Source organism: Phodopus roborovskii, unplaced genomic scaffold, assembly GCF_943737965.1.
Source record: "Phodopus roborovskii unplaced genomic scaffold, PHOROB, whole genome shotgun sequence".
Lineage (NCBI taxonomy): Eukaryota > Metazoa > Chordata > Mammalia > Rodentia > Cricetidae > Phodopus > Phodopus roborovskii.
In genome coordinates, this window is record NW_026126578.1 from 5,293,577 (window position 1) to 5,581,934 (window position 288,358).

The 288,358-nt window shown below is 44.8% G+C and overlaps 1 protein-coding gene and 1 pseudogene across 4 annotated transcripts; one reads left to right on the forward strand and one right to left on the reverse strand.

The window, feature by feature from the left end:
- Positions 1-10,679: 10,679 nt before the first annotated feature.
- Srgap3 (SLIT-ROBO Rho GTPase activating protein 3) lies at positions 10,680-222,670 on the reverse strand. 4 transcript variants are annotated; one of them, XM_051203641.1, is made up of 22 exons: positions 221,774-222,670; positions 110,955-111,147; positions 98,580-98,742; positions 79,584-79,646; positions 66,969-67,154; positions 62,910-63,038; positions 61,396-61,617; positions 59,104-59,205; positions 56,930-57,127; positions 53,530-53,614; positions 48,329-48,356; positions 43,536-43,638; positions 38,517-38,577; positions 36,193-36,270; positions 29,186-29,320; positions 26,562-26,667; positions 26,128-26,355; positions 22,606-22,685; positions 19,639-19,819; positions 18,387-18,536; positions 16,070-16,397; positions 10,680-12,077 (listed from the first exon to the last, which is right to left on the reverse strand). In XM_051203641.1, exons 1-22 carry the CDS (start codon positions 221,838-221,840, stop codon positions 11,664-11,666), a joined length of 3,300 nt encoding a protein of 1,099 aa, XP_051059598.1. In that variant the 5' UTR covers positions 221,841-222,670; the 3' UTR covers positions 10,680-11,663. The 4 variants fall into 4 exon arrangements, with proteins under 4 accessions (XP_051059598.1, XP_051059599.1, XP_051059600.1 ...); XM_051203642.1 differs by lacking the exon at positions 43,536-43,638 and adding an exon at positions 39,544-39,574 and having other exon boundaries at positions 221,774-222,669; XM_051203643.1 differs by lacking the exon at positions 110,955-111,147.
- A 13,852-nt stretch (positions 222,671-236,522) lies between these two features.
- On the forward strand, positions 236,523-236,712 carry LOC127236264 (uncharacterized; annotated as a pseudogene).
- The last annotated feature ends 51,646 nt before the right edge of the window (positions 236,713-288,358 follow it).

Here is a 288,358-nt window from a genome sequence, read left to right on the forward strand (position 1 = left end):
ATTTAAAGATCCGAGCTAATTTAAGTTCTAAGAGCTAGGTAGAAACAAGCCTGAGCTATAGGCTGAGCTTTCAAAATTAATAGTAAGTCTCCATGTGTTTATTTGGGAGATGGCTGGCAGGACAGAGAAAGATTCTCTACAGTCTGGCTCAGAGCTGTTGGTGGAGGGCCTATCCAGCATGCACAAAGCCCAGATTTTAAACTTTAGCACCGTAATACTAGGCATGGTGGGATTGGGCTACATGAAGTAAAATTCACAAAGAATCAATAGAAAAAAATTATGGAGGAAAATGTGTTTCTCAAGGGTGACACCTGTAGGTGGGGCTGTTGGTGGGCTCCTTGGGGTTTGTCACAGTTCAAATGAAAAAAAAAAAAAAAATCCTATCTTTCTTGGGAAATCATCCCTAGTTATCTTGATATGGTCAAGAAAAACAGACTTGTGCTTCTGGCTCAAGAATGGGCATGTAATCTGACCAATTTAGCAACAGTCAGACTTAATGATTGGCCCACAGAAGCATGTGACTCAAGATAGACCAATCAGAGACAATCCTGAGACCTGTACTCATGAGTTAAGGAAGAGATAAACGTTTTCCAGCTAAGTGCTGAGGTTTAAGGCTGGGATTCCTTTGGGCCATCTTTTTCACCTCTTGGGAAGAAGCGGGATGGGGAAATGGACTGTGTGAAGGAGGAAGAATTGAACGGTGGACAGCTGGAACTTGACATCTTGGATTTCACCTTCCCATCTTCCACCTTTGTCTACCCCTGGGCACTGGCTGGGGGAACCGGGTGACACCAAATGTACCTTTTTGCTTAAGCCAGGACATGGAGGTTTCTGTCACTTTGAACTGAGTCCTACTTAATGCATTTCTCAACAGCTTTAAAGCCGCAAGGGCCAAGCTATTGCCAGTGAAGGAAAGACCTGTGAATGGCAATCCAGATAGAATTTAAAATGAGGAAAGAAAAACTTGTTTCATACCTGACAGGGAGTCTGAAGTGGCCTGGGAAGAAAGGTCTGTAGCTTTGCCACATGTAGGTAAGAGTTCCAGGAGGTGTATGCATTGCAAATGTGGCAACAATAGGTTTTGCCTTTTACCTTTCTCCCTCTTGCTACAAACACTTAGATTGCATTCCTAAAGCTGTCCACCAAGGTCTATTCCTTTATTTGGCCACTTCCTCCACTTGAGGCTTACCACTAAGGTCCAGCAACAAAAGCCCCCTTTGGCTCACCTAATTAACATGCCCAAGCAAAACAAATCAACTCATGCTAACATGGGGTTTTCCTTTTGTCTTTATGAACTGCCATTTGCCTATGGGTCACATCTGTCTCCCCTCTATCTAGAGGCAGTCCTGCTGTGGGATAGTTGATCATATTGTGATCAAATAATAAAAATTAATCTTGGATCAGGAATGGAGCCAGTGACTAACTAATGAGAATTAGCCATAGAGAGGAAGGAGGACCCAGGAATATGGATAGAGAGAAGCACAGGAAGGAACAGGAAGGGGCCTAGAGATTCTGAGGCCTTTTGGGTGTGGGACCAGTGGAGAGCAGCTCTCCTGCTGGGTCTCCAGCCAAAAGGAAGGTCAGCTTTGCTTTCCAGCTTCTCTGATCTAGCAGGTTTTCACCCCAACATCTGACTCCTGAGCCCTCATTGGTAAATAGAATAACATAGATAAAAACAGCACAGTCCTTTGTCCCTCCAGGGCAAATATTCCTTCCCCGTCTCCCTTGGTTTCCCTCCTCAATCATCCTCTCCTGTCTTTGTTGCTTATTCCTTGCCCTTTGTCCCTCTGGGGCAGAAAAATCTGCTTTGTGTTGAGAACTTGGTCTTGGTGTGTCCTGTGCCAGCTCCAGTCCTTTCAGCGAGTCATTGACCTCCACAATGAAGGGTGTGAATCAGTCCCTTAGAGGGCAAGATACATCTACAGTCATCAGAGGAAGCAAGCAAACGGACCAGAAGATAATTTCCTCCAGGTGTGCGTGCATGTGCGTGTGCGTGCGTGCGTGTGTGATAAGTGTATATCTTTCTTGATTATCGGTTGTCGGTTGATTAACTGTTTGGGTCAGGGTCTCTCATCTCTCTCAGCAGTTTAGGCATGGTTAGAGCACTGGCCTTGAGCTTGAGGGATCCTCTTCGTCCCTCTGTCTCTCAAGTGCTCGGTTTTCAAGTGTGAACTACCACTCCCGGTTGCTCCCTTCTTCATTCTTCAGGTAAGAAGAAGTTCTTCCTTTGTAATACAGGACCCAAGACTATATCAAAGCCTCATGCTATACCAAATACCCAGCAACATGCACCACAATAAATAATTAATAATAATTGAGATGACAAAGGAAAAATGGAAGGGAATGGTTACAGCTGAGATTCTGAGCCTTACTGTGTTCGTTTAGTCCTCTTGTGTATCCTGCAAGGCAGGTACAATTATTTCTCTGACTCAGTATGAATCAACAGCCTGGAGAGGTTGGAAGGCCTGCAATAGGGCCTCTATTAAGCAGCACAGGGTTGGGGACCGATTCAGAGCCTCACTCTGTAAGCCAGTCTTTGCCCTTCTCCCTCAGATCTGAGGACCAGACAGGATCAGTTTTACTTCTTGGACTTAGAGGTCAAAAGACATCTTCGGGGAGTCAGGATTTTCTTTTTCTGCCACGTGGGTCCTGTGGCTCAAACGCAGGTAGTCAGGTTTGGATGCCAGCATCTTCACCTGATGAGCCATTGTTCTGGATCCCTTCTTTGTCCTTCCAATTACAAGATAACAAAAACTACTCAAGTTATAAAGAAAAGGGGAGGAGGAGGTGTCTCAGTAATTTCATGGCAGTGGGGTGGACACACACAGGTTGTTCTGATGTCAAGTCTGCATGATTTTGCTCTGGGAGGCTCTGGTCTCCTTCCTGGCCTTCCTACAACCATTAGCTTTGTTCACTGTATCTCACCCCTCATAACTCCAGTTTCCTGTTGTCCACAAGTACCACCTCTCTCCACATCTGACCTGTCAGTGTTGCTTTTTGTCTTTTGCTCCTCCCACTAACCACCTGGCATTTTGTAACTTCTGCTCAAACTTCCTGAAGGGGGGAAAAAAAAAAAGGCCATCTATTGGCTCAACTCACTAAGGGCCAGAGTTACTACTATCCAATCGACCACACTTCCTGTTGGGTGAGTGGCCATCTATGACTCAGTCCACTGGAATAAGGAGATAAAAGTTGATATCAAAAGTGTTCTCTAAAGTCATTGGGCATCAATGACTTCCTTTAACAAGCATGGTGGGCAAAGAAGGAATGACTGACAGTCCCTCTGTGATTCTGCAGCCTCTGACCATGCAGCAAGTGGGCACTCCCAGCAGGAAGAAATAATTTCAGCCTCCCCAGTCCCTTGTCTTAGATATAAGGAGACCAGCTAGCCTGGGAAAGAGACTTCCTCCAATTAGTGGCCAGTGAATGGTGGGATTTGCACTAAAGCTTTTCCACTGAAGCAAGTTTGATGCATCCAGTCATTAGAAGCTCAGCAGCTTGCTCTTCCTTTCCACAGAGCACAGAGATGAAGCAGGCGACAGTGTCACCAGAACCTGTGGCCACAGAACTTGGGTGGTCTATGTGTGTTACAGCTCATCCTTTCCAAACTACTATGTTGAGACACAGCCTCTTCTTAGCCACATGTATCCTAACAAAGGGAGGCCCAATGGGTTGCAACACTTGTCAAGGTCATTTATTGATGTCAATAAAAGCTGAGATCTGCATTCAGGTCTGGGTGACCCCAGTGCCTTTGCATATATATTCATGATGGAAGCTTGTCAAACCTGACCTCAGGAGCTATAGAAGACTGGAGTGGACATGTTCAGTGTGTGTGAGAGAAAGTGGTGAGGGATGGGGATAAACAGAGGCCTCTTTTCTCCCTGTTCAAGTTAGTTTTTTGTTTGTGTTTGTTTGTTTGTTTTGGTCAACTTTTGTCAACATATGCTGTTACTTGGGAAGAGGGAATTCAACTGAAGTGGCCTGAAGGAAAGTTTGTGAGGCATTTTCTTGCTTGATGGTTGATGTAGGAGGGCTCAGACCACTGTGGGAGATGTGGCCTCGGGTTATAGAAGAAATATAGTTGTGTTATGAGGATACTTCCTCCACCTGGACTTGAAACTTGGGTCTGAAACCTCTCCTGTCTTCAACTCCCTCTTTCATATATTTAATAACCTACCTAATGCAAACCCATATATGCTTTGTGGAGAGCTAAAGTGGGGGGGAAAGAGAGAACAGAAAGTGTTCTTATAATAGTAAAGACCAACATGGTACAAATGCAGAGAATCAATTAGAATTCTCCCCAAGATTAGGATATAAAAGAAATGAATAAAGGATTGATCTATTCCCCAGAAGCTGGAGCACACTTATTAAGTGATTGTCAGAGTAACCCAGCCTCCCAACAGACACTTGGTGACCACAGAATCTTGGGAACTGTGTCCTACTGCAAGAAGGATAGTAGAAATGACACTGTGGAGTCCTAGTTGAGTGTCAGTTATCTTGATTGTAAAGTAGGGAAACAGAATTTACCTCCATGAATGCTTGTATGGATACAAGGAGGGAAGGCATGTGTGATGGTTTGAAAAAAAAAATGGTCCCCATAGGGAGTGGCACTATTATGAGGTGTGGTCTTGTTGGAGGGTGTGTCACTGTGGAGGCAGGGTTTGGGGTTTCATATGTGCTCAAGCACATCCAGTGCCAGTTACTTCCTGTTACTTTTTGATCAAGATGTAGCTAGCACCATGTCTGCCTGCATGTTATCATGCTCCCCACCATGATGATAATGCACTGAACCTCTGAAACAGTAAGCAAAGTGCTCCATTTGAATGTTTCCTTTATAAGAATTGCCATGGTCATGGTGTCTCTTTACAGAATTAGAAACCCTAGCCAAGACAGCATGTAAAGCACTCTGCATACAGCACACACTTGATGGATGTCATCATTGGTAGATGGAAAACTTTAGGGTATTTGATTGGGCATTTTGTAATAGTTAGAGACTGCTGTGTAATTACCACCCTAAAATTGAGTGAGACTGAAAGCCATTGCTGTTTCTTTTTTTTTTTTTTTTTTTTTTTTTTTTTTCCTTTTTTAGTTTTTCAAGACAAGGTTTCTCTATATTGTTTTGGAGGTTGTCCTGGCACTCACTCTGTAGACCAGGCTGGCCTCAAACTCACAGAGATCTGCCTGCCTCTGCCTCCCAAGTGCTTGGATTAAAGGTATGCACCACCAACACCTGGCCCCATTGCTGTTCCTTATTACTCTTGTGCCTACAAGATAAGGCAGCTCCCAGGATCTCCTGTGCTAGGCTATTCTATGCTGATACAGTCTGGATAGAGATGGCAGTTCCCTTGTAACTCAGGGACTATCTGCTCCTGATTACAGTCGTCTATCCCCACTCTTGAGCTATTTTAGGGGTGAACCTGTAGCTCAGTTCTAAGGATGGAGAATCAGGCCCAAGATGTTTGTTCTCCTGAGGCTGAGGAGGTGCAGGTATTAGACGCTGTTAGCATCATTGAGTAGGCACTATATGAGACAGGCTGTGGTGGGCTAATGAGAGAAATAGGCCAAGACGGTGCCCATTTCATCCTTGCCTCATCCTGAACTTGAAGACAGCTCCAGTCTAGAGTGTCTAATGCGGTTGGTAGGTCTCTCTCACTTGGGGTCACGAGTTGGGGAGATTGTCATTCATAAACCAAAAATTCTTAAACAGATCTGAGCAGGAAGCAAACGTTTCAGCTCTTGATCATGTGTACTTGTTGGGAAAGCAGCCAGACAGCTAAAATTGTGCAAATTTTGTGTCTCAGAGTTAGAGGCAGAGTTCTGTGAATTGTTGAGTCCGAATTGATTGGGGTGATTGTTTTGTACAATTAGGCTGTGAGCAGCTTGAGAGTTGGAGGATAGAAACCCGGTCTTATCCATCTGTGTCCCTGACAGCTAACTCGGGGCCAGGCACATAAAAAGATACTCATTGGATGAAAGGCTTCTGATTTGGGGCTCCTGGATGAGCACAGTTGCTATGACAAATAAATGGATTCAGAATGCATACAGAAATGTTCCATAGCCAGAGTCTGGCTTAGCAAAAAGCCACCATAGAGTGTGGGATATGGGTGGGTATTGTAGGCTCTGGGAATATGGAAAAGACCCATTCTCTTTTACACAGAGACCGTTATATGAAGAGCCCTGGGGGCCCAGGGGTGGGGGACCCTCTGGTCAGGGAAGCTTCCAGCCCTTAAGTCTTCCTTGACTAAAGCAGGTGGCTACAAGATACTTTCTAAGGATCTCAGACCCAGTTTGGGGCCATGCATACATAAAGGCAGCACAGGGTTTGGTAAACAGATAGTTCAAATCCTTGCTCCCGCACTTTTCTATGTGAATCTTACTTAGGCAAGCCAATTAGCCTCCAGGAGCCTCTGCTTCACCTCTTGCAGGAATGAGTGTGATAGCAACTACCTGCAATGGCTGTTTTGAAAATTAGATGAGGAATTTCCTGGGGTGGGAAGGGGCATAAATTACTGGCTAATGGTGCACATGTATGCACACATCCACACCTACACCTATCTTAAAGGTCCAAGAGGCTGTATATGCTTAGACAACAAATGATAAAAATTTTCATATGCCTTTATATTAAACACCAGTGCTCTGTGGCTCTAGAAATTTGTCCTTAAAATTTTAGGATACTTCTTGGAATGTCAAACAGCTCCTGCTTCCCCCATCTTAGTTTTCCACGGTCCTGTCCTGTTCTAGCTGTGTTCTTAGCTCTCTGCACTTGAAGCAATCAGTCCTTCTTGCAACTGTGACTTTCAGCTACAGTATGTTTTCAGGGTGGCTGATGGAGGAAGCATGCAGACAGAGTGGACTAAAGGGTAGGAATGCCACGCTGGGCCCTCTACCCACAATGGTCAAGTTACCCTTGCAAACAACCACAGAGTATGCTTGAGAAAAAGTTAAGCTGTTTTATTTCACAGGATAGCTCCACATCAAACCAGCAGGCACCATCAGAATACGCAACAGAGGATCCAATCAGACACTCTATAGGACGGGCATTTGGTCATAAGGTAGAGAAATGATACCCAGAAGAGGGCAACACTTAGCATCACATGGGGACAGGCAACCAGCAATTTCTTAGGATGGTTCCAGTTTATTTTTCCTGTCACAATTTGAGGGGAGAAGGAAAGCAAAGAAAACAAAATAGACCAGCCACTCTGAAGCAATCAGAAGCAAACCTATTGCCAAACCATGTAAACAGTCACACTGCCTGGAAGAGGGCCTGGGCAGCAGAGCTAGCCTAGACCCTCTTCCATCTAGGGAAGGAAAGTGCACTCTGGAAGTTCCACTTCAAGGAACAGCTTTGTGATTTGCCTGGGACAGTTTGCACAGAAAGGAAGTGTCAGCAAAGAGCAGCAATGGCCGTTTGGCCAGTTCCAGATGATGGGACAATAGAATGCTGGCAGATCAACCTCAGAGAGGCCTGGAGGTCTCAGACTGACGGTGATGTCCTTCTGGCAGTTGCCCTGGGCAGCTCTGAGTATGTGGAACTCTCCACTTGCAATTCAGCTCAGTGGAGAAGAGATCCCAGAGAACCAGGGAAGTTGACCTGCACTGTCCGCACGAGCATAGCAGAAACTCAGCTAAGCAATGTCTCAGCTTACCCCTTCCTGCCTTTCCTCCATCACTCCTTTCCCTCCCAGCCCAGCAGGACCCACTACCATAGCTACAAGCACCAGCCCCCTCCACCCCTTTCTGGGTTTCTCAAGAGAATGAGGCATTTGCTCTAGTGTGGTACCATCTAGGAGATGAGAAGTTGGAAATAACGAGGCTAAGAAGGAGGCCATTGTGTGAGTCCTCAGGGTTTTCCATCAATTGTTTCTAATGTATGTGCGCTGTCACTCAACGATGACCAGGTACCAGGTCACGAGGTGTCCTCTGCATCCATGACTCCTGAATAAAGAAAGGAATGCACCCAACAAGGCACTCCAGGAGATGCCAACGAAGGGAGCCCTTTGTACAGGTTTCTCTCCCACCAGCTCCCCCCTTGTGTACCACAAGTGTTTTAAGTGTTTATAAGGCAGATCTCTGGACTGCTGGTTCCAGCCAGTAGCCAATGGGTGGCTCCATTTCCCTGTGTCTCTTCCCACTCCGACTTGATTTCTTCACTGGACATAAACCTTTCCGTTCCTTAGGAATCCGTTTCCCTCCTGACCCCTGGTTTAGTGACTTTACGGGAAAGACTCTCTAGTCTTAACTCCCAAGCCCACAATTCCCTCCAGTTGTGTGCTCTGTCCGGGGTTCAAAAGGCGCTTCAAGGTGAAAAGTTAGCACTGAAAACAAGGAAAGGCGACAGTTGTTCACAGGATCCCACAGCTCAGAGCAGCTCGATGAGGAAAAGAGAAGGGAGGGCAGGGAGGGCGAGTGGGGTCGGAAGCTCAGCTTGTTCTCAAATTGATCGGAGAAAGGTCTTTAGTGGCAGCTGGGCCACACAGTGCCCAGGAAATTAGACCAGGAATTAATTGTCTTTGGTCAGTTTTAATTAAATGAACATCTTGCTGGTTCATTCCTAAAACAGACTGAACACCGGTTATACATAAAGACAAAAGGCTCGACCTCAGATGAGTTGGAAGTTAAGAAATCATTTTGTGAAGCCAAAATAATTTTTTTAAATGCCCGTTATCAACTAACTGATCAGCACAGCTTTCAATAATGGTGATGGACATTGGTAGACACCACTTCCCCTCGTACGCTTGGCTATATTGAGGACTACTAACTATGTTACTACACCCCCCACCCCAATCACTGTACAATTAGGTTTCTGGTATTTGTTTTTACATTGATCTATCTACTAGGTGCAAAGATTTGGTGAGTGGCATTGGCTATAATGTAATTGTAGCCTTCTTTTTAAAAAATTACAGTTTCACATTTTAACAGTTACTTTCCAGCATTTAACAAATACAGCAATATATAGTGGACTAAAAACAGGCAGGAGTTGGAAGGGAGATGCTCACACTCGATAGACACGGATGGGACTGAGTTGGGACCTGGGGGTGGCCGAGACATGCAGGAGTTCAGATGAAGTGTGTGTTGGGGATGGGGGTGGACAGTGTTTTTCCTTGTGTTCTGCATCAAAGCTCAGATTGGGGGTTGGAGGAGTTGGGGATTCGTCTGCCATCTGTGCATGGGCTTCCCTAAATGTGAACTCATCAGCCACTTGCCGATGCGGGGGAAAAATAGATGCTTAAAGAAAACAGCTGAGGCTCTGCTCTTGAGACATTTGGGGAGAGGCAGCAAGGAAAAATGAAACAAGTCAACCCAGAGATGAATCTGCACAGCATAACTGGCATTAGGTGTGCCAGGCAATAGATTTGTAAACTCAATTTTGCTTTTATCCAGTATTCAGGCAGCGGATGTTGCATCTTGCCTGGCAGGTAAGTGGACTCAAAAATCTGGGGATAGCCCTGGGATACGAAAGAGACATCTTATCCCCTGGGTGCATAGCAGAGATAGCAGACACTTGGAAATGAGGGCTTTCGGGGCCTGGCCTGATGCAGCCCACTGGGCCATCTGCCTTATCTTGCACAGGTTCCAGCCCACCCCCCAGGCCCTGCTCTCTTCAACTGTAAAATGAGGATTTCTTTATGTGCCCACAGACAGAGGGGAAGGAAGGCTGGGTGGCTCGGCCTCTTCCCGACATTCTCATTTCGTGCCCATTCTTGACCCCATATTCTACCCAGTGCTCATCCTACAGGCAAGCAGAAAGTGATACTCCCCACACCCAAATACCAGGGACCCGTCAGGTTCCCTCCCTTGGGAAGAGAGCAAGTTGCCTTTTAATAGCAAACCCAAAGAGATGGTGGAAGCAAGCCCAATGGGAAGAAAGTCCAAGGATGGCATTTCAAAGTGTCTCGGTGACAGGAGTGCTGTATCCAAGGGTCACACAGGTCCTATCTGGTGGGACCTGTGACTCAAATTCTGGGTTCTGTACTGTAAAACTCAGAGGCAGGCAGAGAGCCATCCAGAAGGGGTCTGTGTGTGTGTGAGAGAGAGAGAGAGAGGAGGAGAGAGAGAGAGAGAGAGAGAGAGAGAGAGAGAGAGAGAGAGAGAGAGAGAGAGAGAGAGAGAGCAGGGAGATCCTTGGTTTGGCGTAAGGAGGGAGAGCAGAAGTGGTCCCATCAGGATTAGATTTGCCTGTGCTGCATTATCCAGAAAATCTGGAAGGATCTGGAAAATGACGACAACAAAGTGCAGGTGAAATGGAACCAAAAGAAGCCACGCAGAAGGCTTTTGTCCTATTGCAGTCATGTACCTTGTTTCTACCACCATGTTTTGTCTACATCAAGTGCTTTAGAAGAAATGAAGGGAGAGGAAGGGAAGGTGCAGAGCACTTGCACTCTCATGAACTCTTGCCCTATGGTGTTTCCTAGCACAACCCTCCTAGGACGGAGGCCAAGGGCCGACTGGGCACTGGAGGCTCCGGTGGGAAGCACAGTGTGCTGTGGCCTAATTTAAAAAGAAACGGCGTGACTCAACACCTCCGTGCCCATTTCATCCCAAATCTGACATAGCATAATTAGTAGAAAGAGGAAGAAGAAAAACATTAAATATTGTGAAGATAAGAGAAGTGAACTTCTATAGTCACCACAGATTTACCCCTACAGCATGTCTAGGGTGTCAAATACTCCATACTACTGTTTGGTTTTTGTGGGGTTTTTTGTTGTTCTTTTTTCCCTAACCACAGGTAATGCTGTGTTATGATGGGGCATAGCATCTCACCACCCCGATTCTGCATATATACCCAAGGGTTTTCACACCAACCTCCCCTGTGCCTTTGGGGGTACAGTTGACCTTTGGCCTCCTGGTGGCAGGGCAGAGCCTCTGGGAGTGGATGAAGGGTTTTCTATGAAGGGTCCCCGACCTTTAGGAGCAGCCTGCTTGGGGGTACTGCCTGCCCCACCCTTCCTTGAGGGGCAGACTGTTCTGGAAGGCCACGACTTCTGGAGACAGCTGGAGACTGTTTCTGGTTTTGTGTCTCTGCAGGTTAGTGGTATATTGCTTCGTTCGCAGTTACTGTGGGGCCTCTAAGTTCTCCCAGAGAAGTCCCTGCAAATCCCACCAAGTAACAGTGGGAGATGTTTGGTGGCATGGGTCTGAGGTAAATCTAAGTTTCATAAAAAGAAAAAAAGGAGCGTCTATATACAGTTAGCATGTGTGTATGTCCAGCTCTCTAGTATATGTATATAGATGCATAAATATATATACACACACACCTACAGACACATACGTACACATATGCGTATATATGCACGTATTTATATACACACACATATATACGTATGTAGAGAATATCGAGAGAATAATTTTCCAGTGACAATATGAGAAGCTGGTAAGCATCTGCCTCAATCTTAGGACACACTGTCCTTGGGCCTGATCTTGCTCCAGCATTCCTTGGCATGTCTATTTGCCCACAAGAGGTCTGTGGCATTCACATGGCTGAGTAGGAGGTGCAGCTAACACCTGGGCCTCTGCTCTCCACAGACATACACCCACCCAGGCTGACCTTCTAGGATCTGCCCTCCAAGGCCAGGAGATCCCTGGGAAGCAAGTAGAAGCCACCGAGGCCACCCTAGGCCATGGTGTGCAGCAGTGGGCCATGGCGGTATCACCGGTCCTGCAGGTCACATAGTGCCAGACTTGTCCGAGGAGCTATTGGGGAACATCTTCTCAGTAGGTGTCACAGCTGGGCTGCCTACGCCTGAGCTGCTGCTGCTGGAGGACCTGTGCTGGACCACGGGTCTGACTGGACGCATTGGGGGTGGGCGCAGCTGGGCACCAGCCAAGCGAGCCGACAGGGCAGGCTTGAAGGTGGTCATCATCTCGGTAGACGAGCTGCTGCTGCGGCGCATGGCAGCGTCGGGGTCTCGGATGACAATGGTGTGCAGGGGGCTGGCAGGCTCCGAGCTGATGGGGCCTGGTGGATTCTTCAGAGGCTCCAGGGTGTCCAGCACCACATCTGGCGCCTGCTTGACCGTGTTCTGTCTCTCGAGTTCCCGCAACTCATGCAAAGCTGTGCTCATGGTCTTCTCGATGTCCTGGGAACAGAGAGGGCTCTGGTCAATACAGGGTCTTCAGAGCTGCTAACTAGTTCAAGACCTTCCAGAGGATGTTTCCTGGGAGCCCAATTTCCCAGAGGGAGGCCAGACCCTATGGGTATCTTGTAACCAACATAGGGAATCAACATGAGCATCCCCTGTTGTCCTGCACAAGAAGTCGCCATCACAAGGGTAGTTCACATTGTGGCAGGTAAACAGACATTTGTTCAAAAACTGACTCTACTACTTCCTTGCTAAGGAACTATACATACCTCTCTGAGACTGAAAATTCTCACTGGTAAATTGCAGACAGTTATAATACTTACCTCAGAGGGTTGATGAATGCATACAACAATCATATCCATGCAAAGAGATCGGCATAGTACCTGTCACTCAAAAATGGTAGTAATGATCCCCATAACAATGATACTTAATGCTGAGAACTGATCCACAGTGTCTAATAACTTATCAGTAAGGTAGGGACAACTGGTATATTCATTTCACACATAAGGAAACTGAAGCTCAGACTAGTCAAATACCTTGCCCAGGGTCACACAGTGAAATAATAACACAGTCTAACCCAAGTGGTCTAGCTCCAGAGTCTCCACCTAGCCATTGTTTTTGTTTTTATTTTCTTATAAGGCCTTCATTTTAGGGGTGGAGAGATTGCCTTGTGGTTAAAAGCACTGGGTGCTTTACCAAGGACCCAGGTTCAACTCTCAGAACCCACACAGTGGCTTTATAACAGGCTGTACCTCCAGTCCCAGGGATCTGTCACCCTCATCTGCCTCTGTAGGCACTACAAACATGTGGTACACATATACATGCAGCCAAGACACCCATACGTGAAATAAAATGGAAAAAAATGTCCTTCATCTTAACATATACAGATATTAAGAGACTTCACACTCTATCCTATATAATTGTGTAGCTCTATGTCAGATTTAAAAATGAAAAGAAATCCTTACCCACAGGGAAATGACTACCTACAGAACATGCAGAGAGCATCCTAGAATGATAGGAAGACCACTTTTCTCTCAGCATTATGATCTGAAAGGCTCATTTCTTGTTTTAAAAAGTGGGGAAAAAATTAAATGCATAGGACATCATTGTATCTGCAGGCTCATCAGAACAAGAATACCTCAGGTGACAGATGTGAGGCACAGCAGGCCAGCCTGAGCTCCTTGTATACCCAATCCAGGACAGGGCTGGGGCTGCAAGGCCACACTGCTCTGGAAGGTGGGGAAGCTGGGCTAGCACCCGCCACTCTGAGCTGCACTGCACACATCTGTTGAAAGCCCACATTTGCTATAAAGACGTGGTGAGAGGATGGACAGGAAGTTCTGCAAACAGCCAGACAGTGGCTATCCAACTCCTCAGAGCACAAGAGACCCTTTTAAGGGGCTGCTTCCATGTCCAGTGGGTGTGAGAGTGGCTGCTCAGGCTGATCTGACCAGGAACCCTTGGAGGGCACAACAAGTGACCTGGCTTAAAACCTTCGCTTGCAGGCAACATGCCCAGTCTGAGCAATGGTGGCCACTAAGGGATGCTTGCTTTTCAGCAGTCTGAGGCCAGTCCTGGAAGAAATGCATGGCTCTGGGGAGACAGATGGGCCTGGAGCCTGGAGCTACTATGGAGGCCTCTATCCATCCGAGTCTTCATCCTCTTCTTCCTGGATCTGTAGGCAGACTCCAGTGTGCCCAGGGCATGTCCCCAAGCAGCCTCTTGCTCACCCCACTATCCCAGTCTATCCCATTTGATTTGTATGTCCTGTTAATGACTAATACTAGCTTTTATGATCCCCCACCATTTTTAACCCTTTATCCACTGTGCTGGCAGCTTCAAGAAGGGGCCTTCAGGGGAGTCTTTATCCAGAGGCTCAGTTATGGGTGACTTTGCAGGAAGGGCTCTTTTGTCTACTGTACACATACTCACAGGGTCATCAAAGCCTTGACCACTGTTCTGGGACTTAGTCTCGTATTGCCCCCCACAACCCATTTGCTCTAATCCAATGGGAGCTGAAAGGTAAAAATGTCAATAACTAAAACGTAATTTTCTCATCTCCCCATCCCCGGTAGAGCGTGAATGGGAAAGACAGAAAGCTCAGAGAAAGGTTGGCTGAGGGGTTTAGGCTGCAGCCTTGCATTAGTCTGATGAGGGATGCGTAAGTCTGCCAGGTGAAGCTGCAGGAGGCACTGGGGACTGGGACACGGTTGGGAAGTTACTTATTTTTCCCCTCACACTTTGTGTGACAGAATTGCACATTTCCAAGACAGCCTCTTTACCTGGGCTTCAAATCTACTTTGTTCAAGACATTTGGAGACCAGAGAATCTAGGGTGACTTCATCTACTAGTTGGAGTTCTCCCCACCACCCCTCCCCTTTGACTCTGACAAAGTCAAGGGCTTCTCGGAGATGAAGCTGAGCAAGCACGTGGCTGTTCTGTGTCGTCATGACTGTTTTCCATGAACTTAAACTTCACTTGCATCCATGAAACCATCCAGCTAGAGAGGGTGTGTACACTGACAACACACTCAGTATTGCTAAGTGTATCCCCTGAGCTAGGCTAACAAATGCTCCTCAGATAAAAACTCCACAAGTCTGGAGATAGGATATACCCTGTTCTTGCTAGAGATCCACAATGCACAGCAAACTATTTCAAGGTTCGAAAATCTCTGTGAATATGTCTTTCTACTTGGTCGGAGTACCACAGCATAAATGATTCTCTAACTCTGCTCAGTCACTCCACTGGCATCTCATAGCGGTCTGTGATGCATTAGACACAGTGCCCCTGACTGTTTGCTTGTCCATGTAAAGGACCCCGGTCCAGCTTTAGGAATCCCCTGCCTTGTTGTGATGACAGCCTTTAGAAGATGCTGGGTATGAGGGTGATGGTACTCAAGAGGATGGCCTTCAAGGATGGAAGGGCAGGTTGGCTGTCTCCTCTGCTTGGTCCATGCCAAGGTACTGACCCCAAGGACTCCCTGCAAATGGGCATCAGGATATGAGGTAAAGGCCATGTGTGGAATTCTAGCAGGCGGTGCATTGTTTCCAGCCAGGGTATTCTCTGAGGATCTTCCCTTGAGTCTTGTAAGGACATGCTCAGAAGCTGACATGGTCACCTCGTCCCCTTCTAAATGGTATTCAAAAAGGCTAACCACACACACAGATTCCCTCCATCCTGAGGATCTGCTAGGCCCTGTCTGTTATCATCTCGTAAATGAGAGACAACATTGAGGGAGATGCACAATGGACCCTTCCCCAAAATGACAGCTAGGGGAATAAAAAGGGGAATTTCTGGGAATACAATGTCAAAAAACAGACTTGACCAGTGATGCTATGTGGATTGCAAACAAACTGGTTCTGTTCATCTGGCCAATGGCGGGAAAAAAATCCAAACAGAAAACACTCTAGCCCATGATGGGTCTTGGGTCACACCCTCCCAGGGAATTATTTGCAAACTGTAGACTCTCAAAATATGATATATCCTCCCTGCTCATCAAAGATACCAGGCCCAGCTGTCATTTCACAGCTGTCATTTCAGGTTGGCAGTTCTCCTTAACTATAAGCTCATGTGGGCAAGGCCAAAATACATCTGGTCTCTGCTGTACTTCACTGTTCATGGTGAATGTCACACAACAGATGTTCAAGCAAGACATCAATAAATGACTAGAGTAATAAATGAAAGATGGATGGATGCATGCATTGGTGGATACATGGACTCAATCATAGCATCTTGTGTGGAGAGGCCTGCCATTGCCTCAGCCCCTTAATCCAGCTACCCCTCTCCAGCCTGGACACTGTGGGGTCTTCCAATCTTTATAGGAGCTCTACCTAGTAGTGGCATGGGAAGGAAGCCAATTCACTGTCTTGTAGTCTGGCTCAGTATCAAGTTCCACCAAGGCCAGTGTGGCTGCCCACTCAGTGGTTCCCACCCCCTGACCCACTGGATATCTTACTGGCCTAACTAACTGCCTTCTGTGGAGCCCTTACTTCTGCCAGGGCCTCAGCCTCCAGGGACTTGTGGTCCCCTAGGCTGCTGTGCCGGGTGGAGCCGCAAGTCGACCTCATGGAGAGCCCTTCTGCCAGCGCCTTCTTGTCAGGGTAGTTGATGCTGCCAGCGCTCCCGAATGTCGCCATCCTCCTCTTCTCGGGGCTCTCAATCCGTCCCCGGCTGAGGGGGATTTTGTGGGGACTGCTGGGGCAGGCAGCAGCACGGGGTGGCGTGTCTATGCTGGGACCCAAGCCCCGGGGCGGGCTGTGTGTGTCGCCCCCGCTTCGGCGCCTGGGGATGGCCGCTCCGTCAGACCGTAGTCGCACTCTGCAAAGGAGCCAGGGTCAGGGAGCATGGGGCAGAAGTCAACCCTAGCCAGTCTCAGAATGGGCTAGCCAATCCCCCCAAGTCATAGCTACATGCTAATCTAGAGGAGCTGGCACAGTGAAGCCTCATTCAGTCACGATTTGGTGATGAAAGGGCCTAGGACACCTTCCCCTAGAGGGGAAAAGTAACTTGGCCCAGGGAAGAAAAGTTGAGAGTGGGAGCCAGTCTGGCTACACTGCAAGCCAAATTCTAAGTCAGGTCCTAGCAGGAAGATTCCAAACTGGAAATGCTGCAGCTAGCTGTGGTTATATATACTCTGAAGCCGTTTAGACCCTAGCTGGCTTGAAACACTGAGGCTTGACTGTACCAAAAGGCCACAGTAAGCACAGGAGGGGACCCCCTGGGGATGAAATACCTACTCACCACATCACCCACCAAACCTCCCAAGAGTAGGCTGTCTATATGGCTTTCCCAGATCTTGGAAAACAACTCATTGAAGAGTGAACACTCCAACACCTTGTGTCTATGGTACCTTGTCCACCTCGAGGGCTCTACTGGTATAAAAGGGCATAGGCTGCTTATCAGTAGGACAAGTCTTTGACCCATGTCTGCCACAAGCTTTCCTATATTCTCCCAAATTTACTCTGTGAATCCACTACATTGGTGGACTATCCCTCACCTGCCCAAATTTGAATGGTTCTGAAAATAACTTCAAGACTGCTGTGTCCTATGGAGATCACCCAAGGTACAGAGGCCTTCATGAGGGGAGGAAAGGCTGGATGTGGATGAGGGTAGGGAGGGATGGTGGTTGGGAATGGACCAAGTTCCATGGGACTGGTGGTGATTCAAACCCTTGCAAAGCTAAGCAAGCCTGTGGATGTCCCAGTGGGACCAAAGCAAAGGTATTGGGGAGGAAAGAGGCTTTGAGAAAGAAAAGGTTGAGAGAGGGAAGAAGGGGAGGAGGAGAGAGGCAGGAGATGCTCTGGTCCCCCTAGGAGCTGGGGACCATGACATTCTCATCTATGGACCCAGCCTTTGACCTCCCCACCCCTGATTCTATCATCTTGCTGTGTCCAACGCTGAATTAAATAGAAGTCACTAAAAAGAGGCCTCAGAACCTCAACTAAAATAAATTTTTAAGTATGCCATAGGCATCTCTTGCTCTCTCTGCAAAGACTGGGTTGGTCACATGACCCTTCAAGCTACAGTGGGGGATGGGGGGACAGACTTTGACATTCTAAGAGGACAAGGAGTTGGAGGTAAAGCAGCGTGACAATGTTTGCTTTTTCTCTTTCCCTATTCCCAGGGTGTCTTGCAGAGATCCTTGCTGATATACAGGCCATGTGACATAGCCCAGTCTCAGTGAAGAAACTGGCATATCTGCTCCCTGAAAACGGGTGGAGTCGGGTATCAACTTTCACAGAAGAAGGTGTGAACTCTCTGTTTAAATGGTGTGTTTCAGGGATGGGAGGCTGTGGGAGCTTTACATTTTAAAAATATTGTGTGACAACAGAAAGCTGGGAAGAGGTGCAGGAGCTGGAGAGAGAAAGAAAAGTACTTGCCAATTTTTCTTTTATGTGTTTGTATCTCTATTATTATAAAGTTTTAAGACAATCTTATTTTGTAGTCTAGGCTGGCCTATGATTATTATTTAAAACAGAAGGCGCTGTCTGTGATGCCAGCATATGTCTTCCTCTTCCTTAACACCCCTACTCAAAGCTGGGTCAGTTCACACTGGACTCCTTGAGTCATTCCGGCCAGCCCACCAAGATGTACTCAGGATCACGGCTTGCAGAATCAAGGTGCTGTAAGTCTCCTCCTCCCCTCCTGCCCTCCCACTTCTCCCAGCTCTCTCTCTCTCTCTCTCTCTCTCTCTCTCTCTCTCTACACACACACACACACACACACGCACACACACACACACACACACACACACGCACACACACAAAGGGGGCACTAGCAGGATGAAAATGAACCCGCATTTCCTACCGGCCCATAACCCCCCCAAAGCCGTAGTCAGAGATGTGCTCTGTGGGGGACTGGAGGTCATTCTTGGAGGAGGCCTTGTCATCCAGCAGTGGCCCACTGCTGGCCTCACTGTCAGCCTTTTGGCTCAGGCTATCGGAGAAGGCATCGTCCCTGGGAAGAAGAGAGACATGAGTTGGAGATGGTCTCAGACCTCTGCGGGAAGGCCCAGAGCTCCTCCAAAGCTGTTTGTACACACCCATGGCTACCTGTACCAGCAGCCCAGGCTGAACACCTCCCCCCCCCACACACATGCCTACCACAATGCTCCAATAGCCAGGCTCTCTTGTGGTGGCTCCCTTGTATTCCACCCCTATTCCACTGTTTCTTTCCCCTTTTCTAGCTTGTTCTCCCCCCTCCCCCAGACCCTCTCAGTGATGGATAAACAGGTGTTGGAGTCTGCAAGCACCAGTGCTGAGTGTTGAGTCTCCTAGCACAGGGTACTGTATGCTGAGTGGTTCGGAGTCAAGCAAGGAGGAAAATGACCTCCATCTGTTATCTCCCTATCTGGGGTGGCCCTCTAATACAGCATCCCCTTTCTCATATGCTTGGCCTTGGCCTTTGCTCAAGCTCAGAACTTTCTCTCCTGGATCACAACATAGGCTTAAGGTTCCCTTCCTGTGGAGTTTAGTTCTATGGCTGCTTCTAGGACAGGTCAGTTCTGCTGAGCCAATCCAAGTTCAGCACACATAAAGTGCTGACTTCTTGAACTTTCCAACAGGGACAGATATTTGGGAGGTGTGGCATTTTTAAACTCCTTAAAACATTAAAAATGGCACCTGGGTAAATGAAAACAGGAAGTCCTGTATCTCCATCCCCTAAGAAGGTCACAACTGCAATGGAGGGCTATGGGCATTAAGGGGAGGTAAGCTAGTCACTGGCTACAGGGAAAGCTCAGGATAGTGGAGGGATATAAAAGACTATGGGATGCTAGTGACCATGGTGGGTGGTGTGCCCCCTGGTTGTGACTCATGGGTCTGGATGGTGGCCTTGGACCTAACACTACCTCTGATGAGCAATTTGCATATTTCTTCTGTGGATATTTCTACTTAAAGGAAGTTAGAAAAAAAAAAAACATTCTTAGAGATAAAGATTTAATACTGATCCCAGGAGAACAAATTGTCAGCATACACTCCAGTATTCCCCTTCTACTGCCCATTCCAGACATCACTAATAGATTACTTCGTTTTTCACAAAGGCCCAAGTTCTCACTCACATGTCCTGTACAACTATGTACTGATGAGGGATGAGTCCATCCACACCATTGTGACGGCCCTCCCACCAGTCCTCTGAGGCACGGTGGTACAGGAGCAATGAGGCCCCTTTTTTGAAGGACAGCTCACGAGGGGACCTCCCCACATAGTCAAACTTGGCAATGGCCTCAATCTGCTCCACTTCTGAAAGAAAATCAGAGGAAAGAGTATCTGTGAGGACAGAGAGGTGGCCCAAGACTCAGACAGCGTGGGCTTCAGTGAGCACGATGGGTGGGGGCTTAATGAGCACATGTGGAATGGGGATCTCAGTTCAGACTCCTCTTCACTCTACAAAAAGTAGAACATCTGGGGCCAGTAAGATGGCTCATGGGTAAAAGTGCATGCTGTATGAGTCTAATGACCTCAGTCCACTCATTAAACCGTGCAGAAAAATAAAAAGCTAGATACAGTGGTCCACATCTGTAATCCAGCACTCTTGTGGTAAGATGGGAAGGAGACACAAGAGAATCACCCAGAATCACACGGGCCAGATAGCCTGTAGCATTCAGTGGCAGAAACAAGAGAAACACTATCTCAACAAGATGAAGGAGAAAGTTGTCCTCTGACTTCCATGTTCAGGCCACATCATGCATGCACATGGACACATTTTGTAAAAAGAAAGAGAAAACCTAAATGAGTCTCCAAGAACATGAGCCAACCATCAAAGCACTACTCAGAAAGAAATGCCCAGCCCCATAAGACTTCACTGCTGAATTCCACCAAACATTTAAACAGTAATAATTATTCACTGAGTCTTCCAAACAGCACAAGAGGGGGAAACATTTAGCAACACATTTCATGAGGCAAGTATTATCTAACATAAAACCTAGAATATATCACCAGAAAACTGCAGACTGACATCTCATGAATATGGATGAATTTTTTTTTCTCTACAAAATATTAGCAAACTGGATATAGGGTATATAAAAGAAATTGTTTTCATACCTGAGAAGAATTTATCCTAGGAATGTAAAATTGGTTTAACATTTAAAAATTCAACAAATCGCATCAATAAAATAAAAAGAAAAATGACATAATCATCTGAACAGATGAAGAAAAGGATTTGGCAAGCATTAACATCTTTTCCTAGCAAAACATTTCACAAAATAGGAACAGAAGGGCGATTCCTTGACTTGATAAATAAAAGAACCTCTGAGAACCTCACTGCTGAGTGAAAGAGATGGCTTAGCCCTTAAGATCTCTCGCAGTATGCTTGGGAGGACCTAAGTTCAGATCCCAGGACCCACAAGACAAGTCAAGCATTGGGCACACACTTGAGACCTCAGCTGTGAGACAGGTGGAGACACAGGTCCCTGAGGCTTACTTGGCTTCTGGGCCAGAAAATATGTCAGCCTAGAATTAGTGATCATGGAGGACACTCAACAATCCTTTTCTTGTCTTGTGTGTGTGCCAGGCATGAGTATACATGCACACATATGCATGAAAACACACTCTCACAGATACTTATGAAAAAACCTTGACAGCTAATATTATATCTTACGGTAAAATGCTGGCTGCTTTCTCTGTGTGGTGGTTTGAAATGAGAATGGCCTCCATGGGTTTGTATGTTTGAGTATTTGATCCCTTGTTAGTGGAACTCTTTGGGAAGGAATATGAGGTGTGGCCTTGTTGGAGAAGGTGTCACTGGGGGTGGGCTTTGGACTTTAACCCTCTGACACTGCAAGCCTCAAAATAAATTCTTTCTTCTATAAGTTGTCACAGTAATTTAAAATAACTAAGACACTTCAAAAGAAAGAAGGCAAGATAAAGGCCTTCATGAATATAGTCAAAACAATGAGTAACAAAATAAAATTGGATGGATTGGACTCCACCAAAATTAAAACCTTTTGTGTGTCAAAGGACAACATTTGGAAAGCAATAAGCAAGACTAATAATGGAAGAAAACATTTGAAAATCACGTTTGAGATAAGAAACTTATATTTAGAATATTTAAAGAGACATTACAATTCAACATTAAAAAGACAAATTTAAAATGGGCAACAGACATAAAGGCAGAATATTTATTGCCAGGAGATAGAAGTTTAGTGATACCTCTCAACACCCTGGGTCCTTGGGTATTGAAGGGTAGATGTGCTGCTTGGAGAGCTGTGGGACTGTGGGAACTGGCCCTGTGGCTGGCTCCAGTAAACATGAGAGCCCCTGTGAGACTTTTGACCTAGACTCTGCCCACTATGCCTCAGTGGGAAAGGAGGCCTGAGTCCATTTTACTCAGATTGCTCATCTGTGTAGTCTGATTTCCATGGAAACCAGCATGACTCACACTGTTCCTCATCTGGCAAGAGTAGAGGAATCAGGTAGATGGTCCCTTCCTCTAAACACACACACACACACACACACACACACACACACACACATTGTGTTTCTCTCCATGACCCTCATTATTGGAGCAATTCTCAGGTATCCCTACACCAGGGATGTACCTTTAATCTCACATTGTCAGTCGGTTCCTGAAGAGCTGCTTCCAATCTGTTGAGGTCTGCTGAGAGATCAGGAACTCCTGGAGGACCTACCTCATTCATCACCAGATCCCAGGCCCCAGAAAAGGCCTGGTGTAGAGCAGATCCTTGAACTGGGGCCAGGACAATGGAGGGATGGGAGATGCTTTCCTCTTAGACACTTGGGTCTGAGGATTTGTACTCATCCAAGCAGGACACACAGAAGATGACATGGGTCAGGAATGGTAGGGAGTAAATGCACAGCACCCTAGGATCTGCTCTATGTGAGCCTATGCTGGGACCCAAGGCATGTATTAAGACTTTTCTGGGTCCCTCTCCATGCTGAAGGGCAGCTGTGCTGCTTGGAGAGCTGTGTGGCTTTGGGGACTGGCCCTATGGCTGGCTCCAGGAAGCATGAAAGCCCCTGTGAGTGTTTTTTTTTTTTTTTTTTGGCCTAGACCCTCCTCTACTCACCTTCATCACTGGTATGAGGCTCTGTGCCATTGTCATGGTCAACTTCATCAATGGTCCCTGGCTCACTGTGTGGGCTGTCACTGCAAGCAAACATATGAAGAGAACTTGTTGGGGACATTTCTGAACACTCCCTTAGTGACCCCTAGCTCTGGAATTGATTAGATTGTCAAAGGCTTGAGTATATGTGGCTCACATATATTAGGAACATCATCCCCAATGCCATGGTATTGGGAGGTACACTCTAAGCACAGGTGATTAAACCACAAGGGCTGTGTTGTCAGAAATGAATCAGTGTTGATCAAGGTTAGTTATTTGAGAGAAGACTTACTGTGCTAGCCCTGATCCCTTTGGGCTATCTTGCTTGTTTTTCACACTTTCTTTCCCTCTGCCTTCCACTATGGGATGATTTAGCATGAATGCCCTTGCCACGTATAGGATACCTCTTAGTTTTCAGAACCTTGAGCTACAGGGATTTCAGTTCATTATAGATGACACAGACTCAAGTACAGTAGCAGATGTGAGCTGAAATGCTATGAGTTCAATGAGATTCAGATAGCAGAGGGAAACTGCAAGCATCTGGAAGCCAGGGCTCTCCTCATAGTGTGTGTGTGTGTTTGTGTGTGTGTGGTTTTCATCACGATACTGACTGGGTGATACACAACACTGTATTAAGTAGAAAGAACTCAATGACAAATCAAGTGGACCAGGTCCATGACCTCACCATTCACATTCTAGGGAGAGAAAACAGTCCAGGTAATGAGGCCAGTGCATAAAACAGTTGCAAGATGAAATAATGATTTATAAGAAAGAAACAGGCTGAGAGCAGCAGAGGGGACCAATATAGAGTGATCTGGATGGCTTTTAAGAAGAGGTGACATTTATGATGCCATTAAAAAACACAGAGAGCTCTAGGCAGCTCAGCTGGTAGTGTCTAGCACGTACAAAGGCCTGCCTTTTCTCTCCGGCACCACACCAACCTGGCCTGGCAGTACATGTCTGTAATTCCAGCTCTCAGTAGGTAAATGCAGGAGGATCAGAGGCTCAAGTGAGTTTTGGCTATATAATGAGTTTGGGGCCAGTATGGGCTCCACAAGACCCTATTTTAAAAGGAACAAAAAGAAATAGAGACTACATTGAAATTTTCCCCATTGCCACCAGGATTATATACAAATCAAGGCCATCAGAACCGGCCTCCACCTGACCTGCGTAGCCTGGCACCTCACCACCCTCCTGTCACACACGCCACCTCAACAAGCCTAGACACTTTTCATTCTTTTCAAACTTTTTTGGCTCAGTTCTCTGTGAACTGGCCCCAGTTTAAGCTGCTGGCTTGGATCTTTCTTTACCCCCTTGGGAAACCTTTCCTGGTGGCTTGTGATTGGCTCAGGGGCCCCTTCTGAAACAGCTTGCTTCCAGGCCTTTTAATACTCCTCTCCCTCCCAGCTGAAGCTAATCTTGCTCACCTGGAGATCCAGTCCCCAGAGGATGCTTGTGGGGGCAGGATGGGGGGGGCACTGCTGAATAAATGGATTTTGTCCACTGTACTGAAACTTTCAGCTTCATCTCCCTTTTTAGTTTTTAAAATACCTTCAAAAATGACCATATAATTGCTAATTTTCCAGTCTCATGGGGAAGGAAGGAAAGTGTGTTGAGTGTGCACTGTACATGTGTAATTCGTGTGTTTATCTTCTCTTTGTGCTGAAATTGTGCTTCCTAGCTAAATAAGGATCCTGAACAGTGTAGGACAGGGAGCTGTGACAGATGCCACTGTGACCAGACACCCTTGTGGTCCTTTGTGTCTATTTGGGGAAGAATATGTATTAGGATAGGGGGCCTCTTTGAAGCAGTTGCCTAGTAAGCCTAGAGAACAGAGGCAATTGAAGCATCCAGGCATACTTTAATCAAAACCCAAATCCCCACTGGGCATGGTAGATCAAGTCTATGATTCCAGCACTTACTGAGACAGGAGGATCACAAGTTCAAGACCAGACTGGGCTAAATAGTAAGACTCTGTTTCAAAACACCAAGCTGAAATGCCTAAGTTCCCTGCAGGCTCCTAGCAGAAAGACTTAAGTGTATTTCTGTGCTGACCTGGAATGGGGACAATATGACAGCTGGAACATTTGGCAGTATGCTTCATTTTCTCTTCTCTGCACACCCCCAAATTGCTTAAAAATGTAATTGATAGAAAATGCATATAAATTACATATTTGTGGGCTATCATGTGATCACTCAATATATGTACATTTTGTGATGTTTAAATTGGGGTAAACATGCCCGCTTCCTTAAATGTTTACCTTAAAAATAGTTTATTTTAAAGGTTATTTGCATGCAGAGGGTGGGGTGGGGTAGGGAGGATATGCGTATGTACGAGTGTAGGTGCCTGTGGATGGCAGAAGAGGACATTAGGTCACCTGGAGCTGGAGTTACAGACAGCTGTGAGCTGCCTGACTTGGGTACTGGGAACTGAACTAGGGTCCTCTGTAAAAGCAATGCATACCCTTAACTGCTAAGCCATATCATTCCAGCCCTGGCATTCATGTTTGTTATTTTATTTTGGTGCTGAGGATCTAATTCAGGGCCTCCTGTGCAGTAAGGATATGGTTTACCAATGAACCACATATCCCGAGCTTCTCTATCATTCTTTCCATGTGAAAACTTTCCTTCATCCTAGTTTCCTGAAACATCTAGTATGTCGGTGCTGTGTATAGTCACCCTTTCATTACAACTCGAACACATATCCGTCTTCACTCATTCAGGCTTAGCTTGGGGAAGGAAGCCAGGCCTGGTTCCGAAAAGGTTCTTAACTATTTCTCCTAATACAGGGAGTCATAACTCAAAGACATCCACCCAACTAATGATTGTAGACCTGAGGTGGGACATTCAAAGACATGAAGCTCAGAAAGAGAGAACTCCTGGGCGGGAGAGGCCGGTGACAGGGGTGTCACTTTCAGCTGTTGAGGTCAGGTGGGGACACCCTCTCCTCTGCTTCCTGAGATAGGCCTCACACCTGGCCAGCCACCACATTAAGAGAGCTCCTCAGCCTCAAATGAACCCTGAAACAACTTCTGGGAACGTCCAATAGGAACATCCGGAAAGAGCAGCTCTCTTTTGGTTGGGGCTGCAGAGAATGGGTGAGGAAGCAGGAGCTGCTTGCTGTCTGCCTTCTGGCAGCCACTAAGAGAAAGGCTGTCTGAGACCAAAACCAGCACAGCAGTAAGAAAAGCCAGGACTGGAGACTGTGGGGCTGGGTCCTGCTGACAACAGCCAAGCCGAACCCAGCCACACCTGGAGACACGGCCTTTGAGATTTCAGTTGAGTAAACTGCAAGTGGCATAAGCTATCTGGAGGTGTGTTTCATTCCTTGTAACTTCCAAATCTTGGCTAATGTTATCTGTCACTCATATGGGACTGCTGTGAAACTATGTACGACACTGTAATGAAAAAACTGGAAGCCTTCTGACTGCTCTTAACAATGTTAGGGTGGTGCTAATGGTAATATCAAGAGGAAGGGTGCCTTACCAGTACTCTTCCCCACCAGCCATGCATTTTTCGTACACAGGTCCCTCAAGCTCCCGTGGGCTGGGGAAGATGGCTTCATGGTGGATGATGATGGTTTTGATGACTTCATTGACATGTGCCTGGCAGGATACAGGGTCCTGCCCATCAGGGATGTGCATGAGGGTGGGCCCGAAGCAGATGGCCAAGTTGTAGGGATCCATCATGTTCTCATCACTGTACTGGGAAAGGCTAGGAGAGAGCAGGTATCCACTGTTCACCCAGAAGGCAAATCCTCCCCCACAATGGTTTCTTTCTTTCTGGGGGGGAAAGATGGACTCTACTCAAAAGCAGGAAGGGTCTATAGTCCGATTCATGACAGTAGTATTCATAAGAGCCTTGGGACTCCCCTCCCAAAGGAGGCAAGTCACAGAGGGCTCCCCAGCCCAGGTACTCACTGATTGAGGAAAGCAAAGAGGTATCTCATGACCACGATGACCACGCGGGGCAGGGTGATGAGGATCTGCTGGATTGGGTGCACCCTGTCAGCTGGGTTCTCCAGTTCTGTAAGGCACAGGGGGTTCAGGGTGCCTGTTACCATGAGAACAAGGCAGCAGACATTTCCAGGCCTCACCTCCTCCATCAGCTACATGTAGGGACCAGTCAACATGGCTCTACTCTCAGTTGAGATTTGAGTGAGAGCCTGGCGAGAGCCAACCAGAACAAGACAGGATGGGGGTTAGCCTACTCAGAACCTCTTGAAGTTGGCCTGGAGGACTGTGGAGAGACACACAGAAGGGTGCCTAGAACTTGGGTAGCAGAAAATCTGGAGCAGCCAGGACTTCCAGGAAAGAGCATCCTGCCTGGGGATCAAAGGAATGACACAGACCCCAGAGTGGACATGCTAAGTCAAAAAGGGAGGGCTCTAAAGTTCTCCAGTAGAAGAACTGACATATTTTGTTGTATGACACAGATAGTTTAAATTTCTGTCACTGGCAACCTTGGAGTCCTGGTAACACAGACAGGGATGGTTTAGTAAAGTGGCAGGCACCAGCCATAGCACAGGCCTGGCCCACCGAAGTCACTCAGAAAAGAACAGTGCAAACACAGGCTCCTCTTGAGTGACCTACTGACTAGATGGCTTGGCACATGCCTAGGACCGCACCTGGGATCTGTTCTCAGGTGAACCCTACACAGTCACATTCTGGTATTATGGCCTGGAAAGATAGAGCAGTACCTATGGAGTTGGCAACCCAGAATGAGGTCCTGATGCTGTGTACAGAGCCGACATGCTACATGTTGTGAGTGATGTTTTCCTTATAGAACCCCAGCTTCCTAAAGCCTTCATTCTCCTCAGTAGACAACAGCACAGAGCTATAGACACTCTTGCCTGCTTCTGTCCTTCCCCAGAGTCTGAAGATTATCTAGAGCCATGCTTCTCCAGGAGGTATTGTTGCCAAAGCTGGGGTTCTTGCTTCCTGACAAGGCATTGTATGGGGATGCATCACAAATGGAAGTCGATTCTGGCATCAGAACCCTCATGTCCTGACTGTGGAGGGCACACAAATAGATGTCGCCTGCCTTAAATTTCAATCAATTCCTCTAAGTCACCTTCAAGACCTGGCTAGAGGAAGCCTCACCCAAATCAGACCATAGTCAATTTTTATGCATAAGTAAATTCCACTGCCTCGCTACAAATCCTCTGGACCCTCTTGTCAGTCTTCCATGCCAGATACCCCCTCTGTGGCTATTAACTGCACTGTAGTTCTTAATGACATTTTTTAAAAATGACATATTTATCAGCCTTCTGCCTGCATGTATGCCTGCATGCCAGAAGAGGGCACTAGATCTCATTGTAGATGGTTGAAAGCCACCATGTGGTTGCTGGGACTTGAACTCAGGTCCTCTGGGAGAACGACCAGTGCTCTTAACCTCTGGGTCATCTCTCTAGCCCTTAAGGATTATTTAATTTAAAAAACTTATATTACTCTGTCATGAGGAAAAAATGAGAAACTTTTGTTATAATCAGGAGGTAACATACAAATATGTAACAATGGGCATACATTCTAAGACATGTTGTAGATAGTCTACCTGTAGTTTAATGGCACCCCGTTGTGTTTATTGAGCAATAGCTCCCTTCTGTGCTTTTCATTTCCAGAGTTGCTTTTACCTCCTAGTTGGCTGCAGTGTGTGTGTGTGTGTGTGGGGGGGGGATTTGAATAGGAAATCCTAGAAATAATGCCTAAATTTTAAGTAACCTTTATCCGGTATACTGCTATAACTGTTATCTTTCATTATAGTTAGTACCTTCCTGTGTCTATTTCATGAGGTAAAATTTACCACAGGCATATATGCTAAAGAGCTATGATACAGATGGAGCCACTATGGTTGGGATTTAGAATTTGGTTTAGAGTTTGGCATAGATCTTAAAAGATGGGCAGTAAGGAACTATTGAGGAAGCTGATGGACAAAGAAAGAAATCACAAGAGCTTAAGCATGTCCTCCCTTCTGTCCTACTTCTGGGACATGTCCTGAGTGCAAACATCCCCTCCATTGGTCAAGTACTCTCATGTCTAGCAGTGTAAAGATAATCTCCCAGTCAGATAACTATTACCATTTCTCTTGTCTGCTGACCTGATCCCTAAACTTTCCATGGATCTCTACTACCCAAGGGACAAAGCTGTGGGATCCTTCAAAGACATTCAGATCTACTTCTCTTGCTACATCTGACTGTACCAACCTCTTGCACCATGCATGCATTGCTGACCCAAGTGGTCCACTGTCCCCAACCCTTCCAGGCTTCCCTGTGTCCTCTCTTCTTGGCAGGCTTGCTCACATCCCTCCCCTAGGTCTACTCTAACCCCAGGTTGTCTTTGCTTCTCCTCCAAGCTCTGTTGTACCTAGGGAGTGCACCATGTCCATTAGTCCATTGTACCACCTATACAGCTGGGTCTTTAAGCTCTCTGAGGACCACACTTCTTTCATAATATCCCTCTCCTGTGCCAGATAGGATGAAGAGCCAGCCCGTCACCATCTACAAAGACCTGTGGAACAATGGGCCATCCACCTGGAAAATACTTACTAATAGTAGATATCAAATCTTGAAACCTTTCCTTAGGAAAGAGTGGGTTTTCCAGTCCTCGGAAATACAGTTTTAAAACACCAGCAACTGAATTGATATCTCGCTCATTTTGGTCATCCACGAGGGGGTCTTCACCTGTGTGGAGACAATGTTTTAGGCTGGTGAGGAAAGAGAATCTCTCTCCAATATTAGAAGATACTCTGTTCTCGGATGGAATAGGAGGCGACCTGGCCAGCCTGGACAGGAGGAAAAGAAGATGGATGAGACAAGCCTGAGAATCTGTGACCCTCAGTCTCTACATGTTTTAAATTCCTATTAGAAAATGTTCAAATCCTCAGAAAAGGGATAAGCATTCAATCGAGAATCCCCACTGCCCTTTATTTGCCTCTCTCCTGAGTCTTCTCTTTATTATATGGCTCAAAGATTTGAGAACTTTTGACATCATAATACATTCCTCTCAAGAATCAGGGTATTCTCAGCTAACAATGACAACTTTACCTAGCCCAAGAAAGAGACAATCCATCCAAAAATAACATCGCACACAGCCCACATTCAAACTCCACCCACTATGTCTGCCATGGAATTTTGTTTTCCAAATGTAAGCGATATTCTGAGTTCCCTCAATTCATTTGGTAGTTTCATTTTGTTTTGTTTTGAGACAGGGTTTCTCTGTGTAGCCCTAGCTGGCCTGGAACTAGTCTGTAGACCAGGCTGTCCTTGAACTCACAGAGATCTGCCTGCCTCTGCCTCTTGAGTGCTGGGATTAAAGGAGTACACCATTCTGCCCAGCTGTATTTCCTTTTTGTAACAAACATGAGACTTTGTAACAAACAAAGTGAGATTAGAAGTCCTGTGAGCTCCAGAGAGCCACTTGTCTGGGTTCCCAACACTGGGGTTTCAGAACCCTACTGCTGCTCCTGGTTTCTCCATGGATTCTGGGCATCTGAACTCAGGCCCTCATCCCCTCAGCCCCCAAAAACAGATTTAAAGTTTCTCAGAGAGAAAGCCCATTTTTTTACCCTTTCCTTTCCATCTTACACATCACAATTTTCTTTAGTCTGACTTGTCTGCTGTGTTTCCTTCTACAGCAGATAAGCAAATACATGTACAGTCATCCCTACTCACAAGTTGCACATCCGAGGATTCAACAAAAGCTAATGAAAATATTTTAAAGAAAAGATTGCCTCTGGGGGTTAGGGGGATAGACCACTGGGTGGCTTGCTGCACAGCATGAGCTCCCGCGTTTGATATGTAGCATCCATATACAAAGAGAGATGTGGTAGAGTGTGTGTTATCCAGTACCGAGGAGGGGCAGATGGGAGAATCCCTACAACTCATAGGCAAGCCAGTTTAGCCAATCAGCAAGCTCCAGAATCAGTGAGCAGCTGGGTCTCAAACACATAAGATGAAGAAAGTAAACACTTAATGTTGACTTCTGGCACACACACACACACACACACACACACACACACAAACAAGAAAGAGAGAGAGAGAGAGAGAGAGAGAGAGAGATAACCTGCACTAAATCCATGAGAACTTTTTTTTTGTTTCCCTAAACAACAATTTAACCACCACTTATACCACTTACATGGTGTTTTCATTGTGTTGAGCATCGTGAATCATCTACAGAGGATGGGTGTATGTGCCTACTGTGTGGGGGTCCATAGAAATGCTACATTTCAGAAATGCACTTGAGCACTATTGGTTGTCTGTCTTCTAGGGTGCTTCTTGAGCCAGCACTCTAAAGATGAGAACAGCTGTCTGTGTTCTTTACTGACCCTTACTACTTACACAGAATGTCATTCACTCCTACATAAACTTGTTCCTTAGCTTCAACAACAAATCCTGGAAATCTCTCTATGTTACTTCCCAGAAGCCTTCTCTCTTTCTCATAGTGGTGAAGAACCATGTCACATAGAGAGATCACACTTCACTTGGCCTCTTACAGGTCTACATGGAACTTAATTTTCAAAGTATAATTATTTATTTAGTTATTTGTGTATCTATAACAAAGCACACCCATGGAGGTCAGAGGACACCTTGCAGAAGTCGATTATCTCTACTATACAGAACCCAGGAATCAAACTTGGGGCATTAGACTTAGAAACAAGTGCCTCTATCTACTGAGCTGTACCACCAGCCCCACATTTGACTTCTTTCAGTGTCTTGCTGTGACAAACACTGCCATGGTGAATGCCCTGCATGTGTGCACTTGTATTGTGGAGGCCAGTCTCCTCTATGTTCCTGAAGTGGACACACAGGGTCATCTTGGGTGTGGTTTCTCACCTATACTCAAAGCCCTCTCTTTAGGAGGGAGGGTAACATTTTGTACTCCTGCTAGTGACATCCTCTTGAGAAGGCTGTCTTCTCCAGCTCTGCCCATGGCACACTGCCAGTCTTTTGAATTTTTGTTAGTTGGACCAGGAAATATGGCATTTCAGAGGAGAGGCTCTCTGCAGGGTAACTGGGGGCTGCTAAGCTGGTCTATTACTGGGAATTTTCCTGGGGGAGGTGAAAGCAAGCAGAGAGTAATCTAACACCTTGCTGAAGGTGTTGAGGGAAGTTTGCACTAACAGGCAGAACACCTGTGTGTGTCTGGCAAGCAATGAACAGATCTGGGTACCCAACTGGGATCTCCTTCCTCTGCTTTCAGAGGAAGGGGATATGTATCACTGGCAGTATCATCTAGTCGCAATATGTTTGAGTGCCAACCAGACAAAGTCTCTTTCCATTCTGTACTGGGGCTTGCAGCTTACAGAGCATGAGCCAGAGGACATCCCCCACCTGCCTCCTCAGCAAGTGCCCAACCTGAACGACTGTATGAGGCAGCCCAGGCACTGGTGTTCCCTAGGTTAACCTCTCAGATGGCCCCACCAAGGAGGTAAGAATGTTTCTTCCATAATACTTTCTTATGAGGAAGAACACATTTAAAATAATTGCTTGATTAACATGTTAACTTTCTATATGTGTACATACACAGATATATACATCATGCTTACACAAAAACACACATCATCATCAATTCTTGCCCATCTTCCAGAAGGCACTAAGTTCCTGAATGGAATTGCCCCAACCATCCATGCCTCTGGTCTTCTGCAAGACCAGTCTGTCTGGGACCAGGAATGACAATTCAAAGATCATGAAGATCATGTAGATGGCTTTATCTAGAAAGATAACAAGAGCTAATGTTCCAGGTAAGCCTAATGGAAAGCTATGTCCCACTAATGAATCCAGAGACAGTGCAGTGTGTCTTCCCAAAGAACAAGGCAGCAGGGAGAGGGAGAATCATTTTGGAATGAGGAGAGGTAGAGAGAAATCTACTACAAATATAGAAGAAAATAGGGATTTTTTAAATTCTTTTTTTCTCTTTCTCCTTTTCTTCCTTGCCTTTTTTTCCTTTCTTTGTTCTTCCTTCTTTCTTTTTCTGTGGCTGTGATGTGGGTCAGGAGATCCCTACTAGATGGGGACCCAAGGCTTGAGAAGAGCAGGAAATTCCTTTCACTCACTTGTCATCCCTACAAGGTACCAAAGCAAGTGACAGGAAGTGCTGACCTCAGATGAGAGCTGGGTGAGGATGCCCATTGCCATAAGCTCACCAACAGAGAAAGAGAACAGGGAAATATTGGGGTGAGGTCCTGCCAGGGTGACAGTCCTTTCCAAGGAACTCACCAAGGTAGTCAGTGCAGGACACAGGCAGCTCTATGCGATGGGATGAGCCACAGAGAATGGAAACAGGGAAGGTTCTAGAATAGTGTTCTGTTCATTTACAAAACTGAGGATTGAGGGACTGTGGTGTCAAAAGGAGTAAGGAGTAGATTCTGGTCTGTTTTATCAGTGACATCAGGAGAGGCTGGGGCGATGAAGAATGACACTGACTTCCTGGCCTTTGCACATCTTGTTCCCTTAGCTTGGATGCCTTCCCTTCCCTTGGCTTCCTCTGGGCCCTGTGCATGAAGCCTCAGCTTAGGCACTTCCTCCCTGGAAGCCTCCCCTGACTCTTCTGCACTCTTTCCTCTATCCACTGAGGATCAGGGGCTCCCATAACAACCAGTGCTCACTCCATTCTGGCTCAGACAGGCCATCTTCTTATTAACCTGGTCTCCTCACTTGTAGGGACAGTTACATTGTATTTCCAGGCCCTGGCTATGGTCTTGTACAGTGGAGGATTTGCTGCATGATTGCTGAATGAATTAATGACTGGCAGCTGCTAAAAGCAGCAGTATTGGGGCCTTCTGGGGTTAAATGCCTGACATCCTCAAATGTTCTCCAGAGAAAGAAGCTTCCCTGTCTGCCAGGAGGCCACTGAGCACCACAGCCAGCCAACTCAATACTGGGTTGTACCCTAGACTGTAGAATTCTTCTTCCACCCTGGAGCCAGACATGCTCTATAGTAGAACCAAGGATATGGGAGGCAGAGGTTTCACTCCTCCAAGGAAGATAATAAATGTGGGAACTGGATGGGTGGAAGTCTAATACTCACTTGGAGTTCAGCTGATGGCATTAAACTGTACACTCCTAAACCAAGGAAGCTCACAAAAACAAACAAACAGATAAGAGCATGCCTTCTAACCAGACCTGATGACCTGATAGTTTATGCTTGTAATCTGGGCACTGAGGAAGCTGAAGCAGAAGGATTACAAAAAGATCAAGGCTATGTAGTATGCTCCAGGCTGGCTGAGTATCAAGAAAGGAAAAGAAAAAAAAATGTGTTTTTCTTTCTCACTGTCCACTGGGATGGGATGGGATGGGATGGGATGTGCTGCTGGGACTTGACTCTGGGGTCAGAGTCCTCAGCATCAGAACTACCCAGAGAATAAGAACGTGAGTCAGAATGAGGAGCGTTGTATTACATGTCTTTCCAAAATGGAGTGAAACTGGAAGTGGGATTCAGTGTAGCTTGCCTGCTACTGTGCTCTTCTTCCTGTCCCTGAACTGAGATGCCCAATTGCCAGTGCTAGGCTTGGCTCTAGAACCAAGGATTGAGATGTCTGAATGTGTTTCCTTAAATAAAAAGACCTGGATTTCCAGTTCTACTGTGGCAGTAATATAGGCACTGTGCAGGCAAAGGCAGACATTTGAGAGTTGAGCTTCTTATGGGCAGTGGGTCCTTCCTTTGCAGGGAAACTGTCACTGGCTACCTGTCCTTATCAGCAATTCTGAGGCCAAAGGAGGATGCACTCAGTCAATCACGTGTTCCCATCCTGTCCTTGGAAGGGGACAGGAAAATATATGCTTGATTCCTCCAATTGTCTAAGTTGCCAAACAAAGGAAACACAACCAGTGTATTGAAAAAAACAAAGAATTGGACTATTCTAGAAGCAACTCTTCATCTTCTAACTTTCCTAATAAGTAGGTTCCTTTATTCGTAGAAACATGACAGACTTCTTTCTAGGTTCTTCCTCCCAGACACCACTGCAAAGTCCACTGGGCAGTCACCAGTAAGAAGCTGTAATGAAGGATGAGCATCCTTTGTCCACAGGATGTCAACTTGACCCAGATAGAGTTATTTGGGAAGAGGACCTCAACTGAGAAAATGCCTCCATAAGACCATCCTTAATTAGTGATTAATGTGGGAAGGCCCAGCCCATTGTAGGTGATGCTATCCCTGGAAGGTGATTCCGTGTTGTATAAAAAAGCAGGCTGAGCAAGGAGGCCTCAGCAAGAGGCCTCTATGGCCTCTTCAGTTCTACCTTCAGGTTCCTGCTTTGAGTTTCTGCCCTGATTTCTCCCAATGATGAAGTGTGACCTGAGTCCTAAGTCAGAGTAAACCCTTTCCTCCTCAAGTTGCTTTAGGTCATGGTATTTTATCACAGCAATAAAAACCCTAACTAAGACAACAGGCCCAAGGTGATAGTAGTTCATGATAACCTGGACAACCTGAGACCCTAGCTCAAAACATAATGAAAAGCAGGATGGGGAGATGGCTTAGTTGATGAAATTCTTGCCATATATAAGGACTTGAGTTTGATCCCCTAACTATATCTGTGTAAAAAATAAAGTCAAAAATGCACAAAAATACCAAAAAAATCCAAAAAATAAAAAACCCCAAACCAGTCAGGCACTGTAGTGTGACCTTGAAATGCCAGTACTGAGGAGGTAAGGGCAGTCAGGTTCCTAGGGCTTGCTGGTCAGCTGCCCTATCCTAGTTGGTGAGCTCTAGGCCAGTGAGAGGAACCTTGACTCAAAAACCACGGTGGTAGCACCTGTGGGATGACAGCTCTGACCTCCACAAGCTGTATGCTTTGCACACACACACACACACACACACACACACACACATTCACAAGTGCTTATGTATACCTGTACATACACTTATACTCACACAATCATGTAAACACACACAGTACGTGGAAAGTCCGGCATGAAAACTCACACCTGTAATATCAGCAGTTGGAAACTAGAGACAGGAGTATTAGAAAGAGTTTAAGGCTAGCCTAGACACTATCTCAAAAATAAAATAAATAAAGCAATTAAAAAAATATCAAACACTAAAACGGGTGGAGTCAGAAGCTTTGGGATTTTTTGGTATCTTGAGGTAAGATCAAATATCTACATAAAAATCCACCTGAGTTGCACACACAGTCTGATGGTAATTTGACAAGGTATCATTTGTGTAGCTGCATCTTGGCTACATCTGTCCCATGAAGTCAAGTGTGGAGCTTTCCATTAGTGTTACTTCAACACTCAAATGTTTGGATGTAGAACATGGGGTTAGGAATGCTCAGTATGCAGTAAAATGGAAAGGAAGGAGAACTGGATGCTTAGAGGAAAACTGTTTAAAAAAAAAAAGACTTGGAGTTTACCAATTTCTGTGGTGTAAATACTCCCAATATGGCTGATTTCCAGTACCATCACCATGCCATGGAATACAAAGTTAAGAAGAGTATGAGCATACAGCCCTTGAAAGACACTGTGGGTTCAGGGCCCTTTTGCACTACTGGCTCTGAGACCTATGCTAACTCTGGCTTTTCCTTCCCACAAGCTTGAGATGTTCAGCCCACACTCACCTCTCTCAAAGGAATTCTTGATATCATTGACTTCAACCTGAGACCCTGGAACTCTGAATATCCCCTGTTGCTGGAGTCCTAAAAAAGAAATAACAACACAAGCAAACAACAAATGTAAATAACACCATTCTAGAGTTCATCTGGCTATTGGACTTATTGGAGAGTCTCTCCCATGCTTACCTCTTCCTCCTTCCATGTTTTCTAGTAGCTGTTCCTGGTGACAAGCTCCTAGCTGAAACCCCTTGACAACGAACTACAGCTGGCCCAAACACTCAGACACATGCAGAGTCTCATGTCTGTGAACTTGCTCCTAGGTCTGAAGGAAGATGCTATCAACTATCCTTTCCCGCCCACTTAGCTAAATTTTTGCCTTAAGAAAAGCTAGACTTCCGAGTACATCCTGGCCTGGATTGGGGAAATCAGAGAGTTCAAGGCATATCTCAGTGGCAGAGTGGTTTGTCTCGTGGACACAAGGCCCTGGGTTAGGTCCCCAGCACCAAAAATTATTTAATACAATAAATTGGTAAGCTGGGCAGAATTGCTCATATTATAATCCCAGTATTTTCAAGGCTTGAGGTAGGAGGATTTTACAGAGTTCAAGGACAGCCTGGGATACAAAATAACACCTCTTTCCAAGAAAGGAAAAAGGGAGAGTGTGGACCCAATAGAGTCACACTGTTCTTTGTTCTTCCTTCTTCTTCTTCTTCTTCTTCTTCTTCTTCTTCTTCTTCTTCTTCTTCTTCTTCTTCTTCTTCTTCTTCTCCTTCTCCTTCTTCTTTTTCTTCTTCTTTTTAGAACAAGTTTCTATGGTTTCTATGAGGCGATAGCACAGTGGAACCCTTGACACCTAAGGTGTCCCATAACAATTGCAAATTGCAGGAATCAGAGGGCCTGCCTCTCTCAGATGAAAATTACTGTAGACACCGGGTACCTTTCCCTGTCTCAGTTGTTTTGGGTAGAACAATTCTCCATGCTACAATTTATTGTTTCCCCGTAGAAGTAAAGGTTTAGTGGACATTTAGCATGGACAAGCTATATGTTTTGGTTTTTTTTTGTTTTTGTTTTTTGTTTGTTTGTTTGTTTGTTTTGTCCACTTATTTAAGCCTTTGCCAATGATGTTAGTCACAAGATGGCTAAGGACTGACACAACAGCTTCTAAATCATCTTCATGTGTCATGCTCACTGTTAAACAAGGTATGCACCTGGATATTTAAGTTGTGACATGATTGTGCCCAGGCTAACCTCGAACTTACTAGGTAGCCCAGGTCAGCCTCCAACTCTTGGTGGTCCTTCAGCCTCAGTCTTCCTAATGCTGAGATGACAGGCATATACAACCATGAGTGTAACTTCTACCACTCCACAGTCTTCTCCCATCTTTCTGGGTCATTGCTAACCACCATACTGCCCTTCCTTCTACCTACCGTCCCCCATTCTTCCTACCCCAGCTGCACAGCTGCTCTCCTTGGGGATCTCCCCCCTCTTTAGTCAAGCAGCCTGGTCCCAAAGTCATTATCTATCCTCCTTTTAATTAGTTTCATGGCAGTGTCACTATGAGAAATTACATTATAGGCTACTATATCCATGAGTTACTATATTCAGTGACTCAACTAACAGTTACATCTGTCCTAGACATGTATAGATTACTGTTTTACTAGTCCCCAAACAATATGATTATTTGTTTTTACATAGGATTTGGTCCTATCTGTCTCTCTAGGTGGCTTACTGTCTATGGGAAGATTACATGGGTAATGTGTAAACGCCACAGCATTTTACACAATGGACCTTAGAGTCGGCTGATTTGAAGGTCTGCAGTGGTCCTAGATCTAATACATAGAGATGCTAATGGGTTATTACAATTCTTTTCCTGCTGTTGACTTCCTTGTTCTCAGAATGTTAGCCCTGCAGGAATTATAAGGTGCTTGCCTCTATCGCTCCTTCATTCCTCACAGCCAAAATGGATGCCTATTATGTTTTGAGGTTTAAATACAAGCTGTCTTCTGATAACACCATGGTTAACAAATTCCTGCCACCACTCCCTTCGTGGAGTTTACAGCCTATTAACCCAATTGACTCTGAGTAAAGACAGAGGTGGAATTGCCCTGCTGTCCGTACTATAGTTGCTTCACCATGAGCTAAAATGCTGGGTCCCTCACACAACCTTCCTTCTCTCGCCCTGGACACAGACATGCAGACTCTATGTCTTAGTTCTGAGTAACAGCCATTTCCTGGAGAAGAGCAAGGACAGGAAGTCTTCACTTTCTCCCAGAACAGTCCAGCACCTATTTCACAGTGAACTGAGCACATTGAGCTGCGATGGTGCTTACCATATAAATTGATGAAGCGGATACAGCTCTCCACTACAAGTGGTATAGCTTGTCCTGAATCCTTAAGAAAGAAAAAAAAATGTGAGTTTTATCAGGCTTGGCATCCATAGGCAAAAGATATTGCAAACAAGATGCCCAAGTCAAGCCAGAAGATTAGTATCATGTGATTAGTAGGAAAACAAGCAAGGAACTGCTAAGTCTAGTCTCCAGGAATAGTTACCACACAGCCTTCAGTTAAGTGCAGCAGAAGGCATAGCTAGGATAAATTCAAAGAAATGCTCTCTCTTCTTACCCAGCTGGCAAGGAACTGGGCTCAGCTTGACAGGCACACTGGGGGCAGGAAAGGTGGAAACCAGTGTGGAGTCTGACCTTCAAAGATGACTTGCCTTTTCCCAACTCTGCTTTGCCCAAACTCAGCATCTTTCCCCAGGACTTGGGGACAAAGAGGCCGGATCAATGCCTCTCCCTATTACTGAGGTGTCTCATATCAGAACTGAGAACACATTGTGGGTGAAGAAGGCCTAGCCCTTACAAGCCCTGAGAGGTTCTAAGAAGGGAAGGAATCTTCCCTTCTTATTCAGGTAAATATTTTGCTCAACAGTAGGCATGGTACATGGCGATGCTCTAAAAGATGTTGATATCAGACATTGGCCATCTGGTGGCTTACCTCAATTAAAAAGGCCAAATAGGGCATAATTTAAATAGTTGTATCTAGGATGTGAAAGGACATTCAATTACACCTTTCTAGATTAGTCTACAGTTCCTAGTGGTTGGGCAAGAGTCAGTTTTCTTTCAGGGTTCTAAAAGTAGGTGACCTGTTGTTACTTCAGGTCATAACATGAGTACCATTTACAAGACAGAACAAAACTTTTTTTTTTTTTTTAAACAGGGCCATATTTAACCACTAGTCTACCCAGAAGGCTAATAACTTGGTGGGCTGTTGCCTTTGTCACACCCCCCCCTCCCATCTCTAGAAGGCATTGGATCTACTGGTTGCATAGGGCTTGTGGGCCTAGCTAGTAAATACCTGGTTCCTGGTTCGAGCATTTCTTCTTCCTCTGATAACAAAAAAAGAAACAGGCAGCAAAGCAGGAGAAAAAGAAAAGATTATGCAGGAGTAAGATCAGTTAGAGTATGCAGATCCTTCAGAGTCCGTGAATGCCAAAATGCAATGGCAGCCAGCAATGGTCCTGGGACATTTTCCCAATAGCCTGCCCACGGGGAGGGGCCTCAGCCTTGGAGTCTCCTAGGACTTCTGGGGCAGTCCCCAGCCAGCCTTCCAATAGGCTGCCTAGCCTCTTTCCCAGATATCAGTGATGGAGGGGCCTCTTTCATTCCTTGTCAATTTGTAGGAAATGTGTGTTAATATCCTTCCTGGGTCCATGTCTAGTTTCTCTTCAACACCAGGGATCCACCAATGAGCAAGAGTCCACTGAAGACCTACAAGGCTAGCCCATCTGCTCACAGAAGGGATCCTTCATGTCTATTGTAAGCTGCTTCCTAGAATTCATCTCTGGAATCCTCATTTTCAGACAGATGCTCTACTTTACAAGATCTGCTTAGACAGGATACAGCAGGGTATACCAGATTCCAGACTCCAAACACACCCAACACCTTGATAACCTTCTCTGTGTGGAAGAATGACTCTGCTCTCCTTCCCAACCTCTTACTGTCACCCTGGCACTGAGACCCTCCTGGAACACAGAAGCTGGGAAGGATGAAGTTGAGGGTATACTGACGCCTTTGTCTCCACCTTGAGAGAGCCTACCTGACGTTTCTGGTTCTGTGGGCAGTGACTCAAGCGTCTAAGTGGGAGCTGAGTCTCACTCTCACCCAAGTTCAGTGAAGAAGCCAAGCTGATTAAGATACATGTGCCTTCCTGAGGGACAGTATTCCAATCCTGCCATCTCAACAATTGGGATTTGAGTTGCTATGATGTCAGCTAAACTCACATGACTTCCAGAACCCAACAATAGCCTGGTCCAAAGGACTCTTGAGATGGTGTCCTAAAATTAATAATAGACCAGGCTTAAATAGTGCCAGGAGTGTTCTAGAAACATACATGAAGCAGCTCATTCTATGCTCTCCTAAACTCACAGGGCAGAAGATCACTCTCATTTCATGGAGGCAAGACAGGGACTCTCTACCCATCCCACAGGCGGGCCTTCTGGGCTTTGTGGTGGACATAAATGGAGTCTCCTTAAGTTTGAGAGGAGAAAAACACCAAGTTTTTGGTTTTTTATAAGGGGTTGGCTCACAAGAGTCAGGGAGGCTCCTAAGTCTGGCTCCACAAACATTTCCTTATAATTAACTTGGAGCTTCTCTTTTTGTCCGGCTGAGGCATCATGATCACAGCAACACGGTGGGATTGTTTGACCAAAAATCCTTTCCTAGACCTGGATTTTCAAAGCTGAGGACTCCATTGTATAGTCAGACAGTGTGAGGATTAGAATAGAAACTTCAGTTCTACTCTTGCCAGTTGAAGGAGGAGTAACTACAGATGCTGCCTTTCACTCTCTGGACTCTGGAATCCTTTAGAGTATGTCTGTGCCATGTGGAGCTTTGTGATGCTCACAGTAGGTCCAGAGCTGAAGGTGTTGAGCTTCACTGATAGGAGGAAGCCCAAGTGCAGAAGGAGCATAAAGACATGCTGTTGTGTTTCACAGCCTGCCTGCTCTTCCCTAGCCAAATGGCTATTAACCCTTCAAGTACTCTGACATCCACCCCAGTTTCCACCTCAACAGAGCTGGGTTGTCCCTCTTTGGACGTTTTTCTCAGGGCCAGCTGACCAGTGTCACTGTACCATACTTCCTCTTGCCATTTTGTACCTCCAGTAGTACCACACAGCTGAGCTACTGAAGCTTGTGTGTGACATAGTGATGGTGACAAGAGAGTGTTCGTGTGTGTGTGTGTGTGTGTGTGTGTGTGTGTGCACGCGCGCGTGCGCGCGCGCTCATGTGGCCAAAGCTCAATCCCGTATGTCATTCCTCAGACACCAGCCACCTTCAGTTTGAACTCTCCAATTAAGCTAGGCTTGCTGGCCAAGGAGCTACTGGCATTTATCTGATTCCCTAGTGCTAGGATTCCAAGTGTGCGCCACTATTCCCAGCTTTTTAACACAGGTTGTAGAGATTGAACTCATGTCCTCATGCTTGCATGATGCACCTTGTAATTACGATGTCATCACCTGCGCCGTGTGGAGGTTATAATTCTGGTGGACCAAAGTATCCAATCTAACAGGAAGTTTTGGAACCAAAGATAAAGGCTATGCAACAGGCTCTAGAGATGGTTAGCCAAAACACCATAGGGGGCATGGTGATGTAGAAGAATAGTAAGATGGCTTCCCAAAGTAACCCACTGATGGGGCAAACAAACACTCATGGAGTTGAACAAGGTCTAAAGTGTTGGCCGGGTGTACAGTCAAGTTGCACTAGAAAGATATTCATTTCCACTGAAGATGTGGCTTTCAAATAGTGTCAAATGAGAGTCAGTTCCTTCCAAGTATACTAACTGATCTCTCATTTCCCAAGATCAGAGAGACTCAGGGGAGGAGTCCCCATCTCAGATCTCATTGCATCTTTCCCTCCTTCAGGGACTCCCGTCCTGCTCCTCTCTTATCTTTCCCCATCCTTTCAAGCCCCTGGCAAGGCAACCTGGGCCCCAGCTCACAGCTCTTCTTGCTCTGAATTGCAACAGCATGTTCCTGTAGGACTTCCCATGTGCCCTGCCTTTGCAGCCTGGGGAGTAGCTCAGCCAGAAGCAAGGGTGAGTGAGAAGGAAGTACAGGGGAAGACAGGGCTGATAGAAACAAAGCACTCTTTTGACATAGCCCCACCTGCCATGACCCACTGAGCGGCTCCCAGTGAGTCACACAGTTCCCGGGGGACCTCTAATTCGGGGCCTTCGTTCCTATGAAGTATCCTAAGGCACCCCCCATTGTCCTTGTTCAGGGGAAATCCCTCCTTCTCTCTCTAGCTCTTCTGTTCTGTTCTGAGAACTCAGTCTATAGGCAGAGGTAGTCCTTTGACCTAGGGTCCTGCTTACCAGACCTATCCACGAGGCTGACATCTGCATGTCTGTAGCCCTTCTCTGTCCTCCAGGTCTAGCAGCACCCTGCCAGAGGACAGAGCTGGCGTATGGGACAGCTCCTGTAACTCCAAAATCATTACTGATGCCACAAGACTATACCCTTCCTTCCCCTGACCTTTATCAGTCCCCTTTTCTGCAGCAATGGTCTTTATTGGCTGGTGGTGGGCTTTCAAATAACTGGCGAAGACCTCCCTTCTCTTTTCCCAAGAACACATCCTGACTCTAACACCATTTTTGCATTGTTCCGTTTGATCCTGGATGCCTTGATCTTACACCCACTGGGGGTGGGGACAGGAAAAATAAGCTCACTTAGCTAAAACACTTAAATTTTTAACTTAAGCTCAATGTCAAGGGTTAACCTGACATTTAGAAGGACTACCTCCACCCTACTCCCACATCTCAAGTCAACCACCAAAAGCTAAATTAAGTGGAAGGAACTCTTCTTATGAAAACACTACGGCTCCCATGCTAATAGATACGTAGTTAACAAACTGTAGTTGCCGTGTGTAGAAACCCATAGGGGCTGTTTTTGTGCTGTTCTCAATCAGCCTCCTACTGCAGGAGGAGGGGGTGAAACCGAGTAATAGGGTTTCCTCAACTGCCCTTCTGGTGTTAGGACTGCAGCTCCTGCATCAATGACTTCAGCTGGCTGGGACCACTGTGGTGACAGCCCACCTCTTTTCTGCTGGAGTCATCAGACCCCTCCCCATACAACTGAGAACAATGAGTGGCCACTTAGAGGCCATTAGACAGAAGCAGAATTCTCCAATGGAATGCCTCATTGAAGCCAAGAATAGATCACAGTGAGAAGCTAGCTCTGTGGGACCTGGCTAAGAGGTTGACAGAGCTGTTAGCTGGAAGGGACAGGGAGAAGAGAGGCTGCCATTACTTTGGACTCATTCGCGGACTCCATGGCTCCCCAGCAAGTACCTTAATGAACGCTTCCATACTGCCGTTAAAGAGTTTATGGCTATACACTGAAAGAGGCCTAGGTCTCCTCATTTTCTGTGGTTTAGGGGGAAGACAGGGGGGCCTAGGGGAAAATGGAACAAAAGAAATCAAGAAAGCAACCAACATAAACATACCACTGGGAGAGGTGCTCTTCAAACCCACAACTGGAGCAAAATACAAAACACAGCGGGGAGCCTCTGGCCCCCAAAACACTGGTTTTCCATGTTCCATCTGAAGGCCTCTGGATGTTTTAGATCTTAGTTTATCCACAATGCCAAGCAGGAGCAACTCTCACAAAACACATATGCTTTCTACATTATGGGGAATGAGATGACTCCAAGAAGGCCCCTGCAATGTCAATCAGAGGCTGACATCTTGCAGATCAGATGGGGGGGGGTCAGGAGTGGGAGGTGTCATCTGTAGCCCAAGAAAGCAAGAGACTTTCAAACATAACCAAGAGGGTTAACTTTCATAATTTTGGCTTAAATCTATCACTAAGGCCCAATTCCCAATATACTGGGGGGCACTGTCTTCCTAATGCCTCCTGGCATTTCAAAGACATATGACTCATGTTTATTGCATAGATCTGAGAGCCAGACAGCTAGATGCCAGGAGGCAAGCTGCAGCTTCTTTAGGATCCGTAGGTGGTCTGGGATGTTATTATCCCACTCATCAATCAAGTACATTTTTGATTGGAGCACTGTCAAATCCATTATCACACTTAACCCAGTATCTTCCCATTACACATTTACAGAAATTAAGGCCCAGAGAGAGCATCAGTCAGACCCACCTCTATCCCACTTCCTCTCCAAATCCAGTTTTTTGGAGGGGCTTTGTTTTGTTTTGTTTTGTTTTTATTTCAAGTCATAGGCATGGCACTGGGACATCTTGTCATTTTAAACTGCAGACTCATTTGCCCTATCAGTCCTTGTCACAGGGGTCAAGTTGAAAGTGTCTTGCTTTGCTTTCAGATCTCCGTTCCCTGTGTTCTGCTGTTATCCACAGGGAGGGGAAACCTCATACCACAGTCCACCAGGAACAATGAAATGGCCACAGACACTAGACCCATGTTCATAGTTGCTCACCATGCATAAGCCTGGGTTGGCTTATTTGCTCATTTCACTACATACACTGGCCTGATTCACTGCTGCTGGCCTTTAGGGAAACATTAGGAGGAAGCACCCTTACCAAACAAGGCAGCTCATTCTCAAATGGTTTGGTTCAAACTTTGGAAGCAACAAGCACATACTCAGCCAGGCAGAAATATTTCTATATGAGACATAAAGATTTGCCCCTTCCCCAAGTCTGGATTGATTTCTGTATATGGGCAAGAATCTTGTTTGCTTGTTTGTTTCTGAGACAGGATCTCATGTAGTGCAGGGTGGCTTCTAACTTGCTATGTAGCCAAGTTCCACTTCATATTCCTGATCCCCCGCCTCAGTGTTAGAATTATAGGCATGCACCTCCACGTGGGTTTTATGTGGTGCTAGCAATTGAACTCAGGTTCTCATGCATGCTAAGCAAGCATTCTACTAACTAAGGTACATACCCAGCCCACAGGGAAGAATAATATGGACTGTGGAACCAATCAAGATGAATGAGGGCTGCCCTGCCTCTCTCCCATGGGTTTATTGCACTCATGTCCTTTAGCAATCCAGCCATGCAAGACACTTTAGCCAAGTCCTCCTGGATATTTAAGTGTTGAGCAAAGGCTGCAAACTCCAGGACATGCATGGGCAAAGACAAGTTGAGTCCAAACAGCATGCCACCCAATCAAGGAAAAAAACAAAAACAAAAACAAAACAAAACAAAACAAAACAAAACAAAACAAAACAAAAAAAACCCCAGCACAACAAGCAAGATTATCTCCAGCCCATCTTGGAGCTGTGTGAATTTGGTTAGCTAAGTCCATGTCATTTTCTTTAAAAATATATTACAACTTTTTTGAGGATGTGTGAAAACAGGGAGGGGGAATCTCATACAACGGATATGCTTTTGTGTTTTCAAATGTAAAAGACAAAAGAAATTTTGTAAAAAAATGTGACACAAAGCCATAGGATGCAAATTTAGGGATTAAGGATAAGGAGGATAGCAATGTCGCCATTTGTTTTTGTAGTACTTTGAACTCCAGGGTCACTTCTTTATCTCGCATGGCATGATTAGCCTCCTCAGGAGCCTGCGAGGCAAAGGAGCCCACAAGAGATTGAGAAATTTGCCCAAGGCCACCCAAACGGGATCCATCAGGAGCTGGGAGTCAATGCAGTTCCCCAAATCTGATAAAGACACAGAATCAAAGCTCTAGGGCACCCAGTTGGGGGGTTTTCATAAGAGAACTCATAAGGGTTTTGTTTTTTAATATTTTGCAGAGTAAAATAAAAGGAAATAAGCGTAGAGTATGCTTCCCCATTTTCCCAGCCAAATCCAGAGTGTAAAAGAAAATGAAGTCATAATGGCATAATGTGCCCCCCCCCACGTGATGCATTGGGTTCTGCCTGGGGTCTCTGACAAGGAAACATAGCTATCCCAACTTTGAACAACATCAAATCTGTATCAACTTACGGGAATGCTGGGTGGGGCACAAAGTGGGGAGCAGGGGGACAGCTCAGCCAAGGAAAGTGGGGCAGCCTAAGCCTTCCATCTCTTCTGCCGCTCAGATGCAGAGCAAAAGGGAAAAAAAGGAAGAAAGAGAGAAGCCGGGAAGACAGGAACAGAGAAGGCCACAGAGGGTAGGGAAAGGAAGCCAGAGACCAATGTCCCCTTTCTGTCTTTCAGCTGGGATGAAAATTAGCATATGCTGGCAACACAGGCATGGCCTCAGAATCAGTCTGTGACCAAAAGCAAGTGATTAAGAATTTCCCTAAACATTCCAACAGATGGGGGTACCACACTGATGTTCAAGGGCAGGTGGGCTCTTAGAAGCTGGGGTCGAATATGCCCTGAGTTGCATCTGATTGGTCATAGCATCGACTAGTTCTCCTCTAATCAGGACTGGAGACTCTTATCAACCTGGTTAAGGAGGCCAACCCCTCTTCAAATCATCACGATTAACAACTGGTGTTTGCACCCCACTTTACAATTGTTAGCAATTCTTCAAAATATATTAGCACATATGGTCAGCCTAAGTCCTAGCACTATGTGAACTGAGGCCATTCAAAGGTACAGACGCTTTAACGTGAGAAAAGGGCCATTTGGACAAGGCTTGGCTGAGGGTATCTGCTCTGATGATGGTCCCGCATGACTTGACTGTGTGAGAATCTACAGTTGGCACAGCCAAGATGTGGAGACATCACCCAGGACCTCTAAGATTCATTTTTAAACCACTCTCAGGTTGACAAAGAGGCCCATAAGTTTAATAATGAGCCAGAAAGTATCTGACTAGGTCTGAAATTTAGGACAGGATGCCTAAGTGGGTCATCTAACAACCTGAACTTGGATTTTCTAGGCCCTAGGCCAAAGCAGGTGAGGAAGACAGTATTTCAGAGGCATTTGTTAAAGAAAAAAAGGGGAAGTAAGCCGTGGCCCAACTCATCTCACTTTGGTATAAAAAGGGTTTCTGTCCTTTTAGGACTATAGTAACATTCTTCTACCAGAAAAAAAAAAAAAAAAAAAAAGTAACAAATTTGGGTTCTTCAAAAGTGACCTGCACATCGGCTGTCCCACATGTGGGAGGGTCCTTGCCTGTGAGTCATCTGGGAGTTCCCAAACTGCCTGGGCCCAGAGGAATAGCTGGATTCCTGGAAAGCCCTGAATCTCCAAATCCAACATATTAAAATCCACAGCTTCCCAAGCCATTGCCACGCCTACTCATTTCCCCAAGAGCAGGGGAGAGTTGAAGGGTCATTTTCATTCTTGCCAAGTAGGCCAGCTTTTCAGTTTTCCGAGCCATTGGGAAGAATTGGTTTGGAAGGAAAGAATGCCATTGGGTCACAAAGCCCCACTGAGTGAGGTAAAAAGTAACTCCCAACTAGAAAGTAGCCACACATGATAGAGGGCAGACCTCTGGACCACTGCTAGACAGGGTGAGAAAACTCAGACACCAGGGCAGTGCTGGCTGCTTAGGCATCTACAGCCTATGGAAGGCTGACAGCTGCTGAGTGAAAGTGTCCACTGGCTCTGGTGTGCTAGGGAAAGCACAAAGGGAGATGCGCGGAAGGAGCTAGAAGGAAGCATGAATAGCTTATATGACTGGCCTCACCAGTCCATCCAATTTCCCACTGAACTTCAAGCCAAAGTATGATGGGCAGTGCAGGGGGGGAGCAGGTAATCTGGGCACACGTCCATGTGTATGCAGCATGCACCTGGCCATCTGTACACAATATCAGCCAACCACAAAGCCTTGGCAACTGAGGATCCAGGCTGGACCTGGATCACCTATAGGGCAGTTTGGGCAGTGGCCATGTAACAGATTCAAGGTAAGAAAACAACCATCCTACAGCCTTGTGGCCTCTGCTAGTGCCTTTAGAGCCACCCTGGAATTAACTACCCTCCCACTGAATAGGACATATCCCACTCCCCTGAAGCAGTTATGAAAACTACCTCCCTGTGGCCAGCCTGCCAGAGCATAGCTTCACCAGCCTAAAGCAAAAACAAGTAATGTCGCCTCGGTAGACACTGTACCCTCCCCACCACCCTAAAGCCCCCAAAGGTGGTGAAAACTATCCAGCTTCCCTAGTTCTCAAGAGACCATCTTTATCCTACACACCTACCCACCCACCACACCCTCTCAGACTTCAGGCAGCCAGTACAAGGACACGAGACTCCCCAACTCTCACCTGGTTGTGCCGCACTCTGCTCTCTCCCCTGGGGAAAGAAAACAAAATTGCATGTTGATGTTTAGTTGGCTTCAGCTGTTGTCTTAACCAGTGAACTTTCTTTCCCTTAAAACAACAACAATATCAGAAAGACCTAACGTGCCAATCTACAGTCATTCTTTATTCCTGCCTCCTTCCCTAGGCAACTGCTAATCTCTGTGTCTCTGCAAGTTTGATAGGCATTTCTAGAAAGAGAATCACCCTCCTTGTGGTTTCACTCCTGAATCTGGCTTCTTTAGCTTACCATAAATTTGTCTGTGGTTCATCCATGCATCGTGATTTAGTAGTTCATTTGTTTTTAGGGTTGAATAATATTCCATGGTGTAAACAGACTACAGTTTCCTTACCCACTTTTCAATAACTACCTGTTGTATAACAGGTTCCTTCAAGCTTGAAGCATTCTATACTGCAGGGAAGCTCCTTCAGCAGGATGGTGAACAACTCAAAGTAGCTTCAGGAAGTCTCTGAAACTGAGCAGATTCACTAGGCCCCTCCCTGCCAGAGTAAATATAAAAGCTGAGAACCCCTCTTAGACTGGAAGCCAACCTACAAAGAATATTTGATTGAGACTATACCAGCTTCCTTGAAGAAGCAAAAACCAACAGAAGTCCCTGGAAGAGGTTTAGACCAACTGAGACGCCTAGAAAGGGCACTCTAACTTGTTGAGCTGCCTGAAGGCTGTACAGTAGGCTCTAGATTCCCAGCTTTGTGACCTGTTACCCAAGCTGGGGTGATGCAGCTGTCTTTGAGTAATTCTTGCTCCTGTAAGTAACCCCTCACCCACATTCCTGTTAGTAACCCCAATAAAACTCAGGATTCACCAAGTTGGACTTTGGTCTGCCATGGTAGCCCTATATGAGTTGAGTCACACAACACTGCCCCCCCCAAAGATCTCATACTTTAAATATTCCCCAAAAATATTCTTCCCATGTCCCCAAACTATTCCCATCCAAGTCTTCAGCATTTCCATAAGTGGACCACCACCTGGACACTTCAGTTGAAAGTCAGAGAATGGCTCTCCAGAGCCGTCTGTCCTTAACTTCAATGGCCCTCCATCTCAGCACTGCCACCTCAGCCTAGGTTCCCATCATCTCTAGCTGGAGTACTTACTTTTTAAGTGGAGTTCCTATTTCACTCCAATCTAGTCACAATTCATCAGTCACAGAAATAGCTTTAAACAGAGTATGTCACATGTCCTGCTTGCTTTCTAGAGCCCCCTGTCACATGTGGAATAGAATACAAGCCTCATGCTCTGTATCCATAAGCCCTTCAAGCTATTGTTACAATGTGCATAGACTCCTTCCTCCTTTGGCCTTGAATCTCCTGCCACAGAGTCTTTCCACTAGGCCCCTAGCCTATTTGGGGGGCTTGTCTTGTCCCTAACACTTGTAGGACTGCCTCTTGCTAGCCTTTTGCATCCCAGCTGAAAAAGGGGATCCAGAGTAGAGCTTCCTCCACCTGAAGTAGACAAGGGTTGCACAGTCATTGACCACAGCTTCTCTTGTTTGCTGACAGCCTATTGTCATTAAAGAAGCACCATGTTCTATGAGAGCCTCACATCTGTTCATCTGGAGATGTGGTGAAGAACAGATCTCATGTAGCCCAGGCTGTCCTTGATCTCACTATACAGCTGCCACCGGCCTTGGACTCCTAACCCTTCTACTTTCACTTTCCAGGTGCTAGGTTACAGGTGTGCACCATGTCTATTCTTTCTTAAAACTCCCTAAGACTTAGGAGATGGCTGAGTTGGTGAAAGTGCTTGTTGCAGAAACATGAGAACCTGAGTCCAGATTCCCAGCACCCACTTAAAAGCTAGGTATGGCAGCATGTGTGTATCCGGAGCCCCAGCATCAGGGGATAGATACTGGGGGCCCATGAGCCAGCCTAACAAACAGCAGACTCCAGGTTCAATGACAGATTCTGTCTCAAAACAGAAGTGGAGAACAAGTGAAATAAAGCACATTATGTTGGACTCTGGCTTCCAAATGCAAAGCCAAATGTACCTGTACACACATATGTACACACACACACACACACACACCATGCTAAATACCTAGGTTTTGAATATTGTTTGGCACTAAGTATGAACTCAATAAATATTTATTGAATGGTTAAGTGAAGGAAAAACTACCTTCAAGATGTTCCCTGATAAGTGGCCATAATAGCCTACAAACAAGTATACCCTGCAATAGGGTAACGAGTGTCACAATACCAGTGTACACAGAATACCACCTGGAACAACATACAAGCAAAAAGACCAGAGCAGACAGAGTGACTGGCTCCAGTCACTGCTTTAAGGGCAGCTTAGATTCCAACCTAGGTCGTCTGACTTTACATCTGCCAACCTGGTTCCATCCATACACACAGGTGAGGGAAAGCTGATATTTGCAGTAGAATTTGACTCAAACCCAATGACTTCTAAAGGCGGTACTTGGCCTTTAATAGTATCCCTTCCTTCTGGGCTACAGAGATACCTCACCTTAGAAGATGCTCCCCAGGCAGGAATGGAGTGCACAAAATAAGGAGATAAACAGCATCTCCTCCCACAAAACTGTACTGACAATGCAGAGGTTCAAGTCCTCATATTAAATTTTATCAAGTCACTGTGTGATCCTGCACTACTCTCTGTCTTTCTTTGGGCTGTGACATCCCCAGTTACACCATTTATCCATCAGGGCACTGTGGGTGCTCACATTCATTATCCATCCAGGCACTGTGGACGCTCACATCTGTTACTCATCCAGGCACTGTGGATGCTCACATCCACAAGTTTCACTTGCTGAAAATTCCTGTCTACAGATGACCCAGGTATCACAAGGTCATCATGGTGTAACACATTCTCACACTGGCAGTGACACTGAAGTAAACACTGGTGTAAACATGCTTACTACCCCGTCCTTCTTATAAACTTACATATAACATGTAACACTTGGTATTGATAAGCGATTATCTACTATTTGTGCTATTTTAGAGAGCACTATTTCTACTCCTAAAAACACAGATTTACTGTGACCCAGTATGGTGTGTTATACAGGCAGCAACCTTGTCTTGTGCTTTCTGTATCTCCTGATTGCATCATTCTCTCTTGTACTCAATTTAATCTCTTGCTATGATCTCACACATGCATCATATGGCATAAGGGTGTAGCCAGCCTTGATTTGTGTCAGAACTGCTTGTGACATTTATAAAGTGATGAAATTGCCTAATGTGTTTCATCATTACATAATGCCTGCATGCAGTTGGCTGACAGCATGATCCAGGTGTAGCCCTTCCCTGTGAGGATGGGATCCCATCTGTCTGTGTGTCGTGGCACCCTCCTCCAGCCCTGCCAGAGTCTGTACTTCTGGATATAAGAGAGACAGCTGGGGGCAGGGAGGAGTTAGAAATTGAAGGTTTAAGGCATGGCCTTGGATGCCAAAACACAGTCAAGGCAGACCCTCCCCTAACTTTCAGCTTTCCACCTGCATCCTAGCTCTCTAGAAACCCACTGGCAACAGCTTTAGGAATGTGGATTGTCACTTCTAACACATATCAGAAAAGTTTATTTTTAAAGTATTGTAATTAACCTTCAGGGACCTGTTGGGGGTTTTTAAACATATTATAAAATACAGTTGGTACCTGAATCTTGGGGGCTGTTTAGTTCTATAATAGGCCATTACACTTGAGCTTATGTTCCATCTCTGTAACAGATAATAAATACTCGAAGGCCTTAGGCAAAGTGGAAATGGGCGAGCACCTCAGGTAGTAACACTGGAACTTCCAGAACACCCATGGCCAGAATGACAGGGAAGCCACAGGAAAAAGACTCAGTGACAACAACAAACTGAATTCTCTGGGCAATAAAATGACTACCACACAGCCAGTGTCAGACTGGGAGTGTGTGCTCCCGAGAACAGTGATAGCAATCTGATGGCTACCTAGCAGCCTTTTTTAAAGTATTTGTAAATGAAAGTGACCAGGGAGGATTTGTGCTTCTTTTAACTGACAGGCTCCTTGAGTCACACTGTCAAAGGACTGCTTTGAAGAAACAGGTATATGAGACCATTAAAACAAAACAAAAACACAAACAAACAAATAAAAACCCAGCTTGAATCCTTTTGAATATTCCCTGGGGACCATATTTCCTCATTTGTTTTTAATGTTTTCGTGTTATCCCTGTCAACTTGAAATGGCTCTCTGATAACAGGAGAGGACCAGTGATGGGGCATTGAAATGGCTCTCTGACAACAGGAGAGGACCAGTGATGGGACATTGAAATGGCTCTCTGACAACAGGAGAGGACCAGTGATGGGGCATTGAAATGGCTCTCTGATAACAGGAGAGGACCAGTGATGGGACATTGAAATAGCTCTCTGACAACAGGAGAGGACCAGTGATGGGGCATTGAAATGGCTCTCTGATAACAGGAGAGGACCAGTGATGGGGCATTGAAATAGCTCTCTGATAACAGGAGAGGACCAGTGATGGGACACAACCACACACTGAGGCTGTACTTAGACAGTGATCTACTGAGTGAAGAATCAAACTGCCCAGGTGGGGGTAAGGTGATGCCAGCATTAAAATTTAGAATAGGCCTGCCATGGTGGCACATGCCTTTAATCCCAGCACTAGGGAGGCAGAGGCAGGTAGAGCTCTGTAAATTCAAGGCCAGCTTAGTCTACACAGCAAGCAAGCTCCAGGCCATCCAGAGCTATGTAGTGAGATCCTGTCTCAAAAAAAAAAAAAAAAAAAAAAACCAAAACAAAAAAAAACTTAGAAGAGTGGATTTGATAATGTACTGAGCTCTAGCTGCCCTGTTTAGCTCAAATTCTCCTGATCTCTATAGGACTGAACCCTACCATGTATGTCTTTTTCTTCTCTGGACCTAGAACCTTGGTGAGGCCCGCCAATAGTTACCCTGGTGTGTGCTGAGAAACAGTGGTCCCTGTGTCCTTGGATTCCCACCTCCTATGTATGGGGACACCCCCCCCCTTGGTCTTGCCCTTTCTTGCAGCCATACAGGACTGACTTCAGCCCCTGTACCAAGGTGATTTTCCAGGCCTTCCTAGTGAAGGTATAAGCATCAGGTCCTTCCCTGCCCGGTACTGGGTATCTTGACCTGAAGTGGCTCAGCGGCTCCACCACACAGCAGTCCCCCTTGGGCTCTCACCCACCCAACTCACCTTCACCCAGTGTCTGCTTGAGTAAGTCATGCTTGGCTTGCAACTTGGTGATGAGGTTACTGCCATTCACATATTCTTTAAATTTCTGTAAAACATACAAGCATAAGGAAATTAAAGGGCACACAACCCAGTGATGATAGGGTCTCTGACTCTAATCCCACCTCCCCCCCCCCCACCTAGCAGGGAAGCCAGGACCTGATAATGAGGACAGGCAGGACTTTGCGCCTGCTTTGAGCTATTCCAAGTGGCTGTCTAATTATTGGGAGTTCCCTGGTCATGTAGGTTGGGTTGGGCACATAAGAGGCAGGGGTATTTGGCCGCAGTGGAGGCTGCTGCTGCAGTGAGAACTGTGGGCAGCACAAGACACAGGGCCCGTTGGTCACCAAATCTCTACTGTGCTTCTGGGACCAGAGCAATAAAGAAGAGAGTCATGCAAAGTCCTGCAGCCAAGGTCAAGAGCTACCAGAGCAAAGCTAAAGATGAGCCTTTCTTCCAAATGAGAAAGGGCTGTGCAGGCCACTGAGAAACCTTGTATCACTGCACTGGGGGACATGATTTTCTGGGTGGACGAGATAAAGAAGGGTGTATAGAAAGTGCTTTGTCACAAATAGAAGATATAGATATAGATAGATAGATAGATAGATAGATAGATAGATAGATAGGAACCTCTCCATGATCTTGGAGGGCTAATGAAAAAAGCATAATCATGTTTGTACATACACAGACAGAGAGAGATGGGGAGGGAGAGGGAAAAGAAGAAGGAGAGAGAGAGAGAGAGAGAGAGAGAGAGAGAGAGAGAGAGAGGGAGAGAGAGAGAGAGAGAAGAACCTCTCCATGGTCTTGTAGGGCTAATGGAGAAAGTATGGTCATACTTGTACACACACACACACACACACACACACACACACGCACGCACGCACACACACGCACACGCACACACACACACACGCACACGCGCACACACACACACACACACACACACGCACACGCACACGCACACACAGAGGGGGGGCCCTCTCCATGATCTTGGAGGACTAATGGAGAAAGCTTGATCATACTTATTCAAAGGAAACAGAAGCCCAGAGTTGGGCTCCTTGCTGTGCAGGAATAGAGCCCTGCCCATTTCTAGCTCCCCATTAGCTCCTTGAGGTAAGCTGACAGTAGACTTAGGATGTCTCTCCAAATGTGCAGCAGAGAATCAGCACCCTCATCACCAGTTGGGAAGACTATTAACATGTGAATTTCCTTTTCATGACACCTCAAATCTAACCCTTCATTTCTCACTTGGGGAGGATTCACCGGGGCCTTAAGCTTCCAAGTTTCAGAGCCCTGCTGAAGAAACGAAGCACTTGAATTTTAACTGAGTGCCTGGCTCTGGGTAGTGCACACCTCTGCTTCAGTCAGTAAGTATTGACTTATAGGCTGGAGGTGAAGACTTCTAACAATACCATCCTCTGATTTCATCACGTCTAAGAATTAATAAAAACCAGAGGTGAGGTGTACACATAAAAGGTTAATCATGCCTGAAGTTGTTTTCTGAACTCCGGAAAACAAACAACTAACTACACACACACACACACACACACTTGCATGCACACATATCAATATGTATATAAAGCATATAAATATATGCACACAAATAAAAGAAAAAATGTAACATCTTCTGATCCTTGGTCAAAGACACTAGATTTCTTTAAATATAAACAGGCTGTGCCCCTTCCTCTGCTTCTGCTTCCCAGATTTTGTTGTACTGCTGAAGTGACTTTCTATTCATCCCCATCTGCACTTCCTACCCCCTGGAGACAAAAACTCCTCTAATAGAAGTAGTAGATGCCAAAAGTCATGAAGACTAGCTTTGTTTTCTTTCTTGACAAGGTCAAAGGGTATTGAAGTATATGTCAATTATTGGACTGTAGCTGGGTTTTGATTACAGCTTACCAATTATAGCATTGGGTTGATTTGTGACAGATTCTGTGAGTATAACCCAGTCAATATCAGCCTAGCTGTGTGTCTCTGGTGACCTTGGCAGTAGCCTGGCCCAGCCATCACATTTTCTTATTAGCAAACTTTAAGGTAATAGAGGCCATGCTCCATGAATCTGCCTATCATACAAGATCTGAGAAGGGCATAGGCGTCCAGTGATTAGGTTAGGATGTTGACAATCTGGACCTGTCTTGACTCCATCAAGAGGACAGCTCAGTGAAGACCTCCCTGCATGTTTACCTACAGGGCCTTTAAGAGGAGGGAGACAAGGCTGCATACAGAAAAGAGTTAGCTGACACCACCTTAGCTTAAAAATAAAACAAGAGCCAGGTGTGGTAATGCATGTCTTCAGAGAGTTTTGTTGTAGGCATTCAAAGAGACAGTATTCAGGAGGGGGTACTAGGGTGTTGAGGCTGCTTGGAACCAAAGCTTGAAGGTAGGGTTACAAGAATCAGAGCATTTAGCCTGGAGAAAGTAAGCCCCAGATTTCTAAAGTCAGGGAAAGGCTGTCAGCTTCACTCTGGTCACCAAAGAAAACAGCATCAAGACCAATGGCCAGGAATCCCAGGGTAACAGATTTCCCAAAGATAACAAAAGAAAGCTCCAGCCACAACTTAGCAGGAGAGCTATTTGGGTGAAGGGGAGCTTTTCACTCTGGGCATTTGAGCAGAGTCTCTATGAACTTTTTGTGGTATGTGCACCAGATGGAAGGTAATTCCCTTACAGCCCCAATCTCCATGTTCAATAAGCCTAATTTGAACTAAAGCTTCAATTCCCCTTCCCCACTTTCCTCCTGGCCCCTGGCCCCTAGCCAAAATGGAGGCCTGAAACCTGGGATTTTACAGGAGGGACTAGCAACTCCTGAATAACTTGCTTGCAATGCTGAGGTCCTCGTTTTTAAAGCTTAGTCACCAATTTAAGACAAAAGCAGTCACATAACTCTAGGTTGTTACCTGACTCCTTCACTGTGTTCCTTTAACCCGGCGGTTGGCAATCTTCCTAATGCTGTGACCCTTTAATACAGTTCATGTTGTGGTGACCTCTAACTATAAAATATTTCCATTGCTACTTCATAACTGTAATTTTGTTATTGTTATGAATCATAATGTAAATATCTGACATTCAGGATGTCTTTAGGAGACCCCTGTGAACCACTGCTTTAACCCAACTGAATAAAACTCTTTCTTTAGTTCCTTCCAAAAACACCAGAGACCATCACTCAAGATTAACGTGAATCTCACCCACTGGTGAGTCACTTTCTCCACTTCAGAAAACCAAGCCAAGCAACCTTATATTAAAAAAAAACAGTTAGGAGATTTATGTCATATTATTCTGCTGGCTCTCTCATTTGTTCAGGCTACTTCCAAAGCCACAGGCAGGGGTCAGTGGTAGGTTCTAGGTTCCAGATGTCACTTACTGTGAAATAAAACATTTCTGTTTCCTGCTGGTTGGCTCTCCTTTTGGCGATATTGATTTTGCTCATATAGGTCTCAGATGCGGCCGACTTCACAGACTCTGTAGAGCGGCTGTGTTGGAAGGCATCAGAGACATCAAAGTCCTCCACGGTCAGCATGTCCTGTAAGGTCTGCATGGTGGCATCTAGGGTTTTCCTAACCTAGGGAAAAACAGCACAAATACCTTTATTCTCATAACACCTCCGATGCTACTAAGTCCTTTTCCTGACAGTAGCTTTGTTCTTCCACGTAATGTCCCTAGAAGGTAGGCACGACAAGATGGTTGCTCATAGATAGGCAAATTTGTCCTTGGTCCAAGACCAAGTAGCTGGCAGACTGAGAAGCCAGATTGCCCAATCTAAGGTCATTTATTGGGTTGCTTCTGTCTGAGGGACCTTGGGGATGTCATGAGGGTAATGGAGTCAAGTTTCTAGGCTTGTTTCTCTGGTCTGGTTAGATACCCTAAAGGAGCATGGCAATCAACAGAAATGCTCTGGTGTCTTCTCTCATTTAGGGAGGAATAGAGCATCTGATGGTGGGCAGTGATCTGCTGGGAGACAGGACCTTGAGGAAATTAGTTCACTGCCATAGGTTTAATTGGGACTCCAGCTTCCATCCTAGGTCTAGTGAAATCACACAACACAGAGACCACAAAAGCAGGACATGAGGATCTCAGTCTCACAGAAGCCCCAGAATGCGTGGGATCTCGGTGGCAGGCTCTACATCCCAGAGGTAGGTCAGTCCAAAAGGAATCACAGGCAGAAAGTCAGAATCCATTTATTGTAAGATCATTGACACTCCAAGTCTCTTTTACTGCTCCCAGCTGAAATATCACCTCCTAATGGTGTCAGGCCCCCTAGCACGTGCCATTCATGGTCTAGTGTTTTTTCATATGCAGTCACTCATTGATCTTCATGTTTTAACTTCTGGCATTTTCTCATCAGAAAGAGGAAAAAAACTATGAGACTGTGTTCCCTTTTATTTATTCTCTATCTAGGGTAATGTTTAGCATGTACTATGTGAATAAATATTACGTAAATAAATACTTGTTGAATAAATAAGTGAATAAATCAAAATCAAGTCTGTTTTCCAACACAGACTGATGGAAGTTGATTCAAGGATAAGACAATCCCAGCCCATCCACAGCCCACGGAGAGGGCTGTGTGCCTCATTCTCCTCACTGTGGCCCTAGTTTCCATTTAAATCCCATTCATGGCATTATATATGTGAATCATTTAAAATCCTTGGGGGGAAGACAGAAAATAAACAGAAAGAAAGTACAAATTCTGCCTAGCTCCTGTCTCTCTCTTGCCAGGCTGAAAAGACCAGTCAGTTTGCCTTTTGCTTTGATTTCTGCCCATTGCGGAGATACCAGACACAACTGTCCCTACTGTCCAGGATAGCCTGCATGACATTTGAAGACAGTAGCCATGACTTATCACCTTACACCAGGACTGGACTTCTTGAGGATAAGTTTATCACACAACTTTGAGTAGCACTGCCCAAATCCTGAGGTTTTTTTTCCTCAGGGCTGTAGGGTTGGCTAGCATCCCTCCTCTAGGTGGGGTATGTATTTAGGTCTTAGTAGGACACTGTCTACCTGGCCTCTTCAGTCCACATTACAGTGGACTTACCCAGTGTGATGCTGTGCCACTAGGCAATATGGGAGGACCACTAGGCTGGTGAGACTGACCCATTCCCTGGGGCTTAAAATCCACAATACATTTAGGGCAATCTGGACCTTCTATTTCACTGCGTAATTGTGAGTACTTACTCTGATGATACAACATGACCTTATTGCAGAGAATGAGGCAGGAAAGCACCAAGTCAGTAGTAACCACCAATCACTCTACAGCTGGGATGCAGCCAAGGTTCACATTTTGAAATATTTTTCTCACAGGCTTTTCTCTATGCCTGCAAATCTGCAATCATTCTAAACACAGAGTCCCACTTCCCCTTGTTTCCCTTTCATCTGAGATCTTGTAAGCATCCTTCAGGCCATTAAAGATTCTTAGCACAGATAGGGTGTGTGGTTGTATAGCCTCTCACCAATGATCCGCTGTTTCCTATATAGTACAGGACAGGAGACTCCCCAGCACCTTACTATGGAACTAGACCCAGGCAGCAGCTCACTCACCTCTTCATTCTCAATCTTGAGGGTTGCCAGCCTGGACTGCAGCTGGTGGTACCGCATAAGCAGCTCTGTCTGGACGGGCTGCTGTGCACTGACCTGGCACACCTGCAGAAAGAAACGAGGTCATCACAGTGACCTGCCCTAGGTAACCCATGTAGAACACAGCAAAGGCAGAACCAGATGGAAACTAAGGTCTTCTTACTTCAGAGTCTACCCTCTTGCTGTGGCCAGTGCGGCTTCCCAGTCACAATCGTCTATGTTTGCACAGTAATTGTGGGCTTACAAAGACCTTCTACCAAATCCTGGCATGCCAAACTAATTAATTGCAAGGTGGGAAATTGTGGATGAAAGCAACTGCTTGAACAGCCAGTAGCAAGTATAATGAACCAAAAGCAGTTGACAAGTGATCCTGTCACCACAGGGATGCATAAAGATGTATCAGAGAGACAACTTTGATGATCACATTGTTGGTTCTCTGTATCCACAAGTTTCATGTCCACAATTAGCCAACAAAGGACAGAAAGTATACATAGGGAGAAAAAAAAAAAAAAAAAACCCAAACACCTAGACTGAATGTGGGCAGGCATTTACGTCTTATCATCCCCCAAAGTGTACAAGTGTACAATAAAACTATGGTCAACATTTGCATAGTGTTAGGTATGCTAAGTAATGCAGAGATGATTTCAAGTATGGAGGAGGATGTGCACAGGTTCTTTGTAACCACTGTGCTGTTTTGTATAAGGAGCTCAGTACCCTTGGATTTGGCCATCCCCCATGTCCTGTCAGCAGTCACACACAGATACCAAGAGCAGATGTGCTATTCTTCTGGAGTCTTGCCTTTCAAAGGTGTTACCACCTGTGGACAGGGCTACCTGGTACACTGCAGTTCCTCACCCCTTCTGGGAACACAGCTAAGATCATGCAGGATAATCCGGCTCTTTGGTTTGCTAGTTATTCACTAACTGCTAACTAAGTAGTCAAGCTTCACAGTAACCAGAGTCCTAGAATCTTTATGTATAAGTGACAGACAAAAGGGCTGACCTGGGATAGCAGGATGCCCCAGGAAGAGTTGTGTCACCTTTTACAAGTCCTCTCTTATGCAAATGAAGGACGTGGGTGAAGCCATATAGAGCAGACAGTTGTGGTCATCTTCTAAGATGTCCCCTGTCCCTCCCTAGAAGCAGATGTTACACATGGCCCAACTGAGCTCCCCCTGGGCTTCTGAGGCTGGCTGGTTTGGCACCCACCAGCCTCCCAACTCCCAGAGGGAAAATGATCCAGGGAAGTACAGGGAGCTACCTTCTACATGGGGAACAGAGGACAGTGTCAAGTGCCATCTGCACACTCTTTTTGTTAGTTTTCCAGACCTCAGCAAGGGTCTAGGCAGCACAAGCATGGACGGAAAGTCGGTTGTCTGGTATTTCAAAGGCTCACAATACTGTAGAGGGCACCTAAGGCCTAAGGAGATAAGAGACTATTTCTAGGCAGATTGGAGCATCCTTGAGGTCTCTTAAACACATCTAAGAGGGAGCCTAAGGGAAGGAAATCAAGGACCCACAGTTCTGTAGGTGGGGATGTTAGCCAACAAGACCAGATCATCGGAAGAAGCTCAAGAATTAAGAGCTGACCCTAGGCATACGTACTCAAGGTTTTGTTTTTTTTCTCCTCCCACAATGCTCTAGGAGAATGGCAGAGAACAGAAGTAGCACCTATGATGTTAACATACCCTACTCCCAAATTTGAAGCAAGCATGGGAAACTTATTCTCAAAGTCATGTACAAATGGCATTGGAGGTGGGGCTGCTGGGAAGTGATTAGGACTAGATAGGGTGGTGAGGGTAAGGCCACCATGGTGGCATTAATGGATTATCAGAGGTAGAAGAAAGACAGACTGGAGCTCTGCCTTGCCATGTGGAAACCATGCCATGTCATTACACAGTAGAATGGCCCTCATGAGATGCACCTGCTTTTAGACTTCCTAGCTTTCCTCCCTGTGAGCTGAAGAAGTCTCTATTCCAGTGGCGCTCAACCCTCCTAATGCTGCAACTTAATACAGTCCCTCATGTTGTGGTGGCACCCCAAACATAAAATTATTTTTGATGCTATTTCATAACTGTAACTTTGTTATTGTAATGTAAATATATTTGGAGATAGATGGTTGCCAAAGGGGTTGCCACCCACAGGTTGAGAGCCACTGCTCTATTCCGAGTTATTCAGACTTAGGTACTTTCATATGGTAGTGGAAACTGAACTCATACAGCTGGCTCCCCAAGCAGGGTTCTGGCAGGAAGCCTACCTCATCCCCCATGTGGGGCTGGAACTCAAACTTGAGTGGTGGGCAGAAGACCTGGCTGCACATGTCCATGACCGTGTGCTTGTCACTCCGGGAGTCCAGGTTGTCCACTGCGTTCTCTATGACATCCAGGCCTTCATGGCGAGAGGTTTCCAGGTTATATTCTGCTGAGAGGTAGGTCCGAAAGGTGCGGGCCAGACTGGCATGAAAGCCCAAATCGCAGCACTTGGGGAAAGGCAAGGACAGAAGGGTGCAGATGAGAACCAGGGTGGTGACCTATGGTCACCGTTCAGCCCCTAGCACTTTGGAGGCCTGAAAAAGCCATACCACATCCATCAGAGGGAGCTGAGGGATGAAATGTGGGTACCAACAGAGTTTCTTTCAGCTCCCCAGCCTCCACCACAGTCTCTCGTCTTCAAGCCTTCCCCATCCACGCTCTCTGCCTAGATGGTTTCCATCTGCCATTTAGTTTACAGGCCGCTTCCTTCTGGAAGTTTTCCTTGATGTTCTCTGTACCGAGTTTTGGGCAGAGAACCACATGCCTCCCACCCCCCTCACTGTGGCACTTGCCACAGTAATTGTCTATTAACATGCTCTACACAGGTGTGCTCCCTGGATCTTGTCCACCTCTGAGCCTCAAGTCCTAGCCCACAGTAAGGCGCTCGGTAAACATTTGGCAAGTGAATAGACAAAAAGGCTAAAAGCTGAAAGAGAGTTGAGAGCAAGCAAAGGCGGGGGAGGGGGTCGCTTTAGGCCATTGGAAGACTGAGTAGACTGCCACCACCCCCATGCCCTGACTTTCAGAATAGGATATACAGGGTTAGAGGGAAAGAATCCAGCAACCAATACCAAACCTCTACTGAGCACCTACAGGAATGGATCTCCCATTTATCATGGAAGGGGCGATGGAAAAACAGTCCCAGCTGTAAAAAGTGACACAGTCTCCCATCACTGCCACTCACAGTGTCCTTCTTTAAGCCTGGTGTTCTCCAGGGAGCCCTGCACAGCCCCATAGAGTCAGTGTTCTGTTCTTTGGTGATCAAACTCATTCCTCCCAGGAGAATTTCCCCACATCAAGAGATTCTCTCTCTCCAGTGAGTTTCTCATGGTGTACACCTGGAAGGCTGGACCCAGGGTTCTGAATGAATGGTCCTCTCATCTTCCTTACCAGCAGCCTCTCAGGGTGTGAACTGTATACAGCTCTCCCCTGTGTCCTCGAACCCAGCAGAGGCCCTGGTGCACATGGGAGAACTTTGGAAGTTGATATTGGATATCTAACTAATCAAGCTATGGGACATGGGAGGGATCAACCAGAACTCACTCTATCCATGGAAAATGTGACCATGAATTAGCTCATACTCCAGCCACAAACACTTCCAGTCCTTCTGTTTTAGCAGGGTCACAAAAACTTGGCCAGCTCACATGCAAACTGAGGACCATGGCCAGTCCCATCTTCCCCTAACTCATGAGATGTTTCAGCCCATATGTAGCCCCACCCATCAACCTAGGTTACTCACATCAATGAGATCAGATACATCATGGATGTAGTATTTGCTGATAGCTGCATTGGTGGCTGCCAGATTCAGCAGGTAGTCATTGCGAGCCTTCGTGCACTTGAGCTTATTCTCAGAATATTTGGCCTGCCTCTGGAAGGAGAAGAGGTAGACATCAGCCAAGCCAGCTGGAGGGAGGATCTATGATCTCCATAAGAACTGTTTGAAAGTGAGTCCCACCACTCAGCTATGTGATGCTTCTGCATCAAGGGAGCTCTACTGGACCCTGAATCAGCAATACACCTTGTCTAGCACAGATGCAGCCAGCAATGATGTCATTTGTTACACAGCAGCTTTCAGGTAGTCTCTACCAGGTGGGTTAGAGATAAGATACCCCACTCTCAGTGCTCTCCATGGCTTTCCAAGATGCTTTCAATTAGCCACCATTCCAGCCTCATCTTTCTCTTGTCTCACTCAACCTCCTTTGTCTATCTTCAAGAGACCAGGTTCATTTCTGCTTTGAGTCCTTCAGACTCCTTATAGTCACATTCCTGAACCTCTAAGTGGTCTGTTCCTTGATGTCACTCAAGTGATGTATCTCTTGCATCTCTACTCCTCTCCCCTTGCCCTATTCTGTTTTCATAAGCTCTTTGTTTATTTCTTGGTGACTGGTACTCCCACAAGAAAGGGAACTCCATGAAGTCAGTGCCATGACCGGCCTTGCTCGTGGGTGTTGGATTTATAGCACCCAAACAGACCAACTAAGGTAAGCCTTGGGTCATTTTTAAGAAAGGAGAGAGAGGGAGGGAGAAGAGAAGAAGGAAAAGAGGGGGTGTGGAACAAGTCTGGGTCTAAATAGCAGGAGGAGTGGGTCACAGTACCCAGAATTTTGGAAAAGCATCTTTTATCCTGGGTCAGACCACAAGGGAGGTACACAAAGAGGAACAATGAACAACTGCCCCTTCCCCTTTCAGAATGATGAGTCTTGGCACTGGGTCTCTTTAAAGAAACCATACCTCCAGGAGGTAGTGGCACATGCCTTTAATCCTAGCACTTGGGAGGCAGAGGCAGAGGCAGGCAGATCTCTGTGAGTTCAAGGGCAGCCTGGTCTACAGAGCAAGTTCCAGGACAGGCTCCAAATATACACAGAGAAACCCTGCCTAAAAAAAAGAAAGAAAGGAAGGAAGAAAGAAAGACAGGAAGAAAAAAAAAAAAGAAACTACTTTGTTCAGCTAGCTGTTCTTTCCCATTTCCCATTCCATGTGAGATCTAGCTTTGGAGTAGACCAGTCCCATCATCAACCTTTTAATTCTCAGACATCTTAGGTCCTCTCTGGGACTACTCATCAGATGTCTCCTAGAACTCGTATCCTGTGCCAACCAGGCACCCATCCCAAGAGTGTCTAAACACTCCTGACCCTACCTAGGGGCTCATTATGGCCCTGAGACCTTTTTCCTGGGTTGACTTCATTTTATAATTGAAGAGGACAATCACGGCATCTTAGCTGAACTCATCTATTTATAGGTGAGGAAATGAGAGCTGAAGAAGGGGCTTGTCCATGAGCCAAGCGGCTAATTAGCATATGGCTGCACCAGGAATGAGCCTCTAGAATCCCAGCCAGTATCTTTCCATCCCAGCATTTCCTCTGGAGAGAAACCTTGCATTCATGAGCAGCCACTTATCATCCTCCTCTCCCTCAGATCCGGAATACCAAGCATCTACTTCCTGTGTCCATGGGCATGTCTACTCTGGACATTTCACATAAGTTCATTTGTACAGTTTATGTCTTTTGTGCTTGGCTTCTTTCACTTAGCATGATGTCTTTGGGGCTCTTCCACATTGTGGCATGTATGGGGACTTCATTCCTTTTCAAGGCTGGGTTATTATTTGTTAGTAGCTAAATGTTAGAGTTGTTTCCATCTTTTGGCTACTGTGAACAGTGCTATTGTGAATATTCACATACTAATTTTTATACAAAAATGTTTTCATGCCTCTGGGGCAGATACTCAGGAGTGGCATGACTAAGTCACATGGTAGCCTGGTTCATGTATATCCAACATCTAAAGAACTGCCAAATGGCTTTCCACAGTGACAGAACCACTCAATACACAGCCTGCCCCTGACAGCAGTGCAAGATTTCCTGATTCCCACATCCTCATCCCTGCCTCTTCCTCCAGCCTTTTTATCCTGGTCCTTCAGATGGCTGTGAAGCACTATTATACTGTGGCTTTCATTTGCATTTCCTTCTTTGATAAGGATGCTGAGCAGATCGCTCTGTGTCTATGAACCACCTAGATGTTCTTAGAAATTGGCTATTCTAAGAGATGGCTAAGCAGTTTAAGAGTGCTGGCTCTTCTTCTAGAGGACCCAGGTTCAATTTCTAGCACTCACATGGTGGCTCAGAACTGTCTGTAACTCCAGTTCCAGGGGATCCAACACCCTCTTCTAGTCTCTGAGGGCACCAAGAATAAAAGTGGGGCATTTACACACATGCTGACAGAACACCCATAAATAAAATAATAAAAAGAAATGTCTATTCAAATTCCTTGCCCATTTTGGTATAAAGTCTTTGACTGGGTTTTATATTTTCCTCACTTTCAAAAATTATAGCAGGACACACACACACACACACACACACACACACACACACACACACACACACACTTACTTTTATATGCTTCCTAGTTTACCCAGGTTCTGTTGTTACACTTTGTTCCCACCAGTCTATAATTTCTAGAGCTAAAGGACCCTGTAATCATAGAATTAGACCCATGGAAGAACAGATAAACATCTGATGCAATGGCTTGCAGATAGAACTCTGCAAATGTTTCCTGGTTGTGGGGAGTAGATGGATATGAAGAATTCAGCAAGAAGATCATAGCCTTTGAAGAAGAAAGGAGAGTCGGAAGTCACAGATGGGTCCTGCACTTCAAAACTCCCTGGCTATAGCAGAAGTCATTAAGTGATCTTAGCACCTTTTCAACTAAGCCTTGATAAAGCTGCACAATCCTCAACAGAGTACTCTGGGTGGCCACTACCAATGTATCAGAGCCAACATGAGCAATAAGATTTATTTATCAGGTTTGAAAACTGAAGCTCAGGGAGAGGTGTTAATAATGTAGCATGTAAAACCCCCAGCTAGGATGCTGTGGGGAGTGCTTTCTGTGTGAGCATAAAGACCTCCTTGGATCCATAGCTCCATGTGAAAACTGAACTCAGGTGTGTAACCCCAGAGCTGGGGAAGGGGTAGGAGACTCCTCCGGCTTGATGGCCAGCTGATCTAGCCAATCAGTGCACTGCAGGTTCAGAAACAGACCGTGTCTCATAGAGTGAGACGGGGAGAGCAACAGAGGAAGATACTTGATCTCAACCTCCAATCTCTATAAACACAGGAGAGGAGCACACCTGCATACAAATTGCACACACGTGCATACAACATACGAAAGTAAACAAGCAAACTAACCCTAGGCTACCAGACCCCAGATCTTGAGCTCTGTCCACCACACCTACCAGAAGGCTTTGTAGCAGCCACACATAGTGCTTCTGAAGCTATGGTCTTTGACATGGCCATGGCAATTTCACAATGGGCCTGTGATAGCTTTCAATGCTAACTTGAGACAACCTAGAAAATTACCTGGGAAGAAAGCCTTAATGAGGAATTGTCTCTATTGGATTGGACTCTGGGCATGCCGGTAGGAGATTGTCTTAACTGAATTAAATAAAATGGGAAAATCCACCCTGAATGTGTGACACTATTTCACTGGCTGGGTCTTGAACTTGGTTAGGTGAATAAAGCTAGCGTAGCATAAGCAAATGATGGAGTGAGCGAGTATGTTCATTTCTCTCTGCTCTTGACTGTGGAAGTGATAGGAATAGCCATTTTCAGTGCCTGCCACTTGGATGTCCCTGCACCCACAGACTGTAACCGTGAGCTAAAGTAAGCTCTTTCTCCCTTAAGTTGCTTTCTGTCAGAACATTTCATCATAGCAGAACAAATGGAACCAGGACAGGGCCCCTTATCCTTCCTGCAAAGGGGGAAGGCAAGTCGGCATCTGAGTGCCTCGCCCCTTTTCTCGCACTCACCTTCTCCTTCATCTTCTCAATCTTCTTCACAGAGCTGCGGCGCTGGGGCCGGTCCTCGTGCCGGAGCAGGTTCATGCTGAGGTCTCCTGACTTGTTGAACTGTTTTTCCTCCTGTTTCTCAGCCTCCTTCAGCTTGCTTTCTGCACTTATGCTCTCTGCGTGGTACATGTGGTAGGTTTTCATGACCTGGGAATACATTTGTGCAAGGAACCAGCAGCCTGTTATGGATCAGCATGGTGCATCTTGTCCCTGGCCCCACCCCAAGTTCCACATACTGTCCCCCCCCCACACACACACACATACATTCATCTTAATTTCTTTACTCTGCTTAGACTTCCTGGGGACTGGAAATGGAGATGTTCCTCAGGTGTACTGACTTGAGCGTGAGTGACACCATAGTCACCCTCTTCTTCATGACCATCATCATCAACATCACTAGGCCCTACTAAGTATCAAGTGTGAGCTAGTAAATGGGAAATTAAGAAGAGCACCACAGGGCTGGAGAGATGGCTCAGAGGTTAAGAACATTGACTCCTCTTCCAGAGGAGGTCCTGAGTTCAATTCCCAGCAACCACATGGTGGTTCACAACCATCTATAATGGCATTTGTTGCTTTCTTCTGGCCTGCAGGAATACATGGAGGCAGAATGTTGTATACATAATAAATAAATCTTAAAAAAAATAAATCTTTAAAAAAAGGTTGTATGGTGAGCTGGGCCCTTGTTGGCTGTCCTCTCTAGTCCTGCTAGCTGTGACCCTTATATCCTTCCTTCTCATCTCTACCCCAAATCAGTGGGAAAGCCCTTAAAAAGGGCATATGCAAACTACCCTGTTATATAACCTAATAGATACTCTGTGGTCCCTGGAATACATTCAACTTCAGCTATACAAAGAATTCCAACAAAGCAAATTGCACTCTGCTACTCGTCTCCTGTAACAAAACAGGATATGATTATAACAGGGGGAATTCTGAACCCAAAGTTTCATCCTGAAACTTTTCCAAACTTGCAAAGCAACCTATGAATGAGACATGGAGTCAGCATTTCCTCTCAGATGGGGGCTTCTCCACAGCCCACCCACATGGCTCACTTCCAGTTTCCCCCAAAGCCACAAGAACCCACTTCTCACTGATTTCATTCATTCCAATAAACCCTTGCAAACCCCCCACAGCCCATGAAGAGTCCCTACTGATACATGCTTGACATCTAGTGGCCAGAAGGAATGACTGCAACTTTAATAGGTGAGCAAAGAGGTCCTATTATTCCCAGGGGTCTTCAGGCCATGGTTGACAGAAAGACCACGTGGTCAAGAACAGGAAGCATCTTCTACAGTCTTCTTGGGGTGCCTTCCTGTCCCTGTGATACTCCCCCATCCCTCTATGTTCAGAGGCACTCGGATCTGTGGCTTTTCTGTCACGTTGCTACTGCTCTTTGTATCTAGACACACACACCCCTCCTGGGTTTAGTGATGATTACAATGTCGACTCTTCTACTTCAGTTTTCCTGATATTCTCATCTCAGCAGCAACCTATCATCTGTACTGGGCTATTCCTACTGGTGGGAGAAGCATTTCATATATTAAAAGGTCACAGCATTGGGTGCTATACTATGCTGAGAATAATTATAAGGAAAAAGTCTGCCCACATTCAGTCTGAACATTTTTTTTCCTGAATATTTCCTGAAGTCTCCTGAATATTTCCACAGATACAGAACTGGCAGATACCCAGAGCTAACTGGACCCAAAACACAGGCCTCAGCAGGGAAAGACTTCAGTTCAATAGTCTAGAAGAGTCTGCTGCTGTTGCCAATTCAGGATGTATTAAGTCGTATTTAAGCTTATCTGGTACTTCAGAGTTTACAAACAACTTTCATTTATCTGCTTCTATTGAAGGAGTGTTTCAAACCATCCTTAGTCAGTGTGATAGCAATTAAAATGGCAATAGCAGCTAAAACCAACTGAGCACCTCCTACATGCCAAGCCTTCACCTACATTCTACATACACCACACTATTGATTTCTCACAAAAAAAAAAAAAAAAACCCCATGGCAAAGGCACCTGTGATCTCTGATTTATAGGTGAGGACCTAAAACCAGTTCAGTCCGGCTTCCTTGAGGTCAAAACGCTAGCACAAGTGGAGTCAAGATTCAAAGCCAAGCTAATGGGCACATGGGTATAGCTCCCTCTTGGTACAAGCTCGCTGAATTTCAGAACTTGAAGTCTCAACCGCCCTACTACATCCTAGCTGTCTATGGAGAGGATGTGTATTTTCATGTCCTCCTGGTGATGTTCAACAGGGGCAGATATAGGTATTTTAGAAACAGGGAGTACAAAGTGACTGGCCTTTGATATCTGCACACTAGCATAGGGTGTGTGTGTGTGTGTGTGTGTGTGTGTGTGTGTGTGTGTGTGTGTGGTCCATAGGTCTCCATCCCACATGATATCTAGCATTGGGGAATCTAGGGAACAACCTCAATGGGACACAAAAGTTGGACACTATCTTAGACTCTCGTGTTCTCAGAACGTAAGAGCCAGAAATCTTGGTTTATTAATTCCATTTTCAAAGAAACTGAGACTGGAGGCTGGGTCTATTGACCTCTAGGCCTGGCCTTTTCTGGTAATCATGCTGTCTTTTGCTGTATGCATTTCACAGCTTCCCAAATGCCTGAAGGAAGGAAGAGGTGGGGAACTTTTAGACTCTAGTTTAAATGCAAAAGATAAAAGAGAACTTGGAAGTCAATAGCATCCATAAGGAGGCATGCTTTATAAGGCTTCAAGAGGATCAGCTGCCAGGAAACAATTTCTCAAAGGTGTGCCTTGATCCTTAGGTAGGGTCAACCCAAGGGACAGTGACCTCTGCCTGGAGCATTTGAGTGTGGGTGAACTCCTGGACCAAGCCATTACACAAAGACATCCAAGAAAGAAGGAAAGTTCTACAGTTTGCTTGATCACCCACTGAAGTGACTTCATTAAGATCTTTATAGAACTTGATATCTATTTTCACTTTCTCATTGTTCATGTCTAGTGACTATCTTGTCGCAACTAAAATGCAACATCCTGAGGTAGGACCCTGCCTCATTTACTAGAGCATGGACAGATTGCCATCAAGTGTCACTGTACATATGTATGCATGCATGAATGTGTAGATGGATATGGTTGAATGAATGGGTAGGTGGAAGAGTTAGTGGAAAGATGCATGGGTGGGAAATAAGGGGTAGGGGTGAAAGAGAGAGGAAACAGGGAAGTAAGGTAAGATGCAAAAGATACTGTTAGTTTTATTGCTTTTGATCTGATGACACTACTTGGGGACAAGGAGAAGTTATATCCTTTGGCATTAAATACTGATTAAATACTTCTTATATAGTCATTACTCTATTAGATACTATACCAGGAAATACTACACAGCATAAGACACAGGGAGACTAATAGAATGTACACTGTGGTGGGAACATGAACTATGATACTAGCTACTATCACAGGATATGGTAAGAGCTGTGATGTGGGGAATGCAGGCACTACAGGAAAACTCCCTGGGAAGTGATAGCTAAACCAAGCCTTGAAGAAGGGGTTGCTGTTATCTGTATGAACAGGGCTCAGAGCATTGGGGGATGTTTTAGACAAAGAGACAGTAGCCCAAGAGAAGCAGGAGCTGAACAGGGCTGAGGAATAGCCAGTGCATAAATAAATATCAGGTGACTGGTCATCAGAGCCTCTACCTTACCCTTCCCCTCCTCACCCTGCTGTCCCCTCAGTGGACATCTGTTGTTTTTCTCTGCCTGGGATTATCTAGTCCTCCTCCAAGAACAGCTTCCTGATTTTATTTGAGGAAACCCCCAAAATTCCCCTCCATTATTCTCAGTCCATGGAGTTCATGGGAAATTGACATGACCTCCAACCCTGGCAGTGGACATGAGACCCAGGCCTGGCCAATTGGCAAACATCATTTCAATCCAGTCATAATGATAAGGGCTAATAATCTACGCCCTTGCAGATCTTACTTGAAATACTTAGAGTGGCACTGTGGTTGGTATTAGGAGGAGGATAGGAGATCAAGAGAGGGCAAACTTGATAGGAGACGCTCACACAGAGGAAAACCAAATCAAAAGGAGCTACACATTGGTTCCCAAATAAGAAAGGGATGAAGGAAGGACTGATAGATAGGTAGATGAATGGATAAATAGGTAGGTAGATGGATGCACAATGAATGGGTGGATTACAAAGGATGCATGCATGTATGGATGGGTGGATAGATGGACAGACAGACAGGAGAGAGACGATAAGGAAGGAGAGGATGAAGGATGAAAGGAAGGAAGAAGCAGAAGAATCGAGGCAAAGTTCTCCTTCCTTCGAGCTAGTGAGTACATTAGAGAGGAAGGACAGATACACTTTACTGTGATTAAATATTGATCAAGCAGCTGTGTGCCAAGATTATACCTGATGTGTTCAAAATATTATAGCACAGATGACAGAGAGAGCCTCTGCCCTCAAAGTACACACTGTATTTTTGAGATGGGCCATGACATGATAGACAAGTCTCTGGGTCCAGATATGCCTGAACCACCAATAGATTGGCATGCTCACATAACTAGTACTGTGGTGCGAATGGGTCCCCCAAAGCTCCCCAGTGTGATTATGTTGAGAGGTGATTAGTGCGAATATTGCTAGAGTGGGCTGGTTATTGCAAGTGAATTTAATTTGCTATAAAACAGATTCAAACTCCTTTCACAATCTGTGGTGGCCCTTCCTTGGCCTCCGTTTTCTGCCACAGATGGCACGGCATGAGATCATTTGCCAGGTGCCAGTGACATGCTCATGGACCTCCCAGATCCCAGAGCCTTATACCAAATAACATCTATTTTTAATAGATCATCTACCTAGCTTCAGATTCTCAGTTATAGCACCACTAAACACTGAAACAGCCTGTCTGCACTGGATTCCTGTCCCTTACCAATAACTGAGTCCCCAAAGGCAGATTTCCTTCCCTTCTAGCTCCCCAGCTACCCACATCACTCCTGATCCCAACAGATCAAGCTTAGGACAGCGACTGGTGAATAATGTTGACAGGCAGAGCACAGGCTCCTCCCACATACCAGCAGCTGCCTCCCTGCTGTTTCTTGTGGCCACTGTCCCTCCCCATCATGCTCTGTCAAATGCCATCTCATCCCTGTTGACTTTCTACTCAAAGATTTCATCAGGCCACCCTACTTCTCACATTCCCTCACACCGTGTCACAGCCCCATGGAGGAGTTCTCTTCGGTGTCTGGCCACATCTCATCATCCACACACAGATAAGCAGCAACGGGTACATCTGTGGCTGAACAAGCATCTCATAGGACAGCTGGAAGAGGTGAGACAGCCACCCAGAGAGAGATCTCACCTCGGGTGAAAGTACACCCACACTCCAGCTGGCAGGTGATGACCTGACAGAGCACCCTCCCTCTGAGACTAGACTCACTCAGCACATGTTCGTTCATGGGCAGGGTTGCATAAAGGCAGAAATGCAAACAAACAAACAAAAACCCTCCTTGTACCCAAACCCCAGTCCTTCAATCCTCCAAATGAGGCAACCAAGAAAGAACCCAGGCTAAATGACTGTGTAGGATCAGGGTTTCACCACACATAGCAGAGAAATTATTCATGTAAACAAGGTGATTCTCAGTATCCCTAGTGAGTTATGAACCCCCTGCAATGCTCTTGGGACCCTTTTGGTGCAGGTGAGAAAGCCACATGGGAACTAAGCCTCACACTGACGCATCTTTAGTGCTTGGCTCTGGCTGCAGCCATCCAACTGAGTGAGGCTACGTTTCATGCCAGTTGCAGAATGCTTCTTGTACACCAGGTTGCCTTTTGCTGCTCAGGTGAACTGTACCATCTCCTTTTAAAGCCCATCTATAGAATTCCAGTGGCCCTCTGTACCTAGGTTTCCACTCCCTTATGATCAGTCCACTGCAGATGGAAAATATTCAGAAACTGCACCCCTACTCAGCATGGACATTTGTTTTCCTTTGTGTTATCCCCTGAATAATAGAGCATAACAACTGTTTGCATAGTGTCTACTTACATTGAGCATCACATACAAGCATGTATATCTAAAGGATATGGGAGGATGTGTGTAGGTTCTATGCAAATACTGTGTTGATTTATGTAAGGAACTGTGTTCAAAGATTTTGATATCTGTGGGAGTCCTGGGACAAGCCCATTATAATTACTTGGAGACAACTGTAGTTGGCATATATTTATACAGCCAGATAATATATTTCCTTAAAACATTCAGAGATGGGTGCTTGAGACTTACAGACTCTGGCACAGTCTCAGCCACTCTCCAGCTGGGTGACCCTGGGTTTGCTGCCTGACTCTTCTGTGCCTCGGACCCATAATATTGTGGATGCCTTCTCCTTCCAAAGGTCATGGTGAGAACAAAGCTGAATCAGTACAACAGGAGCATTCAGACTAGCACCTAGCTGTGACCAGCACCGTATGTAGAAGGACAAAAAACAATGACCATGGGAAGAGTGTACATAGACTCCCACTCATGTGGACTGGCTGTGTGAGGCATGTTAGACATGTGCACTGACTTGGAAAAAATAGCTCTGGAAGGAGACCCCACTAACAAGACTCCAGTAACCTAGCAACTGAGGTGGTGTGGGGGCAGGGAGAGGGAGGCAGGCAATGCAATGGGAGACTTCCTACTACGCCTCTTTCTGTAGCAGTTTAATTATTGCTGTTCTCATTGTTTACGTAGAATCTATATTAATCTATTTTAAACTTTTAAAGATTTTTTCCATTTGTATGTGTGGTGTGCATGTATGTATATACATATTTGCATATGCCAGCATACAGGAGCCTAAGGTTGATATTAGCAATCATCCTCTAACGCTCTCTTACTTATTCAATGAGGCAGGGAATCTCAATCAAACCCAGAGCTCTCTGATAGCCATTGAGCTCCTCATCTATCTCCAGAAAAGGAGCTAGAAATAACCATGTATTCCCAGGAAGAAGAATCAGGGGCTCTCCTGATGGGGCCTATAAAGCCTGTTTGCCAGTGTACAAGGCTGCTTTCCACTAATTACTCAAGACAGGGAGGATTTAAAGAAAAGAAGGAGGGGGCTGGATTTGGACAATTTAAAGAAAAGTATTAGATGAGTCAGAGAGCCCAATGGCACATAGAAATGATGAAGGTTGTATTTAAATGTCATTCTAGAAGACGTAGGGGGTTCTCTGGCTAGCCAGCCTAGTCTCCTTGGTAAGCTCCAGCCTGTAAAAAAAAAGGTGGGCTGTGCCTGAGGAATGACACCTAAGGTTGTTTTCTGTCCTCTACATGTGTGCACACACATGTACATGCACATACATATGTACTGTCACAGAGAGAGAGAGAGAGAGAGAGAGAGAGAGAATAAAAAGAAAGGTGCACAGAGAACCTGGGTACAGCTGGGGCTAGAACTCAGGTTCAGGGGTACCCAGAGTGAGGCAACTCTACACTACCACGCCAGGAAAGAGACAACATTACAAATGTTTTCCTGGAGGCCCAGAGTGGATTTCATACCCTGAGCCTGGCACACAACCAAATCAAGTTTGACTCTGTAAAAGGTATAGCCTATTCATTACTCCAGTTAGTATCTCCAGTTACTAGCTGCTGCTTGGTGTGAACACCTCAAGCCCTCTCCATTTTGCTCTCAACAAAGAAACAGGGTTCCTCCTGTAACCAGAGTTACTGAACATAAGGGAGAAGCTGAAGAGGCCTTCCCAGGGTACCAATCAGTTACCAAAACAACAGTGGTATCTCATGACCTAGAAATATAATGAAAACCTAGACATAGTTTTAGCTGAAGTTTGTTGTTTTGGTTTGTTTTTGTTTCTTTGGGAGGATTGCACCATGATCCACAAGTTCACTCTGTGTTCTTCTTTTCTTCTAAGTCAATATGTGATCAAAGAAGACAGGGTGGAGGGCTGATGGGAGCTCAGAGAAGAGAGGGGCTGACTAACAGACAGTGGAATTATTGCCATCATCATTACCCTCAGCAGGGGCTCTAAGCAGACAACTTCTTCCACAGAACCCTGAGAAGGGAAAGAATGGGGCTGAATGTATAGCTCTTCTCTACCTCATCCATGCCCATGAGAATAGGGCTGGAAAACAAAGGAAGCTGGGAAGGTGTGTGACTGAGATGTTAAATAGAAACCTCTAGCAGTGAAGTCAAGGAAGTCCATAATGCTCCCAGAAGCTGTGTGGCTGTGAGGGAGAGCCATACATTGCTTAGGCATGGCTTTATCATGTGACGGCAGAAAAACAGGGAGTCTACTTTTCTATTTCGTGACTTGAGGCCTGACTATAACTTGCTCTGGTTATTAGCAAAAGTGGTTACTAGCAGAAGTTTGTACACTGGACTCCACTCAGTTTGGGTTCCCTTTTCTTAATTATCCAGAAAACCACCACCACATGACTGGCTACAATTGAACCCAGCTCAAATTGCCAACCCGGAGACTCACAAGCAAATAACATCGTAGGTTTGAAGCCATTGAGTTTGGAGGCTAATTTTTAAAGAAGCAGTTGAGCAAGCAGCCCGCTCGGCTTCATGTTCCGTCACCAGTGCAGGCACTTTATTCTTGTCTGTATGCTCAAATCTAACACTCCTTTTGGCAAAATCCATGACCTTCACTGTCTCTGCACCACTTCCTCATTCCTTTGCTCCAGTCAACACCATGGGAGCATCAAGCATGGGGGAGATGCTGATAGAGAACAACTCTAAAATGCTCCCAGTTCCTAGACAGCAAAGAGTCTCTGCTGGCACAGTGGGAGGCCCTGAATTTAGGGATTAAACTGCATTTCTAAGTAACTGTAGTCATCCCTCGGTAGCTATGGTGATGGTTTCAGGACCATCCCTTCACACACATCCAGATACCAAATTCCATGGATGTTCAAATCCCTTATATAAAATGGTGCAGTGATTTAAAGAACCTACACATATCCCCTCCCTACTTCAGATCAACTTTCGAGTCCTCATAGCTAACACAATGTTTTGCTATATAAATGCGCCTCATACTGTGTCTAGTGCTTCGGAAATAACAAGGTATCTGCATGTGTTTAGTAAGATACTATATTTATAAAAAAAAATTTGAGCCAAGGTTGGTTGAAACTATGTGCATTAGTTAGCTTTTTGTCACTGTGGCGATGCTGGGGAGAAATTAAAGGAAGACAGATTAAATTTTGGTTCATGGTTTCAGAGATTTCAATCCATGCTCAGCTGATTCCTCTGTTGTAAGCTTGTGGTGACACAGCATCATGGGTCAAAAATGTGGGTCAAAGCAAAGTGGCTCACTTCATAGCAACCAGGAAGCAGAGAGACATGAAGGGGTCAGAGACAAGATACCTTTTAAGAACTAGTCCTCAGTGACCAGCCTTCTGCAAATGGTCCCCACCTTCCCTACGTTCCAATATTGTCATCAAATAAAGCTGTAACAAGCCTTTAAGCATGTGAGTTTTTGCAGGTATTTCAGACTCATTGATGTGGGACCTAAGGACACAGGGGGCCACAGTTAGCAATGTGGAGTATTTATAGTTGGTACCTGAGGCCCCTTCTCCCACACAGCGAAAGAAGAGAGTTGGGAGTCACTGGGCCTTTCCTCTCTACCAACTCCTAGAGTACCAGCAGCAGGTCATCATGAGCAGAACATGAGGCTTATCATGGGATGAGCCAGCCACCTACGTGCATGTCTGATGCCAATAGTGTTTCTGTCCTGCTGCCCTAACCTATGGACAGAATGGGCAGATATATCCACAGAACCTGCTGGGTTCAGGGCACCAGTATCACGAGGGATACAAGATGGCATTATCCTCTCGATCTCTGACACCACCTGGTACTATTGAGTTTACAAACCCCAGTTTTCAGACAAAACTAGAGGTGAAGTAATGTCAGAGCCACACGGCCTTTGAGTATTTAGTGCAGTGTCACTCATCAGCCAAGACCTGACTCCAGAGAAGTCATCTACAACAAGGGAACAGGTGCAGACAACAAAGACGAGAGGTTTTTATAAGGCCACAGTAGGACTCAAAGTCCAGAGTTGGCATCTTCCTGGAAGTGTTAGGCCTAGCTGGAAAAATGAGAATGACTCAGATGAACAAGAGATAAAAGCACACAGACCACAGTAGGTGAGGACAAATACAGGGATGAAGAAGCAGAGGAGAAGGCATTGGGGTGAGTTTAATCAGTTTTCCTGGTCAGCTTTTGTTGTCAGTTGACCATAGCCTAGAGTCACCTGGGAAGAGGGAACCTTAACTGAAGAAAAGCCTTGGTCAGATTGCCATGTGGGTTTTCCTGTGAGAGTGTCTCGCTTGATGGTTGACATAGGAGAGCCCAGCCCACTGTAGGTAGCACCATCCCCTAGGCATGTGGGCCTGGGCTATATAAGAAAGCAAGCTGAGCACGAGCAAGCAAACAATCTGGAGAACAAGGCAGTAAACAGTAGTTCTCTACAGTTTCCATTTCAAGTTCCTACCTTGAGTTTCTTCCCTGACTTCCCACAATGATGGATTGTGAACTGGAAGCATAAAGCCAAATAAACCCTTTTCTTCCCAAATTGTTTTTGGTCAAGTTGTTTTTATCACAGGAACAGAAAGTGAACAAGAACAGCCGGACAAAATGAGGTTCCAAGCTGGAGGATGGAGGGAAGACTAGCGGCCCAGGCAGGAACAGTGAGGTCCTGTGCCTAGAGCTATGGTGAAGACCACTCATAGAGGAACTGAAAGCACATTGGAAAGATCTAGCCTGTAATGACCAGTGTGGGGAAAGTCTCTACAGAATCCTAAGCTAGACGATCCATTCATTCACTAACTTAATACATTCATCACTGACCCACTCTCATAAGTATAGATGAGAGCCTATCACATTCACTGAGGGTAACATAATGGCAGTCATGATTAATGACACACAGACTTTCAGGCACATTATATACCCTTTCCTACCAACAGTGCTTTGTGTACCCTTCAATGCAGTTGGTCCTCTATAGCTGTGTTTTCCACATCCATGGAGCCAACCAACTGCAGGTTGAAAATATTTGGGGAAGAAAGTTTCAACTATTCCAAGCATGAACAGACTTTTTTCTCATCACTAAATACACAGTATAACAACTGTCTTCATAGTACTGATACTGTATTGGCTGTAGTAAGCAATTTAGAGATGGCTTAAAGTACCTAGGAGGATGTGTGACATGACACCACTTTATACAGAGACCTGAGCATCTACAGAGTCCCTGTGTCTGTGAAGCTTTCAAGAACCAATCCCTACAGAGACTGTGGGAGGATTTCACTGTTCTTCCATTAGATTTGTCCCAGATTCTGACTTCAGAGTGTCTGCCTTCTCTTCGCCTCTTTTCTCTGTGGTATTGGAGTGAACTGAGGGCCCTGAGCATACTGGGTAAGGGCTCTATTACTCAGCTACACACCCAGGCCTATCTTTACTTTTTTATTATTATATTTTACATGTTATAGGACATTATATATATGTATACACATACATATATATATGTTATTGTATATTATATATTATAGGATAAGGTCTCACTAAATTGCCCAGGTTTTGCCCATACTCTGTAGCCTGAGCAAGCCTCTAACTTGTAATCCTGCCTCAGCTTCCTAAGTAGATGAGATCACAGGCATATGTATCTATCTATCTGAGGCAAAGTTGGAACACACTCTCCCTATTTGGGAAAAAAAAAAAGTCTTATCCTATGTCCACAGCTGCTGGGGCATACATTGGGCCTTCCACATGAAGTACAGGCCCTGAGTCTAGGCTCTCAGTAATACAGCCTAGACCCATTGCTATTGCCATGGGTCTAAATATAGAAAGCTAGTAATAACAAGGAGAAAAGGCTTTGGGCAGCCTGCACTTATTTACACGTTAAGTCAGGACTGGTATAAGGAACCCCTGAAAAATAAAATATAACAGTTCTACATGGTACTTTACCTGCTGGGTACCCTACACTGTACCCAAGGCTATCCATGGGGCTCTCCACACTCCTGTCAAGGAAACCGAAGTCTATTCTTGCCCTACAGCCTAGGCAGTGTACTCTCTATCCCACCACCTGCCTTGGTTCTAAAGCCATCTCAAGTGTGGTTATGTCTTGGCTCCAAAGCAGGCAGCAAGGTCAGCTATGAGCTAAACTGTGCTGTTCTCCACTGCAACAGTCAGGCATGCTTACTCTTTCACTCCAAGTTATTCCCAGAGCAGTGTTTCATTCTGCAGACAATGGCAAAGGGGTCTAGGCAAGCTGCAAGCCTGTCTAAGATCACAGTCACTAAAGAGCCCTCTGTCTGGAGCTTGTGACGCCTGACACCCTCTGGAGACTTCACACCTATGTGTTCTTCCATCCTCCACTTCAGGACCTTTGTGCTCATGAGTAATACATCCTGTATCTGTAAGATCATGTTACTCTCTCACATACTTGAACTTACTAAACATGCCCAGGACCCATTCCAAACGTAAGGAATCAGGAGTTGGGGTCATGAGTCATTATATGACTTCATGATGACCCACTATCACTCCAAATTCTTCCCTGCCTCCCTCCAGACATGGGTGCTGCAGACAAGAGACCCGAACAAATAGCAATGGTCCTGGAGAGAACTTACTGTGTAGAGCTCATTGGTGACCTTCAGCAGCTCCTCGTGCATCTGTAGGCCAATCTCTTTGCTCTGGAATATGGAAGAACAAATGTCAGCTTGCAAAGATGGTCTGGTTGTCCCTTCAAACTCAAATTACCCAAAAGAAACATACATACTCCCAACCCCTTGAATTTGAAGCAGGGGATAACATCTTCCAAGGCTGTCAAGATGAAACTTGAGAGTTACCTCATAGACTTTTTGTTATCCCTTCTCCTGAATTCAGCCTGTCACCATGTCCTACCTTCAACCTGCCCTATCCTTTATACTTTGTAGCAGGAACTGGGAGTTCCCTCCCATCACCCATCTCTACTCTACCTACTCCTAGTAGAACCATGCAGATGGTCTGCCTTTGTCCTTCCAGCCCAGTTCTTCCAGGGAACTTCATTCTAACTCCACATGGCAGATTGCTCTTTGTGCTGATATAGTCCTGAGCTGACTTAACTAGACAGAGAAGTGGGATTTGCATGATATAGGTGAAATTTTTAATTCTTCTACAAGTGCAAGCAACACTCCACGTAGACCAGTTGGTATCAGCAAGCATAGGAAGGCAGAGAAAACCTGTCTCCTTTCATTACTATCTGAGCACTAATTGATCCCAAAACTAAGAGGCAGCCTCTAGTCTCCATCTACTTCTGTGGCTTAAAACATGTTCATTTACATTCTCCTGCTACAGTAGCTAAAGCATCCTAATGTACACAGCCTCAACTTCCATTACCAATTCCTAGAATAAGACATCCTTGCTATATATAGGCCCAAGCCTCTAAAGCTGCCTTTTTTGCCTAGGCTGTGGTCATATCACAGAGGCTGGTAAGGATCTAACTTCATTCAGAGCAGAACTGAGAACCACTGAAGGCTTTTGAAGGGAAGAATAGGATGCTCACAGCTGTACATCAGGAAAAGGTATGTGCATAGAGCATGGACTATGGTGTGGGGCTGGAGGCATGTTTTTGTATTTCCTCAAGAGAACTGTAGGCCACCACATGGGACCTCCTGAGTCTCAGCTCATCGACCCCCGGGAACCTCCCGGGAACAACCACAAAGTTAATGCTTGGCAGGCAGCCCCCGAAGTGTCTTTATTATTGTTGTTATTATTATTGTTTTTAGCTGGAGCTGGTTAGGGAAGGAAAATATCCCCAATTACAGTTCCAAATACTACTGAGTAAAGAGCCCAAACCAAACATTCCACCAGGGACAGGAGGCCAAAACCAAGACAATCTTCAATAGGGTACTACACCCAAACCTTGGGGACTCAAGTGACAACATATTGGGCCTTGCTGGCTAAATTTTTTTGCATTATTTTCGTGCCTACAAAGGACATTGATGGAAGGCATTTCCTTCACATACAAGGTTGAGCCAAGAAGGCCTAACCATCCCAGACTTGCCTTTCTGACAAACTGACAGTAAACTGAGGGCAGCCAGTCACGAGGGCCAGCCACTATAAAGCAGGTGTTCCCAGACTCTTTCTCCTCTAAAGCTAACCCTGGCTGAACTTCCTTTTCTTTGTCTGAAACACATTCTTATGAATGGATGACGGGATGATAGGCAGTCTGCCTGACCTTCCTGAAGTTTTAACCACCACAATCGTTTCTAGACATTGCCAAATGGCTCTGGGCAGCTAAAACCATTCCCCAGCAAAAAATACTGTCTTAGGCAAGGCCTCCAAGCAGCAGCTTTTCTGGCCTGCAGGCATATTTTATTTGGAACTTCTAGAAAGTCTGAACACTTTCCCAGCATTTAACAATCAATATATTTCCCTCATAAGCCCAAGTTTTCAGCTACTCTAGGAAGATTAGACAGCTCAGTATTCCAAGCCCTGGGTCAACTATTGCAGTCTCATGCTCCCCAGATGGCCATGGGGCCCCGGGCCTCAGTTCACCAGGCCATGACCTCAGCTTGGCCCATAGAGGTGTTTCAGCTTATGATTCAGAAACCAGAAGTCATTTCAGAAAGGAGTGGCCATCTGCACCTCCAGGTGCTCATAAGGATGACAACTGCAGGGCCAGAACATCTGAGATGTGAACAGACCTTCCGCCCAGCATTCGTCCCACTCATTGAACTCACAGCCCACAGGGCTGCATACACTCCAGGGTAGCTGTGAATCTAACCCAGCACAAAACTATAAACTTGCTCAACACATTATGAGATTTATTTTGGGGATTTTTTTTCTGTAACTCAGCTGTGTAGATCTCAATCCTGCATTTTGTATACAACTTGTGCCAGTGTCAAAAAGTGGGATACTCCTTGTGGGAGCTTCTGAGAGTGTGGCTGCTGAAAATGCAGCCTCGGGGCTCTGCAGTGGACCCCATTTCTAACACTAATATAATCTTCTATGTTTCCTATCTTTGGAGTGTTTATCCCCACCCAGACCCATGTTCAAAGCCATGTGGTAAAAATACTGAAAGTAGTCAGGAGTACTCAAGGTTAGAAGGATAGGGCCTTCATAACGGGATTAGCGGCTTTGTACAAGAAGAGATCCCAGGTGGCCGCTGCCTCACCATGTGATCTTTACACAACCTTGGGGTTCTGCAAAGTCCCCAGCAACAAGAAGGCCATCATTAATTATGGCCCTCCAACCTTGGCCTTCCAGCCTTCATAACTGTAGGCAGAGCAAACCTTAACACTTTATAAATTACCTACTCTATGTCTTTCAGTTATAGCAACACAAAACAGACTAGGAAAATATCTAAAAATAGCACTGACTAATTACTTTGAGTGAGGTCTCACCTAGGCCATAAAGCCAACAATCACATGTTCTCTCTCATATGCAGATCCCAGCTTTGAATCTTTTTGTTTTGTGTGTTTGACCTGCAGTACTAGAGGTGGAAGCCAAGAAACAAGAAATAGACTACTAAATATGAGTAGCTGCTTCAAGGAAGAGGGAATAGTGAAATACAGGTAAGATGAAAGTAAGAGGTTCAAGTGTGGAGGGGACAGGAGGATGCAGGAATGAGGCACTGGCTGAGGGCTTAACCAAAATGAAGGGGGCATGAAGAAAGGAAATATGGAAACCTACAATCTTATAACAAGCAAAAAATTCAATTAGTGTAGAGAACACAAGTGTCATGAAAGGAGACAGGAGAAACACCATGAGTGGAGAAAGGGGGATTGGGGAGGGGAGAGCATAGGGAATGGGTTAGTCAAACCACGAATCCATGAAAAAGCCCTAATATGCATTTGTTAAAAGAGTTTGAATGCAACATATGAGTTATTAAATGAAAATCTCAGTGCCAAGCATGGGCTACCTCTCTATGAATTCTTGGTCAGGAAGGTCCCAAAGGCCTCCAAAACAACACAGGCTATTGCCATTCCTCTTGTTTGTCCACCACAACTACATGGTAAGATCATACTGCTCAAGACATGTTCACTGTAGAAGCCAGACAGAGAAATCAACCTCAAACTGATCAGGAAACCCTCCCTGCTGACTAATTTACATACTAACGCAAAGTGCTTTGTAGGTTGTGGGTCTGGGTTCCTGGGTAAAACAACTGTCTTATGATGTGAGCCCAGCCCCATAGGAGGAATTTTATGGTTAGTACTGTGTGTACCTGTTTAAGAGCCCATGAAAAATCACAAGTCTTGCTAAATGATTGTGCTGTCAAGCTGCATTCTAAGTATTTATGTTTATTCTCATAGATTTCTGCTGCTCTCAACTTTGGTCACAGAGCTTCATTTGGCATGGGTTAACGCATGCAACTCAGAACTGCTCAAGGCACCAAGTATGAGTAACTGTGAGTGTTCACCTATGGATGGGTCGTCTATAACAACCTCCCACCATCCAAGACTCAGGAAACTTCACAGAAGGGTGGGAAGAAAGGATGGGGAAGAAAGTTGTGACATGCAGACTTCTGGATATGACATGCTTTCTGTACACATCAACCCACAGAAGCTGTTGACACTTACATAAGACCATCCACAAGATCAAGCAGCCAAGACTCCAGTATGGAGGCGGGAAGGGGCCATGAGGACCCACCCTTACATAAAGCGCTCTATTGGCAGTGGATAGCTGCTAAGGGGGTGAGAGTCACACTTGTTTGAAGACATGGCCATTGGTAGGTGGCCCATGCTCCAGTGAATGGTCACACACTCACATGCATATGGACAGCACTAACTGGACTCAGCAGGTTATTAAGACAACTATAAAAGAAGACATGAAGTTTGGAGGGAGAGGGTGGCAGGGTAGGAGGAGTTGGAGGAAGGTAGTGTTGGACAGATAGAAGCAATATGTAGTGTATACATGCAGAAAATGTTCATAAAATAAAAATATTTTTAAAAGTAAATGAAAATACTGTCTAAAAGTGTTGGATTGGGAGCTGGGGGTAAGATAGCTCAGAAGATAAAGGCACTTGGTACAAAGCCTGACAACCTTAGCTGTCACCTGTAACCCACATGTGGGACAAGAGAACCAATTCCTGCTAGTTGTCCTCTGATCTCCACACGTGTGCTATCATACATGTGCCCACATGTGTGCACGCGCACCCGCGTGCACACACACACACACACACACACACACACACACACACACACCAATCAACCAAACAATGTAAATTTTTTAAATGTTTATTTAAATAACAAGACTCCTCCCTTCATTTCTCCAAGGGGACCACTGTAAATAGTTCTTTAGAACACTCTTGGTCAGGAACAACTTCAGTCGACTCTCAGGCACCTCTGGAGGCCTCTCCTCTTTCTCATCAATCCTCTATACACAGCTAGGCCTGTCTCTCTTTCCTTGCCTTTGTTTGAGCAGATGTTCTCATGCTGGGTTGCCTCCAAGGCCATTGTAGAATCTTCCTCATTCTGGGGTTTCAAATAAACAAAAGCGAACAAACCACAACAAAACAACAAAAACCTTTCTCTCTTCCAGTCAGAAGCCCTAACACGTCCTTCTACTATCTTCTATCCTCTGGGCTTGTTTTCCCATCAAATCTTGGATCATGTGAGCACGGGCCAATACCCAGAGCCATTGTGTTCTTTCTTATGCCCAAAGCAAAGGCTTAAAGGCATAGCCCAGAAGGTGTGGGTCTATTCTGCTTGTCCTGGAAGGTCAGGGTACCCCTGAACACGGCTTTCTAGATGGGTCAGAACACCTTCCTGAGCCCAGTTCCCACTCTAATCATAAATGATTTTTTTAAAAGATCGTATTTATTATACATACAGTGTTCTACCTGCATTTATGCCTGCATGCCAGACACATATTATTACAGACGGTTGTAACCCACCATGCAGTTGCTGGGAATTGAACTCATGACTTCTGGAAGCCCAGCCAGCACTCTTAACCTCTGAGCCATCTCTCCAGGCTCTGACCTTAGATAATCTTCTACCTGTACTGTTCTTGAGCACCCTTAAGGTTTATCTTTTCTCAGCAGGAACGTGTGTTTCCTGGTGCTGCAGCTCCAAACAGGATCATTTTTGTCTGAACAGTAAACCTGGCCTCAAGTCTACCCCACCCCGTCCTTCTCTTCCTCCAGCTCAGCAATGCTCCTCAGTATCTCCTGGGGACATCTTTGACCATGAAAGTGTCTATTTCAGAGCTGCTGTAATAACTGGCCCAAGGATCCTTTACAGCTGTGCTTTGAATGTACAAAGGCCCTCTAGGCTCCTGTAGTTGAGCCTACTACCCAGATATTGGGTTGTGAAGCCCAAGGAGGTAGACCCTTGCTAGAGCAAGTAGGTCATCAGGAGTGGGTCTTAAAGTATTATAAATTAGCCCTACTTCCTGTCCTCTCTGCTTCCCCAGTCTGGTACAATGTGACTAACTGCCTTATACTCCTGCCACCGTGCCCTATGCACCATGACAGACTGCATCCCACCTCCAACTGTACCTACAGAAAATGCCTCTCTCAAAAGGCTTCTTGGTGGGTTTTGGCCACAGGGACTAGAAAATCACTAACATAGCTATGAAAGCATGTCTGACAGATCAGGATAGAAGTTTCTGGATCTCTCATACTGCTAATACTACGATTGATCACAATACCTACTCTCAGCACTCATAACAGTGTTTAGTGCTATTACTAGGAATGGTACTTACCTTTGCAGATAATGACATTACCAGCTATGTTCCTGGGCCACCTGTGTTATGGCGCACACCACACCAATTGCTTTCTTAGGTGATGCCAGTGTGAACCTAGATCAGCCCATTGTGGGAGGCACTGATACAAACCCTAGAATACTAGAATATATGAGTTACTAGACTACTAGACTACTAGAACATATGGGTTATTAAGTGAAAATCTCAGTGCCAAGCAAGTCCCTGCCCAAACTCTTACTTTCCTGTAAGCAGAGATGTTGTAGAATGTTGGACTGTATTTCTGTGGGCATAGAACTTGCCAGAAGTAATCTTTCTTGGCTATGTCCCGATGGTGGCTGACAATCTCCATTTTCTTTTTTCTGCTAGAATCTCTTACAGATGAGAAACTATTATCTGAGAGTGGGAGAGCTTCCTGTCCCTGGAGTAGGCAAGGCCAATTTCCTATGAGAACCTTCGGCTCCTCAGTTCTGAGTTTGATGTTTTTTTCCTCTCAATGCTAGCTTCAAGCCTATGGATGCTCTAGGGTTTATTTGTTCCATTCAAAACACTGTCTATCATTTATTACCACTAAGTCACTGACCTAAGACATTGCTTTAACTCCCCCAACATTTTACAACACAATCTTCTATTTGTTTGCATTGTTTGTGGAAAGGAAAAGAATGAGAATTCCATTGACATTTCTAAAATGCATCCACACATGTGTTTCACCCATTCACCCATCCATCCATCCATCCACTCACTTACCTATACATTGTTATTCACCCACCCACTCATCAGTCCACCCACCCATCTATACATCCACTCATTCAACCTCCCATATACTCACCATTTCTTTCTATTTTTATAGCATCCTCCCTAATTCTGAGCCTGAGAATATTCTGCCACTACTGTACATGTAAGAAAATACATGTAGCAACATGTAACTTTTCTCTCTTTGGCTCAGCATTTCTATCTTCAAAGATATAAAATGCACATGTCAAATTAGTCACCCTTTAGCATGACTGAGCACTTCACTAGTGAAATAGAATCCTTGAATGAGTAACATCCCATCAACAACTTCCAGTGGGTCTCTGGGGACTAAAAAACACATCCTGGCCTCTGTCTGACTCTCAAGAGCCTTCTGGACCCAACCTACTTTACTGATTTCCACACTCACTTTAAACTCCCTAATACTTAAAACATGCAGAAATCAGAGAACACACTACTTGAGGTTAATCATTATGAAGACATGGGCCATTTTTTTCCTTTGAAACTACTTTAGGAAGTGAAATGTTACAGAGATGGTTAAAGTCTTTGGGTCTTTCCCAAGACAAGAGAAGCCCTTAGGTCCTTTCTCCCCACTTATTCCTCAATGACTGTTCTATGGCCAGTGTGTGTTCTTACAGGTTCATAGCCCCTGGCCTTATTCCAGACTGGGGTCTAAAAATACAAACAATATAACTTTTCCACCTGGGCTCTACATTATACTAAAATGCTGCTCTATGTTTGAGGGAGACTGTTGAGACTGGATCTTTCTAGCTTGTGCTGGCTTCAGACTCAAAATCCCTTCAGTGCAATCCTCTCAAGTGCTAGGATTATAGGTCTGTATCACAATGCCAGAAAAAAATATAATACTTGACCCTTCTTTTCTCACTTAACATCATATTATCAAGTTTTATCCAAATTGATATTAGCAGATGTAGATTTATACTGTTCTAGCATGTGACTTTCTGTGGCTTATTTAATTAACCATTCACTTACTGGATGCAGATTGCCTGGAGCTGGAGTTGCAGAGAGTCTTGAGCCACCTTGTAGGTGATATGCAAGAGCAGCCAATGCTCTTAACCTCAGAGCCATCTCTCCAGCCCACACAATGATGCTAAACGAGGAATGATCTAGATGAAGGTGAATAGTGGGCGTGTTTGTGAGGCACTGTCCTGACTGTTCACTGCCCCCAGGCCCCTGTGGGCAGCACATTTCCTGGGCAGGGGTCTAAACTGTGTAAGAGTGAAAGATAAGCCAGGATAAGCAAGTTGGCAGCATGGATTCCCACCTTCTCTCTGTTCTTTACTGTGATGTGAGTGTGGGGGCACCTGCCTTGATTATCCTGAAACCACAGGCTACAACCTATGATCGTGAGCCCAATATTAAACTAGTTATAGAAAACATCTCCATACAAAGTTGTGTGTGTGTGCAGATGGCTTAGAACATCTTACATTATACTTAAAAGTGGAATTGCTTGTTTGCAGACCCTGTAATTCTTCTTCTATTGGTACTAGATAAGTTATATCTTCCATTGATAATAGACAATTTACATTCCTATGACAACCCCTGATACTATACACTAGTCCCCACTAGGGAATGCTTCCTTAATCCACCAAGCAACAAGTTGTGTCTCAACCATCTTCTGATTACCAGTATGAGCATCTTTTTATCATTTTTTTAGTATTGCAGTTCATTTTTTAGTATTGCAGTTACATCTTCTGTGACTTGTGTAGTTGTATTTCTTATCAACATTGCTACTGGACTGTTTACTCTTTTCTTATGTATTTGTAAAAGCTGGTTTTATTTTTCTGGATATTAAAATTTTAATAATTTTGTGAAGACCAAATATCTTCTCCTTGTCTAAAATAAACTTGGTCTATCCATCTATTAATTTATGTTTGTTACTGTATGGATACTTTTAAAAATTAAAGAATAGAATTTAGTCATATTTTCTTTTGGAGTATATATTTTTTTGTAATTTAAGGTGTTGGAGAGACGGCTCAGCAGTTAAGAGCACATACTGCTCCTGCAGAGGACCCAAGTTTCCTTTTCAACTCCCTGTAAACTCAGATCTAGGGGATCTGATGCAAGTTTTTTACTGTTTATCTTTAGCATTCGAATTTATCTGAAATACACTCTGGGGAAATAACATATGGGCTTTGTGGGGGGGTCATGTACAAATGTAGGCATGCCTGTGCATGTATGTGTGTATGTGATATGTGTGTGCAGTATCTGCTTCTATAACTAAAAAGAAAAAGACAGCAATCAGTTGATGCTACACATCTGCTAAACTGTCTTCCTTTCTCTTTTCTTTGTCACACTGGTACCGTGTACCAGGTTCCCATGTGGTGAAAGCCTGTTTGCCTCTAAGCTCTGCTCTGTCCCTTTTACTTTTCTAGCCATGCTCTGGGACTACTGACTATCACTTTAGAGGAAGTACCAATATTTGGTAAGTCCAACACCCTCACAGGCATCTGAACTTTTTTGAAACTATAGATAATCTTTAAGATTTATTTATTTTATGCATGTGAGTCTTTTGCCTGATATGTATGTATGTGTACCCCATGCATGTTTGATACCCTCAGAGGTCTGAAGAGGGTGTTAGATTCCCTGAAACTGGAGTCATGGATGGTCATGAACCACTGTGTGGGTGGGTACTGGGCACTGAACACATATCTTCTGTAAAAACAGGAAGTGCTCCTAACTGCTGAGCCACATCTTTAGCCCAAATACACAATAAATCTAGAAATTTAAAATAATATATAAATGAAAATATTTGAGATGGCCAGGCATGGTGGCTTATACCTTTAATTGCAACATTTGGGAGGCAAAGCCAGACAGATTTCTGTGAGTTCAAGGCCAGCCCAATCTGCATTTCAAACTCTGGGCCAGCTAGGGATACACAGTGAGACCCTGTCTCAAAAACAAAACAAAAATATTTTAAATGAGGGAAGAAGCCCTTAATTTTAAATAACTCATGAGAAATGAAGAAATTACAATGGGAACTATGAAATATTTATATCTGAATGGCAATGACAGCCCCATATACCAAAACTCTTGAGATGTGGCTAATTTGTGCATCGACAGCATTAATCTGCAATCATTCTTCTCTTCTCGTGTATGCATTTTAATGACACTTCCTAACTGAGTAGGATTGTTACCCAGGAGCATTATTAACTTGTGCATATTAATCACATGAGCAGCCATGAGGCAGGAAACATGATTTCCTAGCGGTGTCCTCTTTCATCAGGCTGTGGGGTTCTTACGAGGGCCCAGTTTTCCCAGTTTATTTTCCTTAAATGGTAAGAAGTTAGAAGAATGTTGTATAGGCTAGAGGTGCTGGTCAAACTAATACAGCAAGAAACAGAAATAAGAGGTTACAGAAGAAGAGACAAATCCGCTTCTCTTAGAAGTTATTGGTGAGTGTCTTCCTAAAATTTGCTTATCCTGTGGACCACAAATAAAACCTTCCCGGCATCCCTCCCATCTCCAGTCTTGCCTCACTTCATTCTTTCTCAAGACACACCAACAATCCTGTTAACCACTAGCATGTATTGGCTGTTTATTGTGAGCTAGGTGAACATTTTTATCATCCTTTAATCTTGGACCAGCCATTGGAAGGAGATTTCCATGAGCTCCATTCTGAAAATAACAAAACAGAGGGGAAGGGATCAAGCTGTGCTCACGGGTGGCTGAAGGCGGCAGAGACTGAGGTGGAGTCACTAAGCTCAGCCACAGTGCTGGACGGCCACGGTGCTGGGCCACCTCTTCTACCCATTCAACTTTGTGTCTCTTGCTTTCCCCAAAGCTCTGTGTATTTGTTCAGGATGCCACTGTGTAACACTCAAGCTTCCCTTCAGGACCGAGAACCTCCTCCTAGGAAATGCTACCTACAGATACCATGATTGAAGGAAGAGTGATCTACCTAAGCATATGCACACCCCCTTCTAGGGACAATCTACAAGCACAAGGGTAGAAGGGCCCAACCTCTAGACACAACCCTGCAGGCCCGTCTCAGCTTATGACTCCACCACACACGTGGCCCCTTGACGCCTCTTGCTTCCTCACCCCGTTTCTTCTGCAGGTGGGACCCCAGCCCAAACTGTATCTCCATGAGAGTCAGCTTTCCAAGGAAGGCACGCTGTGATCAACTCTAACCATCAAGATTCACTGCACCACTGAATCCTCAACATCATGCGTTCCTTGAACCTCGGGTAGGGATGACTACCGTCTACTCTGCATCCAAACAAATCGTCTCTATACTACTCTCTGAATTCCCAGGGAAGGGCATTATGTTTAAATTGTTTCTCTGTCTTATTCATCACCTGTCTCTACCACTGAGTTGGATATATCTGAAGTACAACTTTAGCCTCTGCCTTCTTGGTTTTCCTTACCTATAAAGTGGGATGATGAGCGTATCTTCCTCCCAGACTTGAAGAATTCAGTGCGTACAGAGTGCTTAGGACCTTGCACAGAATAAGCCCTCACTAATCATTTCTCTGCTACAGTTGCTTATCTGCCATCACACTAGCACCAGCATATGTGTACTGAATGAGTAGGAAAGCCTGCTGAGGCCCACTTCACAGGCTGTCTCCCTGGGAGACATCTCTTTGTTCTCTCTGCCCCAGAGCAGACCGCACCGCTGGACCCTCCAGCATGCAAACCCTCACTCTCTCCTGAAAGGAAAAAAAAAATGAAAAATAAACTTGGCTTTGAATCCAAGGCCACGGCTGCTTTTGATCTCTGTTACAAAGCAAAGCAATTATTGGACACAAAAGCCCTGATTTATTTATGAAATGCGATGGACATCTTCGAGGCGGGGACGAGAGAACTCACTGAAGACCAAGTCCTTGTTGCCACACAGTGAATGGCTGCTTTCAAACACAGGCCCCCCCAAATGCCCTCTCGTCTAGGCTGAGAGTCTCTCCTCATTAGCGCGTCTTCCAGAATGCTGCAGCTTCCAACAATCAAATTCACATCACGGCCAGGGCAAGTAATTAAATTCTACAGGCATGGAGTGCAGAATAATGGATGGCTATTGTGAAGGGAGCTGAAGAAAACAGAATGAGGCTGCAAATGGGATGGGCTTCAATACCTAGTCTCAGAAACAGCCAGGGGTAAAGAGGAGCGAGTATGACATACACAGTGACCCTCCCAGCTGGTCTGCTGAATAGGGTTGGATGCTGACCTGGGTCAAATACCTGGGTTTGGGGAAGACTATTTCCTTAGCAGACACAGGCCTCCATTTCCTCAATGGTAAAACAAGGAGGCTACACAGGAAGTTTTCACAATCAGCTGAGAATTGGTTAGAAATGCAGATTCTCGTGCCACACTCTAGATCTACTGGGTTGGCAACTGTGACTGTGGAGTTCAGCAATCTGCTCCTAACACATATCCAGAGGACTCTAACTCAGACTAGACTATGACACCCACTAGCAAATGATGTCTAAGAGGGAGACCACAAACTCAAAAGCAGGAAGGCTGGGGAGATGAGATAGAAGCGTCATTACAACACACTGGACAACATTAGGGAGGCTGGGCAGTAGAGAGCTGCTTTTGTTTGTTGTTTTTTGTTTTGTTTTGGTTTGGTTTGGTTTTGGTTTTTGGCTTTGTAAGACAGCATCTCAAGTAGCTCAGGCTTGTCGAAAACTTACTATGTAGTTAAGGCTGGCCTTGAACTCCTGATTCTCCAGCCCACATCTCTCGAGTGCTAGAATTATAAGCAAGTGCTACCACACCTGGTGTGAAATCTCCAAGTTTTAACTTAATGTAGTGGTTCTCAATCTGTGGGTCGTGACTCCTTTGGTGTTAAACAACCCTTTCATTCACAGGGGTCACCTGAGACTATCAGGAAACATTTATATTACAATTCATAACCATAGCAAAATTACAGTTATGAAGTAGCAATGAAAATTTTATGCTTGGGGGTCACAACATGAGAAACTCTATTAAAAAGATTTTGCACAGCATTAGGAAGGGTGTGAACCACTGTCTTAATGTAATGACCAAGCAGATTATGCTCAAGAGCTGAATTCAGCTTGGACTGCTGTCTGTACCATCAGTTCTGGTATGCTGCTGACCTCCATCATGATCTATCTGTTCTGCCTGCTGAGTTCCCCCAACCCCTTCTCTCACTTGGCAGACTCATCTTTACCTTCAACGCCCTCACTGTTAACTCATCCTCAAGTCTCAGCCCCACTTTTGACATCCCAAAAGAGTAGACTGGAAACACAGAGCCAACCAATTGTCAATAAAAGGTGTATACATTACTTTATATTGCTGTGGTAAAACACCAGGACCAAGGAGACTTATAAAAGGAAGGGTTTAATTGGGCTTATGGTTCCAGTGGGTTAGAGGCTGTGATGGTAGAGTGAAGGCATGGTGGCAGAAATGGCTGAGAACTTACATCTCCAACCACAAACAGGAGGCAGAGAAAAAGCCTTTGGAAACCTCAGAGCCTGGCCCCAGTCACAATTTTCCTCCAGTAAGGCCCCACTTCCAAATCCTTTTCAAGCAGCTACCAAATGGAGACCAATGCTCAAGGCTTTTTTTTTTTTTTTTGGTGTAACAGCACAACTGACTCCATGATGGAAATACCATTCAGGCTGTAAAACTCAGCACCACCCGCCAAAACTACAATAAAGGCCTAATCCATCAAAGTTCATAGTTCTGAGAAAGTCTTTAACTGTACCAACCTTGTTTTTAGCTTCTGTCTGAAGTTCTGCTTCTGGATAACTGTTCTTGTTAACTGAAGTATGTCAACCTGGAACATGGGTTTTTGTTGTTGTTGTTACTCTCTCTCTCTCTCTCTCTGTGTGTGTGTGTGTGTGTGTGTGTGTGTGTGTGTGTGTGTGTGTGTTTAGATGCTCACCCTGAGAAGGGCTCTGTGCTACACTGAGTGTATTCTTGGGCTGGCTAATAAAGACTTTGGCTTAAACCCATGTTCAAGTAGTCTTCTCTGGTAAATACCCCACAACAAGGAGAGACACCTTGTTACCTTGTTCAAATCACCATAGAAGGTAAGACATGTAAGGATGACATGAACACATCATGACACAGGCCTTCCCCCACAGAGGAGGAGTTCATGCCTCTTAAGAAAACTTCCTTCTTGCTGCCTGAAAAAAACACTCAAGTAATTTGACCAGAATCTAATAAGGTGAAGTTTTAAAGAGACAAACATGGGGAGGGGACATGGAGGGAATTCACACCAGATTTAAAACATTGATGCAAATCTATCTAGAGGTTTAAGTTGAGACCTGAGTCATCTTCAGCTGTACTGAGATTGCCACCAGAAAGGCAAGCATTTTTTTTCCTGGTGGTATTAGAGTTGAAGTGTTGGGATAGCCCTCTCCACTCTAAGCTGGCCAATCCTTTCTCCTGGATTCTTCTCACCACAAACTACAACAGGTCAGAGAAAATTCAGCATGATCCATGGTGAGAAGCTTCTGGAGACACCACAAGAAACCCACAGAGAAGATCCAAGGGAATGGGAATGTTCATCTCCAGGAAGCAAAGACCTGCATGGACCACCTTGATTTCTGTCTCCACGACACAAACAGGCTTCTGTACATATTGGATATTTGTGATATTTGTGGCCCTCAAGAACCCAAGAGCAAAAACAAAACAAAAAAAGTGCAATATTTCATTTCTGCCTTGAAGGACGTTGTATTGATCACAGCTATTCCCAGATAGAGTGGGCAATCATGAGAGGTAAGGCACATTCTTTGTTGAGGGACACCTAGTTCAATATAATAAAAGGACTGGAGTAAAGAACCTAATGGACATCTATTATCTCTTTCTTATCACAAGGATGCCCCAACCAAGTTGCCTTGGCCCTGGTATTTTATCACAGCTCCTGGGGATCTACCCTCACCCATCTTCAGCCCTGTGCATCAGCAGAGTTGGCACCTCTTACTCCAGAAGTGGGCATCTTTCCTACACTTAATCAGATGTAGTGTCAAGGGAGATCACATGTCTGTGCTGGACCAATCAGTGCTTAGCAGATCTAATGGTAGATTAAAAACAGATAAGATTCAAGCCTGGGGTTCCTGGGAGCCACCTGGTCATGAAAGTGGGACAAACTAAGAAAAGGCTCCTCATCAAAACTTTCCCCTGAAAACTGAGAGACAGACACCAGAGCCACACAGCAAATAGAGACTATTTTCTGAAATGATTTTTGTCTCTCTAGAATCACCCCCATGCCAAGGTCATCTTTAAAAAGCTGGAAAGCCTTCCCCCCCTTCAATCAGGTTAAAATATTTCTGTTGCAACCAGGAGCAGGTCCTGGCCATTCCAGATTGCCTCTAAAGTCTCTAAAGTCTCATTCAGTCCCACTTTGCTCTGTCTGAACTAGACAGAGCACTTCCACCAACTTCCAGAAAGCCTTTCCCTAGTGCTGGGGACTGAATGCTGGGCTAGTCATACATACTAGTCAAGTATTCAGTCTCTGATCTACATCCCAAGCCTTCTGTTATCAAACTTGGAGCAGGAGTATGGCAATCTGTGCCCAGCAACCTGTCCTCAATAACCCAATTGGAAAGCTTAAAACAAAACAAAACAAAGTGGGGGAGATTTATTCAATACCACATTGAGAAGAGGAACAAAGAGTTACAGAAAACTCCATCCTTGGGGTCCTAAAGTGAGATGGAAATTTAAATAGAGGGCCAAGGATGTACACATGTAACATGTCCCAGTCAAAGTGTGATCCCACCCACTGACTCATCTTTGTCTGGAATTCAGTCTCATTCTGAATGGTATTCTAACAAGTTGTTGTAACTGTGAAGTATCTTACAGGGAGACAAGTACACACACACACACACACACACACACACACACACACACAGCCATGCATGCACCCATACACATACTCACCAACATGTAATCATGTATTTGTGCATGCACACGCACACACACACACACTCACACACACACACCTTTTCCTTCTGTTAGCATGGAATTCTTGGGGAAATCCCTATTTCTTGGGGAAATCCCTGTTTCAATGACCTGATAGACTGGAAGATGCAAGTGTCTTTTTGGAACACCTTCATTTCTGACAGGCCAGTTACACTCCTATGTGGTTTTGAGACAGGGTCTCATTAAGTTGACCAGGTTAGTCTTTAATTTACTCTGTGGCCTGAGCTGGCCTTAAATTTATGATGAACTCGTGATTACTCAGTCACCTGAGCAGCTGGATCACAGATCTGCATCTCTAAGTGACAGAAGTTTCTGGAGTTTGTAATGCTGCTACTTCTCCTTAGAACAGCATCCCCCTGGGGTAGGGAGTGGCCCAGTAATTAAGAGCACATTCTGCTCTTGCAGAGGAGCCAGGTTCAGTTCCCAGCACCCACATTATTGCTAACAACAGTTTGTAACTCCCACTCCAGAGGATCCAGTGCCCTCTCTGTCCTCCATAGGCACTGCATACACATGGTACACTTACCACACAGGTAGACTACACTTATGCACATAAAAAAAAAAGTTCTAAAAATAAACAAACAAATAAAAGTCAGACTCTGTGAAAGGGAGAGTAGAGACTGTGAAAGCATGAGAATCAAGTGAGGTAGGATAATGGTCTGTGAGAAGATGGCAGGCAGGCAGGGCAACTATTTTAGACCCACAGAAAGCATTTCTGGCCTCCTGAAGCTCAACGATCAGAGCAAGGTTGGGTGGGTGGTGAGGAAAGACCCCCACCAAGCACTAGCACCACACCCTGGCCATGCACTTCCATGTGAGGGACCACTAATGAGCTTCCATTTCTTGAGTACATTCTGAGTGCCACGCCCCTGCTGGCACTTGACCTGCCTCTGCTATTGCAAGTGGTCCCCAGGGTAGGCATTATACCAGACCCAGATTGGCCAGGGAAGCCAGTGAGGCAGTACACAGACAAACTCTAAAAGCCCTGCCTCACTGACAGTAAGGGCCTAAAGCCACATTGAGGCTCTCCTTGAAGCTGCCCAAGGCTTTCTCCCATCTCTATAAAATGGGGTATGCACCCCCATCCCCCAAGGACTTAGTCCTGAAGTGGTTGAGACAGATATAAGAATTCTCCCTATATAAAGAGCTCGGGGCTTAGCTCCGAGTTATATATAATGTGGGCAAAACAAAAGGGCCTCACTGGGCTAAATCAGCCAGGCTCACATATTCCCAACACTCTCCCAGCCCACAGGGGCCAGGTCAGTTCCTTTGTTCTACAGGACAGGCCTGGTAACAAGGCAGCCAGGAGCTCAGCTGTGGACATTTTTCATTATTTTCCACCCTGTTAACCTCCATCACAAGTCAGGCTGCTGTCAGGCTAAATGAGAACTGCAAAGATTTATCTCACTTGTCCCAGGGCTCAGCTCAGGAAAAAGCAGCCTTCGTTTCCTAAAGGCCTTGACGACCCTTTCTCTCTGAGTCATTCCCACCCAGGAAAAGGCTGTGACAGCAGCAGCAGGCAGGGGCCACACCAGGATCAGGACTCCAAAGCAGCAGACAGCTAAAGCCTGAAGCCTGGCCTCTGTGAAGCACTGTGGGACGATGATTTTTTTTTTTTTTTATGGGTACTATATTTACCTTTCTAATTATGTTTGCTTATGCAAATATTAAAGTCAGACCACATTTTGTAAACAGCATCAAGAAGAAACCAGAAGTGTATTATGTGGTGGGAGGACATGAGGCAGCAAGTACAGTTCTTCTGTAGAAGTCATCTCAAAACGGACAATGCAAGCGCAGACCTTAAGACAGAATGTGGTTTTAAGTCAGCAGCCTGCCCCCTTCCTTGTGTGTCTGGCAACCCTGGGTCATCAGATCACTAAAGAGGTATCTGGGAAGAAGAGCTGAGCTACACTGAGTAACAGTTGCTGCTGTCCTAGGGTCATAGCTTTCACAGAGAAAGGCCAGGGTAGCATGTGCTGCCAATGTCCCTCAGGGTGTTTCTACCCATTTCACAAGTGAGAAAACAGAGGCACAGGAAATTTAGGTCATCAGCCCAGAGATACATAGATCACAGGAGAATGACGTGTGCCGTCTAACAGCAGCTGGGATGGCTGTGAGTATTTCACAAGTGAGGAAACCAAGGCACAGGTTTAAGTCACAAACCTGAAGATATACAGGACACATGGGTTTTAAAGGGATAGCACCAGGGTTATTGTCTTTCTAAAATACTAAGGAATCTTATCTTGGGCTAAGGTCCTTCCCCACAGGACAACACGTCTGACCTTCACACGGGCCCTGAAAGCAGCAGATTTCAGCCTCACTCAACAGACTAAGAGAAGGCTAAATGACACACACATTTAAAGAAAATTTAATTCTTCACACATTCACATAGAGCCTCCATTGTGACAGGCATTGTTTAAGAAGCTTGGGACAAAGGCTTCCGGGGAAATAAAAACTGATGGCTCTCTTCACCCTTGGCTACTGGATATTTCTCTTAGTAAAACCTTTCTTTCAGCAATGGAGTATTCTACCAATGCCTTGAAAGTAAGCCAACTTTTGAGCCTAGGGTCCCCATTGTGAAAACTAATCCTAAGTAACAACCAATGTGGGGGAAAGTACACAGTGGGGCTTTTTGTAACAGTAAAATCATGGCATTTACCAAAGTATTCAACAGAAAGAGACCAGGTACGTAGGGCAGGGTAAGTCAATATAACAAAATGCTATGCAGGCATTCAAAACAGAAGTAAATTTTCAATGTGGGAAATTTATGACAGAGAGCATTACCTAAGTTTGGCAGATCACATACATAGGCAATAATATCAACCATAGAGTATGGTCTTATACAGGGGGAAATATGTATGCATTCTAGAAAGTATACAAATTATAGGCATTCACAGGAAATATTTTATACAGGTATACATAAAAGAAATTCTTAGAATTTCCAAGTGATTGACTGGTAAAGTTCTGTTGATTTAAAGTTTTGGGTCCATGTCCACCTTCATTTTTCCAGATTGCCTATGACACATGTATGCTACACACCTAGCCATATAAAGGTTTTTACTCTCGTGTTCACAGGTGCTAAAGTGGCTGAGTACACACAGTCTTTCAAAGGTACATACAGCAGTCAAATTTGGGCTAGAAAGTATAGTGAGGCCCTCAGTCCCATGAATCATTCAACACCTGCCTTTCTGGTCCTTTGTCCCCAAAATAAACTCACCACATTGGGAGAATATTGTCATGGCCAGTCTAGGGCAGAGACCTGGGGCAGATAGGGCGCTCACCTTTTTGAAGAGTCTGATGACATCCTCACTGATCTGGGAAAGGCGGACGATGACATTGTTCATGAAGATGTCATTGAGGGTGGCATGGTCTCGGCTCTCCCGCCGGGTCTGATGCAGTACCAGATACCAGCAGTTCACGGGCGAGAGGAGATATTGATCCTTCCTGTGGGGACCAAAATGGCTCAGGTGGGCTTCATGACAGTTCACATGGTCACCCATATTTGACCCTCATAGCCACCTTCAAAGCCAATCATATTACACTTTTTACTACTACAGGCCAGAGAACTAAAGTGATATTTCCATGGTTACAGAGTACTTCTAGAGCTAGACCTTGGGTCGCTGACTCTGTCTTTGTCCTGGGCCATCTATGTTCTCCTAGACTGCAGCACTTGTCATGTTCGCTTCCCTCTTCTAGGAAAATCTATCTTAATGGGGTTGAGAAATACTAAATAGATTGCTCTGAAATATGCCATGGATTCTAGGTCTATGCAGTAGGGAAAAAAAAAAAAAGGTACTTCCTTTCCACTAACCTGTCTCCACTAACCCACAGAGCCCTCTGGGCTCTTGACACCTTTGTCCTTCCCTAAGGAGCTCCTGACCTCCTAGAAACTAGTACGACAATGATGATGCTTGAAAGAGCTGATGAGCATCAGCCTGAAGGTTCTGCATGTGGGAGAAGAGGCAAAGGAAGGAAGATACAAGCACCTACAGGACAAATAAGCCTTTGTCCTATAGTGACTGCTGGGCTGTCAGACTGGCTGTAGCTGGGCATGATGCTAAAATGGGATGTCACACTGTGATCCCCTGAAAACATCAGAAATGCACACTCCAGCACTCCAGAATTAGAACACTGGGGATGGGCCCAGCAGTCTGGGCTTTAAGAAGCTCATCCCGGCACTCTGATGTGAGCTGAAGTCTAGGATCTCTGTGTATCACTGTTTCCCAAGCTAATGAAATGGTAGAAAATCACTCTCTTGACTCTACTTCCCCAAAGATCCCTCTGTGGGGTTCAGGAAAAGGTTCTATAAGAAGAAAGGCAAATAAAATCCTAAACACAGGTGCAATCAATGTTCCTATCTTGACACAGCATACGTGAGCTGGGGTTCTCATTCTTAAGCCCTAAACTTTCTCTTATCATGCTTTCTAGTGTGGAAAGAAGTATTAGAAGTGAGGCCCACCATTAGCTCCAGAGAACCCTCTCCTCTTCAGAAATGGACTATCTCATGGAATTCCTTGTGGTTATACAAGACTGCTTGATAACATTCTGCCTTTAATTTCTATGTCCCACCTCTCCCCTTTCTGGGGGCTCCTAGAGAGCAGGTACTGTTTGTGCTATATTCACTGTGCTCAGGGCCCAGCAAGGTGGCAACCACAGAGTAGATGCTGTGGTAGAGTGACCCTTGAGAAAAGATCTCTTTTGTACTGGGTTTTTAAAGGATAGATATAGGGTTTCCAATCAGGTGTGTGTGTGTGTGTGTGTGTGTGTGTGTGTGTGTGTGTGTGTGTGTGTGAGAGAGAGAGAGAGAGAGAGAGAGAGAGAGAGAGAGAGAGAGAGAGACTGAATAACAAATTAGCTAAGGAAGCCTTGAATTCTCAGACTACTACTAGAAGATTATTGGACATGAGGCTGGGAAACAAGATTAGAGGCTTGATTGCAGCAGGTGTGGAGTGTCAGGCCAAAGTAGTTGGGATTTTTCCATCTAGGCTATGGAGGTTTGAGTCCACTGTAACACAGTAGAATCACCTCAGAAACTTATACCAGGACAAAATGAGTTTGATGCTCTAGGGTGGAACTTGCTATTAGTATTTTTAAAACATTCTTCAAAAGATTTTACTCTGTAGTCATAATTCATAATTCCTCTTCCAAGAAATGGGAAGTTCAGAGGTTATACAAATATAACTAGTGTGTGCTTCAAAAAAGAAAAATCACTTACAGAAAATTGGAGGAAGAGAAGGGTGGATGGATACAATGGACAGATGGTTGGGTAGATGAATGAGTTGGGTAGATATAGAGGTAGGTGGCTGGAGTAGATAGATAGATAGATAGATAGATAGATAGATAGATAGATAGATAGACAGACAGACAGACAGGTGTTAGATGTGTGGGTAGGTAGATGGATAGAAGATACAGATGATGAATGGATAGACTGATGAGCAGGTGGGTAAGTATAGACATAATATGAGGCTAGAGACAGGAGTACCACTCATGAAGGAATCTCAGTTCAGGCAAGGGAGGTAGCACTGGAATTACTGAAGTCTAGACAAATACCTCTCAACAGGGTACATCTCATCTTGAAGAGTTGCTGGAAATAGGAGTGGGAGTAGAAGGGAAGAATGGTGATTCTGAGATTTGGCTTTCAGGCAACTGGGAGGAAGCCAGTCACATAGACTAAGAGGAGAGCTGCAGGGAAAGAAGCAGGTTTGGGCAGAGAATGCATCCCATCCCACTTCCTCCTGCTTCCTGGGTGGTGAAGGGAATCAAAGGATTAAAGGAGAGCTGCCATAATTGAGCTGTTACTGAAATTGCTTCAGGGGCTTAGCTCAATCTGGGATGCAAGAATTGAACAGCATCTGGGGAATTAAATGTGTAAAAATTATGGACATTTCAGAGGAAAGCAAAAAGGCAAGTGATTTTGAAAGGACGGGAAGTGCTAGATTGACTTTAATGATGGCCTTTAATTAGGTTGCCTGGCCAGAGCAAAATGGTAGCAGACAGACAGAAAGGACAGAACCTGTGGGCCAGGAGGTGGCACAGCCCGTGAATGGACTGAGGGAGAGTGTAGGAGGGAGGAGGAGAGAGGGGGGAGGAGCAGGAAGAGAAGGAAAAGGAAGAGGGGCAGGCAGAGGAAAAGGAGAAGGGAGGGAGATACAGCAGCAGCTAACTTGTGTTAAAGCAAGGTCTGGGGTTCCTTCATTGTGTCTCTGTGGGTGCATGCATTCACACATATTCACATGTGGTGGTACATGCATTTGTACGTGTTCACATGCTCTAATTCATCCAGGTGCTGTGTGTGTGAAGCTCAAATTCTCTGATGAGCCTCTGCCTAAGCCTTCTTAAGTAAGAGAGATTCAAGAGAGACAGGAGACGATGCTGTAGCCTGACTAATGCTTCCATAGGAAGGAGGCTGCAAAGCCTTCCCATACCAGACCCAGAAGTAAGGTAGCCAGTGCTGTCTTCTTTCAGAAAGCACTTTCTAGACCGAGTAAGGATGGAGGGCTGGAGTGGACATTCCCAGAGCAGAAGCTTCTAAGTAGAGGACTATTACCAATAGGCCAGCAAGAAGGAGAAACATGCTGGTGTGCTGAAGAGCAGCTTAGAGGCCCCACCTGTAGCTCTGGGGTAAGGCCCAGGGTGACAAATGTGGCTGGGGATGTGGTAGAGATCAAATAGCAAAGGGTCTTTACCATTCAAGAGTTTGCTCTTCATCCTGGGTCATCAGGGAGAAGGATATAGAGCAGTGGTTCTCAACCTTCCTAATGCTGCAACCCTTTAATACAGTTCCTCATGTTGTGGTGACCCCAAACCAACCATAAAATTATTTTCACTGCTACTTCATAACTCTAATTTTGCTACTGTTATGAATCATAGTGTAAATATATGTTTCTTGATGGTCTCAGGTGACCCCTGTGAAAGGGTTGGTCAACTCGTGACCCACTGATCTAGAGTAAAGGAATACAGTGGTCAAAACATCTTTTCTACCTTTCCTGCGGGATCCTAGGAGAACAGGGGTGACATCCAGGGGCCAGGCTGAAGGATCCAGTGCCTGGGTATTGACTGAACTTGGGGGCCAACTGAGAAGGGTAGATGTACCCAGAGAAGTAGAAGTGGCCTTTAGGGAATGAAGCAAAGGCTGGGAGGGAGACAGCCCCTCCCTCTGGGAGGGTGACAAGGCTGCAATCAGAGAGAGGCAACTCTCTTGACTCCCATGACTAGGAACAAGGAAAGGACAGGCAAGGACAGTGAGCCATATCTGCCTCCCAAGCAGCATGCCCACTCTGAAGCTCCACCCAGCATGGGAAACAACTAGCTCTGCCTTCCCATCTCCTCCCTGCCCTGTTTCCACTCATATATGTGGGGCCCAGCTCACACAAAGAAAAAGCAAGGCATGGTGGTTTGATGAAAAATGTCCTCCATTGGCTCCTCTGTCTGAACACCTGGTCCCTGGTTAGGTGTGGTCTAGGCAGGTACAGCCTTGCTGGAGGACGTACATCACTGGGGACAGGTTGTAGGAGTTTATAATCTCACCCCACTTACAGTTCTCACTCTTTGCTTGTGTTTGTGGTTGAAGATGTGATTGTTCAGCTTTCTGCTATGGCTGTCTGCTGCCATGTCTTCTCAGACATTATGGCCTCCCTTTTGGAACCATAGGCCAACAAAGTAAACTTCTCCCATAGGTTGCTTTTGGCCATAATGTTTATCACAGCAACTAACATGCCAGGTGGGCTATCTACAGCCAGGAGCTAGCCCTTCTGTAGAAGGCTGGCATCTGTAACCTCAGCAACAATGGTACCTCACTGGACCATCAATAAAAACCACTAAGGTGCAACAGAAAGACACGTGGACCTGGGGGTGGTACTCTCCTATGTCTACCTTCTAACAATATGACAGCACACAGGTCATCTATGCTTGTGTCCTAGCTATTTAAACCATGCCACTAAACACTAGAAAAGAGCTCCCTGGTCATTGTTCAACAGCGAATCTGTGCAGTGCCTTTATGGTGTGCATTCTGTAGGGTCAGGCCCCAAGATGACCTTGAGCACACGTGTGGCTCCTGCTCTCCTCATAGTAGACAGTGTACTGGGGGAAGACAGAATCGCTGGTGGCATCTCAGATGGGTGTAGAATCAGATTGGCAAAAAGTGCTAGAGTAAAGGGGCATACCATGCCACAAGAGCCCAGAGCAAGGGTCTTGAGGCCTGACTATGAGGTTCACTGGAATATCTATAAGGAAGGAGTAGGTAAGGCAGGATTTCTAAGAAGAATTAGAGGGGGTTAAGGGAAAGTACTAGAAGCATGGCTTCCCTTAGCAACAGGAAATTTGGAGCATGTATTTAAGGGACAAAGTAAAGACCAGCATGGATGAAGCACAGGAATCAAGATGGTTAGGATAAGAATGGTGCATAGTGAGGCTGGAGGCCTGCAGGGCTGCTGGACCCTAGGGTGGCTGCTGCCTCATCCCATGTACCATCTGCATTATCAGAGACTGCAGAAAACAATATCCGGAGCACATGTGACAGATCAGGATGGCAGTCGCCAAGAATTTCTGCTTCCACTATCCTTTTCCTAGGGTCACCTGTTCATTTTCCTGGTGTCCCCTGGGCCTAATACCTAGCTTCCTCTGCTACCTTTGCTTGCTGTGAAGACACCACAATGAAGTGAGCCAGTCAGGCCCACTGTGAGTGACTCTTTTGCTTTTCCCATCTTGTATCCAAGCCTCTCTTCGGCAGGCAGAAGCTGCTGAGCTAGGACATAAGGGCAGAACTTCCGCAGATGTACATATTTTCTTTTTTTATGGCTAGAAACTAGCAATGAACATTTCTGGTGAGTCACAGCTTGCTTGCTTTCTTTGGCTAAGAAAGGTGGGAATGAGGTTCCAAGAGACTGAAGCTGGAGAGGCCAAGCTTTGCCAAGCTGGTAAGTTAGGAAAATGAAATTAGCAGCAAGCTAGCTCTGCCAGCTTCCCGGCTGGGGGCTGGAAAATTCCGCTTAGCAAACAGAACCCAGATCCAAGCCTGCAGAACCCCAGAGGCACGAGGCTCTAAATCCAGTGTCCTGGGATCTTGGGATCTAGAGAGAAGTTCCTGCAGTTGACACCATCTTCGTGCACCAGTGCCTTAAAAAACCCTGCTCTATTAGAAAACACTTAGGCAACCTCTCCATCTCTTTCCCTGCCTCAGTTTATCTAACAGAAAAATGGATATGACATGTGGTTTATATAGAACCAAACAGAAGAAGGGCCTACCCAAGGCTTATCTGTCTGGCCAGTTATTTCATCCTTCAACTGTGGGTCCTGAGTTAGGACGCATTGTGCCTGGCCTTCAAGTCCCTTGTCTCTCCAAGAGGGGTGATGACATCTCCTCTGACTCTCCATGTTCCTCCAGAATTCTTAGAAGAATATATGAGCTAAAAGATTTGGGAATAAATTTGCAAAGCATAGGCTCTTATATAATCCTTAAAATCCACTATTATCCTACCTACCCAATGAAATGAAGACAAAGCTAAACTCCTACATGCATCATTTCCTTTAAATTTACTCATCATTCTTAATAAAAAATAGGGTGCTGTTGATGCATACATGATATATACATATATATGTATGCACACAGACAAATAAGTCCCAACCTGGTTAAGAGTTGATCTGAGGATTCCAGGGAACGTGTGTGGGAGCAGTGAAAACCCGATGGAAAACTAAGAAGAGTAGAAGGAGCTCCAGCCATCACAAAAAGCACACTGTAAGATGAGCTTCAAGAGCCCTGCCACAGAACAGCAAAGGAAACTGATGATAATGAAAGGTAGAATATGGAAAGTAGAAGATAGTGAAAGGTGGAAGATAAAAGATTATAGAAGATGGAAGGTGGAAGATGATGGGAGGTGGAAGATGATGGGAGGAGGAGGAGAATGGGAGGTGGAAGATGATGGGAGGTAGAGAATGATGGGAGGGGAAGATGATGGAAGGTGGAAGATGATGGGAAGTGGAAGATCATGAAAAGTGGAAGAGGATGGGAGGTGGAGAATGATGGGAGGTGGAGGATGATGGGGGTGGAGGATGATGGGAAGTGGAGGATGATGGGAGGGGGAGGCTGATGGGAGGGGGAGGATGATGGGAGGTAGAGGATGATGGGAGGAAGAAGATAATGGGAGGAGGAGGATGGGAGGTAGAAGATGATGGGAGGTGGAAGATAATGGGAGGTAGAGGATGATGGGAGGTGGAAGATGATGGGAGGTGGAGAATGATGGGAGGTAAAGGATGATTGGAGGTGGAGGATAATGGGAGATAGAAGATGATGGGAGGAGGAGGATGGGAGGTAGATCATGATGGGAGGTAGATGATGATGGGAGGTGAAGGATAATGGGAGGTAGAAGATGATGGGAGGTGAAGGATAATGGGAGGTAGAAGATGGGAGGTGGAGGTGGAAGATGATGGGAGGTGGAAGATGATGGGAGGTGGAGGATAATGGGAGGTGGAGGAGGATGGGAAGTGGAGGATGATGGGAAACAGAGGATGATGGGAAATGGAGGATGATGGGAGGTGGAGGATGGAAGGTGGAAAATAGGAATTAGAAGAAATTGAAGGCAACAGTGATGGAAAATGGATGCTGGGAGACACAGGTGATGAAATTTGGAGCTGATAGAAGGTGGAAGATAGATGGTATAAATGACAGAAGATGGAGTTGAAAGGTAGAATACAGAGAGTGGAAATGACAGAAAATGATAGAAGATTGAGAAGGAAAAGTGATGTTGGAGGTGAGGGAAGCTGGACAAGGAACTATAGAATGTAGAAATGATAGACATTTGAGCTGATAGAAACTGCAGGATGGAAGTCAGAAGTGAGGGAAGGTGATAATTTTTCTACAAGGAACTAGAAATAAGACCCAGTGTGAGCTTTTGCTAAACCAGGATTATCAAATCCCAAAACCCAGGCTCAGTATCTCCCTTTGATTCTAAGTGTGTGTGCATGTGTGAGTGAGTGAGTGAGTGAGTGAGTGAGTGAGTGAGTGAGTGAGTGAGCAGGTGTGTGTGTGTGGTACACACACACATGCATGCACACACAGAGAACACAGGTATCCTACTCTACCACTCTACACTTTATTCCCTTGGGGCAAGGTCTCCTGCTAAACTTGGAGATAGGTTGGCACCTAGCCTTAGGAGTCCTCCTGACTCCTCCCTCTCTGAAGTGTTGTTATAGGCATGTGCAAGCACACCTGGTCTTTACGAGGGTTTTGTGAATTTGAACTTGGCTCTTCATGTTCAAATAGAGAATGTTCTTACCCATGGAGCCATCTCTCCAGTCTATTTGCTGTCTTTTTCTAAAAACATTTACAAAGAACTTTCCTTAGTCATAGATTTCTTTTTTAAGATGCTTGCCATAAATAAAAGGTACCTGAGAAAGTAACTTTAAGGGAAACAAACAGTGTAATACATTCTCAGGCAGGTGCTGAAGCCTGAAGATTGCTGAAAGATTAGAGAGGCATTATCAACACAGGAACTTCAAGGAGGCTTTCTCCTCAAGGCTGAAAGAGAATTTAACAGTTATGACTCAGGGAGCACCAATGAGTGAGCCTTCCTCTATTCCAAAGAGCACTGATCAGTTTTGTATTATGTTATAACAGAGAAAGAGACAGGGAGAGACAAAGAGGCAGAGACAGACAAAGACAAAGACAGAAATTATAAGTGCCCCCTTTGCTTTCAAGGACCTAGTAGGATGATGGTGGCACGCCAGAGCTACAAGCTGTTTGGTTTCTTGCTAATCTGACTTGAACTTTGTGAGACCTACAACCAGCCAAGTCATAAGAGGCTTTTCATAAGAACCTTTCCAAGACCCCAGATGCTCACACAGGTCTGGTTAGATGGTAACTCTCCACAAGCATTAACCTATGCAGACAGCCAAGGAAACAGACCTGCCATGTGGTGGTACTGCCGGAGTCTCTATTTGCATTTGGGGTCTGACAGACCAAGATTCAAATCCTGCTTGCATTATCTGCAACTAAAGCTGTGTCCTGGGCAAATTAATATCTCCAGCCCTTACTAGTATCAGCTAGGAAGATAATGATGTATCTGTCCTGCATGTCATGGAAGTTCCATTAAGATGGTGGCTACTATTCACCTGGGAGAGCATGCAGCACAAGTTACAGTACTTGTGAGGGAACCTGGAAAATTCAATAACTTATTGTGTGATTCCAGCCACAGGAACAATTGTAGCTATCAGTAGGGACACAAGCCCAACCTGAGGGCTTCCTGCATCCCTGCCTCTCCTGGCCAGACCTCTCCACCCCGGGTCCTCTGCATACCAACTTCAAGTTACAGAGTACACATTGCAAAAATGCTTTTCTGACAAGCAATAGCCTGAAAGGCTGCATCTCAATTCTACCCTCATTTTAAGACATGCTGCAGCTGTGAAAACTGTGGCACTTCTTCCCCAGTAAAAAGTGTTTTCTTGGAAAAGAAGCCAGTTGGGGTCCTCCCTCTAACTGTTCTGTGAAGCTGGAAGACATCTGTGCTGGTACCGAATATCTGCACAGAATATTAGGCAGTGGCAAGTCAAGCACCACCCGGCTCTTCCCAAACTCTGACTCCCCCCCACCTATTTCTAATGTGTTTGAACAAAACTCCCTGCTGCTCTTCTCGGTGGGCCACAGAGCAGCCAGCATCACTTAACCCTGGACAGGGGATTGTCATAAGGGACAGTTCCCTGAAAGACAAGAACTACCAACAACCAAAGGAGTCCAAATAATGGGGCCCTGTCACCCCAAATACAGAGCACTATTTCAATGAAATGTCATTACACTATAGGTGTGTGTAGAACAGAGCTTTGCAAATGGGGTCCCAGGGAGCACTACTTTGTAAAGTGTAACTATTTATCCTGGGGAGGGAAAATTCCATGGTCATACAGCTTTCAGAAAGAAGACAGCAGGCTTAGTACAAATCTCTCAGAGCCTTCCACACACTGTGCTGGGGACATCTTAGGGTCTCATTAACAGCAGTCAGTGGGCTCACAGCATGATTGTGCACACCTTCAGTCCCAGCACCCAAGAGGCAGAGATAAGTAGATCTCTGTGAATTCAAAGCCAGCCTGCTCTACACAGTGAATTCCAGAATAGTCAGTGATTCCAAAATACAGAATTCCTTTTCTCTTTTCTTTTTTCTGTTTTTTTCTTCCCCCACCAAGTAACCCAAAGTATTGGTGTTTTAGAATATACTGCTCTTGGGAAAACCTTGGTCACAGGAAACCTCTGCAAGCCTAACCAGCTTGTTTGGACCAGACCACCCACCCTCCTGAGAAGCAGGGTCAGGCACCTATGTGCTACTCTCCATGGCATCTTCCTGCCCAGGTAATGCCCCTGGTTCCAGACCATCAGAAGGAAAAGCCAGAATCCTCCAGGCCTGTTCCCCAAAGGGCAAGATGTGACTTCTATGCTGGTAACAAGGAAGGCAGGCCAGAACAGCCCACAAAAAAAAAAAAAAAAAAAAAAAAAAGACTGAAACCATTTGTCATCTAGAACCCAGAAAGGCTTACTGATGCCCCAGAGCTTCTGATTCAGGAGACTGGGGGAGGCCTCAGACTCTGCATTTTGGAAAAGCCTCTATCTTACCAAGCCTTACACACCAGTCCCTTGGTGGTCCCCACTCTCCAGCCAAAAGGCTACTATCAAGGTCACTCTGTTCCCACAGCAATGCAGTACCAAATACCAGGTACATGAGTGGGAAGCACTTTGCTCAAATGGTTTCACCAATATGAGGAAGTCAAAAGATGCACTGCCCACTAGGGCAACTCTAATTACCACTAGACATTTACTCAAAGAACATTTGTACCAACCACGGATCAACCCTTTTACCAGGTGCTAGAAGCCCTTGCTCACTGGCCATCTTCTCTGTCATTTCAGACTTTGAAACCCAGTGCTCAACCACAGAAGACAGACCAAGGCCTCAGCCCAGGGTACTAGCCCTGCCTCATTCCCAATATAAATCCCCCCATCCTAAGTCAGTGAGGAATGGCAATCTGCATCTCCCTTCTCCTCTACAATGCTCAAGCTCCCTCTGGGGAATCCAGGAACCAGCATCAAGTCCTGTGGACCTAGGGGACAAAAAGTCAGTTCTTTCTTTCTGCCACATGGGTTCTGGGGATCGAACACAAGTTGTTGGGTTTGGCAGCAAGCCCCTTAAGCTGTTGAGCTGCCATGACAGCCCCTAGGCCTTTCTTTAAATCAAGTGCCACATGGAACTCCACCCAGCTAGGTCTGGCCCTAAATTTAGCACCTTCCACAACTGTAAACATCCCCATAGCCCAGGCAGATTAGGAAAAGCTTGGGCTTTAGGGAGTACCCACAGGACCAAAGAAAACACCCTGAACTAGAGCAGAAGGACCTGGGAATTCTGTCCCTAACTAGCTGTGGCATCTTTAGCAAATCAATTCCCTCTCTGAGCCAAGTCTCTCAACTCAAGTAAACTGTGCGAACCAAGAATTAATAAATTCCATCCTCCTGGGAGCTCCTTCCTTGTTCTTTCCTTTCCCTCCCCCCACCCTCTTCCCTTCCTCAGCTAAAAGAACCCCAGGCCTCTTCCCCAGCCCTAAGAAGCAACCTGGCAGCTTGGGCACACTTAAGTGAAGAATCTATGAGACAGACTGACTTCTCAGGACATCTAGGCTAAAGGACCAGACCACAGCACAGACCCTATGATTGGAAGCAGCAGACAGGTCACTGAGCACCCTGGAGTCAAAGGTGAATCGGCCTTCCCGAAAATCTCAACTTCCCAAAGCCATCAGGCTGGACCATAACATTAGCATCATGTAGAGGGTCTACCCCAGCTGCACTGACCTGGATGACCCCCTAATTAGACTTTCATAGAGAGACAAGAAGCCCACTTGGTCCGACTGCCAGCTGGGTCTCCCATCCATCTGGTGGCTGAGTTAATGAACCCATGAGGGGTTAGTGGGGCTCATTACAGACAAGGTGAGGGAATAAGAGACCCCTGTGTCATCAAGGCCTCCCCTCCCCCCCTCCTCCATGCTCACACTTAGAATATGAGGGGAGTTGGCTTCAAATCAAGAGGAAGGAGGGGCAGGTGATAAGACCCCAGCTATGTACACCAATGTGGATAGCTCCAGCAGCAATTCAGGGTAACGGAGGTCTTCAGAATCTGCCTGGTCAGATAGCGAAACCGCACTTAAAGCTTGGGGTGTGAGCTGCTGGGATATCGGAGGGTCTGTGTGTCATAATTAAGAAGGTAGGAGAGTGTTTGGGTACTGAGGTCCTCCAGAATAGCAAGGAAGAAGGATGTTCTGTGGAACCAGCCCATGAGAAGACATTCTGAGGAGATAGAAGCTGAGCTGGTACCCAAGTAAAACCCAACCAGATAAAGTCAAGATGTGCTGAAAGTAGGTACAGAGTCTCGGCTGGGCATAAATGAAGGCAGCTCCATGCCACTCGTCTACTCTCTATAGCAACCGTCTACACGGAATCCATTTCCATCTTCACCTGGTGCATGAGAACAACTAACTCCTAGAAGCTGCAGAAGCCAGCACCTTGCAGGACCTTGCAAGCCAAGGTCTAGTTCTGGCCTCCACATCCACTCTTGGCCTCCTTTGCTCATGGCCTCTGCCAACAGCCCTCCTGCCCAGCACCACCTCCCTCCCAGGGCCCACAGCCAACTCCTCACTTGAACTGGTGTTCCCGGGAGCTGCGGATCTTGGAGGAGAAGCGCTCGGCCAGCTTCTCCAGGCTGCGGGAATACTCCAACTCGATCTCAGCTTTCCTGCGGAAGAACTCCTGCAGGTCTTGCAGCAGCTGCAGCCGCGACTCTGACTGCTGCTCCAGGCATTTGAACTGCTCCACCAGCTGCATGCGGATCTCTGCAGGAGGCAAGGAGCTGAGCATCAGGCTGTGGCTAGGAACAGCAGTGGACCCATAACCCCCTGAACCCAGACAGAGCCCTGACTTTCCTATGCAGAGATTTGGCAAGGGCTCCTTTCTGCTATACAGTTTACCTACTATTTCCCAAACTTGAGTTTCTTTACTCCATGTTGCCATCAAGATTTCTGACTGATATACAGGCCACTGGCTACATTGTTACCCCCCATGATTAGCAGATTGACGAACTTTTCTTGCTGGAATGAATTTGCTTAAACTAAAAGGCAATATGCATCTCCATCACCCCAGAAAAGTGATAGCCCTTGCAGCCTGGGATATCAGAAATGAAATGGACATTTTAAGTCCTATTTACACACTACAACTAGGACTTACCAAAGGGCCAGAGGCCTTACCTAAGAAGCTTATTCTTTGTCAATAAAATGGAGGTGGCCCAAAGAGAAAGGTTAAGATTTTTCTTATTAGTGTAGGCAGGACCCAGAAGGCATCAGAAGCTATCTGGAGCTCCAGTGTTCTGCCTAAACTGCTTTCAATTCCCCTAAGCTCCTAACATCTCAAGTACCACTAGAAGAACCAAGTCCACAATTGGAGAAGTATCAGCTGATGGAGCTGGGTGTGGGCAACCACGAAGGATGTTCCAAAGGGGGGGGGGGAAAAAAAAAAAAAAAAAAACATCTCTCCCCTTCATTTCCTTAACAACCTCAACATGTCCTGATGCCCTAACAGTGACATCCAACATTTTATCAAGCCCTAACACTGTCACTTCATGGTTCAGGTGCAGCAACCCCTTCTTGGGTCCTCAATAGACCCAGCTCTTCAAGATGCCCCATTTGCTCTTCTTTGACAACCTTCTCAAAAAAACAAAAATCACCCCAGGCTCCTGCTGCCTAAGGGTTACATTCAGCTCTTTAGTATGGGTTCCCTCCCCTTCCACACCTATGAATTTTGTACATCACTCAAACCCATCTTTGAATGGTCCAGTGTTCCCTCCCCATCCTCTTCATGTGAGAGCAGGTCTGCAAACTGGCACAGAGCCACCAGGGACATAGCAAGACTTCCCAATGGGTTTGCAGACAGGAGCATGGGAGAATCCACATGAGAGCCTCATTGCTGACACTATGGTCTCCAGCTGTGCCGGAGAATGCCATCCCTTCCCCACCTCACCCTTCACAATGGTTTCCTTCCATATTTCCAGAGTCTAACTATGATGGAAGACCCCAAAATGGCAGAAGTGTCTAGGTGTCCCAAAAAGAGCAATTTCAAATATTGGTGGTAGAAAACCTTCCTCAGGTCAAAGGACCACAAACCCTCTGTGCTCTACTAATTAATTAAATGTAACCATAAAAATCAAAATGTCTATTTGATTTGTATATAAGTTAAAAAGGAATATGATAACTGACTTATAAGTTTTAAGCATAAAACTATATTAGGATAAAATTCTGTGAAAGATTTTATTGAAGGAAATTATGAATTAGAAAGTAAGAAATGATATAAAAAGTTTTATGCCTTTGGGTTCTCTTGGATGGAGAGTGGAGAATAATGATGAATTGCAGAATTCTTCCTATGACCTGGAAATTCCACTCACAAATAAATACCCAAAAGAAGTCAGTCCACCCAAAAATATGTTCAAGAATCAGAACTTTTTAACCAAGCATTAGAAGCTCCAAACGTCCAGTAAGAATAGAAGCAATGTTTTCAAGTGAGGCATCTGTTCAAGGGAATGCTATGTGGTGAGAAAGTATGGGCTACACACAGCATAGGCTTGGAATGCATGGACCTTATGTTTATTGAACCAGCCAGGAAAAGTGAGAACAGAAAAGGTAATTTACAGTGTTAGAGAGAGAGAGAAGTAGTCACCTTCAGGGGCATACTGACTCCGAGGAAAAAAGGTTGCCTTCTGGGGTTCTGGGCAAACCCAACACCTGGGCAGAACATGGGCCAGATGAATGGAATTGCACCCCAGATGTGCATTTTTCTGAATTATGTAACACTTCAGGAGGAGACAACTATGAAATTGTAGTGTTATTGAGTTTTAGTTTGATCTGCTTTTAAGAGAATGGTACAATGTCATTCTAAAATGCCAATATTTAAAACATGATGGAAATATATCCTTTATAATTACTATGCTTAGACTAAAACATTTTAAATGTTAGCTAGAACTGTGGGACAGCCGAGACTTTCAAGTTCATCCTGAGGGCAGACACCAGGAGGTCCACACTGCTGCTCTGCAACCGGGCAGGAAGGCTCCTTCCACCAAGGCCTGGCGGACCCACCGCCCGCCAACATCCCCAACACACTGTAGGATTCCTGGCATCACAGATTGCCAGGACTGGTTTTAGATGATGGTTGTTTTCATTCTTACATACCCTATGTGAGGTCTCCACAAGTGAAATCCAAGCTCTGAGTGTGGATTCTCCAAGAGCAAAACAGATCCATCAGAATATAATACCTGTCCAACAAACTGCCACTAATGCTTATCACATTCCTCTGCCAAGCCCACAAAGTAACTGACTGTGAGCACCTCACCTGACACACAAACACACACTCATGTCAAAACACAGATAAACACAAAACATAGAGCATGCCACATATGCAGCATTAACCACATACTACTCACCAACCTATCACTTAGACAAAATTCACATTCCAACACACACAAGACACAGAAACAGACACACACACACTCACTCATTCACACACACACACACACACACACACACACACACATACATACATACACATGCCACATTCACACACACACACAGCATGCACATACGTGGCACACATACATGCACACACACATGCCACATAAACACATGCATACACACATACAGACATGTACACACAAATACATACACATATACACATGTGCACACACTTACCACACACACTTGGTGTGGCTCTCACTCATTGCTTTTTACACACAAACAGAGTGTGGCTATGGCTTATCAGTTTCTACAGAGGAAGAACAAAGGCTTTGTGTAAACTAAGCTTGGAGGCTTGGCAAAGACCACATTATGTTCTATGAACTATCACCAGTTGCACAGGCATGTGTATTCATGGGCCCATGTGTATAAACGGATGGAAATGCTGTATCAACACACAGTCACAACCATCCTTTTCAGATATTCTCCTTCCAACTTTCAGACCCTCCACTGTTAGAATCATCTCGATGATGCTAGTGTTTCAAGCTACTTTGCTCATGTAAATCACAGGGCATCCCTAGGAGGAAGGTATTACTGGTGTCCCCAACTTTACCTCTGTAGGTGACAGGGTGATGGCTCAGAGGACACCATCAGGCTAAAATGCTAGTGCAAAGCCAAACTACGAATCAAATTCATATTCCTCCGAAGATGACAATAAAGCTTCAAACACTACAATAGACCAAGAGCTTGGTATTTTCCATGTTAAAACAAAACAAAGCACAGCCTACTGTGAATTTTCCCATCTTCTGCCTCTCACATCCTGTGCATAACAAGAAGATGTCACTTATTAGATCCACTACAGGGCAGCATCAGCGGCCAGTGTTCTCATGTTTTGAAGGAAAAGCTCATAAATCATACTGCAGTGACAGGAGATGGTTTGGAATGGGCAGAGACACCTCCCCTAATATACACAGCCATCTTGAGCCTCCAAAGGGGCACTAAGAGAACCTTATGAGTTCTGCAAGCAATCAAAGACCTCCTCCCATCCCCCTCTGCAGTCTATCCTGCTCTGTAACCCCAAAGGAGTTGGTTCCCAGTCTCCTGATTTCTGTCTCCCCTCCATGAGGCTATTAAGAGTGGGCTAGGCCTTAGCTTTTCTCCTTGAAGACTTCAAAGAGAGAAAAATCAAATCAAATGGAGCTGTTCCCCAGGCACCGCCTTGTGCAGTAGATGCCTGCAGGGACCCCATCCCCACCCCCATCCCCTCCCCTAGCGTAGGCATCCAACCAAAGCATGGCACAGTGAGTCAGAAAAATCAAGGGGGTGGGGCAGGGAGAGGGAGGGGTTGGGAAGTTGGTCAGATCCTCCAGGCTGAAGACAACTTCCCTGACTACTGGATACAGCTTTCTAATTCTACAGATGGGGGACTGGGGAGGCAACCCAAACCCCCTGAAGCATCCATCTCTCCATGTCACTCTCCTGATTCACTTCTCAGTAGTCCCCCATTGCTTTTAGGGTAAAGGCCACATGCCTAACATCTGAAGACTAAGAACCTACAGCTTGCCCACCTAGTCACATTCCACCTCACTCTCCAGCTCAGCGTCTCACCAATGCTACCACCCATGGCAACAGCAATGAGCATCATAGCCACAGCCTCCCAGGCAGAGGAGGATCCGTGGAATTAGGAAATTAAACTTTTCTTTGCTTCTTTTTGCTTGTGTGTTTTGTTTTGTGTTTTTCAAGACAGGGTTTCTCTGTGTAGCCTTAGCTGTCCTGACACTCACTTTATAGACCAAGCCAGCCTCTAACTCACAGAGATCCTCCTATCTCTGCCTCCTCAGTGCTGGGATTAAAGGTGAGCACCACCACAGCCAGCTCTTACTGAATAAACTACATCGAGCAAATTCAGGGTTGTCCAAATACTGGCAGGAGGTGCCGAGAGCCCCCATCTCCTCTGCCCCCTGCAGCCCCTCTTCTCAGTGACATTTTTACTGGCACACTACATTTGCTACCACGGAAGAACTAGCCTAAATACACTCTTATTTTGAGCCTTATTTTATCTTGATGTTCTCTCTTGGTGCTCTGTCTCCTGAAGGGTTTAGAGGTGTCTTTAATTGACAAGTGCCACCATTATCACCCCATACAGCACAGTTAGCTTCACTGCCCTCAGAGTTAGCTGCGGTTTGCCTCGTCACCCTTTCGGTCACCCCTTCCTGTGCCCTCCTACCCTTTCACCGCTTACATGTCTTCCCACATCCCCCACTCTTACATTCCCCAGAATGCCTAGAGCTTGACCCTTTCAGCGCACAGCCTTCCAGACCAGCTCTTTCTCAGCAACATGCCATTTAGAATGTTCCTGTATTAGTTTGTAGCTTGACGATCCATTTCTTTTCATCATAGAATAACATTCCAGTGTACAGGTGACTGTCCAGTTTGTGTGTTTGCTTATCCTGTTGAGCACATCCTTTGTGGGCAATAATGAATGAGTTGTCACAATCATCCGGATGAAGGTGTTTAAATAAACATACATCTTCAACTCATTTGGGCGAAATACCCTTTCAAAAACCATGGTTCATGGTGGTGCACACCTTTGAACTCAGCACTCAGGAGACAAAGGCAGGCAGATCTCCATGAGTCTGAAGCCAGTTTGATCTGTGTAGCAAGTTCCAGGCCACCGAGGACTACATAGTAAAAAAAACCAGGAAAAAAAAATTTCAAATTTTGAGAATTATTTAGGTTTATAGAAAAAAAAAAAGAATTGTACTTTTCTAAAATTTTAGGTTAATTTGTTTTATATGTATGAATGTTTTGCCTGCATTTATCATGTTCACCATGTGCATGCCTGCTACCAGCCCACAGAGGTCAGGAGACAGCAATGGATCCCCTGGATCTGGACCTATAAATACTGGTGGCCACCATGTGGTGCTGGTAACTAAACCCCAGTTCTCTGCAAGAGCTGCAAATGTCGTGCACCACTGAGCCTCTTCAGCCCAAAGATGTACTTTTCTATAGAAAACCATGAGGCAACTTTATAAATGTTTGACAGGGTCGTCTTCAGTTCTATTAATTGTCTGCAATGGAAAGCGTCCTCATCCTATCTTCAGTCCCATAAATTCTGCACAGAACTTCTGAGCCAGGCCGACGAGAGGGCTCAGCAAATACAGGTGCTTGCCACCAAGCCTGATAACCTGAATTCAGTCCCTGGAACCGGCTAACCTGAAAGTCATCCTCTGGCCTGCCCACAGGCAAGGATACATGCACGCACTCAGGCAAGCATACAGGCATGCACAGGCACGCACTCACGAGGAGCTGCTTAGATTTGCTTCCTCATGACCATGGGCTGCATGGTGGAAGATGGAAGTTTGAAGTCAGCAGAGCTGGCCCCAATTGATTAACTCTAGAAGTTCAGCTGTTGTGGCATATGTACAGGAGGCAGGACAAGAGATAGTGCTCACTTTGCTTTTGTTATTGGTTGAGATTTTCCACAAGAAAGAGAAAGAAAACAGCAGCCCAACCTGAAACTTGATGCCAAGCTGAGTTCTGGTGAACAGGTCTGCCGAGTGAGACCTGCCAGCTTGCCTGAAGGCCTTTGCCCCTTGGGTTACAAGCAAGCATACAAACTAAAACAGCATACCAGCTAAAAGAGCATGTTAAACACAGCTCCCAGCCCCTGTGTGATCTGTTCTGTGAGCCCTGTCTTGGGAATGCAGGGCTCATTCTGTACCCCTTGCACTGAAAGGCCTTTCATGGTGTGAACATCCCAAAAAGCAAGATAGTGTGCCCTTACCCAGCCTCAGTTTCCCAGACGTTATCAGGATGGCAAGCTTGTGCACCTCTCCTAGTTGTCATGAGCTTTTGCAAGACTGTTGGTATTATCTCCCCACTCTGTAGATGAATCAGCTAAGACTCGGGAAGAGAAGACATTTGCCCATAGCCACCTAAAAAGAGGCAGAACCAGGGCTCAAAGGGATTAAGGGACCGCCAAGATCAGGGCTTGTCCTGAATGGCAGTCCTTGGTGCTTTCCCTTTCAGAGATCATAACCCACTTCCTATCTCCACCCTACACTCCTTTATCACCTAGGTATGTGTGAGCACAGAGCCTGGGCCTGACTGTCCATCCCAATGCATTCTGACTTTGAGGATAGACCCTCCTGTGGCAAAGGTCCTCAGCTCTGTGGGACAGCAAAGCAGGCTTTGGGGTCACCTGTTTGTGTGTTCAGCTTCAAGCTGGAACAGGTTTCCTTTGTGAAATGGGGATAAAACAAACAGCCCTGTATTGTTGCTACAACAACAACAACAAAAATAATAATAATAACTCAGCCTGGCTCTGTGCTTGGTATTTGTTACTACCATGTTACCCAACTCAGTAGCCATTAACCATGGGTGGCTGTTTAAAAAATATTTTATTTTTACATGTGTGATGTATGTATGTGTACACGTGAAGACCCAACATTGATGTTGAGTGTCTTCCTTGATTGCTCTCTACCTTATTTATTGAGGCAGGATCTCTCACTGAACTCAGAATTCCCCATTCCACCTAGTCTGGACAGCTAATTCGCTCCAGGGACATCACACACACACACACACACACACACACGCACGCACACACGCACGCAAGTACACACACACACACACACACACACACACCCCTCCTACGCACCGAGACTATAGGCAGGTCACCACACCCACCTGGCTTTTACATAGATTCTAGAGATCCAAACTACTATCCTCATGCTTGCATGGCAAGTGAGCACTTCACCAGCTGACTCATCCCTCCCCCCAATTTTATTAAAATTATGATCATTTTTTCACCACACGCACCTCATCTCAAGCTCTCAGACTCACATGTGGCTTGTGGTTAAGTATGCTGCAGATTGCTTCCATGGGGGAGTGCTGATGTAAGACAGAATTTACTCATTATACCCATTTCCATGCACAGAAACAGAAGCCCTGGGAGAGCAGGATAGCACTGGATCCATCACTCACATGTGTGCACATCTGCTCTGATGACAGCAGGCAGTGAGGTCCACAAACTCCCAGAATATCAGGGTGATGAAGACCCCCATTGCCCAGTCCAAAACCAAGCATCCTGACAGGGCCCCTGCCCTCTCATTTCAACCCCAGAGGAAATGGTGTGGCCAGTCAAATCATCCAGCCAACGTCACTGGAAATGACCTTACCTATCCTCACCAAGTGTACACTCCAAAGCCTGGGTGTCCAGTTACTGTAGAGGGCAGGTGACTCTACCTGTCCTGCGGGGTTGGTGCCAGCATTGGACTAAGATTTAACATGCCAGGCACCTAAGGACCTCTAGACACACTGCATTTCTACAGAGGTGGCCTGACATAGAACAAAGGTACACGCTCACAGGCTCTGGGGACAGTCAGCTTGCCTTTTAAATCTGCTTGCCGATGGTGAGAGCTGGTATGCGCATAAAGCGTTTCACACAGTACCTGGCACACAGTAAAAACACAGTGAAGGAAACATCACTGCTGTCATGTACAATGAGTACAAAGGCTCTGGTCACAAAGCTGTCCTCCAGGGTCCACTTGTTTCAGCTGTCCATAGCCCCACAAGGAAGGCTGTGTGATCACACGGACATCCTTTCTCCAGCCTCCCTTACATGGAGAAGCAGCTTTCCTTTGGCAGCCCCCTGACCATTCATTCCAGCTCTGTGGCCTCCCTGGCAACCAATGGCCTCAGCTGCAAGGTCCCAGGCAGCTGCTGCAGCAGTTACCCTGGCAACCTGGGCCCAGGCCCAGATGCATCCCCTTTGTCTTTGAGCAGCAGGGAGGAACCCAAGAGACCAGGAGAGTACCCCTCTGAGAGTGGGTCCCTTCAGAATTATTTCTCTGCCCAGGATAGGCAGTTTCTGGCACTTTGTACTGTCTCCTCTCCCTCCTTCCTCTGACCAAGGGTCGTTAGCTTTTACCAAGCCAGACAGGTTAGCAGCCACCACCACTCTGACCACGGAAGAGGTTGTTATCACACCATTCCATAGGTGAAAAAACTGAGCAAAAACAGCAAAGAATTCACAGGATACAAACCAGACTGACCTTGATCCACGGGAGGCTCTGCCAGGTACTGCCACAGTTTAGCAGGGCTCCCCAGGGTCCCAGGAGAATCAGCCTCAGGATGAAGCTGTTTTTCTAGCCCGGATAAATGGATGTTATAGTGGCCAAATCTAGGTCTGGCATCAAACTTGGCTGCACTCAGAGCTTGGCCTGGACACTGTCGAGTCATGTGACCTTGAGCAAGCCAGTTCATCTCTGGCCCATGGTTTTCCCATTTGCAAACCGGAGGGAATTTGTGGAGTTCAGTACTTTCCATGGATCTCTGATACAGCCTTGGAAAGCAGGTTTCCATTTCACAGAGGAGAAAAAGGCACAGACATGAGGTGGCTTGGCTGGCTTCACCTGACATTGAATCCTTATGCTGCCCGTCTTATATCACATGCCAGAGATTTTCCCAAAGATGTCAGATGCCCTACCCATCAGCCTGCTGATGGGCCATCATTCCTTGGGGAAGCAGAGAATCAAAGCCTAGCAACCCCAGAGGCTTTGCTGAAGCAAATCCTATCTGCCTGCAGCTTTCTGAGCAGGTGGGTCTACACATGCTGGGGAGGCACTGAGTGACATAATTTGCACTCATCCACTTCTCACACACACACCCCTCCCTGCCCCCAAAAGAGACATGGTCTATAGGCTAGCATTTTAAAAGAGCAAGGGTTCTTTAGTAATGATGATGGAGATGCTAACCAAGAAGATCTTCCTCACAGAAGAGGAAGTAGTGTGTTCCCCACAGGACCCCCACTCAATAATTAGCATCTCATATACATATCTGTGGCCAGGAGATGGGGGACAGGAGAGCCACACTTCCCACAACCATCCAAACAGGAAGATTCAGTTCTGCAGCCCCTGCAAGCTGGAAGCAAAGAGATGCAGTCGAAATTTGATGAGGTGGGAGAGTTTCCCCTAACATCTGCACTGTGTCCAAATAACAGCCAGTCCCTGCCTTGAAGTCAGACTTCTCTGCATTCCAGATGCTCAGTGAAAGGCAAAGGACAGGCAGGGTAAGGCCAGGCCTCCTCCTGCCCAAGTCCCTGAGTTAAAGTCGGCTGCGATCAATCTCAACACAAGATTAATATTCACAACTCTGATGCCCAGTGGTCCCTAAAGGATCAGATGCACTGAAATGAGAAAAAATGAGAAGTCATTAATGCTGAGAGCATCCAGCTGTGGCCTCTGACTCACCACGAAGCGAAGCCTCGATTTAAGAGAAGAAACAGAGAGTGGATGGCCAGACTGGAGGCTTCTGAGTCGATCACAGACCTCACTTGGTCACTAGGTGATCTCTTTAGGAACGACTTGTCCTATGCTTACTCAACTCATGGGGGTTTTGCTTGTTTTGTTTTGTGGTTAGAGGTTTCAAGACAGGCTCTCTCTAGCTCTGGCTGTCCTGGAACTTATATATACCAGGCTGGCCTTGAACTCACAGATCTCCACCTGCCGCTGCCTCCCAAGTGCTGGGGAAAAAAAGGCATGTGCTACTATTACGCCTGGCTTGATTCATATTTTTAAATCATTACCCTTTCATCTTACTTTTCAGTACTAGGAACTGAACCTAGAGCTTCTCAAATGCCAGGCAAATGCCCCAAATTCTTTTCTTATGCTCTATGGCACTGCCATCAGTGGCAGAAGGGCTAGCTTCTTCAGCAAACACAAAATAGGGCTAGTAAGTTCTCTTAGGATTCTGCAGCCCATGATCTGCTTTTCTTTTTTGATTCAAGAGGTTTGGCAAGGGTGAGAAGTGTTGAAGACATGCTGGAAGCAAGCACAGACTCTGCTGGGTACACAGAGAAGTGGAGAGCAAACTGAAAAAGGAAGAACTGTCCCCTCTGTGTGAGTCAGTAAGGCTGCTGTGTCTCTGCCGACCACCTAAGATCATCCTACAAAATGCCATCCTACATATTTGCCCTTCACCTCGGTTAAAAGTGACTGGTTGCACCATTAGTTCACAATAGGGAAAAAATGTATCATCTAAACAGAGATAGCACAAGAGCCTGGGTACCCATGAAACTCAGCCTGCAAGGTCTATGTTCTGCTCTGTTACCCAGTTTTTCTTACACAAGTCCTTTTTTTGCACTATTGTTACAAAAGGCAGTTAGCACAGACCCAGAACTAGTATTGTTTTTTGAGACAGGGTCTTGTACTGTTGCTCATCCTGACCTTGAAGTGCCAAATAGTCGGACTGCAAGTATACACCACCGTACTCAGCCTCATACATGTTTTCAAATGAATAAAAAACGATGCACACGTAGGATAACAATTATCCCCTAAAGATATTTAATTCCTAAATCTGTGATACCCATATGTTACCTTTAGGGGCAATAAAGGATATTGCAGATGTGACTAGACTAATGATGTCCAAATGGACCCTTAATGCAATGACATATGCCTCTACTGGCCAAAGGAAGTGGGAGATTTGGCCAAAGGAGGTCATGAAGCCATGAAACAGACTCCTGATGAGGATACAAGCCAAGGAATGCCAGTAGCCAATAAGAAAAGACAAAGAAATGATTCTCACCCTGAGCCTCTAGAAGAAGCAAGCTCTGCTAACACATAGATTTTTCACTAGAGAGATGGATTGGGGTTTCTGACTTCCAGATCTAGAAAAGAGTAAATGTGTATTTTAAGAAAGCAGATCTGTAACTACTCAGGACAACAGCCATTGGAAACTAATATAATAATAGACATTGCACCATCTTGAAAACCTTCATAAATAATCAGTATGTAGTCTAAGTCGTGAATGGAGTAGAAAGCATGCCACCAAGTATGTAACAACTGCTTGCTACATCTGTACAAGAGAGAGAAATACCAGAGATACAATCATGCATACAACAAGACCACTGCCTGCAAGAAACTCCCAACTGGCTAGGCAAGATGGTATATGGCTATAACCCCAGAATTTGGAAGGTGGAAGCAGGAAGATCAGGAGTTTAAACTTATCTTCAGCTAAACAGTGAGTTTAAGAGAAGCCTGGGCTACATGGAATCCATTTTTTAAAAACTTACAACAAAACCCAAACAAACCCAGAAAGTCCCTATGTGAGAGAAAGACAAGACACACTTAATTTAAAAAAAAATATTAATGATTTAAAATGTAATAATCCCTCACCTGGGTCCAGAGACATTATAAACATATAAACAATGTATACTAGAAGATATTTATTACAGGATTATCTATAAAAGGTAAAAATGGACTATAACATAACTATACAGAACTTCTTCAATAATCCTGAAACACACATAATGCTCTCGTATGCTGTAAAACTTTGTGGCATTAGAACACACCCCACATATATATTGTTAAATAATAAGAGAAGGGCACAGAAATGGGACTGTGGTTAAATACTGCCTTCACATGAAGACTGAAGAGCCCACCTTGAAAAATCAGCCATGATCACCTTATAGCACAGTCATAGATCAGCCTATTCCCTCAGTAGATATTTCCTAGGAATTTATGTGATCTACTGGGGTTTGGCAAACTTCCTCCAGAAGCCAGATAACACATATTGTAGACTTTGCGGGCACACAGTTTGTGTAGCAACTGCTTGATACAGCCTTTGTGAAACAATAGTAGCAACAGACAACAACAAAATGGATATCCATGTCTGTTTCAACAAAACTTTATTTACAAAAATGGGCAACTGGCTAGACTTGGATTGAGAGCCAGAGGATGCCAACTCCTATTCCATTTGCTGTTCTGTTTTGCTTTGGTTTTCCAAAGTTCTTCACAACAGACATTATGCCCCGATATAAAGAGAGGCATCAAAGTTTGCAAAATATGTATGGGAGCTGGGAATCCCATAAATGAACACTATAGGGCAGCATCTCCTCTGGGGTTAAATCTCCAAACATCCCCCCGGAGACACCTGCATAAAATGGTGTAAAGAGCACACGACTGGACAGAATACGTTCAAGCATGCTTAATATATGGGAGCCTTTGGCTTATAACTTCAGGAAAACAATGCAGATTGGCTCCCTACTGCCAAGAGCTCTCTTGGTCACTTCCAGCCAGTGTGCATTCACCTGACAGTAATAGGACAAAGGATGAATTTCCTTGACCTTCTGATGACAATGCCATTTGGAAGGATATCCGAGCTCATGGTAAAGTGCAATACTCTATGCATACTGTGGCTACTGCTCCCAGATGCTGGCAATGGGATGGAAAGCTGCCCCAGAAGGCTTCATGATTTATGTTTCTGAAAGCCGCATGAATTATGATCCATGACCTCATTCTCATTCTGGCAACTGTGCACTTTCTTCCCAATTGGTTTTTAGAAAGGAAAGAAGGAGAAACAAGAAGGATCTTGTTTCGTGTGTGTGTGTGTGTGTGTACGCCTGCAGGTGCAAGTGCTCTCTCTTTAACATTGTAAAAGTCTGCAATGATTCTCAAAGGGGACCTCAATTCATTCCATAACAAGAATGCATGATAGATTTCTGAGGTCAGCAAATGGCGCCTGATTACCTGAGTGGGTCTAGCTTAGAGTTCACATCAATCAAGCTCATTCACCCACCATTACCAAATCTTATCACCCATCACTGAACCCTCAAAGCAAACTCTTCAGGGGACCCTCTCTGCCTCTGGGAATACAGAGTAAAGTAAGGTATAATAAAAAGGATCCCGATAAGGACCTCCTCAATCAAATTCCAACTTCAGCAACTTTAAGGATAAGCCTGAGGGGCGGGGAAGGGGGATTACAAAATTATCCCAGTCTAGCAGCTTAGTAATGGGTTAAAACTTCAGGGTAGAGAGCAGAATATCCCCAGGGTGCCACAGTCTAGAAAAGCTTGGTGTTGCTCAGCTTTCTGCTACTGAACCAAATATCTGAGATAAATCAACTTAAAAAGAGGGAAGGTTTACTTCAGCACTGGATTTTGAGGAGTCATTGCATGGTCACCTGACTCACAGCTTCAGTCACCAAGGCAAGGGATATCAAAGAGAGGGAACTTCTCCAAAGCACGTGGCATCAAGCAAGGAAAAGAGAAACAGAAAACATCCAGAGACCTAATACCCTCGTCAAGGATACTTTAATGACACCTACCTAAGAACTGTATGGTAAAGGTTTAAACTGGGTTTATGTACGTATGTATGAATGTATGTATGTATGTATGTGTGCCTACACACATATGAAAGAGTTCCTTAAATAGTAAAAGATAGACAAATGAATTTAATTCTTTTGGTATGTTTATTATTTGTTGCACAGGACTATAGTCCAAACTGTCACCATTATCATGACTTCAGCTGGGCACACTTGCAAAAGATCATCACAATTGGGTTTGTTGACAGTTGATGCCCCCTCATAGGAGGGGCAGGGAGGGTTGTGGGCCCCTCACCTGAGAATCTAGCCACTCCTCTCAACCAGTTACAAGCAATTCTGTCCTAATGTGATCTCTGGGAGAGACTGGAATAGATGGGCTGAGAGGTACTTAGTGTGGGGGGGGTCTCCATCTATGCAGCCATCGGGGAGCCGTTATCCATGCTGGGTGCAGACCTTCCATCGAGACTTTTTGTGCCTGCCGTAATCCCTCACCCACTGCTCTGTAGGAAGCCTAATAAACCCATCTGTCCCCAGAGTGAACTTTAGTGAAATCCCACATCGGTTTATTGTTGGGACCAAGTAAGGACGGGTAACTGGCTGCTCCCTGGGTGAGGCATTTTAGCAACAAACGGTATTACTTTATTTTAAACCACTCCACCTGGGGATGTAGCTCAGCTGGTGAAGTGCCTGTCCAGCATGCACAAGCTACAGGCTCTGATCCCTAGCACCATATAAACCAGGTCAGGTGGTACACTGCAATCCCAGTGCTTTGGGAGGTAAAGACAGAGGGGATCAGAAGTTCAAGGTCATCCTTAACTACATAGCAAGTTTGAGGCCAGCCTGAGACCTTGTCTCTAAACAAAACAAAAGCATACTTCCTTCAGATTAGCATAAATTATGTATACATACTAAGTAACTGTGATCATGGCCCAAGATCCATCATCAAAGTAGTGTGTATGGCTCTCTTCTAGACATCTCTCCCAGTGTTGTAGCAAATTAGAATGGTCAGGCTGAAATCCAGCCATTCACAGTGGCATTCGGAGTAAGCTCTAACCACCCCTACATAAATCCATTTGTCCTTTTCACACAATATGGAATTCTTTGCCAAGCACCTATTTCAGGTCCTGGGTCCTGAACCACAGTGGAAGCAAACTCCCTCCCAGGTGACAACTTGTCACTTGGCAGCACCGTGCTGAGGTCTAGTGCTTCCTGCTTGGGCAGTCACCCTTCAGAAGACTTCAGGCAAATGGCTTTACTGTTCTAGGCTGCAGGATCCAGGGGATGCCTTTCTAGTCCCAAGCTGTGGGCCTTAGATTCCTCAGAAAGAGGAACAGTCCACCCCGACTAAGAACCAAGTGTGCAGTCCCTCAACATACCTGTGTGCTGCACTTGGGTCCAAATCAAGTAAGAAGTAAGCGTGCAGCAGCCTGCACAGTCACCTCCAGCCCAGCCTACCGCCTGCACTTACTTATGGCCATGAGCTCCCACCTCCCAGGCCTCCCTTCCCTCTTCCCTGGCCTTCACTCATTTCTCCCCAGAACCAGTGTGGGTTGCCCAGTACAGTCTGCTCTGAAGGAACTCAGTGACAGATCCTAACTTCCTCTGTACTGCATGTTCCCTTCTGTCTGCCTGTCTTACATTTGCCCTACTGAATGAGAGATGCTGCTGGGGCTGACTTACTGGGGAAATGAATGGATGATATGCCACTAAAGCCTTCTGCCCTCTAAACAGGGAATATATAGTGCTAACAAATAAAAATAGCACATGCACAGACGCCAGTGACACCCAATGCTTGCTGAGGTCTGTTGAAAGGTTAAGGGGCACTGAGCAAAACTCTGATCATTACTAGGGTCTAAGCCCACTTTTCTTCAAGAAGAAGGACACACCCGATGCCTAGACAAGCCACTGATGCAGAGAGGTGAGCCAGATTGGGTCTTACTCGCCAGGCATCATGGCACATGCCTGCAATTCCAGCACTGAGAAGGCAGAGGGATTACAAGTTCTAAACCAATCTAGGCTCATGCCAATCTGTGTATGGAGGGAAGAGGGAGGACTAAAACAGAAAGAGATGGAAGAGAAGGAAGGAAGGGAGGAAGGAGGGAGGGAAAGAAGGAAGGAAGGAAGGAAGGAAGGAAGGAAGGAAGGAAGGAAGGAAGGAAGGAAGGAAAGAAGGAATTCTAGGGACCCCAGTGGCCCTCAAAGTCAGCATTTCCTTCTAGGAAGTTACATAAAACCCTATGTTTGTGAGATAGCCTCACCCATTCCTACCTTAGACCCTTCTCCATCCTACACCTACTCCCTAACTGAGGAAAATGCACCTCAACTCCCTTGTGAGTCTCCTGTACCCACAGGCCATAAGATCAGGGATGTATGGGCTGTGTGACTTTAACCCAGCCAGACCCTATTTATATTATTACTAAGTTTTCCTGCCACAAGGAAAATACAACTCCCATTTTCAAGATGAATCTGAAGTTCAGAGATTAAGTAATTTGTGAAGGACACACCCTCACTTTGGCTCTCCACCCACCCAATCTCTAACCAGATGTAAATACATACAGTTAATTAATTAATCAATTTAATTAAATAAAGTACCCAGGCCAGATGTGGAGGCACACACCTTTAATCCTAGCACTCCAGAAGCAGAGGCAAACAGATAGTATTTGTGAGTTTGAGGTCAGCCTGATCTCCACTGAGAGTTGCAGGAGCCAGGGCTTCACCATGAGAGCCTGTCCAAAACAACAACAAAAACCCTTTTCTAGAAGCTGGCCCCTGCTGTCGGTTTGACCTCCTCTTCCAGAGAAATCAAGGGCAAAATGGAGGGGGGGGGGTGATGTCAGGGACTAGGATAGGGAGTCAAAGGGTAAGTGCTAATGGCCAGTCCATTCCCAAGCCCATCTCACACCTTTAAAGTGACCATGAACCCTGAAGAACTTAAGGCTAGTCAAAGTGGGGAGTTCTGGGCTCTAAATTGCTACAACATTGCAGCCACACCCCAGGGCTACACCCTCCCTTAAGTCTGAGCTGCTATGCCTGGTGGGTGAGGCAGATTCCTTGATTGTGGGGACAGGATCAATTAGCCAGTTGAAACCTGGCTGGGAAGATTCCAGGCAAAATGATTCATTCAAGAGGGAAGAGAAAATAATAACATGGTCTCGGTGAGAAGCATCCAGGCGCTTCCTTTTGCCCTGCGGGAACTGGCCACATTTGGGCCCAGGTGTTTCCACAAGGCCATCCAAAGGCCAGCCTCTGGAGATATGTGATGGCTTGTGGAGAAAGAAATGCAGCCTCAGATGACATGGGGCCATCCAGAGAGAGGCCTCTGCACTGAGCAGTAGCCCAGATCATGAGAACCCATAACCCAGATCACCATACAAGGCTTCTGCAGCCCATTTTGAGAGGTCTTTCCAAATGTCTTCTCTGTGTCTGGGAGGAGTGGCCTCAAGGTCTGCCTTCCACCCCCCCCCCCATGCTTCTCCAGAGCCAGAGCCAGTTTGCAGAATTACTAGTATTGTCCTCCAAAGCCAATGAGAGAGATGCCTGTGGGTCCAGTTTAGCCCCAGTGTCCACCCGAACCTCTTGTTTCCACTGCAGAGAAGTCATTGCTCATCACCAAAGGCCATAAACTTTCCAGAGGGGAGAAATTCCTGCCTCACCAGCATCCCTGGAAGGAGAAACAACTCCTGAGAAATGATCAAGTCCAACATTTCTATACTCTGGGTAGATGAGCCTGGAAGAACACATGGTACAGTCACAGGGATATTACATATAGAGTCATCTGCCCTCCCCAGGGTTTATGCAGAAGAAAAACACTCAGGGCACCTTCCTTGTCCTTTCTTGGACCACAGAATATATTTTCAAACCAGTTTGTCCCCCAACTTCTCATTCAAACAAAGGAAGTGCCATCGGGTGCAGCCTGACTTGTCAAATAACTACTCTGGCCAAGGTGGTTCCCATCCCTGCTAATACCTTACAACCACATAATATGTGATGCTTTTCAAAACTCATTCCATCCATTATTTAGGAGAGCCCATGGGGCTTCCCATTACTAGGGAACTCAGCTGGTGGGAGCCTGGGTTGCCAGGCCAGTGGGCATGGTTTTGGTCTCATCACACATATTCTCTCCACTACTCCACATCCTTGCTAGTGCTGTTGGCAGGCAGGCCATCTAACTAGTCTGTCACAGCACTTAATAGTTTTTCAGCCCCTCCCCAGTCTGAGAGGATGCTAGAGAAAGGATAAACAGAGACCACTTAATGACACGGGAAAAGCGAATTGTGGTGATATCTTGTTTATGTTCTAACAAAGCTTGCCTGAAGATCAGAGGGCAGAGCTAGCCACTAGTTAACCATAGAGGTCTGGAGGTCTGTACAGACAGACAGGATGTGATATGGCTGGGTGGAGAGAGGAAATAATAAGGTGGGAAGAGGCAGGAGCTGGGTAGTTGGGTAAGGAAGGTGGCTCTAGTTTTGTTCCTCTGTCTCTCTGATTCTCAGCATTTTCCCCTATATCTGGATCTGAGCTTTTATTATTAACACCTATTAAAACTTGTGTCACAGCAAATGACACTCAGGAGCCCAGCAGACAACTATGATACCTAAAGGCTCCAAGAGTAAACTCCAGCCCAGCCTTTTGATGCTTTGGTGAAAGGGTGCTTCCAGAATGGCTGACTCCTTCCATCCCTCCTTGTACCCCATCTTCACCATATGAGAGCTACTCTCTGCCCTTGGATCCCAGCTGGCCTTTGTTAAAGAGAATGTAGTGTGACAATTCACACCCAAGAGGTCATGTGTCCACTCATCCTTGGACTCAGGCCATCACCATAACTTTTCTCAGTGTAAGCTGTGGAGCTATAAGTCTCTGCTCATTTTAGCAAAAAAAAAAAAAAAAAAAAAAAAAAAAGCCTCTCTCAACATGCAAGCCAGTCCAACCTAGATCAACAGAGCTGCCTAGCCGACCTCCGAAGAATGCCAGAAGAACAAGCAATGAACAACTGTGACCAAATGGCACTGGGGTTCTACATCTGTCAGACACAGTTCCGTGGCAGGTGCTGACCCATACATACCACTTAGCGTCTGCTTTGCCCACCACCCACCAGTTCCTGCACCACCCACACCTCAATGCTTTCATGGGTATCTGTGTGCTAAGTGCCTAACACATGCCCAGCATGGTGCTGACAGTGGGAAGACAAGGAGACATTGGGGAGACAGGGAGTGGAAGCCTGGGGGTAGGGCAAGCATAGTGTCACTGTGGCCCTGGGGGATGGGAACCTAATAAAATGAGGTCAGGAGAGGTTCCTGAAAGGTATGACAGCTAATCTGAAGTCTAAAGTCCCAAGAGGACCTGGATTGTGATACTTGGAGAGAGATGCTGGAGAGACTATCCTAGCAACAGACATATTATGACAACCCAGGTACCTCTGAAATATTCACACCAGTCCTCTGTATCTACAGGTCCCTGTATTTAGTCAACTGCAGACCAAAGATGCAATTGGGCCAGTGATGGTATTGTCTACATTAAACATGTACACATTTTCTTTTCTCATCATTCCCCAAGAAACAGCAGCTATTGACACCGTTTTTGCATTGTGTTGGGTAGTATATGTTATCTAGAGATGATTTAGACTATACAGGAAGGTGAACCTATGTTGTCCACAAATCCTATCCCATGCTTGATATATCATGGCTTGAGCATCCACAGTGAGGCAGGTAGAAATATATGTCTGAGAACCAGTCCCTGGAGAATGCTGAGCTTTGACAGGAGCACCCTTCTAAAGGTAACAGGTGGAGTCCACATCCACATTTCAATTCAAGTCAGCGGTCCAGCCTTAGGGGCATCTGCAGATCTGCTGTTTCCTCACATGGGCCCTGAGACAGGAAGTGAAGGAGTGCTGGAATCTTCAATGATGTTTTAAAGCAACCAGTCAACAAGAAAGTAAGCTATACTTCACCTTCAAGAAGAGTAAAAGGGGGCAGGGGGCAAACAGACTCCCAAGGAAAGCTGTGCACTGGCTTTTATCATTCACTTATCCATTCACTCAACACCTGGCTCCAAAGCAGTCTCTAGCTGGCCACAGTTTTGCAAGCCTTCCATTGCATGCTATGAAGGACTTAAAGATGACTGGGCCTCCCAATTAGAAGAAGCCAAGGCAACTCCAGATGCTCAGCACAGGGGTAGCACTTGCTTGAAGCAGACACTGGGGAATTTGTCTTGAAGCTGAGAACAGGAAGGTTCTACTTCCAACTAGGTTTTGTATTTACCTGGGGTGGCTTGGCAAGGGAAGGCTGGAGTTGTCCCCTACCCCAGCCACCTGTAGTTCAGCACATAGCAAGGAGTAGCTAACAAATGGTGAAGAGCAGAGTGGGGTTCAGAGGGAGCTGGAGGGCCTCAGAGAAGGAAGACAAAGTGGGCCACACTTAGCTAAGCCAATCAGAAAGATGAAGAAGAAAATGGAATGTGGTTCTGGATAGACACAAAAGGCATAAAGCCTGGATGTCACAACTCATTCTGAATCCTTTAGTATAGCCATTAGGAACATGGAAACATGAGCTGAGAGAGAAGGCTCAGCAGTTAGGAGCACTAGCTAATCTTGCAGTGGACCCTGGTCCAATTCCCAGTAACCACATGGCAGATCACAACCTTCTAAAACTCTAGTCCAAGGAGGTCCATCGACCACTTCTGACTAGTACTGTATAGACATACATGCAAGCTAGACACCCATAAACAGTTCTTTAATTAAAAGAATTGTTAAATTAAATTAAAATATGGAAACCATGGAAAGGCAGCTGGAGAGGAAAGGGGAAGCCAGGCAAGGGAAGTTCTGAGATGCCAGGAGGAGGGCGCATTCTGCTCAGAAGATAAGATTGAATGAAGGACAGGACAGCAGGGTGCATTTCAGGAATCTGGCTGACTAACGAGATAGGTTGGAAAGGAGAAAGTAAAGCCAGGAGGAACCATGCCAGGTCTGTGAAAAGCAGACAGATGTGAGCAGACAGAACCAGATTCACACAACTGAAAAGCAACTGAATGGAAAAACAGCCAAACATCCCAAGGTTTGCTGTCTATGAGGACGGCTATGAAGTTCACGGTAACAGAAAACCAAGAGGAGGCTGCTAGGTGAAGGACATGATGCTGTCAGCTGTGGTGAGACAGTCTGGGAGGCAGTCAGCAAACTGCTAAAGGTAGAGCAGAGATAAGGAAAGGCGGGAGACCCCAGGATGGGGCTGAAGGACAGGATCAGGAGGGAGATTATTGAAGCCGCATAGAGAGAGGAGGTGAGGAGAGGTCAGGTCCCAGGCAAAGCTCTCCTGTTCCTCCTCAGTGGTCCCATCTCTGCTTTGACTGTGTCCTGTGGAGAAAGTACCTAAGGGCAGGGCTAATTACCTGTTAGATTCTCTAGTACATTGTAAGTACCTGGTAAGTCCTTGCTTTACAGTGCATGGACTGGCAAACCCCTGGAAAGGGGAGGTTATGGGTATCCTGCTGCCATTTGTGATATAACACGGTATGGTCCATCCCTCAGTGATGAGGCCCGGAATAGATGGTAGATGCAATCCAAGTTAGAGACAGATTATCCACAGCCTGGTTGTTTCCTCCCCTCTCACCCTACCCCCACCCCATTAAGTCATGAGTTGAAGTCAGTTGTGATGGGCACTAAAGCCTGGACTGGTGGCCACATACCAAACAAGCATGTACAAAGAGCCAGTACAGAAATACAGACAGGCCCCAAGACATGAGGAGCGCGACTTCCCTTACTAACCTTCCAGTTTCTTCACAGGAACAAGCTAAGCTTTGTTCTCAGACCTTGAAGGCTGTGGTGGACATGATCATGGCTGGAAAACTATTTGTACCTGTCAACCTTCTACGGAAACTGTCTTCCAGTGGCCACCCATATCCATGGCCCATCATGACTTAATGTATGTAATACAACACAGTAATATTTACAATATTACATACATACCATAATGCCTTGTGGAGTTATATGCAGAGAGACAATTATGTAATTAACTTCTTCATTGTCCTTTTTTGTGAAGTGTCTATTTTGATGTTTGTATAAGACACATTATGTATACAGGCTCAGGACTCCTGCTCCAACTCAAGACAACAGAATGCTCCATAGCAACTCAAGCTGGCTGAGCCCCTGATTGGGCCAGAGCTTAACCTACTACCGCCCATGCCTGGCTTTCACAGATTTCAACAGAGGCGACTCCTTCTGAGGTCCTGAGTGCCTTCTGCAACACTTGGCCAACAGTAACAAAAGCAGTCATAATTTGTAGCATTTACTGAACAAGTCTTATTTATATACCAGGTATTACTCTCTTAATCTTCAACAGCCCCTCTATAAGGCAGATGCTATGACTCACAAGAGCAAAGTCAAAAGGAAAACAGTGCCCACCCAACACAGAGCTCTTCTTCCAAATTCCACCTTGCCTTCTGTGATACTGACAGCGATTCGGTGACATTAGATTGTCGGTTGCCAATCAATTACTAATGTCGTTTTACTTCACAGAGATTCAAAGAAATTATTTTCTTTTAATGCTCAAGGTCATAAAATGAGGCAGCAACACAGACATCCAAGCATTTAAATTATGTGTAATTAAAATATACATGTGGTAAAAATGAGCAAAACAAAATTTGTAAGAACACTATAAATTATCTGGCTGCAGGCACTCTGTGGGACATGCCCACACAGTCCGTGTCCATGTTACTATTAGTTCTGTGCATTCTGCATCATTTTGAAGGCAGTTTCAGAGATCAGGGGCTGACATGCTGACTTTGAATCTGATCTTCCAGAGAAGCAGATTCCACCTCTAGGGTGGAAGAGCAGGGTGACAACCTGAGGCTCTTGACTGGCTCCCCAGACTTCCTGGTCACTCCTACTCATGCCCCCAACACCTGTGTATCAGCTTTGATTTCAAAGAAAACTGAGCCACCCTTCTGTTTAGAGAGAGCCAGAGCCAGAGTTTTTGAGAAATTCCTGTGAATTACCACACTGTCACCACATAGTGGACAGAACTGTTTCCAATTACAGGGCTAACACCGCGCCTTGGGAAGTGGCCCATTCTCCTGAATGTCCCTAGCCATCTCCTTCTACCCTTTCTCACTCAAATTTTCACCTTTGTTACCAAATAGTGTTCATTTCTTCCCCACCCACCCACCCACCCACTAGGGGACGAGCAAAGTCACTAGATAGCAAAACTTAGAACAGCCCAGCTTCCAGATTGCATGCATTCAATTTGACATGACTGCAGCCATCTTGAGTCGATACGGCGAGAATACTACTATCTGGATTTTCTGGCAGTTTCCCAGCAAACTACAGTCAGACTGGTGTGTGCAGCGTTCCAGCTGGACCTCCCTCAGGGATGTGTCTAACACATAGGAGTTTAAGAAAACCAAGTCCTTCCCAACACTAACACCTTTGTCCTGAGCTCCCCCACCCCACCCCATGGGCTCTTCTCTCTGACCAAAATTACAGAAATATAACTGGCCCTGCTGCCACCCAGGGCGACAGTGCACCCTCCCCCAATAAGTCTCTCAACACATTGCATTCTGTGTAATGCTAGATCTGCCTGCCTCTCTTTAGCCTCAGGGACAGTCCTTAGACACTAAAGTGAGTTTATCATGAACACAGCTCTTAAGAAGAAAAGGCATGAAAAAAAAAAAAAAGACAATATTCAAATTGTCCAGGACAACCCACCCCTCCCCCAGCACATGTGTTCCCTCTCAAGAGGTCCCTGGGCTGTTCCTACCTACAGGTCTGACAGACACCCCCTCTCCACTCACTCCAATTCCTTCCTTCCATTCCTTGTGCAAGCACCAGCTCCTCTCTGAAGACTTCTCTGCTCATGGGACAGACACTGGAGAGGGGAGGTGACACTAAAAGTCACTTTCTGCAGGGCAAACAAGTTGTCTTAAGTTCTGCTTAACCTACAAGGTGTTGAAGAGCTTGGTGTGCTAAATATTTTTGCTGCAAGCTCTCAAAAGCAGGCAATTTCACATAAAAGTCCTGGCTTTCTGGGTTGTCTTGAAAAACCACGACCTGGAAATACCAGGCTTCCTTCCTAAGGGAAGCACCAATCAGATGAAAGGGCTGCAGCTGCTCTTTAGACCCTGTTTGCCTCTTGAAAACAAATTTTCACTTTTTCTCTTCTTCTTTTCTTTTCTTTTTTTTCTTTAAAGGCAGTTAATAGTCATGTAACTTTTTTTCACCAGTACTCAGGGTCTCATGTAACCTAGGCTGCCCCCAAACTCACTGTGTCACTGAGGATAACCTTAAACTTCCAATCCTCCTGCTGTGATTACAGACAAGGATCTTCACTAGTTCATGAAGACCAGGAAAGAACCATGGGCTTCCTGCATGCTAGGCAACTCCTTACCAACTGACCTACATCCCCAGGTTTTTATTTTAATTCCATCCTTTTAGCCTTAATATTCTTTAACTCTCCAGATATTTTATTGTAAGTCCTTTTTCTATTGCTTTAACAAAACACTAGAGGCTGAGCACTTACTAATAGGAAGTACAAGATCAGAGAGCCTCCTGCATTCAGTCACCAGGGAGGAAACCTGGGCTGCATCACAGTGTGATCAATAACATCACAAGACATCACTCAAGAGGAAGAAGCCAGGCAACAGGAAGAAAGAGGGATTCAGGTCTAGCTTGTTCTTCGTAGTAACTCAGTCTCATAGGCACCCACCCTGGTCCTGGAGAAAACTACATTTTTCTTTTCTGAGGGTGGCCCTTCTACTACGTCTCACCTCTTAAAGGCCCAACCTACATGCTAACACTGAGGACCAAGCTTCCTAGTCATGACCCATGAGGACACACTCAAACCATGTCCAACCCCAGCTATCCTGTAGAGTTTCTCTCAGCTGGTGGCAGTGCATATTGAATGGTCTTCCTTTTGTGGGATCAAAAGTGCTCTGACTTCAGCCCTGGGGCTGTGTGCCAGCAGAACTGAGCACAGACTTGACACCTGAGTTTCTTCTGCATGAACTTTCAAGGTTCCTCTGAGACCTTCAGCACTCGCTGTTGCTGTCAATCCAGTTGTCTTTCTTGGGAGGAGATCTGTCTTTCCTCTCTGCAGCAACTAAGAAAGTGTTTTTGAGGTTCTGAGTTGGCACTACACCATGTTGATATGTTTATTTGTTTGTTTGTTTGGAACAGGGTCTCACTATGTAGAGCAGGCAGGCCTGGAACTCACACAGATCCACCTGCCTTTAACTCCCCAGCACAACGATTAAAGGCATGCACCAACATGCCTCTGCCCACGGAGATTTACTTTTTATATGTCACTCACGGTACTTTCACAATCATAAGAGATTTATCTCTGTTATCAAATGCTGATTCTCATGCATTCCCTCTACTCTCTTCATCCCCACTGAAGGACACTGCAGAGAGGCCCCAGTCTCTTTACTGCTCTCTCATTCTTTCACGCTGTCCCTCTGGGCCGTATCCCTCAGAACTGACTTCCAATTCACTAATTTTTTCTTCACTTATGTCAGATTGAGCCGACTCCACCTACTGAAGTTTTTTTTAAATTTTATTTTAAAAAGTTTATTTTTCATTTTATATACCAACCCCAGTTCCTCCTCCCTCACCTTCTCCCATCCTCTGCCTCCCCATCTAAGTTTTATTAATGAATCCAAAATGATATTCTATACTTACTGATGTCTAACTGATTCTTTATACATACTGTGTTCTTGTTTCATTTCTACCTGTTCTCTATTTCATTATTTCTTAACATTTTACAGATGCTATTCCTTCCCATAGCTCTTTGGGAATTCTCAACATACACATTTGAGGTTATGATTTTGCTTGTTTCTTATAGCCTGAGGTGACTCTGTCTGCCTACTGTTGATCATGCTAGCTAGTCAATTCATTCATTTTCCTTAGTAACAGTTTTCCTCTCAAATGGTTTTCAATTGGAGTGGCTATCATGAGTGGGAGGTTTGCTGGGTGGCTTGGCCAGGGATTGTCCACAGGGCATACTTGAATTTGCAAAACAGCCTTCAGGAGCAATCAAAAGAAGAGTGTTTGAAATTCCCATCCCAGATGAGAAACCCCACCCCAACCAGATTTCAAGCAATGAGCCTGGGTGCAGTGTCCCCCTTCTTGTGGGGTACTCCGAGACCTGTTTCCTTGCCATGATATATTGCAAACAAGGTTGGTTACCACTTGGTCTTGTCACCAGAGCAGAGTTGTCAGCTTAGAGTGGGTAAGAATTGCACCAGTCAGGCACTAAGATCAGGTAACATACTTCCCAAGAGATTAATTGGGTTATTTCTAGGAAAGTGAAGCAGCAGAGATATACCTCAGAATATGTCTCAACAAACAGGATGCATATGAGTAAAGAAAAGCCTGACCCCTCAAAGGGAACCCTGCACCTCTTCATCTCCAAGGAGATAAAAATATTAATGTCCTACTTGGTTTAAAAAAAAAAAAAAAAAACGCAAACATCATCTGCTAAGTTTGAGTGTATCCCTTAAATTTGTATGCACTGAGACCCTGATTCCTCAGAGTGACAGTAGTAGGTACCTGGGCCATAACGGTGACCCCTTCAAATAGATCAATGCCTTTCTCACAGGTAAGTTCTCGATCTCTTGAGACTTAATTAGTTATCAAGAGGGCAGGCTGTTGTAAATAAGGCTGTTCCTGTGTTCTTTGTCACCTGCCATCACCTGTGTGCTTCTCCACTGTGTGCTATGCACTTAAGCAGCATGAGCTCCCCCCCCCCCCCCGCAGCTAAGCAGAAGTGGCACCATGCCCTTAGGCTTCTCAGCTTCCAAAGCTATTTGTCAAAATAGGCTTCTTTCCTTATAGATTATCAAGCTTCAGATAGTGTATTGCAGCAGCAGAAATGGACTAAGATAGGATCCGTGGGCTTATCTGAACCTTCAAGATGTTTTGGGTTGGGGGTGGCATTACATTTCATAAGTGCCACTTGAACAATGACAAGTAGTATTTCTTGAGTGTTCACTATGCTTTAGACTTTAGAACCATCTAAGCACTCTGTGAATAATAGCAGCTCTGAGCCTCAAAATAGCCTTGTGAGGCAGACACTTTGTTACCCTCATTTCATAGAAGGAAAGAAAAGCTTGCCTACGGCCCATCACCAATAATGATGGACTCTGTTCCCAGGGCTCCCCTAGTTGGTGTGATGCTGCAAGGTTGAGCTCTCTAAATCACATTAGCAGACAGTAAGAAATAAAGTAAGAGAAATCCTAAGAAGCCAATGAAACCCAGGCCCAGGGGCTGAAGACAACTTATACATCTCTGACCCACATATACGTGGGAACCACACAGATAACGCATAAACTGCTTCAGGCAAGAGGGAAAACTAAGGATGTAACACAGGAAGTTACCCAGAGAAGTGATCCTGGAATGTTATCTTTCCACTTGAGGGAAGGTTCTCCAAGGGGAAAGAGACTCAAAGGATGTTCTCTTGCTAGTCAATAAGCATAGCTAGCGTTATTTGTACCTGGTCCTTCCCGTGTTTCTGTATAAGTCCAGCCAGTGACTGACAGGTCTGGGAATATAGCTCATGGGTCCTAGGCATATACCAGGTCCTCCATTTAATCCAAATAACACACATGCACTAGAGTATACATACACATACACACACACTCTCTCTCTCTTTTTTATTAATTTATTTTTTACATTCCAATCCCAAATTCCCCTCCCTTCTCTCCTCCTGCTCCCTCCCACTCCCTCCCCCACCTCCCATCTGCTCCTCAGAGAGGGTAAGGCCTCCCCTAGGAAGTCTACTAACATATTCTCTCCCTCTTCAGCACACACGTGGGGGGGATGGGGAGAAGGGGTGGGTGCTCGTGTGTGTGTGTGAGTGTGTGTGTGTGTGTGTGTGTGTGTGTGTGTGTGTGTAAGAAAAAATCCTGTCAGGCATTATCTGTTGTGACAGCAGTGAGTCTGGGCCCCCAAGGGCAACTCAAGGCTCTAATGAAATCACAAGAACAAGGCCTATTTCTAGCTAGGATGGATGGCTGAACCACCATCCCTTCAGGCTCTCACATCCACCCCAGCCTTCAAAGGCTCCATATAACTCTTTCATAGGTGACACCAGCCTTCTACAAAGAGTTGGGGGTAGGGAGGGGCTGCAGGCAAACTAAAGGTTTTCTTCACCAGGTTTCCCCCTGAGGTTTTACTCAAGAGCCACAGAGGACCAAGAAGCCCGTCATTTACGCAGCTACCCTGTCAGTGTGACTTATGAAGGTCACGGTGTAAAGAGGCATCCTTCGGCTGTCACCATCTTTCAGTTCTCACTGGGTAAAATCTATTTTGCAGTTGCGTTCCCTGGGGTTCACATAGAACTTGTCTGTATGAACAATTATATTCACGTGTGTGACTGAAATGATCACCTAAAAACCCCAGGAGGTGGTTATTAATTATCCCTGTGTCCCAGACAGGGAATTAGCCTGTGCTGTCTGCCTAAGCTCCCACGAGCAAGAAGTGGTCAAGTGAGAGGTCAGCTGGCTACCTTGAACTGCATCTGTAGAGAATTTTGGGAGCTCGTCCACATGCTAGCACAGGAGGCAAAGCCTAGAGCTGCAGGCTGGCTTCCACGGCAGCTGTGCCTTGTTGGCAGGCAAGGTCTGGGTTTCTACCAAGATGGTTAACACTGAATACTCCCCGACAGCAGGTTAGCCCAAACTGTCTAGTCCCTGTTTCTCTCAGCTGACTGTAGCTCAGCCAGGCCCAAAACATAAGCTGAGCCAGAACTACTCAGAGAAGCTGTTCTTGATTTCTGACCCATAAAGGATGTGTGACATGATGTTTGTAGTTTTAAACTGCTCTGTATTGTTATAACCTTGCAACTACAAGTAGCTATTGCCTGTATGAAGCCACGGTGTAAGTAAAGCATGAACAGAGACGCCAATGTCCAGATACATAGAAAGTACTCAGTTATTCTATGTTAAAATCACACTGAATGAAATTCCCAATTTTAAAAATGTAGAAGGAGGCTGAAGAGATGGCTCAGTGGGTAAAGCACATGCTGTACAAGTGTGGGAAGCTGAGTTCAAATCCCTGGAACCCTCCTTAAAAAAAAAAAAAAAGCTGAGAGAGCCCAGTTCTCCTACAGTAAGATGGAGGCAGAGACAGGAGAATGCCCAGAAGCTTGAAAAAGAGAGAGAGAGATCCTGCCTCAAACAAGGTGGGAAGCAAGGACCAACACCTGAACTTAGCCTCTGGCATATACACATCATGGCACATGTGTACTCACACTCACACATGATCATGCATATACATGCACACATATCACACACCATAAAATAAAATAAAATAAATAAAAACCCTGAAGAGATGAGATGTCACAAAATCACAGTTCAACAAAGCACAGGGCCTAAACTAGAGGGAATTAAAATTTGACTCAGACGAGAATGTTCTCAAGGAGTTCCCACAAAATTCTTATTAAATATTAATTAATATCCAAGAATAAAATACTTGCTAATTAAGTTTATAATAGAGAAACCTGGCAGAGCCTATTTTAATCAACCGATAAATGTCAGTACCACCAAAGATGGGGTAAATCTGCTCCTCATATCACTCACTGAGACAAACCATATAGCCTCTGTTTAGTTCTGTCTAGTGGCAGCCCTGAGTCCACCCAGACTAATGGAATATCACCAGTTTTAGCGAGGAAGGAGACGCCAGCAACCATGTGGATAACCCCTAAGAGAAATTGGACAGACAGAAGACAGTCATTTGAGGTCCTTAAAGTACTCAAATTCACAGATGAAGAAATAGAATGTGTTTGCCAGAACTGGGAAGAGGAGATGGGGGGCAGGGTTAATGAGTTTAACAGAGATAGGGTTTCTGTTTGGGAAGATGAAAAAGCTCTGGGCAGGGATAACAGTCATGGTAGTGCAGACCTGGCATGTACTCAATGCCACTGAAACATTGAGGCTTAGAATGGCTGAGATGACAAATTTAATGGTATATCCTTTAATTGTATATGTATCTATATACATATACATATTACACACACACACACACACACACTTACCACACAAGCCTAATGACCACAGTTCAATTCCTAGAACCTGAAACAAAAATCCAGCACTCATACAGTGATGTAAGAAGAAGACAGGAGCATTATCTCTGAAGCTCTCAGACTATCTAGCCTGGAGTACAGGGCACCGCACAACAAGAGAGTCAGCCTCGGTAGGGGAAGGAGAGAATGGGCTCCTGAAAATTGTCTTCCAACCTCTATGTGCATGCCATAACACACTCACACACACATATGCATGCTATAACACACACACACATATACATGCCATAACACACTCACACACATATGCATGCCATAACACACACACATGTGCATGCCATAACATACACACATATGCATGCTATAACACAAACACATATACATGCCATAACACACTCACACACATATGCATGCCATAACACACACACATGTGCATGCCATAACACACACATATGCATTCCATAATACACACTCATGTGAATGCTATAACACATGCACACCTGCACTCTCTCTCACACACACGCACATACACACACCATAATTCAATAAATAGACAAACAGATATTTATCTCATTGAAGCAAATAGTACATTAAATGTGATAAGATGAGGCAAAAGAAAAAGAAAAAGAATCAAGTATTAAAATGCCCTTCAATTTGCACTAAGATGATTGCCGCGAATTCTCATTGCTGAAGGGCATGAGGACTATTTTGGGCCATGTCTGCTTGTGGAGCTTGCTGACACAATTTTGCATCTTGAGAAGCTCCTGTGCCCTCTGTTTCACCTGCAGGCCACTTCGATAAAATGCAGTGAGGACAACACTTCTAGGCCCTGGATAGGTGGCCTGAGATGATCTGACAGAAGGACACACACATGGGAGGTGGACAAGGCTAGGAAATATGAACCCACAGCTCCACAGGCAACATGGCCGACCTCATCATTCCACAGGGTCCTCTCCAGACCCTGGGTGAGGAGTTAGCCTCTGTGAGCCTTGGTTCTACAGTTATACAATGGCATCAGTCAGAACTTCTACCTCCTGGTGTTCTGAGGCTCCAGACGGTGTGTGTAAAAACATCTGATGTATAAAACTGTCTGATTCTGAACACTGTTGTAACAGAGGCAGTACCTGTGTGATGAATGAGCCACTGTGCAATTTTGAAAGCATTCTCCATCCTGCCTGGGTTTCCTCACTTATAAAAAGCGGATGGAGACCTCCCCTTCTCCTTAGGCTGTTAAGAGTAAGTGAATCCACACAGGTAAGGTGCTCAAAGGTTCACTAACAGGTAGTTCTGTGGCTATGTCTGCCCCAGGCCTCCATCTGACCAGGCTTCCTGGAGCAGAGGCCCTGCTGAGACAAAACAGCCAGAGCCCTCATGATGGGCTGAACAGTGTGAGCCAAACCCAAGGCAGACCCAGCCAAACCAAACAGCGGCCACAGGGGTGCTCCCACCACCCAGCGCCCACTCCCAGGGGAGAGACCACTTCCGACTGGCCATTCTCCAGGGCAGCTCAACCGGGGAAGATGAAGGAGAAGGAAATAAGATTGTTTGCCAGGCCTCCCTCAAAAACAAGCAGAGGGCGTAGGCCCTTTGCCGGCCTAACATTTGCTGCACTTATGGTCTGGACCATAGGTATTTTGAAAATGTAGAACCCATTGGCTTTCCCCTTGGTCTTTTCCTGTGGCTCACCACTAAAGCCAGAGGGCTAAATTTAGGTCACTCAGCTGCCAGGCCCAGCTGGAAGGCTGCCATTGTCAAAGCAGAGGGGGAGGTCAGGTAGGCCCATAGGGACAGGGATATAGACCCTAAAGGCCTTCGGGGCACATGGATCCTGGTCATCAACCTGGCCTGACCTATGCAGTAATGTCCCCTCAGTGCCCCTGCCTGTAACAGGTGGGTTAACGGGGGCCTGGGTAGTGAGGGCTAAGTGAGTCAAAGACCCCAGGACGGTACCAGTGAGAAACACTAATAGGAAACACTGATTCTCACTGTGGAAATCATTGTCACCACTGGGACAGACTCAGCTCAAGTTTTTGCATATGAGGAAGTTGGGGTTGACTGTTTTGTTGCCACCGACCCCACAGCCATTTATACAAGGCATTGCACAATGCACCATCATGACACCTTCCAAGCGATGCCTTTAACATCCCCAGAAGCTGTGAGGATTTCTGTGTTGTCATTACAGGTCACACAGCTAGTAAATCACACAGCAGGGTTTGACACTCGGCTGGCCTTTTGTAGGACCTTGCGCTTTTAGACACTGTAATCTACCACATACACTAGGGAACCCAACAACTCAAGGTCACCCGGCAACTGCTATTGATGCTAAGCTTGAATCCCAACTTCCGGACACCATACTGTTACTCTGCACACTCACACCTGCACACAGGAAGAGCCTGCTTCTGCAGCCCACACTTAGTAATCCACACACAGGTCTTCTGAGGCTGCGGGGGCAGTGCCCAGCCTCATCTGATGAATGAGGAAGCTGCACAACCACAGTCCCACTGAGGGTACAGCCTGCTATTCCCCAATGAAATGCTTTACATGTGACATCATTATATCACCTCTCCCTTGCCCTGCCGGTGTGCCTCCGGGTGAGTGAAGTTTCACAAACTCGCTGGGTTTTGAGCCAGTGTCTACCTTTGGTTTCCCACTGGAAGTTCACAGACAAGCTGGCATTGTGTAGGGCAGAAAGCCAAGCCTTTGGCTGGGAAGGATTCTGAATTCCTGGGTCCTCTAGCAGTCCCCTGTCCTATGTTCAGAGGGACAGTGGGGCCTCCTCCTGGGAAGGAAGCGTCACAACCGTCTGAGTTTGAGAAGGGACTCACACTGAGTAAACCACTGTGTCAGTCAGTTTTTCCATCGCTGTAACAAAATACCGGAGTCAACTTAAAGAAGGGAGGTTATTATTTCTGCTCACAGTCTCAGTTCACGGTCACTTGGCTCTGCTGGCCTTAAAGGAGACAAGACATCATGGCAGGAGCATGTGGTAAAGGAAATCTGTTCACTACAAGGTAATCAAGAAGCAAAGACAAGGACAGAGAACTGGGGTCCCAGTCTGCTATCCATGGACATGCCCCCACTGACCTGAGGACTTCCCATCAAGCCCCACATCTAAAGGTCCCAACATCTCCCAACAGCTCTTCAAGCCCACGATACTATGATACATGGGACTCTAGGAGACACTTCCGGGTCACTGTGGGCACCTACTATTATAGCCATTTAATCAGGCAGCTGTGGAGGCCTCCCAGGGAAGGCCTCATGCCCAGCTGCACATCCCAGCTGCATGGAAGCCAGGGTGAACGAGTCCTTCTCCAACCCACTCCCCTGCTCCTTGCCTCCTTACCCCATCATCCTTGTGAGCTACAAAGGCCACCCAATGAGTCAGTCTGTCCATCCTTCCAGTCCCCTCAGCCTACACCCTTTCTGACCCCTTGTGTCTTCTGTTTGCCTGTTATGTATCGCCCTTTCCATGGCCCTGATCATGTTTCCTCTCTTCCATAAAACCCATCTATGGATGGCTCTTTCCTTTCTAGTTTTGTATCATGTTTGTTTGTTTGTTTGGGAGGGGCATGCCATGGCTCACATGTAAGGTCAGAAGAGAACTTATGGGTGTCTGCACTCTTCTTCTACCAAGTGAATTTTGGAAATGGAACTAAGCTACTCATCAGTCTTGAGGACAGGTACTTTTTACCCACTAAGCCATTCCTCCAGCCCTCTTGCCCTGGCTCTTAAGAAAAAGACTCACACCCTTAACAGAGCCATCAAATTCCCATGTGTACTTGCCTCTGACTAAATTCTTCTATGTTTGAATGTGAACTGTCACCACAGGCTCAGAAGTTTGAACCCTTGGTCTCCATCTAACAGCACTGTTGTGGGAGGCTACAGAACCTTTGTGGAGGTGGCTTTGCTGGAAGAGGTGTGTTGCTACAGGATGGGCCTATGGGTTAGGATTTGGCTTGGGTTTTACTGAAGGTCTCTCCTCCACCTGGATTGCCCATATAATGATGTAGCCATCTGCCTCATGCTTTCTTATGTTTCCACTACTGCTCACTGCCATGCCTTCCTCACCAGGAAACTGGAGTCAAACCCCTCCTATCCTAGGATCCTTTAATTGCATAGTCTGTCCCAGCTATAATGCAATGACTGCTGCACCTTCTAGTGTCTCTCCTGCCTGCCATCACCACCGTGGACCCACTGCCAGGCTGTGCCACAGTCCTTTTGCACATGCTGTTCTTTCTCTCTAGAGTAAATACATTTTTTTCAAGGTTACTGACTTCTCCTCTCTTCCTCCCTCTCCTTCCTTCTTCTACTCCTCTTTCTTCTCCTCTGCTTTTTTTTTTTTTTGTTTTGTTTTTGTTTTTGTTTTTTTTTTGTTTTTTTTTAGAGAGTGTCTCTCTATGTAACCCTAGCTGGCCTAAAAATCCCTATAAAGTACTGGTGAGCCTTGAACTCATACCCTATCTGCTTCTACTTACTGAACCCTGGATTAACAGGTTCCCTTCATTTTTCAGATGCTCATTTGTCGGTCTCCAAACCCTCACTCAGTGTGGGTCAGATGCCCTTTTAAATGCAACCACAGAACTGGATACCACCCCTTCAAAGCCTTATCTCTAATTGTAATTGCACATACTGTATATGTGATTAACTGATTAACAAGAAAGAAAGCCCAGTTAGGGAGGAAAAAAAACCTCATAAGAAGGGGCATTACTTCACTTATTCCAAGTCCCCCCATCCACAAATGCTTACTGAATTTGCTAAGATGTGAATACAAGTCTACCCTATGATACCTCCCTTCCTGTCACAGACCTTATCTGTGACAATGCCCGTCTCTGTACTCAGAGTTGAATCTATAGCCTTCTCTGATGACCATGGCATCCATCTGGCCCTCTTTACTAACCAGCCATGAGCACCATGTCTATCTCCTATAATCCAGGCATCTAGCATAGTATTCAGTAATTCTTGCTGGATGGGTATCTTCCATCCCTTATACTATTTTAACCAGACTATAGGACCCCCCCATTTCTCCTCCTCTTCATCCACAGAGAAAGAAGTTGGGTTCATTACTCCACCTATAGAAAAACATCCCTAAGTTTTCTTGCCAGCCAAGGGTGTCCATGTGAGTATTTTTCAGAAAAACATGAATAGATGAGATGGTGATGACCCCGAACTCATGGATAGGTGACTGTAACCTTAGAACATAGAAAAAGAGCAATGTGGAAGGAAGCCAGGGCCCTCAGTGACCTTATGGAACCTGAAATTCCTTGATGACTTCAGCACACCCACTGGACTGTAGGTGAGAAAAAAAAAAAAGCAACTTCTGATTTAGTTAAGCATAGTACATCAGCTGCACACTCCCTAACGTCCCATTATTTATAGATACATTGCCGCCGCCGCCACCACAACTACCACTACTCAGGAACACACGTATCAGCTGTGCTCACACAGTCTCCCTCATGACATAAGATTCTGGCCACTGTCTGGCGCCATTTTATAGCCACACTAGTGGTCAGTTACCATCCTGACTTCATCTCACCTCACAAACCTGAGTGTCTTCTAGTTCATATACTCTTCAAAGCTACCTGTGCTCTTCAGCCTCCTTGGAATGGCAGCCCTTGGCTTCTTACTACTTCCTGTGAACCAATAGCAATGAGAACCTTGACCTACCCCATAGCAAACCTGTACAGCAGGAGGAGATCTCTGAGGGGCATGCTGTCCTCCAATGACCACTGTACATGTCCCTTCTACCTGCCTTTACCTTGGCCTTGCCCCAACTGCTGATCTCTCCTCTGAGTCCAATTACAGCTCTGATAAATATATCTTGCTGGTGATCTCTCTAATTCTCTCTCTCTCTGTCTCTCTCTCTCCTCTCTCTCTCTCTCATGAATTCCCTTCTACACTTACACATTTGACACTTGGGGCTCTCCAACATCCATCTCATATCCTTCTCCTAAGTTCCAAGACCTGGAAATCTGACTGTTTTCCAGGACAGCTGCCAGACACCCTGCAATACATCCAAACAAAGCCTACCCTCTGCTGCTCTCCAGATTCCAGGCCATGGGAAATGGCGGTCCCTACATATCTGTAGACTGGTTGAAGGTATGCATCGTTCTGAAGACTGGTTTGGCTTTGTCATCATGGAAAGTGTGTACTGGATGGAGCGAGGGTGAAAGAGAGAGGGTTGGGTGTCGATACAGCTGACAGATTGCAGAGGCCGGCCCAGAAGGAGTGGGAAGCTGGATCCAGATCCTTTGCCAAATCCTTAGCTTTGGGTTGGCTGTGTCCTTGGAAAGTGCTGATTTTGAGGAACACCCCCAGACACAAAGGATGCAACTCAGGGAAAGAGAAGAAGACAGCTGCGAACTCTCCCTCTACTTCCCAAGAAGAGCACAGCTCAGACATCTTCCAGCCCTCAGCCAGCCTGGCTGCCCCCCACCTCACTCCTCCCTTCACACCTCCCCCAGGCATGCTCAGCAGATGCAGCCTGGAGCAAAATGCCTCTAGGGATGACCAAGAAACCTCCTAATGATAAACCATGGCAGTTACAGTGTGGGCAGTCCTTTCCAGTCCACAGTGTGCCTTCTTCACAGACATCTGCTCACTGTCTCCCAGCCACCAGCCTAGGCAGGAGGTGGCATTCTCTCCCTTCTGCAGGGGACTAAACAGAAGCTCAGAGGGGTGAAGAGACCCATGGGAGGTTGCAACAGGGAGTCAGAAGTGAGCACCAAAATGCACGCTTCCCTCCTCAGCTAGAGAACCAGTGAGGGCACTGGCCTGACTTCTCCTGCACTCTGTCCAGAACCACACACTCAGACATTGCATCCCAAAGCCCCATTGCACCTGTATCCAAACCTAACTATCACCCGCCACTCTGAGTAAGGAGAAGACAGTGACTGGTTGGGCAGTGGCCACCCAGCCCAACTAAAGCCTTGCTCGGGGGAACCCTGCTGGAGAACCCAGAGCTCACACAGAACCATAGCCAGTGTGAGCACGTGACTCAGAAGGCACAATTCCCAAAGCTGATTTCAAAATGAACTCCTTGTTTCAGGTCAGTCAAGCTTCTGAATACTCCTCAGACAACTTTCCAAGGTTCAGAGGTGGCAGAACAGGACTTGCTGGATATAACAGACACTGTAACTATTAGAGTACCACACTAAGAGATAAGAGATCATCCTGGGCTTTTGCTGTTTCTTTGTTTCTGTGTACCTCCTACAAGTCCACCAACTGTTAAGAAGTAATTCTTATACCAAGTAGCCTAGGAAGTGACCCATTAGCCTTGCCCATGTGCATAAACACTAGAGGAAGAAACAGAGAAGGACTGTTGTCTTATAATATCTCACTCATGCATTTGTGGGGTTTCTGCCCCGTGCTAGATGCTGGTGATACGAATATGCATATTTATATTCTGCTATGTTGCAATGGGTCAGAGCAGGCACCCTGACATCAAGCTTCATGGTGGTTGCAAATGAGGCAGAAACAAGAAAGCATTTTCACAGTTCCACAGCAAGGTGACAAGATTTTAGCCTCAGGTGACCCCTCCCACCTGATGCACCCCATGCAGTCACAGCCAGATGTCAGTCCAGGGCTTCAGTCCAGACTCTGACTCCTATCACACAAGCCCAGGCAAATGCTATGCCTCTCTGTGAGTTGAGGACAATAATAGTAAGTATCTTGGAATGTCATGGAGGACCGAAGTAAATAAAACATAGAAAGTGACAAACACAAAGGCTTACTGCAAAGAGGCCCGTACAGATGATGCGGTGACATGCCCCAAAGTCACTGTGAATAGAAACTATGGTTTTGTCACCAAAAATCACTTAGACACACAGCACAATAGTGTTAACCTACACTAGATGAGCAAAGTCATTTAATGCAAGGCCTGTTCCATAATAAAATATTGAGCATCTCATGTAATTCATTGATTTCTGTACTAAAAGTAACAAACAGAATGGCTGTACAGGTACACTTTACACCACTGCATAGTCAAAAGAACACATGTTGAATTGCCCTAAGTGAGACACTAACTGAACTATTCTAGCAGTCCCACATAAAACACAACTCCTGCCCTCAGGGAATGTCTGGCGGGAAGGGCATAGTGCAATAATAAATAGTGTATCTGTTTATGTGCATAATTGTAGTCAGATATAAGAGGACATGGCTCAGAAAACTTGTGAGATGGCACAGCAGCTGGGGGCGCTACCAACACAAGCATGGTGACCTGAGTTCAATCCCTGGTACCCACATGGAGGTAAAAACAAAGGGCTGGCTCTCCAAAGTCATCCTCAGGCTCCAGAGTGTCTTCTGCGATACTCCGAATCAGAGGAGCCTTTGGACACGAGTGGGCTGAATACAGTGACACTTCCTGCAGGAGAAAGTCAGGGGAGGGGGAGATCTATGACACTTGGGTTCCAATCCAGCCATTTAAGTCAGTCACCATCCTCTCGAAAGCCTCAGTTTCTTCAGCTGCAAGAAGAGGCTGGGCTAAAGTTTCCCCAAGTGGGAGATGATGCACCATGACTTCTCAGAGTCTGGGCTTCAAAGTCAACCAGCTCTGATTGACATTTGTGAAGAAGAGATAAAAGACAAGAAGGATCTGATGAAAGAGGTCACTGGAGTTTGCATCAGTGCCATTTAGATGGCAGGCTAGAGGCTGGAGGTGTCAGTGGCTGCCAGCAGAATGAAGGTCTCCATGACCCACAGCCTTCAAATCTACCCAACATTCTGGACACATGGAAAGTTGCCAAGCCTATAAAAGCCCTGTGCTCAGGCAACAGCATGAACCCATAAACATCAGGTCCTGCAATACGGTCTTTCTGTTTGGCTCCAGTGGATTTTCTTCATCTTTGTGCCCCAAGAACATTCACATGAAGACCCAGGGCAGTTATAGTAGGAAGGGAAGTGAGGGGCTGAGGGCAAAGAAGCAGCTGATAGAACTGAAGAGAGATTTCTGAAAGGACAGGAAGAGAAAAAGAACAGGTCATACCCGACACAACGAACAAGAGCCCAAAGCCCAGTCTTCCTTCATGGAGAAGTTATCATGGCCTTCCCCATGGGACCCCTCTCCCCAACGGCACATGGACAGTCCCTGTTTTTACTGCTGTTGATACCACAGAAGGGGCCATTACAAAATGCCCTGCTGTGTCCTTTCTTTACGCCTCTGTTCAATGACGCAGATGCTGTTGTGGGATCATCTTCAGCAGTGTATGGCCTGAGGCTCAGAGAGGTGGAGGAGGAACTCTCCTGGGTTCCACACAGCACCGGCTCAAACTTGGCCTTGAGCTCTATGCTACCCAGGTGTCTGCCTCCCTCAGCCTTTCATGGGGGGAGAAGAATGAGGTTTTTGCAGCTTCAAGGAACACTGTGAATCCTCTGGACATCATGCTGCTATCCCTGAGACTCAGCTCCATCCTGCCCCACAGCAGGTGACAGCTCACAAGCCTGAAGATGCCAATCTCACCCCTGAGCAGCCAGCTACTACTTCCTGTGTCTATAATCCCAAAGTCCTACACCATGTTATTGTGGAATGTTCTCACAGGGTTCCAAGATCCTCTAAGGCCCCACTGTTCTCCAAAACATTACCTAGAAGCCCCTGATATGTCCTGAGAAGCAGATAGCCTCTCTTCCTCACTTCCAAGGAAAGATCAAGGGAATGTCCCTCTTCAGCCTCCAGGCAAAGGCACAATAATGTCAGATCTACTCCAAGTTCAAGTCCACCTGTGAGCTTATGGCCCGGATGTGAGGCTGAGTAATGTGAGCCTTTAGATCTACCCCTGCCATATCATGTGATACTAGAGCACAGTGAATACTTGAGAAGGTTGCCCTGCACATCTCACAGAGTAAATGAAGGAAAGTTTTTAGTTTTGTTTTGTTTTGTTTACATGTGAAATGAAATATCTTCTAATAACACATATGACATTGAGGTTCTCTTTACTGAACTGGAAGGCTATGGAAATATTTTTGTTAGAATATTATTAAAAGTCTTATTATCCTTCCAAAAGGGATATTATTTCTAGTAGTAGTAGTAGTAGTATCAGAATCTATGCTTGAATGATTCAAAACAGTCCCTATGTCAAAATTCAACATGACATGTGCTGACCCACAACCAGAGGGCAGGAGGGCTGAGTGCTCCCCTGCTATACTCACTTCCTTGGCTACCCCATCAAGGCATGTAGACCATGTGACCTCATCACCAGAGATGTATAGCCTTAGTTCTGGCAGCTGAATGTCTGAGATGATGCCGTAGGCAGGGTTGGTTCCTTCCAGGTATGTGAAAGAAAGTATTCTAGACTGCTCCCTGTGGGTTTACCAGCAATGTGAACATTTCCAGACATCTGCAGTGCCTCCCTCATTCCTGACTTTCAGTTCTCCCTATGCATTGTCTGTCTGTCTGGCTGGCTGGCTCAATGTCCCCCTCTCAGAAGGACATCAAGTCTTTTGCAGTAGAGCATACCCTAATGAGATCATTATCCTTTAGCTGCCTCTGTAAAGATGCTATATCCAAATACGGTCCTATTCATGGCTACTAGTCATGGGACTTGAAGGAGAAAATCTTTAGGTGGGTTATAATACAACAACACATGACAGATATTTTCCCCCGATTCTCCAGACCCACATCCCAGCTCACATCTGCCTCTCCACGTCTGCCTGTCTCACCTGTTTCCAGTTAAGCTCTGGGTTAGCACTGTACAGTATTTGTCCCATCACTTCAAGACCTACTGGTCTCTGGCCCTGACAACATCCTTTCCTGTCACTAGGTGGAAAAACCATAGCTACAAGATCAGAGGTTTAGAAGGACCAAGCACTCTGACTCTCCACTCACATGGTGCAGGAAACTGGGTATGGAACTAGGAATGCAGAGTAGAAGGGCTCCCCCAGGACTGGCAACTCTCTGGAAGAACCCCAGGAAGGCTCCATTGCAGAATGTGAGCCTAATGCAAACTAGACTTAAGACGGCATGGTAACACCCCACGCAGGGAGGCCAGAGGGAGGGATAAACACAGGCATGTTGGAAGTTATGAAAAACAACTTGAAAGTTGGCAGAGTGTGGCTCACAGCCACAACTGCCAGAGAGCTGGGCTGAGAAGACCAGTTGTCTGTGCTGGAGTGTGGGTGTGAGGGTTAAGGCTGGAGGCTCGGCCAGGTGGAGCCCTCTGAGAGGCGAGGGGGTTTGGGGAGGATGGGGGTGAGGGGGGAGGGGCTTCAGCCAACCACACAGGCAGCAAGGCACACTCAGGTCACATGTGTCTGTGCACTGCGGTCTTACATAGAGGACATGCTTCTGTCTGTGAAAGTCCTCATGCTTGTTCCAAGCACAACCCTGAGTCCCCAGATGCCAGAGTTCTCCCTGTTTTGATGCTCTCAGGCATTTACACTAAAAAGGCTGACCTTTGACCTCCTTGAGAAGGTGTCAGCTTGAGTGTTAAGGACATCTGCCAAGTACTTGAGGGTGGGCTGAAATGAACACAAAACAGTGCCCTATACTCCACTCTGGCAGCTCTCTGGCTAGTGGGAAAGTTAGGACTGACTGGAACAAGAGCCAGGCAGGGCAAAAAAAAAAAACCAGGTGTGGGGAAGCAAGCCCTGGGCCTGTCTGATAGCAAGAGGCTCCCTGCCGGAGTTCACAATGAAACCACCTAGCCAGCTCCACCTCCCTCCAACTCCCTCCAACTCACAGTGGCTTCACACATGTGGCTCCTTAGCTCCTTCTACTTGACCCCTCCCCACCATGTCTCCTCTCTCCATCCTTCTGGCAGAACCTGCTCTTTGTCTTCACAGAAAAGATACCAATCTCATGCTCTGGACAGATGGATGAACCAAATGTGGTATCCTATAGAGCAAAATACTATTCAGGCTCTGAAGGAGAGGAAGCCCTGACCCACACCACAACATGGATAACCTTAAGAACATTGTGCTAGCTGAAAAAAGCCAGTCACCGAGGACAGATGCTCTATAATTACACCTGTGTGAGGTTCCTAAATGAGTCAAATTCACAGAGATAGAGATTCTAACAAGATTGCTAAAGGCTGGCAGAGGTGGGAAATTAGAGGCTGGTGAGGGTACAAACCACTGCTCAGTTTCAAGTTCCTGGAGACGGATGGTGGTGGGGCTAACAGTGTGAGTGAGCTGAATGCCCTGTACATTTAAGAAAACTTAGGGTGCTAACTTATGGTTGTACGGGGTGAAGCACAGTTAAAAATCATTTTTAATGAGGCTAGTGTTTATCAATCGATTAAATAAGGAAGTGAGATTGCCAAGGAGGGAGGGAGGAGGAGAGAAGGGGAGGGGCGGGAACAAAGTGGAGGAGTAGGAAAGGGGACACTGCAGGCAGAGGGACAGGATCATAGCACACAGAGGTAGCCTGCCACTTCATTCGCCCTTATTTTGCAGCAAGCCCCACACAAAAGTCTTCATACTGTGAATCTCAGCGACTTCTCCTATTGCTGTGATGAAATAGTTTGACAAAAGTAGCTTCGGAGAGAAGCTACTTAATTTTGGCTCACAGCCTGCAGCTCCAGTCTATCATGGTGAAGAAATCTCAAAAGCAGAAGCTTCGAGCAGGTGGTCACTTTACATCCACAGTTCAGAGATGCATGTGTGTGCTCAGCTCACTTTCTTCTTTTTATACAGTCCAAGATCCCAGCCCAGGGAATGCTGCTGCCCACAGTTGATAGGTCTCCCCACTTCAATTAACCCCATTAAGATAATTCGGACAGGCCTGTTGCAGGTGACTCTAGATGGCATCAAGTTGACAACTTATGTCAGCCATCACACTAAGCATGCCATTTAATGAGCCACTAGAGGCCCAGAAACAAAAACCATGGAAAGTACCAGGAACTAAGGAAGAATTCCCACCTGGCCTGAATTTGCTTGTGTGTGCCAGAAGGAAACAGAGGCCATGGAGGCCACTGTCTTCTACTTCCCCGATAGAACTCCACTGGGTCCCTGTCAGGACAGGAACAGTCCAGGACATCTGTGAGGCTCTACTATGCATTTGACCCTCCCACCCGCCTTAAGAAGAGCAATCATGACCCCATTTGAAAGAGAAGAAACTGAGAATAGTGAAATGCAAGCAAGGACTTGCCTTTGAGGCTCCTCTGTAAGCCCAAGACATGAAGAAAGAGCCCTATGGGCAGAGTGGGCAGTGTGAAGGTGTGAGGGTAGATGGGCATTGCCTAACTGGCTGGCACTGACTAGCCAAGGAAGCCCTCGGAGCCAGCCACTTTCAGCCTCACACAACCCTCATAATTCCCTGGGATGCTTAGAAACACCCAACTGTTATCTCCCTTGCCAGCCAAACATCCAGGAGGCTGGCAAATGACCGGCCCACTGTCCAGAAGTTCTTGTAATATTAAGGCACAAGTTTAAATCCCAAACCAAAATTAATTTTGTTAATTAAAGAGAGAAAAGAAATCCTTCCTCTCTCTGGCCTCCCATAGCAGGTTGGTTTTATCTTTCTAATGAAGGCACTCCCCACAGGCCACCTTCTGCTTTTATTTTTATGGCTTTGCATGCATTGTCCTGTCTCCTGACCAAGTAATAATGGGCATGAAGGAAAAAGAGGCCATAGATTTTCTTTGCCTTTTTATACTCAGTTCACAGCCCAGGGCCAGAGGCCACAGAAAGTTCCCCATAAACATTTACAGAATGCATTTGCATTTCACACTGAACTAACTCCTGAAAGGGACTTGGAACAGCACTCCAGAGGGAGGGAAGACACAGCTGGACGGTCTGAGGGAAGCCTGTGAAATGTGAGTGCCATAGGTGGGTGGGGCAGCCTAGGTCTGACAATGAGATGTGGCTTCCTGTCCATGCTTCTAACACTCCAAGCACCATGCCCAGTACAGGAGGCACACAGAAAATATTTGTAGAATTGGAGCCATGCCAGACCTACATTCTTGTAATGTTGATCCTGGTCAGTGTAAACCAGCACTTTGCCAGCAAGTCCCAAAGTAGGTGTGACCCTTAGGATGCCCTATGCATTTGGAGAGAGACGAAGATAAGTTAAACAGAGGCCATCTGGTCCCACTGTAGGATGGGCCACATTTTTAGTGATTAAAGAGTTTGGACACCTACCAGATCTACTGCTGCCTACACAGTAGCTAGAGATTCGTAACCCTCCAAGGATTGTTTCGCTTCACCTGATGTTTGCTGCACACGGTTATTATGGAATGACACGGGACAGTAGTAACATATGATTGTAGTTTAGATTTGGAATGCTACACAAAAACTGATGTGATGTGTTAAAAGTTTAGCTCCTTAATTAGTATTCTTGGGAGGTAGTTGTACATTTACAAGGTGGGATCTCCTAGTGGGAGACCTTTAATCATCAGAGGTATGCCCCAAATATGGATTGTGGAACCCTAGTTCTTTATTTTTTCTGCTTCTTGGTACAGGGATTGATTCTACCTTATCAAGCATGCTGCCCTGATGTGCTGCCACAGGCCTAAATGCTTACAGATGGAAACCTCCAAATTGTAAGTCAAAACAAACCTTCCCTCCTTCTAACTTGCTTTACCTTGTGGATTTGTTGAAAAGACAGAAAACATAGGTAACCCAGACATAGATTCCCCAATAAATGTTAGTGACAGTCACAATCATTGCAAATATGTGTGGTTATTAATATAAACAATGGTTCTCTTAGAGAAGGGTGTATTACACAATCTTTCTTAGATTTATCTGAACATGGATTTTTAACCACAGCCAATCACAGAGCTTTTACTGATGACATATCAAGATGAGTCTGTGGCTCACAGCTTATGTCTAGGTGCTCATTGCTTTAACTAGCCCTGGGGAGAGTTATCTAATGTTTATCATCACTGTGACAAAATACCTAACAAAAGCAACATGAGCAAGACCCAGATAGTTTACATAGGCTCAAGGTTAGGGGTATAACCTATCATGTCAGGGAAGGCAGAATAGTTAGTCACAGGGTATCCATGGTCAGGAAGCAAAAAGAAATGAATGCTGGTATTCAACCACTGTCTCTTTTTTTATTCTCTCTGAAGCCCTGGCCCACAGAACAGTGCTGTCCAGATTCAGAGTGGATCTTCTCAGTTAAACCTTTCTAGAAACATCCTCATAGATATACACAGAAACATGTGGCTCTGGATCCCACCAAGTCAGCAATCAAGATTAACTGTCATACTTGCCTTTTCTAGATTTTTTATTCTAATTTTTCTTTACATGCTGGAAATCAAAACCAAAGCCTACCACATGCTGGACAAGTGCAACACCACTAAGTTATACCCCAGCCCATGCACTGAGATTCTTTGGTTTGGTTTGGGTTTTTGAGACAGGTTTCTCTGTGTATCTCTAACTGTCCTGGAACTCTCTCTATAGACCAGGCTGGCCTCAGACTCAGAGATCCATCCACCTGTCTCTGCCTCCCAAGTGCTAGGATTAAAAGTGTGCACTACCACCACCTGGCCTATTCTGAGGTTCTTAACATGAAGTTCAGAGACTGACTCTAGGGAGACATACCATTAAGAGTCTAGGGAACTGAGAGCACACACTTCCCTCTCTACTCTTTGGCAGCCAGCTGTCTGTCCGACACTCTACCAAGTGCTGTGCATTCCAAAGGCAAGCCCATCCTTCCCTTTACAGAGTCCCCAGTAGGCGGGAGACAGTGGCACCAACCAAAAACAATCATATAAAATACATTTTTTAAATAATCATTATTTTACTTGTACAAATTCATGAGCCATAGTATGATAATCTGATCTATGTATTCAAGGTAAAATGATCATGTCAGGCAAGAGACCATTTCTAACACCCTAAACATTTTTTTAACATACTCCATAACACAGAAATTGTATACATTTGTGAGAGGGTATGATTTTTTTTTAATACAATGAGTATAGACTTGTCATAATCAGGTGATTAACGTGTCCTTTTTTTTTTTTTTTTTCATTACCATGTGACCCTTCGGCTACTCTGCTCTAGTGATTCATAAAATATATATTAAGTTATGTGTGTATTAAAATTTAAAGATACAGATGAAATAAGTTTGGGGAAAGTTCAAGGATCCATGAAAACACACAAATGGGAGGCATCACCCAGGTGAGAGGGAGCATCAAGTTCAGGGCCCTCCCAGGGTTAAGGAGGAGGCAGCAGAGTGAATTCAAGGAACAGTGAGCTGTGGGGCCACACTTAGGAATCTGAAGGGTGTCTTTCTAGGGAAGAGGTTTTCACTGTATTCTTCAGGGGCTCCACGACTCCAGCTTAGTTTCAAGGAGCACATTGTCAGAGGCTCATTACAGATTCCCTAGGCCATTGGCCTCTTTCATGGACTGACCTTGCCAAATGTCCACACTCCTTTTCTTACCCCATCCCATACTTAGGCATCATTGTTGCTGAGAAACTAACTCTAATTTTAACTCCAAGAGAGACCATGTAGCCCTAGCCTGGCCAGTAAGAGAAATGCAACCGTGCTCTGAAATGGACCTGTGACCGAGCAGGACCAATGGACATCAGTGCTGGAGGCACTCTTGGATCAAGCTCTCCCGGGTATTTCGAGGTTAGTAGACATCAAGTCTAGAGCAGCTAGAAGTCACCTTGAGAGCTCCAAAGGTGAAGCCTGCCTGTAACAGAAGTCCTCAAACCTGGAAGGGGCCATCCCCTGATAACACCCGGTGAATCATCAAGTTCAGACTGCCCATAATCGGAACTCTCCCTTATCAATCACACGAGCCACAGAGTGTCTCTTTCTAGCACTTCTGAATTCTATTTCTACAGCCAATGTTTCTTACTGATACATCTCCGTTTGAAAGGAATGGCTTGCTCCCTGGCCTGAATTCCATTCTGTTCACTCCTCTCCTCAGACTTTAGGGAGGAGCAGCTCTCTGGCTCTTCCTTCCAACCTCAAAGACCCAGGAAGAGAAACAAGTGGGGTATGATGTTTGCTCCCCTACAGTCCCGGACGTGGCCCCAGGGACCAGTTTCCTTCTGTGGCTGGGGCAGGAACAGCCTGCAAACCCTCAGGCCACAGCTGAAAGGGCTGCTTGAAGCAACGTCAGCTCCCTGGCTGCAGTTTCAGCCCCCTGGGTACTGCCTATCTTCTCTTTCATGACTCACCGGTTGGTCGCAGCAGTCCTGCCAGGCAGCTTCTTCGTTCATACCAGCCTCTGCCTTTCTCTTCTCCTTCATTTTTTTAAAATTGTAATTTTCACAGCCTTTCTCTTAGCAAAACAACACATTGACTGACAAAGTCAATTGCCCAAGGTTTAACATGAGCCCTTAAAATCCACTCTCCACAATCAGTTAAGCTGATCTCAGAACTCAAACTGCAAACATTTCCCATCTTCTCTCAGCCCCATCTTAGTTTCCTAACTTTATTGGGCTAAGCAAGTCCCTGTCTGGCTGAACCTCGGTTCTTCTATCTCATCTGACAGGAAAGTCACCTGTTCCTGATCCTGAGGTCTCAGCTAACTGGTCATTCCTCTAGTAGGAGGTGGGAGCCTAACTACTCAGTCTGCCTGACCTCCCCGCTGCTCTCTGCATATTTCTCTATCTATCCCCGGCAGGAGGGTTGAACTGCCCAACCACACAAGCAAGTAGAAGAGAGGTGACCAGTCTAGTCGACACTCTGGAGTCGGATATACCTGAGTGTGAATCCTAGAAAGGTGGCCTTGGGGAAGTTACTCACCCTGGCTAAATCTCAAGTTTCACATCTGGCAGGTGAGAATAATCAAAGGCATAAAATGGCTGGTGTTGATTACTGATATTTTTGTTAAAAATGTCACTCAAGGTAGTCAGAAAATGAACTGCCCACTAGCTCCTACACCAGGAAGTGTCAGCTGTACTGGATGAGGTGACATCATTCAAAGATTCAGAACAGTAGGCATGAAGCCCCAAGAAGTTCCTAGTATTTGGTTTAAGGGATGGAAAGGCGAAAGTATCTATGTTCATTTTCTGTTCCTCCTGGAACAAAACTGCACAGACTTGCAACTTAGTAGGACCCAAATGTAATATCTCACAGCTCCATGGGCCATTAGTCCAGACAGAGCTGATTTTTCAGTAAGAATCTTACCAGACTGAAATCAAGGTGTTAACTGCCTAAACTCTTATTGGAAGATTCTGGAAGACTCATCTTCTGGGTGGATTATGGTTGCTATAGAATCCAGTTTCTTGCAGTTACAACAAGGGTCTCTATTTCCTGATGAGCTGCCAGCTTGGGAGGACATCCTTAGCTCCTCAGGTCTCTCTGCACTCCTGTATCTCAGAGTCAAGGATAGGAACAACGTAGAGCCTGCAGATTCCTCCCCTTCCTCCTGACTTCCCTCCTCCTTCCACTCCACCTTCTTCTCCTCCTCTTGGTTTGATCTGGTTTGGTTTGGTTTGGTTTGGTTTGGTTGATTGAGGTGGTCCTACTAAAAAGCCCAAGTTGGCCCCCAACTTAAAATCCACCTGCCTCAGTATCCCAAGTCCTGCTACACCTCACCCAGCTGGTATCCTCTGCTTCTAGCCAGAGAAAGTTCTCAGCTTTCAAGAGTGATCCAAGATGACCTTTATAGTTTAAAAATTCTTAAGGTACTCTGAGTCCCACCCCCAAAGGTAGACTGAAGTTCTGATCTCCAAGGTCTCTAATTGTGATCATTAATCATAAGGTCTAACAGAGGTGATCAAAATACAATGAAGCCATCCAGAGAGGTCCTGATCCAATATGACTCATACCCTCAGACACCACAGAAGAAAGACAGCGTGAAGTCACAGGAAGAAGATGGCCATGAACTAGAAGGAGGCAGCTGCAAGCCAACAACTCCAGGGATTGCTGGCGTGTACCCAAGACTGGAAGAGGCAAGGAAGTATTCTCTCCTAGAGCCATCAGCAAGAACATGCTTCCAGACTTCCAGTCTCCAGGACAGAGAGCAAGGCATTTCTATTGGTTTTAGGCCAAGCAGTCTGGGTGTCTCGCTGCAGCAGGTACCTTTGACAGTAGTTCTTCTGCTCTTACTGGATCTTAACCAACCCCAAGAACAACATGTTTACACTTGGATCCCAAGGGTGGGGCTACTAGGAAGTAGTGGGACCTTAAGGAGGTCCTCCAGTCATTTTCCACATGTATGAATGGGATTGTGGGATTGTAGGGCCTTCCTCTTTCTTCTCTTTCCTATGCGTGGGGTGACCAGGTCTCCTCTGCCAAGTTTCCTGCCATGTTGTACCTTCTTACCACAGACTGAAAAACAGTAAGGCCAACCCACCAGGCACTAAAATCTCAGAAACTGTGAGATGAAATAACCCTATAAATTAACTATTCGGAGCATCTGTTATAGTTACAGAAATGTATCGAACACACTTCCCCAGGAAGGGCCACTGCATATAAACTACTGTACACAGATATGCACAATCCCAAGTCTGAGAGAGCACATTCTAAGATGGTAACAGAGCATCTGAGACAGGTAACATGAGCTTTCCATTTATATGCCTCTAGAATATCTGAACATTTATTGCAAGCATGTACTGCGTTTACAGTCTTAAACTATTCTTAATTCAAGCACATACCTCCCCCAGGGATAGTGAGCATGTCCTTCCACACACAACACGGTTATGCTATCATGCTAAAACACAAATTTGCTATCGCAGAGCAGATGCACACTGTAACATTTGCCTAAAGACCTCCTCACCAGCATCAGCCCTAACCCCCACCTCCCAGCCGAGCCCCCGCAGCCCCTCCAGCTACACCCAGAGCTGAAACCCAATCCTCCGTGGCTTGACTCTTTTGTATAGCCAGATGCAGTACCGATTCCAGCCCCTCTTGGTTCTCAGCTTGCAAGCTCCTGCCTCCTCTAGGAGCTGCATTCTGAAAGGCTCTTTGTTGCCAGGCAGAATGCTTTTTGGGGCAGTCTGAAAAAACACTCTGCAGACATTTCCATCTGCTCTCAGGAGGTTCCTCTCCAAAGAGGCTGAAGGAAGAAAAGGAACTTCACCAGTGCCCCCTCCCCCCACCCGGCCCCCTGGTGTCCCCACCCCACCCCCACAGGCCCACGCCGCCGGCATCCACCACCTCCTCCCCGCTCAATTCATTCATCTACTGAGGGATGGAAGAAGGTGATGCCAGAGGCCCTGGTTAACAGTTTGCAGGGACTGAAATGACTGTTTCACAGCAAAGCACAGGGCTAGAAGTGGGGACTTTGTGGTAGGGCAAAGGTGATATGTGCCTTCAGTCCTAGCACCTGCATAGTAGAGACAGTCAGACTGGTAGCACAAGGCCAGCCTGGCTACAAGAGATCCTGTCTCAAAACATCAAAAATAAATAAATGTGCAGACTTTGCATCTGCCTTGATACAAATCTAGGTGGCAGTGGGTACCAGCTATGGGGCCTTTGGGCCCGGGTGTTAGGTTTTGTGAGCCTTGGTTTCTTCCAACAGGAAAGAACAGAACTCAGGCTTGATGTGAGGCTTAAGGTGACTGCTCTCAGCAGATGCTCACTGCTCTCAGGAATGCCATTATTGTCATCAGATATGCAGCCACAGGTCCTGCCCTGCAGGCAGCTATGGTCCCGAATGGGAGCCAGGCAGTCACTGTGTAAAAGGCATTATGTGGAAGCTAAGATCCACTGGATGATTAAGAGATCATTTACAGCTTTATAGGAAAGGTTAGAAGAGGTGATCCAACCAGCCCGGTTCTCCATGCTGGCACTGCTTCCCAAGAGCCTCTTCCCCACCTCCAAAACCTGCCCCTAAGCAAGAAGGTCTAAAGGAGCCCCAGCCCCGCACTGGATCTTCCACAGCAAACAGGCAGGGCTCCCTCAATTGTTCCTAAGTCCTTGTCTGCTGGCTGAACATGTAAGTTGCCATCATCCCCAGACCAGTCTTCCCTTAGATTCCCAAGAGCTCCTAGTCCCGACTCCCCTGTGCTGTGTTCTATCAACCTACTGCACCTACTAACCCCTCCATCTGCCTGCATGTCCAGCTCTCTAGCTGGCTGAGCATCCTTGAATACCATATACCTTTTCCACTGAGTTGAACTTCTCCATCCCCCATCTACTTGTTCTCAACCATTTCCAGTCCCTGTCATTAGATGCCCTAGGCTCCAGAAAAGGGAAGAGAGCCCAGAGGAGTCATCTGTGAATGGGACTCGGTGAAGAAGAGGCAGGTGCATCCGGGGCTTCCCTCTTATAAGGGGTTGCTGGGCACATGTTGAAAAGTTTTGGTGCATGAGATAAGAAGAATAAAGAGCAGAAACTGGAGCTGAAGAGATGTCCCAGCAGTTAAGAGCATTGAATCCTCCTTCAAAGGACCTGGGTTTAATTCCTAGCAATCACATGGCAGCTCACAATCATCTATAACTCCAGTCCCAGGGGATCTGATCACTTCTTCTGGCTTCTGGAGATACCAGGCATTCACATGATATATATGTAGAGGAAGCACTCATATGAAATAAATAAATGAATAATTTTAAAAAGAAAAATAGGAACAGACTGAAAAGAGCTTGGGTGTAGGCTGGAAGGTTGGCTAAGTGGATAAGGGTGTTTGTAACCAAAATTGATGACCTGAGTTCAATCCCTGGAACAGACATGTTAGTAGGAAAGAACCAACTCTCCCAAGTTAACTTCTGACTTCAAGCTTACTGCCTTCCAGAAGGCTCCCAGGAGCACTGGGTAGAGGGGCAGGCAGTGAGCAGATGGTGCTGTGCCTGGTTAACGGGTACCCCTGTGTCCTGCCAACTGCCCGACAACTGAGCGTTCCCCAGCCACACTGTTCTCTGCAAACTCTGGGGCACTAACTAATAAGCACCAGCTCCTACCTGACTCAGGTTGTACCATACCATTCTCACCACCTCAAAGAATACTAAGCTGTCTGAAACCCATGACCTATGGACTCGGAGCCTCCCATGCCTCCCTCTGTTTGTCTTGCCTTCGAGGCCTAACTTAAGAGTCCTCCAAGGGAGCCTGCCCTGCCTCTCCCAGAGAGATTCTGTCTCCTCTCCTTGTCTGGGGTCTCATGGTACCCTAAGTCCCCTTCATTACCTTTATCACACTTCCTTGTGATTATTTCCTTAAGCCCTCTTTCCCCACCCTCCTCTCATACACACACACACACACACACACACACACACACACACACACACACACACATCAAAATCCATGGCTGTGTAAGTTCTTTATAAAAAAAAATGACACATATCTGAATAGAATCTATACACTTCACCCTCCCATGGACTTCTAGTCTCTTCTAGATTATTTATGTCTAATACAAGTAAATAAGATGTCAGCAGTCAGTGCATCATAGTGTTTCAGGAATGCTCACAAGGAAATTAGTCTGTCCTTGTCCAGTATGGATGCTTTTTGCTTTTTGTTTTAATATGTTTGAAAGGTCAATTGAGTTTGTAAGTGCAAAACCCTGTGTATAAGGGAGGTTTTTGTATGAGTCTTCCTTACTAAGTTAGTAATGCCTCCAGCACAAGGATGCTACACTATTAATGCTGTAACAGCACTGGGGATACTCCATTAATGTTTGATGGCCATAGTCTTTATTTTTATTCATTTGGGGGGGGTGCAGATTTCATAACAGGGTTTCTCTGTGTAACAGTCCTGGCTGTCCTGGAACTCACTTTGTAGACCAGGTTGGCCTCAGACTTACAGAGATCAGACTGCTTCTGCCCCACTGAGTACTAAGATTAAAGGCATATACCATGTCCAGCTTTTTTTTTTTTTTTTCTTTTTCTTTTCTTGATGGTCATATTCTTAATGCCACCTTGTGCTGAATGTACCTCTTAGAAGGAACTATCCTCTGAGGTAAATTACCACTGTCTTCATGAGATCAGCTGTGCCTACCTGTTAAAGTCCATCAGTATCTGGCCCGTGGACTGTTAGCATTCCCTCAGAGGAGAGCTAGGGAGGGTCACTGGACCCTCACCTGATATCCCAACCTCTCTTTCCAGCCATTTGCCTGCAAATTTGCCCTAATTTTATGTAGTCTTAGGGCCTTGGGGATGTGCTAGAGTATATAGACTGGGAAAGACTAAGGGAAAAGGGTCATTTTGTGTGATTATGGGGACACCATCATCCATGTGGCTGCTCCTATCATAACCTTTTGCCTATACCCTGTAAGTATACCCACTGAACTCATTGGCTCCTTGGGGTGGGGTTGTGCTTTGGTTTGTCAGTAGGACCTTAGAAGAGGATAGACGCTGTTTACATCTCCCCCCAAGGTAGGAATTTTGGCTGCAGCACTAAGCTCAAGATATAACATCACACTTAGGCCTTATATAAGTTCCCAACCAAGATCACTTACCCCATTTTACAGGTACAAAGCTCAGCTAAAAGTGAGACAAAAGAGCAAAGGAAGACAAACCCAAAGCCAAGCTGCCCGTCTGGCCCTGGGAACAATCACCCTACATTCTTAGGTGGCCCTGAGTAGACATTTATTTACAGTTACTGAAATCTACTCAATGTGGGTCAGTCCAATCAATAAGCTCCATTTAAATAAGCATGGAGGCGGGAGGAGCACTGTGCTCTACAGAGGAGCAGCTTGGCATTCTGAAAGCCCCGGCAAGGTTAGTTAGCCCTTCCTATAGCCGATGAACCCTGAATTCTCCCTATATCGTATTTTTTCCTTTGGCAGGCAGAGTTTTCATAGCAATCTTTCTGTAGCATTGCAATGTGCCTGCAAGATTAAAAGTCCCAGAGAGGCAGGAAGGCGGGTAGAGTAGCTGAGGAAAGGGCTGGGGATAGGGTTTAATCACCTTCCCTTTGAGGGTAGATGGATAGCAATTAAGGGGGAACCAACACCAACACAGGCACAAACCCTGTGCTAAGTTCCTACCTAGCATCCATCTTCTCCTCCTGCCTCCTTCCTTTAACTCTTTTGTGCCAGGGCAGTCTCCACCATCCTCCTCATCACCAACACAGCAGTTCCTCCCACACACTCCTCCTCCCTCTCCACAGCAGCTCCAGCAGCCAGCTCATATCTTTCCCACCACCATCTTCCTGTCCCTGCCCTCAGCCTCCTTAGCTGGCATATTCCAAACTGCTGCCCCTTCTCATCTTGCCACTCTGTGACGATGGAGCATGTTTCCTGTCACCTCTTGTCTCTGCCAACTCTTTGGCCCTCTTCTTAGAGCCTCCTCTTGTGTCCTGGTTGTGTGGTCCCCAGGTGATCTCATGCCAGCCAAGTAAGATGTGGCTTATCCCATCATCAGAGCATCTTCATATCACAAAAGTCATCAAAAACAGGAACAGACCTCAGATCCACAGCCAGACCTTGCACTTGCCCAACAAACTACCCACTTTTCAGAAGTCTATAGCGACAACGGATTTGACCAAGGACCCTTTCTGTGGCCATCCCACAGCAGAAGGAAGGAGAGGAAGGAGAGAAGGCGATCTTAAACTAACAAGCACAAGCAGCTGGGTGTGGCAGCACACACCTATGATTCAGGTATTTGGGAAGTTGAAAACATAGTCGGAGTTCTAGGTCATCCTCAGGTACATAACTAATAGGAGGCTAGCCTGGGCTACACGAAAGCACTTCAAAACAAAACACAACAAACAAGAGACTGCAAGCAGCAGCCTGCACAGGTCTGCAGTTTCCTGTGTGTATGTTACACCTCAATAACAATCACCAACGAAAAAGCATACATCCTGGATTAACAGCACTGAACAACTATAGTGGAATAGAGGAATTAAAATGTTAATTCACTTTTCTAGTCCTAATAATGTCCTAGGGAAGCCTGCACAAGAACTGTATGGATTATGAGCAGGTAAATGCCAATATACAATCATCTGTCTTAAAACAAACAAACAAACAAAAAACTGGCAGAGTGGAAGGCCTAAAGAGAGGGGCACAAAAGATCACCTGAACTATCTTTCCCTTGTCCAGAGGAAGAGCTAAGCAAAAGAAGGAGCCTGGCTCAGTCCAGCATCCTCTGCCCCTCCCCCTCTGCCCCTCCCCCTCTGCCTTTTCTTCCTTTCCAGGGCTGACAAAAGGTGAGGTGACCAAGGCTGCAAAGGGCTGGGGGCTCAGAAGGACCTTCCCATGGTTCCCGGGTAGCATAACAAGGCCAGTTACAGCACAGCACATTTTTCTCCCTTTGATGTATGATCACTTAATTCCCTCCTTGATTGCTTTTCAAAAGCAATGTAAATTAATGCGAGCCCACACTGAGAGCCCACAAAGGGCAAGGCTCTCCGTGAATCATTAGTACATGATAATAAATGCAAATAGGGAAAAATGCAAAAGATGGCCTCAATGCTAACACTTCCTCATCCCAGGCCACCCTCTCCTCACTGGGAATTCTCTCTGCTCTGCATCAGTGAAGAAAAGGTTTTCAAGAAACTTGAAAACAGCCGTGATTCTTGACTAGGCAGCTGGGCTCACTGAAAAATGGCAAAAGAAGGAAAACCAGATGCTAAGAGTATCAAGTGACAGCTACAAGGTTGTGATGGTTAATCCTCACTGCCAAGCACCATGGAAACACATTCTGGGTTTGTGGGAAGGTGAGCCATTCATGGGTTGGGTTCCCAGACTACATAAAAAGGATTAGCAGGCTGAATGTGGGCATTCCTCTCTCTGCTTCTTGGCTGTAGATGCAATGTGACCAGCTGCCTTTCACTCCTGATGTGGTGCCTTCCCTGCCATGATGGTCTGCACCTCACAATGGACCAAAATAAACTCCTCCCTCCCTCCCTTCTTTCCTTCCTTCCTTCCTTCCTTCCTTCCTAAGTTGCTTCCCTCGGGTATTTTGTCACAGCAACAAAGGTAACTAACTACTACTTGTCTAGATGTGTGCCATCAGTCAAGGGTCCACCATAATTTTGTCCCATTTTCCCTGTAAAACCTAGTGCTGCTCATCTTGGCCAAGATCAAATGGCTTCTGCCTTGGTAGTCATGCATGTAGATTGAGCATGCTGCCCCACCTCTCATCCCCCAAAGGTTCATGAGTGTAAAAGCTTGGTCCTTAGTGAGTCAATGTTAAAGGTCAATGTTAAAAGACCAGAAGGTGGATAGTGGGAGATTCTAGGGAATTAGGAATGTTCCCCCAGAAGGGATTAATAGAGTTCTCAGAGGACCCTGAATTACCTCTCTCCAGAGTAAGTTATTAAAAAAGAAATCACCGCTGTACTCTGGTGTTCTGTGTGGTAATGTGGCCCTTCCTCCTGCAGCCACTTCTGTCATTGCAGTGCATGCACCATGAGGATCTCACCAAAGCCAAACTGGTCCTATAGAACTGTGACCTTGAGGCACCCTTTTTTGCATTGTGACTTCTTTGTTATAGTAACAGTAAGCAGCCTACTATAGACCTCCCTGTTCTTCCTCTGTCTAGTGAGCCTTCCCACTTCCCCTCCAACTCGGCCAAATCCTATACCCCTTTCACAGCTTTCTGAGGCCTCTTGAAAGTCTTCTCAGTACCCCAACCCTTCAGAAGAGTCTTCTGTTACTTTGGTGTGTGTAACAGAAATTGCTAGAGCCCACCACTGTTTGCATTTCTGTCTTCTTTACACACTTGGACTGCACTTCCCAGCCTTCTTTGCAGCCAGATGTGATCATGGGCCTGAGTTCTGGCCAATGATATCGTAACACAGTACGGAGTTCTCTTCTGGGCCTACCCCATATAGAATTCTCACTTGTTATTCTTTCTCCTTCTATCCGCAGCTGACTGGAAAGTCTTCAGGCTTTGAAGTACAGTCCAGCCACCAGCTGGAAGAAGCCTGAGTCTCTAAATGGCTACATGGAGCCAATCTTCCCCCACCAATTTAAAATGAGCTTGCCATAAACTTTTTTGTTGTTTATTTCTCAAGGTTTTAACACTGATTTGTTAGAGCAAATGTTTGACATATCTTAGTACATGACAGCACACAGATTTTGTTTCGTCTGTTGATCTTGACTTATGGCCATGGCTGCCATGTTGGGGATTGTTAGGTAGCAACTGAGCTATCAACAAAAGAAAATTTAAACTTAAAAAAATGTTTAAAAACGAAAAGATAAAGAAAGCCAGGTATGTTGAGAAACCCAGATGACATGAGGCCATGTCTCAAACTCTCTGTGTAGCTGAGGTTGGCTTTAAACTCCTAACCCTCCTGCCTCCACCTCCTAAGTGCTGGGATTACAGACACACACCCATACCTGGTTTGCTTCAACCTTCAGCCCCTGGAGGGTTGTATTCACAAGATCCTAACAGCCTACCTGGGTCCAATAGCAAATAAATGACAATGTCTAGACAGGAGGCACCCTTTACTGTTTCTTGTCTCTGAACTAATTCACCCTATCAGTTTACTCTAACAAAGCTAAAATGGAAGAGAAGAAGTTGACTTTAGTACAGTATCCCAGATAAGTTTCTAGAAAACCCAGGGTTCACACCCAGCTCTCCCAGCACCTCCCTCACACTGTTCTGTAGTGTAAAGACGGGAGTTAAATCCAACAGAACAACCATAACCCCCATAGCCATTTCTAAATGTTTACCTGTCACCTGTGACAGGAGTATGTCCTCATTCAGTGCTAACAGAACACCAAGAAAGGTACTATAATCACCCCTACTTCACAGCCAGTGTGGAAGGTAAGTAACCTCCCTGAGTCTTCAGCACCAGGATGTAGCAGACTGGGGATTTAAACACATAAGAAGGAAGGTCTTAGGAAACAGAAATGGGTTTAGAAGCATCCTCAACCAATGGAAGATTCTAGAAATTTTAACAACACAAAGCAACGTTGAACAAAATGCCCTATTGAGACTTGGTGATCATCTCAACAGTCTTAAAGGCTGAAAAAGAAGGAATAAAATGTCCTAGTTACCACATCATCAGTGAGGGGAGGAGGGGCTGGGAAACCAGACAGGTGATTTGGCAGGAAGGGGCTACAGGCTTCACTATGATGTAAACCGAGACAAGTTGGTCTCCAAGGGTCACATTTGCTAGAAGGACAACTGTGGCACAATGGAATATCACAGGCTGGCTCCTGGCCCCAGAGCTTGCTGCTTCAGAAGAGAGAGGAACCCATCCATGTATTTATAGGCCTCAGGCTGGCACAAACCAAAGCCACCTGGGGTCACTTGACATCTGCGTTAGTGCACATTTCCCTCTGCGTTTTTGTTTGTGTCGTTTGGCTTTAATCAGCCTGCTATTTGGAGCCTCACTTAATTTCACACATATCCAGATCCAAATGACCAAGAATCTCAAAGAAGCCTCGTGACCAAAACAGAACTTGAGACTAGAGGTTCAGCAAGGTCAGCCCCAACCTAGGATCAAAGGGGAGTCCAATAACATGCTACGTTTGGAGGCAGGAGTCTTGGGGACAGGGAGCACACCACTTCAGGTTCCACCAGCCATCCCTTTTGTTGCCTTTTAGTCTTTGAGCAAAATTCTAAATTCTTTCAAGATCTAGCCCAAGAATCTGCACATCTGGGAAAACTCCCTGGAGCTCGTGTCTATACCGTGTCCACATCCTGCAGAGAGGAAGAAGGCAAGGTTCTTCACTTTCTCTATACTCTGCTCTTCATCCCCCAGCCCACTCACACAGACAGGAGTGGGCAGATGTGTGGAGCTGCCTTGGTTCCCAGCCTGGTTGACATCAGGGAAGACAGGGCAGCAGAACTAGGACCACACCCATGGTCACCATGGCTACAATGATTAGCCTGTAGAGAGCACTGGGGAGACAAGTCTGAAAATTGAATATGTTGTCCACATTCCTCCATCACAAGCAAGCACTGCTTTTATAAGTACAACACCAATCTTTTTAATGGACCACATGTTCCCCACACTAAACAAGTCCACGGCATATTCTACTGCATGGGAAACAGACGTGCAACCTATTCACAGAACATGAAATGACCTGCTGATGGCAAGAGATGTAGACAGAGTGCTTTGGGCACACAGGAAGTGAGGAAGTATGCCTGCAGGGGTCAGGAAAGGCTTCACAAGTATTTCCTTGTGGTAATAGAGATGAGTAAAAGTTCTTCCCTAGACTATGACGAGGAAGATGGAAGAAAATGCTGGGCAGATGTGCATCAGAGTATAAGCTAAGCAACATGGCTAGAATCTGAGGTGTGTGAGATAGACCACTAGATGTGAGGCTGGAAAGCATGGAAGATCCACAGGCTTGGGGGCAGTCATCAAATTCTGCACATTCCAAAGAAGAACATGGACCTGGACCTGAACCTGGACCAGAGCCCTTGGAGGACTGCTTGTCAGAGTATCTTTGTATCACCAGGGTGTGGGTCAAACCTGATGGGGGATGTTCTAACCAGTTTGTGCTAACACTGTGCTTCATAGGGAAGGCCTGCTTTTGTTTGCCTGGGGCCCTGGACTATGCTATGTCAATTTTGTTTCTGAGAATGGTGGAGAGGATGGAGACAAAGAAGCTGAGGTCAGCTACATGAGTCCTGCACACTTCTATGAATGTCCCCAAAGAGAAATCCTAGACACTGGGGCACAGTGTTTCTGTAGCTGCAATACTTTTTACGTAATGTCCTACATAGGTGCTGGGTCATACAGACCATGTGTGGGACCACACAAAGGAAACTTTTCAAAACTTTATCATTCCTAGACTTCGAGCTATGAACTTTTGTCCTTGGCTGACTTCAACACTTCTTTTTTTTTGCAATAAATCATAACACAAGAACAGCTTTTCTGAGTTCTGTGAGTCCTAGATTATCACCAAACATGAGGAGGGGTCTTAGAGGTCCCCGCTATGGAGGATCAGTGAGAGATAGACTGAGATGCACTTTGCCTAAAAGGTTAATGAGTCTGAATTTACCCTGAGTTAGCTGGGATGGAACTGATGGGTCTGAGCCCTGGGCTGGCATATCCAAGTCAAATGTACATTTCAGAAGAATCTTCAGGCTACAGGTAGAAATGGGTGGATGGGAGGGACAAGAACTAAAGCTGATAAGCCCTTCACACAGGCAGGAGCTGCAGAAGAGAGCTGAACTCAAGAGCTAGCTAAGACTTGCTGCCAGAGATAACCAGTTACCCTCTGGGGAGAGACACTACACTGGATGACGCACAAACAACTATGGATAATGGACCAAGAACTGAAGTGAAGCTGAGGCTTGGGGAGTGCTCTACCTCCCAAGTCCAGCCTGATGTCTTTCACAGTATTCATTCTGCAACCCAGAGCCCAGCAAGGTACTCCATCCATTCTTTTTTATCTCCTGGAAGTCATCTCTCCAGTCCTCTGCCCTCAGTGGTCACCAGATTCATTCGGGTTCTCTTAAAAGTCTCTCCGAAGAGAAGCACTTGGCCAGTCTCCCTGACCCTGATTTCTTTGCTGGCAGAATCACAAGAAAGGCATTAGAAGCTCTGTGACATGGAGACAGGGGCAGTGGGACTTCAGACATATAAGCAGATTTCAGACATCAAGCTGGGAACGTGGGTGTGGTACCTGGGAGGGGAGACTGTGATCCCTGGGATCCTGGAATAGGGATGCATTGGGGAGCTTAATAGCAAGAAAGAAGGGCTCTATGGTCTATGTAGAAACTGTCCACTTGGCTAGGGCTTAGTGGAACCCTCTGAATTCCCATAAAAGACTCAGTGAGAGCTGTGGTTCATCCAGCATCACAGAGTGCCACACTTTCTGGATTAAGTTGCTTCAACTTGTCACCAAGCCTAGAGATGAGTCCCATGACTCCTAGCATTGCTGGAATGGTTCCAACAGTTCCCACAAGCAATGCAGAGGTCTGTTAGAGGCAGCCCTAGGGAGTGTTCATTGCTGGCCGTCTTTGCTTCTCTTTGCCATTCCATCTGCACCCCAAAGAACACATTGAACACACAATTAGCTTTGGTCCTCCTGGCCTCCCTCCTCTCTTTGCTTACTCTACAGTGGCAAGGCTACAACGGGAACGGACAGTCTATTCTACCCAAATGAGGGCCAAGAAGGACAAAGGCAGAATTGGTGACACGAGGGATAGGACCTACCAGTCTCTGGGTCTCAAATGGAAACTTAGAAAAGAGCCTCTTACATAGTTTTAAATGAGGTCAGAGGGTGGATGGTTGAAAGCAGAGGTTCCAGAATGAAAACAACAAGGGCTGGGATCCAAACAGGCAATGTAGCTGTGGACCAGGTAAATCACTATGCATTTCTGACCCTCAGATAGTTCTCATCTGTACAATATCGGAGCAAAGCCTGCTTCTCAGGTAAACCATGGATTTAGCAAGCTGAAGCCTAAAGCACATTGCTTACACTACAGGCTTGGTGGGACTTCCAGGATGAGAGAGGAAGAGGAGAGGCTGGCGGGACAGAGAAAGTTTCATTACAGGTAAAGAGTTGACATTATTTCTTTTCTAACTGTGCTGCTTTGCCCATTTTCGTTTGTTTAATTGATTGGCTTTAAATTTTTAGTTGCAGAATATACACACCAGGAACAATCCTTTCTTTGGTACTTTCCCAAAGGCCTTGAACTATATCGAGAAGTCTATAATGCTTCCTTTTAAAATGATAGGTAGAGAGAGAGTGAGAGAGAATGAAGGTGCTACAGACCCGCACAAGTTAAAGGAAAGACACAGGAACCTTCAGTTTTGAAAGCTAGCTCTATCTATATAGTCTAATCTTAAGATGGCCACACAGCCCAGAGAGGAAAGGAGCCATCAAAGGTCACACATCAATTACAGAAATGAGATTAGAACTTGGGTCGTAGCCGGGCAGTAGTTGCTCACACCTTGAATCTCATCACTTGGGGAAACAGAGGCAGGCAGAGCTCCGTAAGTTTGAAGCCAGCCTGGTCTGAGCTAGTTCCAGGACAGGCTCCAAAGTAAGAAACTCTGTCTCAAAAAACAAACAACCAAACAAATAAATAAATAAATAAATAAATAAATAATAAAAAGAGCTTGGGTCATATCATTCCTGGCTATACTCCTCCACTTTTGCCTTGCTCCCCCACAAAGGAGAAAACAAACTGTGTGTGTTCTTCTCTAGGACACATGGTTGCCTTCCTCTAGGAGACACATAGCAGAGAACCCAGCAGGCTCCTTCTCATTGTGACTGAAGAGGCCATCTTTCTTCTTATATCAGCCTCAGAGATGCTCTCCCCGGGGAAAGGAGGATTCAGATGTCAAGGAGTACAGCCTGGAGAGGACACACATCCTGGAGAAATCTGTCACTCCCAAATTCATTGTTCTGTAAACATCACTTATCAATGCTGGGAAGGAAATGGAAGCTGGCATTTTGATGCCAGTGCCAGCCTCTAGCTATTGCCCAGGCCTTGTCAAAGGAGTGGCCTGTTTTCCAAACAAACATCTACAAGCAGAATTGGCTCAGAACTTGTGAAACCTCATCATCATGCTGAGATTATAAACCGGGAGATTGGCTTGGATAACTAGATGGCTACGGGACCCAAGACATCCTTCTTAAACTCTCAAGGCCTCAGTGCACCCACCTTGAAATAAAGAATAGTTCCCTGTAGCTTCAATATTTCAAAAGCCACCAAACATTGTGCATAACAACAGTTTATGATTCTTGGACTAAGCCTTATTATTGTTTTCTAATGTAGTGTTAGCTTTAAACCACACTGTTGTTAAAAGAGCTTAAAGAGTTTCCTCACTAACATGGAGCCTACAGGTGACCTCCAAGAGGGAACAAATGCAAATAGAATATGAATGTGAGCCCTTTCCAAACATACCTGTCAAATCAGCCTACAGAGACAGAATCTGACTCTAGCATAGAATGCCGAGGGCATTTCAGACATGAAACTATCTATCCTGGTGAACCTGGTGGTATCACTGCTTAAGGTTGAGCTGTCCATAGTTCTGCAGAAGCAGGAAACTGCCCTCCCTAAGAAAGCCCATCTTGCAGACCTGGACATACTAGACTGATCATTGTAGTTGTTCCAGGAGTGAATCTTTGCATGACACTGCCCCTCAGTATCATTTACTATGTGCTGGTACTTTCAGAGAGATTAAACATCTGTAAAAGTCCTCATGGCCTCCTCTGTATATGTCCATCAATATTTATGTTCCTTTTTCATCTGAGGTCTATTCCTTCTTGGCCAACTGAGTCAAGAAAGATATCTTCTTTTGATTCCTACATGCAGCAAAAAGGAGGGTGGATAGAATAAGTAGAGAGTAACTCACTCTCTTTATGGAAAATCCCCTCAAGAAACCACTTTCAGGGTGCATGACATATGCAGCCACCTAGGCCCTAGCACTGTCTTAAAATTCCATTTGTGAACAGGGAGTTGCAGAGTTCCTCATTTTTCTTCCTGAGGCCTGCACATCATGTAGCAGGATTCAAACAACATAGGTTAATAGTAAACTCCAGAAAAGATCACACGTCTACCTCTAGTGCTCTCTCCAGCACGAGCAAGTACAAACTATTACAGAAAGAATCCTCCCCAACCAGGTGAGGCTGCAAGAGGCTCTGAAGAACATCCCCATGTCACCAAGCAAGGATAAACACTCACATGTGAGCTGGAGGAACAGGCCAGAACACATTAAAACCCAGCCTATTGAAAGGCAAGCAAAAGGAAGACAGGGAGCATGCCGGTACACTGCCCTCTCCACAAATAACGGGGCAGGGACATTTCCCAGAACTTCTCCAGGCAATTTCAGCAAAGAACCTTAGCCGGAATCTGATAGGTTTTCTTGCTGTCCCCATCCAATATCTGCCCACCCCTCCTTTCCTTCCTAAGCCAGCTATCTCCCATCCCCAGCACCTCTCAGCTGCTAAAAGCCTGAAAGGTTTAATCTCCAAGAAGGATGCTCAGGGGTCCTGCTATCAGGCCTGCTTAATTCTGACTTTGCCACAGGCTTAATCATCTGCATCAGACCACACTCCGGTGACTCAGCCACTCACACTCGGCTTAAAGGAGCAGAGCAGAGCTTTGTTGCCACTTCATCAGCCCCTCAACACACTCATCAGCACACATGCAGACTTGCAAGGCTTGGGGACAAGTGCAATTTTTCTTGTTTGTCAATAGCCTTAAGGTTCCAGGCGACTGACTGAATTCTTTTAATGCCATGGCATTTCATCTCCCCACTGTCAATCAATGGTTTCAATGGCTGGTGCTTCTTTGTCAATTTTGTATCATGGTTATGATGGTTCTCTCTGAGCTGCCATATCACTTTCACATTTTCATTCCTAATGGCTTCATCATATTCCCTGAAATGCCGTGGCCATGCAATGTGTAACCAGTCCCTCATCTGGGCATTATTACATACATTCTGCTTCTCATCATTTTTTAAGGGACAGACCAAATACGTGCATACTAGTGGACATGACAACCACAATTTCCCAGTCGTAGGTTGTGTCAGATAACTGCAGTTTATGTTCAGTGAAAAAAGCAGCTGTTTTGTTAGTGCTTGTACCCATGAGGTAGTACAGTTGGCCCTTGGGGACAGCAAACACTTTGGTTATGACTTATGACTCTACAGAACCCATGGGTGCCACAGCCCAAGCACAGGGTCCAGACAGCTTTAGCTGACCTACAGCAGCTGTACAGATACACAAAGATGAGCCTCAGTGTGTCCGTGGGACTGCTGTTCAGTGGTGAAGGCTACAACATGGACCTGGCCTGGACACAGTCTAAAGTTATGTACTTTATTGTGCATTCTTCGTGAACTACAGGGCTGATGTGGGGTCCCCAGCCCCTCAACTCTCCCAGACCCTGAGAGCAGTCACTTTCCTGCCCTTCTTCAGACACCAGATAACCTTCCACCTGACCTGGTGATCCCTTGGTCCTGCATGGCACTGATTTCTTCATACATTAAAGATTTGCTTTCCTTGGGAATTAAAAAGAAAATGGCATACACTATGGGCAACCATGTGATATCTTGATACCTAGGTACAGTATAATATTCAAGGCAGGGTAAGGTTATCTGTCTTAAACATCTGTCTTGTGTGTGTGTGTGTGTGTGTGTGTGTGTGTGTGTGTGTGTGTGTGTGTGTCTGTGTGTGGTGAGAGCTTTTAAGTCTTTCCACCTAGTTTTTCTGAAATATATGGTATGCTATCATTCAATATAGTCACCTTGCTGGACAAAGACCCTGGTTTGGATTTTAGCAGTGTTACCACTTTTGAGGATCTGGGATTCAAGTCTTAGATGTGTGTCTCCTTACTGGCTAGTGAGACCCCAAGGAGAAGCAGGGAGGCTCACAGCACAGTAAACAGAAAGGCCTTATGGATTACATAAACACCCTGCAAGTGATTGTTGTCTCCTAATTTATTGGACCCTGTCCTAAAGGAATTCCTAACACTTGTTCCTGTCCACTGAAAGCCTGACATCAAAATTAAACAGAGAACTAAAGACAAAAACCCATTATTGAGTTAAGTGTCCTCAGTAAAGGGACTTTATGAGTCACAAGGTACAGTACCATGCTGGGGATTGGCTAGTAATCAAGAAAATAGCATTTAAAGGCAATCTGACAAGAGTAGAGCAGACATTTTGAAGTTGTACTCATGGTTTATGGGATTAGAAGAGGAACATCTACTGTCAGGAAGAAAAACTACATCCCTTAGGGTTAAGACCCAGAGCTGTGGAAAGACAATGTATGTATCTTTTAAATACAACCAATGTACTTTGTTTTTAAGATAAGTAAGCTATATTAATGAAAGTAAAATTACCTCATTTGAATAGACTTTAGAAAGACCCTCTATACTTGAACTGTATTATATGGAAGTTGGCAAGGATCCGTCTGCTCAGCCCATGAATAATTGACACCTACGATAGTCTCCTCACTTAATCCTGGCATAAATAGAAAGATAAATGGCCCACCCTCCAAAATTCTACCCTTGACTAATTGAATATCATGTGGGGTCCAGCAATCAACAACTTACTAAGGCCACTGTCACATAGGCTGAGAACCATCAAACCAGTGACAGCATGGTACTTTCCTGTAGCCAAGCCTGTAGCCTGAGATCACCAGCTATAGGTGATTTGACAATATACAGTGCAGGCCATGAAGTAAGTGTAATGTGAATCTGGTGGTACCTCCTTCAATCCAAGTTCCAAGACGCCCTACCCTCTGCCTTGAGAGGCAGCCAATGCTGATCCAGATGGATAGATTCCCTAATCTGGCACACACCATTTTGATGTCTTAAAATTGGGCTTCTCACAGGAATTTTCAATAACATCAGACCAACAGGAAGGACAATGACAGAAGCCAGCTGTGCTCACTCTTGCCTTCTTTCAACCTCTGTTTCTACCTCTTGCAGATCAGGCTAGCAGACCCCTAAGATCTGGGCAAGCAAGTAGGAAGTGTGAGCTCCTCTCAACCTAGGGATGATGAAACCGGTGTTGATGCTTAGGTGACAGGAAAACCTTGAAGCCAAGACAGATGCTCAACCAAATGAAGCAGTTCTAGGAGAAAATGAAAGCTTGCCCACTAAGACATCTGCTATTCATTAACCTCCTAAGCAGAACCACAGCAGAGCCATCTGCTGGAACAGACTCCAGAAGCAAAGACTTCCCACCCCTGGGTATCTCTGTAAGCTCCCAGAAAAGGCCTGGCCTCGAGCAGAGAGAGAAAGAGAACAATTCCATTTGTTCTCAAAGCTCTCTGACTCCTTCCAAAGCTGGGAGCAGCCAAAACCATGGTCAGGCGACATCTCACAGAAATGACATCACAAAACTTGATGTTTGCCATGAGGCGAGCAATCTGACATTTAGCAAGAGTGTATTCACGTCAAGCACGTGTGATACTCAAGGAGACAAGGAATGAAGATGAGGGGTGATGTCAGGGCATAGTGACTCCTAAGAGGCCCACCTGACAGAGAAGAGGAAAACCATCATGTCTTGAGATTCCCCCACAGGCCAGGAATGGGCTAGGCTGTTTCAGAATGATTTTGTCATTTTGTCTTGTTAAGTCTATGTCCCAGGGATTGTTACTTGCCTTTTACAGATGACCAAGCAGGGTTTCGAACTCAGGTCTTCCAGCTTCCTGAAAAAGCAGCTGGCTTCTCTCACTTGTGATTGTGTCACCAAAGCCACTGTCTTTGGTTTGGGGCGATGGGTGGGGAGGGTGGGAGGAACCGCTATAATGAAAGCTATTTATGAGGCTCTGACAAAAGATTATGCATGGATGGGGCTCAATGCTTTTGATGCTTTTCAGGATGGCCAGACGGAGGCTTGAAATGTATCCATGGAAACAGCCATGGTTAAGAAACAGCCAAATCAGTTCACCCTGAGGCAGTTGGGATAGGGAACCCTGGAAACTTCCTGGGTGAAGAGAAAGACTGGTTACAGCTCCCACTGTATTGCTGGGTTTAACCTGCCCTGTCCCCATAGCTGAGACACGAGAAGGTTCAATCCCCTACTAAAAGATCAACCAATGCAGACACCAGGCTTTCTATCATTCCAAGCCTTTGTCTCCCTTTGAAATCCCCAGTTCCAAGGAGCCCAAAGCCCCCTTGAGGCGGTCCCAAGATAATCTCTCTCTAGTCTGTTCTGCTCTAGCAAGATCAGGTCCTCATCATGATCTCTCCTCTAGAGTAGAGGTCCCCGCCCCCAACATTTAGTCTCCTTGTACCTCATTCATTTGCCTCCTCTTGCATTCTGACCCAGCTGTGCCTCACCCCTGGAAGCTTCATTTCCAAGGTAACACTGGTCCCAAACCTCCACAGAGCCTGTAATCCATGCACTTGGCACCTTGTGGCCTGGCCTCTACTGATCTTTCTGGTGAGAGCTCATGGCCCCATTCAGGGCAGGGGTATCATGTCCGTAGCCTCCATGGTAGGGAATGGCTGTGCCTTTCTCCAGACATGCTGCCCTATGCAGAAGAGTTGCCTCTCTCCAGGTTACAGGCCTCTGGAGACATACTGACTGGAAAGTACAGAGCTGAGCCACATCTATCCATTCAGACCAACTCTGAAGGCAATACCTAGCTCGGCTGCCCGTGGGAGTTCAGCAGTTTCCAATGAACCACATCAGAGTCCTGCCTCTTCTCCTGTCCAGTCTTGCCTCCTTCCTACTTGTGTAGATCTTCATTGTGAGAGAAATCTCCAGTGCAGTTGCCTAAAAGTCTAAAATCACAGACTGGTGCAACAGAGATAACGTCTTCATTAAACTGGAGGGTACCAGAGCCCAGCTGCCTCCTAGCCACATATCTGAAGCTATTTTCCTTCTATAACCAAAATAATCACCTATTATCCCAAGAGCGAGAATGTTAGTTTGAGCCCTGAATTCTATTCTAATGCTAATTCTGCCTCGTGCTGAACACCTTGAGGAATTACTTAACCTCTCTGAACTGGTTTCTTAGCTATAAATTGTTCACCGAATACTGGAGTGCTTACCCTGACATCTCATAGCAATTTAAATTATATTACTTGTTAGTCATTTACTGAAAACTTGCACTCCAGCCTAGGACTATGGCTCTTACTCACTACATTTTAACAATCTGATTTTTGCCAAGGAGCTCCAGGAGGGAATGTGACTATGCACTCAGTGTCCCTTTGTGTTAAGCTCATAGTCTGGCACATGCTGGTACTTCAAAAATATCTGGAGGGGCTGGATAGAAGACTCAACAGACAAAAAGCCCTTGCCTCACTCTCATAAGAACTAGAACTCAAGTTTGTAGAACCATGTAAATGCTGGCAGGTGTTGTGGCACGTTAGTCTGGCACTCAGCGGCCAGAAACTATGGATCAAGGAAGCAAGCCGGCTAGCTAGACTAGCCATACTGGCAAGCTCTGGATTCAATTGAGGGACCTCAGTAAACATGGCAGAGAGCAACTGAGGAAGATTCTTGATGTTAGCTTTGGGTCTCTACACACACACACACACACACACACACACACTTGCGCATGTACCCACATATGCAAACATGCATACACACCACACACGCCAGAAATAATTTTTTTTTTTCTTGGAAATTTGCTTTCTAAGCAATGAAGCAAGAGAAGCCTCGCCTCGACACGACCCTTTACAAATGATTTTCATAGGTCAAGGCTTCATTTGCATCTCATGGCAACCTTGTACCCCTTCTTGCTGATGAAGATGCAAAGAGCACACCCAGATGGAGCCAGATAGGCACGGGGCTTCCTTCCCTTCCCCCACCGCAGACAAGGCCTGTCTCTGGCAGCTGGCCCTCTCCTGCTTCTGTGACTGCCTCATCTGGAGATCACCACCCTAGCAATGAGTGAGTGAAGAGGCTATGGGAGAACTGGAATTTGGAAGCCACTTAAAACCCCAAGTCAGAATACTTCATGTGTCAAAATCCCAGCCAACAGGATCTTGTGACAGCTGGAGCAGGCAGAGAGCCTAATGGAAAAGCCAGAGGTACAAAGTCCTGGAGCTCGCACACACAGCTCTGGGTTGAGCACTAACAGACAGCCTCAAAAGCAATGTCAGAGTGGGGGGAGCTCAGCCCCCTCCCCCAGTATATACACCCCCACCTTCCGTCATGGCTGCCATCCGGCTCCCTCCTGGACCTGAACTAGATGTGTTTTGTCATCCAGTGGCTTCAGCTCTGAACTTATCTATTTCTGTGTTGAACACTAGCTGTCTCCACTCCCTCAATGCCCTATCAGTCAGGAGATAAAATGGGGGAAAAGGGAGGGGCTGGCACACAAAAGCCCTTTTCCAGCTTCAAAATACAAAATCTTCTCTCTTCTGCCCCATAGGGGAGGGGGCAATTCTATACCCAAAGGCAGTACGAAACAGATCTTAACTCTCCCCAAGGTCTTTTTTTTTTTTAAAGTGCTAATCTAATGCTTGATTTTCCCCTAAAGAAACTGTGATAATACAATTAGCGATACACAGAGATCTAAGCTGGGAAAGGCTGGTCTTCCCCACCCCCAGCCTCAGCAGCCATAGGAGTGAGGCTTTGAAATGAAGAATTCTATTGTCTCTGGGAAGCTAAATCACAAATCCCAGCAGAGTGGGGATGCTGGGAACCTCCCTTTGTGGAGGCAGCCAAGGGCTGTGTGGTACCGGCTTCAGAGGCAGCCATGCCCAGGCCTATTCTCCTCATGACTTGTTTAAGCTTCCCCCATCCATAAAGGTTGACCCCCTTTCAGAATGTAAGCCCTTAGCAGTGTAAACTACTTGTGGGTCTGAACGGCGAGGGAAGACTCTCCTTTCAGACCCCAGAATGGACAAGGAACATCCAGGCATGGCTGATTCAAGGATGTGTGGGGAACTCCAGACAGGGTATAGTCCAGTTGATACACAAATTTATTCATACATGTCATTTTGATTCATATGCTCCAGTACCCACATTACCAAAAAAAAAAAAAAAAGAGTTGAGATTCATGCTAATGTTAATGCTACATTCTTTACCCTGAATATCCAAATTGTTACTATTACATATGTAATAAGTATAAAACATTTTACATGAGTGTGTGTGTGTGTGAGTGTGTGCGTGTGTGTGTGTGTGTGCATGTGTGTTGATGGCATGTGGAAGCCAGAGGTCAAATTCTATTGTCATTCCTCAGACACTGTCCACCTCGTTTTTGAGACAGAATATCTTACTGACCTGGAACTTGCTACTAGTCTAGGCTGGTTAGCCAGTGATCCCCAGAGATCCCCCTGCCTCTGCCTCCCAGGACAAGAACAAGCATACAGCTTTTCTACATGAATTCTGGAGTCTAAACTCAAGTATCCAAGTTGATGCAGTAACAACTTTCCAAAACAAGCTGACTCCTTGGCCCCAATCTTTGTATTCTGTGTGTAGCACACAGATTTGTTACGTATTTTATACTTATAACCATGTCGACCAACTCTTGTCAACTTACCAATCCCTTGTGGCTAGACAACTAAACTGGACACAACTCTTGATATAGATATGAATACTTTGTTTTGGAATGGATTTTCATTTATTGATACAATTTAATGTCAATTTTGTGATATGTATATTTCTCCTCTTGTTGAGATATTGTGTTTGCATAGTTTGTTTAGAAATGTAGTATATAAATTTAGGACAGATTATAGATAGTTACCTATAATAGTCAAAACTTATAGTGTTAGTTAGGTTTTCTAGATATATAGAGATGTATTTAAGATGAATAGGCATTCTTCAAACCTTTCAAAGACCTACAGAATATGGCATTAAAAATGGTTTAGGGTTTTTCTTGACAGTGAGACATAAATGCTCATGGCAACACCACCTGTACCAGAAAGGAAGATGGACATCGAAGAAACACAGTTATGGAGTTTGCTTTCAATATGGCAAGACTAGCCATTTGGACAAGATACTGCTCTTGTCTGGACTGTTTGACTTTATGATGTATAAACTGGACATGCAGGACCCACAGAAAAGTGACTGCTGATTCAAGATGTACATTGCTACAGAGTTCCTGCTTCATGGAAGAGTCTGCCAGACAGTCTACAGGACACAGAAAAATGACTGACAAACTGCCATTACAAGAAGACAGTTTAAAGTTTCCTGTTTTGCTGAAGAGTCTGCTAGGCACACTGTGGCCTACGGGCTGAAGATGAAAGATTACAGAAGAACTTCAGGTGACTGACAAAGGCAAGATGTCTCTGTCATTTGTAGAGTTTATATACTATCCTTCTGTGGTCTTTGAAGGAATTGAAGACAGATAGTTATGGTTATAGTTTTCCTTAGTTAAGCTTAAAGATAAGTTACATATAGGACTCTAGACTCACAAATATAGGATAGATGATAGAATAGTTTCTTTTAATCTTGCTAAATGTTAATGGACTAAATATTATTAACTGTGATTCTTATTTGATAACAGTTGTGTGATATATTTTGCTATGTTAAGGTTAAAACCCTTCTTTTTATTTAGACAGAAAAGAGGAGATGATGGGAGATGTCATTCTGTATATATGTTTCTCATACTGGTTAATGAATAAAGCACTGTTGGCCAATAGAAAAGGAAGATAGGAGGGACTAGGAGAGAAGGAGGAAATAGGAAGGAGGAAAGAGGAGTCAAGATGGAGAATCTGGAGAGAATAGAACCGCCAGCCACCTCTCGCTGGTAAGCCCACGTGGAAATACATAGAAATGGGTTAATAATTAAGACAGAGCTAGCCAATAAGAAACAAGTAACGGGCCAACAGAATTATATCAAATACAGAGTCTCGGTGTGTTATTTGGGGCAGGCGCGGCAGTGGGACAAGACCGGGCAGCAGGTGGAAAAACTGTACACCTTACAAACTCTGAAGTCTTAAAGCTGGTATCTAATTTGACCTTTGTAACCAGTCCTTGAATTAGGCATTAGCATCTCCATTTCAGATATGAGAGACTCTAGGCTCTAAAAGTTAAATGAGCTGGTATCAAAATAATATACCATGTACACCACCTGCTTCCTAGTCCTGTATGCTTGTCATTTCCCAGGACTCAAGCACAGCAGAATAAAAAATAATAGCAATAATATATCCAGTGTGAATGAAATGCAGGTGTCATATTTCTACCAAAGGATGGAAGCAACCAAAATGCCCATTATCATGTTAATGGATACAGAAAACATGGCCTATCCATACAATAGACCTTTAGTTTTAAGCAGGAGGGAGACTATAACACACAAATGCTGGACCTTGAGGACATTATGCTAAGTAAAAGGAGCCAGAGACAAAAAATAATTCTACTCGCAGCACCCATCCTCTGAATCCTGCCTGGCCAGCTCCTCTTGCCTTTCAGACCTTTCCTCCAGGAGCCCCTGACCCAAAACATCTTGTTTTTCCTCCTTGAGAACAGGACATACTTTTGGCCCTCAGCCCAGCACCCATCCCCCTACTCTCCTCATCCTTCACACTATCATCACTTGGTGGTAAAGTGCGCTCTGCTTCTCTGTTTCATGACACTTGAACCTCCTCTGCTAAGGGGTATCTTCAAGACAGCAGGGAATCCCTTGTTGATTACTACAGCCCTAGATCCCAAGTTGGTACGTGGAGCACAGTCAATGCTCAACAGTATTTGCTGGATGAATGGATGAAGACTCCATTGAGTGTTTTATTTAACCCCTGAACAGGGAACCTTGGTCCTGCTCTTGAGGGGCTGAGGGGACTCTGGGATGGGAGACTTCCGCTACTGGAATTGGGCACGTCCCAGGCAAAGCAGGACCAGCTGCTCATCTACTCTCATCCACCTGCATTAGGTACCATGAGACACATTTTACCAGATAAGAATCTCAGCCCCCGGGACCCAAAGACAGAGGACTCCAATCAGACCAACTCCAAGTTCCTTTTCAGCAACGTAATCTTTTCATTTTTCAAATGTGTACTGTTTCATATAACTCTGACTCAGAACATCACTACCTCCCCAACCTAGTGATGCTAAACAACGAGGGACACCAACTCATTCACTCAAGGGGTGTTTCTCTGGGCCCTCTTCCATGGTGCTCGGCACTGTTCTAGGCAGAAGGTCACAGCACTTAGCATCAAATCTCTGCTTCTGAGAAGTATGGCTGCTTCCATATGAATTTTATTATGTATATTTGAGGTTTACAGTAGGCTGTGGTGGGATAAAAATATAGTTCGTTTCCTATCATGAGGCAAATTAACATACCTGTCATCTTGAATATTTGCTTTTTGTGACAAGAGCAGCTAAAAATTTACTTATTTAACAAAAATTAATAGAACTCCTTTTTGGTGAGAAGCCTCTTGTTGGGCGCAGTTCTGTTAATTACGGTGCCCATGTTGTATGCCAAACCTCACATTTGCTCTTCCTCCATGGTATTTTCTATTCTCTGCCCAAATTCCCACTATCATCCTCATCTCTAGTCACCACTGTTTCATTCTCTACCTTTGTACTATTGTACTATTAAAGGGTTTCACATGTGATTTTTATTCTCTGTCTTGGTATTTTAATTTTCTTTTGTTTCATATATTTTTATTTTTTATATTTCATATGTGATTTTTATCCCCTAGCTCTATTTTTTTTTAACTTTTACTTTTCAGTGTCACTTATAAATAAGACCATATAATATTCTTCTTTCTGTATCTATCTTATTTCATCAATATGATGTCCCCCTGGGTCCTTCTTTCTCAAGATAAATGCTGGATCTGAACCCATTTCTACCGCTAGATAACATTTCATTGTGTATGTGTCTATACATTGGCAGATGCTTATATATAAGTCCTTTTCTATGCCCATCAACAGAAGCTTAGCTTATGTCCACATCTCTGATGCTTTGATTATGCTCTACAAGCACAAGCCCATAGTACAGGTACACTCTCAAGGTGGGGGTCTCATCCCTTCAGAGTCTGTGCCCAGTACAGGGATCCAGCAAGCTACTTTTATGACCCCATGGTTTCTATTGCCACATAAAGTTGGCAGCATCTAAAGGCTGTGCTTCTAGCTCACCAAGATTTGGTTTAAAACTAAGCTCTGCTATGTATAAACCAGGCAAGCCACAGTCTCCCTATATCACTCTCCTTATAGAAAATAGGGAGCCACCTCAGACCGAGACTCTGCGATGTGAATGGGCTCTGATCATCTCTGTACTGTGGACTGTCTGGGAAGTAGGCCCCAAGACGGAGACCCCATGCCAGAAGTGGGTGAGCATGTGTTTCTAGCTTCAAACTCCGTGGAAAGGTAGAGAGGGAAGTGGGGTAGGGCACTGTGAGAAGTCTGTTGATAGAACAGAACCAGGGAGGCCTCCAGAGACTCACAAGGGAAGCCTGAGCCTGGAATGACACTACACAGTTGGTCCAGGCTGGGGTGAAGGGGCCAGGACTCTGAAAAGGGACACTGTTTTCACCCATGTGGACAGTTTCAGAGGGCAGATAGAAAATCCTATCATCAAACAATATCCTAAGACCCAGGGAAGATCTTCAGTCTTGAAAGGATACTAGAGTTTAGATCTCGAACATCAGTCATGGGTCCTGGCTTGGTCTGCAGGGGAGAGATACTAGAAGCAATGAAGTCTTAACGAGGTCAGGCTGAATGGAGTTGGGTCATTAGGGGCATGCCCTAGGAGATTGTCTCTCTGTCATAGTAACTTTTCCTGTTACTATGATAAAAGACTCCCAACAAGGATAAAGGGCTTCTCCTTCTGGCAGGTCAAGGTGACAGTTCATCATGGCAGAGAAGTCACAACAGCAGTATCGTGAGGCAGCTAGTCACAGGGCATCCACAGTCCAGAAGCAGAGAGATGAAGGCTGGTGCTCAGCTCGGTTTCTCTTTACAGAGTCCAGAATCTCAGCCCAGGGATTGGTACCACTCACAGTGGGTGGCTCTTCTTATTTCGATTAAGCTGAATAAGATCATCTCCCACAGGCATGTTCAGAGGCTTTCTCCAAGGTGAGAATGAGATTAACCTCTCTCTCTCTCTCTCTCTCTCTCTCTCTCTCTCTCTCTCTCTCTCTCTTTCTCCTTTCTCCTCTCTCCTCTCTTTCTCTTCTCCCTCCCCTGCCTCTCTTCCTACACAGAAAGTAGGCAATTATACTCTACCATGCTTTTCAGCCATGGTGTACTGCCAGGCCTCAAGCCTAAAATGATTATAGGCAACAGATAGCTGCCTATAATGAAAGAAAGATAGCTCTGTGTCTATCCTGTTTGTGTTTCTTTTTTGAGACCATATAGCCCAATGCTGGCCTCACAGCCACCACCCTCATGCCTGAGGACCCCCCCCCATGGTGGGGATTACAGGTGTGCACTATCACAGCTGGCCAGACCTCCACATCAGTTACAAGTAGCTTAGACAGTGCGTGCCCAACCAACAGTGTCCTAAGTCTCAGCTGCAGCACTCTGGGCTCCCTCTGTTCTATCCCAGCCCTTTGTCTGAGCCTCTTCTGTCAACTCTGCCTGCAATGGAATAGCTTCTGAATGGATCCCATCTTCCTCCCAGATAGTAAGCTCCACATCTGACTCACTTTTGTCCCTCCCACAGTCGCACAAGGCACACTTGGCTTCCCGGGCAGATTCTAAATGAACTGCCTCTCTTCTCCCAGATCTCTGAGATTCCTGTGGATTTTAACTACAGTCTTCCTAGGCCCCCCATACCACCACTGCTGCTCAGCTTAGCATCCTCACCCACAGCATGTCCCATGGTCAAACTGTACCCAGGAAAAGCAATGCTCACCTAGAAGCCACTAGGCTCTGCAGCTGAGGCTTGACCCTCACCAACCCCTATTTTCTTTTGCTACTCCATCTTCTCTCCATAGGTCAGGGCCAAACTCCAATTGCCAACAGACAACTAATTTCTGCCATAAGGCAAACAGAAAACCCAAAGTGTCTAAGGGACTTGTCCCTTTTCCTGTGGTTACAGCAGTCTGAGCTAATGTCATAAGATTTCTATTTTCTTTACAAGGAGAGAGGAGGGAGGGTTGGGACTACAATCCAGAGATTCTGCCCGTCAAGCTCCAACCAGCCACCTTCTCACTACAGCACCTTCCTCAGGATCGTGGTCCTTCTCACAAGCGCTGATATTGGAGGATATGAGGCCAGTTCATCCATGCTTTTTGGTGGAGCAGGAGGGTGAGAATACAGGTGTGCTGTCAGCCAGACCTGAATCAAAATTGCAGCTCGACATTTGCTATGAAGCTTATAGCAAGGTGCTTCTGCCGGTTCTGTGAGGAGAGGGTACATCCACCCCTCTTACAGTCACCTCCAGGATTGAACGAACAAACAGCACACACTGTGCCTTCAATGCCTGTTGACTGTCAGGTGCTGTAACCAGCAAGGGGCCCAGAAGGCAACAAGCACACAGATACTGTTCTCTGATTTCACAGTGATACGTGGAGGCTGTGATTCCATGACACCAAAACAACTAAAAAGAAAAACGAAGTTGGCAACGTTCTCTCCATCATCCAGACGCTTGTGGGATGGAGCCATATAGCGTTCCTCGGCTTTCTCTTCACTATTTTACCTTCTCAGCTCCTCCTGGGGGTATTATTGCACATCACTAAGTGATACTGTAAGACACAACCAGGGTTCTTTTCCTGGTGGATCTGATGGCTTTAAGGTGTAAAACGTGCACAGCGCTACTACCGTGAACAGTGTGGGGGGGGAGGACAAACTGACAACTAAAGTCAGAATCTTACAGTGGGTTCTCAAGGATTAGAGCCAACTTCTCGGGCCAACTTCTCAGAACACTTCTCTTGCTTTTGTTTTTTGTTGTTGTTGTTTTGGTTTGGTGTTTGGTTTTTCAAGACAGTTTCTCTGTCTATCTAGGCTCTCCTGGAACTCATCAGAGATCCACCTGCCTCTGCCTCCCAAGTGCTGGGATTAAAGGCATGTGCCACCACCTCCTGGTTGTCCTATATTCTTTTTAAAGATTCACTTGCTTTTTATTTATGTTTATGTATGCCTGTCTTCCTGAGTATTCGCACATATGTACTTAGTCAGTGCCTCTGCAGCCAGAACACAGCATGAGATTCCCTAGGGCTAGAGTTATAGATAGTTGTGGGCCACCCACGGTCAGTGTTGGAAACTGAACTCCGGTCCTCTGATAGAGAAACAAGCATTCTTAATGCTGAGCCAACTCTCCTTTCCTCTTTTTCTTCAGCTGAGGTCAAATTTACAACCCTCCTCTTTCACCTCCCTCATGCTCAGATTTCTGGTGTGCATGCTGGGTAAGCATGTTGCAGCTGAGCTAATAGCCCACAGCCTCACCCTCCTTTTTTTTTTTTTTTTTTTTTTTTTTTTTTTTTAATTTTTGAGACATGTTACCAAGACTGGTCTTGAACTCACTCTGAAGCCCAGAAATGGCCTGAACTTCCCATGGCCTTGCTTGCTTCAGCCTTCCAAACAGCTGGGATTATGCACCTGACCCACCACGCCCAGCTTGATTTCTTGGCTGTATGTTGGGGCATTTTGTCAACAAAATGTTGTGAGAAGAAGGAGTATTACTTTTATAATCTAAAAATGGACACCCAGCTGCTGGAGATGTAGCTTAGAGTTAATGCACTGCTCTTAGCACACACATGGGTCTAGATTTCAACTTCAGCACTGAGCATGCACACACAGACACAACACACACACACACACACACACACACACTAAAATAAATAGGTGAATAAAAAGGGGTTGTTGAAAGCTGACTGCTCAAGCTAAAGATAGCACATCTGGTCACAAGCTGTATGGAATCCCTAATTCTCCAGGCCTCACCACAGCCTGGAAAAAGAAGTCTGAAAACCACCCAGCTTGTCTTTCTCTCATTCCAAGATCCCTAGACAAAGTATGACTAATTCTGCTTCCCAGCCACCATGGAGCTGGAGAGAATGAGCGAGCCCTTAGTCCAGTTCCTCATGTTGTGGTGACCCCTAACCATAAAATGATTTTCATTGCTACTTCATAACTGCAATTTTGGTATTGTTATGAATTATAACACAAATATCTAAGTTTTCTGACAGCCTTAGGCAACCCCTGTGAAAGGTCATTCAACACCCCCCTCAAGGGGATCTCGACCCACAGGTTGAAAACCATTGTCTAGAGAGGTTTGTCATCAGCACACACCATCTTAGGATAGCAGAGCTCACAAAGCAATAGCTTGTGAAGTCTTCAAAGGTTGGTAGAATGATCTGATTACTCTCAGCTAAGACAAGGGACACCAGGAAGTCCTGATGGATATGGTCAAGCCATCGCTCTATCTGGTTTATATCAATGTGAACCCAGTGCCTGGTGCATAGTACACACTTGACAAATGGATTCTAAAATAAATGTTGTTGGGCTAGAAGAGGGAAGTTGAAGGCAGAACATCCAGGAGAACCAGTCCACAAGGCAAATCCCAGGGTTTGGGAAGGGATGGTGATAACTCAAACAGGTCTTGAAGGCAATAGGAAGATACTCACTTCTCCTAGGTCATGCAACTTCATGCCATATCAAGCTGCTTGGTGAGCAGCATCTCAGCTGGACTAGAGGGTTCGCTTCCCAACCTGGTGTCCTTCCATAGGGGACAACCTGTTCAGACAAACCAGTGTCCTGTGTTATGAAACTTCTTCACTCTAAGGCCATTTGGAAATGCCCACTGTCCTTGCCAAGCTTCTGGTACGGTTTGTCCGCAGGAATGGCTGGCCAGAAGGAAAAACCAAAGTCCTAGAAAGATATCCTTTTGGTCAACAGACACCTATCAATAGATGATAGAAACCTAAAGCCTCAAATTCTGTACCTCTGAAAAGGAATGCAGAATTCACCGCTGCCCACTTCCTCAGCTCTCAAACAAATCCACTATTTATGTTTCACACCCATATACACTGAGGACATAGCATCTCTGCTCTTCCGTCCCCACCAACAACCCCTGTCTGGCCTTTCTTCGTCTACTCACCTACCAACAGCTTACATCCTCATTCATTCTAAAAGGGATCCTTCCAAAGAAGAAATTTGATCATGTCACCACTCTGCTCAGAATCTCAGTGGCTGTGTACCCCAATCTGGTCAGTGCTAAACAAAGAGGATATGGATATAGTGAGAGGATTTCATCCCCTCCAGGGTTGAGAGCTGTATCCAACCCTGACTTTGCCACTGACTCACAAGAGGAACTTAGAAAAATCTCCCTTCTCTGGGCCTTCTGGGTCACAAGAGGGCTTTGGAGAAGGTGGCTTCAGGGTTGAATGCAAACTAGCTTAGATTTCCATGAGACCAAACAAGAGGGGCTGCCTCCCTCCCATGTTAGGGTTGGAAAGATGAAATCTAATAGAGAAGTGGAAGCTGGGAAGGCTAACCTGCCCCCTCGCCCCAGGTCTCTTTACTTGGATTGTTTAGATGCAAAAAAAGGGGGCACATGATAACACTGAAAACATACGCAGTATGTTACAAATAGAAAGGAAGTGAGTTTGCCTCCTAACTACCCAGCTCTCCAGCTCATCCCCTCAGAAATATCAGATCCTCATTTTCTTTGAACTAGGTGTGGGGGGCCAGTTTTAAACATGTCTTAGTTTTTTTTTTTTTTAATGCCAATTAGCTTGTAGACTTAAGGATGAGAACCCAGTTCTCTTGCAGTGTATGATGAGTTCCCTAAATGAATTCTCCTTATTAGTCATAGGTCCTTTCTGCCTCTCGTGATTGGAGACACAGGCCGTTTCTCTCTCTCTTCAGTCTCTGCCCTGAGTTCTCTGTCCATCTCTGGAATGGGGGATTCCACAAGCACAGATGAAAATTGAGATACATCTGCATGCCTACAGAGGGGATTGTTTGTGGTTTTGGTGGTTTCTGAACTGGTCTCAAAGCTGTGTGCTTCCTTTTGCCGTGGTGATTAATACAATTCTGTAAGTAACTGCTGTTCCTCAAACTGTGTAAGGATGGTGTTGCTAGGAAAATGGGAAACCTGGTCAGATGTCAGCAGTTAACCAAGGGGAAGAACTCTGAATTCCAAGACAGAAGACCCAGATTTGTGTGCAAAGCAAGTGTCTTTCCTGCCTGCGACATCAAAACTGCTCCACTGGGCAGGTTCTCCAGGAGCTGTGATAGCGTTTTCCTGGAATCTTATGAATTGGACTAAGAAGGCTCGCTTCTGGGTCCTTCAAGCTTGCACTGAGTATCACTGGCAACTTCCCAGGTTCTCCAGCTTACACACAGCCTAGTACAGGACTTCTCTGCCTCTACTGTCACATGAGCAAATTCCCCAAGGGAATCCTTCCTAGAACATGCGTCCACTAGTTCTGTCTAGCCAGAGAACATTGCCCAGCACCATCACTCACATGGCCTGCACACCAATGATAGGTAGGCTTATGAACAGTGGTTCTCAACCTTCCTAAATGCTGTGACCCCTTAATAAGTTCCTCATGTTATGGTGACCCCCCACCATAAAATTATTTTCATTGCTACTTTATAACTGAAATTTTGCTACTGCTGTGAATCATAATATAAATATCTGTGTTTTCTGATGGTTTTAGGTGATCCCTGTGAAAGGATTGTTCTTCCCAAGGAATCGAGTGAGACCCACAAGTTGATAACTTCTATTTTAGAAGTATCCACCCTCAACAGCCTCTTCTCTTAGCCTTTTCTTTCCCTTACCATATATTCTTAATGCCTCCACCCTAGAAACAGACAGCCTCTGTTGCTTACACAGAGGCAGGGCCAGCCCCAGCCCCATTGAAGCTATGACAATGACAAGAGATGGGCCAGGAGGATACTAAATAACCCCATAGAGCCCTAAAGTAATAGTGTGCCCTGTCCCAACGCCTCTGTGTAATGCCATCTCCCTCATCATCTCTCCTTGGCTTCTCAGAATCCTCTCCTACCGGCTTCCCATGCCGCGGGTTGGTAGAGCTGAGCATCTAGAGCAGATGCTGATGCTGATAGCTGAGTGCATTCTGAAAGAACAACACTAATGAGCAAACTCCGATGGAGTTCTGACACTCCATACTGTCACAGCAATCCTAGCAACCATCCAAGGGAAAGCATGCCTTCTGACTTAATGGATGACTAAAAATGAAGGTACACAAAAGCTAAACACTTGTCAAAGCCACAGCTAAACACCAAAGAAGCCACCTCCTCATTCACAATAGCCTAAATGGGCAAGTGACTCAAGCACTTCTTGACACACAAATGTACGTTCAAAATGTGGTATATCCACACAATGGAATATCACTCAGCCTTATAAAGGAATGAATTTCATCACACACTGCCAGATAGATGGACCTTGAAGAACTGTATTAAGTGATATCAATGTCAGGATTATGGTTTGTTGCCTTTTTTTAACATTTAACATCTTTATTTGTGTGTGAGTATATGTAGATGTGCATGTGTGTGTGGCAGTCAGAGGACAATTTGCAGGGTTGGTTCTCTCCTTCCACCACATGGGTTCCAGGGATCAAACTCTGGTCATCAGGCTTGGTGGCAAGCACCTGTCCCCACTGAGCCATCTCACTGGCTCCCAGGGTGGCTGAGGCTTTCATAGTAGGTGTGTAGCGTTCTCATGCCCTTACCTGGAACAAAACTATGGTTTTCAAAACAGGTTTCACAGTTCAATAAAATTCTAGTTTCTTCTAAAATGGGAGATGTAGTAATAAAACACTGTTATAGTTGGGGGTCACCGCAACCTGAGGAACTGTATTAAAGGGTTGCAGCATTACGAAGGTTGAGAAGCACTGGTCTAAGGAGTATCCTGTGGACATGACAGGAAGCTGAAGAAGCAAGGGAAAAGGACAAAGCGGGAGGAATAAGCCACCTAACTCACTATGGCAAAGTTTAAGCCTGAGAATGCTTACCAGGGAAAAACTGCCCATCCCAGCGCAATGCCCTGAGCTCAGAGCCAGGAGGATGGTCTTTCCTATAAACTGTGCACACAGCTTGAGAATCCTTCTCAACACAGCACTGGTGACTGCTACACATACATTGTACTGGGCACATCAGATAGGAACTACCCATCCCTGACCAGGAGTTCGTAAGAGTTGCCTTCAACAAATGGAAGGATCCACCATAGTCCAGCAGCTTAGATCAGTTTTGGCACCTTGCAGTTCTATTCAGGAAGACTTTTCTATCCACCTCTCTACAAGAAGCCAGCTTGATTTTGAAGTAGTGAGTCCCTTGCAACCATTAATAGACCTATTAAGCATGACTATCAGGGGTCCTACATTAGCAAGGCACCAGGTAAACACTGTGAGGCAAATAAGGACTCGAGGTTCAGACACAATACAGACTGACCACCTATGGTGCAGTGGGAATGGCTACTGGGTTATTGTGGTGAGTACTATTGTTTCCACCTACAGAGGAGGGGACGGACTAACTTTGCAGCTTCAGGGCCTTCATCCTTTCTACCTGCCTTTTATGAGAGGCTAAAGACATCAGAGATGGCTTCCCAGAAGTGACCCATCCTCAATGGCGTCTATACTGGTTGTTCTTTCATTACTGGAGATGCTACCCAGATTGTGAGGCCATAACCCAACAGCTAATGTTTTAAATGCATCCAGGGGCAGGGCTTGCCTCCCTCACTGATGGTCAGCAGGCATCTTGTTTGATCACTACAACCCCTAACAAGAGCTTACTCCACACAGGGACACAGATGGCACCCTTGACACTGGGCTTAGCATCTGTAGCCTAAAATCCCAAGCACTATCCTTTTGTGTCAAGGCATTTCAGGCATTTGTGCCAAAGCAAAGGTCACTAAATTGGTACAGAATCTCAAGCCACACCAACCACAGATGATTAACTAAGCAAGGCTGTGAGTCTCTTAAGTCACTAGGACAGACAATAGGAAGGGTCTCTCAAGGGGAAAGACGAATGGAAGAAAGGGGAAGGGTAGTGACTACATTTCCCTTGCTAGCCTGCTGTTGTCCCATGGCCCACTACTGATTCCCAGGGGAATCTTACTCTGCAGGCCCCCTTCTTTCAAATTCCACCTTGCACCACTCTGATGGCAATGCATGTCCTTTTGTCCCTCAGTGTTTGAGTCTTGCCCCTGAAATTGCCCAGTCCCATGACCATGCCATGCAGCTGCCAGATTGGATTTTCTCTTGCATGTACACAGAGCTAGTAGTCATTCTATCTAGAAGACCCCCTAGTTACTGTTAACAGATCACTGTGGCCTGAGTCTCTTGACACAGTGCCTACTTTCCTAAGTGTATTTCTTATTGCCTTCTAAAGTTAGTTAACACTCAGTTCTGGCCAAGGACCCTTCCAACTTAGTCCTTCTGTCTAGACTCCTTTTGCATATTCTATTAGAGGTTTATCCTTGTCCATCTCCTTCATCAAAATTCTGCCTCCTAATGCCTTTGAGAATGAATACTTGCTTCAGAAAGCCTTCCTTGGGTACACTGTTGTACAAGACTATGCTTGGACCCACACTGCCACCTTGTTCATGAGTTCTGCTGAGCCTACCATCAAAAGATTATTACAGTGGGCCTGTTGGCTATTTACCTTCCCTTATAGAAGGAGGGGAATGTGGAGAGTCAAGAGACCCTCCTTGAGTATTCAGACTGCCTCCCAACCAATTATATGCAATTCTGCCTAATTGTGCATGGTCTTGGGGTGGGGCTAGAAGACATAGATGTGGAAGGATGAAGGAATAGGGCTCCATCTATGCAGCTCTGGGGAAGCCATCATCCCTGTGAGGTGCAGACCTTCCAGTGTGGCTACTTCAAGGTCACCTATGCTCCTGCCTGTAACTTCTCACCCACTGCTCTGTAACAAAGCCTAATGAATGCATTGGTTCCCCTGGGTGGACTCTGATGGACTTGAACCTTAGGAAGAGGAGTAGACATTGCTTAATTCTCTACCAGAAAAGGAATTTTAACAACATCTAAAGGGAGTGAACTTCTCATGTTGAAAAGATACCCTCACTATTCACACCAGTCAAGATAAATAAGAAGATAAGGGAAATGGGGGGGGTGGTACATATTCACAATGGAATACTGTGTTGTAACAAACAAACAAACAAACAAACAAAAACTGCAGTATTATCATTTACAGCAAAGTGGGTGAAGGCAGAGGGCACTGTGTTAAGTGAAATATGCTAGGCAAAGAAAGACAAATACAGAGTGTTCTCATATTTTTGTGGAATCTGGCAATATTGTTCTTGGAGAAAGAAAACAATTGTTACCAGAGGCTGGGAGGGGAGGCTGAATGAAGGAGAGACTGGTAAAGTCACAGGTAGACATAGGGGACACATTTTGGTGTCTTCTGCACAGTCAGGTGACTAAACATCAGCAGTTGTTCTAGAACATCTAGTTGACAACACCTTGAATGTTCTCATCACAAAGGAAAGATAAATAGTTAAGGGTGACAGGTACACTGGTTATCCTGGTGGGCTATCACACACTACATGCATGTTCTGAGACACTACATCATATAATTATTATGGGTAACCTGTAAATGAAATGAAAAAGATAAAGGCCCTTCTCAATGATGTTGCCAACACAACTTCTTTCTACCTTTTCATTATGCTCGGTGTCTTCGGAAGTTAGTGCCTTACCTCCATCACCATCGTCTCCACTGTCTGATGAAATTCTCTAGAACATCTGACAGTATTATTACTCCTAGGTGTGTTTTATTTCCACTAGTCTATAAAAAACAGAGGGAATAAAAGAATTCCACTTGGCTTTGCATCTACTCTGTGGCCCTTCCTTTAAATGCCCTGCAATACCAGCGAGGAAGGTAGGGTTCTGGCTGATACAGTTCTATCATAAATTTCAAGTCAGTGGTATAGCAACAAGTTCAGGGTTGACTTAAGTTGAGCCCATGAAGATTCCCTTCACTAGTAATGCTGAAGTTGAGAAGATGGAAAGTCAGGAGAAAGAGGAAGAGGAGGAGAGGGAGGACAGTTTTAGAGTCAGTGGGCAAACACTGTCTACCATACATGGGGGTCTAAATATAAAGCTGTTTTCCTAAGGAAGAATGAAGCAGACGTATAGAGAAAAGAAAACAATGAGAGCAAGCATAGTTGCTGTTATCTGGAACGAGCCAGGGTTCCCCAGCACCCCAGTCCCTGGTGGTAGGCCATCCCAGGACCACCTGCATTTTGTTATCTGAGTTTCCCAGGGTGACCCACCAGCTCCTGATGCATTCTGCTGCTTTCAGCCTGAGTTCTGAGCAAAGGCACACACTAAATGCTCTGTGAACTCTTGCATACTGGCTGGCTATATTCCTGATTCATCAACACATATTGAGATTCCAGTAGCCCCAGGGAGGCTTCTGTCTACTATCTTCCACTGTTTTGAAATAAAACTTCTAACTAGGTGATGTCCCTGTCAGTCACCTTCATGCTTAATAACAGAAATATCAGCCACACAGATGCCAGCTTCCATACAACACCTTCATGCACCTATGCACACATCGCAACTGTATAAAGCAAGTACTATCAGCATCTTATTCCCACTCCGCCTGTCTTTTGCTCCAAAGGAGCTACAAATAATGAAAAAGAAATATGAATCATAGTCATGAGCCCAGAGACATACATATCTGTGCAGCCATTAGTCGTCACATACCCTGAATAAGGCATTTGACCTCTGCTGTACTCATCCAGGAAAAATACTGTCACCCAGACCAACTGATCCGAGGACAGAGCACGTAGTCCCTGTCTAGGATCCTCTGCCATTTAGAGCAGCAGGATGTATTGCAGAATGTTCTGGAATGGGGATGGGGATGGCAAACAGAGCTCATGAGTCAAATCTGATCCCCAGCTTGTTTTATAAATAAAGTTTTATAGAACACAACCTCATCCACTCATTTCTCTATTGTCTACGGATGTTTTTGTGGGGTGGAGGAATTATGGCCAAGACTATATGTTCCACAAAATCTCAAATATTTACTCTCCGGTGCTTTCCAGAAGTTTGTGTGTCTAGAGGATGATAACAGACACATCATAAAGACAAAATAGCATATAAGCTAATAAATTCAGGAAATAATTAAGTAGATTTCTTTTAAATTCATATACATATATATACTTTACACATATAGTATGTTTGTGTATATATGTTTGTGCATGTGTGTATGTTTGTGTGTGTTTGTGCATATGTTTGTGCATGTGTGTGTATGTTTGTGTGTGTGCACGTGTCTGTGTCCATGTGTGTGCCCGGTTACGTGTCCATGTGCGTGCATGTGTGTGCATGCGCGCGCATGTGTGTGTGTGTGTGTGTGTGTGTGTGTGTGTGTAGGCTGGAGGACAACTAACTTGGGGGAGTGGTTCTCTCCTCCCACCATGTGGCTTCCAGGGATCTCATCTGAGTCATAAACTAGCTTTTGCTCACTAACTAACTCACTGGCCCTAGGTTCCTTTCCTATACAGGACTTATCAATACCTCTAAGAGATAAATAAAAGCTAGGAACCTCAAGAGGAAACTCACCAGTGTTTCCTATGCTCATCTGAACAGATAGCCCTTTTCTCAGTGACCTCTTCAGGGGCCAGCGACCCAAAGTCTGAGGAGGTCCTCATCTGTCAACCGGTGACCAAAGTCACCCCACATGCTGTTGGATAAACCAAGTACAGGGACAGGGATGTGCTCTGCAGTCCCAGGGCCTGTGGCAGCTGCCCCTCCCCCACCCTGGCTCCTTATCAGCTGCTACAAAGACAGACTGTCTCCTCTCACCAGTAGCCTCTGAGGACAAACACAGGCTTCAAGGAGTCACCTGTCTGTCTCCAAGAACCTGCTGATTGTGAAGTGCCCCTTGGCCCTCATAGAAAAGTGCCTGATAGAGTTTAGCAGGTGTAGTTGCAGTTTTATCCTGTTCTGTGAGAGAACACTTTCCCATTACAGAATACCTGGGTGGCAGACAAGCTTCTCTGAGGTTTGACTAGCTCCCCACCCTGCCCAAGAGTGAAATGGGCAGTCAGTTACCTTGGGTTTTGTTTTGTTTGTTTGTTGTTGCTGTTGTTTTGGTCTTTTTTGTTATTTTTGTCTCCCCACACCCCACCCCACTCCCCTGAAGCTGAGGACCGAACCTAGGGCCTTGTGCTTGCTAGGCAAGCTCTCTACCACCGAGCTAAATCTCCAACCCCAAAATGGGCAAAGTCGAAGTTTCCCTGTGCAAAGTCATTTCACCAACTGTGGGGCTCTGAAAGGGTCAGTCAGGTGTTTCTGCAGAAGAACCAGGCCGCTTCCTCGGCCACCCTACAACAGACCCCTCTTCACGTTCTCAGGGCTCTTCCACATAATACCTGCAGCAAAGGTGGGGTACTGTCACCAAGTGTCACCCAACCCAACTCATAGAAGAACTCATTTAAATACAAGATGTCTCTCCTTCCTGAGAGAGACCCTTGGACATACCTAGGGAAGACAGAGGAAAGGGGTCCCAGAGAAAGGACCAGGACTCTAAACCAAACAGAATGTTACTGTTAAGATGCCATGCCATTTACAACTGGAAGGACAGACCAACTCCAGATGGCTCTGGGCTAGTTCTTCTGAATAAATGCTGGAGAAGTGTGGGAACTGGGGTGGAGAGGAGCAGAAGGAAGACACGGAGATCACAACCCGCTCCACCACAGTCCTGCCAATTGGATGTACCTGCCTGTTTATACCCCCCTCCCCTAAGACCCTAGCATCTTCCAGATGCCAAGTAATATGGGGTGCCCAGCTAGTTCCAAGAGGTAATGCCATCCTGAAAACTGCCACAGTTCACAGAACCCTTCATATCCATGAAGAAGCATCCTCTGAAGCACAAGTCCTTGAAAAGAAGGGTGAGTCTGGGGCTAGAGGGATGGCTCAGTGATTAGACAATGGCTGCTCTTGCAAAGGACCAAGGTTGAGTTCCCAGCACCCACATGACAACTCACAACCATCTGTCACTCCAGTTCCAGAGGATCCAATGCCCTCTTCTGGCTTCTACGGGCACTGCATGTATGTGATACACCCCCATACATGTAGGCAAACTGCCCACACACATAAAAGATGATACATAGACAGACAGACAGACAGACAGAACTTTAAAGGTCAGAGAAAGACAAAAGAGAAATGAGACTCAAATAATGACTCACTAAAAGAAAAGGTTGAGATAATTTGCAGTAATCCAAAATCAGCTGGGTGGCACACGCCTTTAATCCCAGCACCCAGGAGGCAGAGGCAGGTGAATCTCTGTGAGTTCCAGGCCAACCTTGTCTACAGATTAAGTTTCAGGACAGGCTCCAAAGCTACAGAGAAAATCTATCTCAAAAAGCAAACAAAAGAATCCAAACTGGCCATTAGACAGCTATTCTGTAGAGAGCCAGACAAGTAGACTCTGTGTCTCAACTAAACAATCAGACCAGCAGGACACTTCCTAACTGAGAAGCCTGAAAACCTAACAAGGACTAGCTGTACCAGAAGGTATCCCAACAACTTCAAAATCCCAAGTTGAACAATTTGGTCTGAGAACTCAAGAGCAAAGAGACAGACACAGACAGAGTAGAAATCCAGTCAATTCCATCATGGAGCAGGGAAGCTGACCAACAAGGCTGAGGTAGGCCTTGCCCCCTGGACTCCTAAGTTCCTGTGATTGCAGCCCCCACATCCCAAACTTTCCCAGATAGAGATCCTGGCCCCTCCCAAACCCCAGCAACTGGAAGACATGCTCTGAGCCCAGGATGGGCAGCTCTTAGAGAGGGTAGCGGGTGCTTGAGTAGAAACCCCATCACAGTTATTCCCACTCAGTCACACTTGAGATACCAGATGTGGGAAAAGAGGTGTCTTATATGTCAGTCTCACAAGCAATTCCCATTCCACTCAACCTACAGCATGCATACACACACACACACACACACACACACACACACACACACACACACACACACCCTGGAGATAGCCTTAGGCCCCCATCACCCATGCCAATCACAAACCCACATTGTTTCTTCTGTGCTTCTGCCTATAAGTCAGGGTTCCTCCAACCCGCTCCCTACACCCCATTAATTCACTATAGTGTCTCACAGAACTAGGAGACACTTCTGTCCAGTGGTTCACTATAAACCTTATCCACCAGGACTAAGAAGAGGAGCAGAGGGTGAGAGATATGGAAGAGGTGTAGGGCATCCAAACCTGTTCAGGCATGTCACCCTCTTGGAACCTTCCTTTGGCCTTTAAGGAAGTTTCATGATGTAGGTATTATGGCTATGTCACTGGCCATTGGTGAATCACTCTATTCCTCTTCCTCTCTGGAATTGGAGGTAGGGTGGAGCTGAAAGTCTCAACTCTCTAACCCTGCCTAGGTTAAGATGTCTATACAAGACTTCTCTTAGAGACCAGCAGCCAGCCTAAACCTATCGAGAAACTGCCAGCCATCAGACAGCTCATTAGCATACAAAAAAATCCTTTGAAAATTCCAAGGAATTTAGAAGTTGTAAGCCAGGAAAGAGACAAAGGCCAAATATATATGTCTCACTACCACAGCGTTTTATGTGAAACCCAGGGCCTATAAAAAGAAGCCTAGCTCAGGGTCTGCTTGAGAGCAACTATGCCAAGCCTCTCTAGCCCCAGGATCTCCATCTCTTCTACCTATATATCCTCAGGACAAGGACAGTCAGCAAGTCCCACCAAAAGGAAGATCGACATCCATGTGCACATAGCTAGAGGCCACCAGCCCCCACTACAAAAGTCCCAACGATGAAGATTTGGGCCAATCCAGGGATAAACACTGGGTGCTTCAGAGCCAATCAAAGGATACATGGGGTCATTTTCTGACATGAAATCACTGGGAATTGGTTGTTTAAAAGCCACAGGGACAATCTGCTCCCTCCCTAGTAGACTCCCAACTACCTACCCCACTAAGCAGATGAGCAAATGGAATCAAGGATGGCTCCCTAAGGAAGTCCCAGATACCCAGCAAAATAACTATGATGCTGTGGTCATTATCTACAATCCTTACAGTGGCTACCACATAGAGTCCAACAGGGTCACATAAGCAGGTGGACAACCACGGCCAAGTGAGAGCTCAAGTCACTCAACCTCAGCTGAAGTTGCCACGCAGGAACATTCAGGCCAGCAGAATACCAGGCCAGCAAGAACACCAGGCCAACACTGACTCTTTGCAAAGGTGCCGGAAGGCCAGATTTTATGTGAAATCTTCTCATTTTTACACATTGGCATCAAATTTGCATTTTTAAAAGACATGGCCTAGGCCAAGTAAAACATCTGAGTCTGTGCTTGGCCCACATACTGTCTGACTAAAAGCTGGCCTAGGAGTCCAGTTTGTAAAAATTTCCAGTAATGTATATAACAGCTCCTGTCGCCTGCATCTCCAAGGAGTTGGGCAAGCAGACAGAGGTAAAGTAGGGGCAGGAGGAAGGACAGTGACCTCTGTTGTCTAAATTACTTGGTGAGAAACAGTTCTTCACATTCCCATTTGAGCACGCAACTGCACCCAGTCAGCCTCTACGATGCATGACGTTTTTTCTTCTCCCCCTAAATGCAAGACTTGCTGGTTTGTCACAGGAAGCATTCTCCTCTGTTGGACTGCTCAGGGTTGACAGCAACCTTCCATGTCACCTATAACAAATCTTCTGAAGCCTCAATACCCCACTGTGACAATCTTGGGCATTGACACCTCACTAAGCCTCAAACACCTCCTACCCGGGAGAGATCAAGGCTTCCTGAGGCCGCCTGCCTGTCTCTTCAAAACCGTTCTAACTGTTAGAAAGATCTTCCAGACACTAGACTTCTATAAACACAGCCCCAGATCAGATTAGGTTTGCTGGCAGCTGCTCCTAGTGACTCAACACTGAAAGTCACCGTCAAGGCAAACCTTAAGTCATTTTCACAAGGGCTATCACTAAGCACACTGCTCAGCCCCCTGCTCTCGGCCACAGGGATTTTCAGCCACAAGGGTGAGACTTTCCACTTTTTCCCTATTAAATTTCAGCCCACCTACATGTTGCAATCAGGTGGCCTCTCACTCACAGGTACAAATCAAGCCCCTTTTAAGCAGACCAAGCCCCTACCACCACCCTGTAGATTGTTGAGGCCAATGGTCCCGCATTTCACTATGTTTTTAATCGATAACACAGATGGTACGGTGGACCCCTGCCAGTAAATACAACCTTCACTCTACTTCTCCAGAGCCCTCTGCAGGAGATCATATTTATAGAGTGCTGATTCCAGGTTGATCCATTCCTCCAAGATCAAAGACCTTGGATGCCCCAACGAGCCAAGCAGACAGCACGGAGTGAAACAGGCCAGTGGACACTAGAACAAGTGGGAGCCCCTGTCCCTGGGAAGAGGACGGCCATTATTCTTCTCTAAGAATGATCATCCTATTTTGTGAGAAATGCCAAAAGTCTGGATTTTTATGTGAACACTCCTGTTTTTTTCTCTTTTTAAAGAAACCCTCTTGGTTTTTAAATGTTGGAAATGAATCAGTTTCTGTAAGTGCTACAGAGCCAAAGAAAATATGCTAGTGACTCTAACTTGCCTGCAAGCTGCCATGGCTGCTGTAACTGTTCTAAATTTCATTCTTGGATCCAATCGAACCCTGAAAATCTGGATATGAACAATAACAGAGTATTCACATTGAGTGTGGCCCACGCTGCAGGCACTGAAGAAAAACTGAGCCTGATCCATGTTATCTAATCCTCACAAGAGTCCAGTGAGCTAACCAGGAAGGAGAAACTGAGGCAGAGATTTAAAAAATGGGCTTGTCGGAGGCCAAGAAAGTACTAATGCTGAATGTGGGGTTCCTTCCTAGGTCTCTCTGACTTTGACAGTCCAGTCAGAATTCTTGGACTAGGCTGGACAGAATTGTTCTTTGTGGAGTGTGCAATGGTATTAAAATTGTCACCTTAGATTAAAGGAATTTTAATTGCCAAAGACATATCATGGAGATTAGGGAGATACCTTAGTTAATAATATAATGCTTGCCACCCAAGCATGAGTTCAATTCTTAGCACCTATGTAAGCCAGGCATGGCAACACATACCTGTCATCTTACTGCTGGGAAGGCAGAGACAAGAGGATCCCTAGGGCTTATTAGTCACACATCTAGCCAAAAGAGTGAGCTCTAGATTCAGTAAGAGAATGTGCCTCAAAAATTAGTAGAGAGCACTGAGTGATTAAAGATACTCCACATCTACCACTGACATCCATATACATACATGCATACATACATACAAAAAAAGACATTATGATAATGATTACAGGGATAATTAAGGACACCATCCACCACATCCTTAGGTCCTCAGTGACTTACAGCAGCTTCAGATTTATCCCCAATCCTACTCAATGATAAATTGTAGGACAACAGTCCTTGACCAACAGCATCCTTCCCTTGACTCCAACTTCAAATTCATTCTCAAAGAGACATACACAGTTATGTACCATTTGTTAATGAGGAGACATGTGGAGAAATGAGCACTTATTGGACAATCTCACTGTACAAACATTAATCTCACTGGGTAAACATTACTGGACAATCTCACTGTGCAAACATTAATCTCACTGTGCAAACATTATTGGACAATCTCACTGGGCAAACATCAGAGTGTGAACTTAGACAAACTAAGATGACTATAAAGCCACCAGGTGGTATCACATGGGACAAGGTTGTATATGTGGTATGTTGGTTGACACTTCATTCTTCGGCAAATGACAATAATGATGCCATTTCTGCTGTAAATTTTGAAAGATGATGGCAACTTGGAGGCATTTTCTTATAAAAGACATCAAGTTACGTGGTACACTGGCATGCTATGCTCATTATACAGGCCAATCTAGAGAAGCTCATTTGAGATAGAAAATAAAATAGAATGCCTTAGCCTGATTTAGAAGTGGAAAACCAGAGGTCTAGAGAAACTAGGCAGCTTCAGCGAATGAATGAAGCAGCAGGTGCGAGAGAAGGGATCATGGGCACTGTAATGGCTAATCTTGATTGACAACCTGATGTGATGTAGAATCACCATGGAAACACACCTAAAAGTGTATCTATGAGGGTATTTCCTAGGGATTTAACTGAGGAGGGGAGATCCATTGTGCATGTGGATAGCACTGGTCCATTGCTAGGGCCCTGCACTGTGTTTCTTGACTGTGAGCTGCCCCATGCTCTTGCTGCCATGCCTTCCCCACCACGATGGACTGTCCCCTCAAAACCACAAGTCCAAGCCAACTCTTCCTTGCTTAAGTTGCTTTTGTCACAGAAATGAAAAAAGTAACTAATACAGGGAAGGAACTACTCCTGGCCAAGATAACCATATCCTATGAACTGGTGGCAGCTGTTCACCTCTGACCTGATTTCCCAATTGAAAGAGTCAGAGATGTGGACATGTATATGAAGTTGACACCTGTGTTAGTGTCTCAACAAAACAAGCCCACAGATCATCTCTTGCCTGGCGCTTGGTGTCAATCTGGGGCAGTAGTGGGGTAGGGGTGGTGTCAGTTCATTTTTTTTTCCTCCTGGTGCAGTGGTTTTCAGCCTTCCTAATGTTATGACCTTTTAATACAGTTCCTCATGTTGTGGTGACCTCCAACCATAAAATTATTTTTGTTGCTACTTCATAACTGTAACTTTGCTACTGCTATAAACCATACCTGTATTTCCTGATGGTCTCAGGTGACCCCTGTGAAAGGGTTGTGGGGCTGCACTTTGGTTGAGAACCACTGTCCTAGTGGATTATTTCAAGAACATGAAGAGAGCCAGAGATGTCTAGGAGATACTGTTTAATCTTTAAGGGCTACATGACCCAGCTGTTGGTTTCAAGGCAGGAACCATACCTCCAGGCTGAAGACACAGCCTGGGCCTCACTGGTTCTCTGTTCAGTTCTTCCTGAAAGCTCAACCTGAGCTGGTTCTAAGTATGCTGTGAAATTCTCAGGAGCAGTAGATCTGTGAGACTGAGGCAGGAGGGGAAGAGGGGTGCTGAACCCCAGTGAGCTCAAGGCCAATTCTATTTGCTCCTTCCCAAATTAAGGTCACAGAAAGCTGTTCACTGAGATAGTTGGATGTGGTGGCACAGGCCTGTAAACACAGCACTCGGGAGACAGAAGCTGATGGATCCCCACGAGCTCAAGGCCAGCCTGGTCTACACAGTAAGACTGGCAATAACAACAACAACAACAACAACAGTAATAAATCTACCCACAGGGAGAAAAGATTAGATCTATGAACCAGCTAGTTCATAAAATAGTTTTATGAACCAAAATCCTGGACAGTATGCTTTCAAGGGGGGGGGGGTTCAAAGGTAAAGCCTGGATGGTCCAGACCTTCTCCCTTTCCTCTGTGACTGCTTGGGTCTGGTAGAGTTTTGAAAAGAGGAGCAGGTGTCTGTGCTGGTTCCTACAGGAAGGGATCTAGCGCTCCAGATCTCCACACGGGCTCACAGACTCCAGACCTGTTTTAGTTACCCTAGAATAACAGCAATGACTCAAGCATGCTTGAGTGCCCACCCTACCCTCAGACAAAGGAGTTCTCCATGTGAAGATCAGCACACGGGGGTCCCTTTCCTTCTCCCCCTCTCTTCTGGTTTGGATAGCACAGGACTTGGTGGTTCTCTGAATAGCTACTCAATACTGTGTGTGTGTTGAGCATTTACCACGTGTCTGTTCTGCCTGGTGCTATACAGTGATGCCCAAGTGTATTTACATCACTGTCCCTCTTGAAAAGCAAGAAACTGAGCCTTGGAGAGGCAGAGCTCTCCCATATCTAATAAAAGGTAGAACTGGCATCTGAGCCCAGATCTTTTAGACTGCAGAGGCTGCATTTTTATAATTATTAATAAAAAAAAATGGGTTGTGTCGTTTGAGTCCTTACTGTGTGCAAGGTACTATGCTAGAGATTTTGTGTATTACATCATTTCAGCTAGGCTGAGGGCACTAAAGTTCAAAGAGGAGGCGAGACACCCAAATCACATAGTCAGAAACCAGCAGTCCTGGGCCACGCCCATCTTCACTTCAGCATCAACACTCATGTCTCTGAATGGGGTGGTGCTTTGTTTTTAACTTGACAATGGTGTAAACACCATTGTCAAGGGAGCCATACATTTAATTTTAAATTGTATCTTTCCCAAGGATAGCAATGTGTGGTTTGACAATACTGGGTTGTTGTTTGTTGTGTGTTTGAGGCAGGGTTTCTCTGTGTAGAGTCCCTGGGGGGGTGGGGTAGCAGGGCTATCCTGGCTATCCTGGAACTCACTCTGTAGAACAGGCTGGCCTTGAACTCACAGAGATCCCAAGTGCGGGAATTAAAGGTGCACACTACCATCCAATACTGTTTTTTTAATGCCATGCGAATGCAGTAAGCCACAGTTCCCAGTCAGCCTGAGATCACCAGAGAAAACCAACACTCCAATGAGAGGCTTCTACATACCAGCATCCAACAAATTCTATGAGATGCTAAGCATTCTGTTACAACATAGGCTTTGTGCTAGATAATTTTGCCAACTGTAGGCTGCTGTAGGTGTTCACAGCATATTCAAGGTAGGCGGGACATGGCTGCAATGTTGGTATGTTTAACTTAACCATATTTTTAACTTATCGTGAGTTTATCAAGGTACTGAGCCTCATGCCAAGCCTGCCTTCATTGGCTCATTGCCACTCGAACAAGATAGGCATGCTAACACCCTTACCCAAGCATCCAATTAAAATCCCAAGCAACATAGAGCCTTTTGGCAGCTACTATAGGCTCCACCTAGGCGAACTGCAGTCCATATAGAATCGGCATGTGTCTAAGCAACCATGAACTTGTCTAATGGTGCCTGCTGTGTCTGGCCTGTGCTTAGACAACTGGGAAAACTGCAGGTCCATGGCATTACATGGACAAAGCTGCAAGTATAAAGCGGAGCTTGGGCCTCTTTCCTAACAGCAGCCCTGCCACCCCACCCCCCAGGGACTCTACTCGATTTGCTCTGGTGCCCCCACTTGCCAATCTCAATGACAATTATCAGGGTCTTGGAGACAAGAGAGCCCCCCTACCGCCCCCTCCCCAGTCAGGGTACACAGAATCTTTCCAACTTCGTCAGGCAACTGGAATTTGTCCCACTTGTGGGAGACATGTTTTTACCACCAAAGTCTGGCGTTAAAGGCCACGGAGGGCCTTTGTCTGAGGAGCCCTGAGAAGGCTTTCTCCGGGCCCCCACAGACAATGAGTGTAACAGGGGACTGTGGGGGGCATTCCTGTTTCTTGGGAGATCATTCTCCAGAAGGAGCAGGATTTGCTTTTCACAACCTCTTTTCATCCACTCTGCTCCCCTTGGAAACTGCACATGCATTTGATTGGTTGGGGAGGGGGGCATTGCTATCTCTTTACAAAACTGCCTTAATTTTCCATGCTGGAGTTCCTGCTTCTGTCCTAGCAATGACATTTCTGCTTAGGAATTAGGCTGATCTCTTAAATTCTTCTAAAGACATGAAAGGTAATGTTTTCTAGAAAAACAGTCTTAACACTTTCATGGCATTATGCTGAATTATTTGCTCTTCCGTTTTATTTGTCTGATTGTTTTGCTTTTGATAGTCCAAAACTTTTGAATGTCTCCCGAGTGGCAGGTGCTAAGCACGAGGACTGGAGAATGACTATACCGAGGCCCCTGTGTTCAATGAACTCATGGGGAAACAGACACGTAAACAAGGCCACTGTGCAGCAGCATGTCCCGGGGAGGAGCCAGACAAAAAATAGAAATAATAAGCATTGTGTTGCCTAGTGGAGTTCTCACACGCCATCGCATCTCACAGCAACGACGATTTGGGGCAGACAGCCCTCTGTTAGCAGCCAGTGGGACCGGATGTAGAATGGAGGTGTAGCTTGTCCAAAAGACAGACCAGGAACAGACAACTGGGTCTTAGGACTATCCTCCCAGGCTCTGACCCACAGCACTTTCCTGTTCCTGACTTATCCAGAGTTAGAAGATCTGCCGTGAGCTTCTACTCCTATATCTGTCTATCTTTTAGGAGTCTGAAAAAAGTGTGTGGATGGGGGAAATGTTCTCCCTACATGGAATCTGAATTTGCTACACAGTTCTCCCAAATGATCCAGAGAAGGCCAAGTAAACAGTAAAGCTAGCCATCACTTACTAGAGCATTCTTTTGTCAGAAACCCCTGCAGGGAAACTTTGGTACTTTATCTCCTTTCCAACAGCTTTGCTGGGAGCTCAGGTTCACAGTCCAGGGTGTGAAATGCTGGCACCCCACCTGAATTAGTTAACATTTTCATGGTTTTTAAATACTACTGTGACCAAGGATTGTGCTAGAAACTCTGATGTGTAATGTTAACTCACACACACACACACACACACACACACACACACACACACACACACACACTGTGAGGTATTGTGACCCTCCTTTCTCAAGTGGAAAAACCAGTGCACAGAAAATCTAGTGCCTTTTCATCTGTTGTGAACTTCTCCTTGGTCTAACTGGCCACAAGCTACGATTCAAGCCGTGCAGAGCACGGTGTGAGCATTGTTAACACAGCCTTCTACATTTCAGAATCCATCACACATCTAGTGTGGCTTTTGCTTAATTCTACACAGCCACATGCTTTTTATCTCTTCAGTTGATCCACAGCTTTGTCACCTTAGAAGTACCCTATTCCATGACTGTAATCACCACCATGAAAACAGCTACTAGATTGTTCTCTTTTTGGAACTATTTTGATCGTTTACTCCTGCAAGTTTTGTTTTTCTCTTGGAAGCACTTAGACCTACTGATCCCTTAACTATTTGGATGACCTCTGACCCTTTTCTAAATGGAAGGGTGATTCTGTCTGGATCCCAAAGAGCTCTGGAAATAATTGCAATGATATAGGCTTGGCCAATAAGATCCAGCCGTACAGATCAATATCAGAAAATCGCCAACAGCACTTGCAACCATTTAGATCTGTCTGTTACAGGTTCTCTGTGTATTCTGCTCGGCCCCTTACATAACATTCAGCACTTTAGTAATTACAAGTTACAAGGTGTATTCCCCATAGAATGACAAAGTCTATGAAGGCAGCAAACACAGCGGGAGCTCAATAAATACTTGTTAAACTAAATCAACTGAGGTGGGCCACCACACTCTCAGCATTTCTCTGACACTGGATCCAGTGACATACGTCTGTGTTTCTGGCAGAGAGTACTCAGGCCTCTGCCGCTTTTGAAGCAGAGTTTCAGTGGTAATATTATGCCAAGTAGAAGCCAAAGACACAGAGATGCTTGGTGTAAGACTTGATCTAAGAGGACCAGGCAGGGACAGAGCCCCAGAGGAGGGCAAGGGACAAAAGCCAAGAGAAAGCTCAAGAGCCCAGATGAGGTCAAGTGAGCAATCCTTTAGCAGACATCTGGGGACAGGGACTAAGTGTTGTTCTGCCTCAGTTTCCCCAAGGTAGCACATCATAAGAGACCCGAAGCAGCCTATCTAAAGAAGCCACTGACCAAAGTAAAGGCAGTGCTATTGGTCAACAATACTAATGGCTGTATCTCTAATCAAAACTCCTAGCAGAACCGCCTTAATGGAAAGAGGGGTCACTCTGACTGGCACTTTCAGAGAGACTTCAGTCCATCGTGACCAGGAAGGCACACACCAGCAGGCGTGTGAGTAACACCTATTCCATTGTGTAGACAGGAAGCAGACTGCACCAGAGGCAAATCAAACCTTCAAAGGCCTGCCCCTAGAGACTACTGCCACCAGTTAGACCCCACCCCCTAAAAGGTTCCACGGTCTTCAAGACAACATTTCCACCTAGGGACCAAACTCTCATATGTGACCTGTGGGGGGACTTGTCACATTCAAACTGTAACACCAACTCTGCCTGAAAATGTCTTGGTGGGAAAAGGATAGCAAGTTGCAACCTCTTAGAGCTATTGATAAACACCGTGACTAAAAGAAAGGAGGAAACGGTTTATTTCAACTCACAGTTTATAATCTGTCATGCAGGGAAGTCAAGGTAGGCAAAAGGCAGACCCTGAAGACAGGAACTAAAGCAGAGGTCAGGGAGGAACTGACTTGCCAGCTTGCTTTCTTTTACCTTCCAGAACCAGCACACATAATATGCTGAGCCCTCCCACATCACTCATTAGTCAGGAAAACGCCACACAAACTTACCTATAAGCCAATTTGATGGAGACTTTCTCAGCTGAGGTTTCCCTCTTCCCAGATGACTCTAGCTTGTGTGAAGGTGACAAAACGTAAGCAGCACAGGAGCAATGAGGAACCCCAAGAGCACCAGCAATGAGCAGAAGAACCCACAGATGGCTGCAACAGGAAGGAACGGTGTTCCGCAGAACAGAGGCCAATGGTGAGGTAAGTGGGCATGGAGAGTGACCATTTTCCTCAAGCAAAGCTCTCCTTTGAAAGTTCCCTGCTGGAAACAGGAACTGTCTCTGGAGACCAGAGAGAAGTGAAACTGGAAGAGGCTAGGAGTTAGAATGGCTACAGTAGCCATGGGTGTGGTTCTTAATGAGAAAGCTTGGCTTTATATACATTGTTTTTTAAAGTCTTCGAGAGCTGGGTCAGAAATGGTCAAGGCAAGTCATACACCATTAACAGAACAGGTTCCAGCATCCTTTTGACACTCCCTAAGAGACCCATCCAAATGCACAAGGTCCTCCCTCACCTGGGCAGTTGACTAGTCACCATTAGGCTGTACTCTGTTTTAAGTCCTAGGTCTGTATCCCAGTCTATCAGATTTATTTTTATAAGTTTGCATAAAAGATCTGTGGTCTCTTCTTTGCTACATAGAGATATAAAACATATTTGAGAGAGGAGAGACATGTGAAGTCGACAAAGAACTACACTGAGTGCATGTAGTACTTACCTCAAGTGTGGCTTCTAGACTCTTCTCCTAGAATATTTTTCTTTATTTTCAAAGCTTTTGAAATAATGAATGTTTAATACACCCATAATCAAAAATGAAATTATAAAAACTGGCTTTTGTGGTCAAACACTTTGTTTAAAACAACAGTATTCATAATATTTAAAACATAGGAAGTACCCACTGTCTAAAACAAGTCCAGTGTCCACTGACAAACAAGATGTCATCTGTCTGTACCGTGGAAAGATAACCAGCTTTTATTTATTTATTTAACAAGAAAGGATTTCTCTGTGTAGCTTTGAAGCCTGTCCTAGAACTAGCTCTTGTAGACCAGGCTGGTCTTGAACTCACAGAGATTTGCCTGCCTCTGCCTCTCAAGAGCTGGGATTAAAGGCTTGTGCCGCCACCACCTGGCTGATAACCAGCTTGGAAAAGTAGGAAAAGTCATGGTCTGAGACATGGCTTGGCAGGTAAAGGTGCTGCTGCCAAGAACCCACAAGACAGAAGGACAGAAGGACAGAAGGAACCCACATTAGTTGTCCTCTGACCTCCACATGCACACATGGCACATACATGCCCCTTACTCCCCCCTACACACACACACAAATGGAATTTGAACTTTTTAAATAAATATGCTAAAGTAAGAAAATTATAAATGCTACAACATGATGTGTGTTTCCACACTGGGGAAATAGGCTGAACCCATGTTTCATGGCACCTTCTCCACTGTCAAAGACTCAGGGACCTGCTGGCTGGCAAGTACTTCAGTCTCTACAGCACAGACTCCCATTCCCATTCTCTTCCACCCACTCTGGATTTCACACATCAAATGCCTCAGTATTTCCCAAGTACCCCTAAGCCTTGTGTACATTTTATTCTCACATCATAAAATGCCTTCCACCACTGAGAGAGCTTCTACTTACCCTTCAAAACCCTCCCCAAAAGTCTTGCTTCTATAATAACTTCTCCAGTTTTCCTAGGCACAAGGCTCCTATACTCTTAGCATAGTATATCCCATTGTTTTGTCCCTTTTTTATAGCCATCTCTCTAGAAAACTATGAGTCAATGAAAGAAGGACATGAGAAATACACTTTGCCCTTGCCATGTTCCAATCCCACATGCATTAAGAATTCAACTAATAGACTGTATTCCATTCCCTGAAGCATTCCTACAAGTAACCACCTAAGACATGTATTAGGTGGCTCTACATGGGCACAAGAGTCCCGTTTCTAGACCCTCCATCTCATCTGTCAGCTGTGCTGAGGGAAACATGGATCTGCTTCACTCTGGACACGGAATCTACATAATCACAAAATCCATCACGAGGATACCTACACTCAAGCAGTCTACAAACACCTTAACCTTTACCACCTGTTAAACACCAGAAGAAGCTCTGCATGCTAGAAACACACAAACAAGAGACATCAGAGTTCTGATTTTGTTTGCATCCAATTTGCCATAACCCTGATTCAACCTTTTGAGGCTGGAAAGACAAGCATGAACTGCTATAGGCAGCTTTAGTTCTAGAAAAGAAAATAAATAAACACAAAAGGGAAATCACTGTGTAGTCCAAGTACTAGGGAATTCAAGTCAGCTGATCGACAAAGAGCTACTTGCCTGGCTATTGGATAGTCTGGAGGCTTACATGCAACCAGGGTTGAGTACCAAAGAGCCAAGGATGTGGCTATCCAGAGAAAATGCATTCTGGAAAGAGGGGAAACTGGAGACGTTGAGGAATCAGCAGAGACCAAGAGATCGGGAAGCGAAGACAAGAGAGGACAGACAGGCAAGGGAAATGGTGAGAAGAGCGAGGCTTTGTACATCCAGGCTAAGGACCCTTACTGAGAGACTCCATGGGACACTAAACAGAGGTCATCAGATATCGACTGTAGGAACATCTGCTAGATGCCCTGGGGGCAAACAGGCCATGGGGACAAGAGAAGAAGCAGGGAGGCCAATTAAAGTATGGCTCTCAACTAGGGGAAAGTTTGTCCCCTGGAAGTCATTTGGTAGTAGCTGGAGAAATGTTTGGTTGTCACAAATTGAGACAGGTTGGCCACTGAGATCTAGCAGGCAGAAGCCACATTATACAGCTAAGCTCCCTCAACCAAGAAAGACCCGGGTCACAACACCCATGAGAATCAATAAATTTGGAAGTTGTTGCCTCAACCCAGCAAGAGCCCATCGATGCCACACTGTGGCAGTGTGGAGAAGGAAGCTGGAGAAGGAAGGGAAGGGCCCCATGCTAAAATGGTCAAAGGGTTCTTGCATATTTCCTTAGGCTACTCTGGCCCTTCTCAATCCAGAGCACATTCCATGTTCAGCTGGCTCAGGGATAGTATGCAGAAACCGCCAGTTCTAGCCTTTGGGCTTTCAAATGCTCAGTCCTTGGGAAGAAGAAGAAGAAGAAGAAGAAGAAGAAGAAGAAGAAGAAGAAGAAGAAGAAGAAGAGGAGGAGGAGGAGGAAGAAGGAGGAGGAGGGGGGGGGGGGGGGGGGGGGGAGGGGGGGGGGGGGGGAGGGGGGGGAGGAGGAGGGGGGGGGGGGGGGGGGGGGGGGGGGGGGGAGGAGGGGGGGGGAGGGGGGGGAGGGGGGGGAGGGGGGGGGAGGGGGGGGAGGGAGAGGAGGAAGAGGAGGAAGAAGAAGAAGAAGAAGGAGAAAAAAGAGAAAAGAGAAAAAAAAAAAAAAGAGGGGGGGGGAAGAAGAAGAAGAATGTGGGCTAGTCAGAGATAGCTCAGTTGGTATAGTGTTTGCCTAGCATACATGAAGCCCTAGGTTCAACAAGACTAAGAATATATGAGACCCTGTCTTAGACAAAAACAAATACGAAATAAAATGAGCATAGATAACAGCTTTAAGAGGTCTGGAGAGACCTTTGGACTTAGTGGTTAAGAATGCTTACTACTCTTGCACAGGAAACAAATTCTGTTCCCAGCACCCACAACAGGCTCATAATTGCCTGTAACTCAAGCTATGGCCCTCTTCTGGACTCCTCACACACACACACACACACACACACACACACACACACGCATACACACACACACACGCATACACACACATACATACATACATATATACACACACATACACACACAAATAAATCTTTAAAAAATTAAATCTGATCTCATGACATGAGGTATCACCTTCTTGTTTTATGCTATGTACACCCATGCATATATACATGCATGTACAAGTATTTGCACATATGCAGATAAAGATTCCCTATGCCAAAGAAGAGAGTAAGTAAAATAATGTGACTGTAACTGCCACAGGTCTACAAGGAAAAAGAAAATATTCTGTTCTCTGCTGTACCCATCATAAGAGAGGGAAGGTATAGTAGGTACCAAACAGATTCATGGGAACTGAAAAGAAACAAGATTTCTGTTAAAGATCAAGATTCATAGGGACAACCAAGTTGGGACAGAGACAATAGTCCAGAATCAGTATGCATGTGAATGACAAGATGCCTCCCCAATCCCTGCATGTTACATACAAGAGAATGAGGAAAAAGGACACATAAGGGGCAAAGATTCACAATCGCGCTGGCACTGCCCAAGTTCCTCTGGATCTTAGATCATGATCCCAGAGGGAACAGTAGAGAATTCTCAGATTGGCCCAGATGTATCTCTATCATCACCCAGCAAAACAGAGACATGAAATGGAAAGCAAGTGACAGAAAAGGAAGGGGTATTTCCTGTGCCTCTGGGTTGTGGCCAAGGTTGGCTCATTCAGAGCTGCAGGAACCATGGGCTGTCCAGTTTTGACCTGCACTGTTGTAACTGGGCACCACTCAAGGCACCTTGACCATCCCCTACCACCATGTACACACACACCCCACTGTCACACACAAACACACCGCCAGGACATGGCTGTCTCCACATTGCCGTGGAAATTAGTAGTTGAGCACTGTGCTGTTGGTAATGACAAAACTCACACGTTCTAAGTGACCACAAAGCAGCACAGTAAAATTACTTAGCCAAAGTGGGCGTGCATTTGTTTCCCTGTGCCCATCTTCAAACAGTCTCCTGAGAAAAAACACTGAAGGAATCGGGGAATGGACAAAGTTTGGGAAGACTGGCCTGACTCTAGAGTTCATGCCCAGCACTGCCAAGGCTGTCAGGTGCACTGAGGGAAACAGGCCATTTTCATCTAGTTTATCCTAGAATTTTCAAGACCTATCGGAGCATACAACTATTTCCTCTCACCCCACACCTCTTACATCCAATTTCACTTGATACACTTCAGGAAACATTACCCCAAACACAAGCTGGTAGAATGAAACAACAAAGTCCAGTTCCTGGCCAGCCAAGATACTCTACAAAAACCAATGAGCTACCAAAAATGAGCCACTTCCCGGTGAACTGAGGCTGGGTCACCGCTGCCTGGGTCCTGTCTGAGGCCACAGGTTTTTTATTGTTTTTGTTGTTTGTTTGTTTGTTTTGGGGGTATTGTTTTTGTTTTTGTTTTAGCTCAGCATCTTAGAGACAAAAGCCCTGTTCCCTTCCCAGAAGCTACTCAGGGAAGGACTCAACTTCAGGAGCCCCAATCTCTCCCATCACTCCCATCCTACATACCCTCCCATCCTCCTTACAAAGCTCTGCCACCCCATGTACTCACCTCCCACCAGGGTGATGCACCCACTGAACAACACTTGGTTGCCCCTGAGATGGCAGGCACTAACTAGGCCGCAGCACCGAACCATGGACACTCAGCCCAGACTCTCTCTGAAGGAAGCCCTGGGCTGCAATGCCACGCTGCCTCCAGGGACATTTTGTCTTCCTGTGACAACGGAAGTTGGAAAGATTCCGTTTTGAACCTAGCTTTGCCATGGTTCCTGAGAAATCTAATGCAAATTATTTTATTTCTCTAAACTTTAGCTCTTCATCTAGAAAAGTGGTGAGTATCTTGCAGAGGTAGAGGGGTCACAAAAGAAAAGAAAAATACAAATTGCCTCTGTCCACTAAATAAAGCTATATAGCCCAAAGCAAGCCATGTAATAGCACGGAGTAGATGAATAAAGGAACTAACTGGAGAAGACAAATGATCACTAACATGTAAACTCTGTAAATTCAGGCAATGGCCAATATGGACTCTTAGATCCACTGAAGGGTGGCTAAAAGAAAATTTAACTAGATTGCACACCATTAGGACTTGTCAAAGACCCACTGGCTTCCAACACATCCCTCACCAAATCTCCACTAACAAACAGCAGAGATAAAATAGGAAACTCAGCAAACCAGGAGTATTTCTTTGCACAGTAAAGCGCCTCCTCTCAGTGGAATAGGAAGAATGATATTCTAGGCCAAGTGTTTGTGGCCTCCAAAATGCGTATGTGAACCTAGCTCCACCCCCGAGAGCTGAGGAACAGCTTATGGGCCCCTCCAGGTGTGACTGTGCCCTTCAAAGAAGGAGTTTTACCCCCGTGTGCCTATGCTCTGAAGAGGAGCCTGTGAGTACAATAGGAATGCAGCTGTCGACAAGCCAGGGAGTGGTCTCTCCCAGAAACCTAATTCGCTGGCACCTTGATCTTGGAATTGCCAGCCTCCTCTGAGGGAAAAGCCATGCAGCCGGTGTGCTTTGCTGAGGCAGCCCAGGCTAAGGGAGAGGTAAAGGACCCAGGCTAAGGGAGAGGTAAAGGAAACACTTCCCAGCCACTCTCAACTACTTGTGTCCTAAGCACACTGAAGAAGCAAAGATGGCCACATGCATTTTTGCCCTTGCGAGTCCATGGATGAGGGTCTAAACACTAGATTCTGATGAAGAGTAATGGTGCTAAGGGTAGAGAGTCAGATAGAGGGAGCTGTTAGTACTGCCTAGGAGAGCTGGGAAGGCATCTTGTTGAGAGTGGTCATTTGAGTAGACTTTGGCGGGGTGTGGGTTAGACAGACACGGGAGGCACTGGCAGAGAGCAAAGGCATATGAAGGAAGAGGTTGGTGGGAGAAGAGGAGGATGGAGCATGTGGGGGAGGGGGGCTTCTAGTGTAGCTATAAGACCACGGATCTATCCTAGAGAAGATGACAAAGATGAAAGGGGAAGTTGGCTGAGGCTCCACTCCAGGTTTTTTATAGACTTGAACTTAAAGGCTGCCTTGGCCTTATTCCACCAACATGTCTGGTTAGACAAGGTAGAAGTTCTAAAAGTTGGGCCATCATTTAAACAACCAAGAGATTTTGTTTGGGTTCAGCTTTCCTCCCAACAGTGGGAGAATTGCCCACCTTGGGCTTGCATTCCAGCCAGGCAATGACAAGCTGGAATACACAGCACTTGTCCCTCTAGAACTGTCCTTTTGGCCATAGACCCCACTATTCCCCACAGTTTCTCCATCCAGTGTGCTTTCCTTCTCATAATCTACTGAAATGCGTGTGCATTCTAAGGAGCCTCCAATCCTCCTAAGGAGCATGTGGGACACTCTCTGCAAGACTGAGCTCATTCTGGCACTCAGTTGCAAGGTTGTATTGTGGGGCTTTTCAATTTCCTTCTCTTATTTTATTATCGTTTTCCAAGGAAGGTCTTAGAAGATAAATAGTGATATATACATATGTATGTATGTGTATATACATATGAATGAATAAATGAACAAATAAGTAATATACATTCCTGCATGCTTATCCTCTATACCAGCTCTTCTTTCCACAATTTTTTTACTTTTACTATTAAAAAGTTATCCTAAAATGAATATGAGCATTCCTAAAGTCAATCAATCACAATGCTTCTGTTTCACAATTCTATTGAGTTGAAATGGAAACAGGAATGCCATAGTGAATGCGGAACAGACCATTATGTCTGGCAGTGAGATCAACTGGAACTCAGGGTATGGAGAACGCAACAGATTAGATCCCCGAGTGCTATCCGTGATCTCTGAGGGAACTGTGGAGGACAGGAGGGGTGCCAAGAAGCTGGAGACAGGCAAATGTTCTGATTTTCAAAACGGGAACGGAATGACAGCCTGCCAGTTTCCCGATGCAGAATGTAATTTCACTCCCAGGCAAGGTTTGCAAGCAGATTGTAAAGGGACACTGAGAAGCACCTAAGATAGGAAGTAATGTCTGTTTGTAGCTGGTGTGGGGGAACCAAGAACAGATCAGGGCAAATTCATTGTGTTTCTAACAAGACCACTAGACTAGGAGAGCAGACAAGTACAACAGACATGCATGGTGTAAGTAGTGAACAGTGCAAAGCGCTAATGGTACACCTGGGATACATTGGTAGAAGTTATTTCTGGGAGCATTAAAGGAGAGACACCTGGAATATATTAGTAGAGGTATTACAGGCAGCATTAAAGGAGGGGACGATTGTTGTCTTTCTTCTACCATATTGACAAAGTATTCGTAGTTAAATCTTCAGGTGTCTTTTAGGGAAAACTTCTTTGAAAACATGAAGCTTTCCTGCAGGTTACTGACGTCTATTGCAAGTAAAATTGAGAGATGTGTGTGGGCTTAAAAGTGGCAACAAAAGCCAGGCAGTGGTGCATGCCTTAAATTGAAGCACTCAGAAGGCAGAGATAGGAGGATCTCTGTGAGTTTGAGGGTAGCCTGATCTACAGATCTAGTTCCAGGATAGGAACCCTGTCTCGAAAAACGAAACAGAAAAACAAAACAAAACAAAACAAAACAAAAAAAAAACAGTGGCAACAAATGATTACACTTAAGTATAACTGTGCATTTGGGCAGAATGTGTGCCCTCAGATCTATCATAATTGTCACCACCCCTTCTAATGTTGTCAGTAAGGTGTGCCATCTGCCACAAATCATCTTCATTCCACCCTCCAAGCACTCCACACATTGGGATTTGCAGCCCAGGAAGCAGTAGACCTAAGGACTGCAAAGGACTGGGGGTATGGCTCTGTTGGTAGAACGCAGGAAGACCTAGGTTCAATCACCAACATAGCTTATATGAATCCAACATGGTGATGCATGCCTGTAACCTCAGCACTTAGGAGGCAGGAGTATCAGGAGTTCAAAGTCATCCATGGCTACATAGTGCAAGGCTATCCTGGGGTACATGAGAAACTCCCCATAACCCCCAAATAGACAAGTGAAGTAATGAAGACAGTAAATGGTAGTGGGCCTTGTTACCAAAGTAAATAAGGTTAACTACAGTCAGGGCCACACCCAGAGGCTCCCAACACCCAAATGTATGGGCAGTCCCAGAAAAGTGTCTACCCTGTTCTAAGAAGTCCCCAAGAAGAAGAAATTATAGAACCAATGGGTGGGTAATGCCATCTAAGAAAAAATTCTATGAGCCACAGCTGGTGGATGCTGTTTTTCATCCCTGGAATACACAAGCACAAGTATATAGTCAAAAAGATTGACTCAGGTATCTGGGGAGGCAAGAGAAGGCTTGAATCTAACAATATTTACAATGGAAATGCTATATGGAAGTATGCATCCTTTGTTAAGTCAGTAAATGCCTTAATCAGAGACAAAAAGGAGAAAGCCAACAGAGAACTCAACATTGTTTTGAAAAATCCTAAGTTGCCCTCACAAAAGTCTATGAGACCTGTTTAATGAAGTAGGCTGGTTTCAACCAACCTGGCCAAATGCCAGGAAGAAAGTAACTGGCACAAAGCTTTATTTTTCTCAGTTGGTCAAACATCCCTCACAGACAAGCCACAAAGGCAGAGGGAAGAAAATAAGAGGAAACAATGGGACGCCATCAAGAGGCTGCCAGTCCCCAGCACAACGCTGCCATCTGCTACTGACACCAATCCTTCAAGGGACTGTGTCAGCCAAACAATGTACCAGGGACACCAAGCCTGGGAAGATAATGGCCTTGCGACCTTGGGTAAGTCACTGAACACTGCCAGGGCTCAGCTCCTTATCTCTGAACTGGGTTAATACTAACCCTTTTGCATACTGTGCAGGCCAAGCATGGTAATGACTGGGACTGCCCCAAAGGCTGGAGGTCCCTGGGTATATCAATCCTCACCACAGTAATTAACAAACAAGGCTGTGAATGGAACCCAAGGCTTGGAACATGCTAGGCCACTGCTCTACCACTGAGCTACACACCAGGCCAACAAATAAAATGTTGAAAGAAAAGATTTCAAAGGGCTTCAGGTGTAGCAATCCTATGATCTAAGTCTTAAAGATGGGATACAGCTATAGAGGGAAAACAAATATTTAACCAAATTTAAATCAAAGAGACCAGAGCTTTTGGACCAGTTTCCTGAAGGAATTCATTATCATGGCCTGGTATTTGCTGGTTAGTCATTAAAATAAAGGTGAAAGGTGAATAGGAAATGAATTAGCTGGAGCACCTGATGCTCTGTGGGTCGTCAGGAGGGGCTGACTGGCTTGGTGGTAGCAACCCTTTAAAGAGAAGATAAGTAGATTTCCTACCAAGACAACTGTCCAAACATCCCCTTCTCCCGTCTGTCATAATGTTTTTATGGGTCTCTCAGTTGAAAAAAAAAAAAAAGTAGTCAATATAGTCTCAAAAAATACATAAACTCCTTAAAAAGTAGATAAACAAAATGGAAAAATCAGCTTTTGTTCTGAGTAGTTGTGTGAATCCCAATCTCTGGCAGCGTAAGGACTTGTTTCTAAATTGTCAGCAAGACTGATACATCTCAGACACTGCTTCTAACACTGAGCTAAAAACTAAGGAGGAGGTCAAGGAAGTGGAGAGATTTCTCTTCCTTTCACCCTGGGACCCACCCAGGGGCCATCAGCATGAGCCCTGGCCCAAAACTAAAAGACAAGGAAAACACAAAACCCCCCACCCTCACTGCATGCCTGCTCCCTCACAAAGCTTCCCCTCAATAACTGAAGGTTGAACAAGGCAGGGATGAGCCAGCAGGCTGCCTGAGGCCACTGACTTCCTGGGGCGTGGAGCCCTCAGGCAGCACTAGTAATAGGCGTGGCATCCTCAGGTCACTAGAACCTCAAAGCAGCTCACATCTACACAGCCTCAAAGCCAAGCCTCCACACCCACTGAAGATGTGTTTTGCCCACTCCATATGAAACCACAACACACCCTATGTCGCAGCAAGGAGAACCAAGGACCAGGAAAAAAAAAAAAAAAAATGGGTGCTTAGAGCCACAGCTGGGACCTCTCTCAGGGCACAGGCTCTGCAAAGGGGAAGCAGGGCAAGGTGCTTTCAGATCTCCCTGTGAAGCTGTGCTTAGAAAGCCCACCATCTGGCCTGAGGGCGGATGCTGCTTGCCTGCATTTAGCTGTACAACCGCAGCCCTTCTCTTCCTCAGCTAGCATGGATTTAGGGAGCGGCTTCTGCAGAAGTGTGGGTTCTATGCCACCAAAGCTGGAACCAGCACCCAAAGGTCATCTCGCTCTCCCAGCAGGCAGACTTTCTCCAGAACCAGGGGAGTCAGATAGCACCTACCAGTCCAGGTATTGGCTTTGAACCAAAGCCGATGACCCTAAACAACTGTATACAGAAGGACCAGCAGTAATACATTTTGTGCACAGAACTCTCTCTTTATGCCTAAATGCCTGCATTAGTCTGGATCAATATGTCCCATAACAGTTAATCCATGGCAACTCAGACCAGGCAAGAGATGCCACTTGACAAAGGAGGGCTGTTTAAAGATGCTGTGCCCCCCACAGCCCATACTCATGCATTTGAATTTCAGTCCAGGGAAGGCAGCAGAGGCAGAAACAACCACCCACAAGAGCCAAAAGAAGGGGTGGGGAAAGCAGATCAGAAAATATATACATAAATAGCAAAGGGCTTTCACAGTGGCAGTGAAGGGGAGGCGGCCTTGACTGTCAAAATGGCCTTAGAGTGACATATCGCTGCCATGATGATAGAGTGCCAGTGACACTCCTAAAGTCAGGCGTAGGATCTTCCTCACACACCTGCAATGCAGAGATTTCTGCCCTTTCTGTAATTCACGCTCCCAGCCCAGGCGCTATCTGCAGTGGGAGCCAGTCTGGACTTGTGCAGCTGCCGCTGTTCCTCCTTACAATAAGATCATTGCTGCAGAGCAACTTCTCACCAAGGCAAAGAGGCAAAGGAGGAGACAGCAGAGGGAGAGACAAGGGAAGGGAGAGAAGGCGAAGTCCCTCAGCCCCGCAGCTCACCTTTTATTTGGGCTTCATATTCGGCAATGATCTCTTTGTCTTTCTTGAACTTAGTTTGAGATGACATCTTCTGACGTGGCAAAAAGAACTGACAGGCTGTTTGATTTATTTCTCCTTTTCTTTCCAAGTCCTCTCCCAAGCTTGGGTAATCACACAGCGACAGTCGATTTCGCAGGTTTCAAGGCTAATCTCTTTCACTTGGCTGCAGAGCTGGGTAGAAATCCTTCTTCAGGGAGGAAAATGCTCTCTGCTGGCAGGGAAATGGCTCTGGTGGCTTCCTCTGGTCAGCTCCTCTTGCAAAAGGAGAAATCACCCTGGGAGTACCATAACCTGCCCCAGTTTTCCAGGATTTTTCTTCCAAAATAATAATAATAATAGCAGCCAAGAGCTCGAGCACACACACAAACACACTCACGAGTGCACACTCACCCAGACAAGCTTCCACGCAATTGTGCTGTGCACACACCCATTCACACCACAAGCGCGCACATACACACACGCATGCACACACACACTCCCTCACACACCCTCACTCACTCTCTCACACACACACACACCCGCTTGCTCACTCATACACACACATCCACAAGAGGCGCGGCGCCTCCTGGGTCGTGTGGCAAGCCTCCGGTTCTCTTTGGAAGGCTCTGCTAAGGAGATGGTCAGGTTGCCAAAGGACCGGTCATCTCTCATCCTCCCTCCGGTCGGTCGGCGCCTGGAGTCTGCTGTCCGGTAACGATCAAAGCCAGGAGAGGGAGATGGAAGTTTTCTGGCTGTAGCGTCTTAGCTCCTCCGGACCCAGGGATGGACTGTTCACCCGGCAGGGCTGGTGGAGCTCTCCCCCACTGCCCTCGTCACTAGACTCCGCCTCCCGGATTTTATAACAACTGACACATTGTAGCCTACAGGAGAGCTGAACTGGCTGAAGGAAAAAGGGGAAGAAACGTTTCACAAAAGGAAGGCAGCAGGAGGGGAGAAAAACAGGTTGGGAAGGCCTGGGAGGCTCCCGCAAACTCCAGCTTGTAGTAGTTGGGCTAGAGATTTTTCTAACAAGCACTGGAAGATTCTCTTTCATTGCGTGGTGAAAAACAATTCATGCCCTTAAACCTTCAAGCCCTTAAACCTTCAGTTATATGACAAGTTGTCACTCTGCCTGAGACTCTAGCAGAGGGCCTGATACATGCAGGGAAGGACACTAATATTTTTGGAGGAATTATTTGATGAGAGGGACAATGCCAGCTTTGTTGGGGGGAGGAGGGTAGGCAGACTGCAACCAGGTTCAGAGAGGGTCTGGCAGTACAATTCCACCTCCCTGTGTCTCTGTTGCTTTACCAGTAAAATGGGCTCTCCTTGGAGGCTCTTTTATGCACACTTTCAACAGATATATACCAAAAACCTACTCAGGGGCCCACTAAAATTACACAAGGCAAGAGGCTCCGTACAATGGCAAAGACAAGAATTGAACTACATAAGTGAATAATAGAAAGTGGTAGAAAATGACAAGTGCTGAGGAGGATAAAAAAAAAAAAAAGTATTGCAGAGTACTGAGACTTTGGGAGAATTGAGTAAGAACAGAAACTTAGCTTGGCCCACCCAATAACTGGACACATAGAAAGCTCCCTATAAATAGTGGCAATTATGGTTAACCCAGCATCCTAGGGGGTACATTCTGTATAAGTAACAAAGTATTTTCTCACAGGTAAAAGAGTGCAGATCTAGATGGCGGGGAAATTACTTAATCAGGATCCCCAGAGTTCCAACCCAGACAACAGAATCCACCAGTACTAAATGCTCTGTAGGAGTCTTCAGCATTTCAAAATGCCCAGTGATGCTTCAACATTTAGGATCACTCACCACAGGAATTCCACAGTGAGGCTGTCATAAGAGTGTCTTGACCCAAAGAGTTCCCTGAAGGAAATGTCTATCACTTTCTCAAAATAAGCATCATCTTCCACTTGTCTTTCTAGACTGATCCAGTGTGTGAGTTCGCTAGGGCTTAGAAATGAACAGGTTATCTACACTAGCCTCTAAGAGCTCCCCAAGAGAGAGGTGGGCGAAGTGAGACAGGGTCTTCCTACTGAGTGAGCAGTGAGTGAGCGCCCAGAACTGCCAAAGGGAATGTGGGAGCTGCCTGCAGAAGTCCACCTGGTGACTCATCAGGCTCATTATAGCTCTGGACCCAGAGACAAGAGGTCACAGAGTTCATAAACAGATGCCACAGCCCACATCCTCCTGCCTCACCCTTCCCAGGGACATGCTAGGGCGCTCGTAGTGTCATTAGAGGAAGATACACTCAGAGATTAGCCTCTCTGCCTCAAGCCTAGATTCTCAAAGAAAAATGGAGATAGTGTCCTATGCCCTGGAATGTGAATAACCAAATTCTTTCCTGTCTCTTCTATGAGACTGGAGCCTATAAGGCTGGATATGGTGACTCCGACTGCTCTTTGCCCCTACTGGGGGCAGGAACCCAGTAAATGATAGTTCTAACCATGATGAGAATTTTAAAACCACACATGCATATCAGAGACTCACACAATGGCACTGAACCAAGGAAATGTCCCAAGATGCCATATGACAATGAAGTAAAATGTTCCAGAAAACCCTGTTGAACACCAAGGGCTGAGTTTTTGTGTAAGAAGGATGGTGATATATAATCAGTCTGTGTGGACGCTGTAAATGGCCTCCATGCCTTCTCAGAACTTCATCTATCAAATGACACTCCCATGGGGACTCCACCAAGGGGGCCAAGCATCAGAGCTGGGAGCTTCACAGAGAAAGGGGAGGAAAAGGCTTGTAAGCCACAGCCACAAAGATGTCTCTATGCATAATGAACGTATATTGTTTCAAATCTTCTGTCCCTAGGAAGAGGTGAATGGCCTAGGCAGGGACCCTGGTCACTGTGACCTCATCTTGTTCCTTCCAACCTTCCCCACAACTAATTAGAGTCTGGGGTCACTCAAATGCCCTTCTACAACAACCCCCTCCAAATGGCCATTGTTCTTTGATGAATGGGAACCAATTGCTACTGCCAATGTTTACTCTTCAGAGGGCAGTAACAGAAACCAGATTCTCCCCCCCCCATAAATTTGTAACTGAAAAGGGACAGTACAAAATGATTTAATCTGTGTCCCACCCCCATCCCAACCAAGTATTAGAATACCCCTGGAAATATCCTATTTCCCTCAGTTCATTTCCTGAAGTATGCTGAGAGTTATTTTATCATCATTATTATTAATATTATTATTATTATTGGTGTGTGTGTGTGTGTTTGCCTGCATGTATATAAATGTGTCATGTACATGCAAGGAGGCCAAAACAGAGTGTCAATTCTTTAGAACTGGAGCTGTGAGCCACCATGTGGGTACCAGGAACCAAACCTGGGCTTTCTATTAGGACAGCACTTTGAATCACTGTGTCAACCTTCTAGCCCCCAAAGTTACTTTTTAAAAAATGATTTATTTACTCTTATTTTATGTGCCTTGATGTTTCACCTGTATGAATGTCTGTGTGGGGTGTCAGAGTTTCAGACAGTTATAAGCCATGTGGGTGCTGGAACTTGAACCCAGGTCCTCTGGAAGTGTAGCCAGTGCTCTTAACCACTGTACAGGGGAAAGCCCAAGCACTCCATATAGATTTTATAGAGATGGGTCCTTACTAAGACTCATTAAGTCTAGTGATATAAACATTCTTGTTTTCAAGTTGGGGAAACAGAGGCACAGATCAGAGAAGCAATTCACCCAGGAATGCAGAGCTAGCTAGTAACTACACCCACTTTGAAACTCATTGAAATGCAGGTCTGACCAATATCAAGACCCAAGGAATTAACCAAAAGAGGAATTGTGGTAGTAATAATGACTGTCAATTTTTTAGACAGCTTTTCATTCTATGATTGTGTTTGTCTTAATCATTTCAAGTGAAAGTTTTCCATAAACAAATTGGAGGTTAAAAATATAAGGAAAACATCACAAATGATGGTAGGTGTGGCTTAAACTACAATCACCACGATAAAACACAAAACCAATCCAACCGGTTTTCTTCTCCTGGTAGGAAAAAAAGAAAAAGGAAAGGGTGTGTGTGTGTGTGTGTGTGTGTGTGTGTGTGTGTGTGTGTGTGTGTGTGCTACATTTGAAGGAAGAGTGACCAGAATAGTTTTTGGTTTAAGGCAATTTTATTTTTCTGGTCAACCAGAAACACTCTCTGCCCCAGGCTCAAGATGACTAATTCTGTAACATTTTTCCATACTGCTACCAGCTAATGTATCTACAGCCAGTTCAGAGAAGGCCAGAAAATCCTGGCCTTCAATCTTGGCTCAGCAAATGGAAGCAACAGCATAACTCAGCTAGCTGGTGATAATGGGACTGTGGGTATAGCCCAGTGGTAGAGTGCTTGGCCAAGCCCTGGGTTCAGTCCCCAGCAACACACACACACACACACCACGACAGCATGCCTTGTGTATATACACTGCTTATTATTCTAGAAAGTTCTTTGACTTCGTGGTGTCTTACTTGGCTCTGCAGTGACCCTGAGAGCAAATGGGCTATTTCATATCTCTTCTGATATAAAATGGGTAAGTAGGTGAAAACTTTGATGAAGGAATTATTCTATAACCCAAATATAAGGTTGACTTCCCTAACTGTCTCAAGAGCTAGAAAAGTCTGACAGATTCAATTCTAGAACAAATTGTTTCAAAATTCTGCCTGGCAAACCACCATAAGCCGTAAGGAGTGTCACAGATTGAGCAGGATAGCCAGAGGGTAGGAGGAGTGCTGGGAAATGCTGCTTTGGGAACTGACAAGGAAGTCACACAGGCCCTCACAGCAACTGGTCTCACCCATAGGAGGCCTACACAAGGCAAGTCACCCCAAACTCTGATCCAGATGGCTCAGATGATCCCCAGGCTCTGCTCTATACTGAAGAACTGTGTGCTATTGATAGCTGTGAGGGAGAAAGGAGCCTTTCTTCCTTCATTCCTTCCTTCCTTCCTCTCTCTGTTACGTTTTGTTTTGTTTTGTTTTGTTTTGAGACAGGGTTTCTCTGTGTAGCCCTGGCTAGTCTGGAACTCCCTCTGTAGATCAGGCTGGCATCGGACTCAGAGATCCACCTGCCTGTGTTTCCTGAGTCCTGGGATTAACGATATGAACCATCACTTATCAGATCTTTTTATATGGTGATGACACATTTTGGAAGTAAACAGAGGTGATGGTTACCATTCTATGAATGTGCTAAATATCCTTTGATAGTTACTTTTTAATTTTTATTTTATATATGTTGGTGTTTAGCCTACATGTATTTCTGTGTATTGTATGTGTACCTGCTGCCCGCAGAGACCAGATTAGGATATCAGATCCCTTGGAATTGGAGTTACAGATGGTCATGAGCCACCATGTGGGTGCTGGGAACTGGACTTAGGTCCTCTACAAGAGCAACCAGTGCTCTTAACCTGTAAACCAGCCCTCTAGCATCTGTGGTTAATTTTCTATATTATGTATTTTTAGTTAGTTAGTTAGTTAGTTAGTTAGTTAGTTAGTTAGTTTGGATTTTTGAAACAGGGTTTCTCTGTGTGTAGCCCCTGGCTGTCCTGGAATTCTGTCAACCAGGCTGGCCTCAAATTCAGAGATTCACCTGCCTCTGCCTCCTGAGTGCTGTGATTAAAGGTTTGTGCCACCACCGCCCAGCTATATTATGTATTTTGCCTCAGTAATAAACAAACAAATCAGTTCTTCAAGTGTATGAGAAAAACATCAACAGCCTAGAGGGAAAGTCAAAGAAGACTGTGATTGACAGTCCACAGAAAGAGAACTAACACTTCATTCATGAGCATTCTCTATCAGACATACATAGATTCAGCGGCTTTAACTGGGACAACATGACATTCTACCTTTCTCTAACTCTGAATCTAGTGGGGTGTCAGGCTTTCCCCATACAATGGTAAAGATGACCCCAGCCCTCCCACTCCAGCAGTCTAAGCTCTCTCAGCCTGGCAATCCCAGCAAGGAAGAAAAAGTTCTCCCTCGGAAATTCCTGTAAATAACCTGGTAATGGTCAATTAACACAGGCTAGCCCTGAAACATGGCTTATCATGGCCAAGGAGTTGGAATGTTCTACATAGTGAACCCCAAGACTATAGAATAAACTGCCCCGGTCAATCAACTTGGCCCCAGAGGTGGAGTGAGCTTCCAAAAGAGTTTTGATCAAGGTGCCATTCCAGAAGGCAAAAGAGTCATAAAAATCAACATCTTGTCTGCTAAGAGCTACTATGAGACAGGAAGAATAGACCGGTAGCAGAAGTGGCACATGTGTCATGATGTCACCTAATTTTGATGTTCCCGAAGCACCTTCTCATCTGAGGCCACAACCTTACCCAGGCCTGTAGATTAGACTACTCCCTGTTTACAGATAAGGAGATTAAGGGTCAGACATTCTGTAGCTAATAAAGGGGAGATCCAGGCAGGAAATCAGCACATCTGACCCCACACTGATTTCCTGCCCACCCTCCCCACTCAACACACATACTAGGCACCAGCTGAGAGACACCTGGATACATACTCAGAAACCCAGAGTCCTGGGCGCATGCTCTGTTACGAGCCCTGCTGCCTGGAGCAAAGGGCAAGCAGGGCTGAGAATGCTGTTCAGTTGGTAGAATGCTTGCCTCCTGTGCCCAAACCCCAGGTTCCATCCCCGCATTGCATAAACCGGAAGTGGTGGCACATGCCTATAATCTCAGCACTAGGGATACAGATGTAAGGGAATGGGAAAGTCAAGAGCATCCTCAACTGCATAGTGAGTTTGAGGCCAGCCTGAGGTAAATAAGACCCCGTTTCAAGAAAGGAAAGAAGAGAGGGAGACACAGAGAGAGGGAGAACAGCACTAAGTAGTGCACAGGCCTTTAATCCCAGCAGAGGCAGGAAGCAGAGGCAGGTGGATCCCAATGAACTCCAGCACAGCCTGCTCTGCAGAGCAAGTGCCAGGGAGGGCAGCCATAGCTACACAGAGAAACCCTGTCTCAAAAAACAAGCTAAAAAAATGGGGGGGGGGGAATGGAAGAAAGGAAGGAAGGAAAGAGGAAGAAAGGAAGGAAGGAAGGAAAGAGGAAGAAAGGAAGGAAAGAACTTGAGTCAGATAAGATGTGTGTTGTTGAGCTGAAAAGGGCGGGGCTCTGAAAGCACTGCCCTGCTGTCTCCCTGTGTCACATCAATGATGTCATCCTCTAGGTGCTACTGATGTCCTTCTTTCTTCTCAGGAAAGAAACTGCCTCCCATAGAACAATCATCAGGAAAATTACCTCCCTCTGGACTTCACTGTCTTTGGATGCCAAGATCTCCACCAGAGGTCTCTCACCAGAGCACCTTCAATAGCTCCCTACTGGCTCATCTGCCTCTGTTCTTGCCTCCCTATTATCCCCTTAATCCAGGAGCCAGACCAGTATGTGTATCAAATCATAACATTTCTCTTGTGGCCTCCACTTGGAATTGAATACATAGTCTTCCTCCTTGGCCCTCATGGCTGAGCCTGTAACCCCATATCATACCTCTTTCTTTCCTCCTCCCTGAGCCCTGCCCTCCATATGTATGTATGTATGTATGTATGTATGTATGTATGTATGTATTTATGTATATGTACATGTATACGTATGCATTTGTACATATTTTGTTTTTCCTGGAATGCTCCAAGTATTGGCTGCTCAAGATGTTCCTGAGACCTTTGCTGGTGTCTTCTCAAAAAGTTATGTCCTTACTGTTGTTCTTTTGCTGCCACTTACTTCTTTCCAAATGGCAACTCTAGCATACCTTTGTGTTCTGACTTTTACATTGCACAACAATATCTGAAGTTTACTACTGCTACATTTGTTCACATAGTAACTGTTTCCAGACTCTCCATCTCTTATCCCCACCAGGCCAACATGTCTAAGATAATTTTGTGTGATGGTGGAAATGTCCTATACCTGGTCTGTCCTCTGTGATATGATTCAGGGTATCTACTGAGTACTCTAAACACAACAGATTTGACCACAGAATGAACTTTCATTTGGATTTTGTTTTTAAGGACTTGAAACGTAAAGATACATACATACATACATACATACATACGGTGGTTTGAAAGAAAATGCTCATAGGGAGTGGCACTATCAGGAGGTATGACATTGTTATACCTTGTTAAAGGATATATGTCACTAGGGGTGGGCCTTGAGATTTCAAATGCTCAAGCCAGGCCCAGTGTCACTCTCTCTTCCTGCTGTCCAAAGATCCAGATGTAGAACTCTCAGCCCCTTCTCCAGCACCATGCCTGCCTGCATGCTGCCATGATTTCTACCATAATAATGGACTAAACCTCTGAACTGTAAGCTAGTCCCAATTAAATGTTTTCTTTTATAGGAATTGCCATGGTGGTGGTATCTCTTACCAGCAATAAAACCCCCCTAGCGGTCCCCTAGCAGAGCCACCATAAGATGTAAGGAAGCAAGGGCCATGTCTATGGTTGTCTCCCCTACAACAGTATCTAAAATGTACCGTTTAAATGTACCATTTGCTTAAAAACATGTCCACACTGAACAAATATAGACAAACGAAACCCCATGGGATTTCTGCTTGGTTCTCTTTCCCACTGTCACTAAAGGCTCTGCACCCCCATATCACCATCAGCCCCCAGAGTTTCTTTGCTGCACTGACCTTAGGTATTTGGCAGAAGCACCAGGTGCCAGGGCAGCAGAGTCAATTACTCCCTCCAATGCACTCCATTTAGAGCCCAACACTCCCTGTGAGGAGGTGGGTGGTAATGAGGCCTTACCAGGCTCCAGTAAATACTGCAGCTGCTTCCTATCTAGTCATCTGGGCTTTATGGAATGTGGAAATGGCTGGGCCTATAAATCCATGTGAATCGTTCTATTCGTCTACTCCTCCTGCTCCTCTGTGTAATGTTGGAAGGCAAGAAGAGGCAGAATAAGTCAGTGTCAGGTCAAGAGGCTGAATTCAATTAAAATTGTTTTTGGACTCAATTGCTTTAGGAAATGAAATCAGCATCAGGCTGAATAATATATTTTTTTGCATGTTAGGGTCCCTCCTGGGTTCTCTTTAAGCAGAAAGATAATTCAGAACAGACGCTAAATCCAGGTTTATGTCTGCCCTGTGAGGATTAGGGCGTCTACATTATCCCACAGTGCTAAGACCAAATTCCTTGACACCACTATCCCTCCAGCAGCCCTAACTGATGACTGAGAAAGAGTCAACCCCAAAGGCTTCTAGAAAGTACCTTATGAAATCGTGCCCTGGGCTATATAGGGAAAGAGTAGACACAGATATTTCAAGGAATCAACTAGGATGGAGAATCCCAGAGTGCCGAGGCAACTGGTTACGAGACAGGACAAACTGAGCTCAACTCCACAAAAATGGCTCAAAAGTTATGCTTCCCAGGAAAGCTGGGTCTTGTGACAGATAATAAGCATATGAAGGGGACCAGTGCTGAAGATGGGAAGGGAACTCCAGCCTGTCCCAAAAGACTGCAGTACTCTTCCGGGCCAGGGCTCTTCTTAGAGCAGTTAAACGTGACTACTGTTTTCTGTGGCACAGCTCTGAGAATTGCCTGTGCTGTGATCTAGCGTCCCATAGCAAAACAGCTTTTTCTCAGGGCTGAGTTTTACCTGGGTTTTATTTCAAGGGCTTGAGATGTAAAGAACCACATGTGACCCAGGGTCGATGCACTGGACACTGAAAGGAGGCGGGACCAATACTGTGATTATCCCCACTAGACCAGTGCCTGACATGTAGCAAGTTTCGAAATAGCATTTGTATAGGGAAGTTACAGTGTATTTTTTAAAATGTGTGTAGGCTTAAAAAAAGAAAAGAAAAGAAAATACGGGTGAAGAAAGTCATAGAAAAATAATTTATAAATAATAAGCTAAAGTCTTTAAAGAGTAAAGATGAAAAATACACAGTCTGTATCCTATCTAGTGTTGTGTTCATTTTTAATTGTTTGAATGCTAATGAACAGGAAATGACAGCTGCTGAGAGATGATGGATTGTGGAAAGGACTGCTGAATTAAACCTAACCAGTCCAGATACTTTAGGAACTCCTCAATTTTAATAAAAGTCAAATGTATTGCTTTCGGGGAGAGGTTATGCTTTTGTTTCCACAGAAAACTTATGGCTGTGGACTTGTTCAAGGTTAAAGGGGATCAGGTTTGATCTGGGGAGATCCCCTGAAAATCCTGGCTACAGACATAAAGAAATGAACCTAAAAAACCTATAAGACAGGTGATACTTTATCTGCTCAAACATAAAGCCAAAAATCATCTTTGGCTGGTTGTGTACAACACACAGTCCATACATACGTTAATGCATAGATGTATGTTACCTTTGAAAGATGGTGTGTTTTCAGAGCAAGAGAACCAGACACCAATGAAAATGGGTAGCCCAAGTGATCCAGCCTCTCAGAGTGCCTCTGTTGCAGTTTCCTCAGAGTTCTGCATCTAGAACAGCTTCAAGGCTGCTGGCTGAAAAGGTCCAGCCTCACAGACTACTCCAGTCAGACTTCAGATAAGCTCATAACACAAATACTAGACAACAGCCAGCTCTCCCAGGACTTGACCAATATCTCAATTTTCTCAGGATCCCTTACATATTCCATTACCCCCAGACAATAGGAAGTACTCTAGAAAATACAATGCCCATATTCCCAAGAGATAGGGTGGGTGGTTTTTGGCCATTCAATGGGTGATGGATGTTTGTCATCATTTAGGGAAGTTGGTTACAAATTATTACTGGTCATAGTTAGGGAGAAAGCTGAACAAAGGTTCAGGGATCTCTTTCTGAAGGGAAAAAGGGGGAATATAATATAGAAATGATTGGATAAAAAGGTGGATTGTTGAGTATACTTTTGAACAACCACTAGTCTCAAATATTTTACATTGGTATGGAATTTTGTGTATTGATACAAATTTAAGGTTATTTTTGTTATACTGCATATATTTTTCCATTCTTGTTTAAGGTATTGTACCTAAACAGCTTATTTTAAAATGTAAGGTTTTAGTCCTTGAAACTTTCTAGGATAATACAGATTAATAGTCATTTATAATAATCAAACTTATAGTTATGTAAGGTATATTTTCAAGGTCATACAGAGATATATTTTAGATAGATAGGTGATGTCCAAATACTTCAAAGATCCACAAAATATGACATTTGAATTTTTTAATAATATAAGGCTTTCCATAACAGTGAGACATGTCTGCTCTTGGCAGTACCAATTTACTTCAAAAAAGGATGATTGCCATCAAAGAACCTCCATATGGAGTTTGTGTGTGTGTGTCAAAAGCTATCCATTTGAACAAGAAACTACCCTTGACTCAACTGCTAACAGTATGCTGTTCAAACTGAACAAGCAGGACACATAAGAAGACAACTGCCAAACTTTGCCAAGACAAAGTAGGACGGTCCTTCAAAATCCCTGCTTCACAGAAGAATCTGTCAGATATTCTAGGCCTATAGACCAAATATGGATGCTCCAATATTGTAAAGGAACCTTGGGTGACTGTCCAGACAGCCAGCTGTTTCTGTCATTACATAGTTTTGGAAGTTGTTTGCTTTGTACTTCCCTGTTTACTCAGGTAATACCATATCCTTCTTGGGTCTCTGATGGAGTTAAAACTACATAGTTATAGTTACAGTTTTCCTTGTTATCAAATTCAGGAAAGAAAACTCACAAAAATTGTATAAGATTGAGAGAAATAAAAGCTCAACTTGTTTATCTACACTGGGGTACATACATTCATTAATTGTTGTTACATACAAATATGCATATACGTGTAGGTACATAATATATATCTCAAAATATAATCTATTCAGTTTGTATAACGTTACTTGTATGTTTTAGGACTGACCATTTGTTACTAGATAACCAGCTGCTGTGCTCTTTGCTGGGTAAGATTATTTCTCCCCATCTAAGTCTTCCTTAGTTGCCTTTAGTTTGATGTGTAGGGTTGAGGCCTCCCATTATTTCCCCAACCACTTCAGCATTTCTGTTGTTGTTGTCTTTGTTCAGCTCATGTTTAGATAGTCATGCTGGTGAGGCTTTCTGAGCATAGCTTCTGATATTCTTAGGAGACACAATCTCACAGAAAACTTACTGATCATCTGCATTGTATAACCCTTCTGCCTCATCTTCCTCAATGATCTCTGAGCTTAGATGAAGGTGTTGTATTGTAGATGTATTCATTGGGACTGCAGCTGACAGTACAACAGTATCTGACATGTACCATGTGGTTGAAACATGTTTAACAACTCTGCATTTTTATTATTTGTAGTTTTCTGTAATGGTTTCTATATGTTACAAAGAGAAGTTCTCTTGTTGAGGGTGTGAGTACTACATTTATGGGTTTAAGGAAAAAAACTTAGAATGTAGTTAGGGATTGTGCTGGTTTAATAAAGTGATGGTTGTAGGTTTTTCTCCAAGATCCATGACTTTACCAGCCTTGGGTAGTTGGCTAGGTTTCCAGTACCAGGCATGATTTTCCTCTTGTTGAGCAGGCCTTAAGTCCAGTTAGAGAACTGCTGATTATAGCCAAGGTGTGCATGCCACTACTGCACCCTTAGGGTTATCATGCCATGCTGGCTATTGTCGGTCATAGACATCATAGCTGGGTACAACTGTTGGTTCCTTCCCTCATTTAGAAGCTTTCAATTCAGAGAGGAAGCTTTCAAATCAGTTCCAGCTCAGGAGCCTCTGGACTCTGCATCTGTACATGGTGTCCTTCATCATTAGGAATTTACCTTAAATCTCTGGGGAACAACCAAGGGCAATAACAATAGTCTGTAAAGTTTTGGAAGTCTCTTGAACAACCTTGACCACATTCAAAAGGGGGCTTCCAAATGCAGAATTATTAGTATTATAGGTTTTAATAATTATTTGTAATGCCATGTAATATTACTTTGTTATATTTAGTGTTGATAATGAAAGTGTATTGCTAGCTGGACATGATGGAGCATGCCTTGAATCCCAGTACTTGGGAGGCAGAAGCAGGTAGATCTCTGTGAGGCCAACCTGGTCTACCTAGTGAGTTCCAGGACAGCCAGAGCTCTATAGAGAAAACCTGCCCCACTCCCACATAAACCAAAAAAAAAAAAAGTGTATGTGTTTTAAAATCAATTTAAAACACGTGTAGGGCTGGAGAGATGACTCAGGGGTTAAGAGCACTGGTTGCTCTTCCAAAGTTCTGAGTTCAATTCCCAGGAACCACCTGGTGGCTCATAACCATCTATAGTGGGATCTGATGCCCTCTTCAGGCATTAAGTTGATAGAGCACTCATATATACAAAAAAATTAATACTTTTTAAAAATATAGGTAAAAAAATACATCAGTGTATCAAAGTCAGTCCTATCACATATAAAATTAAAATTCATACAAGGCTAAGCTATAGTGATAAAAAGTCAAACATGACTTCTATAGAGACAGAAGGGTCTACCAGAAAGGGTCATAGGGAATAATGAGTAAGAGGAATGCTTATCTCGATGGGCATACTATAGTAGTCCCTCAGGTTCATATATCTAGAAACTAATAAAATTGTATAAGCTCTATACATTTTTCTATGTGAAATTTAACTCATTAGAAAAACCACGGTGGTCAGCAAAAGTGTCACATATGCACAGCATAGATATCACAGTCCATACATCTACGTAACAGCTACAGTTTTAAGCATGCAAAATTGACACATACATAAGAATGCTGACCAGATGATAGAAGGGAGACTTGCAGTCTAATAACACTTCATTTCTACTTTTGCTGATATAGTATCATTTGAGCAGTGATTTTTGTGTGTGATTTTTTTTTTTTAAATCAACTCCTTGTTGTTAGTGCTGCTGGTGTTTTGTGCTACTGTTCCAGGAAACTCTACACTTCTGACATCAATCATTGCAGAAAACAAAAGCAAAGGATTGGCAGAGGGAATATGAGTGATATGCTACCCAGGGTCTCCTTTGTTCTGGTTTGTTATTATTATTGTTGTTGCTTGTACATTTGGACTAAAACCCTCACTTTCCCAAATGTCTGAAGTGTTGGCTGTCAGAAGTAGCTAACTCCAGCTCCCCTCAACTCAAACATGGCCCTGAATCCAGGTGAGCTATCTGACCCAAGGGATAGAACTTCCTTCAGCAGCCTCTTTCAAATGATGTCCAAACAGAAGACTCATACCTAGGTTTGGGTGATACCGAAGGACCACCCCAATCTCAGGAATTCCTGTGGGACTGGCGGTCAGCTGAGAGAAGTCCCATGAACCCGCACACATTTCTAATATGGAGATGGGACTCTAGTGTAGGACAATTGGCCATTTCTTAAGGTTGGGTTTCTGCTCCATGACTGGTCTGGCTAACAGGGCAAAAGGATGCAGAAGCAAAACCATGACAGCTAAGGCGAAAGAGCATAAAGTAGCAGAAGGCATTGCAATATATGGGTGGTTTTATTCTTCTGCCCTGCCTCCTAGAACTTTAGTCCATAGAGGGTGAGTTAAGAAAGACTATACTGGGACTGAAGAGATGGATGGCTCAGAAGTTAAGAGCACTGGCTATTCTTCCAATGGACCTGGCTTCAGTTCTCAGCATTCACAGAGTGGCTCACAACTATCCATAACTCCAGTCCCATGGGACGTGATACCTTCTTCTGGCCCCTATGGGTACTCCATGCACATGGTGCACGTGTATGCAGGCAAAACGCCCATATACACACAAAATAATAAAATAATAACTTTTTAAAAAAGCTATACTTAAGTAGTATTTCCATTATTACCACAGAAGTTTACTGACCTTGTCGAGTACCTGAAAACATGGGAAGGAAACACAGCATTCTTTCCTGAGCATGAAGCCACTGCCGATGTCACTTTGTCACAACAGCTACATGCCATTGACGAAAGTCCTTCCCTTTCTCTGGGAGAACAAGAAGAAGGTGCCATATGAGTGTATCTTTCAAACTAGAGGGGGAAATATGTCCTAAGAGTAGCCAGCATCATAGTACACAGGGAAAACCTGAAAGTGTTTTGTCTAATATCTGAAAAAGACACGTTTTCCATTACCTCCATTCCTTTCTCCTTTTGTAAAAATTTATTTTTACTTTATGTGTTTGAGCATTTTGTCTGATTGTGTCTGCATGAGTACATGCATACAGTGTCTGTGGAGGCCAGAAGAGGTCATCAGTTACAGGGGAACTGGATTTACAGTTAAGAGCTGCTGTGTGGGTGTTGGGACTCAAATCTGGATCCTCTGGAAGAGAAGCAAGTGTTCTTAAGCACTGAGCCTTTTCTCCAGCCCTCTTCACTCTACTTTTTATTTATTTTATTTGTTTATTAATTAATTAATTCATTCATTCATTGATTTTTTTTTTTCAAGACAGGGTTTCTCTGCATAGCTTTGGAGTCTTTCCTGGAACTCTCTCTGTAGACCAGGCTGGCCTGGAATTCACCTCCCAAGTTCTAGGACTAAAGGCCTGCACCACCACTTCCCAGCCCCTCCACTTTTATTCAACATAGTACTTGAAGTCTTGACGAGAGTGCTAAGACACAAGAAAGAAAGAAATTCGATTTAAATTGCTAGAGAAGTCAAATTGTCCCTACTGTCATGTAAATATCATATGTTGACAAATGTGCCATTGGAACTTGAGGAAATTATCCCTATTTTCAGATTATATGAGCCTACACTTAAAAGAACTGTAAGAGTGTGCCAGAAATTCTTAGATTTGACAAACTCTTTTAGCAAAGACACAACAATCATCTGCTTTTTCACATACCCATATCAAACTAACCACAAAAGAAACCGGGAGCCGGGCAGGAGATCCCATTCACAACAGTTTTAAAAGGAATAAAATTTCAAGGAATAAACTTGACTTCCACGACAAAAACTTTAAGACACTGAAGAAATATTTTTTTATTTATTTATTTTTATTTAATTTTATATAACAAAGTCCAATTAAATGAAAACAAACATTTATACACAATATTTGGGAATTTGGGTGTCGTTCTTTCCAAACTACTTCCTGCTGGTAAGGGGCGCTGTCTAGGGGGATTCGAAGAAGACTGAAGAAATATTTGAAGAAGTCAATGTAAGTAATCACCTGAGTGACACAGCTTATGGAATGTGAGAAAATCCTTGCCAACTACATATTAGTCAGGGCATTAATATCTAAAATTAATGTTAATAACTAATATCTATAACTCAAAGATTAAACACCCCAAAGCAAATCATCCAATCACTAAATGGCTAGAGCTGGCAAGAGAGCTCAGCAGGTAAAGGTGCTTGCCAACAAGACTTAAAACGTAAGTTCAATCCCTGGGGCCAACATGATAGAGGAAAGAAACAACTTCTGCGTTGCCCCTCTAACACGCGCGTGCACACACACACACACACACATACACACAAAATAAATATATTTAATAACAAATAAGTAACAAAATGAACTGAATAGACAGTTCACAAAGAAGTAGAAATAGCCAGTTAATGCTTTAAAAAAAAAAATCTCAGCTCCCTAAGTCATTAGAGAAATGCTCATCAAAACTGATCTAAGAGGCTAGGGAGATGGGGAGATGGTTGTGGCAGTTGTAGGCACAGGTTCCTCTTCCAGAGAACATGGGTTCAAGCCTCAGCACCCATGTAGTGGCTCACAGCTGTCAGTAACTCCATTTCCAGGGAATCTGACACCCTCTTCTGGCCTCCAAGGACACCTGGCAAGCACACATTGCACAGATATACCTGCAGGTGAAGCAATCATTCACATGAAATAAAAATCATTATTTTAAATATATATAAATAAATAAAACCGCTTTGAGATCCCATTTCAACTGAGACAAATGACATAAAAAAATAATAAAATAAATGGCATCAAATGCTGGCAAGGATCTGGAACAGCGGGGGAGCCCTTACTCATTGCTGGTGGGAATATTGACTTGGGTAGTCACCATAGAAATCTGTGTGGAGATTCCTCCAAAACCTGAAAACAGAACTACCAGGTGGCTTAGCTGCACCACTCCTGATACAAGAAAAGGGCTTCAGGTCAACAAAGCGCAGAGATGCTGGTGCACCCACAATCATTGCTGTGCCACTCACAGTAATGTGGAGACAGAGCAGATGCCCATCTGCAGCTAAAAAGGACAACAAAGTCATGACATCTGCATCGTGATGTTAAAGGGAATACGACAGGCTCAGGAAAGAAAATGCATGTTTTCTCTCATATATGGACGTGTGTTGTCTGAGTGTGTGTACATACGTGTGTATAAACATGAATATGTTTGTAAGTCATAAAACTAGGAAGGGGCCATGAGAGGGCTAGGAGGAGATTTTTGGGAGAGGGGGAAGAGGGTAACTGATACATAAATGAGAAAGCAGGAAGGGGAGCATCTGAAGAAAGGCCAGGGACAAGCCAGAGCAAGGCAGGAAGCGTGGTGAGGCAATGAGAGAGGGGAACAAGTAACAAAAGAAGGACAGCAAGTACATGTAAATACTGCAATGAAACCTGTTACTTTTTTTTTTCCCACAGGGTCTCACTATGTAGTTCTGCCTGGCCTGGAACTGGTTTTTAAACCAAGGGGGGTCTTGAACTCATAGAGATACTCCTGCCTCTGTTTTCCAAGCACTAATATTAATACCAAATTTTAGAACCACCACACCTGGCTCTAAAAGCAAAATAATAAAGGTGAAGTGAGGAGAGAGCCAAGTCAGTAAAGTATTTGCTGCACTAGCATCAGGACCTGAGTTTGAACCCCCAGAACTCTCATTTAAAAAAGAAGAAGGAGAAGGAGAAGGAGAAGGAGAAGGAGAAGGAGAAGGAGAAGGAGAAGGAGAAGAAGAAGAAGAAGAAGAAGAAGAAGAAGAAGAAGAAGAAGAAGAAGAAGAAGAAGAAGAAGAAGAAGAAACAGCTGGTATGGTTGCACATGAGTCTAACCCCAGCTCTACAGAACAGCCTGGCTCACTGTGGCTCACTGGCCAGCCAGCCTGTATTAATTAGTGAGGGTCCCTGCCTCAAAAAAACAAACAAAACAGATGGATGGCTTGAGGAACATCACCAGACTTGACCTCTGACCTCCACACCTACATAGCCAAATACATATGAATTTGTGCACACACTGGCACACACCACTACCACCACCACTAACAACAAATAAACAAATATGTACCCTACACGTATCTCTATCTTTTATATTTCTTATATTTGCATCAAGGGTTTGGTTGAGTTCTGTAGTTTGGCTCTCTTAATGTCAGGTGACTTCGATGAGCTGGGTGTGAGAGGAGACCCTTTCATCTCAGTGCTCCTCCAGAGTCTAAGGAAGGAAAATTAGATGTTTGAGTTTAGCCTGAGGTACACAGCAAGTTCCAGCCCAGCTTGGGCTACATAGGAGACCCCATCTCAGAAAAAACAAACAAAAATTTAAAGGTCTATTTTTATTATTCTTAATTCTGTGTTTGCATGTATGTGTGTGTGTTGTGTGTGTGTGTGTGTGTGTGTGTGTGTGTCTGTCTGTCTGTCTGTATGTCTGTCTGTCTGTCTGTCTGCACATGAGTGCAATTGCCTGAGGAAGCCAGAAAAACATGCCAGATGCTCTGGAGATAGAGCTGTGAACAGCTGTGAGGTACCAGATGTGGTTCCAGGGAACTGGATTCAAGAGCAGCAGTATGGGCTCTTATCCTAACAGTGGAAAGCCATCTCTCCAGCCCCAGTATGTGCTCGGGACAGTAGAAAGCCCTTTCTCCAGCTGCCCCTTGCTCCTTTTTAAAAATCTAGTTGTGTGTTACTGATTTTTCTGTCACTATAACAAGCACCTGAGACAATCAACTTCAAGAGAGAGAGGAGTTGTTTTGAGTGACAGTTTTAGAGGGTTCCACCCTTGGTTGTTTGGCCCTGTTTCTTTAGGCCTATAGAACTACTGAATAGCTCACCTAATGGCCATAGGAAGGAAAAAAGAAGGAAGAAGACAAAGTCCCCAAGTTCCCAATGACCTCCCACTAGGCTCTTACCTTAAAGTTTTTCCACCTCTCAGTAGCATCAAACCAAACCACAGCAAGTTGATTTGTTATTGCTGGGCCACAGAAACTCTTGCTATAGCCTAGTTACTAATCCTCTTTCAGACACAGCATCGGCAAGCACTATCTCCTACAGCATGAGATGCCATTTCATTTCAAGTTTTGGTGTCACTTAATTTGCCTGTTTGTTATTTTTGTCTCTGCTTTTAGTGTCACTGCCAAGAAATAACAACCAAATCAATTAGCCAGATGTCAGCTATCAAAGATTTCCTTAGTGTATTTCCATACTTTTCTGCTTTTGAGACAGGGTCTCAATAAGTCCTCCAGATGGAGAGGAGTTTGCTATGTGGCCCAGACTGCTGTGAACTTAAAACCCTCCTTCCCCCTCCTCCTGAATGCTGATATTATGGGTGTGTGCCACCATAACTGCTCCCCTTATGTGCTCTCTAAAAGTGTAATCATTTCTACTCTTACAATTTTTGTCTAAGGTGCAATACAAAGACATGATTTCCTTTGTATCTAGATACCTATTTTTCCCCAAAACTGTTTCTTGGAAAGACCATCTTTTCTCCACCCAATGGTTTCTTGGTCCTTTGTTGAATATTATGGGTCCTTCATTTTTTGTGTGTGTGTTGGTTTATCTGTTTTCCTGTATGCAGGTGACCACTTTTAATATCCTTTCAGAACAATTCTGTTCAGGACTGGAGATGTAGCTCAGTTGGTAGAGAGCTTGCCTACCATATTTAAACCCAGAGGCTCACATCCTAGCACCACACAAACCAGGCACAGTGCACACATCTGCAATCCCAGTATTCAGAAAGTAGAGACAGGGGGATCAGAGATTCACATCAAGCCTATGAGATTACTCAGCAGGTAAAAAGCCTGACGACTATGGTGGAAGGAGAGACTTGACTTCCAAGATGTTCTCTGACCTCAAAATGTGTGCACATAGACACACACAGCACACATACACAAATAAGTAATAACAAGTTCAAAGTCATACTGAGACAAGGCAAGACAATGCAGAGCTTCCTCCATCTTGTATTCTTCCTGAGGCTATTTCAGATTTAACTAGAATTTGATCTCCTTGATGGAGAATCCCATAGAAAACTACCAAACTCTATTTTAGGAACCCAAGGTCAAGATGCCCCAGGTAACTTATCTTCTGTTAAACTGCCTGCTTGTGCAAACCTCCCCCCCCCAGCTAACTGCTTATATTAGCTTCTGTCAAACCATTGCTTGCTCAAAGCCCCTGCAGCTGCCAAGATGTGCTTTCTGCCTGTAAAAACCCTGTGCTCTGAACACTCAGTGCTACACTTCAGTCCTGAATATCTGAGTGTAGTCCCAAATGGCCAAACAAAGACTTTTAGGTTAACTATAAACTGTGTCTGAATAGTCATCTCTAATAGGCTTTTCATAACAATACTTAGCAATATAGCAAGTTTGAGGCCAACCTAGGACACATAAAGCCCTTTCAGAAAGAGGAAGAGGAGAAGAAGGAGGGGAAAACAAATATTCTGTCCAGCCTCCTGGAACAAAAGTTTTCTACTCTTATCTATTCCTGTACCTGCTCTGCAAAACACAATCAAACAACAACAAAAACAAAACTCAACAACTTTGTTGCCTGGGGACCTGATGAGAACCTGGAACAAAACAGAAGGGTTGCTTTAATGTCAACTTAGAATTAGAATCACCTGAGTAGGGAGCCTCATCTGAAGAACTGTCCTTACTGCCTTGATTAGTGTGGGAAGGTCCATCCTGATGGTGGGGACACCTTCTGGTAGAAGCCCAGATACACAGGCTTCAGAAGGACATTTATTCTGCCTTTTGCTGCTTGGCCTCCCTCTTGTTGCAGAGTTGATTTACCCCATTGTTGCTGCTGTTGCTGAGTCCCTCACTTGACAGTAGAGACAGCATTTCCAAGCTTGCATCATGGAATAGGAACCAATGGCTCTCAGGGAATTTCCCAGATGCCCAGAGCCAGAATGGGACTACTAAAACACGCTGCCTTGTGAACCACATACATCATGGACTATAAACTGTAAGCTGCAATAAACTCTTTCCTCTCTAAGTTGCTTTTGATCATGGTGTTTTATGATAGCAATATAAATCAAACTGAGACAAGTAGCTAAGAGAGGGAAGACTCTATTGCTGCGAAAATAAGATTATTCTCCAAGTGGTATATAAGGATATGTTGAATGAATGAATCAACCAAGAGTATCACCATCAAACGTTAGCCAGTGTCAAGACACTATACCTGTCAGAAGCTATAGCTCCCCTGACCCTAACCTCTTCTCCTGCCAAGTCAACCACTCTTATGGGTCCTTGGTTTGGCAGAAACCACAGTAAAGCTATGGGTCTGATTAAAATGCCTTCTGCATCATGGAGGCATTCCCTAGTTTGCCTCCCTCTGCATGTGGGCCTGATTTCTGAGCTCCCTATCTCTCCAGAATCTCCTGTGTCAATACCCAGCCCTCACCCATACCCCTGTCTGCTGGTCTCTGACCTACAGGAGCCTCTGAACCTCTTCAGGATGGCCTCCATCCCTGAGGAGCTGTGCTCATGGAATGTTTTTTCCACACTAGCTGCACGGTTCCCATTCTCTCCTGACCACTGAATTCCGCGGGAGGACAGAGAGCCAGTGAGTGTTACCTGACCCAGGCTGTTTCACAATACTACAATTAACAGCTTTTAGCCAACATATTTGGGAAGAATACTACACTGCCACCCACAAGCCATAGACCTTGGACAAGTCACTTGATTTCTATGTGTCTCAGCTTCCTTGTGGGAAAACAATCGTATTATATTCACTGGCCTGAGGTTGAGTTGATACAGACAGTCAGTGCTCAGTTCCCATGAGCTATTACTATTATAATATGTATGCCTGTGTTACAACTCATGCATGCTCCTCATTTGGTTCTCACAAAACCTCACTATCTGAGTACTGTTCTTCCTGACACATAGATTTTACAGAGAGGACACTAGATTCAAAGAAAGTGAGTAATCTGCCCTTTCTGAGCCTTTGTCCCTCCTACTCCATTCATATGTTAAATTTGTAGTCCCAAAACAATAATGCTAGGAGGTGGGGTCTTCAGGAGGTAACTAATCCTCCATGAACAGGATCAGTGCCTCCCTTATTGAGAACACAGAAAACTGCTGTTATTTTGCTAAATGGGCATGTCTCCAAACTGGTCAGAGAAGCATGGGCTGCAGCCAATGTGGAGACTCAAAGACAGACACAGCGCTGAGATTAAGTGACCACTGAGTGTTCAACCCCACCTCATCCCTAGGCTCCAGGAGCAACAAGGAAAAAGGGGTGGAAAGAATGGAAAAGCTGGAGAACGGGGAGAAGGTTGTGAAACGCTGTCTTCTGGAAACAAGGCCATTGCACTCATGACAAGCCAATCAAAAAGTCCATCACCAGGTCCCACCTCTTTCTGAGGAGCTATTGTCAATTGATGGCTGCTGGGAGATAGGGAGGGGTTTTCCTGCCAGGGTGTGACCATTGGTGTGTTACCCCTCATATACAGGCAGCACTCACTGGAATCAATAGGAGAGGGAAGAGAGACATGAAGATAAAAGGGGAAAGGAAGAAGTGTTTGGGAAATGGGAGGGGGCATTTGGGCCAATGAATATGAGATACATGGTACATTTGTCCTGGTTAATTTTTGTCAACTTGACACCAACCATCTGGAAAGAGCCTCAATTAAGAAAATGCCTCCATCAGATTGCCTGTAAGCAAGTCTGTTTGATCAATGTGGGAAGGCTCAGCCCACTGAGGACAGTGACACCCTGGGCTGAGTAGTATAACAGAGATGGCTGAGCAATCCAGGGGGAGCAAGCCAGTAAATAGTCCTTCGTGGCCCCAGCTTTAGTTCTTGCCTTGAGTTCTTGCCCTGCCTTCCCTCAAAAAAAGAACTTTGACTAGACCATGTAAGCCAAAGAAACCCTTTTCTCCCCAAGTTACTTTGGTCATGGTGTTTTATCACAACAATAGAGGCCAAACTAGTGTGTGTGTGTGTGTGTGTGTGTGTGTGTGTGTGTGTGTAAGAGCAAATTTAAAATATTCTAGGAGAACACAGAGAACTGCCTTGTCTCAATCTGCTAGTGTCTTAGCCTTCCAGCCTTTATAACAGTGAGAAATCCCTGCTATTTATAAGCTGCCCATGACATGACATTTAGGGATGAAAGGTATTCAGCAGCCTAAATGACCAGCAGTACATGTAAAACCAAGGTATAAGTTAGGGTCTGTTTGTGCAGCAGACTCAAGCCTTTTCCATTGTGTCAGGTTTCTGCCAAAGCCAATTATCTTCAAGGTATGCAGTGGACAAAACTTCCCTGGGGGAGCTAGGCAAAAGAGGCCTCCAGCTGGGGCAATTACTAATTCTTTATGGCATACCTAGGAAGTCATGTAGCGAAACAAAATGAATATTAAACCAGACTTGAACTATACAGCCCTGCTTTGCCACTCATAAACTGCACTGCAATCCCATGGTGGGAGAGCACAAACTGCAGAGTGGGGAGGCTGTGCAAAGATGCCAAAGGTCCTAAAGGGTTATGCGTGTCCTTTAAAGCTGGCGTAGTGAAGGACACGCTGTCACTGCAGCCTAGGGAAATAGGGTCAAATTAGAGCAGCTGTGCATCCCTGGCTGGCAAGCCCACTCACTTCTGGTGTCACTGTCATGGAGTTGGATCAGACTCCTTCAGATGCCAGTGACAGGAAACTCATTCAAACAGTCATCTGCGTTAAAAGGAGAGTTTCTTCAGACCTAGAATCTGGACTCCAGTGGAAGCACACACGGGCTCTCAGATTCGCTTGATATCAGTTGTCTTCTCTGGGTTGTTGCCTTCTTTAAGATAGCAGCCCCACCTGTAGCTGCACATGGGGAGTCCATCCGACCCACCCCACTAAAGAACAGCAGGATTGCAGTACTCTCTCACCAGGATCACCAGTCCACAAATAACGACATGCGACTGGTTATTAATGATGAAAGTTTGGCCTTTAGCTTAGGCTTGTCCACAACTAGCTCTTACAACTTAAATTAACCTGCTTCTATTAACCTATGTCCCACCATTGGGCTCAGTTACCTCTGCTCTATACCGTATGTCCAACCTCTTCAGAGTCGCACTGGCCTCTGTCTGGTATAATCTGTGGATCTAGATTTCTCCTCCTCTTCCTCTCTTTCCCTAGAAATCCCACCTATCTCCCCTGCCTAGCTATTGCCCTTACTGCTCTTTATTAAACCAACCATAGTGACACACCTTCCTTCACACAGTGAAAAGAAATAACCACAGAGCAAGAGACTTGGTAATGAACATTCCAGGTATTATTCTTTGTGACCTGGCTTCATGTGTCCATGTCTGGACCACCATGAGAACTGGAAGACAAAAATATCCTAACTGGCTAACCCCTGCATGAGAAGGATGAGAGGAGCCCTATCAGAACCTGTAAACTGTGTTGGATGTGTTGGGGAGGTAGATCTGGAAAACACAAGTGCTGTTATCTGAAATCTGGAAATGGATGCTGGACCAGCAGTAAAAGATATCCATGCCAGAGTGTTAGGGTACTAGAGTCAGCCCTGGTGTAAAGTGTTTTGGATATAACTAGGTAAAGGTGATGAGAGAGGAGGGTTAGGATCCTGCAAAGCACATTAGAACTATTGAGAAGTCAGTGCAATGGGAAGCAACATGAGCATCACAACTGAGACAAACACAGTGGATGCAGGACAGTAACAAACACTACATGGGACTAAGCCGGGGCCAAGACCAAGAAAAGTATAGGGCTCAGGCCAGGTAGGTGGTTTGATATAATTGAGGACGTAGCCAAAAGGCCTGTGCTGATGAAGCTGGTGCCTCTGGCTTTGGTTGAGCGGACAGCTTGTCCCTCTTCAAGGGCCAGGCCCAGCAGGCTAAGGAAACCATAGCAACCACAAGTTAAGAAAGACAGATGAAAAGCTTGTAAACACAGCTTCCAGCCATGTGGCATAGCTTTGGGCTCCTAGGAGACAGCCACATAAAAACCAGTCTAGCTCATGGTGACCAGGCAGAGGGGACTATATCTGGGCACCAATGTGGGCCAACTCAGAGCCTGCAAAGCAGCCAGGCAAACAGGCAGCACAAACACAGGGGTCTCGGTGGGCTGCCAATCTAGTTATTCACAAATGCTGAATGGCCAAATTTGCTCCCTCCGCTACTGGTGCTGCTATAGCTACAGTGCTGTTAAGCCACACACACCCACAGGGACCCACCTCCTCTCCCCACCTCTTTGCAAACTTCTGTTTCACCCTTCAGCCAGTGAGGAAAGATACCCTCAGCACAGAGTGGTAGCACCCAGGAAACCTGCTGACCAGCTCTGTGTAGCTGCATCATAAATAACCAGCTGCCTCATGCAATTTCCTGAGCTGCACAACTGGCAATGACAACCTGTGTTTCCATCCATCATGCACAGTGATGGTGGGGCCTCAGCAGGATGCTGATAACTCCATTTTTCAAGGCCATGGCCAAGCCCGTTTTTCACTGCTGGAGAGTTCACTGTGGGGCTTTGTGCAACAGTCCACTGAGTAGGACATGAAGTCTACTTCCTTTCACTCTGATTTTTCAAAGGCAAAGTGCGTGCACACATACACACAAAGAGAGAGGGAGAGAGACAGAGACAGAGCGACAGAGACAGACAGAAACAGAGACAGAGAGAGAAGCAAATTCTTTTCTCCTGATAAATACTTGAAATTTTAGGTGCACCGAACCCAAATAGTAACTATGGCAACACAAACCACTCCAATAAGACTACAAGGATTATTTCTAGCACAATAGCCTGGTTTGTACTCCAAAAGCAGAGGTAATGTTGGCTGAAAGCAATTTCTGAATCAGGGTTTTAAAAAGAATCTACCAGCATTTGAAGCTTTTGTGCTTAGGATTCTACTTCCAGGCCCTAGGACTGGATGGCAAGATGAATTCAGTACTGGATCTCTATCGTGCCTCTCCAAGAAAATTAAGAAAATGAGCAAGTCGCCTCATCTCTTTTTAGTCATTCTTCAGCCTCAAAGCCATCTAAACCTCGGGATTTGAAGGAATGGCACTAAGAACACAGCTTGGGAAAAATCACAGAACCAGGCATCTTGGCAGGCTCTTTGGGACCCAGAGGGCAAAGGGATGTGCTGGAGACCTGGCCCGTGGTTGAGGAAGATGATATCTAACCTCATTTGTTCCTCAGATTAGGAAACTGAGACCAACAAAAACTAGGATGCTTGGCTTTGGTCACTCGGAATAAGATGGTCATATGGACTCATGTTTAAAGCCACTGGCTGTGGAGGAGAACAAGATAGCATTTGAAAGCTCAGTGTGGGGCTGGCAAGATGGTTCCATGGAAAAAGGCTCTTGCTGAGCAAGCCTGACAGCCTGAGTTTGATCCCTGGAACCTGAGGTAGAAGGAGCAGCCAAGTTCCCAAAAGTCCTTCCCTAACTTCCACATCTGTGCAGTAGCACGCATTATTTTCACACTCACTCACACACCCACAGTGAGAGTTTCTTAACGTTGCATATGGAATCTAAAACCCTTTTAGTGAACCTTTTGGAATTTGTTGGGCTTTCTGGCTCTGAGGATGAAACCCAGGGCCTTGTGCACACTGAGGATGTACTCTTCCATTGAGCTACATCCCCAGTCCTTCAGTGACCTTTTCATATTCAATTACATTGCCTACCAATTAGCCACTTTATATGGATTTATTTATTTATTTATGTATCATTTGAGATAGCACATATCCATTCATCACTTGGTGAAAACTTGCTCACTGAGTTAAGCAGATCATCCAAATAATACCACATTTCATTATCCAATACCATATTTACTATGTTAATTACCAATTTTATGAGATGGGTCTTTAAAGATTGGGATGATGTCTAGCTCACTGGAGGCAAATACTCTAATTTTCACTTGATAACTATAATGGGATCTTTATAACAAATACCATCAGACGTTTCCTTTGTTAGGCCCATGTTAACAGTTTTTTGGAAATTCTCTTCCAAATATCCAATCTAGATAACTATAACCTTTCTCAAGAAAAATTTTTACTGATAAAATTATTTACAATTGTCTCTCGTGATAACATAAAACAAGCACACATTAAGACGTTAACTTATGGCTGGGCAATGGTGGCACAAGCCTTTAATCCCAGCACTCAGGAGGCAGAGGCAGGCAGATCTCTCTGAGTTCAAGGCCAGCCTGGTCTACAGAGCTAGTTCCAGAATAGCTAGGCCTGTTATACAGAGAAACCCTGTCTCAAAAAAAAAGTTAACTTATAATGAAAGAACCAAGCAGATGTGTTTGGAGGCTCAAAGAACAAGTTAAAAAGGTACACCTAGAGCTAGTGAAGAGACTCAGGGAGTAAAGGTGCTTGTCAGTAAGCCTGATGGCCTGAGTTTGATCCCAAGGACCCACATAGTAGAAAGAGAGAACTGATCCCAGCAAGTTGTCCTTTAACCTCAGTACACATACTGTGACAAGTGTGTGCCCTCTCTCTCTCCCTCTCTCTCCCTCTCTCTCTCTCTCTCTCTCTCTCTCTCTCTGTGTGTGTGTGTGTGTGTTTCTCTGTCTCTCTCAATTTTAAAATTTAAGGTACAACTTTATAAAGGATAGAAAAATGTTCAAAGGAAAGTGTAAATGGGTAGAAAACTGGCTATCTTCATTTGATGGGAAACGATAACCTTCCACTAGGCAGAATTCATTTGCATAACTATAAGCAATATTATTTTGTTTGATTTTTAAGCCAAGGTCTCATGTATCTTAGGCTTGTGTCAAATTCTCATTGTGTAGTCATGGATGGCCTTGAACACCCTGGTCCTTCTGCCCCAACTCTAGAGTGTTGAGGTCACAGGCATGTGCCACCATGCCTAATCTATATGGTGGTAGAGATTGAACCCTGGACTTCATTTACACTACTCACCCAGCTATACCCCTGCCAACAAGGTTATTTTGCATTGCTACAGTCTGACAGAGTTGTAAAATCTAAATCAGAATTTACATAGAACCAGAATCAGCTAAGCAGTGTGCACCAAACAATACCAACTTTTGCTTTGAAGCACAAATATACCTTTCAGTTTTATGCCACTCACTTTTCATGCATTACACACACACACACACACACACACACACACACACACACCACTTCAGATTGCTACTCAGGTCCTTTATATGTACTTCCCATTTAATAAAACAAGATATTAAAACAATGTGTGCACATGAAGACTAACATTAATTGAATTAATCATTTATACTGCTTAATCAAGGACACACAAATGAAATGAGGTTTTCATTTGTATTGGTTTGATTTTATCACATTTGGCAAAGAAGAACATACTGGGTGCAGCCTTCATTTCAGGGGTTCCACACCCATAGATTCAACCCATGGGGGATGGAAAATATGTGGGAAATAAACCTTACATCTGTACTGAGTAGACACAGGCTTTTGCTTTGTCACCAGTCCCCAAATACAGTAGAACAACTGTTTGCAAAACATTTGCATTGTGTTAGGAGTTATATGGATCTAGATTTAGAGTCAAACATAAACACCATGCCTTTCACCCTGAAGGGTTTGAGTGCCCACACATTTAGTGGGGGAAGGGTAACTAAAAGCAACTCCCTGAGGACAGATAACAGGATGGCTGCAGTCTGGTGTACTGCTGGTTTCTGTTGTAGGAACAACTTTAACCAATGCCTATACAGTGGGGGCCGGAAGGGTTGTTCAGCAGTTAACAATGTTACTGCTCTTGTAGAGGACCAGGGTTTGGTTCCCAGCACTGAAGTGGCAGCTCATAGCCAGCTGCATTTCCAGTTCCAGGGACTCTGACACCCTCTTCTGCTCTGTGCACGTCCTGGCATGCATGTGGTATACCGTTACACTGCATACCTGGGTACATTTACATACATACAAAATAAAATTCACTAAGGTTTTTAAAAAGCCAATACAGTGAAATGGGGTCACATCACTAGATATGAGGTCATGAAAAATCTTGCCAGTAGTAAAAGGTTTCTGAACACATGACAAACCCAGTTAATTCGAAATCAAACGTATAAGGAACTCGAGGTCTCTGGAAGTTCTTGTCCAGGCTGCACTATGCTGATTTGTGGTTCTCAACACAGCACAGGCTCTTCATGCTTTGCATGCTCTCGCACCATATGACCACCATGAATGCCACCTGAAACACCTGAGTACCAAATTGTTTATTTCTGCATTGTATTGCTAGAATGTTTGGCTTTCTTTCTTTACTTTTGTCTTGTTTTGTTTTTTTTGAGAGAGGATCTCACCATGTTACCATGGATGACTTAGAACTCGCCCTATGAACAAGGCGGGCCTCAAACTGTAAGAAATCCTTCTGTCTCTGCATCCTGAGTCACTGGAATTAAAAGCATGTGCCACCATGCCCAGCTAGATTATTTGACTTTAAAAGTTAGTTTGAATTTCTGTCTCAAGTTTCATACAAAAATGATTCAGTGAATTTTATTTTGGGATTAGGATAGAATTTCTAACAAAAACTAAACATCCCTAAGCATGCTTGTGCCATTTTGTACTATGCATCTCTGCAAAGATGCTGTGTTCTCAGCATCAGTGATTACAAAATCAAAACATCAATCAACTCTGAAGAATGTTGGAGATGCCCTTCGTCCTGCAGCATCAAATACTCAGCCAAGAGCTAATTCCTGATGTAAAAAATAAGCATATCATCTCATTAGTATGCAAATGTGCTTTCATCTTTAATAAATGGTAAGGTGCTACATACACCAAAGAATTACTCTAAAATAAACTTCATGATCTATAAATGTTTGATCCTTTTACCCATTTAATAAATCTACATATCCAGGGTCACATAAAAATTTCTCAGGCAGAATGGGCTATGAGGCAAGCATGAAGGAAAGACAAATCAACTTACTCCAGATAGAATAGCCATTATCAAAGACAAACACAAAGCTGGTGAGGGTGCAATGTGGGGACTCATGTGTGGTTGGCAGAAATGTACAGCTGAGGGAAAACAAAAAACTCCTAATAATCAGAGCTGCCAGAGAGCTCATGGGAGTAAGGTTACCATTTGTGAAACCTGGGTTTAAGTATCAGTAAAATGGAACCGTGGTATCATCTAGCACATCCACTGCAGGGTGTATTTACAAAAGAAAGGAAACTGGAATGTTCAAGAGCTATTTACACTTCCAATTTTATCTATTGCAATGCTATTCATAAAAGCCAAGAGAGAGACTCAACCTAGGTGTCCATGAACAGACAAAAGAATGAGAAAAATATAATATACAACACACAGAATATCCTTTTTTAAAAATTAACTTCCTTATTGATTCTTTGGGAGTTTCACATCATGTATCCCAATTCCACTCACCTCCCTATCCCCCATATCCTCCCCTTATCCCTGCAGCATCCCCCACAAAAGAAAACAAAGTAGGCAAGCAACCAAAAATAAGAACAAAGGGAAAAAAATAACTCAAAACAAAAACATCAAAACCCTTTTTGCTTCTCCTTTCCTGCCTCTCCAACACCTCTCCATTTGTCCTGGTGGCATTGGGGACCTAGGTTTGTCACATAGTACACCCTTTTGTCCTATCAGCTTTACTAGCAAATGTTCATTGCAATGAGTCACTGGTCAGGTTCAAGGCCTCTGGTTTCTGGTTTCACCATCCTTACTGGATCCTCACTGAACTACTCTGGGATATCCTGTTGCCGCTCTGGTCTTGGAGATCCTGTGGGTATTGCTCCACAGGACCAGTCCCTTCATAAGCTCCAATAAGTCCTAGATGAGGTAAATGCTAAGATGGGCCAATCCAAGGCCATACTGAGGGCCTGGGTGGTAGCTGCTTGGGTAGGTGGCCCTGCGGCAAGGGGGCAGAGTCAGCTCCTCAGTGTCCATGATCTCAGGGAGGTGAAGGGTGGGGCCATCTCTCCTGAGTGCAGAGGCTAGCTGTCTTACTGTGGTGTTCACAGAGAGGTAAAGCCAGTTTCCCCATAGCCAGCGAAGGGCGGGGCCTGATAAGAATGGTCCTCTGATTTCATCTTGCATGGTTTCTCAGGCCTCCTGAGATAACACGGGCCACAGACATCAACACAGACCCCAGCAGCAACCGGACCATGGACCCAAACATGGCCCTTGGTGGCAGCTTGGGCTCAGAATATGTCCTAGCTCTGGGTGGAAGGAATCTCAACTCTGGTCTCACTCCCCCATTCCAAACCCTGCCCAGAAGTGAAGCTAGGAACTCTGCTTCGGCCCCACCTCTCTGTCTCTCCAGACTCGGCCTTCAGAAAGCCCACCAAGCAGTAGTAGCCCTTCCCTTGAGATGCTCAGGACCATGCCTACAGGATATTTAAGACCCTGTCCCTGGATTTGCCATGTGATTTTCCTCTTGCTCTCCCCTCCCCCCAATCACCTGGGAATTGCTTTGCTCTATTTATTAAACCTGGCTTTATTAATTCAGCTGGATTTGGTTGATTACATCGGTAGAGAAACCCACAACTGGGGATTTTCAAAATATTTATCAATGATCTCTCAACACAGCCTCAGGACACCATCAAGGCCTCAGGCTGTGGTCCCTACCCTGGGCTTCTATGTGACATTTGGTGGCAATATGGGACTCAGACTTCAGCAAAGACCTTAAGTGAGTTCAAGGCCACCCCGGCCTGCACAAGATCTTGGGATCCCAGCACTTGGGATCACATGCATTTAATGCCAGCACAAGGAGAGTGGAGACAGAAGTAATATGGCTGGGTGGAGAAGGGAATATAAGGCAGGAGGAAAAGGAACTTGGAGCTTTTGCCTCTGAGGATTCAGGGAGGCAGGAATGCCTTGGTGGAGGTAAGATCTACTGGTCTGGCTACTTTGCTTCTCTATTTTCAGCTTGAAGCTTGAACCACAATATCTGCCTCTGGATTTTTATTATTCATGTTACACTCTCCCTTCCCCTCTCTCCCAGTAAAACTCCCCATGTGAGCTCTGTCTGCATGGTGGGTCTGTCTGTCATCCACTGTGGGGCTCTTTGAACCCTACCTGTCAAGGTCCCTCTCTGGAGTATCATGACACGACTCAGTGGTAAAGAGCTCACCTAATGTTCTCAGGGTTCTGGGTCCAATCTCCAGTACTAAACAATAAAGGAAAGTTAAAATGTAGGTAGAAAAAAGATAAACCAGGGGCTGACAGAGGAAAGGGGTAAAGAAAAGGTAAATAGTGGGAAAACATCTAAAGAAAGAGATAGGAGATATAAACTCTAATGTTCTAAAACACAGCAGAATGAATATAGTTAATCTCAGTTCAGTGTAACGAAAAAGAATTCTTGCCTTTTTCTGAAGAGAGCCTCATTTGAGAGGTATATTTCATATTCCCTACAACTGGAACCAAAGGAACAAACATCTTTTTCTCTGTAGGCGCAGAGATCTGGAGAAGGTGAAGGAATAGGCCTTCTTCACTTCCTACCTTACGTCATATCGCGTCTCTCCACCGACCTCACAGACTGCAACTCTTATTTTCCACTGTTCTTCAAACCTAAGCCTAAAACACACAGGTTTAGCTGCCTCTTAGGTCTTTATTTCTCAAGATTCTTGTGTCAGATAACACTTATATTAAGTTTGTATGCTCTTGTTCTTGGTAGAGTCTGTCTTTTTTGGAGGGTCTTAGCCATAAGCCTAGGGGTGGATAGGAAAAGAGTTCTTCCATCTTTTGCCATTCCCCACACAGTACCTTAGCAATTATATATATGAATATATATGTATATGAATATTCAAACTGGATCAACATCTTAGTCCTCTTCCACCTCAAAAAACCAAAAAAGATTAGGTGGAGGAGATGAAAACATAGGCTCAGGAATTCAAGGCCATTCTTAGCTACATATCAAGCTAAGCTTAGCGTGGGTTATATGAGACCCTGTCTCAAAACTAAATAAGTAAATATTAAAATTCATTAAAATAAAATAATGAACTATAAATTCTGAGTTTTTATTATTTCCTTGTTGCTTTTCTGTCAGTTTAGGTGTGGTCCACCTGAATCTACTGATATACTGATATTTTGACTGTAGTCAAAGCCTGCCCCCCAGACCTTGGCCTACAGGGATTTCTGGTCCCACCATACTGGCTCAGTCAAGGCCACCAAATGTAGGTTTTAACTAAGTCTCTATTGTTCTATTTACCAATAAAGCCTCAAGAGTCAGATATGGGGGTGAAAATCTGATAGATCACAGAAGTAGAGAAGCAAACAGCTGACATTCCTTTCTGGCAAAAGACCCAGCAAGAGAAGCATCTCTCCACTGGTCCCTCCCTCCTCCTTCTTGTGAATCTCTCTATCTGTTTCCTGGGTCCTTCGTACTCTCTATGGCTAATTCCTGTCAACTAGTCATCCCTGGCTCTGCCCCCTGTCCAGAAGACAATAGCTTGGTTCTCAACAAGTACACATCAGACAAATCACAACTACCTGTAACTCCAGCTCCAAGGGGAGCCAATGCCCTCTTCTGGTCACCATGGGGATGTGCATCCATACATACACACCACACAACACACACACACACACACACACACACTTTGTTTTTAAATTAGAATGTTATTGGTTATGCATTCTCTCTAACTTTGCCTGTAAATACCTTCATTTCCTCCTCCTTTTGAAAAATATTTACTGCATAGCTAATCCCAGCACTTGGGAGGCAGAGGCAGGCAGATCTCTGTGAGTTTGAGGCGAGCCTGACCCACAGAGCTAGTTCCAGGACAGCCAACAAAGCAATAAACCCTGTCTCGAAAAACCAAAAGAGAGAGAGAGAGAGAGAGAGAGAGAGAGAGAGAGAGAGAGAGAGAGAGAGAGAGAGAGAGAGAGAGACTTGTAGTTGTTTCATTTCTACTGTTGCTGACACGAAGACAAAGGTTGTATGGCGGGGATGGGGGGTGTCACCATTCCCTAAAGGTCTCTGTCTTCCCCTGTTCTTCAGTTTCACTTGGGATACATGCAGGGATGCTTTTTTCTCTTATGTGAGATTCACTGGTTTTCCTGAGTGTGTAGAAAGATATTTTTCATCAATACTGAAAAATTCTCATCCACTATTTATACACATTTTAATTAGATCCTTTCATTCTGTCTTCCATATCTCCCAAACTCTCTTTTTTGCTTTCTATCTCTTTGTCTCTCTGTCTTATATTCTAATTTTTTTTCAGAATTCCCCCATTACCAATTGTCTCCTCACCTACATCTAATTAACTATTGAATGTATATTTCATTTCTAGAAATTCTTTTTCTAAAATCTACCTTGTCATTTTCAAAGTCTCTTTACTTTTAGCTGTATCTCCTATATTCTGGTGACTGACAAATCTACAATTTGTCATCTCTGTGAGTCTCAGTCTCCTGCTCCAACGCTCCTATTGTCTTGCTTTATTATATATTGTTATTCTTATTCATCATGAGCTTATATTTCTTGAACCTCTGTCATGACAAACTCCTGTAAGCCTGGAGGAGTCCAGTGAATTTGGTTTTGTTGCACTCCCTTGGGTTGCTACCCATCTGCACCTTGTATGAATTTATGATTTGACTGACCTGTGGTTACATTTCTAATTCTCAAAGAATATTTCTTGCTGGAGGACCTCCATCTAACCTAACTGTTTAAGATGGGCAATCATTTTCCACAGACAGGATTCTTGGTCACCCTTACAGTAAGCCACCTTTCCCAAAGGCATGGCCATTTGAGAACAAAACTGTGAGATATGTTATATTAATTAGCTCCTTCCCTTGAGGAGAGTCCAGAGTTTGGTCTGCTGTTCTCCATGACTAAAGTCATGAAAAATCAAGGTCAAAACCAACTAAGTTCATAAAGTGTCTAAGAGGCAAAAGGCAGCTTTACTTTTCATAGTTTTTTTTTTTTTTTTTTTTTTTTTTACTTTGGAGGACTTCTTAATTTGCTGGTTCGTATGTAAGTATATAAGTATGTATGTATGTATGTGTCTGTCTGTATGTCTGTCTATCTATCTGGTTTTTTGATATAGGGTTTCTATGTATCCCTGGCAGTCCTGGAACTCTGCTACTACCGCCTGACTCATTTCTTTTTAATGGAGGTAGTATTGTGTTTCTTTTGTGCATGAGAGAGGGAGGTATACACACTTGTGTATGCTTGTACACACATCTGTGCACATGCAGAGGACAAAGGAAGGAGTCTGGCATCATCCTCTATAGCTCTCCACCTATTCCTTTGAGGCAGTCTCTTCTGAATCTGGAGCTCCTGTTTTGTTTGTTTGTTTGTTGTTGTTGTTGTTGTTTTGTTTTGTTTCACCTAGGCTGGCAGCTATCAAGCCCCAGTGATCATTCTGCCCCTACCCACACTCAGTGCTAGGGTTACAGGATTGTTACTTGGGTGCTAGGGTCCAAACATGGGTCCTCATGCTTGAACAGCAAGCTGCTAAGCCATCTCTTTAGCTCCTAAACATGTCTGTTAAATATGGGCCAGCTTGCAGCAGGAAGGTCAGTGAAGGAACCTATTCTGGCATGCTGCCAGAACAAAAATTCACACAAAAGCATCTACTATGTGAATAATAAGGGGATTGACATGCCGTTATTACACATAGCAGGACAAAGGGAGGGCGGTGAGAATGGACTGTACCTCTAAGCTGTGGACACACTTGAGAGGCTCTGCAGGGGCTGTTCAGTGAGGAGCACTGATTGCCATCCTTCATTTGAACTTTATCCAGCAAGTGATGAAGGTACTTCCAATTTTGGAAAATGATTCATAGTTTTTCACATTAACATTTTAGTATTTTATTATGTTTTTTCCTTTTCCCATTTTACATGTGTGTACGGTGTGTGTATATAGATATTTTTTGCACAGGTAGCCACATAAAAAGCCCAAGGTTGAAATCAAGAATCATCTTCTATTGTTCTTCCTTATTCATTGAGGCAGGACTTCTCAGTCAAACCTGGAGCTCATGGTATGGCTAATCTTATGAGAGCTTGCTCTGGGAGTCCCTTTCCCTACCTTTGGAAGCTAGAATTACAGGCAGATGGCATACCTACCCAGAATTTACATGGGTTTGAGGGATTTGAACCCAATTATCATACTTGCACAGCAAGTGCTTTATCCCCTGAGTCACACCCCCCCAATCCTGGGTTTCCCTTTTAAATATTATTTCTCAAAATGTGGTCCAAGCTCTGCCTACATCGAAATCCTCTAGGTCACCCATCAAAACCTGCAGATTCAAGCCACAGCCCCCACCAAACTGGTACCCCACAGAGGGAAATAGAAAAAAAAATTCCAGAATGTAGCAAACACTATTCACAATAACTTAGAACCTGAGTCAAATTGAAGTTTTCCAAACAGTTGAGACCATTAGTGGGTTGAGAGATCCATTTTTATGAATTAGAATAGTGTCAAAACTCTAAAGGATGAAGACAGCTGAAAAGTGTGTGTGTGTGTGTGTGTGTGTGTGTGTGTGTGTGTGTACATGAACAAGTATATGCATGTGTACGCATATGTTAATGTGTGTATGTGCAAGTGTACATACGTATTCGTGTGTGTGCGCACACATGCATTCTAAACTGTGTTTTCTGTACTGAATTTTAAAAAGTTAGAGTGCCCTAGAGGACGTCTCTCCATTATTTCAATCAGATTCTACCCATAACTGAAAAAACAGAGGAAAAGAATCCAGTGTAATTTCCCTCTGAATGACTCTGTCTATAGCACATCTATGTGTGTTCATGTACCGATTCATTCTGGCACTTCTTGACTCTAAGTACAGTGAGCAAATGGAGCATCCATCTGAATGTGGTGTGGCTGGGAACATGCTGTTAATTGCCACCAACCCGTGGAGGTTCCCTTGTTTTTGTTAAGACAGCACAAAACCCATGCTGCAGCTCTCATTACATCTCAGCAGCTCTGTACCAAAGGAAAAGGAGGACCACAAAGTTCTGGCAAAGTACTGAGTGCAAGATCCTGTCATACTGGTTTTGCTCCCACAAATAGGTTGCTGGTTACCACTGGAGCACTTTTGCTGTGTGGGAATCTTCCTTCCTTGTTCTGATGCTTGCTGCAGTCAAATACTTCTGCAGCCTTTTCTAAAAAAATAAAAAAGAGGAAAGACAAACAGATCTACTCAGTCAAACATCAATACCAAATACCCATGCAAACACACACCATGCACATGAAAATACAGATACACATGTGTGCATGCAAACACATAGGCACATACACACAGAAATATACACATAATACACACACATACATAAACCCACATCGCACATACACATACAAACACTGGTTATCTTTAATACATCTCACAAATTTTAATCATTCACGTCACACTTTCGTATTTCTCATTCCCACAAACTTCTGATACAATTCTTTATCTTTTTCAATTTGTTATTAGTGTGTGTGTGTGTGTGTGTGTGTGTGTGTGTGTGTGTGTGTGTTTGAATGTGCCTGCACCATGTCATGTGCATGGATGCCAGAGGACAACTTCGCGAAGTGGGTTCTCTCTTTCCACATTAACTTGGGTTCTTGAGATTAAACTCAGTCATCAGGCTTGTGCAGCAAGTGATTTTAGCAACTAAATTGTCTCCCCAGCCCAATTGCCTCTTTGCCATAAGCTGAATGATATAAATAAGGTTAAAAAAAAAGAATACTTTATGCCATCCCTATAAATTGAAAACTAGTATCACTTGGCAAAAAACACAATCACACTTAGGTTCAAATTCTGTTGCTGCCTGAACCTCTGAAATTGAATGAAATGTGTTCAGACAGAGGAAGCTTGGGTGTTTCTTCTTAAAGCCCAGTTGGATGGAGCTGAGCCTGAGAGTGTCAGCAAATGGGAGCTTGGGAAGAAAGCACTTATCCACAGCAACCTGCTCTTCTCACTCATACCTTCAACTGACCAGGCACCTCTAAGAATTACCAACATTTATGTTAGCATCTCAGACTTGAGGAGACAGCAGTAGAAATCTGTGTGAGCATGCCAGCCCCCTACAAGGCCTCTTACAATCCAGATGGCTGGGCCTCGTCCGAGTGGCTGACTTGGTAGGCAATTCCAGCATTGCTGCATTCCCAGCAAGTTCCCATAAGGAACTGGCGCTGCTGGTCCATACCACTCTCTGAGAGCCACTGAATAAATAAATCCTGTCTGTCACCCAGACCCTGCTCAGGCGAGTCTCACAAGATCCACTCCCCATGCAGCCTCCTTAGCTCTTTGTCCTCCTCAATCTTATCTAGAAAGGACACCCTCTCACTGTTTCCACACAAGTAGAGCATCTTATTTTTCCTCGCTTCACAAAGACCGTATTTTGAAACACTTCCTATCGAACAAAATACATTTATTAACTGATAATAAATTCACTTTCTCATGTTTTATTAATCAAAGACTGCCAATCAGAGCTTCCAGTCAGCATGGGGTAACTGGTGTTTCTATACTGAGTTGATATAATTCTAGCCCCAAGCAAAGAAACGAAACCTGATGTTTTGGTTTAATTAGCTGGAGCATGTCATCGCTGGTAGACAGGCTCTTCTGGATTTAGTCTTTTTGAAGCCAGGAAATAGCTCACAGGTCTCCTCTCCTCCCTCACCATCACTGCTCTCTGAGACCCTCGGGAGCCTAAAGTGCTCAGATTGGGACCACCTCATATATATCACTCTTGCGGTGATTAATCACTTGTCTTCTGTCACTTCTTCTACTATTGTCCCAAAAGAGCACAAAGGGTCCATCTGACCTTTGCTTTTAAACTGTGTAATGCTTCACTTGGGGCTATAGAATAGCAACTGCCAAAAAAAATTACCAAGGCAAGACAAAATGACTGGTTTAAATTATATGTTTGATTATAGGACATTTGTATCCAAGGAAGAACAACTCAATTATAAGTAACTCTGCTGTAAAACAGCACTGCACTATAGATAGGAAAGTAAATCTCCAGTCAGCAAAAACCATGGGCCTTCTAGGATTGGTATAGACTTAAAAATAACCACTTGCCCAAGGAAATAATCAGGATGTAATTCCAGTTGACAACTGTGCTTGGTACCTTCTAGAAGAATGGTAAAGGAGAAGGATTGAACTGAGCCCAACTTATTCAGAAGCAAACAGTCTTTGATGATGCAAAGATCTTAATGAATCCAATCTGCTTTTCTCAAGGAGATGACTTCTCCAATTCAATTTAAAATTCCCGTGCTGGTTTGAATGAGGAAATCTCCACATAACCCTTGGTCCCCAATTGTGGCACTGCTTGGGAAGGTCATACATAGGGAAGTACAGCCTTGCTGGAGCAAGTGTGTCACCAGGGGGGACTTTGAGAGTTTAAAGCCTCACACCATTGCCAGTTCCCTGTCTGCCTCATGTTTGTGTCTGAAGATTTGAGTTCTCAGCTTCGTGTTCCTGCAGCTAAGCCTATAGCATGCTATCTGGCTTCCCCACCATGGTGAACTCTTATCCCTTGGGAATTATAAGCCAAAACAAACTCACTCTTCCAGAAGTTGTTTTTTTGGTCATGGTATTCTATCACAGCACCAAAAAAGTAGTTAACATAACGCCTATTTTCCAGAAGCCAAGAAGTGGTGATTGCCACCACACAAACCTACTCGATTCTAGCCACACTTTACCCTGAACTCCCCTAGAAATATAGTGCATGACATTTATATTGAAATTTCAAATTCCCCCCATCACACCCCATGACAGAGTCCTAAAACTTGACTTTGATAGAATAATTTCTTTACACACAACCTGGCACATAGTAGACATCTTGAAAATTTGAAATGACAATAGCAGCAGGATTTTGTCTCATGTATCTCTTCATGTGTCTTCTTGCCTTACACTGATGAGAAGAACCCTTCAATACTATTACTAACTCTGCTTCAAACATTTCACTACAGAAACCCCAAAAAATTATCTTGACTATTGATGCTCTGAGGACAAGAAATGCAAAAAAAGCAAGATTCGGGAGGTTGTTTTACTTGTTCCAAAGAGTTATTAGGTTTGACTAACTATGCAGCTTATCAACACAGATGATTTTATGGGTGTCATGATTAAATAATGTAAATTGAACCTGAGAAACCCTTCTTCTAATCAGGATCCCTGTTGCTATGGCAACTTAGGGTTCCAGCCAAGAAGACAGCAAATGTATTACACATCGCTCCATCTATGTTCTCTCTCTCCTTTAATGCCCTCAGAGCTGGTCCATGCTTCATACTGTACATGTTTAGAAATATGATGTGCCTGTGGCCGTACTTCTCTTCTCCAATATGGAAACTAATTGTGTTTATATTTTACCATCATCCCATCCATGTAGCAGGAACAACAAAAGAAAATCTTCTGGGGTTGTAGTGGGATATTCACTTTGTCTCCTTATGTGGCACTGACCACACCCATTGGGGGGGTGAAGCCAGGGGCAGAAGTGACCTGGGGAACTAGGTCGGAGGAGGCGAGGGAGAGCACTCTCTTGCTAGCCAGACGGGACAGGAGGACTTCCGGAGGAATTCTTGGAAGCAGAAACCTGTTGGTGTTCACCTGTTGGGAGTTATTTCTCCCTGAATAAACATCTGTTCGGCCTATTTGTTTATCCTGATCCTTATTAAACCACGATACGGGGTTTAGTTACAGTTGGTGGATTGGATGGACCATGTAGATCTATTCCTTTCTCTTCAGGAGACCCCACTAAAATCATGGTCAAAAGGAAACCAGGTGGTGGTGGCACATGCCTTTAATCTCAGTACTCCAGAGGCAGGCAGGCAGATTTTTTAGTGTAAGCCTAGCCTTGCTCCTAGTGAGCTCCAGACAGCCAGGGCTACACACAGAAAGACTATCTTGAAAAACAAAACAAAACAAAAACAAAGGGAAAGAGATTTAAAAGGCCTATGTCTAAGGGTCCTCATACACCAGGATGTATTCCTGGTGCACAAAAGGACTTTGCGGGCACATCCCCCATGGAGGGATGCTCCCTTAACCTAGAGACAGGAGAGAAGTCCTAGTCCCTACTTCAAATGACTTGACAGATTTAGATGACCCCTCCTGGAGGGCATCACCCTACATGTGGAGTTGGTGAGGGGAATGGGATGGGAGGGAGTTGGGGTGCATGTGAGGGTGGGAGGGAGGGAGGGAGGAAGGGAGGGAAGAAAGTAGGGAGGAGGAACTGGGATCAATATGTAAAATAATAGTTAAAAAAAAAAAGGCCTATGTTCACATCCACTGGAAAGTGGATATTACTGTCACAGTGAGCTTGAGATTTTCATTCCCTTCAATTTTTGCACCTTTCTTATGACATAATTTATGCATAATACTAAATTTGACATTTTAGGGCTGAGGACACAGCTTAGTTATAGACTGCTGACATGGCAAATGCAAGACCCTTGGGTTTAATCCCAAGGACTTCTGAGGCAGGAAGAGAGGGAGGGAGAGAGAGAGAGAGAGAGAGAGAGGCTGTGAAGCCATTTTTAAATGTTCAGTTCACTGGCATGATACACATTCCCTTAATGTGCATCCCTTCTCAAGAACTTCCATGGTCCCAAATTGAAAATCTGTCTCCATGAAGTACTAACTCTGAGGTTTCTCCTTCCCTCAGTCCATAACAACTACCATTCTACTTTCTGTTTCTGTATTTTGCTGCCGCTGATATCTCATATAACTGAAATTATACTGAACACATACTCTGCCTTTTTGTGTACAGTTTCTTTCATTTGCCATCCTCATGATTGAGCTATGGAGTAGGCTATACCAATACTTTATTCTTCATTCATACTGGAAATATATATATATACATATATATATACATACATATATCACAGATACAGAACAAGCCAAAAGTTTGCCTACCAAAGACCCCTACTTCATAAGCTCTATCTATGCATCCAAGGCTTCTGTGATGGCTTACATTAATTGTCAACTTCAGAGGATCTAGAATCACCTTGGAGACAAACCTCTGAACATGTCTATGAGGAAGATTATAAATTGGGTTAATTGTGGTAAGAAAATGTAGCACAAGTTCTAATTGTTCTTAATAATAAAAACCTAGAGTCAGATATTAGGGGGTGAAAGCTGAAATATCAAAGATGTAGATCAGCCAGCCATTAGAGTTATTACCTCTATGAAATCTCCAGACCAAAAAGAGGCAAAGCTCCTGTCTCCTCCCACTCTCTATTCCTCTCTCTGCCCAGCCATATCACTTCCTGTCTGTCCATACAGACCTCCTAGTGGCTAGCTCCACCCTCTGGTCTTCATGCAAGCTTTATTTGTTAAGAGTACAAACAAGATACTGTCAGGCAATGGTGGTGTACACCTTTAATCCCAGAATTAAGGAGGCAGAGGCAGAAGGTTCTCTTTAAGTTGGAGGCCAGCCTGGTCTACAAAGCAAGTTCCAGGACAGCCAAAACTGTTTCACAGAGAAACCCTGTCTCAAAACGAAACAAGCAAACAAAAAGATCCTAGGTTTCCAAAGATATCAATACATTTCCCCTTTTTTTGTCTAAAAAAGGTTATAATTAATATAAGAAAAACTATATGCAATAAGCACAAGTATATACTATATTATAGGCAATAAATACATCAACAATGTCTAGTCCATTAGCAATTGACAAATTCAGAGAAAATACTCCATATCTATCCTATTTTGGTGAGTCCAAAGGGCTGTACCTAATTCACTTTCTATTCTAACTTTCGTTAGTTTCATTCAAAACTATCTTTTAATGTCTTTCCACCTTATATACTTTACACCTCTTTAGTAATTTATTTTCTGAATCTGGTAATAAGAAAAACTATAACTATAAAGTTTTCAATTCTATCAGAGACCTAAGAAGGAAATAATATTATGTGAGTAAAAAGGAAGTGTAAGCAAGAGACTTCCAAAAAAAAAAAAAGTGAGAAATGACAGAAACACCTGGCCGCCTAGACAGTCACCCAAGGTTCCTCTGCAACACTGGGGCAACCATCTTTGGCCTACAGGACTAGCAAAACTGACAGACTTTCTGTGAAGCAAAATATTCTGAAGGGCTGTCCTACCTTGTCTTGGAAAAGTTGGGCAATCCCTTTCTTTTGTGTCCTGCTTGTCCAATTTGGACAGCATACTGTCAGCAGTTTAGGCAAGAGTGTTTTCTTGCCCAGTGGTTTACTTTTGTCACAAAGAAAGTAAACTCCATCTGGTGTTTCCTCAATGTCCATCATCTCTGAAGTAGATTGGTGCCGCCAGGAGCAGACAGGTCTCAGTGTCATTAAAAAAAAAACAAACAAAAAAAAAAAAAAAAAAAAAAAACTCTAGGTTATTAACATCTTAAATGATGAAATGATGTGTTCTATAGAACTCTGAAGTGTTTGAAGACCACCTGTCTACCTAAAATATATCTGTTTGACCTTGAAAACATACCTAGTGTGACTACAAGTCCAATTATAATAGGTAACTAACTACTAACCTACATTTCCTTATTATCCTAAATAGTTAGTAATAATAATTTTCAAGGGCTAAAAATTCACATCACGTTGTTAAATGAATTGCATAGGTACATGACCTTGAATGAGATTAGAAATGTATGTATAATATGTTCTAACAAAAATAGTCTTAAATTTGTATCACTTTGTATCTACATCAATGTATAATATTTAAAACTAGTAGTTGCTATTTTGGTTTAAAAGTAGATTCAATAATCAATCTACTTTTTAATCCTATTTCTATGTCCCCCTTTTTTCTTTTCAGAGTAGATTCAATAATCTAACCTTACATCTTATCATATCTATATTCCCCTTCATCTTTTCAAAACAAGAACTCTGAATCTAATCTCCCTTGTTCAAATTTTTTCCTGACCATTACCAATAACAGCTTATAACCAACCACCCTAAATGATGATAAATATTGATATCCCTTTGAACATCCAAAAACCTCTCATCCCACCTCTTGGGAATGTGGGTTTCCTGTTCTTAAATTTACTTCCTGCTATCTGGGTGTGATCTTTAGGGGATCCTGAAAAGAATTTTTGAGTTAATTGTCAAGTCCTGAGAGAGGTACCTATATCATTTGTTATTCAGTCTCCGTGTAACAGGAAAGTTTAGTTCTTGTCTCAAGTCCTAGCTAGAGTAGTCTGTGAGGCTGGATCACCTTGGCTAGCCACCCAGAAACTGTCCTGAGCAGTTTTAATGCAAAGCTGATCTTTAGGTCGTGTTTTTAAGCTTAGTGGTGTAATCATATTCCTGGTGGAATCATTAATGTAGAACTCCTTCATTCTGTTAAGCATGGCCATGGTTAACTGCAGAAAACAAACATTTTAAATGTCATATGCAGCAGATCTCAAAGAGGTTAAAGGTTCCATATTTGTATGTACATCCAGAGTACAAAAACTTAATTCCTGGTTACCTAATAGAGTCGCAAATCCGAAATCATGTACAGTAAGCTAAATGAAGCCTTTTTCTAGAATTAATTAGTACTCTATATGACCATTAATATCATGACAAAAAGTTTAAAATATACATGTATTTTAATCTTATAAATTTTGAGATATTTATACCCTAAGAAAGGCTTTAAGGAGTCAAATATAAAACCAAAGGATTATGAGATTAGTGGTAACACAATGGTCCTTTAATTTTTGTTTTTCTTCTGCCCCATATCAGGTGGCTTTTCTAACATAAGACAGAGATTTTAGAATTTTCCTTTTAACAAATATACTTGGGTTTAGAGAAGGAACAAAGCCAGCTTTAATTTTTTAATTGCACTGGGACTACAAAAAAAAAGACCATTTGCATTATGTGTCTGTAGAGAATAGCAGAAACAAAGATTTGGGAAGATTTATGAAATTTTATCCTGTTGGAGATGTGATATGATAATAGGCCAGTTTATTCCTTTTCTTGGGACATTTTTCCTGTATGATTTGTCCTTTTTATTCACATGTCTTATTTGTCTACTACTGGTCTTCAGATTCCTTAGCTAAATGCCTTCATTCTCCTGAAAGACAAAAACAAATCCCTTCCCCAACCCTAATTTTTGGGAGATTCCCTTAAGTCAAGTTATATCTGATCAAATTAAAAGCACTTGTTATTTTTAGAATTAGTTTAGATTGAATGGCCATGCTGTTTGATGAACAATCACCTCTTCTAACTAAGAGGAGTCTGTTGGCTGGGCAGTGGTGGTGCACACCTTTAATCCCAGCACCCAGGAGGCAGAAGGGGCAGATTTCTATGAGTTCAAGGTCAGCCTGGTCTACAGAGTAAGTTCCAGGAAAGGTTCCAAAAGCTACACAGAGAAACCCTGTCTCGGGGAGAGAGAGAGAGAGAGAGAGAGAGAGAGAGAGAGAGAGAGAGAGAGAGGTTTCTTATTTAAATCTAATCTTTACCAATTTTGATGGTATCCATAGCTTCTCTTCACCTGTGGAAACAAAAGCAAAAGCTCTTCTCTAATGTAACACATATCCTGGTTTCCATTCTAAGGTCAGCACATCTTTAAAGTATACAGGCTGATTTAATTCTGTAGTTTTGTTTGTTTGTTTGTTTTTGTTTTGTTTTTATATTATGCAGTTTCTCCACAGCTGTGGCTCCTTTCTCATTAGCATTCAGAAAATTCAAAGTTAATAAAGCACTATTCAATCTGTTTTTGGGGTTCTTTGTCATCTTTTTCTGTTTATTTAGCATTACCTTTAGAGTTCGATTTTATCTTTTTATAGCTGATTGCTCTGTAGGATTGTGTGGTATACCTGTAATATGATTTATATTACAATAAGCAAAAACCTGTTTCATTTTACTAGAGACATATGCTGAAGAATTGTCAGTCTTAATTTGTTCAGGCCATAACTTCTAGCAAATGTGTGATTACACAATCAGCCTTTTTAGAACTCAGAGCAATTGCCCATTAAAATCCCAAATAGTATCAATAATATGGTGCACATATTTTAATTTTCAAAATTCTACAAAATGGAACACATCTGTCTGCCAGATTTCATTCTTTTGTGTGCCCTTTGGGTTCCTTCCTGCAGGTAGTGGTGTTTGGTTGTATAAAGAACAAGTAGGACATTTAAAAATAATTTCCTTGGCTTATTGCCAAGCAATGGAAGAATCTTTTTCAAACCTTTGCTATTGACATGATTTTTTTTTTTTTTGTTAATGAAATCCTGAGGCCTTCAGCACATTTCCTATCAATAGTTGATCAATTTCTTCATTATCTTGTTCTAGAGGCCCTAGCTAACCCATATGGGATCAGATGTGTGTTATATGAGATGATTCCTATTCCTGATTCTTTCTTGTAACTGAATAAATAATAAAGTAAATTCTGTATCATCTAATATAAATTCAGCAGTTCCAATATGCAAAACAACTCTTTCTGCATATTGTGAATTAGTAACTATGTTAAGAGGTTCCAAAAAATTCATTATACCATGAGAATAGTATATAATTCTGACTTTTGAACAGAATCATAAGGGCTTTGAGACACTTTACCTTAAATTTACTGAGCTGTAACCTACTTTTCCTGATTTATTTGCATCAGTACAGAATGTAGGGGTTCCAGATATTGGGAGCCAGTTAGTTCTCTTTATAAATGGAATTCTCTTGCTTTTGGGATATTTGTTATTAACTTCTCCCAAAAGATTACTGCAAGCACCGGGCAGTTGTGATGCACACCTTTAATCCCAGCACTCAGGTAGGCAGAGGCAGGATGATCTCTGTGAGTTCGAGACCAGCCTAATGTACCAGAGCTAGAGCCAGGACAGCCTCCAAAGCCACAGAGAAAACCTGTCTTGAAAAACAAAACAAAACAAAAATTTAAAATGTATAAAAGATTACTGCAAGCTCTTTATCAAGGTTCACTTTCTGTCCATAATTCATCAATTTCATCATTAGGAAAAGGTACTACAATTCCTGCTAGGTCTATTCCTGGTAATTGACACTGTCTCAATTTTACTTTTACAATCACATCAGAGACATTTTCCACATAAGTTTTTAATTTTTACTATGTTGATACTGTGTGGTGAGAAGATTCATTCAAAGATCATATCTTCCCTCTGCATTAATATTCCCATAGGAGAATGCTTAGAGGGTAAAATAACCAGAATGCAATCAAGCTGGATCTAGACAATCCACATGGGCATCCTGTAATTTTTTTCCACCAAAGCCAATTCTCTCTCAGCTTCAGCTGATAATTTTCCTGGACTATTTAAGTTCTTGTCACCTTCTAAGGTTTTGAACAAATTACATCATTTCTTACCCCAATAGTGGGCTACAGATTGGAGTGTCTCCTAGCAATCTTCGAAAGTCATTAAAAGTCTGCAATTGATCTCTCCTAATTTGCTCTTTTAGGGGTTTAATTTTTTTTAAACCTATTTTACATCTTAAATAATTAACAGAATCTCCTCTTCACATTTTTTTCCAGAGCAATTTGTAATCCCCAACAGGGCAAATTTTTTCTTTACTTCTTCAAACATCCTTTCCAAAGTATCTATGTTTGAATCAGCTAGTAAAGATGGCATCTATATAATAGCAAACTATAGATTGAGGAAATTGCTTATGTATTATTTCCAGTGGCTGTCATGAAAAATATTAGCACAGGGTAGGGTTAAATAACATTCCCCATGGGAGAAACTTCCACTGATATCTCTTAACAGACTGAGAATTATTATAAGTAGGCACAATGAAGGTAAATTTTTCTCTCTTTCTTGTAATGGTATACTAAAGAAACAATCTTTTAAACCAATAACTATAAAAGACATCCTTTAGGCAATAAAGAAGGCAAAGGAATTCTAGACCCCATTGGCTGATTGCCTTATTAATAGCTCTTAGATCTGTTACCATTCTCCATTTTCCATATTTCTTTTTAATAACAAATGTAGGAGAATTTCAAGGGCTAGTTGACTCTTCCATATGCTGGGCATATGCTCCTGTACCAGCTGTTATAAGACTTGAGTTTCTGTTGTTAAAGGCCATTGCTCAATCCATACAGATTTGTCCATCAACCATTTTAAGGTAGGGTGTTCTTGCCTTTGAAAGATCAGCAGCTGTTGTGCCCTGTTCTTGAACAGTCTGGATGGTAGGTGACTGTTATTTATAATAACTTGTAATATTTTTCCCAGAAATATACGTTAATTTATGGTTTGTATCTAAGATTGGAGGGATGTTAATTTGAGCATTCCATTCCTGTAACAAATCACATCCCTATAAATTCATTGATATGTTAGCCACATAATGATTTTAATTTTCTTCTCAGTCCTTCTGGCCCTACATATTCTACCCATCTTATGTTCTGTTTAACCTGAGATAATGTTCTAATCCCTAAAGCTGAACATTTACTGCCTAAAGAGCCCAATTTGGATGCCAAGATTCTGGTGCAATTATCATTACATTCACACTTATGTCTATAAGACCTTCAATGGCAACACCATTTATTTGTGTTTTTTAGTGAATTTCATTTTTAGTAGGTTTTTTTTTTTTTACATTCCAATCCCAGTTCCCAATCCCCCTCCCTACTCTCCTCCTGCTCTCCCACTTCCACCCTACCCCACCTCCCATCTGCTCCTTGGAGAGAATAAGGCCTCCCGTAGGAAATCTACTAAATCTGTCCCATCATCTTGTTGAAACAGGACCAAGGCTCCTCCCCACCCCACCCCCAGACCCTAGGCTGAGCAAGGTCTCTCCATATAGAATGAGCTCCACTAAGTCAGTTTGTGCATTAGAGTTAGATATTGGACCCACTGCCAGTGGCCTCATATATTGCCCCAGCCACACCATTGTCACCTATATTAAGGGAGTCTACTTCAGGCTCCCCATTTGTCAGACCAGAGTCAGTGATCTCTCTCTAGCTTGAATCAGCTGATTCTGTGGGTTTCCCCATCATGGTATTGATGTTACTTTGTTCATAGTATCACCCCTTTGTTCATAGTATCACCCCTCTATCACTTCAATTGTACTCCAGAAGCTTGGCTCAGTGGTTAGTTGTGGATTTCTGCATCTGCTTTCATCTGTTTCTGGAAGAAGATTCTAGCTTCTCTGGGGTTGTGGATTATAGGCTGCATATCTTTTGCTTTTTGTTTGGTATCCACTTATGAGTGAGTACATACTGTATTTGTCTTTCTGAGTCAGGGTTACCTCACTCAGGATGGTTTTCCCCCCCAGTTCTGTACATTTGTCTGCAAATTTTAGGATGCCATTGTTTCTTACCACTGAGTAGTACTCCATTATGTAAATGTACCACACTTTCTTTATGTGTTCTTGTTGAGGGGCATCTAGGTTGTTCCAAGTTCTGGCTATTATTTATTTTTATTTTTTATTTTTGTATTTGTACATTTATAGAAGTTTTCCAAAATATTTGCTTTCCAGTTTCTCCTGATTTTTTTCTCTCTCCTATAGTTTGTTTTTTTTTTTTTTTTTTTTTTTTTATCATCCAGAGTGGTATGGTCTTTCACAACAGGAATTGGGTTCTTTAACTGTTCTGGAAAGGAATTTACTCCATGGTAACAGGAAATAACTGAACTGAATTTGGCATGAGGGCCCTCAAGAGGTCCCTCAAGGTGTTTCCTAATGGCAAAAGGGTTACCTTGAATGTTTCTTGTTGATCTACATTAGTCCAATGTCTGCCCTTGCCACACTTTCTGCATAATCCAGAAGGGAGGGCTGTTCTGTTTGGATCATGCTTAGAAAAAAAATTGTTTCTATCTAGGAGTACCCTATTTACAATTCCTTATTAGGTGACCTTGGTTACCACAATTGAAACACTTGACATTTCGATTTTTCTTCAAACCTCTGGAAATCACCTCTCCTATCCACGCATCAACATGGTCATGAGATTCAATATTGATTGTATCTTGAATCTCATCCTCCAAGGGTTCTGATTATCCTTTTGCATTGGGCATTAGCATTTTCAAAAGCCAGAGATTTAATTACTATTTGTCTAGCTTTTGAATTTCATTTATTAGCCTCATTCTATTTATTTCTGAAGTCAATCTTTGTAATAAATCCATGAAAGTTTCTTTTGAACCCCATGTAACTTTAGTAAATGAGTTAATTTTATTTCCTACTTCTTCAATTCTGTCCCAAGCATTCAAATCTGCTATGTGAAAAAAGCCTGGGTGTGGTCATCATATAGAGATTACATTTGTACATTAGCATAATCTCCTTCTCCAAGAAGTTGGTCTTGGGAAATTTCCATACCTCATCCCTACTTCATTGTTCAACAGTCTTAGCCTCATCTTTCCACCAGGTCCTTCATTGTAACTGACCAGGCTCCAAGACTGCTATAACCAAGTCTTTCCAATCTTTTTTGTTTATTTGTTTTTTTGTTTTTATTTGTTTTTTTAAAGACAGGGTTTCTCTGTAGCTTTGAGGAATATCCTGGATCTTGCTCAGTAGACCAGGCTGGCCTTGAACTCACAGAGATCTAACTGTCTCTGCCTCCCAAGTGTGGAATTAAAGACATGCTCCACTACCACCTGCCTAAGTCTCTCCAGTCTTGAGGGATAATTCTATTACATGTTGACCATGAGTTTAACACCTTCTTCACAAAAGGTGTATGCATGTCATATGAGACTATCTCTTCCTTGAATCTCCACAGGAGTCCATTCAGCTCTTGTACAGGCTTGGGAATATCTGTCATTTGGCAGTTCCTGTAAGGTGATTGGATAAATTAAAGTTGGTTGTTTGAAAATCTTAGGCTGTTCCTCTTTAACCTTATGTTGTGGTGCTCAGATTGTTTCTCCTTTAAATTCCTCTATCTGGATCTGAATATCTCTATGATCTGTTTCATTAAGTTTTTCTAAAATTTGTCTCTTAGCATTCATATTAAGCAACTTTTTTGTGTTCAAACAAAAATGGTAAAACTGATATAAAGTTCATAATTGACATTACATAAATCCCATCTAAATTAGTTATCCTCTTATTTAATTGCTCCATTTTCAAACCTTCCAGCATATTATCATACAGAGACCTAACTCCCTCCATTGTAAAAGTGTTTCCCTTTTATTAATGTGGGGAAAAAGTTCTCTCTTTTAACTATTTCTTCCCTTTAAGAATTCCCAATTGTCTCACCAAATCTGCTAGTGATAACAATTCAGATGATGGTGAAATGTGAAACTGACTGTGGGGTAGAACAGTAGAAGCCCAAGCAGGTGTCAAGGCAGCTATCTAGTCTGACAGCAGCTGGAGAGGTGGATCCAGGGAAAGCCCACAACCCACTAGGAGAAAGGAAGCCAAAGAGCCAACCTTCTACATGGAGAAACATGCGAAAACAGCTAACTTCTGTGGCTCCTAGAAAGTGATCCTGGAAACCAAAAATGCACTGGGACAATACCTTCAAGGAAAAGTAATTTGCAAATAATTTAAATAGAATTCTATATAGCTGAATTGAAAATTCCAGATTGGATAGAAACTCAAAAAACTGTGTCTCTCTGGTACCTTTCTTAGGAAGGCTGAATGGCATGACATAGATCACAGCACCCAACAAACACAGGGTCCAACATAAAAGCAAAGCAAAAGTAACTCCCAAAATCACAACTGGGTGAAAGATCTAAAGAAAAAAATCCATCTATATTGAATCAGAAAGACTTCCCAGAAGAAAGGCAAAAAATTATTGATATAGCCTTATATCCACAGCTAAGTGCACTTCTCACTCCTCATTAAAGGGGTCCCTGCAGCAGAGACCATCACTGAAAGCCACAACTGGGCACAGAACAACTGATCATGGGTGCCCAGTCCCATCTGATACATCAATAGCACAACCATACACCTATAGCTCAAGGAACATCTTGGAAGAGGAGATGAAAAGATTGCAAGAGCCAAAGGACCAGGACATCTGCGGTGAGATTGTGTCTTCAGTAGATGACAGGGAAGCTGCACCCAGGAAATCTCAGCAGTGTGGCTGCATAAACAAGAACTGAACATTAACAACACTGGGTGATATACACATCACATCTGCCAGCATGTGTCACAGTGAATTTTTGCTGTAGTTGTCACATATTCTGTACTCATTAAATGCAGGCTAGTATGAGTGTTGTCTTAATGTTAAAATTCAATTGCACTGGTCTTCCCAAAGTAACAGAATCAAAAGGAAAGTTTGTGACCAACTTGACTGAAATTATCCAAGTTTATAACACTGGTTTCACAATTTATCTTCATGGCTTTTATGGCTATTTTTTGTTGTCATCTTGAAACACCTGGGAATAAGGAAACTCAACTAAGAATTGCCTCTGTTACATTTGCCTGAGGACCAACTGTGGGGCATTCTTTTGTTGTTAATGATGTGGGAGGGCCCAACCCCCTGTGAGCAGTGCCTCTGCTGAGCAGTTGGTCTTCAGTTGAATAAAAAAGGGAAACAAGCCAATAAGAAGTGCTCCTCCATGGCCTCTGCTTAGTTCCTGCCTCCAGGTTTCTCCCTTTAGCCCCTGCCCTCATTTTCCTGAATGATGGATTATAACCTGCTAACCAAACAAACCCTCTAGCCACCCAAGTCACTTTTGGTCAGTTTTTTATCACAGCAACAGGAAATGAACTAGATCAATGTCTCTCCAATCTCCTGCTTCAATCCATTGTCTACAAGGCTTGCTGTAAGCTATTTGTGAAATAAAATCTTAACTGTGATAGCTAGTTTCCAAAGATGACCTCAAACAGTTATGCCCTCTCTGTATGCCCATGCATCTCTTTCCATCAGAAGTCCAACCTAGTTCCCCTCTCCATGAATCTCCCATGATCACTTTGAGCTGCACAGTGCATAGGAAATACGGTCTGGAGACTTGTGGGTCTAGACATCTAGAAGACCTGGCAGTTTCTAAGTCACCAGGAAGAACAGACTGAGAAAACAGTTACAATGGAAGACCTGGAATGATGGACAGTCATCCATGTGCCAGACATGCCACCACAACCGTGTCCATGCCACCTCATGAAAGACTGTAAGCTAAACCAAGAAAGGATTCACTCAGCTGAGCTCCAGACACGCCACAGGACAGTGAGGTAAATACAGTGGCACTACTCCACCCACTAGCTGTGGGTGCTTTGTTATGCAGCTGAAGATACCCATGTCATAGCCAGCCTCATACTTCCTTGACTCTTTTGATCAAGTTTCTATTATTATTATTATTATTATTATTATTATTATTATTTAATTTTTTCTTATTTTATGTATCAATCCCAGTTTCATCTCCCCCACATCCTCCCATGTCCCTCAATGAGCCCCCATCCCATCCCACATCCACTCCCCAGGGAGGGTGAGGCCTTCAATGAGGGATCATCATGACTGTCAAGTCATTTGGGGTAGAGCCTAGGCCCTCCCCCATGTCTCTAGGCTAAGGGAGTATCCCTCCATGGGGAATGTGCTCCCGAAGTCCATTTGTGCACTAGGGATACATCCTGGTTCCACTGCCAGAGGTCCCATAGACTGCCCAGGCCTCCTAACTGACACCCACATTCAGAGGGCCTGGTTTGGTCCTAGGCTGGTTTCCCAGCTATCTGTCTGGGGTTCATGATCTCCCCCTTGTTCAGGTCAGCTATCTGTCTCTGTGGGTTTCTCCAGCCTGGTCTTGACCCCTTTGCTCATCACTTCTCCCCTGACCAAGTTTCTTAATGAGGCTTACAAGAATTCATCATGTATTAGGTAACCTGGACATGCTACCTCAGCACTTGAACATGCTACCTCAGCACCTAGGACGTTATTTTCTCCATCTGCAGTGAGGCAGAATCTGGCAGACACAAAGTGCATGCTAGCCATCATTGCCACAATCATTGCTTTGTACTGCTTACCTCTCAACTTCTCCCTAGTCACTCCTAGTGTACGCTCTGGGGATATAATCATTCTAAAATACATTTGCTCCTAACATGTCACACTTCACACTTTCATGTATCCCTTCTGCCTGGAATGTCACTCACCTTGTCTGCCATTTATCTTTCTGCGAACGCATTTTGGGTCTCCCCACTCATTAAAGCATTTGTCCCTGTGATTCTCTGAGTACCTGGCTTTTGTTCTTGTTTAGGGTTTCCCCTTTTGCAACCTGTATGGCCCCTGCCTCCCTAACTGGACTCTGATTCTTGACAGACGGAGTGCACTGATTCAGAAATCAGCAAAGTGTGTACCCTGGCTAATTTTACGTTAATTTGACACAAGCTTCTGTAAAGGTGGGAACCTCAACTGTGAAAATGCCTCCCTAAGATTGGGCTGTAGGCAAGCCTATGGGAATTTTCTTAACTAGTGGTTAATGTAAGAGGGCCCAGCCCATTGTAGGTGGTGTCACCCCTGAGCTAGTGGTCTTGGGTGCTGTGAGAAAGCAGACTGAGCAAGCCATGAAGAGAAGGCCATTAAACAGAACTCCTTCATGGCCTCTGCATCAGTTCCTACCTCCAGGTTCCTGTCCTATTTGAGTACCTGCTTTTACTGTCTTAGATGATCAACTGTAAGTGAAATAAACTCTTTCTTCCATAAATTGCTTGCACATGGTGTTTTTTCATAGTAAATGGAACCCTAATTAAGAAAGAAATTGGTACCAAGATGTGGGGTATTGCTGTGGTAGACCTGGCCATGTATTTGGAGGAAGACTATGGAAGGACTTTGGAACTTTGGGTTAGAAAAGTCATTGAGTATTCAAAGTTTGGTGAGCTGTTGTGAGAAACTTGGATGATGACTATAGTGGCTTGTTTCAGAGGGAAGTAAAGACTCTTTTGGGTCCATTTGACATTCTGAATATAGAACCTGTAGTTCTGGTCAGCCATGGCTAAAGATTCAGCCATGATTAACAAAAGACCAGCACCACTGAAATGAAACCATGGCTTTACAGGGACAACTGATGGCTGTTAGTTGGAACAAAGAAATTAATGCCTAAAAAGGGATCAGTATCACAGTAATAGAAACCCTAACTGAGACACCATGGTACAAAAAAAGGTCCTTTAGTTTCAATTATGAGTATTTATGTGTAGGTATTTGCATGTGTGAGTGCAGGTAACTGTAGAATCCAGAAAGGGGTTGAATCCCCTGGAACTAGAATTAAATACAGTTGTGAGTGGTCCAATATGAGTTCTGGCAAATGAACTCAGGACCGCTGCAAAAGCAGTATATGTTACTAATTGTAAGCCATCTCTCTAGCCCTCAGAAAAAAAACATTTAATACATATTTCAGTAAGGAGATGAGGAAGTAGTTGCTTTTACAACAGTGATTCTCAGTAAGAGATGGGGAGGGAGCAATTCTTTCCCCCAAGAGACATCGAAAATATCTAGAGACATTTGACAGTTGCATTACTGGAGGATGCCATGCTATCTGGTAAGAAACAAAGATGATGCTTATACCAGACAATGCACAGGACAAGCCATTAACTTGACATAGATGAGATTGAGAAGTCTTGTTTAGAAGATCATCACATGCAAAAGAACAGACAGATAGTAAGGAGTGACAAACAGTTGAATATGTATAGCACATTGGCCACCTTCCTTGTGCTCAGCCTTCCTTTGTCAGGGTCCCATTATCCATTTTTTTATGCATGGTCCCTCTGGCTCTGCCTGGCACTCATGATTCTGTACAAGTAGCATTGTGGCTACTGTTTCTTTCCTTGCTAAAAAGCTGTGGATGCTGCACAGATTCTGTCACATGCCAAGAAAGGAAAAATCCCAGAGAGTTTGGTCTGAGTCACTGAGTTCTTGTGTTACATCTTGGATGGCTCAATGAACCTCACGTGCCTGGGATGAAAGCTGCCTGAGGTGCACAAAAAAGTAAGATGGGGGAAGGTGACCTTTGACGGTTCTAGACTAAATATAATCTAAGAGTTCTTGTATTTGTTACTCAAGGCAGCTTGGAGGAGCTTGAAGGAAATCTGCCTCTTTGTCCCCCAGATTTGGAGTAGTAAGAAACTTCTCAGCCCTTAAGAACACTTGCTGCCCTTCCAGAGGATCAAAGTTTGGTCCCAACATGCTCACTCTCATCAGGTGGCTCACAACCACCTAAAACCCCAGCTCCAAGGGGATCAAACACCTCTTCTGCCTTCCCCAGTAACCCCACACATAGGTGACAAATATTCACACAGACACATACATACAATAAAAACAACAGAATAAATCTATCCAGGTATGGAAGCATATGCCTTTAATCCCAGCACAGGGGATGAAGAGGCAAATGGATCTCTAAGATCAAGGCCAGCCTGTTCTAAATAGTGAGTTTCAGCCCATCCATTGCTACACTGAGAGACCCTCAATAAATAAATAAATCTTTTTAAATGGGGTCAGAAATATCACCCTACAGATGGGCGTTTCTGGGAAGGGTGTGTCCTGAAGACATATCATGAGCATGGATGATACCCACACTGTTGATCGGTTTGTGTTTACTGTTTTTACCAGTTTCCAAAGAAGGCAGTAGAGATCAGAAGTGAACAGCTTAATCTTTGGCATTGGACAGACCTGACTATGAGGCACCCTCCTGTCACCAGACAATGAATGACCCTGCAGAGATGACTTTGTCGTGTCTGTGCCTCCTCCATGAGAGGTGAGAACAAACTTAGTACCTATTTCCCTGATTTGGGTTGCAGGTCCATTGAATGCACAGATTTTGCACACTGCATAGCATAACCAAAATACGAGACAGGTATCATAGAAGGATGCTGTGGCAGGAATACACAGGTGAGGGACAGTATGGGCAGCCCAGCATTCTCCCAGAAGCTTCTCTGTCCAGGTAGGATGCTGATGAACCATGAAGCTCACATTCTCATAGCTCCTACCATGTGCAGTAAGTACTTTATCTCTGTCAGTTCATCTTCTTGATGACCTTGTGGGATATTTTATTGGCCCCACTTTATGGATGGAATTATGACACACAGGCTTATCCACAGGTATCCATTTGTAAAAAGAGGAAGAGTTGTGATAAAGGAGGTTGGTTACAGGGTCCCCCCCCCCAGCCACACACATACCACCCTGGATGCCTCCAGAAGGGTAAGAAATGACAAAGAGCCTGTCTACATTCTTTTCCTGCTCCCAAATACCTTCTCCATCCTTAACGGCAGAAATTGGCAAATGCCCAGCAAGGAAGCACTAGCTCTGCCCACCGGGTTCCAATATGAAATGATGCCTGCAAGATAAGATCTAGAAGGGTTTGTGGAGAGCTGGGTAAGGGATGCCACATGGAGGTAGGAAGCAAATGAGGTTCAGAACTGAAACACTGGGACTCCACCCTAGTAACTCCTGGTGACCTGAGCCTAGAAACATGCTTTCTCACCATTTTATTTCTCTCTGTCTGAAACGAGGCTAACACACAATATCCCTGGAAGCTCTATAGTGCTGGGCTGTCCTAGTAGGAAAAGGCCACACTGCATGCTGGGAAGAGGGAGGAGTGAGTTTGTCAGAACCTATCTCGGTAAAAGAGCGCCACCTGGTGAGCATTCTGAGAATATTCCTAGTGGCTGCTCCGACCAGGAGCAGGAGCAGGAAGATGTTTACACTCCTTGGCTATCAAAATTTAAGAGTAAAGACATGGCAAGCTGGCAATGATGATAATACTTGCAATCCTTAATCCCCTCCCCCCTCACATTTTCTTACAAATCTGTTTCAAAATGGTAATGAGTTGTGAACAAAGCAAAGTACAAATCTTAGAAATGGAATTGTTCTGGACATGTTCATAAGACATAATGCCATTTCTACTTTTTCCCCTTCACTTTTGTTTCCTTGGATTTTGGGTGGATGTTATCATTATTGTTATTGTTAATTTTTTTTGAGACAGGGTTCCAGTATATACCCAAAGCTGGCTATGTAGGTCAGGCTGCCTTCAAACTCATAGAGGTCCTCTGGTCTTGGACTCCTGAGTGCTGGGATTAAAGCACTCTATGCTCAATTGTTTACTTGTTTGTCTGTTTTGTTTATTGATTTTGGGTTTCTGAGACAAAGTTTCTCTATGTAAAACTCCTGGCTATCCTGGAACTCACTCTGTAGGCCAAGCTGACCTTGAACTCAAAGAGATCCACGTGCCTTTGCCTCTGCCTCCTAAGTGCTGGGATTAGAGATGGGTACCATCGTCACCACCACCCTGGCTACGTGTTTTTAATTGTAACCACACAACATGAGACTTTTCTCGCGGTGTGGTGCTATGTAGAGGTAGGGTGGCACTAACTCTAGACATTGTCTTATACAGATCTTGAGAACTTACTCATCCTGAATAACTGAAATCACACACTTGTCATTTACTGAATGCTGTCTGACTATTGATTGTGTGATCAGCCTTGTTGGGAGTGCTTTATTCTTATGACTTCATTTAGTTCCCTCCCCCAAGTAACCACGTGAGTAGGGAAGGAACTGGAAGACTATACTGTTCACTGTGTCAGCACCTAAGACTGCCAACTTGAAAAGTCCACACTACTGGCATGTGTAATGTGAGTTACACTTGATAAACATGCACTGATTAAAGCCATATGACCACTGCAGGAGAGAGCGGTTGTTCCCACAGTCAGGAAACTGGAAGTGTACTGCAGTTCAGATCGTAAATATCCTTCAAAGGGCCGTGTAGTAAAGGGTTGGTCCCCAGCCTGTGCTATTGCTAGCCTTCGAGATTCAGAGCCCTAAACTGGGCAGTGGTGGTGCACCCCTTTAATCCCAGCACTTAAGAGGCAGAGGCCGGCAAATCTCTGTGAGCTCAAGGCCAGTCTGGTCTACAAAACCCAGTTCCAAGACAGCCAGGGCTGTTACACAGAGAAACCCTGCCTTGAAAAGACAAACAAACAAACAAAAAGATGTGGAGCCCTTGTGGGAAGCTTTAGGTAATGGGAAGAGGCAAGACCTCAAAGGGAATTGTGGGACTCTGGTCTCTTCTTTTTTTCTGCACGTGTTTCCGCCATGCTGTACCTCACCACAGGCTCAGGGACAGGCAACCTTTCCTCTTGACAAGTTTATTATCCTGGGTTTCTGTAGCTGTACCAGAAAGCTGACTACACACATGGCTGTGTGCCGAGCATTGTGCTGGCATCTAGAAGTGCACCTGACCAAGGTACTTGAGGGGCCTAGTGCTTCTGAAACTGTCCTTTTGGCAGAAAACAGAGATACAACTAAGTGCTCATGGGATAAATGTATTGTATGAAAGCATCTAGAAGCCAGAAAAGGTGACTGACCTGCTCCAAGGGAAGAACTGTTAAAACGCCAATGCCCAGAGTGACGCTGCTGTAAGCATCTGATGAAAGTGGAGTGCTGCACACAGACCTCCCCTTCTGACATTCTGGATCCTTAGCAGCACCTATGTCCTGACTACCTAATAACCAGTGCTTAACGAGGAGCAGAACAATGGCTGCTGAGTAGATATTCATTCAGAAAAAGCCCCTAATTTGTTTATTTTTCCTTCCTCAACCTTCCTCTTGATCCCAGTACCCACAGAGATTAGCCCCTAATTCCTGAAGAGACATCTAAGGACATGGAGATTCAGAGACAGCCACCAGCCTAAACAAGCTAATGGCATTGATGCCTCACAGATGTGGTTGTGCACTGGCTCACCTGGCCCAAGGTCAGTAAGGACAGTAAAGCTGCCAACCACCACACATACCCTTCACTGAGCCCTTACTCTGTGCTGGCCTGCTGTTAAAACCCTGCTGCATGAACTTTTCCTGGGGAGACATGACCAATCGACTGCTCCCCCAAGTAGGGTATTCTAGGTAGCCGTTTTTGTCATGGTGACATAAGCTCAAGTCATCTGGGAAGAAGGAAAGTCATTTGAAGAATTGCCTCCATCGTTTTGCCTCTATCATGAGGGATGATTGAAGGAGGGCCCACCCACTGTGGGTGGGGCCATCCCTGGCAGGCGGTCCTGAGTTGCATAAGAAAGCAAGGGAGGGAACAAGCCAAGCCGTTCTGCAGCACCCCTTCATGCTCTCTATCTCAGTTCCTGCCTCCAGGCTTCAGCTCCTGCCCCTACAGTGACTTCCTCTATGATGGACTAAGATCAAAACATGTGAGCCAAATAAACCCTTTCTTCCCCCAGTGCCTTTTGGTCCTGGTGGTTGTCACAGCAATAGAAAGCAAACTAGGACAGCAGCCCCAGTGACAGGACAAAGTAACAGTTCTACCCGGGTCTGGTTTGGTGAACTAACCAGTTTAGCAGACTTACTTACAGAAGCATGGGTAACCCCCAAAGCAGCTGCATTACTACAGGAATTTCCCCACAGCTGCATAGATGGAGTCATCTCCCCACCACCCTCTGCCTTCCACATTCTATACACCCTAGTCCCTCCTGAGACCATGTGCAGCTGGCAGAGAGGCACAGGCATGGCAGTGGCTGAACTCTCAGGTGAGGACCCACCCCACCAGCTCCTTCTATAAGGTAGGATCAACAGTAGTCACAGCTGCTGTGATGGTGATGGTGATGGTTGATATGTTCACAGGACAGTGCTCCACAACAGCCCTTCACAACATAATCTCATTGTATCCGTACAGCCACCTTCAGAAATGGGTGTTGTCTCACCGCCACTCAGATTCTGAAGAATAAGGAGTTGTCAGGTTGGGCCTTCTAGAACAAGTTGTTAAGACAGAATTAAACATGGAAGAAGCATATTAATTGGGTAAAGCACTTGTGGAGGAGAGGGAGCGGGAGTGGTGAGGAAACCCTTGGAGATAGTTACTGTGGGAGGAACACAGGCAAGATAGTAGAGATCAGAAACCACAAGGGGAGAGGGATTCAGCCATCCTCCTGTCCTGGTTGAGCAACCTCATGAGGAGCCCCAGGCCATACTCATAGAACATCCTACCTAGCCAAACCAAAGAATTACAAGAAACAAAAAACAAACTACTGTTGTATTACACCACTAATTTTTGAAGCAGCTCCTGTATGACAGTGTACAGGCTGGTCTTATGTAAATTTGACATGCAAACTAGAGTTAGCTGAAAGGAAGGAAACTTAATTGAGAAAAATGCTTCCATAAGATCTAGTTGTAAGGCATTTTCCAAATAAGTTATTGAAGAGGGAGGGTCTAGCCCATTGTGGGTGGTACCATCCCTGGGCTGGTGGTCCTGGGTGCTATAAGAAAGCAGGCTGAGGGCTGGAGAGATGGCTCAGCTGTTAAAAGCTAGGCTCACAACCAAAAATATAAGAAAGCAGGCTGAGCAAGTCAGTAAGCAGTACCCCTCCATGGCCTCTGCATCAGCTCCTGCCACCAGGTTCCTGCCCTGTTTGAGCTTCTATCCTGACTTCCTTTGATGATGAACTGATATGAAAGTGTAAGCCAAATAATCCCTTTCCTCTCCAACCTACTTTTTGGTCATGATGTTTTGTCACAGCAATAGAAACCCTAACTAAGACAAATGATGAGTACCAAAACAGCCTCTGCAGGATATATCCCTATTATCCCTCTCCTCCATATCCTATCATCTCACTCCTCCATACCCCAACATCTCAGTCTTCTATATCCCATCAGCCTCACCCCTCCATATTCCATCACCTCACCATTCTCTTCTCCTTTGCACCCCACACTTCAGATAACATTAGAAATGATGTCTCTTCCTAATGTACATTGCTGTACAGGGAAGCCTCCAAAGCTGGGCCTCAGAGAAAATCCTGGCATTCACCTAATTTTGGAAGGAATCAAGATAAAACTCCAAAATATAGTAAACCTCCAATTTAATGGTTACTCATCCATGCAAACAATATTTTCTGGACACTTATGTGCTAGCTCACATTATTACAGTCATTAGATACAAGAGATTACTAACATCTATTCATTGAGTCAGGTGGAACTAATATACCCCCCCCAAAAAAACCATTTTTGTTATGATATTTAAAAAAACCAAGACTTTTAAAACAGTAAATTATTTGTCTAAGATGGTTAACCTAATTAGTAGCAGTGCCAAACCAAGACCTTTGCTTTCATCACAACCAACAGGTTGTGGGCTCCTTCCCACTAAAGATGGGTAAATAAAAGACTTGTCAGGACTCTGTGTGATTTTATTTTTAAAAATAAGCAGAAAGTATAATGCCAATCTAGGGAGCATCACCTTTTGGCGCCCATTTGTCCCTTTTCCTACACGTGGTCTCCTTATTTTTTCTTCTTCTTCTTCTGATTAATTAGTTTGTGTGAGGTCAGCACACTTCCAACTTCATGGGTGGATCTGGTCAGCATAAGGTGTCAGAGTGTGGAGGGCATAGGGTCCTTGTGTTCACAGATAAGCACTAGGGAAACCAGTAATGTTAAACACACAGGGTTGTCTCCTCAATAGAGATGTATCCCTGTTTTCTACCCAGAAATCTGGGAATGGATGTAATTAATAGCCTGGTGATATATGCTCATTGTAGGGCCAGGCCACACCTGAATCCCTAAGACTATTATGTTTATCCCAGACTCTTCCTCCCTGGGCCTTATCTTGAGCATTGTTTCTCAGTCAATAGAACCCATCCTTATGGGAGATGTCACATGAACTTTACAACAACCTAGGTGACTTCTGTGCTATCTGTAGGGCCAGGCCACTCCTGACTCCCACAGATTTTTATGTTTATCTCAGTCATTCTTGATAAAAACCTTATCTTGAGCATTGTTTCTGAGTCAATAGAACCCATCTTTATGAAAGAGGCCATATGTTCTTTGTAAAGAGTTTCAATGTAAATATGTCTTAAGCTTCATTGTAAGCAGAGAATTGAGTTAATCATCACCAGGAAACTGTTTTTACAAAATTATGCTGTGCTTAAATATGCCTCAATAAACTGCCCAGTGTCAGTTTGAACCAACAACAGCTACTGAGTCCTGCTGAACCTGACTTCCTTCTTGCCTCACACGGATTGTTACTCTACCAGCCCTGGTGGTCACAGAGACCCCAATAGCAGAGTATCCCGCCACTGGCCACAGTAATTGGTTTAGGGGCAGACTTAAGTATCCCTCAGAAGCCATGTGTTGAAGGCTTGGTTCCTAGTCTATGATGTTATCCGGAGGTGGTGGAACCCTAGGAGGGGGATTTTAATCGGGGGTGAGTGATTGGGAGCGTGCCTTTGAAGGAGGGTGGAACCCGGGTCCCTTCATCTCTCTCTCATTTGCCTTCTGGCTACTATGAGGTGAACAGATTCCCTCTACCACGTGGTAGTTCCCCTCAGTTAAGGCCCAAGGCAATGTGGATAAGCAACCAGAATTAAAGCCCCTGAAACCATGAGCTACAATAAATTTCCTCTTTTTATTATAGATTTTCCAAGCTGACTACCGCATATTCCAATTCCATAAAGCCAATGGCACTTAATGAGATGGTTCCTGGTTTTCTGGGAAGAGACAATCCTATAAAAGCTAATCAAAGAGATAGCCCATCTTTGCTTGGGTGTGGTACAAGGTGGCAAGGCTTATGACAGCCTCAATAGAAGAACTTCAACTGGATTTTGGTGGTTCTGGGTCTGTAATCCAAGCACTCATTGTGAGGAGGTAGATCTCTGTGATGGTGTCTAAAGAACCATCAAGGCCAACTCAGGCTTTATAATGAGACCCTGTCTCAAAAGCAAAACCAAAAATGGACAAACAAACAATAACAAAAATTCAGAACAGACTACAGGGTGGATTTGGCTTTCAGGCCAGTTTCATCTTCCCCTTCAGAAATATTTCCTGAAATGATATTTGAGGATTTGGTAAAAGTGGGAAGGGGCAGCCATGGGTAGCCATACTGGGCATCTGTTGTGTATGTCCACTCTCTGCAACACTCTACTGTTGCTAGCATAATGGGCACGAGTTGCTGCTACCCCTGTACACCAATACATAGAGCACATTACATCTTCCAACATCACATCTAACCCGCACAGTCAGCTGGAGTCTCAAAAAACACGAAATCTGCCAAGGCCAAGCCACAGACCCCTCAAGCAAAGAGCTTGTCATTTCCCTATAGTGGAAGACCTGTGGTCCCCCCACTCCAGGTCTGATGGGCCCCCCACCTCTAGGTCTCAGGCCAGACCTGACCTGATTGCTGTAGAAATCATCATCAAGCCATCTGTTTTCTGGGCATTGAAGAGTATTTGCAAAACTTTCTGGAGAAGGTAGTATTTTTAAGAAAAGTCTTGCAGTGGTTCTCAACCTTCCTAATGCAGCAATCCTCTAATACAACTAGTTTTTCATGCTGTTGTGACCTCCAATCACAAACTTATTTTTGTTGCTACTTCATAACTGTAATTTTGCTCTGTATGAATCATAATGTAAATATCTGATATGCAGAATATCTGATATGAGACCCCTGTAAAAGGGTCATTCAACCCACCCCAAAGGGGTCTCACCCCACAGCTTGAGAACTAACTAATAACTTAGAGGATAGGAGTATACAAGCCCTCTGAGTCAGAGGCATCCCAAGTGAATGTGATGGCAATTGCTAAGACCCTGGAGTGCATATCCAGTATATTGGAGAAACTGCAAGGAAGCCAGTGTGGGAGGAGAATGCAACTGGGGTTGGATAATGTTTGGGTGTTGAATGTTACAGAACACCCCAAACCCTACAGTTGGTGAGTAATGGAGGATCTTCAGTGGAGGAGGAGATCTTTATCTTAGTCTGTTTTAAGCTGTTGAAACAATAGAAGCACATTTACCTCCTGGTTCTAGGCTGGAAAATCCAAGTTAAAGGGCTATATCTCAAGAGAGCTGTCAGGGTCATAACTCAGAAGACACTGCATGGCAATTCGGGGAGAAAGCAGGAAGCTGAACACAGTCCTACAGTCAGGGAGATCCACTCTACAGGGCAGAGTTCTTATTACCTAATCACTTCTTAAAGGCCCAACCTCTTAATCTCAAAATGACAATTAAATGTCTTTTGTTAAGATTTAACTTTGTCTTATGGGTATGTGTATTTTGCCTGCATATAGGCCTGTGTATCATATATGTATAGTGCCCATGGAAATCAGAAGAGGTCATTGGATCCCCAGGAATTAGAGTTATGGATGGTTGTGAGCTAGCATACAAGGGCTGGGAACTGAACCCTCATCCTCTAGATGAGCAGCCAGTGCTCTTAACCACTGAGCATGTTCCGAGTCCCAGACAATTACATTTCAACATGAGTTTTGGGTGGGTTATTTCAAGCATAGCAGCACATGGCATTTATCACATGAGTCACAATGTTCCAAAATTTCTCTGAGAAATGGACAATTATCTGGACTGAAGTTTTGACACCTGTGAATCTAGCCAAGTGTCCAGGCCTTCCTTTGTTCATTCAACAAACTCTACTGAGCCAGACACCCAGGCAGGGTGCTGAAAGCAGCTGTGAACACCTTGGTATGGGTCTTCACTCTCAAGAATGAACTGAGGAGCAGGGAAGACAGATCGCCAGCAGCTTGTCTGACTAAGAAGAAAGTGGAGATGTGCCCTTCACCTTGTACTTTCTGCTAATAAATGAATGGGGTAGTTCCTGAGGTGACTATGGCTGAACTTCAGTCATAATAGTTAAGCATTTGATGCATCCCTTCAGAATGCTTTGCTTCTGAGGGAAATACTGGATTCCTTTTTAGAGAAACTAAGAGATAAATACCATTATCAGTCATTTGTAATACTAAAAAAAAAAAATGAAGTAACTTTTATTAAAAAGTCAAACTCCAGTAAATACACCTTTCCTTAATAGAAATATCCTGTGTTTATAGTCTATCTATTGCTATGCAGACTTGCAATTTTGATAATATTGAGAAACTATTTTGGAAAAGTATTCTTTTTAATAATTTTGCCTTGATTGATTGATTGATTGATTGGTTGGTTAATTGATTGATGGGGGGGTAGGAGTCATGTCACAGTGCACATGAGGTCAGAGGACAACTTGTCAGAATAGGTTCTCTCCTTACACCACGTGGGATCCAGGGTTCACACTCAGGCAGTCAAGCTCAGCAGCTCCTTTACCCACTGAGCCATCTTGCACCCTTCTCTAGTTTTCATTAACATATAGTAGCCACATAACGATGTGTTTCATTACGATATCTTCACACGTGTACATTATATGTTTTGATCACATGTACCCATCGCCTGCCCTCTCTTGTCCCCTTCCCACTGATCCCGTTTGTTCCTCTTCCCAACTGGTCCTGGTAGTCCAAAGCTTACAGTCCCCCTTCTATTTCCATGCATGTGGGGGGCCAGAAACCCAATGTGTTAAATTAATCAGGGTTGCTTAGAACAGTAAAGGTGAGGGGTTATTTATAGGAGCATGGACATTTTAGCAGTAGTTATGCCACTGCAGAGCATGCCTCTGCTTCCCCCAGCAATCAGTTACTGCCTGTAGGTGCCCAAGGGAACCCTCCCCTCTCCGTGAGGGAGGGCTGATAGGCCCAGTCTTGTACAGGTCTTGTGTAAGAAGTTGTTAAGTCTGTGTATTGTGTCATTTAATAACAAAACAAAACAGGAAAGGAAATTGTGTCTATTATTGGAAAGCCATCTCAACAGATCTCCAAAGGCCAAATTCCTCTTTGGTAATGCAATTCTGCTCTGTCATGTATATCATGAAAGTGGGTCACTGGCTACAGCCAAAGCTTTTCCTTTTCTTTTTCTTTTTCTTTTTTTAGGTATTTTTCTCTTTAATGCATGATTATCTCTCCTGTAGTTTTAGAAGTTGGATGTTTTAGTCAAGCAGATACTCGTGTTCTTCTAAAGGAATGCATCAGCTACATTTGTTTCAGAGCCAGCCTTCCAACCGATGCCAAATTTAATAAAGGCATTGCTTTATAAAGGTTTCATTCCATCATTGTTCTGCCTCTACTACTCCCTACTAAGCATCTCAGGGCAAGAGAGGAGGCTACAGAAAGGTTGTTTTGTTTTGTTTTTT

Coding starts and splice junctions, on each gene's coding strand:
- Srgap3 (XM_051203641.1), bottom strand. CDS start 221,840: ATGTCATCTCAAACTAAGTTCAAGAAAGACAAAGAGATCATTGCCGAA. Junction 67,155..79,583: donor TCACCAATGAGCTCTACACA/GTAAGTTCTCTC, acceptor ATGTATTCCCAG/GTCATGAAAACCTACCACAT. Junction 63,039..66,968: donor TTGAGAAGATGAAGGAGAAG/GTGAGTGCGAGA, acceptor TTCTCCTTCCAG/AGGCAGGCCAAATATTCTGA.